Here is a 265,988-nt window from a genome sequence, read left to right as displayed (position 1 = left end):
ATTTTTGATTATCTCTTCCTGCCTCTTGACAGTCTATCCTCAACCTGACCCCAGTTCCTTCATAATATAAATTCTTGGGGAATTGAATGAAGATTGAGCTTGGCTAAAATTCTTCCCACACTGGCTACATTCACAGAGCTTTTCTCCAGTCCTCCTCCTGAGTTAGCTGGAGAAGAACAGTTCCTAAAGGCCTTTTTACATCACATTCACAGGGTTTCTTTCTGGTTGGAGAAATGCAGGCCTTCAGCTAAATTCCTCTCCACGTCGACTCCACTTAAAGAGTCCAGTATGGGTCCAGCGGTGACGAATACGTTACTGACTTGGTTAAATAGCTTTTCACATCTATTGCATTCACATGGCTTCTCTCTGGTCTGAATTCTCTGATGCTGAGCAAGATTTGAACATGTGCCAAGGCTTTCCACAGTGCCTCCACTTTGACCATTACAGTGGTAATGACTTCGAGGACTGGCAAAGGCTTAACTTACTAATGTGCGTGCTCTTAGCATTCTTAATGATTCATCTCAGATCAGTGCTAAGTTCAATCAGGAGACAAACCAGATCATTTGAACAGAAGTTAGAGTTATTAAACTATGATACTATATAAATGCTAAAGGAGGGACTTCCCTGGTAGTCCAGTGGCTAAGACTGAGCGTCTAACACAAGGGGCCCCGGTTTGATCCCTGGTAGGGGAATTAGATTCCATGTGCTACAACTAAGAATTTGCATGCCCCAACTAAAAGATAGCACACGTGGTAACAAAGATCCTGAGTATGGCAACTATTAATAAGAGCCAGCGCAGCCAAATATTTAAGGGTACCTAGGGCTGAGAAAGCACCCAAAGAAGGACAAGCTCAGAAAGAAACCCCTCTCTCCCCAAGGCTCAGGTTCAGACACACTGGACAGCAGAGGGGTTGATGGGCTGCCCGGGCCAGAGCTGGCCCACGTGCCCACCCAGCAGCAGAAAGTAAGTCCCTAGGGTGCAGGCACTCCGAGGCTGCTGAGCGAAAGCTCATGGGGAATCAGGACCCTGAGTGCTGTCAGAGCGGTGTGTGGCCTGGTGTGTGTCCTGGCCAGCAACGGCCATGTTGTAAAGGGGAGAGTCCAGTAAGACAGGCTGGGACCCGGGCCCTGTGCTGCATTGCTTGCACCTGGACAAATGTTTCCATCAGCAGAATACAAAGGAACTGTAAGGGACTCAAAATGACTGTGTGCAAGCACATTTGGGGGCTTCCCAGGTGGCATTAGTGGTAAAGAACCCGTCTGCCAATGCAGGAGACTAAGAGATGCGGGTTCGATCCCTGGGTTGGGAAGACCCCCTGGAGGAGGGCATGGCAACCCCCTCCAGTATTCCTGCCTGGAGAATCCCATGGACAGAGGAGCTCAGGGGGCCTACAGGCCATAGGGTCGCACAGAGTCAGACATGACCGAAGTGACAGCACAACCTCCCTTTACGCTTCTGGCAATGTAGGAAGTGGTTCACGCCTCAGAGTTTTAATACTGTTGACTCAGTGCATTCTTTCTGACATTTATTCAGGATTTTCAGAATGTATGGGAAGGAAAGCAAAGAGCTGGACATGACTGAAGCAACTTGGCACGCATGCACAGCTGGGACAAATTATGGACAAGATACAAAAAGACCAAAAAAACCCAACTGCCACTTCTGAGAGCTGAGAGCAAAAACTGGGTATCAGGAGAAAAAGCAGGGCACTGCACAGGTCCCCTAAGCACAGCGCCACCAGAGGGGCAGGCAAACCACCTAACACACCCTTCCAGCCTGACCCGGGCCCCGCCCCTGCCCTCACCCCGTGAGGGGAACAAGCTCGCCGCCCACCTCAGGGAGCGTGCAAGGGTCCCTGTTGGGAACAATGGGGAACCACCCCCCAGGGCACCCACAAACCAAGGCTGGAGACCAGGCCCTAAGGGCAGGCCAGGGTGCTGCTTCTGGCACAGGAACGGAACATGCCAAGGGAGACTGCAGCAAAGCAGTCATCAGGCTGGGCTGTGGGCTCCGGGCACACGGCTGGACAGGGCACCCTGGGTGTCCCCACACACTCCAGCCTCCGAGGGACCACAGAGCAGTAAACCAGAATAAAGAAAATCACCTCTTGGGCTTGAAGGAGAAGCCCCACTCCTTCTGCAGTGGCCTCTAGCGCCCTCCACTGGCAGCCGACCACCGTGCACACTGGGGAGACGTGCATAAAGGGTCCCACCCATGGTTGCAGGGAGGGCCCTGAAGAGCGCATTTGGAGCTCACAGACCTTGAATGGATCGCGGGCACTCTCATGCAATCGAAAGTATCTCTTACAGTTTACCTGGTTGCTTGACAGAGTAATGGCTTCAGTGCTGGCCTCCTTAACCACTCGGAGATGCCAGAATTTCCCTCGCGTGATGTAGATGAAGCTATAGAAAGGCATCAACAAAGGAACAGATGCAGCACATACGAACTTCACTCTCTTCCCAGCTTCATGCTCAGCCCTAAAGACACTCCCTTCTTAAGACACTGAGTGAAGGGAGTACCTGAAAAGTTGGAAACCTCTGTGACAAGAGGTGCCTGTTGGACTTTCCTAGTGGTCCTGTGGTTAAGAATCTACCTGCCAATGCAAGGAACACAGGCTTGATCCCTGGTCCAGGAAGGTCCCACACACCTCAGGGCAACTCAGCCCCATACCACAACTACTGAAGCCACCACAATAAGAAGCCAGAACCCATGGCAACGAAGAGTAGCCCCCACTAGCTGCAACTAGAAAACGCCCATGCACAGCAACGAAGACCCAGCGAGCCAAAAATAATATTAATTTTCTTAAAAAGATGCCTATTGATATGCTTCCTAATTTCAGTGGGGATGATGGGATGGATTCATGAAGCAGAGGCCAAGTGATAGTGGCTTAACTGCCAAGTGCTAGTCGCTCAGTTGCGTCTAACTCTCTGGGACCCCATGGAGGAGGGGTCCCACCAGGCTCCTCTGTCCCTAGAGTTCTCCAGGCCAGAATACTGGAGTGGGTAGCCATTCCCTTTTCCAGGGCATCCTCCCAACCCAGGGATCAAACCCAGGTCTCCCACACTGCAGACAGATTCTTTGCTGTCTGAGCCACCAAGATCACCATTTACAGCTGCAGGCAGCAGAGAAGTATTAAGAGATTCTTAGCTATCAAAGATTATGTTTTCCCCAAGAATGAAACAGATAAGCAGCCTATTAAACATTGCTTGATATATCTAACAGGAAATCTTAACATCTGGTGGCCCAAAACCAGATCTGACTCATTGTTACTGAACCAAAATCGGGTCCACCACTCGCCTGCATGCAGTCAATCTATCCACACTGGGACAGTACAGTGTTTATTGCAAGGCACCAGGCAAGGAGTCTAGGCAGCTAATGTTCTAAAGGCCTGAGCTCCCCCAGTAGCTTTCAGGGAATGGTTTTTAAAGACAGGGTGAGGGAGAGGGTTGTGGGATATATGATCAGCTTACCCCACAACCCTCTTATCAATCAGGACATTATTCTGATTGGTTGGTGGTGAGGTAATCAGGAGTAACATCAACCTTCTAGTTCCAACTTGTCTGGGGTTTACGTGCTTGTGGGCAGCATACAGTTAACTCTTCTACTTGCTGGGGCTTTCAGTATCTGCTAAACAGCTCAAAAACTTTGACTCATTGTTATCTATGGCCTCTGATGGGGAGCTAAAGGTCGTACATTTGATAATGGATCCATGATTTGTCTTGCTTGACCGTTTTCCTTTAATTCTGCGTTTTCTCCAATTAAATGTACTCTTTGGAACTGGGGGAGGTCTAGGAAGCTAAAGTTTTTCTACAAATAAGAAGAAAGCAGAGAAAATGATTCTTTCAAAATGACAAAAAAAAAAAAAGGCAGCAAGCAGAGGACATGGAAAGGTCTATCCCAGGAAGGCCCCATGGAGTCTTGCTATTACATCACCACAATGGAGAGCCTTGCCTGTCGCCCATTTTCCAAACCTGAACTCATTGCTGGACTTCCCCAGTGGTTCAGATGATAAAGAATGTGCCTGCAATGCAGGTTCTATACCTGGGTTGGGAAGATCCCCTGGAGAAGGGAATGGTAACCCACTGCAGTATTCTTGCCTATCAATTCTTATCCATTGACAGAGGAGCCTGGTGGACTACACAGTCCACAGGATCGCACAAAGTCAGATATGACTGAATGACTAATACACACAGATTCATCACTAGATGCAAAGTCTCTTGTTTTTCTGTTTTTTAAAGTGAAGTATAGTTGATTTACAGAATCATGTTAGTTTCGAGCATACTGTAGCTTCAAGTGTAGGGAATCCTCTCTATAAAGAAGGATCGTGATCTTTCCAACTAAACAAATCTGACAAACGCAGCTGGTGAGTCATCTGTATTTGGCTCCCTATATGAGATACCGGCAATGGAAATTGCCCTGCCCAGGGAACGGCTCTTGGCCTAAATTGGATGCCCTGCTGGGTCTTAGATGATGACATCAGACCAAGTTCCTGCCCCAGACACTAACATAGGCTTTTCTAATTGATCCCTGGAAGGGGAAGTCCTGAGCCCCAGAGCCCTAGAGTCAGGAATTGAGTCTGGACAGGCACGGAAGGTGATGGAAGGGTTAGATTGCTGTTGTTTAGTCATTAAATCATATCTGACTCTTTGTGATCCCAGGGACTGTAGCCCACCAGGCTCCTCTGTCCATGGATTTTCCAGGCAAGAATACTAGAGTGGGTTGTCATTTCCTTCTCCAGGGTTTCTTCCTGACTCAGGGACCGAACCCGTGGCTCCTGCATTGGCAGGTGGGTTCTTTACCGCTGAGCCACCAGAAGGGGTAGATATATTGGCATAATGGCCAGAGTGGCTGGGACAGCTAGCTCACCTGGAGGAGTTAAAGTCTGAAGCAACGTATCCTCACTCTCTTTTTCATTCCCTTCCTTTATCTTACTTCCCCTGATGTAATAGCACAAATGCTTGCACATAAAAGATTTCATCATTCTTCCCTGCTTCTTCACAAAATAGCTATAGAGTCCTTCAAAAGCCACCACAGAACCATAAATAGCAATTGCTCACCTAAGGGATGCCGTTTTGTTTTGGCATCAACCAAATTAAAATGCAATTGAAAAGAAACATGGTTACTGCTGTGATATACTGTGCAAGATAATTACTAAAATTATGCCTGATATAATTTACTAGTATACACCAGAACTATAGGAGTTCCATATAATTTCTAAGATGTGTATATTATTAAATAATAATTGTTTACCTGTACAGTACAAAGTAAGTTTTACCACCACTTATCTGACAATGCTTCCCATGTGATTTAACACACCAAATAAGCCTACTTAGTTTAATATTCCTCTCTATGAGATGGAGAGACACATAATTTTAGGAGTTCCAGGGATCCTTCGGAAAACCTCAAAGTCAGATAGTGGCTAAACCAACTTCATTTAGAATTTGATCTTTTTTGGAAAGTCTGTCCAAATACCAAAAGCATTCCATGCTCCCAAAGCATGGGGCCTGGGTTCAATCCCTGGTCAGGGAACTAGATCCCGCTTGTTGCAACTAAGAGTTTGAATGCTACAACTAAGGATCCCACATGCTGCAAGAGTAAAGATCCTGAGTGAAGCAACCTGGCCCAGCCAAACAAAAACATTAAAGAATCCAAGACAGGTACTTCCCCTGGTGATCCACTAGCTAAGACTCTGAGCTCCCAATGCAGGGGCCTGGGGTTCGATCCCTGGTCAGCACTACAGATCCCGAGTGCCCCAACTAAGACTCCTGCTCAGCAAAATTAAATTAAAAAAAAAAATCAAAGACAAGCAAAACACAAACTGCATACATAAAGGCTAGCATCCAAAGAAACAAATAAACTGGTTCACAAATTAGGCAGAAGTCCAACTCTTTTCTCTCTCCAACAGGGTATCCCACTCAAAGACAAAACAAATTGGTTTATTCCAGAGAAAAAGCCCCAAAAGAAGAAATAAAGTTCCCAACTGTACACACCCTCAGAGAGACTTACGGCTACTGTTTGGAGCCTGTCTGCACCCAAATATTGATTCCTTGCTCCAACTGCCCAGGGCTGGAACAACCAGTGCGGCTTCGGGGAGTTTTGAAGGAAGAGCCTCAGGACAAATGGTCTTGCCAGCTGCTAGGGCCTTACCCCCAAATTCCCCAACTGTCAGCTCGCCATGAATGGCAAGGCAAGCCAGGCCAATAAATGGAGAGAGGAGTTGCTAGGACTAGGAACAGCGACTTTATTCAGAAAGCCACCAAGCCAAGAAGACGGTGGACTCCAAAGATCCATCTTACCTGAGCTAGAATTCAGACTTCTTTTATACTAAAAGGGGAGGGCGTGTAGCCAAACATTTCCGGTTCCGGTTAGCCTTCAGAAGGGGCTGTGAAGCCCCTTCTTCTGCCTACACTCCTGCACTGCTGGGCCTGGTCAGGAGACTTCTTGGGAGCTAACCAAAGGTATTTCAGCTTAATGCTCATTACCTGGGAGGCAGGGTTCCCAGAGATGGGCCATGGTATATAAATTAAGCTTATAGGCAACATCCTTGAGGTGATTAACTTGCAATAGGGTACATAGGTTCTGCCCTATTACATCAGATCTTAATTTAATTTGCTATTTGACCTGTTCAGAATGACTGAATTATCAGAAACTTCATGGATGAACATTAGGACGTAGCAGCTGTTGGAAAGGCAGCGTCAGCACAGTCCCTGTCAGGTTATGCCCTGCTGCCTGAACAACCTCCCTAACACCGCGCTCCCCCAGACCCCATCACAGCCGGCCACTTCCCAGCTCTGCAGCCCGACCTGCTCACATGGTGCTCAGCGCCCGTGTGCGGTCTGGCATCTCAACACAGTGCCACCCACTTCCCCACAGTCTCCTAGACCCACCCTTCCTCGCGGCCAAGTGTCAATAACCAGGACCCTCGCCGGGAAACCCTGGGTTCCAGCTACTCCCCCAGAGCACCCCAGGGCTCCCTCACCCTGGGCTGTACACATCCCCGCCACCAACAGGGCTCAAAGCCAGGGCAGGATCCCTGGTGCAGGGCGGGTGGCGGGGTGAGTGCACCTCCTGGGTACCCGGACTCGTAGCGCTAGAGGTGAGAGTGGTTATCTTCTCGAGGGGCTCATCCGGTACCCAGCCCATGGCGTGCTAGTCTGCCTCACGTGGATACCCGCCCCCCAACCGTTTATCTTCATGCCCTGGCCTCCCTTTCAGTCCTCCACCCGGGCCCAGTACGCTGGAGCCCGCAGGGCAGCACTCGGTACTTCGGGGAGGCTAGGCCAGCACGCCGGTGGCACGGACGTCCGGGGCTTGCGGGTCTACTCAAGCAAGACCCATCTTTCTAGCAGGAGTGAAAAAAACCGGAGCGAGCAAAAGTATTGTGCCCCGTGTGAGGATCGAACTCACGACCTTCAGATTATGAGACTGACGCGCTACCTACTGCGCTAACGAGGCACCTACGAACAACTTCCGGGAGTAGGATAATGAGGCTATTGCGGTGGCCCAGTGCGCATGCTCAGAAAATCAGCGCTTCATTTTTCTCCGCAGGGTTTCTGACCCAGGACACCGAAGTTCCTGCCCGGGAGTCTGCCTTACTTGAACCACCCACGCCTCTCTGGTCTACTTCCACTGAGGGTCTGGTTATCAATCAACAAACACTGCGGCTTATTGGACCTCCGGCGCTGAGTAGGGGAGACCCTGGGCCGCGAGATTCTTCCTACTCTTGTAAACTCTTCTTTTTGTTGCGTGCTTACAAAGCGTTTGCACAGTCGTGATCTCGTGAAACACTTCTTGGTGTTCCTGGCCCGGTGCTGCGTGCTGTGATCACAGAGATATCCCCAGCCTCAATCAGTTGGAGTGGGGGCCCACAAGCATAATGATTTGAAAACACAACACACGTACACTATTCCGGCCTCACCACAAACCCCCGATCTAGCCTGGTGCCCAGTCCCTTTTGACGCCCCAAGTTTCCACCGCTGCTCGGAGCTCGGCGGCTGAAACCACCCTTCTTAGAAGCGCCCACAGCACTGGAAACGACACCTCGAGCCGCAGCCTCGGCATCTTGGAAGCCCTCTCCTCTCCTTTACCCCAAGCCCTTTATGTTAATTATCAGCTTATTTAAATACATTCATTGTTAAAGGCCGCTTTCTGTCACTGTTATAAATGGAAAACGGGGGCTTATTTTTCTCCTAATACACAATAAAATAAATATTAAAATAAAAAACTCTTCCATGTACTGTCCAAAACCATCTAGAGGGAAGCACACTTCAGATCTATTTCCCTGTGTGTAAATTTTACCTTTAAAAATGTATTCTAAGACTGAACTGCAGCCAACGACAGGCTAACAGAAGGGCTTTGCAGGAGTGATTACTTAAGATTCCAAGTTTGAAGTGTTTCAAAAGATAAGACCATTTGATGGACCGACGAGCCTAAGGACAGAGGTGGAGAAAGCGAAAGGCCGCAAGAGTCGTAAGCTGTTAACGTAGATCTGGGTGATGGGTATATGAATATTCACTGGATAATTCTTTCCATGTTTCTGTTTATCTGAAAATTTTTCATTATGAAGTGTTGGAGAAGAAGTTTTAAATCCCCCAGAACTGGGGAATGTTAAGGGGAAAACTGGTAATATGAGTGTAAGGAGGTGGCAAAAAATAATATTAAGAGTAGGCATCCGAATTCCCGGAAGCTGGGGAAGAGAACACTGGGGGCGGAGGGCTGCGGCGGGGGGAGGAGGGTGCGGCGGGGGATGGATCTCGCTACATTTGAAGAAGCGACCCCTGGGAGTATGGTCAGCGCCACGAAGGGTGGGCTTCTTAGAGCCTTATCTTGTCTCCACAGGGGGAGCTGCGCATGGAGTAGGTTGTCTGGATCCCAGACCTCGTGGGCTGGATGTACCTTGGATAACTTGTAACTTGGATACCCAGTCCTGGCGATGCTTTCCCCACATCACGGTCCCCGTTGGGAAACTCACAATCTCCCAATCCTGGGGGAGGCTCTTCCCCCCCGCCCCCCGCGAGAACCCGACAGAGCGGAGGGTGCTCGCCCTGGGTTTGGAGAACAGAGAATCAGGCAGAAGGCCAAACAAGAGACCCCGCCCCCAACACACACACACACACACACACACACACACACACACACTTGCCTAGTGACCCTGGGGGAGGATGGGGGGGTGGGGTGAGAAAGAGGGGAGGCATGAACCCGGGGGTGGGGTCCGGGGCTCTCGGAGCGAGCCCTTCCCACCTCGAAGCCTTTACTAGGACTGCTCCCTCCGCCTGACACGGCTTTCCCCTCACCAGGCCCTTTTTCTGTGCGGACATCTCCCCTCCCTTCTTCAGCCAGGTGAATAGTCACCTACTGTGAGCAACCTGATCCCCATTTTCCTCCCAGGATCGCTTCTTTTTCCCCTACCTCCCCCCACTAAACTCGGCGGAGTCGAGGTTCCCTCCTCTCTGCTAGAAGCTTTGCCGGGGGCGGCTCTTTAACTCTGGGAACAACCTGGAGGGGTCAGTATCGTTATTGCCCTACGCGTACTGATGCGCAAACTCACAAACAGGTCAACTCGGACCTGCCGCTTGTAGCTAAGGGAGGCAGAATTTCATCTCACAGCTCTCACCAGCGCTTCCCCCGCCCATAGCAGCAGTTTTCAGAAGTGTTTCCTCGCGTGCACCTTCTAAAATAATCTTGAAAAGCATCTACATACTTCTTCTATTAATGCTAAATTGATATCTAAACGTTGTTGTAAATTCAGTTTCAAAGGATGTAACTTCCACTAAATGGTATATGCCGATTTTCTAAAAATGTAACTGCGTGTCAGATTTTTTGTTTTTAAACAGGCGTCCAATGAAATTGAAATACCTTAGGGATCCCATACAAACCATAATCTATTTTAAATACACGTGAATAAGCTCTTCTTTAATATTTGTTGTTTACATTTATTCCAGTAGTCAAAACTGTGGTTTTTCCAGTAGTCTTTTATGGATGTGAGAGTTGGACTATAAAGAAAGCTGAGCACCAAAGAATTGATGCTTTTGAACTGTGGTGTTGGAGAAGGTTCTTAAGAGTCCCTTGGACTTCAAGATCAAACCAGTCAATCCTAAAGGAAATAATCCTGAATATTCATTGGAAGGACTGATGCTGAAGCTAAAGCTCCGATACTTTGGCCACCTATGCAAAGAACTGATTCACTGGAAAAGCCCCTGATGCTGGGAAAGATTGAAGGCAGGAGAGCAGGATGACACAGGATGAGACGGTTGAATGGCATCTCCAACCTGATGGACATGAGTTTGAGCAAGCTCTGGGAGTTGGTGACAGACAGGGAAGCCTGGCATGCTGCAGTCCATGGGGTCGCAAAGAGTCAGACAGGACTGAACTGAACTTACATTTATTTTCACACCAGAACTCATATTTCCATTCTACTCCTACCCCTAAAATGGTATTTTCATATAATACATAGTTCATGTTAGAATGTCTGTTATTGAGAACACTAGCATGCCTCTTAACAACAAAAATAGGTACATACATTGAAAATTTTGTTTCCTTTGTGGCTCTAAGTCTCTGTGTCATATTTTTTCTTAATTGGCATCATTAATATTACTACACAATCAAAAATCATAAATATTTATGGATTTGAAAAATAAGTATTAAATGGAAAATCTGAAACAAATATCCATGAGATGGATGCAGCTTTTTAATCTCATTCGATTCATGTCTGTGTGGATGGCCGTTTCCTTTTTCTAGAATGAGAAAATGAGCATTAATTCTTTTCCTATTTTTTATATTTACAGGTATAAATGTTGAGACACTGTTAACATGAAGACATGAAAAACGATGGGAAGACTTTTGTGTTGACACTAAAATTCAATTCCTTAAACAGCTTCAAGTTATATTCTGAACAATCACCTCTCCTGAATCTATCGTCTTGGTTATGAATGTCCTCTCAAGTTTTGATGTAGAAGCTGAAGTGGTCAGTCATTAGAGTCCACGTATTCCACTTCTAAACCTATGTTTTGAATTGAACATTCCTTTTATTTGCAGCCCTGGAGTTTTCTCACCTCCAATAAAATCCTGAAGGTGGAGGAAGACCAGATGTGGAGGAGAGACAGGAGGAAGCCTTAGCCTGACCACTGACAGCAGCTCTTTACCCAGCTGATCAGTTTTTGAACATCATCACATCGTACTCCTGAGGTACTCGTCCAGGCATTTGATGAGGCTTAGATTTGATCTGACAGGCAGCAGAGGCTGTTTAAACCTATTTTACAGGTATGTGTGTGTGTGTCGGCTGAGAGGCAAGCTCAGGGCTGGCTAAGCAGAATAACTGACTGGAAACATGTTACAAATTATTCTTTCCCTATGACCTGGATAGATCCGGGCAGGGCAACCACCTGGAAAGCCAGGAGACAATCCAGGCCTGGGGAAATAGAAACACATCCAGGGAACGGCTGCAGAGACCTCAGGGAGGGAGCCGAGTGGAGAAACAGCCCGCAGGATCTTCCAGGACTTGTTTCTGGTTTACTGCCAGGAATAGAGAAGCTAAATGTCACTCCAGATTCAGAGAAGCCATGCCCAGAAATATCCTGGTGCCACCACTGGGCAGGAAAACAGGAAAGATGGGCCTGTTTGTGGGGAACCAAATAAATTCTGATTTTGCATAATTTTCATTACATAAATACCCCTTGCTCATTATAAATCACACTCACACATAGTGTATCAGTCAGCTATTGCTGCGCTAGTGCTGCTTAACAAACTATCCAAAACTTAATGACTTAAACGATGTGGTTTTCTTTTTAAATAGCTTTAATGAAATATAATTCATCTACCATACAATTTGGGACTTCCCACATGGAGCTAGTTGTAAAGAACCCCCCTGCCAGTGTGGGAGGGGGGATAAGAGACGTGGGATTGATCCCTAGGTCAGGAAAATCCCCTGGAGGAGGAAAAGGCAGCCCACTCCAGTATTGCCTGGAGAATTACATGGACAGAGGAGCCTGGTGGGTTACAGTCCAAAGGGTGGCAAAGAGTCAGACTCGACCGAATGACTGCACGACAAGAGGCTGGGTGAGGAGAAGGATTACTGGGGAAGGAAGGAGGCCGGAGAGAAGGGGCCGGTTTGAGGTGGAGGTTCTCTGGGAGGAGGCAGAGGTTTCCCAGGCCTGGCCCCTTCCCAGCCAGGGCTCCATGACGCGGCAGGACTTGGCTGCGGGCCCGCAGGTCTCATCTGGTTATTCCGGCTCTGATAAGCCAGAAGCCAGGGTGCAGCTAGCTGGGCAAGGGCAGGGAGGCTGAGAGAGGCTGAGTGCAGGGCGGGAGGAGGAAGTTTTCCTCAGACACACCCTGCAGGGCGCAGCCAGCTCGTCTCTGTTGTCTGGTCCGGGCAGCACAGGGCCATGGCCCTTCCAGCTCCAGCTTTGACTGGACTCGTGGACAGCGCTGTGTGAGTCAGCCTGTTGCTGGAAGCATCTGAGAGTCGTTGCTCTGAGCCACGCTGACACAGCAGCCAGGAGGAGGAAGGCCTCGCCCCTGACAGCTGGGTGTTCCCCGAGGGGCCTCTGTTCTTTCCACACTGAGGCCAGTGGCCGCAGTTTTCTCTGTGTCCTGCTTAACAGCTTCTATGGATCCCACTGTCCAAGGGATAAAGGAGGAGGTCCTCTTGTCCCTTCCCCCATCCCTTCTTCCCCACCCCTCGCAGGTCTGACCTCTGGAGCTCAAGTCTTACCCACCCCCTGCCCCCCCACCACCCCGCCTCCCTCAACCCCCAGCACACACTCAGTGTCTGTACCCCCAGGGCACCCATTCCCTCCCACCTCCCCCAGCTAATTCCACCAACCTGTGGTGACCTCAGAAAGGCTTCCTGACCCCAGGCTAGGTCAGCCTCCCTGCTCTGTATTCGCTACTCCCGTGACCTTAACATTCATCCCAATTCAATGTCCTGACTCTCCTTTGCTGTCCTTCCCTCTGGACTGTAGGCAAGGCCATAGCAGAGGTCATGCTCTAAGCTGTGCTGAGCCCAGAATGGGCCCCTGAGCATTTGATGACGACATAAAAGGCTTCTCACATTCTACTGTACTGGCTTCTCTCTCCTTGAGGGCAGACGCCTCCGTGGATTCGTTTCTAGATCTCCAAATTTTAGTCCGATCAAAGACCTAGTTCCTAGTTCCAAAGATGTGCAGGTTCTGATTTCAGTAACTGAGCAAGCCTTTCCATGACCTGGCTAGAAACACATTCAGAGCCATCTCCCAAGCCGCATATCCAGGGTGGGGAGGACAGCAAGGTCCCCTAACCAGAGGACAAGAGAGGGTTACAGCATTCACCTCTCAGGGCCCTCCACTCCGCATTCTGACAGGTGAGGTGTGGTGCTAGGTGTGGTCCCAGCAGCCCTGGGGCCACAAGGAGCTAAGCCTACCGCTTCCAGGTTCAGCCCTGGAACAGGGCAGTGGTTTTGCCCACAGTTCCAACAGGTGTAATGGCAATGGCAGAGGTCATGGTGTGTGTCTTGGCACCCCCAGTTATGTCAGGGTGCAGAGCCATGGGGCCACCTTCATCACACTGCTAATGGGTGTCATGAGTCTGACCCGAAGTAGTCAGGCATCCAGGGCCTAGGCTTCTTACACTTTAATCCTTTCAAATCATATCTCTAACATTTCTTCCTGCACCTGTATTTCAAACATAGTATTTGTGCCTGAAATTGCACAACCACATTGTGGCAAAATTACGGTATTTGGCTCATAATTTAAAGCTTAGAGACTTCGACTAATTTAGGTGACAATCTGATGGCCAAAGGGTGAAAGTCTGATTACAAGGGGGCATTTTCTGAGAGTGCAGCTTTTATTGCAGGGCCCCAAGCAAGGAGCCCAGATAGCTAGTGGTTGTAAGACCCAAACTCCGCAGTGACTTTCAGGAAAAGGTTTTAAAAAACAGAATGGGGAGAAGGGTTGTGGGGTGTGTGATCAGCTTGCAGAGATTTTTCTGATTGGTTGGTGGTGAGGTAATCTGGAGTCAACATCATCAACTTTCTGTTTCCAGCTGGTCTGGGGTCTACGTGCATGTGGGCATCATACAGTTAACTCTTCTACCTGATGGGGCTTTCAGTATCTGCTAAAGGGCTCCAAGGACATGGCGCATAATATTATCTATAGCCCTTGAGGAGGCGTTAGATGTCCTTGACTTTGTTCAATGGCTAAACTGTGATTTTGTCTTGCTTCACTGTTTTCCTTTGCTTTGCCTTTTATCACTTTCCAGGTTAAATTTATTCTTTGGAACTTGAGGAAGGCCTAGGAAGCTACAGATTTTCCGTAAACAAGAGGCAGGTGGAGGACATGGGGAGGTCTGTCTCAGGAAGGCCACACAGGGTCCTGCTTGGCTACAGTTGTACAACTATATGTTGTTGTTTAGTTGCCAAGTTGTGTCTCATTCCTCTGCAACTCCAAGGACTGTGGTCCACCAGGCTTCTCTGTCCATGAGATTCTCTCAGCAAGAATACTGGAGAAGGTTGCCATTTTCTTCTCCAGGGGATTTTCTCGACCATTTCCTTTGACCAGGGATCGAACCCAGGTCTCCTGCATTGGCAGGCAGATTCTTTACCACTGAGCCACCAGGGAAGTCCAAAACACTGGACACATTCCTCAAAACTCATAAAGCTGTGTAGTAACAAGGGTATATTTTATTGCATCTAAGGTATACCTTAATTTTTTAAAAAGCTTCTGCAAATGTATTAGCCAAAAAACAATGGGCGCTCTCGTGGTTCTTATGCGTGTCTGAATTCTTGGGCAAGGGGTCAGGAACTCAAAAGTAGGAGATGTGAGGGAACGAAGGGCTTCGCTGCCGTGTCGCTGCTGTTCAGTCTGTAACTCCTGTCCAACTCTTTGTGACCCCATGAACTGTGGGCCCCTGGGAATTAAGTTGTGGCTTTGCTGGGCACCGAGGATGGGAGACTCACGGGAGGCTGTTGGGAGGCTGATCCCGTGAAAGGCAGTGGTGGAAGGACCTGGAGAGGGGTGGGGTTTACGGGAACTGTCTGGACACCCTAGGCCCTGGCCTGCCACAGAAGCAGCAGCTGCTCGAGCTCCTTGCCTGCCTGGGCTGAGCTGATGATATGCAGCATGGACTGATTGGTGTTGACAGGGAGCTATTTACCCGTCTAATTAATTATGCCAACTAATTTTCAACTTAATTGCACTTCTTGGGTCACTGGGTAATGAGACTGTACAAATTTCATGCTGATGCAGGCCTTGATGGGGAGGTGGCAGGGGGAGGGTGGTGGCTGCCCCTCGAGTCAAACAGACACCCTGTCCCTCCAGGTTCCTGGGCCCAGAGCCCAGGCCCTCAGCCCCTGAGCCACCCCACAGAAAGCTCTGGATTCCTGCTTGAGTAGCTTCGGCCTGTGTAAGCTGGCCTCTGCCCTGGGAGCCCTGAGCCATTTATTCACCCAACAAGCATTGATTAAATGCCTACTCCGTGCCAGCCCCAAAGTGGGAGAGGTGCTGGGGTGCCAGGAAGCTAAGTCATGTCTTGCTGGTCCCCCATCCCCCTCCTCAAATTGCTCACAGTAGGAAGGAGGAGATTTTCATTTACACCCACAGTTACCAGAATTTGGGTGCTGATAAAAGAAAGGTCTTTGGAGACAAACCCAATCCAGGCTTTGCCGCTGGGCCCTTGAGGAATTTCCTTAACCTTCCTAAGAGGAAACAGCAACCCACTCCGATATCCTTGCCTGGAGAATCCCATGGACAGAGGAACCTGGCGGGCTACTGTCCACGGGGTTGCGAAGAGTTGGACACTACTGAATGACTAACAACCACCCAATGCCTCAGTTTTACAGACACATTGCAGGGCTGCGGCAGGATGCAGTATGTTATACAATATCAACCATATCCTAGAGAATAGACTGGCGCTATCTTAGGCTGAAGAATGGAGCAGAAACCGGGCAAGGCTGGACCACTCATATCACACGTGTCTTCTCTCTTAGATCTCACACCTTCTGAGGTTCATCCCTTGAAAAAGGCAGAGGGTGCTGTGGTTGCCACGGGGACCAGGCCGCCCACCTGTGGCTCCTGGCACTGCCGCCTTCCAGTCAGATGACCTTGTTAGGTAACTTCTGTGCTTCAGTTTCCTTCATCCATGAAACAGAAATGGTCACAGCACCTACTCACAGGGCTGCTGTGACGACCGAATGAGTTAACACACGCAAAGCACGTAGAATAGCACCTAGTACTTAGGACATGTTCCCTGAGTGTTCTGTGATTACATGGACAGAAAAGTCAAGTCCAGGGGGCCCTCTAAGTTACCTCCCCAGGGTCACATATGGTCACAGGCATAGTCTGAACCCAGCTGGGCCTGATTCCAAAGGCATGGAAGCTTTTTGCCTTTGCACCACTCAAGGAATTAAGCGTCATGGGAAGATGAAGCAGTGTACCTATCATTAGTACAAGAGGCAAGTTCTGGAAGCACCCTGCTGGCTCAGAGGAGAAGCAGTTAAGAACTGTCAGCAAAGGCTCCCTCCCATGGATGGGACTTAGGAAGACCTTGAACGCTGAGAAGGATTTGAATCAACCATGATGGTGGAAGCAAGGACTTCCCGCTGAGGGAGTGGGCTGAGCAAAGTGGCAGGGGATGGATCTCCCACATGGGTGAGGGCTCTAGACCAGGGTTCCTCAGCCTTAGCAGTATTTTTTTTTTTTTAAGACTTCTTTCAGGTGGATCATTTTTAAAGTCTTTATTGAATTTGTCACAATATTGCTTTTATGTTTTGTTTTATTGGCCATGCTTTGGTTTTATGTTTTGTTTTTTTGGCCATGAGGCAGGTGGGATCTTAGTGCCCAGACCAGGGATTGAACCCACGGCCCCTGCATTGGAAGGCGAAGTCTTAATCACTGGACTGGCAGGGAAGTCCCTGGCCTTCTCCCTTATACACTTTCTGGAACTGAAAAGAAGATTTGGATTGTTCTGAGTGGAAAAGGGCAGGGGAAGGGGAAGGAGGGTGAAGCTTGGCAGAAAGCACACGGACTTTGGAGGGACCGTGCCAGGGACTCACTAGCTGGGGAAGTGACTCCGCTTCTCTGAACCTTGCCTTTCACGTCTGTGAAGTGAGGCCTGATCCTCTGAGTGTCCCTTAGCACCGACAGCCAGTGGGCAGGGAGGACTCGACGACAGCCAAGTGAAGGATGTCCACACCCATCACAGACATGCAGGGTCTCCAACACCAGGCTCAGGACTCAGTACTTGGTGCTCGGTAATTGAGAGCTTCTGAGCCTCGCAGTGAATCAGCTCAAATCCCGTGGATTATCATCCCCTCACCGGACTGGGGACTGGACTCAGTGACACAGACTGGAGAACAGGCTGAGGACCCAGAGGAGATGGGGAGGAGGGGAGGTTTGAGGAGAACATGAGCAAGAGGTGAAGTCCACTTGCACAAGCAGGATCTGGAAGAAGGGCGAGAGTGTGGAGTCCAGGTGTTCCCACGTGTGTGCTAAATCAATTCAGTCGTGTCCGACTCTTTGTGACCCCATGGACTGTAGCCCTCCAGGCTCCTTTGTCCATGAGGATTCTCCAGGCAAGAATACTGCAGCGCGTTTCCATGCCCTCCTCCAGGGGATCTCCCCAACCTGGGGATCAAACCATGTCTCCCACGATCCTAGCACTGACAGGTGGGTTCTTTGTCACTAGCGCCACCTGGGAAGCCCAGTTGTTCCCACAGATGTTCATAAACCCCAGATGGCCATGAAGGTGACCTGCTCCTTAACACACCTGCAGCAGCTCCCCTCCCCTTGCTGTCTCACTCCTCTGCCCCCCATCAGTGCCTCTTGGGATCACTTGTACTGGAATCCTAGCCTCAGAGCCTGTTTCTGAAAGAACCCATTCGAAGACAGTCATGTAAACAGCTTTTGGCAGGAAAGAGCTCTCTGCAGGAGGTGCCCCTTTGTCTTGCCACTAATCTTAAAGAGGCACCTCCGTGCTCTATTCATCTCCTGGCCCTAGCGCACCTTTCAGACCTTTTGATCACAGAATACCTTGCCTAATCTGTTGGTTCTTTCCATAGATCAAAGAACTAGAAATTAAATAAGAATAAGTAATTAACAGATAATCAGATTTCTTCCCCAACTTCCCCTTCAGTCATCTCATGAACAAGCTGTGTGAATAAGATTGTATCTTAAGAAAGATCACAAGAGGTCAACAAGCCTGCATGCAGTGGGGGACAGTGATGACCCTGAGTCCTTACCTCAAAGAGTAACTAAGGCTACTTCCCTTTTTCTCTTTAAAAATCTCATGGCTGAGCAGAATCTCAAGAGGTGGTTTTAGGGGGATACTGCATCCACCATCTCCCCAAATTGCCAGAATTCTGATTAAAGGCAAATTTTCCTTTTTACCAACATTTGTCTCTATCTGGAGTACTGATTTTTGAGGGTCGATCAGCGAGACCTGATTTGGTAACACCAGGACTCTAGGTTTTGCAGTCCATTGACATGGAATTGATGATGCCCTCATCTGGAAAGAAAATGTGGCTTCCCCCTTTAAAGTAGTGGTTCATCTGCTTTAAACATACCTGTGGCCACCTACCCCTCCAGCACTGAGAATGACCAATCCCATCGGTCCATGGGTCTGACATGACTGAAGATTCTCAAGACGGTATTCCAAGCAGACACTTCCAACAGCCCAGTGCTGGCCCCAGGACTGGTACCTCTCTGGCGGTTCTGCTCAAGCACCACTATGGCAAACACAAGAAGGGAACAGCGATGGGAGAGAAGGCTTTTCCTGGGGATGGGGAGGTCGGGGACCTTGAGGAGTCACTGAGAGAAAAGAGGAGCACCAGGTAGACAGTTCTGCCTGGCAGGCACCCAGTTCCCTCCTCACACGGGGACTGGATGGACACAGGATCTCAGGGACTTGGCAGGAAAACTGTTGTCTTTGAACCAATCATCATCTGCACTGAAGAGCTCAGGAGGGGGACCCAAGGCACCAGGTGACGCCGGAGCTGGGAGAGCCTGCTGGCTTCCTAAGTGGGGCCTGGGGAGCTCAGGGAGAATTGCACAACAAGCTGGAAAGCTGGCTCAGCGCGGCTGCTGGGAGGAGAGGAAGTCTCCCAGGGCTGAGTGTGCCCAGGCATGAAGGAGCCGGCCCTCCTGGCCGGCGGGCAGGGCGGGCGTTGCTCAGAGATAAGCCAACCCCTGGCAGTGGGTGATGAGCCCTGTGAAGGTTGCTCCGGACAGCAGTAAACCACCTCCTCGGAGCAGCTACTCCTGGCTGCGGGCCTCACAGCAGTGCCAGGAACGGGTGCTTCCCAGAGGTGCCAGGAGCCCCGCTCCTCCTGGGTGGCGTGGCCCTGGCATCAGGAAGGGCTCGGGTGCCAGCCGCTCCCCGCCCTCCCCTCCCCCGCACGACTCAGGATCAGGGCAGCATGAGCCGGGCCAGACACTTGGGCAAGCTCCAGAAACGCCTAGAAGATGTCAAGAGCCAGTGGGTCCGGCCAGCCAGGGTGGACTTCAGCGACAATGAGAGTGCCCGGCTGGCCACAGACGCCCTCTTGGATGGGGGTCCCGAGGCCTACTGGCAGGCGCTCAGCCAGGAAGGCGAGGTGGACTTCCTGTCCTCAGTGGAGGCCCAATACATCCAGGCCCAGGCGAAGGAGCCCCCCTGTGCCCTGGAGCCCCCAGGGGCGGCTGAGGCAGGCTCCAAGGGGCTCGACTCCTGCTCCCTGCAATCAGGTACCTACTTCCCCGTGGCCTCAGAGGGCAGTGAGCCGGCTCTGCTGCACACCTGGGCCTCCGCTGAGAAGCCCTACCTGAAGGAGAAGTCCAGCGCCACCGTATACTTCCAGACAGACAAGCACAGCAACATCAGGGACCTCATCCGCCGCTGTATCACCCGGACCAGCCAGGTAGCGATGGCCGAGCCCGTGCCTCCTTGGCCACAGGGGTGGGGGGCATGCAGTCCAGATGACTGGAGCGTAGGGTGGGACCAGGGATGTTTCTCTCTGCCTGGCCCTGGATCACTGACTTCCAGATTCCCCCTTGCCACCATCTGGCTTTCCTGGCCACCCATCGCTGGAACTCCTACTATAGCTTCTCTTCTGACCCTCCTCTCCCATCTTGACCCCGACCACCTAGTCTCCGAGCTGCTGTAAACACTTTTTATGTTTCGGCCATGCCACACGGCCTGTGGGATCCTAGTTCTCCGACCAGGGCTTGAAGCCAAGCTGCCTGTGGCGGAAGCGCAGTCTTAACCATCGGACAGCCAGGGAGGTCCCTGTAGACGATTTTTCTATACTTGAAATTGAACTTGTCCCCTTTACTGCTTAGAGTCTTCAGTGGCTCCCACCTGCCCCCACTGGGAAGAGCTGACTCCGCAGCGCAGCTCACAACCCCTCCAGTTCCTCTCTCCTGTTTCGCCACTCAATCCCGAGTGACCTGGAGATTTTCAAACCCACCAGGCTCTGTCTTGAGGCCTCTGCACATGCCGTTCCTTCTGCCAGGAGCCCCCTCACCTTCCTGGCATCTCCTCTAACACCTACTCCTTCTCAAGACCAAAGGAGACCGAAGTCCCCTTCTCAGGCAGGCTTTCCTGAGTCCCCCAGGCTAGGCGAGGCGCCTCGCATCTGTGCTTCTGAATGAAGGGGCTGCTCCACTGGGACGCAGACCTGTCCCATTTCCTCTCAGACTCGTCTGGCCCTGTCTGCCCACAAGTCCAGCACAGCGCTTGAATCCAGCCGGTGGTCGGCAGAGGACAGAGGAAGCAGCAGAAAAGATTTCTCCCTCCCCAGAGTGTTTACCTATTAATAGGTGACTATAGAGGAAGAAAAATCCTTCAAGACCAGAGCTTAGCTGGCAGAATTTAAGGCACTGAGACTGGCACTTGGTCAGGAGTTCCCCTGCTGCTCCTAGACTGTGGATCCACAGGGGCTGCACACTGTCTGCCCGGGAGAGGGGATCATCCTCCCCACATGCACAAAATGACTCCTTAGCATAGGGGTATGGGTGGCCCCTCTCCTCCCAAAACTGCAGGGAGCCAGAGGTGAGAATGGCCTCCCAGGAGAAGACTTTGTTATCTGTAAAGGGTCTCCCTGTCTCATCACTCAAATTATTTATTTTACATTTATGTGTGTGCGTGTTAGTCGCTCAGTCATGTCCAATTCTTTGTGACCCCATGGACTGTAACCCGCCAGGCTCCTTTGTCCATGGGGATTCTCCAGGCAAGAATACTGGAGTGGGTAGACATTTCCTTTTCCAGGGAATCTTCCCAACCAGGGTCTCCTGCCTTGCAGGCGGATTTTTTACCATCTGAGCCACCAAAGCATTAATTCTGTTACATCTAAAAGAACTTGAAAAAGAACAAATGGATATTTAAGCTCCTTTTCTGCTGAGATCCCACTCTCATGATGGACTCCCCTCCCAAGTTCAATACTGTGTGAAATCCCCTTTTTTTATTTTTTTAATATTTATGTGTTTGGCTGTGCCAGGTCTTAGTTGTACCACATGGGGTCTTTGATCTTAGTTGCAGCATGTGGGATCTAGTTCCCAAGCCAGGGATTGAAACTGAGGCCCCTGCACTGGGCGTGCAGAGTCTTAGCCACTGGACCAAAATCCCTGTGTGAAATCTCCTGGCTCCAGAAGAAGCCACCAGCAGTGGGGAAGCTGTGCTTAAAAGAAGAGAGGGAGCAGAGTTCTGAAGAACAAAATAGAAGATAACAGGGGGTAGAGCATCGACTTTCACGTTGCTAGGCTACTTCAGAGCAATAATTCACATTTTGCTGACGTTTTGCTGATGGGCTCAGGCGGGCAGTCAGGAGTGCCCACACTGCCTGGGGTGGGCTGCACGACCCAGGGCAAGTCCCTGGGCCTCCCCAGGCCCCAGATTCCACACTGGACTAAGGTCCTTTCCAGGTCCCGGGGCCTGTTCCTAAGCGTGCTACCTCTGGCCTCTCTGTGCTGAAGTTCAGTGCTCTCCTGAGGGGTGGGGACCAATGGTGGTAGCGAAATTCTCAACCTCAGCTGCAGCTTGAAGGGGGAGGGAGGCTCCTGGAAAGCAGCCAGGTGAGGGCTTGTGAAACATCGTCCCCCTGCCAAATCCTTCTCCTGCCCTGACCCCACCCAGGGAGGCATCTCTCTACCTCTGTGAACTCGAGGCCTGCTGCTGACCTTTGCTCTATCCACACAGCATGTTACAAACTTAGGACAACACTTAAAAATCAGAAGATTCCACTCAACAGTAAGAATTTCCAGCTCCCCTTAGCAAGTCGGAAGAGTGGCTCTGTGGGTGCTGAGTCGAGGCCACCCCTTTAGGTAGGTCGCCTTCACTGCTCTCTACGTCAGTCCCGCTCGTCCCAGGCCCTGATGTTGTGGTTGTTGTTTAGTCGCTCAGTCATGTCTGACTCTTTGTGACCCCATGGACTGCAGCACGCCAGGCTCCTCTGTCCTCCACTATCTTCCAGACTTTGCTCAAAATCATGTCCCATGGGCAGAGAAGCCTGGCAGGCTATACAGTCCATGGGGTCGCAAAAAAGTCAGGCACAACTTAGCAACCAAACTACAACAAAGTCAAGGAAGGCCCTGATGACCTTCATTTTGTTAGCTGTCAGGCTCCTGCAGGCAGTTTGTGATATCACTCCCATACACAGCACACGCACGCCTCAGGAGTGACCACAGAGATGCCAGGGAGGCTGGATCCCCAGTCACGGGTGGTCCTTGGGAAGTAGCGTCCACACAGAGGGGGAGGGCGGGAGCAGGTTTGTGCTCTCCCTCTCCTATGGCTTCAGCCCCCGCAGAAGAGAACAGAGAGGAATGAACAGAGCCAGCGGTTTATGTTCACTATGGAGCAGGAGTTCGCCCTGTTTCCCGTTATGCTATCATCCCTTTATTCCACAAGGCCTGCACTGGCCAGGCCCTGCACCCAGGATGGCAGAGCAGAACAAGAGGCATCCCTCCTCCCAGCCACCTGCCCTTAGGGGAATCGAGGGGACACTGGGCTTGAACAACCCGCTGTGCCTGGGAGCAGAGGGGAGCACGACTAAGGCAGGCTTCACAGAAAAGGTGACCTGTGAGTTGAGCCTCAGAGGCTGAGTAAGAGTTTGCTGAGCACAGAAGGGAGGGAAAGGAACTCCAGGCCTAGGGCGGGTCAAGAGCAGAGGTCAGGAGGAGGGAGAGGGCTGGATGCCCTGGAGGCAGGGAGACCGGGAAAGGACTATCAGGAAGGAACTTGCAGTTCCCTACAGTACGCTTTGGCACTTTAAGGATACAAGAAAACAGATAATAGCCATGGTCCCTTACAGATTTATATATAGGATAGATCAGGAAATGGCACCCCACTCCAGTACTCTTGGAAAGTCCCATGGATGGAGGAGCCTGGTGGGCTGCAGTCCATGGGAGTCAGTCACTGGGAGTACGACACGACTGAGCGACTTCACTTTCACTTTTCACTTTCATGCATTGGAGAGGGAAATGGCAACCCACTCCAGTGTTCTTGCCTAGAGAATCCCAGGGACGGGGAGCCTGGTGGGCTGCCGTCTATGGGGTCGCACAGAGTCAGACATGACTGAAGCGACTTAGCAGCAGCAGCAGCAGATCAGGAAATAAGTGCCAGAACCTATTTCAGCAGTAGAACATGTTCATATAGATGAGTCTTTATTCATGATAGTACCTAAGTGCTAGTGATCTCAAAGCAGCTTAGAGTGGCTTTTCTCCTTCTCTCCTTGTTTTAAATTTTGTCTTTTAATTTAAAATGTCCAAAGAGGAGCTGGTTGGACCCTTGGACCAAGTCAACTCTGATCTCTGCAAACCTTTATGGCTGGTCTAAAGATAGCTGCCTTTTGGGTCAAGTACCAAGTTCTTCCCTGGTGGCTCAGACGGTAAAGTGTCTGCCTGCAATTCGGGAGACCTGGGTTCAATCCCTGAGTCAGGAAAATCCCCTGGAGAAGGAAATGGCAACCCACTCTAGTACTCTTGCCTGGCAAATCCCACGGACGGAGGAGCCTGGCAGTCTACAGTCCATGGGGTCGCAAAGAGTCGGATACGACAGAGCAACTTCACTTTCACCAAGAAGCAGGAGGCACCGCACACCACGCAGGGCCACGTGGGGAGCACCAGGGTCCATCGCGGGCTGAGGGGGTGGGAGGAGCCAGGGAATGCATGGGCATAAGTCTTTATTGTGATTTTGCAGGAAAGGCAAGGCAGGGCGAGGTAAACTGTTGAGAATTAGTTCGTTTGAATAATTCCAAAGGCTCAGAGCCACAGGTGGTCCCCGGTTGTCCTGTTCTTGGCACTGGGGTGATTTAGGGTGGGAAAAGAAATATTGTCAGGATGCTGGAGAGTTAGATAACGGAGGCTTGGGACATGGGTCTGTATTGTTTGGTTAGCATCTCAGAGGCTGCTCCTAGGCAAGGTGTTTGACACCTCTAATAACAACCTGGGATGTCAAAGCATCACAAATTACAGAAAACAAAAAACATGAATAACCCATCCTCCAAGTGTGGTCCAGGATCCCCGAAGGTTCCCAGACCCCTCCAGTGAGTCTGTGAGGTACTGCCCTTTCTAACCACTCATTTGTGTGAGATTGGACTATCTTTATATGCTTCCCTGTAAACAACACATCACAGCAGATTGCTACAGGAGCCATATGAGAACCAGCTGTCTCCTGTTAAGCCAGACACCACAGAGATCTGCAAAACTGAAAAATAATGCCATTCTGTTCACTCCATTGTTGCTTTGGAAAGTATAGTTATTTTTGCCTTAAAATTGTTATTCATGTTAGCATGTGATGAGTTTAATCTTGCTTCAAGTAACAAATATTAGTTGTTTTAAAATAATGTTTAAGAAACATTAAACATTTTCTCAATTTGTTTTTAATATGATAAATATCAATAGTTATAATCCACATAAACAAAGCTCTTTGGTAGCCTCAGTAATTTTTAAGAGTGTAAAGGGGTCCTGAGGCCAAAATGTTGGAGACCCTGAGCAGACAAGCCCCCCAGCCCTGCTGGATTCCTCTTCCTCTCCCTTTAAGTGCAGAAAGAACTCTACCCAGCTCCCTGGGGAGGTGGGGGTGGGGGAGTGGGGCAATGCAAAGGAGCAAAGGGGCAGCTGTAAGCCGGTTCCCAAGAAGCTCCATGCCCCCACCCCTAGATGTCAAGGACCACCTTCTCAGGCCGAGCCCCTGCCCTGGGAGCAGCTGAGTGGAGAACAAGGCTCAGGGATGGGACCCAGCAGGAAGCCTGCCCCCACTGCGCCATGTGCTGAGGAAGCTGATGAGCGTGCCCCCAGCCCCGCACCTGGTAGCTGGGACTCCAGGGCCTTGAGTACCACCAGGGGCCCCATGGCGAGCTCTCTGGCTGTTCCTCTGACATGGGCTGCCGAGGGAGGGCAGACCGGGGAGAGAGGGGTCCAGCGCCCCCACCCCCCCACCATCCTCCTGGGATCTGTGATTGGCCGGTCTCCCGTCCCACGGGGGGTTCCCCAGAGTAAGCCCCTCTTCCCCTCTGAGTGCTGGAGCTCCGTGCTGGTGTATTGTCAGTGCTCCAGGTGGGCATTGAGGGCAAGAAGCACCTGGCACAGACAGGGGTGATGCTAAAGGGGGGGCATATGATTGGAGGGGATGGGCCTCTCACAGCTGCCTTTCTAAGGGGTCTTGGCCCCCTCACCCTGTGGTCAGCAGATAGGTGATGGTGGAGGGTCCACCTGGGCCCTTTGTGCCCATGTTCTCTTTGAGCTCTGCTCTCTGGGGTCCCCCAGCCCTCCCAGGCTTGGCTCTCCTTCCCTACCCATCCCTAACCCACAAGCAGAGAAGAGACAGACTACATCTGATGTAAACAGAGATGAGTCCTTCTCTTAGCCCACGGCAGACTGGTTGGGAGTGTGGCTCTGGGTTGGGATGAAGGGCATCTCCAGCCTTCCAGCCCTGCGGCTTTTGGCAAGTTACTTAACATCTCTACACCCCTGTTCTTCACCAGGGAAGTCAGGGTCATGGTGTTGTGAAGGTCACAGGAAACAAATGTGCGGCTGAGAGTAGGTGCTCAGGAAATCAGGTGCTCAGGTACTGTGGTTATTACGCATCAACCAAACTCAAAAAGGGAGCATCAGGGACTCCAGGACTCCACGCTTCCACAGCGGGGCTGCGAGTTCAAGCCCTGGTCAGGGAACTAAGATCCTGCATGCTGTGAGGCATAAATAAATAAAGAGTGAAAATTATGTGTTGTTTTTTTTTTTTAAGGGAGCATCAGCACATATGAGAGAAAGGGAAGAGTAGCAATCAAAGGACAAAGTGGGGCGTGGGGTGCTAAGTGCCTCCAACAACTGGCCCCTGCATGGTTGGTGGCCCCACCAGGACCCAAATCGCCTCTCCCCTCCCGCCTCCTGCCTTCCCCAAAGCAGCAGGATTTCCAGCCCGTGAGAAACTCACGTCTGCCTGGCTGGTAGTGGAGGGTTCTCAGCCACGATTCAAGGTCTCCACAGGATGAATGTTGCTTTTGGGCACTGCCCCAGCAGACCTGCAGACCCCTGACCGGGTCCCTCCATCTCTCTGAGGCTCCAGATTCCCAGAGCTGCCCTGCCAGGCTATGCTCCCAGGCCGACTTCCTTCCTTAGCACAGGAAGTACCTCCCTCTCCTTCTCAGCCAACCCCATGCCTCCATGCTGCTGCTGCTAAGTCGCTTCAGTCGTGTCCAACTCTGTGCGACCCCATAGACGGCAGCCCACCAGGCTCCCCCGTCCCTGGGATTCTTTAGGCAAGAACACTGGAGTGGGTTGCCATTTCCTTCTCCAATGCATGAAAGTGAAAAGTGAAAGTGAAGTCCCTCAGTCGTGTCTGACCCTCAGCGACCCCATGGACTGCAACCTACCAGGCTCCTTAGTCCATGGGACTTTCCAGGCAGGAGTACTGGAGTGGGGTGCCATCGCCTTCTCCAGTGCCTCCATGCTAATCCGTCTGATTGACCCTAAGAAGATTCCCAGATGGTACAGTGGTGAAGAACCCACCTGCCAATGCAGAAGACGTAAGAGATGTGGGTTCTATCTCTGGGTCAGCAAGATCCCTGGAGAAGGAAATGGTAACCATTCCAATATTCTTGCCCAGAGAATCCCATGGATAGAAGAGCCTAGTGGGCCACAGGCCATAGGGTCTCAAGGAGTCAGACATGACTGAAGCAGCTTAGCACATGTGCACAAAACGTCCAGGATGATCTCAGCTTGACAGTCTTAATTGCATCTGCAAAGACTCTTTTTTTCCCAAATGAGGTCACAGCCACAGTTCTGGCGGTTGAAAGGTAGGCGTATCTTTTGGGATTTCATCATTCAGCTCGCTAGGCCCTGTGAGGTGGGACTCCCACACAGGGGATGGAAGAAGTTGTATACGTGCGTGCTCAGTCACTAAAGTTGCATCCTACTCTTTGCCCCCCCATGGCCTGTAGCCCGTCAGGCTCCTCTGTCCCTGAGGATTCTCCAGGCAAGAACACTGGAGCAGACTGCCATGCCCCTCCAGAGCATCTTCCTGAACCAGAGGCTGAGGCCACGTCTCTTGTGTCTCCCACACTGGCAGGTTCTTCACCACTAGTGTCACCTGGCGAGCCCCGGGAAGAAGTTACTGACCTTGAACTGATCCAGCTGGGAGACAGTGCCAACAGGAGGCAAACAAGATGAACCTGGATGCCATGAGCCTGTCTTTCCAGGCATCCCTTACATTAGGGTGCCGGGCTTTTTGTAAACCCAGCCAAAACATTCTGTCCATTAGTCACCCGCTTACCCGCCCTGGCTCTGGGAAACAGAGACTCACTGGGACACAACTGGGAGGATTTACTGACTTCCTAAGGGGAGAGAACTGTCTCTTTCGCCAATACCTTGGAGGAGGAGGCATTTATCTTTCAGGAGAGAGGTCCTCAGAGTTATTGGCACCATAAGCTTTAATGTGTACAAGTACTTAACCGTGGGCTTCCCTGGCGGCTCAGATGGTAGAGACTGCCTGCAATGCAGGGACACCCAGGTTCGATCCCTGGCTTGGGAAGATCCCCTGGAGGAGGGCATGGCAACCCATGCCAGTATTCTTGCCTGGAGAATCCCATGGACAGAGGAGCCTGGTGGGCTACCATCCAAGGGGTCACAAAGAGTCGGACATGATTGAGCTACTAACACACACACATGTACTTAACTGTGTGTTAACAGAGCCACGGTTCTAAACATCTCTAGTGACCTATAGCCCAGAGTGAGCAATTTCTCAGTGGTCCCCTCCACTGTCCAGACACCCAGAGCAACTGAGCAGCAAGTCAGCTCCATGTAGGTGCCAGTCAACTCTTTCACCTCTCTCTTTGACCCTCTTCTTGTTCTCGCTACTTCCAGATGTTTATGGTCCAAAATAATGTATTGTAACTATTAGAAAAGTGGCAGAACATTACTATTACAGGTGACACTGAAGAAAAAATCACCACAGTCTCCCAGCCAAATACGACTGCCAATTTTGGCTTTGCACTTGTCTACCTATATACCGCCTTCCCTCACTGGCAATTGTAGTAGACATGCTGTCATTTTGTCCTTTGTTTTCTTTTTTCACTTGGTTAATTGTTAATACACATTTGGTGAGCATTATACTAAACAGCAAGATTTGCTTAAACATTTCACTGTTCCTTATAGCTTCTATGTAACCATTATAATGATCATTTTAATGGCTGCTGAATAATCTACCTGTCAATGCCTGGTTGGGGAACTAAAATCTCATAAGCCACGCGGTATGGTCAAAAATAAGATAAATTGGGGTGCTGTTAGCACAAGAAGGATGAATAGGTGCCTGGCAGGAACACATATTTCTCTCCCTGTGACTGGATATCTAGACCCCCTCACTCCCCGAGTTTCTGCTCTGCCGGACAACGCAATACCTGCTGGTTGAGTAGGACTCCCTTCTCCACCGACTGGGGCAGCTCAGTATCTAGTCTAGTTTATACTTTCTGGGGTCTCCACAAGGGTCTGGTTTGAGACTTAAAAACATTTGAAAGCCAGTGGCCATAGAGTGCCTTCGAGCTCCAAACAGCTGCTGCTGCTGCTGCTAAGTCTCGTCAGTCGTGTCTGACTCTGTGCGACCCCATAGACGGCAGCCCACCAGGCTCCGCCGTCCATGGGATTTTCCAGGCAAGAGTACTGGAGTGGGGTGCCATTGCCTCCTCTGTCCAAATAGCTAAGAACCCATAACTGTAAATCTGTCCCTCTCCTGTGATTCTACCCAACCACCTCCCCTGGCCTCATCTCCGCCTCTCTGTCTCCTCTTTTTTTGCTTTTCTCTCCTTTCTCCTCTGCACTTTCCACTCCAACAGTGGGAGGAGAGGCCAGAGGATATGAGGAGGGGCTGGAGACGGGTAGGGCCTGGCTGCCGCCCTATGTGCTTCCACAGTCCTGCCCTGTCAACCCCCACCACCCCCGGTGCAGCACTCACGGGACCAGCTCTCCCAGGCCCACTGGGACTGAGGAGTTAGGCCAAAACCAACTAGCACCTGGCCCTGACCTTCTGGTGTCCGACCCCTCTGCCCTGGCCCAGGTCCTGGCCATCCTGATGGACGTGTTCACGGACGTGGAGATCTTCTGTGACATCCTAGAGGCGGCCAACAAGCGCGGGGTGTTCGTCTGTGTGCTCCTGGACCAGGGAGGCGTGAAGCTCTTCCAGGAGATGTGTGACAAAGCCCAGATCTCTGACACTCACCTCAAGGTAGGGCCCCGTGATGGTGCAAAAAGCACTTTGTGTGAGGATAGGATAGGCTACGCTGTGGCGACACATGCCCACATCTCACTATAATAAACATTCACTTCCTGCTCAAAGTCCAGGTCAGATGGCCCTTCCTCACGGTGTGAAAGTGAGGCCCAGTCATGTCTGACTCTTTGTAACCCCTTGGGCTATACAGTCCATGGAATTCTCTAGGCCAGGATACTGGAGTGGGTAGCCTGTCCCTTCTCCAAGGGATCTTCCCAACCCAGGAATTAAACTGGAGCCTCCTGCTTTGCAGGCAGATTCTTTACCAACTGAGCTATCAGGGGAGCCCTAGACACTAATGAAGGGTACCGTAAACCCGTGATGTGAGTGCTTTCCCCATCAGAAGCAGCTGAGCTCACACCCCTGGACTTGGATTCAGAGGACCTCAACCCCATCCTGCCCGAAAGCTGTGTAGCTGTGCCATAAGGAACACACGGCCCCAAGAAACAGGGACGGGGGAGAGAGGGCAGGAGGATTCTGAGGGATGTGCTTAGGGCCTGAAATGGAAGAGCATCCTATCACTCCTGTTTTCTGCTTTGTTTGAATTCTACCATCTCCCCTTTCTTTTCTTCTTCATTACTCAAATAATGTCAGGATATGGAAGAAAATTTAGAAGATTCAGCCAAGGAGAGCTTAAAAATGGCCCATAATCCCACCAACTAGTGATAACCCTTTTGCTCTTGCTGAGCATCCTTCCAGACATTTCTAGACAGGTGTGTGACCGTAAATATATAGTGAGGACACCTTGACTTCCCTTCCAACAGAACATCTCCATCCGGAGCGTGGAAGGAGAGGTGTACTGTGCCAAGTCAGGCAGGAAGTTCTCCGGCCAAATCTGGGAGAAGTTCATCATCTCGGATTGGAGATACGTCCTGTGTGGATCGTACAGGTGAGTGCTGGGTTCCACCTTCTGTTGGGGCTTCGAGGAGGCCAAGGCTGAGCTCGGTGCAGACCAGCCCCAACCGCTCAAGCCCACACAGCCACCAGCAGCTCCTGGGGGAACTGGGGACTCATCACCTACACGAGGCTGGAGACAGAACCTGCCTGGGAGAAAGGGGGAAATCTGGGTCCTTCCTGGGAGGAATCTCTGGTAGGGAGACACTTCCAAGTGCCTTGGTTTCCCTTTGCGTTGCAATAGGACGTTTCCTCTCTTCCTTTCTCAGAGCTTTCAGGTGTGATTCTAAAGCCATGCAATTTACTTTGTTGTCTTTGGGGGCCCTATTTTACTTCCAAAATGTTTCATTATTTTAATATAGACAGTGTACAGAGACATTAGCATATGCCAGATAATGCATCCATTTAAAGTGTGACCAGCTTCAGGGACAAGGGGGAGGTCAGAAAGTTCTTCCTGCACCTGCTTCTCAAATTCTTTTGGCCTAAAGCACGTCCATCTTCTGTCACAGCAGCATCCATAGGTGTGGCGAGGGCATGTCCGCGGCCCTTCCCTTTGGATGCACACAAAGGGCTAACCAGAGAGCTCTCTCTCTCTCTAGCTGAGCCTTGAGGGTAGGGCTGGGAAGGGTCTGCGTCCCAACAGCTAAGCTCTTGTTGAGGGTCTCACTCAGCCCAGGTGATGTACCACGTGCTAGGAAGGCCTCCCTCTCATCAAGAAACATAGATAAATGGCCAGAGTGTAGTGTGGTATGTGCTCTAAGGTCAGTATGTGCTAAGAAATGACCCCTCCTGGGGTCTTGGCTGGCAGGTCCTGGAGGTTGGATTGACACTTGGGGGATGAAAAAGGTTGGAACAGAGGGACGGGGTGCAAGAGCAAGGAGCTGAGACAGCTCGAGGAACAACATGATAAGGGCATGGCCTTCTAGCCGGCCCGATTCCCGCTCTTGCCCTGACCCTTTACCTCGGTGTGCTCTGATTATTTTCATTCCATCTTAAGTCATTTTTGAAAAATTCTGGGCTGCTGCTGCTGCTGCTAAGTCACTTCAGTCGTGTCTGACTCTGTGTGACCCCATAGATGGCAACCCACTAGGCTCCTCTGTTCCTGGGATTCTCCAGGCAAGAATACTGGAGTGGGTTGCCATTTCCTTCTCCAATGCATGAAAGTGAAAAGTGAAAGTAAAGTCACTCAGTCATGCCCGACTCTTAGCGACCCCATGGACTGCAGCCTACCAGGCTCCTCCATCCATGGAATTTTCCAGGCAAGAGTACTGGAGTGGGTTGCCATTGCCTTCTCTGAAATTCTGGGCATCATCCTCTAAATCAGTTTCATAGATGGTGATGCACCAGGTTGAAAAATTGTGCTCCTTTAGCCGCACTGGGGACTTCCCTGGTAGCTCAGCTGGTAAAGAATCTGCCTGCAATGGGGGAGACCTGGGTTTGATCCCTGGGTTGGGAAGATCCCTGGAGGAGGGCAGGGCAACCTTAACCTGACCCTTACGGCCACCCCTGGGCTTTCTCTACCAGGAACAGAAAGATTCTTAAATGCTAACCAGATCAAATCACTTCCATCCTTAAAATCTTTCAATGCATGTCACTGTCCTAGGGGGAAAGAAATCCACCTTCTTACATGGCCTCTGTCTCAGCAGGACTCTTCTTCCCGTCCACCCTGCTACAGCCACACTGGCCTCCTCCCAGGCCCTTCACGCCTCTGAGTCTTTGTACTTGCTGTGTATTCCCTTTGCTGGAGAGCTCATTCTTGCTGTCTTTATCCTGCTAACTCATCTTGCTGGTGGCAGCTTCCACATGATTCCCCAGAGAGCTTATCTATGAACTCGGTTAGCCAAGATCGTAAAAAACATGGTGTCAGGACCTAGACTGGGTCTGTTTTCTTTTCTATTGCTTCCTGGAAGGAAGTACAGATAAGACAGTGCCTGTATGTTTATCTATGACCATAAATATCTGAGGAATGAATGAATGTTCATGTTAGGTCCTGGCCATCCAACGTGGCTACGTACACGTGTGCTAAGTTGCTTCAGTTGTATCTGACTTTTTGTGACCCCATGGACTGTAGCCCACCAGGCTCCTCTGTCCATGGGATTCTCCAGGCAAGAATACTGGAGTGGGTTTCCATGGCCTCCTCCAGGGGATCTTCCCAGCCCAGGTCTCCACATTGCAGGCAGATTCTTTACCAGCTGAACTACCAGGGAAGCCCCCAGTGTGGCTAAAGGAACACTATTTTTCAACCTGGTACATCACCATCTATGAAACTGACTTAGTGGATGATGCCCAGAATTCTTAAAAAATGAAATAACATGGAATAAAAATAATCAGAGCACACTGAGGTAAAGGATGTTCAGGAAATTGTTGTGGGGTTATGCATGTATTTTCGTATGGAAACAGTTCAGGATGTAAAATGTGTTTCTCTAAGAACAGCCGAGACAAGTCTGAAGAAGAACAGGTGGGGAGGACTTGCCTGTCCAGAGATCAGGACTAGCCGTGGAGCTGTGGGCAATGTGGCCCTGTGGGAGAGACAGACAGAGTGACAGAGGGACAGAACAGAAAGCCTAGACCCAGACCTGAACCTCACAGGGCATGTCAGAGGAGCGGGGAAAGGTGAGACCGGGAGAAAAATTCTCCACATGAAAAACTGGATTCTACTTCACACATACACACATACGCACGCACACACACACAATCACCTCCCAATAGATTAAAAGAAATTAAATGTCAAAACAACTTTAATACTTTTAGTAAAATATAGAGATGGATGTCTTTTAGACCTTAGGATAAGGATTAGGTGTCTTAACACGGACACTCCTCTGTGTTAACACAAAAAAGCACTGACCGAAAAGATTGCTAAATCTGACTACACTACAGTTAAGAACTTTGGTTCACTGAGAGACAGCTCAAAGTAAGTGAAATGTCAGATTACACACTGGGAACAGGTTTTCATGATGCCCTGACAAGATCAGCATTGAGAATCACAGTGAACTCCCACAAACCACACACGAAAAACAGCACAATGGAAGTGTGGGTGAGAGGCGAGAGCAGGCGTTTCATGCAGGAGGAAACACCCGAAAAGATGTTCAGCATCATCAGTGATCAGGAAAATGCAAATCAAGGCTAGAATGAGTTACCATTTTATACCTATTCAACAACAACAAAAAAGACTGACAATACAAAAGTGGACTTACGAATTTCTACATCGCTGGTGGGTTTTCAAATCAGCACAGTGACTTTGCAAAGAGTTAGGCATTTCCTCTAAAGCTGAATATTCACCTGGTTTTACCCAGCAATTCCACTCCTAGATAGAAAAACTGGTCCGTGAGACATTAGGAGACAAGTATAAGTACTGGTGCAAGAGGGTGCTCCTCCCTCAGTCAACAGGAAAATCATCGAAGCAACTCAAATGCCTATCAGTGAGAGGATGGATGATAGAGTCTCCAGTGGAATATCATACAACAAGGACAAGTGAAATACAGCAATAAAAAATAACATGGATAACCAGCAATATTTAAGAGAAAAAAAATCCCCGAAGATGACATGTATGTTAAAAACAAATAAAATAAAGATATTTACCATTGTTCCTCATCATCTGCAGAGGACTGGTTCTAGCATCCTCACAGATACCGAAATTCAAGGATACCCAAGTGCCTCATATCGAGTGGTGTACAATTTGCATATAACTTACACACATCTTCCTGCATACTTCGAGTCTTGATTACTTAAAATACTGAATACAGTGTAAACTGTATGTAAATGGTTGCCAACTGGCAAATTCTAGTCTTGGTTTCTGAAACTTTCTGGAAGACCTTTTTTTCCTGAATATTTTTCATCCTTGAGTATATGGAAGGCGGACAGTACTTTTGAGAAGACATAAAACTTTTTCTTATTATAGAAAAAGGGAAGTATAGGAACTATGACACAGGATTCTGGGTGATGATTTCTTCTATTTTGGGGAAACTGGAAAAATGTGTTCCGGAACCATGTGGTTAAATGCAGGTCATTGTCAAGATGCTAGCCTTTTATTTTGGGTGGTAGGTTCATAGATGCTGTTGTGTGTTATTCAGTTGCTAAGTTGTGACCCCGTGGACTGCAGCATGGCAGGCTTCCCTGTTCATAGGCTTCCATGTCCCCCTGTTTATAGGTGCTTAGGTTATTTAAAATTACCAAATAAAGCTATGCAAGTGTAAATGGGCCATTAATAGATGTTTGGCATGGGTCTTGAGCCAAAGATTATGATCAAATCAATTCTATGCACTTGTGAAAGTGAAAGTCGCTCAGTTGTGATCGACTCTTTGCTAGTCCATGGACTATACAGTCCACGGAAGTCTCCAGGCCAGAATACTGAAGTGGGTAGCTGTTCCCTCCTCCAGGGTATCTTCCCAACCAAGGGATCAAACCCAGGTATCCCGAATTGCAGGTGGATTCTTTACCAACTGAGCCACCAGGGAAGCCCAAGACTACCAGAGTGGCAAGCCTATCTCTTCTCCAGGAGATCTTCCCAACCCAGGAACTGAACCAAGGTCTCCTGCATTGCAGGCAGATTCTTTACCAATTGAGCTATCAGGAAAGCGCCTATGTACTTAAGGGTCAGAAAAGAAAAACCCAATAAAAATAAAATTCTTACCGTGGATGGTGATAAAAGAAAGTGTAAAAGCTAGAGTACAGGATGAATGGACTTTCGGGGTGTAAGGGAGGAGCACCCTCACACAGTGAGTGTGGCGAGGAGGCAGCACTCAGGTGCTGTAGGGACACGGGGGTGCTGGTGGGCACAGAGCACACAGTGTGTGGGGCCTGAAAAGTTGCCTGGGCACCTTTGGACCTTCTTGGTTGAGAAAGCACGCAGTTGCTTGGTCTAATCTAGCCTGATTCCAAACAACACAGGGGGATTTCTTCTTCTTTTTTTTTTTTTGGCCGCTCTGTGCAGCTTGCAGGATCCTAATTCCCAGGCCAGGGATTGAACCCCGCAGTAGAAGCGCAGTCTTAACCACTGGACCGCCAGGGAAGTTCCACAATTGACTTCCTAGTGTAGCCAACAGTGCTGCTGTCCCAGGGCTTGCTGCCTCCCTGTCAGCTGGCTGCCCACAGTCAGCATTAGCTGCCCACCTCTCTGGGTTGTGTGGGTGGCTCCTGGGCGGCAGGTGAGGTTTGGACAAAGCCTCATTGTTCTTCCCGATTTCCCCAGCTTTGCATGGGCCCTGCCCTGCCTCACAGAGTAGGGGACTCCAGAAGCTGGACCTGCCTTTTGGCGGAAAGACAAGTTGGGGCCTGGAGGCTGAGACCCTTGGTGAGGCTGTTTCCATCCCACACAGAGACCCTGTCTCCCTCTGACCATTCTGTATCCACTGCTCCAGGCCTGGGCCCACATGATTGATTCTCTTGATAGTTAGACTGCCAAGACTAACCTGATAGTCTTCTGTGCTATCACCTGGCTCTTTAGGGGTGACTGGAGTGATGAGAGTTTTCAATCAGAGATAGAAAGGAATCTGTTTAAATTAGGGAATCATAAAAGTAAGACGTAAATGCCTTAAGCATTTTGTTTTCAATAAAATGTGCAAATGAGGGGGAGGGTCAGGGCCTCTGCTTGAGGGTGTCCTTCCGCAGTGTCCAGGCAGACCCTCCATGCAGCATCTCTCCTGTCCTGTCCCCACCCCCACCCCCACAGTATTCTCCTTCCCATCCCTCGCAAAGCATAGGACTCTCCCTCCCCTTCCCACCTCTGAAAGCCTGGCCACACCCTTTAGAGTTTCATGAGCCCACAGCCCTGCCGTCCAAGGAGCAGCCCAGACCCTCATTTGTTTGGAAGAGGCAGATGTCACGCATGTCACAGGTGGGGCTGCTGCGGCCCCAGCGGCTGGTGACCCCCAGCAGCACAGTGGGGGACACTGGCGCTCGGCCAGCACGTGGCCCCTCTGTTCCTCCATGGGGACTTCTGAGGGGCTCTCATCTGAGCACCAGTGGGGAGCCCTGACCCGAGGCTAGGATTTCCTCTGCATCTTAATTACTTCTGTGCAAACATTCGCTGGGGCTTCCCAGGTGGTGCTAGTGGTAAAGAATCCGCCTGCCACTGCAGGGGACGCAGGTTTGATCGCTGGGTTGGGAAGCTCCCCTGGAGGAGGGCATGGGAACCCACTCCAGTGTTTTTGCCTGGAGAATTCCATGGACAGAGGAACCTGGCAGGCTACAGTCCATAGGGTTGCAAAGACCTATGACACGACTGAAGTGACTTCACACACACACACACACACACACACACACACACACACACACACTTGCTGTCTCTGGGCTTCAGCTTGGTTACCCATGGGAGGGGTGACTGCGGGTTCAATCAGGGTGGAAGGAGCCGGCGTGGAGGCTCACCTACCGTCCTCCTGGTCCTCCTCCAGAGCAGGGTGCCGGCGGCCTCCCCATCCCCAGCCCTCACTCTCTCTCCTCTCCCTCCAGCTTCACCTGGCTCTGTGGGCACGTGCACCGGAACATCCTCTCCAAGTTCACGGGCCAGCCAGTGGAGCTGTTCGATGAGGAGTTCCGCCACCTCTACGCCTCCTCCAAGCCCGTCATGGGCCTCAAGTCGCCCAGGCTGGCCACACCCCTGCAGCCCGGATCAGCCCCCGGGCCCCCGCCTGGCAGCCTCAGTGACAGCAGCGGCTCCGCCAGTGACCGCACATCCTCCAACCCCTTCAACAGCCCATCGACAGGCAGCAACCCCCAGACCCAGAGTCTGTCCACGTCCTCGGGGCCCGGCAGCCCCCTGGCCCCAAACCCACTGCTTGCCTCCAGGTTCCAGCCCCACCACAGCCCTTGGGGGAACCTGACCCCACAGAGCCACTTCTCCTCGAGGCCCTGTGATGGCCCGCCGGCCCTCTACAGCAACCTCAATGCCTACAGGCCCACTCGGCTACAGCTCGAGCACCTGGGCCTGGTGCCCAGGGTGGCCCACACCTGGAGGCCCTTTCTACAGGCCTCCCCACATTTCTGAAGAGTGCCTTCTGCCAGCTGACCTCCCTGGGGACGAGGCTGGGCATTCTCGGATTTTTCTGGCTCAAGGACCCCACTTCAACACTGAGTGGCTTGAACCTGCTTCCCTTTGAACTAAAGGCGCTTGGACGAAACCACTGCCCATATTTGAATGTTCCCAGGCCTGAGATGATTTGCTTCCTGACCCCCTGGTATGGCCCAGGCAGCACATTCCAGAAGGTTCCAGGGAGGTGGTGGGCAGGGAACTAGAGGACAAAATCATGAAAATAGAGCATCTTTCTTCCAAAGAGCCACCAGGCCTTTAATATCAACATTTCCCAAGCCTGCAATGCGACAAGGGGCTGATGCAACCCAGGTTTTACATATGGGTAAACTGAGGCACTGAGGCAGAGGGTAGGTGTGACCAAGGTCCTCGTCTGTCCCAGTGCCCAGGAATGGCCCACTCCCCAGAGATGCAGGAGGGAGAGGTGCAGGAGGGAGAGGTGCAGGAGGGAGAGGTGCAGGAGGGAGAGGTGCAGGAGATAGTCTGGGGACATACTGGATGTTTCTGGGAGGGGATGGAAATGCCTCCTCCCTGGAAGAGCCTAATACTAGAGAGTCCCTGAGGCAGTGAGTTAGGGATGGGGCCCAGAGCCTACCACTGGAAATTATGTGAGGTGGTTCAAAGTGTGGCCACCTGGGGTGGGGCAAACCAAGGCATCTAGGGGATGGAGCTGGACAAGGCCCTGTGGCAGCTCAGCTCTTTGCTTTGAAGAGCCTTGGGCTGACCTGGAGGTTCCTGGAGTCTGGGCTGAATCCTGGGGGGCTTGAGTTGTCAGATCTGAGGATGGCCCTGCAGTTGCGGTTTAGGCAGCCTTGAGCAAGAGAGAGGACCCCACATTGACCTTGCAGCCACCAGGTGCATCAGCTACCTCCAGTTCCATCCCCTCCACCTGGCTTGCTGACATCCTGAAGCAGGAATGCCGCGCCCTCACCAGCCCCATCGCTCTTCCATTCTGGGAGTCATGGCACATCCGGTTTGTTCCTGGGGTGGCAACAGATCCTGAGTGTAATAGACCTCCTAACCTTAGGTCTGCTTGGGTAGAAACAAGAACACAGGATGTTTAGGGAGCACAGAGGAGGGTCAGCCAGCCCAGTCTGGGGGCGAGGGGGTTGGGGACACTTCCCAGAGACAGGACAGTTAACCTGAGACCTAAGGAACAAGGCTGTTACGGCGGAGGGGAGGGGTGTGATGAGCTGTTTCGGTCCAGGAGGAGCAGGTGTAGAAGCCCTGCAGGCATCCTCTGGTTTCCATGCCCCGCCCCCCACCAGCTCATCTGAGGCTCTGCCTTTGCTGCAGAGGCCGGGGTGGGGGGTGGGGGGGGTGGCATTGGGGGGGTGGCACAGTCCTTCCTCCTGGTGGCCTCTGGATCCTCATGCACCTGGCCTCCTGAGTTGCACTCTGCAGGGGGCATCTCCCTGCATCCTAGCCCTGTTTATATTTGTCCAAAGACACTCCTGACGGGCTTCCCTGGTGGCTCAGATGGTAAAGAACCTGCCTGCTTATGAAGGAGACGTAAGTTCAATTCATGGTTTGGGAAGCATCCCCGGAGGAGGCCATGGAAACCCACTCCAGTATTCTTGCCTGGGAAATCCCATGGACAGAGAAGCCAGGCGGGCTACAGTCCACGGGGTTGCAAGAGTCAGACACCACCAAGCGACTAAACAACAAAAGCAGCACAGCGCTCCTGACAGAGGCAGAGGTGTCTGCTTCGTCTTAAAAGTGTTTCTGTCCTCACCTCACCTTTTCCTCCCTAGTTCCTGAAAACTCAACAACAACAAAGCCCTTTGGTTCCTGAAGGTTCTTTAAGCCCCGGTCCTGATGCTCTTTTTCCTGCTGACTGCCGTGATGAGGTTAGAATGACCAGGGCTGTGGAGAGTCCTAAGCTGAATTTGACAGCCTGATGAGAAAGCTTCAGGAAGGGAAAGCTTGCCAGGGTGCCAAGAGGTCCAGAGGTGGGCTCTGTCCCTGCATCTGGCTCGGTCTGGGTGGAGAGGGGGCCTGCAGCTGGAACAAGCCCTCCTCCTCCCAATTCCTTTCCACCAGCCAGTTTCCCTTGTGGTTATCTTAGGGGTTCTTGAGTATTGTTTTCCTCCCTCTGGGTACCTTGTCATTTCACCATGATACCTGCCCGCTGAGAAATCAGGTGTGGTTTCCTTTGGCCATTGGGATGTGAGTGGAAGTGTTGAGGATCACTTCCAGGTTTCTAAGCTCCTAGGTGCAGATTTTCTTACCTCAGGATGGAGCCCCCTTCAAGCAGCCCAGGTTCCTAAGTGTCTACAAAGAGCAAGATATGCTTTCCCCACTGACCTGCAATGGATAAGTAGTTATGAACAAGAAATAAACCTTTGCTATTTAAGCCTCTGAGACTTGGGGCAGTTTCTTTCTGCACCATGATCCAGCCTAGCCTGACTGATACAATCTCGGGACATGCTGATGTGAGGCTGGGCCATCCCTTTTTGTGGGACTGGACCCTCCAGGACCTCCAGCCTTGGATTCTTATTCCAAGATGCCATTTCCACTAGGGGACTAGGTGGGCTTTACACACCTGGCAAGGGAATGGCTGAAAGCCAAAGCAAGTCCTTATCTAAGTTTCCAACCCTCCTAAACTCAGGCTTGCCCCAGCTTTAATTCTGCTCCAGGCAGGACTCACACCTACACCTGCCTTGGCAGGCCGTCTTGCTGGGGGCCATCCTGAGACGTGCGGAGTCTCTCCTACGGTGTGGAATTCAGCGACAGCAGTGGCACACCCACCGTGTGTCAGACACCTTACAGCAACAGGCATAGAGTCCCAGACTCACACTGGTCCTGGAGAGCTCCAGAGTCAGCTGAGAGCAGCACGGGCGTGAACCACCATGGTGAAGAGCCTGAGAGCATGGGAATTCCCTGGTGGTCCAGTGGTTAGGACTCTACGTTCTCACTGCCAAGGGCCCGGGGGTGATCTCTGGTTGAGGAACTAAAATCCCACAAGTTGTATGACACAACCAGAAAAATAAACCAATAAAAATAAAATAAAAAGAACATGCAGCCTTCCTTGGTGGTCCAGGGGTTAAGCAGCTGCCTGCCAATGCAATGCACGGGACACAGGTTTGATCCCTGGTCCAGGAAGATTCCATATGCTGCAAGGCAGCAACTACTGAGCCTGTATGCCCCAGAGCCGGGCTCCACAACAAGAGAAACCACCGCAATGAGAAAGCTGTGCACAGCGACAAAGACCAACTGCAGCCAAAAATAAATTTAGGAAAAACACGAGGGAGTGAAATTGTATGATGTTCATGCTCATGTTGGGGGACAGAGTGAAAATGCGGTCCCCAAACCAGGGATCATATTACCCACCTGTAGGGTTATCAGCCAGGACTGACTGGGGTGTTGACTGGAATGATCACCCTGCCCCCACAGCCTCCTCCTTCTGGAAATGATCTGTGGTGTTCATTTGGTCCTCACTATATATTGATCTTTTACCTCCCTATTTGTCCTGTTAGAGGTCAGGGTATCTTTACAAGCCTCCCTGGGATGGTGCCAGATGCAATGGATGGTGACTGGTCAAGGAAATTCGGCGGTCCCGAGAGGGCTGAACATTCAGACACCCTAGGACAGCTGTCACTACCCCTCACTTTGACCCCGGCTCCCTGTGTCCACTCTGCTGGCCCTGCTGGCCCGGCCCAGAAATGCCAGAGTCACATCTTCCCGTGCTATATTTTCTGGACTAAGTCCAAGAAGCTGTTGGACACGGACAGACTATCACTCACTTTCTCAGCTTCCTCCTGAAGAGCGTATGTGTGTCAGAAAAACTGTTATCAGAGAATGTAAATATTGCAGGCATGTGCACTGGCATAAATGGCCTCCTTTTCCTGGTTGTTCACTGTCTTCCCACTGAGACACACAAGCTGCCTCCCCAGGCACAATTAGATCACACCCAGACGTACCATCCTTCACGCCTCTGCAGGGTGCGGTGAGCTAGGGTGTCCTCACAAGAGCGCCCCAAGCTGAGTGCACAGAGAAGCCTCAGAGGGGGCGGCTGCAGTGCGAGGCTTCAGTGTATGCACAAGGCCAAGGGCGAGCGCAGCCTGGAATCCAGGGCTCTCAGCGTGTTTGCCAAGCCCGCCTTCTTCCACGGCCCGCTCCCCGTGCCAGGCAAATTCACACAGACACTTTCTAGGCTGGTGGGCTGGTGCGAGCATTTGGCTTTTTCTACATGTAATGGGAGGCCTCTCAGGGTAACCAACTCTGCAACAGTGTGGATTCCCCAGGGCGCTGGGACATCTCAGTGTCTTGAGCCCACTTCCACCCTCGATGTCCGTGCTTGTATCTCCTAGACCCAGAAAACACATACTGCGCGAATCACAGATTGTTTGACATGCGGAAAGTGAGGCCAGATCTGTCCGCCTAAAGCACAACCCTGAACCAGCCATTCTCCTGCTCAGAGATCTTCCATAGCGCAGTGATCCCCACAAGTCAAGCTCCCATCAGGACCTTACGATTATCCATAATCAGACGCCGATTAACCCGCCCAGCCTCGTCTCTCCCACATTCCAACGGACCCACTAACCTGGACGACCAGGCTTCACGTTCTCTCACCCCTCGACTGAGAAACCATGCAGGCCTGGTACAAGCCACCCCCTCACCAGGCCCAACTCAGATATGACCTCCTTCATGAAACCTGATACCCTGCCCTCTGCACCGTCCACTGCTCCTTCCAGACCCTTATTTGTAACTTATGTGGATGTCCTATTATGTCTACTGGAAATGGAAGCTCTTCGAAAGAGATGGAATCATCTTGTCTTTGGTATCTTTTACAATGATGCTCTCTCAAGGTTTCATAAAGGAGTGTCACTTAGAAATAGCATTCTGAGATACGACGTCTTTTTCTAAGACCAAGATTGAAAGGACCCAAGTGGTGCACACCAGGATTTGTTGGTTGGCTGCGTGCTCAGTTGCGTCAGACTCTCAGTGACCTCCATGGACTTGGGCCCGCCAGGCTCCTCTATCTACGGGATTCTCCAGGCAAGAAAACTGGAGTGGGTGGCCATTTCCTTCTCCAGGGGATCTTCCCAACCCAGGGATCAAACTCAAGTCTCATCAAAGCTTTCAGTGACCAAGTCACCCTGTGCCAAGGAGAGAGAAAGGACAAAAAGGACAGTGAACCCCAAGCAGATAAAGGCCTTTCCTGCTTGTCTGACCTTGTTAGCAATGTCACCTGGTAGACACACTTTGATTGGGCCAAGTCTGGAGCAGCCCCAGGCTGTCCCTCTTCAGAATCCTTATTTCTGGAGCTTTGGATTCCTTCGTATAATCCTCTCTGGTTTTTGTTTGCTTGTTTTTATATGAAGACCTTGGAAAGTAGTGTATAAACTACTTTTATAGACTACATTTCAAAAGCACTAAAGAGCTGCTATTTAAAATGACTGCTTTTGTAAATAGCGGCCTTGGATTTGTTCCATAGATTTCTACCCCAGGTCTTCCTAAAATGAAGGACGTCTTTGTGGGAATGTGGTACCCCACAGGTAGGCGGGGCATCTGCAGTGGAGCTCTGGGGGAATGGGCTGTTGGCTCCCCAGGCTTCAGGCTATCTCTGCCAGGACCTAGGGTGCAGGAAGGCAGCACTGGGTAGAAAGTCAAGGCGTGTCCGGGAAGCTGAGCTCCACCATGAAGCGGCAAACCAGAGACAGTCCCGGAGCCTATGCTTTGCAAGGAGGATTCACACAATGACTATTCAATGTCAGTTCCATTAGATGGTTACATAGCATTACCAACTCAATGGACAGGAACTTGAGCAAACTCTGGAAGATAGTGAAGGACAGGGAAGCCTGGTGTGCTGTCGTCCATGGGATCGCAGAGTTGGACATGACTTAGTGACTGAACAAGCACTTTCGGGAAATTAAAAAAAGCGGTCGCTCTGACATTTAAAGGGGGAAACTGAGGAAGTCTGGACTCAGAACCATCTTGTCTGAGAGTGACCTTTGAGCTGGGATCTGTAGGAAAGGCAAGTGTATGGCAGGGTTGGAGGGTTGCAGATGGAGTGTTCCGACTAGAGGGAACTGGATGGGCATAGGGCTTGGGTGGGAGGCCACTTGCGGATTTCATAGGCACGAGAACAAATCAGAGTGAGCTGGGGTGATATGGGCCGGGGCCAGACCACACAGGGCCTCCTGGGCCTCAGGATTTGGGAAACGACTGAAGGATTCAGAGAGGAGTATTTTTACTAGATCCCTTTGGCTACAGTATAAGGTTACAAGGGTGTAGGAGTATAAAAGACAAAGGACTCTCACCAGCTCAAGTTTGGGGCATGTGCCCCCCCATCCACCTTGGGAGAAAACACTGAAGACAGGCCTTTGGAGAGTCACGAGAGGAAGAACTGCCCTGGGTCCCAGCCCAGCCGAGGATGCAGACAGACGCCTCAGTGCTTCGCGTCTGCTCACCTTCTGAGTGACTCACTCATTAACAAGAGGGTGGGGGTAGCACGCAGGCCTGAGATTTTTCTCTAGCATAATCATTGCTCAATTAATTACCTTCACCGTCTGTGCTGGAAATAATCAAGATGACTTGTATGTGATGACACCCAGTCTTCCTGGTTGCCCTTTCCTGCCCTGTGTTACAGCTGGGGCATCAGGGTACAGGAGACTGGATTCTCACGTGTATGGACACGCTGCTGCCAGGGAAGGGAGGTGGGGCAGGAGTGAGGGTGTGGGCAGACCACTCAGCTGTCCGGGACTGCGTCAACAGTGGGCCTGGGAGGACAGCCAGAGGGCTGCAAGCTAACAGTCTGGGCAAAGTCAGAAGGGGACCAGGATGAGACAGGAAGCCCAGAGAAGCGAGGGGAGAAATGGGGATTTCCAGGAGGCCCCATATGAGCAGGAGGAAGGAGTTTTGGCTACAGACAGAAATGGACTGCGTTTCCAAGCAGATTGCCGGAACACTGTCAGACCTTTGGGGTATTAACCTTTTGTGCAAACAAAGCAAGATGCTGGCCAATTAATTCAGTGATTCTCTTCCACAAACATTTGGCGAGAGGCCAGGTGTTCTGCCCTGGGGATACAAATATGAACAAGACAGTCTGAGCCCACAATTTTACAAAGCTTAAGTGTCTCACGGAAAACAGGCGATGACAAGGTAGCATCGTGAGGGCCAAAATAGGGGCGAAAGAGCAGGGAAGGAGCGCAGTGTGAAACGGACCACCTGGGAATCAAGACTTCTGGAAGCTGAAACCAGGTGGAGACCTGTGAGCCCAACGCAAACTAGCCACACGAAGGGGTGGGTGTTCCGGGCTGAGTTGCCAGCTTGCGAGACTTAACAAACTGGGCACATTTGAAGTTGGACAGTGGGGACACACGAGAAGCCCCTGGGAGCCCAAGGCTGTGTCATGAAGGGCTTGGCAACTATTTTCCCTTTGGGTTCTATCCTGCAGGCCACCCACAACTAGGCTGTAAACTCCACAGTAACCAGTGTCTCCACGCAACTACCTAGTGCCTGTCCTATACAGGACCTCAGTAAGCGGTTGCTGATGACTCAAGGGAGGGGTAGAGGGGCAATGGGGAGGATTTTGCTGGGGGGTGGTTCATTCTTTTTAATACTTTCTAAAAATTGAAATGTCCGTTAATTAAACAGTCTTTTGTTTCACATTAGAGATAAATGACTAAACCGGCAATCGCTAGTCATGTTCTCAGTCACTCATAGTAAGAGTTTCAAACTATAAACAAAACCAGGCCTTTGTCTGTTTTGGGAAGGGGCCTGGGAAAGGGAGAAATGAACAGTGAAGTACATGGGAGATACTGATGACTTCACCATTTTGCCCAGGGCTGGAATTCTCTTCCTTCTGCTGAGAAAAATAAAATCAAAAGCTGTGAGGGGGCAATATCTGATGAAGTTTTGGTCTATTATTAAAATTTATCTCTCATAAGGGAGCACTTCCATTCCAGATAATTCAAGCAAGCCTTTTCTATTTGAAGATGATGTTATGGACCAAGTATAATTTGTGTGGCTGAACAGAGAGGATAATCACCTGGGACAGAGCTCCACGGGTCTCATGTTTCAATACAGCTTGTGAACAAGGCACTTCATTCCAGACTATCTTCTCAGAGATGCATGTAAAGCAAACCACCTTTAAAAGGACTTGTCCTACCTTGGAGCACAGGGAAGGCCTGCTTACTGCTCGTTATAAAGGAGCTGATTCTCCTAAGCTCAGGGTTCCACTAATACACCTCACTGCTCATGCACTCATTCGTCTGGGCCCCGTATCTGTCACCTGCCTTGAGACCTGGAGGCAAAGGAATGGACACAAATAGGCTGAAGCTTATCCTGAGTCCCTCCAACTGCAAGGAAATCAATCCTGAATACTCATTGGAAGGACTGATGCAGAAGCTCCAATACTTTGGCCACCTGATGCAAAGAACCGACTCAATGCAAAGACCCTGATGCTGGGAAAGAATGAAGGCAGGAGGAGAAGGGGCCAACAGAGGATGAGATGGTTGGATGATATCATCGACTCAATGGACACGAGTTTGAGCAAACTCTGGGACATGGTGATGGACTGGGAAGCATGGCAGGCTGCAATCCATGGAGTCGCAGAGTCGGACCCAACTGAGCAATGGAACAATAAATCCTGTTCCCTGGGCCACGAGTAATCAAGTCTTCTGCAGTCTCCATGACACTGGCAGGTTAATGTGCAGGTTTAGAGGTGTGGTAAATCTCAGCCTTCAACATACCCTTTCTAGAAATGGTTTCCTATCACATTTCAGCATTCTTGGTCCCTCATGATGAATTTACCAAAACATGGATACTTACACTGCTAATACAGTAACTGTTTTTAAAAGATTATAAAATTTAAAAGTCTGTTTTATTTAAAAAAATTCATTTAAATTGAAGCATAGCTGATTTATAACGTTGTATTTATTTTTAATTTTGGCCACACCTATGACATGTGGGACCCTAGCTGCACCATCAGGGACTGAACCTGCACCGCCTGCATTGGAAGGCAGAGTCTTAACCACCAGACTGCCAGGCAAGGTCCTAAAAGTCCCTTTAAACACTTTTCCAACAGATATCTTCTAAAGGAGCAGTAGGCCTCACACAAGTGAATGACAGAAATCTAAAAAGAAAACAAAAAATCAAGAAACTGAATACAGTAGAAATTATCTGGGAGAGAAGCCATTTTTATAAAACACAGATGATTATTTTTAATTCAGTATATTCCATGATTAGCAGAGGATTCTGTCTGAAGTAAACCAGAACACTTAATACAGTACAAGATGTTTTTTGTTTTGTTTTTATAGGGACCACTAAAGCAAGATCTGTATCTCTGTGTGGAACTGATTTTCAAAGGGACAGAAGTGGTCTTTGATCTTTCTGAACCACTTGTCTTCAAACTCTTTCGAAGACCCGATCACCAAGGTAGTCAGGGCCGCGGGGCCAACACACTTGACCTCTGTGTGAACCTCGTCTCTGATTTTTTCTGGGACAATATCTTCGCCCATAACCTGCAATAGGAGGGGGGAAGAAAAATAAAACTCTTTCCCAATAACAGGTGCATCAGACACCGAATGGAAGACCATGCTAGTCATCAAGCGCAAAGGATTTCACACAAAAGCAGAACTTCTTCAGCAGCCAGGGGACAACTCTGACAATTCAACATATTGAAAAGATGTTTATGAAGTAGTGATCCAAGACCACCTGCGTAAATACCCTATTGCTACTCTCATGCTTCCCGGAGTCAGCACATCAGGGAGGCACAACCGTGGCAGGGGTACCACTCAGGCCACAGGGAGTGCTGAGTCGACCTTCATAGATCACAGAGCATCTTCAGAGGGCAAGAACGCAACCGTGAGGGGTTCTTCTTCTCATAAACGACAGAAGAGCAGGCTTGGGAGGAACATAACTGCTACTTTGCAGAGAGCACAGACCCCTTCTTATGAAGTTCTCCAGAGACGTCAAAGGCAGCAAACAGCTGAGCAGCAAGTAGCTGAGTCTGCCCTTTCCTGACCCAGAGACTCCAACCCTCCAGGATGGTCACCACAGCAACCCCAGAGACCTGCAAGCATGCCAGCTCTCTGAAGGCGCAACACTGCCCTCTACTGGTGAGAACCAGGTCCAGATTCTGTGTGAGATTCTCTTTGACAAGACACCCACAAAACCACGTTTGCAGGAAGTGATTGGACCACTTTTGGTAAGGACAGTGAACATTTCCCACCCCAAACATTTCCCACCAATTATCATGAAAAGTCAGGGAGCCACTTGGCAGGGATATGGTAGAGGGAACTGGTCACTTGGATTTGGACTAGATGATCTCTAGGTTTCCTACAAACCCTGAGGTCCTCTGTTTGTAAATACTCAAATCATAATGGATTAGAAACCCACTCAAAGAACAGGTTCCACTGGCTTTAAATCTTCAAAGACTACTTAGTGTTTGAGGCAAAGGCTGACAGGATGAGTAGAAACTGTCAGGATTTATTAAAGCATGGTAATTTTTATCAATTGGAAGACAATTTCTGTTTTTCTATCTTGACATTTCTAAAACCCAAGTTGTATCTTATAACCACTGCTGTGTCACAGTATAAAAAGCATCTTACTTTTCTTTTAGTGGCACTTCAACTAATGATGTGTCTTAACAACCGATGACTGCTTGGACTCAATGAAATGTAGTATTTTAAAATCTGAGATATAACACCAAAAGTGCATTTTTTTAATTAAAAAAAAAATAGAATGGAATGATAGCAATATTCAAACAATGCAATATTTCAAAAAGAGGGCTCAGCAGATGCATAATTCACAGACAGAGAACTATTATCTGTCACACATGGTGAAGAATATGAAGATGTTTAAGACATCTCCTAAAGGATGTCTTACAGGGCTTCCTGGGTGGCTCGGTGGTAAAGAATCTGCCTGCCAAACAGGAGACTTGGGTTTGATTCCTGGGTTGGGAAGATCCCCTGGAGAAGGAAATAGCAACCCACTCCAGTATTCCTGCCTGGGAAATCCCATAGACCAAAGAGCCTGGCGGGCTACAGTCCATGGGATTGCAAGAGGTTAACAACAACAAAGAATGTCTTACAAGGAACTTAAAATCTAGCTGAAAAGATAAGACATTCTTATATTTTCAGGGGCCCAAAGAGCTACCTATTTCAGCAATCACTCTATCGAGCTCAGAGGGAGAAATTGCCACAGACCAGGATGTTCAGGAAAAGGTTCCTGGAGGATGTGCGACCCAGGCTGGGTCTCAAGGTGAGAATAGTAAGTAGATGGAGATAGGAAAACCCATGACAGGTGTGCTAGATGTGGGAGATTAGTCCAGTGGAAGCAAAAGGTTTGTGGAAGGAATGACCAGGCCCTAAGTCTGAGATTACTCTCGGGAAGGCCTCAGACATCCTATCAAGGCACCAGAATTAGACCCAACCTCTAAGGTAATGGTGACACGTTGAATTTTAGTCTTTAAAGCAAGCAGGTAACATGGTCAAAGCCATGTTTTAAGATGAGCCCAGCAGCACAGGTGAACACAGATCTGCAGGGAAAGAGTGAGGAGCCAAGGCAGGAGGTCACTATGAGAGTCAGATGTGAGGCAACGGGACTAGGGTGTTGGCCGTGGGCCCTGCAGGAGGTGAGACTTGAGAGGAGAGCCCCACAGTGAGGGATGGTCAGTCTGGGTGAAAGGAGAAAGATAGGTAGGATCGATGAAAGAAACTAAGTCTAGAACAAAGACAGCGCTCTCTAGCTCCCCTCTGCCTCCTCTCAGCAGGTACTTACTGATGGCCAGTCCACGCTGGGCGCTGACCAGAGGCTGACTGAAGGTGGTTTTGCCAAGTAGCCTCGTTTTACATTTGTACTTGAAACGACAGCAGATCAACAATCACCTTGGATTAATGACTCCATAAGTCACTGATCTGAGATGGGAGACAAGTGTTCCAAGATGGGACACAGACTAGAGGGTCCATGAACCCAGAGGTGACAACGGGAACTACAGCATGGTTACGGTTTGTGTGGGAGAAAGAGACAGGACAGAGAGCCTGAGCGAAAGCTCAGGGAATGTCACTACTTAGGGCACAGGGGCAACTAGCAGAGTCCCAAACAGCAGAGAAATTTTAAGAAATAAAGGAGAAAAAGAGATGAGTATTTTTAGCAGTTCAGCTGCTCAGAAGCAAGGAAGAGGGAACTAAACGTGAGTGGCCAATGGCGCTGAATGCTAAGAAAGACAGGAAGCAAAGAGGAAGGAAAAGCAGCCGTAAACTCAGGAGAGATGGTCTATCTGTATGTGTCTGAGGGTCCAAGGGAATGAGCCCATGGAAGGGGAAGGCAGAAAAAAGGCTCAAAGAGAACAGATGGGAGTGAAGACCCCAGAAGAGGGAAAAAGGGTCCAGCTGAGAGCTTAGCCTGGGGGAGGAAGACAGGATAGACAGACCATCAGTTCTTGAAAGAACCACGTTAGGAGGTATATGGATAAAGAGCTATTCTCCTGGGAAAAGTGCTTGAGCCGTCAAGTTTCAATTACATATTAAAAGGAATTAGCATGAATAACATACACTTATAGATAATCTCCAAACACCATGTTAAGCAATTTCAAGAGCATTTTTTCTTTTTACATTTTTGACCAAGCAAGACACACAGCCTCTCAGTTTCCCCAGCAGGGATCAAATCCGGGTCCCTTGCAGTGTGGAAGCTTGTAGTCTTAACCACTGGACCACCAGAGAAAGCCTTATCAATTAGCATATTTTTTAAAAAGCTAATACCAGTTAAACAAAATTGACATTTAAGTTTCTAAGCAACTGTCAAAATAATAACAAGGTGGAGCAGAAAGAAAATGGACTTGAAGCTGGAGGGGTTCTCATTTACTTCTGCCACTTAAAATCTGACCTTAGGCAAGTCACAGCCTCTGTGAGCCTCACCCCAGCTCTGTCCCTCCCACAGGCTGTTATGAGGACAAATGGGGGGAAAGACAGACAAAAGAGCTGCCCAGATGTCAACATTCATTCATTCAGCACTCACGAAACAATTATGGGGCATTTCTGATGTTCAAGTAGACAGGTGCTAACAAGCACCGACAAGCAGATGAACTTGCTGCGGGACAGAGAGGAGGAAGAGGCCACTTGCGGCAGTTAAGTGATCAAAAGGCACGCGAAGAAGGGAGATAGAAGTCCTCTAGAAGATGCAATTTAGCCCTGTGTCTTTTTGGTTTTTTCTTTAAATGGTCTCGGAGCCAGGAAAAATATCTGTGATGCTTCATTTCACATAAACCCTGGGGGACACACTCACCTCTGCTATCAACAGCAAAGTGTCTTCTTTGAAGCTGAACCTTTTCATTTTATCTTCAATTTCCTGCTGAGTCCTTAAGTTCCTCTCCAAAGCAAATGATGTTTGCTGAGATTGGGCAAGCTGAAGCAAAAGCCTGAAAAACAGCAGGTCCCAGTCTGGAGGCACCCGAGAAGGACAAAGACACGTTCACACACAGCACTGGCACTGGGCTGGAAGCGAGTCCTCTAGGCTAAGGAGAAGGTCCTCACCTTCATCTGAATCCCTAAAGCTCTTTACTCGCAACAAATTGCACAACATTACACTGGAGAACCATCTTTTCTAAAATTCATAGACCAAGCTTCCAAAGGAACCTTCAGAGAGCAAGACCTCGAAAGGGCTTCCTGTCGAAGTCGGGCGACTGAAAGCACAAACGATTTCGAGTGAAGAGAACAAGGCTCCCCATCAGAGGCTCCTCCCCAGAGGTGCCAGGAGGAGTCCCTTTGAAGCTGGTGCTCTGTGACCCTTCGGTCTCCCTGAAGCCACAGCAACCCGATCTCAAGGACTAAGGAGTTTCTCCAGCATGCTTCAATTACTTGAAGCAGGGCCAAACCTTCAGTGACCCTCTGATATCCACTTTACAATCAGTTCACCCCGACCTCCCCATCATGGCTGTGCCCTGGTCCCCTCTCTTCTCCTTCCTCCTGCTCTCCTCCCACAGCTCTTTCCTGTCACTGTTTTCTAAAACACTGAGTGTGCAGATTGTTCCAATTTCCCTCCGGCCTCGCTGCTACACCCAGAAGCAGAGCTCTCCGGTTCACTCATTTCCTGCCTCCAGAAATGCACATACTACTCCAGGCCCTGAGGGATACCGGTGAGCAAAACAGACAGGTTTCTGCCTCAAGTTGCGGAAGGAGAATGATCATAGGTAAATAAGCTAGTCTCAGGCAGTGATGAAGGCCATGAAACACTCCAGACAGGATGGACGTCGCGTCTACCTCAGACAGGGCCGTGACGGAAGGATTTTCTGAGCCACCATTCACGCTAAGGTTCAGATGGTGAGGAAGCAGCCACAGGAACATCTGGGAGAAGGGGCTTAGCCAGGGGAAGGGGGCTCGGCCACGAGAACTAGCTTCAAGTGTTAGAAAATCAGGAGGATCTCTGTGACCAAAATACAGCCAGGAAGAAAACAAACTAGAGTGAAAGAGATGGGCAGGGGCAACTCATGTTAAGTCCTCGTGGACCATGGAAAGAAGCATGGAATTTATGTCAGTGCAATGGGAAGCTGCTGGAGTTTTACAAAATAACACACGACCTGACTGGCCTTCACTCTGACTGTTCCCATCATCTACTGGCCTCTGGAGACATTCACACACATGACCCCCCTTTAGGTCCCTGCTTTCTCTCTTGTGCTCTTGAGATTACTGGACAATACCGCTTACCCTTGGTCTTGAGATTACTGGACGATACCGCTTACCCTTGGCTCCCTCCATTTCATGTCCATTTACCCCTCCATCCTCTGCCATCTGCCTGTCCCCACCGCGACTGAAACTGCTTTCTCAGAGGCCACACATGAGCTCTTGCCTTCAAAGCCTTTTCTCACTGCGTCTGATCGCTGATCCTTTCTGGAGCTCCTCTAGCTCCACCTCCCACTTCCTCACGGAAGGCTCCAGCTGGACTCCCACCCTCCACTGGTTCTGCTGTCCTGTCTCAGGGAAGGCACCACCATCCACCCTCACCCACAAGGCAGATTCTTCAGGTTTGTCTGATTTTCTTCTTTGGTAGCTTTCCGTGGAACTTGAGTGAAAAATCCCTTGTTTAAAATATTGTTTCCTCCTTCGTCAATGTTTTATATATTTAACTCCCCCTACCCCCTAATTTTAACATCTGCCAACCTTAATATCTTGAGTGATGATATGAGCTATATTCCTGAGCAAGCACAGTTGTTTTTAAATCTTACATACTGAAAGGGCACATTCAAAAGATCCCGTCAAGACCATAGGAAGAATCTCAAAAACATATATCAGGTGTCTAGCCTAGAATTTTTAGAAGCTTAAAATCAGAAGAAATAGAACCTTTATTTCACCCTTAGCACCCTGTGTGTTTCATCCACTCTGAGCTTACCTGGTTCGTATAAAAGAGGCACAGGCTTTCATCTCAGTTTCTAGCAACACTGCTGCTCTCTCTTCTGTCACACGGTTTTGAATATTTTTAAGAGCTTTCTCACTCTTTTGTTTGTTACCACTGCTTATTTCCACAGAGCTCTCAGGCAAAGTTTCAGGGAAACACAAAAGACAGTCTTTTCCTGAGTGGGGAAAGGAGGATTTGATAGCTGTGTCACTTGAGGTGAAACTGTTCTCTTTCTGAGATGACGCAAGCGATGCTGACAGCGCTGGCCCCAGGTTCAGGTAAGCCTCTCCCAATTTGCCCCAGTTCCAAGGATTAAAGGGATGCAAAGAAATCAGTTTCTGTAGGCAGAAAATGGTTTTCTCCAAGTTCTGCAAACTGGAACAAATAGTAAACTGGAGGTACAGTACAGTGGTTAAATGGTCTGTGTTAGTTGCTTTATTTTCCTGAAGAGAAAAAACAAAGGTTAAAATGTTTAAACTACAGGATGTTTCCCATATAAAAATGAAGATGCCTAAAAATCTAAGTTGTGCATGTCCTAAATCACAAGTATCTTTCATTAGCCACATAAGTAGAGCAAACTAAATGTTTCTCAATAGATCTCATTTTGAAACCATAAACCAAGAGAAATATATGTGTATGTTCAGTCGCCTCCGACTCTCTGTGACCCCCTGATCGCTTCAGGCTCCTCACTATACACTACCCAACAAAATATTACCAGTCATTCCCAAACACCCTAATGTCACAGCAGTAACATAATCCAGGTGATAGTGGCTTGGCAAAGCTCAGTACCAAAAACCTCTGTGTCCGTTTATTTTCAATTGTGCATTATAATCTTAATTGTCTTCAGCCAGACATCTGAAAGGACCAAGCCAACTTTTTTATACTCTGGGCTAATGGTTCCATTTTAATATTCCAGGCTTTCTAAAAATCCAAATGGCAATTTCCTTGAGGATTCAAATGGACTCTATTTCCAAATTCTACTTGGCTTAGACATCTTAAACAGGATGGCCCTGAAGCTCTCAGTGTTTCATGATGCATTATAATTGAATCCAAATGCCTTCTCTGGTAACCATTACCAAGACCAGTTATTCTTGGCCAGAGGGGGTTGCTTGGTTTCCTTCTGATCAGAAAATCCTTTTCAAGTCTACTTAACCAGAGGCACCACCTCTTGCCTAACTTGCCATATGGCAAAAGCCCTGTGGGTGAGGGTTTCTTTTTCTAAGTCAAAGTCTGCAGAGATTCAGTTGATTTTAAGTCTAAGGAAAATCTCGCCTACTAGTATCTGGATCAAGCTCCTGCACAGAACCGAGCGAGAAAAAAGAGTAAAACTACCCAGCATGCAGCTGGAAGAAACTGGCACGTCAGTGAGTGAAACCTTGGGGAGGACTCTAAATATCCATACGCTGAGTGAAAAGAAAAGAAATCAAGCCCCATGTAACCTACTAGGTCATACTGTACCTTCCCAAGACAGAACTGATCTGGTTCTACTATTACTATCATTCAGTATTCTTTCTTTCCCCACAGACTACTAAGTTCCAAAAGAGTTTTTGTTCAATGCTGAATTCCCAGTACAGAGCACAGCATCTCAGACATAGCAGATGTCTAATAACTGTTGAGAAATACATCTTCATGTTTCTTATTTATAGTAAGAAAAGCAACATGTACAGACTGTCTACAGGAAATGCAACCTTTCCTCTACAACCAGTCCATAGTGCTCTATACTGTTTAAAGACATTTCCAGGGACTTCTCCGATGCTCTAGGGGATAAGACTTCACCTTCCAATGCAGGAGGCAGAGGTTCAATCCCTGGTCAGGGAACCAAGATCCTCCATCCCTTGTGGCCAAAAAAACCAAAACAGAAAACAGAAGTAATACTGTAATAAATTCAATAAAGACTTTAAAATAAATAAATACGAATAAAAACATGTTCACACTGAGAAAGCAAGTGTGTGTTGGGGTCTGTAGCATACAAACCATGATTCTGATGCACCAATTCTGGGTGGCCTAACCAGTGAAGAGAAGGAAATGGCAACCCACTCCAGTCTTTTTGCCTGGAAAATCCCATGAACAGAGGAGCCTGGCAGGCTACAATCCACAGGGTCACAAAGAGTAGGCATGACTGAGCACAACTAATAAGGAAGTCTCTGGAAATTAAATTCCATTTAAATGAGTTTGTGTGCTTTTTCCCAGAATATTGCAAGTCCTGTAATGCAATGATGGTGATGATTGCTAACATTTACAGAATGCTCACCATATGCCAAACACTACTCTTCCTGCTTCACTCATGTGATCCCCATGACAATCCTTTAAAATAGACTGTCGCTATTCCCATTTTAGAGATGAGGCAACCGAGTCACAACAGAGAAGTCAGGCAGGCTGCCTGCCGTCACACAGCTAGTAAGCAGCAGAGCTACAGCAGATCCTGCTAGAAGCCACAGAATAAAGGAACTTCAGAAGAGCTGACGCGTGTTAGTGGGCTTAGGAGCCTCCCGTTAGTTACTAGGTGAGTGATGTAAACGCAGGGTATGGACAGGGCTCTCTCTCCTTGGCATCGAACCCAGAACTGGGCACATGGTAGGACTGAAATGTTTGTGAAGTGACAAATGGGGGAAAAAAGTCATTAACTGTCAAAAAGCAGTTTCCCTACCACAGTTTATCACATGAGCCTACCAGCGACTATAAGATATTTAAATTAAGAAATAAGTTTTGTTACCAATTTTATTAAAAAATCATTAAGAAGAGAGACGAATAAACTTCAGTAGAAGTTGTGAGCATAAAATGTTTATGTCATGCTGGGCGCTCTAGGACTTGCTGTCTGTTTTGTTCAATGCTGACCTATTCCCTACAGAGTATGAGGTGACAGTAACCGCTGGAACAAAACCCAGAAACGAGACAGAGCAAATTTAAAAAAAGAGGGTCTATAAGAAGGGAGAAACTTTTAAAATGAAAACAAAACACAGGGTATCAGGAAATGAGAAAGCCATGCAAATAGGCAGGGTTCACTGAGATCATGTGAAGAGATCTCACCCTTCAAAGCAAGGGGTGAGACCCACTAGCCTCTGGTGCCATTTCCTCCCTAATATTCCTGCCTGTCAGGGTGCCCAGGAGCCCAAGCAGCAGTCCTCCAAGGCCTGACAGAGCAGCTGAAGGGCTTCTGAGTGGTCCCTCCTCCTGCCTGGATCTCGCGCTCCGGATGGCATCTGCTGATTGGCAACACATTTTTCTCTGAGCCACAGAACAGACTCACTAAGCTAGAAGGAACCAGAGACAGTCCAGCCTTGACATTACTCTAGCTCCCTTCAGGGGTACTCAGGGGAAGACAAAGCACAACAGTGACATCAGGAGATGCGAGGGAGAGGTAGGTAATGGTAGAGCCGAGCCGTAATGAAGGACGGGTGACGGATATCTAGAAAAATCAACCGAAAGAACCCAGGTTGCTGCTAATTTGCAGAACAGGGAGGCTGAACACTGTTAAAACCCACCAAGTTCACTGTGTTCATGCCATGTGCTTCCTTAACAGAGTAATCTTCCGGTTTTAAGAATTAACCCATAATTAGTAGAAAAGGAAAAGAACAAAACACAGTTGTTTTCCATGTTCTGAAGAACATTACCACCAAGGTTTCCTCTCATGGCAAGAGGCTGAGGTCCTATGCAATAAAGCCCACGCAAGTAAATTTAAGGATTTCTCTTAGTTAATGAGATAGAGGAGGACAATCCAATTGCATGCATACTTTAGGCTGACCTCTGGCCAACAAGATTTGAAGGATTCAAGATCAGTGCCTTGGTGCTTCATTATGTCCCTCTAAGGAAGAAAACTGGTCATCTATAAACTAGGATTGGTGGACTCAAACTCACTCCCATATAAAATTTACACAAAAAACCTACAGGGGCTTTAATCTGAAAACAAAAATAAGCAGAATCCAGCAGTGCTCTTTTTTATTGCTTAAAAAAAATTCTGCAGACTCCATCAAGAATAAAAAGGATTAAGCCTGGCTTAGTATGATATTTATTTAATTTTTGGCAGCATTTTTTTTCCTGTTTATAAAAGTAATATATATTCATTGTAGAAACTTCGGAAAATAAAAATCTAAACAACAACGAAACACCTAAGAAGAAAAAAGATCACTAGTAATTTACTGAGTATTTATTTAGTCTTAACAAGAGTAAAACCTTTGCAAGTGAGGTTTTCAGGCAATGAAGAATTTTGAGCATAAAACAGGAAAAAATATTACAAGGAAATGATTATGTCTGGAGCTCCAAACTGTTCATCATAATAAAGTTCTTCCACCACTGACAATTTCCTTCTGCTTATCCAAACCCACAGATTTTGCTGCCAGCAAGAGGTTGTTTTTTGTTTTGTCTTTTTTTTTTTTAGAAAATAAACTATTCAGTCATCCTAGGAAAGCAAATGGAAACAGGCACAGAAACCACTCACCAAGTTTGTGGCAATCTCCAGGGCTTCCTTGTGCCTTCCCAGGTGAACAAGGCATCGAGCCTGGCCTTCCTGGACATCCCTTTTCATGGCAAAATTTGTAGATGGCAGTTTTTCTGAGATATTGGAATACTCCTGCAGTGCTTTCTGGCAAATAATTGTTAAATGAAGGCAAATGAAGGGAAGGGATGAAGAGAAAGGCAGAAAACACAATATGAAAAAGAATTCAGTCATGGGGGTGATGTGTTTCCTAGGCAGTAGGTAATGTTATAACTGACCCTGCAATGAACTAAAGGAAGACTTGAGCATTTCAATCAGTACTAGTTTTCTAAGAGGCAGAGAAGAAATGGCTGGAAAATATAACTAAAGCATTCTGGAGCCCAAAAGACCAGGATTTGACTCCCGGTTTTGCCACTAAACTTGCTGTAGAACCTTTTCACATGAGCAAAACAACAACAGGATCCTCGTGAAGATGACATGAAGTCAATATAAAAAGCAAGCTGATAGCTAGTTGTTAGTTCTTTCCCCCACTTCTTTTTTAAAACACATTTTGGGGTGCCTTGTTCCTGTGGCCCCATGAGGTATCCAAGCTAGAGGCTTCTGTATACTGAGGAGATAAGGAATCTACAAGGATCCAAACAAGCTCTCTATACTGGAGTGACAGGAAACAAAACAAAGCATACAGAGCCGTGTGGAGAAGGCCAGAAGCTTGGGATTCTAAGAGTACAAACACATCTCACGAAAGATTAAAATCATCTTCAAAAGCAACACACTCATAACTTATTACAGTACATTGTTATGTATTTAAATATGCTGCAGTGGACAGAACAAGAGAACATTTCAAGCGGCACAATCTTCTGTATGTTAAATTCTACCTGATACTCTTGCCGTCTGTAGGCCAGGTCCCCTTTGAATTTCTGGACAGTCAGAGCTTCAACATCATCGCTGCTCCCTGTTTCTTCATAAAACCACTAGAAATTGTGAAAACAGCATATTATAGAGAAGGAGGTTATGCTTTTCCATCCCATGTGCAGGAGTGCTAAGTCACTTTACTCGTGTCCACCTTTGTGCAACCCCAAAGGGGTTGGAAAACTACAGTCCTCCAGGCTCCTCTGTCCATGGGATTCTCCGGGCAAGAATATGGGAGTGGGTTGTCACGCCCTCCTCCAGGGGATTGTCCCGACCCAAGGATTGAACCCACATCTCTCATGTCTCCTGTATTGGGAGTTGGGTTCTTTACCACTAATGCCACCTGGGAAGTCCTTTCCACCCCAGACTCAGGGGCAATTTCCCATATATAACTGATTAAACCTCAGAAAAGACATACTTCTCCAGGATAAGACTCAGGAAAACGTCTGACAAAGAATGACAAGTTGTTTTTGTTTTTTTGCTGTGCTGGGTCTTCATTGCAGCATGTGGGCTCAGCAGTTGCAGCCAGCAGGCTTGGTTGCCCTGCAGCATGTGGGATCTTAGTTTCCAGACCAGGGCTCAAACTCACATCCTTTGCATTGCAAGGCAGATTCTTAACCACTGGGCCACCAGGGAAGTCCCAAGAATGACAATATTAATGGTGACTCAGTTTTTAATGAAAATTATCATCATTAATAAATATACCAATAATATGATACCTCAACTAAAGAAGCGTGAAAATATTTAGTTTCCATAGCATTTCCAATTTGGGGTTTAGGGCCTGGGAACCTACATTTAACTAGCACAGTTTACAGTGGTTCTTTAGACTGAGATATGTTTTCCTGCAGAGAAATTCTTAGGGTGGATGGAACTGGGATTGACAACTCTTTACAGAGATAACATAGGAAAGAACTACTATTATAGTGCTATTATGAAAGTGTAAAAGACAAAAGTAGAATCCAAGCAAAGACAGGAGGCTGACAGGAGGCTTCCATGCAATCAAATGCCAACGTACTGTAGGAGAAAAGTTTCAGGAAAAGTCCATCTGGAATATTTTATTCACTTTTCTACTGCTTTACACCCTATGGATAGAAAGAAAAGTGAAACAGATTTTTTTTATTATTGCATTAAGAACGTTAAGATGAGAAAACAGGGATGATGAAAAGCACACCGTGTGCCAGTTTTCCAGCTCCCAAGAAGTATCTCGTCCTCTCTTTTACTCACAGTAAAACACACTGAAGTCAAATGAACTCTGTCCCCAGTTAAATGTTATTATTAACTCAAAAGTAACTGCATTTGTGATGGTTCCACCATGGTGTCAAACCTTCTCGGTTCCATTTCTAAGAGAGATGCCCGGGTATCATACCCACCCTGTTATCTCAGTTATATAGTTCCCTCCTTAGCCTGATCCCCTACAGTGGAGAAAGCTAGCAACCACTGCTTTTCTGTTCTCCCTGAAGCAGTGTGTAACCTAATAACAGTCTATATCCTGAACTCATAATTTTCTTTTGCACTTTACTACTCCCCAGTTCCCAACTTCTTGAACAACAGCTCCATTACTGCAAACCTCCACCCAACAGTCACAATTCTACTGGGAAATGATCAGGCGAAATTGGCTTTCAAATGCAAGAACTCAGACAAGAAAGCCTTCAAATACTCCATTCTGGTAAGAAAAGGAGGGAAAAGCTGTGAACAAGGGTGAAAACTAAGACGTGAAGTGCTGGTAAGACAAACACCTGGTTCCAAACCGAGCAGTAAGGGAAAACAAATCTAACTCAAACTCCTAGTTTTATACTTGGGAGAATCAACAGGACTTGAATGAAGCCTGAATTCATTTCTTGAATGAGGCCTGAATAGTAACTCTCTGAATTTATGAGAGTCACCATTTGCCAAATAAATAAATCCTAAAGACAAGTGATTTGGGGGATTTTACTTTATAAGTAAACACATCACATTATCTCATTCCACTCTCACAATAATCCTGTGAGCCAACAAACATTATTTTTTTCTCAAATGACGAATAAGGAACTGACACTCTGAAAGTCAACTTACTGACTCTTAAAGTCAATGCTGGAATCCAGGTGTCCTATCTCACAACTGTGGCTTTTTAATGTGGTACCACAGGACTTCAAAAGTCCATTTCCCAGTTTTAGTCTACAGGATCAAGTAGGCCACTCTGAAAGACTGCACGTGGCCAGGAGAAAATGTAAATTAAATAAAACAAAAATCCAACCCAATCCAGTTATTTCAGAGTGCCTGACATCTGTAGGTACAGGGATTTTAAGGAAAAATGAGACAATATATGGCCAGTGCCTGGAATACTATTTGATAAAAAGGAACTATTATTGGTAGGATGACATTTACAGACTAGAAAAAATCCAAGGTAATACTCTACTTACGCAAAGTATTCAGAGTTCCTACTATGAACAAAAACTGGTAGGCAGTGTGGAGGACATAAGGTGAAGCACGCACCGTCCTGTGATCATTCAGCATTCTGGGTCTAAGAGCTTTAGAGACACTGACAACTGCGTTAATATGTAAAAGACGGGAAAGGAGTCAAAGACAAAGATAATGTGGCTGGAAGGGGGAGTTAGAAAAGACTTTCTGGAGGAGGCGGCATTTAAGGTGCACCTTGAGAAATGGATATAATTGAACGATTTTGACCACCTGAGCGGGGTTAACGTGGGCAAGGGGAACTCAGTGAACAAGGACAGGCCCGGTTCGGAGAGCAGACAACACTGAAGTCTGAAAAGTGGGCGGTGGCTGAATTTTTGCGGGCCCTGACTGTACGGCTGCAGAAGCAGCGAAAGTCCATGGTAGCTAATACAGACTACAGAGTAGGCCCGTGAGACCAGCGAGGCGCGGTGAGACCGGCGGAACGCCAGGTGTGACCTGATGGCCGGCTGCGCGGGGATTCCCTCGGGGGCAGAGGATGTCGGACTCAGCCGGTGCGGCTCGTAGGTGGAGGGATGGCAGGGAGGCCCAGGTGAGCGTAGGGCGGCCAGAGGGTCTGGGTTCGGCGGACAGGCTACGCGGGCGTAGGACTTCTGAAGCGCTGTCGGGCCGAGACCACCAGGCCCGGAGGCTGCGGCGAGGCCGACAGGCCCCGCTCTCTCACCTGCGGCTCGCAGCGTTTGGCGCGGTACGACTCGGGTGGTCCAGGCCGCCTCTCCCGCCTCTCCTCGAACACCGAGTCCTCGAATTCGCCGCCGAGCAGCCAGCATCCCGTTTCCATTGCGCGCCCCACACCGGCGCATCGAGAGGAGGCGGTACCTAGAGCGGAAGAGGCCGGCAAGATCCGGCGCGCGGCATGCTGGGACTTGTAGTCTTAGGGCAGAGGCCAGACCGGGACTTGCCCCATGGTAAGTTTCAAGTTGTTGAGCTGAGATTTTTATCTAATTCACAAGGCGAGGACAGAACCTGACTTCTCCGTTTCTGGAGATGGGCAGAACGATACTTACATGCACTCATCAAAAAGCACTGGCCTCAGGGTAGCTGTTTAAAACCAGTTTTTCATTGTTGACAGTATTCTTGGCACTGCGCTAAGCCTTTTTTTTTTTTTTTCCCATTTTACTGTAACTTTTCTAACAACTTTTGAAAGAGACAGTGATTCTCATTTTTCAAATGAAAAATTGTGGCCTTAGAAAGGTTAAGTAATTTTCTCAGGATAAACTATTATGCTGCTGCTGCTGCTAAGTCGCTTCAGTCGTGTCCAACTCTGTGCGACCCCATAGACGGCAGCCCACCAGGCTCCCCCGTCCCTGGGATTCTCCAGGCAAGAACACTGGAGTGGGTTGCCGTTTCCTTCTCCAGTGCATGAAAGTGAAAGTGAAGTCGCTCAGTCGTGTCTGACTCTTAGCGACCCCATGGACTGCAGCCTACCCGGCTCCTCCGTCCATGGGATTTTCCAGGCAAGAGTGCTGGAGTGGGGTGCCATTGCCTTCTCCAATTATGTGGCTAAGAGTTGGGAAATAAAGAATTGAGTCAATAATCTCTGTGTGTCTTCATGAAGAGCCACACCAATTATAAAGATTGGGGTATCGTAATTCAGAAAAGCTATGACAAACCTAGAGAGTGTATTAAAAAGCAGAGACATTACTTTGCCAAGAAAGGTCTGTATAGTTAAAGCTATGATGTTTCCAGTAGTCATGTATGAATGTGAGAGTTGGACCATAAAAAGGCTGAGCGTCAAAGAACTGATGCTTTTGAATTGTGGTGTTGGAGAAGACTCTTGAGAAGCCCTTGGACTGCAAGGAGATCAAACCAGTCAATCCTAAAAATCAGTCCTAAATATTCACTGGAAGGACTGATGCTGAAGCTGAAACTCCAATACTTTGGTCACCTGATGTAAAGAGCTGACTCATTAGAAAAGACCCTGATGCTGGGTAAAATTGAATGCAGGAGGAGAAGGGGATGACAGAGGATGAGATGGTTAGATGGCATCATCTACTCAAATGGACATGAGTTTGAGCAAGCTTCGGGAGATGGTGATGGACAGAGACGCCTGGGTGTTGCAGTCCATGGGGGTGGCAAAGAGTCAGACATGACTGAGCAACTGAACAGTAACACAGTGAAGGCCTTGTAAAACAGGGGACATGGAGATTTATTCTGGGGACTCAATCAGGGAGCATTAATTCTGCCCAGAAAAATACTAGATCCCAGAACTCTAAACACAATATTTACTAGAATTCTTACTCTTTCAAGATGTTCATTGAGACAAAAAAGTAAAAATTGTTGACAAAATATGGGGCCAGTATTTCACAGCATAGTATTATGGCACCATATTACATAGCAGGTCATAGACATGGAGGTTTTCTCTTCAAGGGTTCTTTTCTCTTCAAGGGTTCTTTTCTCAACCCAAATTTCTACTCCATACATTAACTCTAGGAGAACCGAATCTACTCCCCAGTTTTTCAAAATCCATCTCTCTGTTGATGATTCCCCAAATCTAGAACCAGCTCCTGTATCCTTGGTGGAAATCTCCACCAGAACAGCCTACAGATATTAACCACTGATGAGTTCATTCATCTAAGGACCCTTAGGGAAAAGTCCTAGTTAGGAAAAATTTAGAAATTATAGAAAAGTGAAGGAAAAAAGGTATCCATAATATTATCACCCCGAAGCAATGGAGTCTAAAGAAGGAAGAGCTAGTTGCCCTAATTCTAAAATGCTCTGTCTTAACAAAGACAGTACAACATATTGTCAAAGGGCCTCAAGCACCAGATTTGTCTGGATTCACAATCCTGGTTCAGTTATTCACTGGCTGTGTAACCTGATCTCTGAAGTAGGCATTGATTAAAATAGTGCATGTAAGGTGCCTGTTGGATAGCAACTGAATAATGCATGTTTATTCAAAATTCCTGTCCCAGGTGCAAAGAGCGAAGTAGGCAGGGAGGTGTTTTGTTTTTTGTTTTTTTTTTTTTTCTCCAGCTTTCCCTTTTTTAGGGCTGCTTGGTTTTTGGAACTTCTACTCTCCCCTGTTCTGAGATGCCTCCAGTCTAGTCTCTTCCTGGCCCTACAACTAACTGAGGTAGATATTTTGCTGAAATGATTAGGAAGTCATGGAAGGGGAGTTTACGGGTAAAAGAGAGTTCTTTGCCTTTTGAACTCAGGATCCCTGAGCTAAGGGGTTTCCAGCCTTTTTAGCACTAAGAATCCTCTTAGTTATTTTCCTCCAAAGTAGTGGAGGATTTACATATGCAGTAAAACTGCATATGCTAACTAATGATTGCTTCATTTTTCTTTTGAATCCAAGTCCTCTGTAACAGCCAATTCGAGCTCTGCCCAGCCTGAGACTACTAGCATTGTCTCACTGTGTGTTAGGATTCTATGAAAGCAAAGAAGTAACTGCCAAGGACCCTGGGAAGCTTGAGGAAAGACTAAACGTGATTGATGTTAGGTCATTGACAATATTGAAAACAGCTCAAAGATTGCTATCGATTGAGGACCCAGGGTCTGTACCCCAAGCTGTAAACCACCACCTCAAATGATAGACCCTGGAATAATATTTTAAAAGAGGAGAGTAAGGCTCTCCTGGTGGTCGAGTGGTTAAGAACCTGCCTGCCAACACAGGGGACACAGGTTCGATCCCTGGTCTCGGAAGATCCCACATGCCAAAGAGCAACTAAGCCTGTGCGTCACAACTACGGAAGCCCATTCGCTAGAGCCTGTGCTCCACAAGAAGAGAAGCCACTGCAATGAGAAGCCCATGCACTGCCACAAAGAATAGCCTCTGCTCACAACTAGAGAAAGGCCCAGTGCAGCAGCGAAGACCCAGTGCAGTCAAAAATAAATTTAAAATAAATCTTTTTTAAAAAGAGAGAGGAGAGCAAACCAGTAAAAGAGTGCTCTGTAACTTAAACACACCTCATACACCTAGGAAGTATCAGATGTTAGGGAGTGCCTATGACAGACACTCTGATGGCAGGAGAGGGGACAACGTGGCTTTGTTTGCACTTATCTAGCACCCAGGAAATAACATTCGTACCAGCCTTTGCCAAAGTTAGTCTTCTTTTTTCTTTCATTGGCCATGCCAAGTGGCATGCAGGATCTTAGTTCCCCAACCAGGGATAGAACCCATGCCCCCTGCAGTGGAAGCACAGAGTCTTACCCACTGGACAGTCAGGAAAGTCTCTGTAAATTTTTATAGGAGGTACAGTCACTGATTCAACTAAAATTTATTGAGTACCTACTATAAGCAAGAGGAGATACCCCTCATCCAAGGTAAGGAGCAGCGGCTGTACTTTGCTGGAGCAGCCGTGAAGAGATACCCCACGTCCAAGGTAAGAGAAACCCAAGTAAGATGGTAGGTGTTGCAAGAGGGCATCAGAGGGCAAACACACTGAAACCATACTCACAGAAAACTAGCCAATCTAATCACACTAGGACCACAGCCTTGTCTAACTCAATGAAACTAAGCCATGCCCATGGGGCAACCCAAGACGGGCAGGTCATGGTGGAGAGGTCTGACAGAATGTGGTCCACTGGAGAAGGGAATGGCAAACCACTTCAGTATTCTTGCCTTGAGAACCCCATGAACAGTATGAAAAAGCAAAATGATAGGATACGGAAAGAGGAACTCCCCAGGTCAGTAGGTGCCCAATATGCTACTGGAGATCAGTGGAGAAATAACTCCAGAAAGAATGAAGGGATGGAGCCAAAGCAAAAACAATACCCAGTTGTGGATGTGACTGGTGATAGAAGCAAGATCCGATGCTGTAAAGAGCAATATTGCATAGGAACCTGGAATGTCAGGTCCATGAATCAAGGCAAATTGGAAGTAGTCAAACAAGAGATGGCAAGAGGGACGTCGACATTCTAGGAGTCAGCGAACTAAAATGGACTGGAATGGGTGAATTTAACTCAGATGACCGTTATATCTACTACTGCAGGCAGGAATCCCTCAGAAGAAATGGAGTAGCCATCATGGTCAACAAAAGAGTCCGAAATGCAGTACTTGGATGCAATCTCAAAAATGACAGAATGATCTCTGTTCGTTTCCAAGGGAAACCATTCAGTATCACAGTAACCCAAGTCTATGCCCCAACCAGTAACGCTGAAGAAGCTGAAGTTGAACGGTTCTATGAAGACCTACAAGACCTTTCAGAACTAACACCCCAAAAATATGTCCTTTTCATTATAGGGGACTGGAATGCAACAGTAGGAAGTCAAGAAACACCTAGAGTAACAGGCAAATTTGGCCTTGGAATGCGGAATGAAGCAGGGCAAAGACTAATAGAGTTTTGCCAAGAAAATGCACTGGTCATAGCAAACACCTTCTTCCAACAACACAAGGGAAGACTCTACACATGGACATCACCAGATGGTTGACACTGAAATCAGACTGATTATATTCTTTGCAGCCAAAGGTGGAGAAGCTCTATACAGTCAACACAAACAAGACCAGGAGCTGACTGTGGCTCAGATCATGAACTCCTTATTGCCAAATTCAGTCTTAAATTCAAGAAAGAAGGGAAAACCGCTAGACCATTCAGGTATGACCTAAATCAGATTCCTTATGATTATACAGTGGAAGTGAGAAATAGATTTAAGGGCCTAGATCTGATAGAGTGCCTGATGAACTATGGACAGAGGTTCATGACATTGTACAGGAGACAGGGATCAAGACCATCCCCATGGAAAAGAAATGCAAAAAAAGCAAAATGGCTGTCTGGGGAGGCCTTACAAATAGCTGTGAAAAGAAGAGAAGTGAAAAGCAAAGGAGAAAATGAAAGATATAACCATCTGAATGCAGGGTTCCAAAGAATAGCAAGAAGAGATAAGAAAGCCTTCTTCAGCGATCAATGCAAAGAAATAGAGGAAAACAACAGAATGGGAAAGACCAGAGATCTCTTCAAGAAAATTAGAGATACCAAGGGAACATTTCACACAAAGATGGGCTCAATAAAGGACAAAAATGGTATGGACCTAACAGAAGCAGAAGATATTAAGAAGAGGTGGCAAGAATACACAGAAGAACTGTAAAAAAAGATCTTCAAGACCCAGATAATCACGATGGTGTGATCACTCATCTAGAGCCAGACATCCTGGAATGTGAAGTCAAGTGGGCCTTAGAAAGCATCACTATGAAAAAATAAAAAGCATCACTATGAACAAAGCTAGTGGAGGTGATGGCATTCCAGTTGAGCTATTTCAAATCCTGAAAAATGATGCTGTGAAAGTGCTGCACTCAATATGCCAGCAAATTTGGAAAACTCAGCAGTGGCCACAAGCCTGGAAAAGGTCAGTTTTCATTCCAATCCTAAAGAAAGGCAATGCAAAAGAATGCTCAAACTACCACACAGTTGCACTCATCTCACATGCTAGTAAAGTAATGCTCAAAATTCTCCAAGCCAGGAGAATACGTGAACCGTGAACTTGCTGATGTTCAAGCTGGTTTTAGAAAAGGCAGAGGAACCAGAGATCAAATTGCCAACATCTGCTGGACCATGGAAAAAAGCAAGAGTTCCCGAAAAACATCTATTTCTGCTTTATTGACTATTCCAAAGCCTTTGACTGTGTGGATCACAATAAACTGTGGAAAATTCTTCAAGAGATGGGAATACCAGACCACCTGACCTGCCTCTTGAGAACCCTATATGCAGGTCAGGAAGCAACAGTTAGAACTGGACATGGAACAAGACTGGTTCCAAATAGGAAAAGGAGTACGTCAAGGCTGTATATTGTCATCATGGTTATTTAACTTAAATGCAGAGTACATCATGAGAAACGCTGGGCTGGAAGAAGCATAAGCTGGAATCAAGATTGCTGGGAGAAATATCAATAACCTCAAATATGCAGATGACACTACCCTTATGGCAGAAAGTGAAGAGAAACTCAAAAGCCTCTTGATGAAAGTGAAAGAGGAGAGTGAAAAAGCTGGCCTAAAGCTCAACATTCAGAAAATGAAGATCATGGCATCTGGTCCCATCACTTTATGGGAAATAGATGGGGAAACAGTGGAAACAGTGTCAGACTTTATTTTTGGGGGCTCCAAAATCATTGCATATGGTGAAAGTTATGCCCAACCTAGATAGCATGTTGAAAAGCAGAGACATTACTTTTCCAACAAATGTCCGTCTAATCAAGGCTATGGTGTTTCCAGTGGTCATGTATGGATGTGAGAGTTGGACTGTGAAGAAAGCTGAGCGCTGAAGAATTGATGCTTTTGAACTGTGATGTTGGAGAAGACTTCTTGAGAGTCCCTTGGGCTGCAAGGAGATCCAACCAGTCCATTCTGAAGGAGATCAACCCTGGGATTTCTTTGGAGGGAATGATGCTAAAGCTGAAACTCCAGTACTCTGGCCACCTTATGCGAAGACCTGACTCATTGGAAAAGACTCTGATGCTGGGAGGGATTGGGGGCAGGAGGAAAAGGGGACGACAGAGGATGAGATGGCTGGATGGCATCCCTGACTCGATGGATGTGAGTCTGAGTGAACTCTGGGAGTTGGTGATGGACAGGGAGGCCTGGCGTGCTGCGATTTATGGGGTCACAAAGAGTCGGACATGACTGAGCGACTGAACTGAACTGAACTATAAGCAAGGACTGTTTTGAGTGTAGGATAGCAATAAATAAGACAGGTGAAATTCTTGCTGTCATGGAACTTCAGTTCTAGTGAGTAGATAGATAATGAACAAGTAAGTAAATGAAAGAGGTAGCTTAGACCATGGTAAGTACTACAAAGAAAATTTGGGGGATGATATATAAGGGACTCCTTCAGGTAACCGGGTTGTCAGAAAAGGTGCCTCTGAAGAGCTGAGCCAGGAATGAAGAGAAGGAGCTGGCCAAGAGGACATCTGGAGCAAAAGCATCTGAAAAACTGCAAGGAAAGAATGAGGAGCGGAAAGTGAGCCACAGTCCTGAGGTCAAGTGAGCTCACAAGAGAGCTTGGTGTGTGGCCTGAGACAGGAGAGTGAAGCAGGTAGCAAATCGGGTGCTCCTTACACATTTACTGAACGAACAAATGATCTAACGACCCCAGATTTCAAGTGCTGTATCTTACTAGCTTCTTGTATTTCTTGTGTTTGCTGTGTCTGGTGGCCCATGATGTCACATTATTTTCCCATCACCCCCATGGCTGTCATATGATCTGACTCTTTAGCTGAATTTTGGCCTCTTTTCTCTTTTCCTCTACAAAACTCAATTTCATGCCCTTTTATTCAGGTCAGCAACTCTTGAGCCAAATGAAATTTTCTCAGGGCTTGTGGAGTGTACCGTCTCTTGCTGAGATCATTTCATTCCAGTGTCACAGGCTGTTGTCCCAAAGACAAACACTGCCTGCCAACACTAGCTATGTGCACAGCTAGCCGGCATTGCTTTTTTCTCTCCTGGCTCCCAGACTCGCAGTCTTCAGTTCAATTTGATGAACATTCACTGAACAACAATTTTGTGCAGACACTGGTTAGGTCCTAGAGGCAGTGGTTAAGGGTGAGAGCTCTGGAGACGGTTTGGCATCTCTAACACTTACTAGGTGTGTAAATTTGAAACTGTCTGAGGCTCATGTTCCTTATCTGTACTGTGGGGGTAATAATAGTGTTGACTTCATGCATCAGAATATGAGAAGGTGGGATGGCATCACCGACTCGATGGACATGAGTTTGAGCAAACTGCAGGAGATAGTAAACGACAGAGAAGGCTGGTGTGCTGCAGTCTATGGGGTCACAAAGAGTCAGACACGACTTAGCTGCTGAACAACTTCATGCATCATCCATGGGGATTCAGATAGATCATGTAACTCTCTCACTCTAGTGCTTGACATATTGTTCAGCACATGTTAGCTTTAAAAAAATTTTTTTTAATGTTTTCTGCCTTCAAAGTGCTGTAAGCTAATGAAATAGATGTACATACAGAGTCAACCAAGACCTGTTGGGTGGACATAGGGGAAGCAGTTAGTACTGACTGGAGCAGGAAAGGAACGAGGGAGGCCTTTGAGGGGAGGCAACAACTGTGGTAGTGACATCAGAAGGAGAAATCAGAGAGAAGGAATAACATTCATATAAGCCTGCCAATGCAGGAGATACAAGTTCAATCCCTGGGTCAGGAAGATACCCTGGAGAGGGAAATGGCAATCCACTCCAGTACTCTTGCCTGGGAAATCCCATGGACAGAAGAGCCTGGTGGGCTACAGTCCATGGGGTCGCAAAGCGTTGTACATGACTTAGTGACTAAATAACATTATTTCAGTCAAAGCAGCTGTGCACCTACTGTGTAAAAAAATGCAATTAATGAACAAAAGACTGAAATAAGATTGAAAGTAATGAACCCCTTATGAGAAATATAAAGTGCAAAGGAAGTCTGAAAGAAAGTGAGCTTAATTCCATTAAGGTACTTTGTATTTAAAGATCATCTTTTCATAGTGCTGGATTAACTGGACAGCCACATGTTAAAAAAAAAAAGAATCTAGACACAGACTTTACGCCCTTCACAAAAAGTAACTCAAAGTGGACCATAAATGCAAAATGTAAAATGCATTTTATAAAACTCCTAGAAAATAACCTCGGGAAAACTGAGATGATCTTCAGTATGACAATGACTTTTTAGATAAAACACCAAAGGCACTATCTATGAAAGAAATAATTGGTAAACTAGATTTCATTAAATTTAAAAACTTCTGCTCTGCAAAAGAGTTTCAAAAGGATGAGAAGAGAAGCCAAGCCATGGCTCAGCTGAAAATATTTACAAAAGGCAAATCTGATAAAGGACTGTTATCTAACATATAGAAAGAACTCTTAAAACTCAGTAAGAAAACAACCAACCTGATTTTAAAAATAGGTCAAAGACCCTTGGTAACAACCTAGAGAGGTGGAATGGGGAGGGAGGTGGGTGGGATGTTCAAGTGGGAGGGGACATGGGTAAATCTATGGCTGATTCAACTTGATATTTGGTAGAAACCAATGCAATACTGTAAAGCAATTAACCTCCAATTAAAAACAAATACATTTAAAAAATAGGTCAAAGACCTTAACAGAAACTTCACCAGAAAAGATATACAGATGGCAAAAAAGCATATGAAAAGATGTTCAACACTAGTATGTAGTCAAGGAAATGTAAATTAAAACAACAGTGAGATCCCACTACACACCCATTAGAATGGCCCAAATCTAGAATACTGACAATAGCAAATGCTTGTAAGAATATGGAGCAACTGGAAATCTCATTCACTGCTGGTAGGAATGTAAAATGGTGTAACCACTTTGGAGGATAGTTTGGCAGTATCTTCCAAAACTAAACATACTTTTATCATATGACATAAAGAAATCACAAGAAGAGATACATCAAGACCAATATCTTTTATGAATATAAATGTAAAAACCCTCAACAAAATACTAGCAAATGGGAGACAACAGGATATTAAAAGTATAGCACACCATAACCAAGTGGGATTTATCCTAGAAATGTAAGAGAGGCTCAACAAAAGAAAATTAAACAATGTAATACATCATGTTAATGGAATGGAGGGTAAAAATAAGATCATTTCAGCTGATGGAGAGAAGGCATTTGGCAAAAGCCAAAACTATTTCATGATAAAACCACTTAGAAAACTTGGAATAGAACTTCCTTAACATGATAAAGGGCATTTAGTAAAAGCCCACAGAAACATCATATTTGATGTGAGACTGAAAGCTTTCTCTTATGATCAAGAACAAGACGAGCCTCTGTCACCACTGCTATTCAACCCAGTACTAGAAGTTCTAACCAGAACCATTAGACAAGAAAAAGAGTAATAGGCATTCAAATTGGAAAGGAGTAGAACTAACATGATGCTACATATAGAAAATTCTAAAGAATTCACGTGAAAGTTACCAGGGCTAGGAAACAAATTCAGCAAAGTTGCAAGTTAAAAGATCAACAAACAAAAATTTTGCGTGCTTCTATACAGCAGCAATGAACAATCTAAAAAAGAAATTAAGAAAGCAATTCCAGTAACAGCTTGAAAGAATAAAATACCTATAAATAAAAGCAACCAAGGAGGTGAAAGTAAGACTTGGTTGCATTTATTTATAGGCATTTTACTCTTTTATAAAATAAAAACTCCAAAACATTGCTTAGAATGAGCAAAAAAAAAAAAAAAAAAGAGAGAAAAGTAAACTAGACTTCACCAAAATTAAAATTGTGTGTGCATCTTTTTTGTGTGCATCATAAATAAAGTGAAAAGACAACACACAGAAGGGAATACAGTCAATTCTCATTACTCACAGTTGTTGTGTTTTATAAAGTCACCAGAGATACTGGACAAACACTTCTAGGGTTAAGATCCTGGGATCTTCTGGTCATAAGTTTCATCAGTTAATCAATACCTATACCTTGTCTTATGTGCTTTTGCTTGCGTGTATGTGTGCGCGCTCAGTTGTGTCATCTCTCTGTAGGCCCCATGGACTGCAGGTCACCAGGCTCCTCTGCCCCGGGATTTTCCAGGCAAGAATACTGGAGTAGGCTGCCATTTCCTACTCTAGGGGATCTTCCCAACCCAGGGATTGAACTCACTCCTCTTCTGTCTCTTGCATTGGCAAGCAGATCCTTTACCACTGGTGCCACCTGAGAAACCTGTTTTTGCTTAAAGAACCTTATTTAATATATATTGATATATATTGGTTATTCATTAATGTGAAAGACACCTTATTTAATATATATCCTTATTTAATATATATTCATATATATTGGTTATTCATTGTGAAAGACACCTTATTTAATATATATTGATATATATATATATTGGTTATTAATTAAAGTTCAACAGCATATTCCTTGTGTCTGGATGAGGCTTGTCTAACACACATTTTTCTCCACAATGCATGTCACAACTTTTCTTGCATTCGGTGATGCTGGAAAACACTTTGGCAATACACTTGGGGGTCATTTTAAACAGTGAAATTACCAACAAAGAAACACGAAATATCTTAAAAGTGGCACTAAACAGATTACAAAAAGGATGGTTCTTTACAGTCTGAGAGCTAAAATAAGAGGCAAAGCATTCCCTTTTTTGACCTCAGCTGGGAACATACACAGGGGACAACTCAAATTCTTTGCTACTGTGGACAAGCACATGAATGGGCACAAACCTGCCATGAATAGATTCAGGGGTCACAATTACATTTTAATGAGTAGTCAAACTTGCACATACAGAATCTGTGAGTGAGGACTGGCTGTATTCACGAATCGTGTATCTGATAAGAGTGTGACATCGAGAATATATGAAAAACTTCTAAAACTCAACAACAAAAAGGTAGCCCAATTAAAAACTTAGCCAAGGACTCAAATAGACATTTTTCCAAAGAAGATATACAAATGATCAATGACCACATAAAAGGGGCTCAGTATCATTAGTCATTAGAGAGATGCAGATCAAAACCACAGTGAGGTATCACTTCATACCTACTAAGATGGTGCTAACGATAATGTTAAACACTGAAAATAAAAGGTGTTGGTGAGGATACTGAGAAATCAGAACCCTGCACACTGCTGGTGGGATGTAAAATGGCTACAAACAACTGTACAAAATACTTTGATGGCTTCTCAAAAAGTTAAACGTGAATTACTATATGATTCAGCAATTCTACTCCTAGATATGTCCCCAAAAGAACTAAAAAGAGGGACTTGTCTTCTGAGTTGTATGCTGATGTTCACTGCAGCAATTTTCTAGCTAAAAATGGAAACAACCCAAGCTGAATACACACACACACACACTTGCGGGCATATTCAGCCATTAAAAAGGAACGAAATTCCGATATATGCTACAATACAAATGAACTTAGAAAACACTATGCTAAATGAAATAATTCAGACACAAAAGGACAAGGATTGTATGACTTCACTTATTTGAAATATCAAGAATAGGCAAATTCATAGATAATCTAGAAAGTAGATTAAAGGTTACCGGGGGTTATGGGGAGGGGGGCAATGGAAAGTTATTGCTTAACAGTTACAGAGTTCTGTTTGGGATGATGAAAAGTTCTGGAAATAGTAGCAATGGTTGCCCAACACTATGTAGATAATTGATGCCACTGAACTGTACACTTAAAAATGGATACAATGGCAAATTTTACTATATTTTACCATGTTAAAAAATTCAGTTAATAAAATGAAAAAAATCACTGAAAACTACTAATCACTGCTAATTTTTTATTTTGTATTCAAGGACACAGTCAACCAGGAGAGAAAAGTTCTTTGCTCTGTCAAATAAATATATTTAAAAGCTAGCAAACATCAGAGCAAAGTGCCAAGTCTATAAAAGAGACGGGGAAAATTACTAATAGCTATTTACAGCTATAAAAATTAACATATTGCAAGGGAAACATAATATAAATATATTCAAAGGTTTCATTTCCAATACTTGACATTTCAAATTTTGAAAACATTAAAATTATTGTCAAACAAAACTCAGACCACATTGGCAATGGTTTAAAAAAGGGAGCAATTTAATCTTTATAATACAGAGTGCTTTAAGAAGTTTTTAAACATGTAAAAGAAAGAACAGTTTAGTGCATTAAATTGTTACAGTCTTTACATTGCTTCTCTTTAAAAAGTTAACAGTAGTATGAAAAAGCCACCCACAAAGCCAGCTGTCTGAGTGAAGAAATCAGCTAAATTGCAGCATTTTGGAATTACTAATAAAGCTATAGTTAAAAATGAAAAGTTTATAAAAATGAAAGCAGCATGCATAGTCAAGGCTTTTTCATAACATTTTCATTAGCTGACAAAACATTAAGGTAAAAACAAGAGCTTAATATTTATTATTCATTAAATTAGATAAAATAAACTGGCCAAGCCCACTACATCTGGTCATTCAGAAAAACATCTTAAAATCCAAAGCTAATGAAACTGAACATTTCTTCTATGAAGAAAGCACATTTTGAAAAATGGTCCTATAGTCACAAAGAAAAGGATCCTTCTCAACACGAATGAACAGCACCGGTCTTTACAAAGTTTATGAGTTAGGAGGAAATTTCAGTCTCCTGAAATGGCAAGAGTTAACAGTTAACACTCCCATAACTCTTAAGTGAAGAGCTAAGTTTTAACTCATTCTGATCAGTTCAGAATTTTTTTTCTTTATTCACTGAAACTGTTACACAAAGTAGAATTTCACCGAAAGATAATTTTTGAAAGCTCTGATCTGACACCTGTACAAACATTTCTGATTTCTCTATGATTGTAAGAAAAGAGTAAGTTAATATTTACTACATGATTCCTTTTCACATTTTTGGTACAATGTTTATTTCAGAGTTTCACCCTCTTGAAATTCCTATGCCAGTTTCTTTCCCTTCTTCAGTACTGATTATGTTCGGTTTTAAAAAAAGCTAATTCAGTTTCTAATGAAAAACAGTAATGGAGTATTACAAATAGTAATAGTGGAACCCATGAATGTATTCAATGAAAGGTGAAATCATTAAGCGCCAATGATACCACAAAACCTCTTTGTTATTGAACATGTGTCAATAGTTTTTTACTTACATTGAAATTATATAAACCCATGCACAACTCTTAATCTTAGTGCAGGGCCGGATAAATGAGACATAGAAATAAATCAGATTTTTCTTTTTCCTGCTTCTAACAATTTCTACTCTGTAAAATGTTTGGTCACTGAAAGCTATAGGCTTAATCACATATCAAAGAATACAGGCAATAAGGCCCATCTTATGAGACATACAGTATTAAGCTGAAAAAAATATGAGGACAAGCTCTAGTGGTCATTAAACTCCCTCAGAAAGTCTAAGAATCAGAATGTCTCCATCATATCAGAATAAAAATGTACTGTATTAAAATCTGAATTTGTACAGGTTGTTTTTTTAATTAGTGTTCTATGTACATTGCAGGACTTCTGCCATTTGCAGTAGTTTAACTTTGGCACAACACTGAATTCCATTTCTTTTGGGTATTGGATCCTAGTTTTTGAGACTGTATATGCCCCCAAACGTTTTCAATGTCATCAAAGATTGGGCCATTCACAGTAAATCAGACATCTGGAGTTGAAGAATTGATTCTCCTCCAACGTTTTAGGCAGCTATAAAAGAAAAACATAATAAAAAACTAAACTTTTTAAGATAACCATATTTTAACATTTTCTACTTTTAGGAACAAAAATGACATAAATTAGCCATTAAAATGCATCCTCTGTATTCGCTTATCGATCCTGAGATCACTTGCCACATGTATTATTCACATATAATGCAGTAGATTTTCTGTGCAACTCCAGTGTATATGTTTTGCATATACCCGATTTGCTTATAGACATTTTTCACCTATATGTAATAATTTATTTAAAAAAATTCATAGGATTATAATATATGTGATATAATATATAGTAAATCCTATTTACTATAGGGTTAGTAAAATAAGTACTATATTTATAATAAACAGACTATGAAATCTAAAGACTCTTACATTCTTCTCTATTTATATACAGGGCTAGCTTGTGCAAAAGAGATATATTTTTACCACTTTTTCCTGTAACTATTTTGGAAAGGTTTTGGTTACCTTTATTTGTAAATAAACCATACTTAAATGAAGAAGTATTTAAATGAAATTTATGGTGTATCATTTCATAAGATGAAAAATTATTTAGTTAAGCCAATGATAACTTGCTGATTAATGGGTTTTATAGTTTTAGACTTCTGCATATTTTAAAAGCAGGGCATGCCAATGTATGTACCACAAAAGTCAGGCAAATGTACATTATACAACTTTTTTGAAAACCATGGCTTTGTGTGAATCTTCTGATCATAGTGTTCATTAGCATATTCATATATAATTTAAGAACCATCCACAAACTTAAAAGTAAGGTCAAACTACGCTGTAGAAAAAAGTTCACATTATTTTTAGAATAAGATTCTAACTCCCTCCAAAATCACCGCAGAGGTTACTACAACACAACAACAACAATTCACTGCAGCAACAAATCTGTTGATATAATCTTGGCTGAGTGTACATTCTTATGTTTAGCAATAAAAAAAAGCCTGTTAAAAATATTTTCTGCATCTACGTTAGAAGCAAGCCTGTCCTGAAGGTTTCTGACGTAAGGAAATGGAGGTCGGTGTATCAGGATATAGCCATACAAGACTGCTTAACTTCTTGTGACTCATAAGGATACATTTATGCTCTAAAACTTGGAATGAGATTCATTCTAAAATATATGCATTTTTCTGTCTGAAAAAAAAACTATTAATGAAAGAAAATACGGAAAAAGACTGCTAAGCAATAAGAATAGTGCCTGGTACTTATTAAGCTCTCTATAAATAACTGTTAAAATAAATAAAACCATGAAGGAAGGTGTGGGGAAATTAAGGAAATTCTGTGCAGAACAGAGCATAAAAGTAGAGGATGGGGTAGAGATGCAAAAGGCTATGGAAATAAGTAAATATGTTCATATGAGGAGGGTCTTTTTTCCCTCCCCTGCTATTTGAAAATACTGCAATGATTTCTGTCAACAAGATGCTTTTGGACTACTGATGGACAGATCAAAACACTTCATGACAACTACACTATTTTTTAAGAAGTATAGACTTATCCTAGAACACGTCAAACCAGAAAGCAGAAAAGAAACAAACTATGCTACTGAATTCTGAAAGTATTCAGAATTGACATTCTAATTCCAAATCAGGTATCTCATTTGCAGCTACAGTGAAATTTTAATTAATCCAATCTATAATAGAATTAAAATTCAAGGAAATTTAAATTTAAAGCACATTTTCTTGCACTTTGATGCCTACAGAGAGATATTTTTCACTTATTGATGTGCTTTTGCTGGTGGCAGGTTTGTTTTACATTAAGTAATGAAAAGACATTTTAGGCAACTGAGTTAGTATCAAATCTGTTATTTACCACTGATCTCTAAAACAATTTATATCACGGTTTTCAAAGACAGATGCCACCTAAGTGAACATGAAATTATATATTGCTTAAAACAGATCTTTGGCTTTTAATAGAAAAATATTGAGTAATTTTAACACATAAAGCATTTTAAACTCTAGTTAAAAATCTGATAGTTTGGGGGCAATAAAACATTAAAAAAGATACTCATTTTCACCTAGTTCCCTAAAACTGAGCAATTCTCACCCCTGTGATGTCTTTCCTTCAGTATACTTCCCCCCTCTTTTTAGTTTTCATTTTTTAATTCTTTCCTTAAATAAGCAAAAAGTGAAGCTTTAGTGAAGGAGGCTTGCAAGAAATATATACATTTTAGTTATCTTTAGTATGTGCTAATCTCCAACCCGCCACCAATCTTCCTTCTTGGAGAATGGATAACTTTCCCTTAGAACAAAGCAAAAAAATATTTCACATAAAAAAAAATAATTCAGGCAACATTAAACTCTATATAATAAACATAATCAACATAAAATCAGGCTACACATGATAATCATGTATCCCTTGGGCTACACTCATGGCACCTAGCCCTCTTATTGGGCATCAGAGAAACTATTTTAGAAAAACACTGTCAAAGGGGAAGATGACAGATATAAGGTGGCTGTTCTAAATGTATGTGGTCGGTGAATATACACTCAGATTAAAAACTTACATTTCAGTCATCTGATTTAGAAAGCTTCCGCTTCACATGTCGTGGGGGTTCCCAGGTGTCACTGTCATCTGTTTCTTCTTCCTCCTCTTCCTGATCATCAATAACTTCATCTTCCTCCTCGTTTTCCTCAAATAATTCTATACCTAACTCCGATCTTCTCTGTCTTTCGGCAAACCATTCTCTGACCTGCTCGTAACCCATATGTGATCTGTTAACAAGTTCATCGAGGTCTTGCTCATTAAGAAATTTGTGCTTCAGGTAATAATCCTTAAGTATTGCAGTTCCAGTTTTAAATTTGATGAGGGACGGCCCCCGGTCCCAGTTGTTCATTCTCTTGCCTCCTCTGGGCCGCCCACGAGGTCTTCCTCTCCCCCTGCCTTTTGGTCTCCCTCTCCCCCTTTTCCTAAGAGAAGACAGACCATTCATGCTACTTGAATTGGCGCTTTGATAGTAGTAGTACCATTTTAAGTTTCCATTTTTCCAAGCATAACGGGTGTCCCCAAACCAACTAACTATGTCTGTTCTAGCAAGTCCGCTTTCTTCAGCCAGCTTGTCATACTCTTCTGGAGACGGCCACTGTGTTCGGACAAACGCACTCTTAAGCATGTGCAGCTGCTCGGGTGTTTTCTTACATATCTTGCCAGCACTCCCTGACTTAGGTGCACTAGATTCATCTCCGGGAGAAGTTTCTCCAGCTTCTTCTTTGGAACTACCTGCATTGCTTTCCTCTGCTTCCACTTTCTCTTCCTTTAAAGCTTTTGACTTCTTCTTCTCTGTAAACCAAGCATCAATTTCCCTTCTGGTGAGTTTGGTTTGCGCTCTTAACCTATTTAGTTCTTCTTCTGTAAGTACGGAGCTGTTGAGAAAACTTGCCTGCAGGGCACGAAGCTGCTCTGCTGTCTTCTCTTTAAACTTCTGGGGAGTAAAGTCGGGAAAAGGATTCCAGGACTGTTTCTGCTGTGAAGTCACAACAGCTGGGGATTCTGTGGTTTCATCGCTAGAGTCTATGATGATAGTGGCAGAGGAGTCATTGTTGAGATGTAAGCACTGATTACTCTTTGAATTTCTCTGGTTGTACCTTGTGTCACTAAACCATTTTTTAATCTCTCCTTTGGTCAGTCCTGTGATTTTCATCAGTCTGATAATTTCAGCATCATGGGGAAACTGATTCTTCAGGTAGCTGACTTTTAATTCTGCCAGCTGCTCTTTAGTCTTTTTAGCCCGAATGCCAAATGAATCAGGGTTTGCCAACGTGGCTTCGTGTTTGACCAGCTGAGAGGATGGGACTGCTGCTGTTGCTGGCTTGGTTTCTGCAGTTGGCTGAGTAGCGGGGACCTGACTTTTCTGTACATTCGTTTGATTTGGAACCCCTGCCACTGTCAAGGCTATAGGTGCTGTTACTGGCAAGGTGTTCGTGCCACCTACTTGTGTGAGGACCAGACCTGGCTGGCCAACTATTTGGCATGTCTGTAAGATGGATGGTAAACCATTACTCCCCGCAGAGATGTGGGTAGGAATGACAGTTATGGTCTGAGGTACAGTGTGTACTGTTCCGTTGAATTGTTTCCTTCTTGCCTCCTCTACTTCCTCGGGAGTCCAGCTAACACCGTGTTTTAGACGTTGGGCTGAAAACCATATCTTGATCTGTTCCTCTGTATATTTTGCTTGAGCAGAAAGAACAGTTATCTCTGACATTGTTGGATAAGGGAATTTGTTGTAGGTGTTAAGCAAAAGGGGGTTGTTATCCAATGCAGCATTGTAGGTAGGAATGCTATTAACAGGGATTAGGACTTTGGGAATCAAACTGGAATTCTGCTGAGCTGATACTGCCGTGATCACCTGTGCTAACCCAGGAAGAACTGCTGCCGGGGCCACAACCGTGCTGGCTGCATGTGGGTGGATTCTGTTTACAACAGAAGTACTTGCATTTGATTCAGAAGCTGAAGAGCTTGGATTTTCCACAGTTTCTTCACGGTCTGGTTTGATTTCATTCTCTTTCTCTTCCGGAACATCCTCAGTTGAATTACGATGAACTGTAATCCGTTTGTTCTCCACTTTATTTTTCATCATTTTCATGATAGGAGTTTTACTGATAGATATTCCTGAAGAAGAAACTTCTGTAGACTCAGCTTGCTCTGAATTCTCCTCCTTAACAAAACTACCATCAAAAGTCAGATCATTTATTGTTTGTTCAAAGATTGTCTGGTTATTTCGTTTTACCATAGTCAACTTAAAATTCTCTTCTCCTGGGTGATATTTCAGATTATGCTCAGAAAGTGCATCATACCTTTTGGTAAGAAAATTGCATTCAACACAAACATAGGATGAATTTAGCACTACATTGGGATGTTCTGAATCCACATGAAAAGTAAACATATTTAGATCTGGAGTTTGGAAAGTACAGTATTTACATTCATAGCCACCTTCAACTTTTTTATTTTGCTGATTGTCAGAATCCACGGACTCATGAACTTCTTCATCACTTGAGACACTCTCTGTTCTGGTGTTTTCTATAGGTGTAAGTACGGGCGGACCTTCGTCCAAATCTGATACCAACTCGAGGTCTGGATCCTGTTCACTGGCAAGGACCATGCAGGGTGTTGTAGATTTTCGCCTGCTTGCCATTCTGATGTTATGGGGGGAAAATCTCAGTGGTGATTAAAAAGCATTGGGGTTTAAAACTGTTCAGTATCCTTCATTTGAAAACAATGGCTTTTGGTTCTTCAAGTCTGTCTTTGCGCTCAACGAGTCTCATTAGCAGCTTTTTCATGGTGCAATCAAGTAAAGAGCTTATGGTTGGCAAATAAAATACTGCAGAACTGCTGAAATTTTTGAAGCACAACTCCAATCACCTATATTAAGATAAATTAAAAAATGTTTTAAAATGAGTGGTTATGATCTTTTCAACAAATTATAGCTCTATTTCACTTACATGAAGTTGTTGGAGAGCTCAGCTGTAAAGATGTAGAATAAAACTAGAACCAGAAAAAAATTTCTCAGAGGATCAAAACAGATGTCTCCAAGCCAGCTCACTGATGGTCATATACTGTACCTGATGGGTCAACACGCAGGCTTGTGTGTATTTGGATTTTTCAGCCAGCCGGCTATATATCGGAAGGGAAGGGGAAGAAAGTGTCTCCTTTGGCAGGCACCCTCAATGTGAAATGATAATCTGTTAACAGGGGAGGAACTTTAAAACTATAAGAAGCAGCCACAGATACTCAAAACTATGACCACTAAGTGTATAAGGAGTTCAGTCCATCAGTTATGCCCTGTTCTTCGTCCTGGTCTGTCTTACCATTCCAAAAGCATGCCCAAGTATGGCAAAAGCAGCAAAGGTAGAATATTAATGATCAAGGTTTCAGAAATATTATCTTCATCATTCTCCACAATGCTATCAGAATTTGTAAAACATGTCTAATCATATCAGCTTCCTGACTCAAAGCTTCTAATGGGTCCCTAATGCTGAAAGAATGAAGTTCAGACTTCTAAGGCCCCATGTAGCTCCCTCCATGCTTGGCTGCAACCTCAATTTTCTACCATCTCTCTCCTGACTCCTATTTCCTTATGTCTTAGGCACAGAGCAGAAATGATTGCTGTTCCAGGGACTCCATGCAGGCCATTCCTTGTGTATGGACACTTGTTTGTGCACACACTGGGTATGACGACCTCTCAGATCTGTCCTATAGATCAGCCTTAGCTTGGGCCAACCTCCTTCCCGGTTTATTTTCTAGGCTATCACTTACTGTATTGTACCAGAGGAATGTTACATTTCTGTCGTGAAACCTCCAGTCTCTTTATTTTTTTCTTTTTTAAAGGAATAGCTTTACTGAGACATAACAAAGCTCTTGAAACTCTGGATGGAGCCAGTTTCCTTTATACCTTCAATCTAGCTCTCTCAGCTGAGTTGTCTTGACTGACTTCTCATTCATTTCTGTATCTTTGGTATACAGAAGCCTGGAAGGGGGTTTCCCTCGTGGTTTAGTGGTAAAGAACCTGCCTACCAATGCAGGGGACACAGGTTCAATCTCTGGTCCTGGAAGATCCCACATACCACAGGACAACTAAGCCTGAGAACCACAACTACTGAGCCTGTGCTCTAGAGCCCAGGACCCACAGCTACTGAAGCCCTTGCGCCTAGAGCCTATGCTCCACACCAGGAGAAGCTACTGCAATGAAAAGCCCATACACTGCAACTGGAGAAAGCCTGCATGCAGCAACAAAGACCCAGTGCAGCCATAGACAAACAATAAATCTTTGATTAAAATAAAAGAAAAAAGAAGCCTGGCAGTAAGGACTCACTAAAAGCTTATTAACCTGAAACAGGGTTCCCTAGTGGTCTAGTGGTTAGGATTCAGTGCTTTCACTGTCATGGCTTAGGTTCAACCCCTGGTTGGGGAACTAAGATCCTGCAAGCCGAGTGGCATGCCCCCCCCCCCGCCCCCAAAATGCTACCTCCAACCTGAACTAGAATGAACAGAAAAAGAGTCCTATAAAACTCAAAATGCCCTAAAGGCATCGCTATAGGGAACAAAGCTAAAATTCACAAGAAAAATGTTGAATCATCAAGAAAAAGAGAAATTTTTTCATACAAATACATTTTAATACTTTTGCACCCAAAATAGTTAAAATTTTGATGCTAAATCGGTTAAAGTTGGTGTGCTTCTAAAGTTTAAAACAAATGAAAATGAATACAATAAACAGTATCACTTATTTTCTACCACAAAGGAACTATTTTCATTTACTAACATAGTCCTTGTCCTAGCTGAACTGAGGAGAAAAAGTTTATGTCAATGATTATAAAGCAAAACTAGGTCTCCATGACTCAGTAAAAGGAGAAACATTTTTAGGAAACAGAGCTGTCCAAAGAGAGAATATCCTGCACCTTTGAAGGTGCTAAGGTCCTTTTTACTAGGATTATTCAAATCATACTACATTTCCATTTGACACATCCAAGCAACAGACAGAAAGTTGGACTAATTGTCTCTTGTTCTCTGATTTCCTGTATTACAAAATAAACAGCATCAGTTTAGTAATAATAGTAATATCAACAGTCCAAAACCCACTCTCAAAACTGTCATTGTTGGCAGGGGTAGGATGGATTGGGAAATTGGGCTTGACAAATATACACTATTGATATTATGTATAAAATATATAGCTAATGAGAGCATACTATACAGCACAGAGAACTCCACTCAGTACTCTGTGGTGACCTAGATGGGAAAGAAATCCAAAAAAGAGGGATATATGTATATGTATGGCTGATACACTTTGCTGTACCACAGAAACTAACACAACATTGTGAAGAAACTATTGTTTAGTTGCTAAGTGGTATCCGACTCTCCTACAACCCTATGGACTGTAGCCTGCCAGGCTCCTCTGTCCATGGGATTTCCCAGGCAAGAATATTGGAGTGGATTGCCATATCCTCCTCCAGGGGATCTTTCCAACCCAGGGACTGAACCCCTGTCTCCTGCACTGCAGGTGGATTCTTCACCACTGAGACACCAGAGAAGCTTTATACTCCAAAATAAAATTAATTTTTTAAAGTGTTGTTGTTTTTTCTATACAAAAATCTTTGATTTCTAAGGGAACATAAATATATCACTGAGATTTAAATGATTTCTTGACTAACTGCTATAAACTAAGATAATTCCATCTTTCCTATTCAATTTAATAGGGAACACTACTATTTTTGATCATTTTTTTTCTCATTAGAAACATGGATTTCTTCAAATAGCTTTAAGTAAGTGGAAGAGTAACAAATGAGCATCACCCACATTTCTGACAGTTAAGGAGAACTACTGAAAGGCAGGGGAGTAAGCTGTTTTCTGACTTATTCTCCCAGAACCTTAGATGATATTTAGATGGGGCATATTAAGAGCTAAAAGTCTTAATGCAGGAGTTTTTCTCGAAACTGTATTTCTTGAAGTGGTGGTTTTGAAACTTTTTGTTATAAGCAAGAAAGCCCTTTCTTCAAACAAAATTCTATGAGGAGCCCAAGTATAAAACTGATCAAAGAATATAGCTATCTGATTGGAGAAGTAGAGGAGCTAAACTAACTCCTGACCCCATCCCATGGACCCCACAGTCCCTGCTTTCACCTCTGATGGGTTCTGAGATGTGTTTGAAACCTTTGCTTTAAAAACATAAATAGTTTCATCATAAACCCTCAGCTTGCCAGTGCTAAGCCATGAAATGTGATACCTAAAGTGAATTTAATGCATCCTTTTAGGCTGTTTCACTGTAAAAGACAGGCTTGGAGCACCCTGGGATAGAATAGAGTAGCCCCTACTAATAAGAGATACAGAAGAGAAACTTGAGGAGCTAAGATACTTTTATTATTCTGGTTTTGTAGTTCTTGGGTTAAACTTACTTTTCATCCTATCTAGTATAAATATAGGAATATGCTACCAGGTTGTTACTTTTATTTCTTTTCCTTATAGCTCACTAGCTCAGAAAGGTCAGTTTGTAAGAACTGAAACAGATATACAATTTTCAGAGTATTTTTTCTAAAGTCATGAAAATAATAAAATATGCATATATTATAACCTAATGATATACACATACAGCTGTGCTTTTTCCCTTTGAAAGCATTGGTTTTTGAGGAATTTGAAAATTTTAAATTACAAATTAAATTTACTTTAAAATTTTACATTAAATGTATAATTTTAAAACTATAAATAAGTTACTTAAAAGAAAGGCTTTAAAAAAATCCTCAGTAATGTAAAAGACTAAAAATCTGATTATCTTGGGTGTCCTAAGTTGTCTCAACCTGGGTTACTTCTATACGCAACTACATAGACGTGGGAAATACTCTTTCCTCCTAAACTGCCCATCTTTTGCTAACAAAACCATAATCAATACATTATTTAACATATTTCTAAAGGGAGACTGAGAATTTCCAAAAGTGCCTCAAGATTTGGCCCCATGGCTCAATTCTATTATTATGTATACAACCTAAAAATAAATCAAAGCACAAATAAAGGCAGCCTCATGGTCCTTATTTTATAGTCATAATTTGAGGGGAAGCAGGGACCTCAGTACAATCTTCCCATTCTTCATGGAAGAAGAAACCCACCCAAGGGAATAAATTCACAGAGGCTTTGTGGTAAAGGCTAGAACCACAGGTTTTAGAGTCTCCTCTGTACTCAGTAGTTAGGTGACTGGAAAAGCTGCCCAATATCAACCTCAGCTTTCTCATCTATAAAACCAAGATTCTTCAGTTCAACAAATCCACTGAGCAACTACTTGTTGAAGGTCAACCATGTGCCAGGTGCTGTGTTGGGCACTAGGTTACAGCAGCCACCAGGACAGATAGTCTCTGGTCTGCCAGGTTCTAGCTGTTAACAAGGAAAACAGGCTGAAGCAATTACTTAGAATGACTATGATCAATGCAATGAGAAGAGGGACTGGGAACTATATAAGCACATTACAGGAGGCTTCTAGAAACGAAGCAGAGAAGGCTGCCCTGGAGAAAATAAACAGAGGTATCCCACCTCAGATACTGATCAAATAAAAACACTTCACACACACTAGTATACAGTAGGTGCCTAATTAACGCTATGTTCCAGTCCCTGAAAAATTATCTGGGGAATGAATAAATACCATTTATATACTATTATTCTCTTTCTTTCTATCTCTCACGCAGCTTAATCAGATGACAAAGCACACAAATTGAATGTAAAGGCAAAAGGGGTAAAAATGCAGAGTAAGAACTGCCATGATGCGGTTTCAATACATCTCATTACGGTGTAATGGGGCTGGGACAGGAAAACTGCCATATAGAAATCACTATTAGCTGATAGGCATCCTCTCTTTGAAGGTCAACTCAAAACTGCTTAAAATCAATTTGGGAAACCTTGCACTATTTACCTGTAAAAGAGGGTTAGAGTCCAGTTGCACAACTGAGGACCTAGGTGGCTCTGCAGCTAAAACATAATTAAAGTGAAATCTGCCCATAAAAGAAAAAAATTATGCACTATATGCATATAGCACTGTAAATATAATTATGTTTGAACACCATTTTCAGTTAACCTTTCAGGAGAGAAAGATGTTAAAAAACAATCAAATTAATTATACTGCCATTAAAAATGATATTCAAAAAAGTAAAGAATACAGCAAAGTATCCATTTACTATTAAATTTTTAATAATCAGAACAAAATCTGCATACTGACTATAAAATAACTATGGGAGAATATATATGCATGGTGGACAAAGACTAGATGAAAACATTAAAAAATGAAAATTTCACATGAGATTATGGGTGAAATTTTTATGGTGTGTGTGGTATTTACGTTTTCTTTAATAGTGTTATGACATTGCTTGATTAGAAAATACAACAAACAGGGACTTCCTTGGTGGTCCAGTGGCTAAGACTCCATGTTCCCAACACAGGGGGCCCAGGTTTGATCCCTAGTCAGGGAAATAGATCCCACATGCCACAATTAAAGATCCTGCAAGACTGGGAGCAGCCAAATAAATGAGTAAATATTCTAAAAACAAAACAATAGCTTCAAGGCCTTAAAATTGCAAATAGGCTAAACTATTTTTGTGGTCATTTGTCTCAAGCTGGAAACAAAATTTACTTTCTGTTTTTAAAGCAAAAACACGTGCTACCTAAATGTTTTTTCAGAGGGAGGAGGAATCTCTGAGTATGTATAGCATGCAGGTGTATTCTAGACATTGTGGAGGGCTGCTGTCCCATGGTAGAGAAATCAGACTCGTTCTAAGAGTCCGCAAGAGCACCCCTAGTCTCCAGAGAATAGATTTAGGCCAAGCCAATTTCCATGGTTCTGTATACTGGCTCTTCTCCTGAAGGTCAGATGCCCCTTAATCAATTCATGATTCTTAATTCATGAATTACATCAAATTTTCCCTGCAGAAAAGCATTTAATGGAAACAAAATTTATTTCATCACAGTATAAAACTTTGGGGCAGTGCTAAAAGTAGTTCTTCTTACAGGATCGGTAAGAATGTCTGTTTAGCTCTTCACTATACCCCCAGGGCCAAACACAGTGCCTATTAATATTTGTTGGGGGAAAAAAGCTTTAAAATATATCTATATTTTGTATTATAGCACACAATTTTCCTTCATTAAGCATTTACTGAGGAGCTACACAAAACAACTGAGCTCGTTTTCACTGGTAAAATCCTTACTAACAAAATTACTTTAGTCATTAAAATATTAAAACATGCTCAAAAACATTCTTATATAATACACTCTGTTTATTAAAATATAGCAATGGATGTTCAATGAATATTTACCAATTTATCTGTAATTCTATTGTAACAAATCAGTTTTATGTATGAATAGTATACATCTAAATTTGTAGACTATATAGAAACAAAACAAGGGTGATAGATTCATTCCAAAGAATTAGTTCTGTGGTGGAATTCAGGAGAAAATGGCATACTTCTTATAAAGATAGACAAGTGCAAATCTGAACTTAGAACCATTATTTCTCTATAAGAGAAAACTATATTTTAATGATGTTCTATATTTTAAAAGAGACTTAAAAACAGGTTCTCAATGTAATACACTCTAAAAAGTTAATGGATTGTTTTGAACTGTATGCTTAGCACAAAAAAAAGTCATTAAAAATTTTATAATTATACAGGGCCATAGCTACACTGAATTTCTAGGCCTCTATATTTTGGCTGTCTTGTACTTTAAATTAAATGATTAACAGTTTATTGGCCTAGTTAGCCACAAAAGCATGTTATTTTGGTAAGATTTTATGTTTAGAAAAACAGACTTTGTTTTTTATGCCAATTCTGGGTCAAATAAGAACATTTGGAAGATTTTAGAAGATAACTATAATTTTTAAGTATCATGTTAGTTTTGACCTACTACCAACTAAATAAACCGTTTTTAAGGCCGCTAAAATACACAAACTGAGAATCCTTTGAAATCTGTATTCGTACATACACTGAGAACTCTTAGGACTCTGTATTCAATTTAGTTTCACTTCTCCCTCTGTGAGTCAGAGTTCTGTTTAGCCAGCTGAAAATACTTACTTCTACGTGTTTGTATTCAAACTAAAAGTTACAAATCTACCAAAATCACAGAATGCCTGAAATAATGGTAGGAACAAAGAATAATGACTCCAAATGAAAACAAGGATATCTACCACTTTTTTTTAAAGAGGTATCCAAGAGGATACTTTTCTTAATTACAATTTTTTTTGGTCTTTACATAGTAGAGGTATTTTTCAAAGCGTTAATGTTAAAATATTTAGAAATAACAGTCAAGTTCTTAGAAAAAATTAAGTGAGAAATCTGACAACCCAAATTTGTACCCACAACAAGAGTTTGTAAATTACTGTAAGCTGGAATCATTACCTGAGAGACAAGTTTCAATAAAATTGCCAAAAATGGTCTCAAGATAATACAAATTCAAGTACTGAGGTGAATACAGACAGGAGTGAATGTGATCCAAGTAACAACATCTAAGAAACTGTGGCCAAAGATAATCTAATTTCAGAAGATCCCTTTGCTAATACTAATTGAAGCTTAGAGGCTTAGAAACTCTATCCTCTCTACCTGTTTTTTCTACCTGAGAAAGCTGACTTTAATGCCGCTAAAGATTAAAAGCCTTTAAGTTGGACAGACTTCTCCAGGCAAGCTCTGACCCCAGATTTGAGGAGTGAAATGCTTTTTTGAAAGATCTTTAGGCCACTAACATCCTGGTGGTGTGCCTTCTGCGGGCATGTAGGTTAAGCATGTAACATAATTCGATGGTGAAACACAAACTAGTCATATAATGAAATATCTTATCTTTATTACTAAAGTTTGCGGATATGATCCAAAAGTTATTTTAGGCTGAAAGTAATTTCCCCCTACTTTTCTCAAGGTAGTGTATTAAATCCTTCACAGAAGTCTAACACAGGAATGCTATTCTTGATTCCAAGTGACATTATCACTGAAAGGCTGAAAAGTCATTCATCTGTCCATTATCTTTCCCATTTGCAAAATAAAGTAACTGCTACCTATTTCACTCCGGATACAATAATTCAATCTGAAGGATAATAGTAATTCGTACTGGTAATATCAACTTATAAAAAAACACAAAAATGAAAGTGAACCACCGCATTAATAGTTATGGAATCTTTCCTAGTACTTTCTGGAATCATCTGCAATAACTGGACTAAAGTATAAGTATTTCAATAGCATAGTATGAAATCTAATTCTTCTCAAAAAGCCAATTTATATCGAGTAAGTAAAATATAAAAGTAATTATGTACAAATATATTTAAATAGTGGTATGCTTAACCTAAATCAAAGTATTTAATTATTAATATCTTAAATTTTATCATTGTAATTAACTATTATTAGAGATCTGTATACTGCAAATGTGTTTTCAGGAACTGTTCTTGAAGTCTTGAAGCATTTTTCTGGATATAGAAAAAGAACAGTAAAATTTCTAGATAAATCTCCCCACACAAAAGGTCTCTACCCTCCTGACCTTCATTTGTCTGGTTTACCACTGTGATTACCACAGGTCCAGTGCCTGGTACACAATGGATTTCAGCAAATGTTAATTGAAAAATCACTTCTAAATATACCACAAAGATTTATTAAGAAGTGTGATGCTGTTTCCTTTCAAATTAAACCAGCCAATACTCCTCCTACATTTTTAAAGTTTGAAAGTACATTTCTTAAAAAAGAGTTAAGAATGTATCTGCTGCTTTTTAAAGGAAATCTTTTAAGACTTTAGCCAAATATAGTATCACTATATTAGCTGAGCACATTCTGTCTCCAAGTTTTACCACAACAGAAGGATGGAACACATACCTGCCACAGTCTCCTCCCCATTCTGTTCTTTGACACGGAAGGGTGTCCCTTCAAATTAGGAGGTGTTTAGCTCAGGCCATCATTACCAACAGGTCCAAAGTACCTATCTGCCATCACCTACAAAAAAAGTAATATCACTTTACTATTCTAGATATGATTCAGTCTTATTAGGAAACTTTAATCCTATGCCTTGGTTTTTAAAAAGTAAATATAACTTTAAAAAATTCATTTCCTCATAGAAATTTTAAAAGAATCATCAAAATGCCAAACTCAGTAAGATATGTGAAACTGAAAACTTAAAAATATCTTTCAGTTCAGTTGCTCAGTTGTGTTCAACTCTGTGACCCCATGAATTGCAGCACGCCAGGCCTCCCTGTCCATCACCAACTCCCAGAGTTCACTCAAACTCACGTCCATCGAGTCGGTGATGCCATCCAGCCATCTCATCCTCTGTCGTCCCCTTCTCCTCCTGCCCCCAATCCCTCCCAGCATCAGAGTCTTTCCCAATGAGTCAACTCTTCGCATGAGGTGGCCAAAGTACTGGAGTTTCAGCTTTAGCATCATTCCTTCCAAAGAACACCCAGGACTAATCTCCTTTAGAATGGACTAGTTTATAAAACAACCAAGTCACAATTTCAATATAGATTTTCAAAATGTGAAAAAAAAACATTCAAAATGTGACTATATGCAGGGTATAATATGAAAGCTGAGATGAAGAAATTGAGAATTGTAAAAAATTAACCACACAAGTTATGAAAGACAACTTAGTTAAACTAAGAGGTAGGAGAAGTTGTGTGTTTATATGTTTATGTATAAGCCTCACTAGGCTTATATTTGTATCCTAATTTACTATGTAATAAGTGGAATGGATCATTAATGCTGGGAACAAGCCAATACTACTTAAATAAACTAGTGGTACCCCACTCCTAAACATATGGTATATCTGATACAATGACTGGTGTTTGTTTTTGCAAGAAAGTTACTGCTAAATGGTTTTTCAATCAGCGCATTATGAAACGTTAGATGGTACAAACTGAAAATCATTCTCTGAAAACTCAGATTTGTGTCTAAAAATGCTGTGGTAATACTCAGAGTAGGTAAACCAATCAGGAGAATTAAATAAAAACTATCATTGTTTGTCATATTAAATAACAGTAAATCATGCTTTTGAAGAGTTGAAGGATTTTTGTTATTGTTCTTTAAGCCCTGAAGTTCTGTAAACCACAGTGGATGAATATTAGGTAGGGTGATTTCCCTCAGCACTTTTTCTTTTTGATTCCTGCTATTATGACACACAACTTTATGAAGAGCCCTTTTAAGATAAGAAATTATGTAAACACACCAGTCCTTTAGTAAAATACTCGTAGGGTAAGTTAAAGCTTAGGCTGAACAGTTACACTGTTTTCAATGAAAAGCAAAAGAGCATTTTCTTGGTGGGCCCAGTGGAGCAATCCTGTGCTGTTGGTAGCCTAGGATCTACAATGTCATTTCCTGGTGTCTCCTTGTTCAGACACTCCTTAGCCAGCCATCTACAGGATGTGGACTAGAAGAAAGGGTAGGAAACAGCTGCCAAAAGGAGGGAGGTTACTGTCCAAAATGAATTATTAATCATATTATAGGAAATTGATAACCTATTTGAACCCGTTCTTAAATCACACAGTAATGGCAAGATGTTTTACCGAACGAGAGTCTACTGAGAAGAGCTGCCAAGACATGCACACTGCAAGCAGAGAATCAACAAACGAGTTCCTCAGTATTTCTGGATGAAAAGCATACTTACCTGATGTTTTTTCAGTTTCTGATACTGGGATTACTTTAGGACACCTCTCTAATTCAAAGTATCTTTTTAAAATTTGGGATTAAACTTCAAAAATTAAAGAAGTCATCTTGACCATATACATTATATAATAAAACAGATTGGTTATTTCGGCAGGAGAGGATGGACAGGAAATAAATGTGAAGGATTTGGGCTTTGGAATCAGAGTGCATGGATTCAAATCCCAGTTCTGTCACTTAACAGCTGTGTGATCTTAGATAAGCCACTTAGCCCCTCTGTGGCATAGCCCCCTTATCTGTAAAATGGGAGTAATGATATTATCTACTTAATAGGGGTGCTGTAGGCATTGAAAGGAATAATACATGTAAAGTGCCTGGAATATTTGCTGGCACATGGTATACATACAAATTAGACTTTTTATGACTCTTATTTAGGGTAATAACTTTTGAGTTATATAACAAAGAAAGTCTTTGTTTCAATTTTGCTAAATTTGGAGATTGGCACAGTGTTCTGGGTCAGTTATACTTCAAAAAACAAACAAACCCATAGAAAAAAAGATCAGATTTGTGGTTGTTGAGTCAGGGTAGGGAACTCAGGGAGGGGAATTGGATGAAGGTGGTCAAAATCTACAATCTTGCAGTTTTAAAATGTGCCATGTACTCAGTGGCGTCTTACTCTTTTCGATTCCATGGACTGTGGCCTGTCAGGCTCTTCTGTCCATGGAATTCTCCAGCAAAGAGTACTGGAGTGGGTTGCCATTTCCTTCTCCAGGGGATCTTCCTGACTCAGGGACCGAACCCCCGTCTTCTGTGCTCCTGCATTACGGGTGTATTCTCTACCTGCTGAGCCATTAAGTAAGTACTAAGGATATACTGTATAACATGATAGATATAATTAACACTGTTGTATGTATATGAAAGTTGTCAAAAGACTGAATCCTAAGAGTTCTTATCACACATACACACAATTTCCTAAATGCTGAAACAAAGTCCACAAAACAATTTTATTTTCCATTTCATAGCTTTGGGCATATTAAGCAGTGTTAGAATAAGCTGGCTTTAACAGGTAGACATTGATCAAGCATAATTTATGCCTTCAACCCCAACATACACATATTTTCTCTAAGCCTCAAGATGAATCATTAATATATGACTCATTTAAGGGGTGTTTCATAGAACGAACAAGCTTTTGATATAAATAATCTTAACATAGTAAAAAGAGAAATTGTTCTTTTTTCACCACCCCCCCAAGTATAGTACAAGTCCAGCCAAGTTTTAACAAACTTTTTTTTTTACAATATTCAAAGGTAAAGGGAATAAACTTAATAAAGAAGAAAAACATAATTATTAGTGAAGTGCTTAGAAATATCAGAATACTCCTATGTCCTTGCATTCTTCACAACAACAAAAAAAGAAAGACCTTTAGGAAGGGGAAAAAGGAAGCCAGAAATACTAAGAGAAATATTAAATCATTAAAATTTAATGACAAAGTTATTTTATTTTAAATGATAAATATGTATATGATATATCTACTTTAATGTTTTAATTTTTTAGATAAGGTTTGATAATATGATTTTAAAATCTAAATTTCAAAGCTGAAAACAAAAATCCTGCATAAAAAATGATTTATTCAATTTTGACTCCCTTGAATAAATGTCATTCTTAATTTGCTCACACATACTTCTTTTTCCAAAGTATATCACTTATTTGTTTAGACCAAAGGTACATAAGACCATGTTTATAACTTTTAAATACATTACAGGATACTGATTATATAAACTGCAAAGATCAAGTACCCTTTAAGACCAAAACCTGGCACCCTACATAAAAACTTACCTAACTATTTGCTTTAAAAATAAATTAACTGTATAAAATACAAAACTCCAAAATATAAATGCAAATGTGTATATCCTGATTGGTAATCTAAATCAGCAGCTTCCGTCATACAAATCTTGTTACTTATCACTATGACTATATTTGAGCAATAGGACACAATAATATTAAGGATTAAAGGCTAGTACCATAGTTTTCTCCCTTCAAATAAATGTAATTCAAGTTACTTTTGAAATTACACAGAATGATTTAAAAGGATTTTAAGTCAGAAAAAATTTAAACATACAAATTAATGTGCCATACTGACTATTACTACAAACAGTGCAATAGATATTTCTGGACATCTCCCTGAATTGATTGAATATGATTAGATTAAAAACTAGCTTAGGCACTGAAATTTCTACACTGTTAATATTCAAATAAGAAGTCTTTTGAGTCCAAATCCATAATGCTGTAATGTACATAAAAAGGTTATTTCCTAAGCTACACTTGAAATCATTTTAGTAATTTTAGGAGTACTTCTATTTAAGTATAAAGCAATAACTGAAAGCAAACTAGGTCCCAAATATCACATTTTTTTTGCCAATTTAATATTACAAGAAAGAAAATGTATAGTATGTCACAATATCTCCTTTCAGTCTCAATGTAAAATATAATAGGGAAAAAAGCTCCAAAGTGAGCCACCTCACCTACTAACAAAAGAACTGTAAACCCCCCCAAAAACAATAACAACAAAACAACATAAGGAACTGCAAAACTGAATTCAAATTTATTGAAAAAAAGAACTTAGAAGTATCATTAAAGGTGAAATAGTTGGACATCATTCATGAACTGTCCTCCAGTCCAGTGAGATAATCAACTCACTTGATTGGAGTGACGTCGACTAAGGAGAGCTCACCAGCACAGGAACATTTATGTTTTCAGCCTTACCATATTTTGAAACCATCTGGCAGCAATGCCTTTCTGGTTCACCCAGCCTAATCTGTTCAGAACTGAATATAAAACTAGACCTACATGCACCTTGGGGAAACCAAAGAACAGCACACATGAATAATAATGTTCCAAATGAGCAGCTCTAAACTAGTTTATACTTGAAAGGTGTTTTTAAAAACATTTCTATTGAAGATGTTAAAGCTCTTTTAAAAATACTAGAATGGTTCAAGAAATCTTAAAATTCTTTTTTCTGATTTTAATCCTATCACTAAAGAAACCATCTGAAGAGATTCCTCTACAAAGAGAGTTACTGATAAATGAAACACTATCAATTCTATAATGAAAGGACCCAAGGTTTTTTACAACTTACTTTGCACAAAATTAGTCTGCTTAGCCCTAAAATGCTTAGAGGAAGGGGGGGAAAACTGAGAGAAAAAAATACTCATGAAAGCCCTTTTTTCTTTTACATCCTGTTACGACAGCACTACATTACTGTTTCTGGCAGCACTTACATTTCTTTTGCTTAAAATCAAGAGTCAGAACTGCTACTCAAGACATTTTTTTTTTTTTTAATCTAAGAATGTGCTAGGGTCAATATCCCTGTTAAAACCAAATTCCGTCACCCTCACCAACTAGCATAAAAACAAACGACTTTTTCAGGATAATTTTTCAGAAGCAAGGCACAGAAGCAAGGCACAGCTTTTTCGCACAGCACCATATAAGTTAAAGCTTTCAGACAAAGACTGAGAAACAATGATCAATACCAGCGAATCTTAAGGTGCGTGCCTGCAGGTTAGGCACACACAAACACTCCAACCCAACAAAACAGTCACTGTTCCTGGGATGAAGCTGCTTCTCCCTCCCTCACTGGGAACCACTCTGTTTCTCAATCCTGGTTTTCCCTTTTCAGATAAACACTCATTCTCCAGAAGAACTGCCTCTTCCTTTCACGTTACATGGAATCCCAACTTAAACATGTTACATACAAATTCTCTATCAGTAGTGTTCCAGACATGTTTTCTCCCAGCAAAGATGAGCCCCTTCTCATGTTTTTCTTTACAGCTGGAGTGAGATGACAGAAAAGCGCTGTGGCATTCCCGCTCTGCCCAATCTCTTCCCCACATCCCTCCTCTATCCATCCCCTTTCCCGCTTCTTAATCCTCCTATCCCGAATCTCTCACTGAAGCCCTGCCAGAGAGTTTGATCCTTCCCTAACCTAAACTAAGGATATGCAATGGAACCTTTTTCTTCTCGGGGTTCTGCTTTTCCCTGTTACCCACAGAGAGATGGGGAGAGATGTATTGGAACAAAGAATTTTAAGTCCCTTTCTCTAGAACTTTGGTGTAAATACACAGGGAAAGGGCATCCACCAGGGCTCTTCTTTCCTGCCATTTGACCCCCTTCCTCTCGGAGCTCTTTCCTAGCCTCTCATTCCCCGCAAAGGTCAGGAGCTTGTTCCCTTCAGGCCCTAAGGCTCGCAGCAGTCCCTGGTCAGCTTCCCAGTCTCCCTCCTGAAAGGGACGGATAACATTTCCATTCTCTTTCATCAACTTCTCCTTAAGTCCCAGGGCTTCTTCAAAACATAATATAGCTAAGGACTCAACTCTGAGTCTTGCCCTGAAATGGATGCCCAGCCTTCCCTGAAGTGGGGTACAGTCTCTCCCCGAAGGGTTTTTTTTTGCTCCAACCCCAGTGCCAGTGCGCCCAGCTCCAGCAAGAGAATCTCTTCTCTCAGGGAGAATGAGTCCCTACGAGGCCACATGCCCCAGCAGGTCAGGACTCCCGATCTCCCTCCCCTAGGATCCTCAACACTGCTGGCGTGGTCCATTCCTGCGGCGCCTGCCCCTCTTCTAAGGAGACCCCGTTCTCACTCAATCCCAAGTTGCTCAGTCCTCTCGTAGGCAGGCGGGCTGAGATTTTTCCTTACAGAGCCCACCCCCAGCTCCTTCCACGGCCGCAAAGACCCCGAGAACGCAAAGGAAGCTCGGGGTCTGTCCCCCGACAGCGATCCCGGCCCAGGCAGGCCCGGTCCTTGCCCGTCGGACGCCCCGCGCTGGTCCGTCCTGCCATCCGCCGCGCAGAGCGCGCTCAGCCCCCCGGGGGCTCTGCCCCGGGGCCGCCCTCCTCCGTCCTGCCCGCGTGCCGCTCGCCTTCCCGGCCCGCCTCGCCGGCCGCGAGCTCTGCGCTGCTGGTTCCCACCCGTAGCCCCGGACTCCCTGGGCCGCTCGTCGCGGAGCCCGCTCGGGCCGCTACCTGCAGGAGCCGCCGCGCCTCTCAGAGCCCCGCCGCCGCCATCTTGCATTTCAAACCGGCTGCACTTTTCAGGGAGTCAACTCTGACCTGTGAACCCTATACCCGGAACCGCTCGGTGGGCCGGCTCACGGCTTCGGCAGCGCGGCGGACCCGGCGGAGCGCAGAGAGTCGGGGGTGGGGGTGCGAGGCGAGGCGCGCGCCCCAGCAGCCGACCGGGGGCGGGAGGGGGAGGGGAAGAGCCGGCCGAGGCGGGGCCCTCCCGCGCGCGCACCCTCCGCGCGCCCCCACCCCGCTCCGCGCCTGGGTCCCTACCCTGGGACCCTGCTGCTCCCCTGGGGTTCGACCCGGGTCTCTGCCCCCAGGATTGGCGCACGGCTGGAGGTAGGGAGCCGCCCCGCCCCTCTGTCAACAGAAGCCCCGCCCCCGTCTACGGAAGCTCCACCCTCTGTCAACAGAAGCCCCGCCTTCCCCAGGTCTTGAAGCGGCCCCGCCCCCTTGCCGGTGATAGCTCCGCCTGCTATTGGCAGAAGCCTGGTCTTCATTCAGGTCAATCCAGAAGGCACCTCGCCTTCTGCCAGTTGTGGCCCCGCCCCCTGGGCGCTCCGCCTTCCTAGTGTCACCGCTGGATCGCGAGAAACGCCCCTTGTCATCAAGAGCTCCATTTGGTGGCAATATTACCCAAGCCCCGCCCCATTCAGCGGGAGCCCCACCCACTGTCAATAGAAGCCCCGCCTTCCTGAGACTTTTCTTGGTTCTAGCCCGAAGCCCCACCTCCTGTCAATTGCCGCCCCGCCTCCACTTGCCTCCTATTCGGCCAAAAGCCGCCCCTCCACCGTCGGACACCGAAAGTTCGGTTCAACCTCACTTGGAACTGCCGTTCAAGACCAAGCCACCCTCTGCTCTCGAAAGCCCTCCTTTGCCTTCTCACGAGTCACTCTTCTGAAGGGCTTTCTTTTCAAGCTGTTGTCAAATCCCGACAGCTTCAATGGGAACCAGCCCCGCAGCGAGGGACCCAGGCTTTGGGGAAAATGGCCCCTCCCCACCTCCTTCCTTCCCTCCGCCCCCCACATCGTTTTTAAAATGGAGAAAAGTACAGACCAAAGCAAAGAGAAACGGCTCACCCTCAAGCTAGTCGGCTCAGATTCACGGACCAGGACGTGTGAGAATTCTCTGGTAGCTTAGTGTTCATTCCCCGCCGCCACCCAAATCCTGGACCCTCTGTGCTTTGACAGCAGCGCTCCGCTGAGCCACATTAATCCCAAAACATGCAGTTGCTTAAAGCGAAAGCTTGATGGTTGAAATCAATGTACACCAGCTTCTTTTTACTTATACGGTTCGTCTTAGAACCCCAGAACTTGTGGAAGCAGAAGCAAGCAAAGATTAATCTTGTAAAAGTAGGCATTCAATTCTGCCATAGGCCACACCATGCATGCAACAAAACAAAAATTTAACATTACTCTCCTGGAATTCAATTTATTGACATGTATACTACGTACAAGAAACCACTGTAATTTTCTAATAATATAAAGGTGAAATAAGCAAAAGTAATGTATTTTTAAATGTTATACTAGTTTCAATAAAAATCAGAAAATATTTTTCACTGTGGGAAAACCTGGCACCAGTATGAGAACTGCAATACAAAACATGCCCCCACAAAATTTCAATATGCCCCCTAGGGGGCAGTACTGTGCCCCCGAGACCTGCTTAGGATTTATCTGAGGAAATGAAATGCTTCAGATAGGGAAATTCATCTTTTGTTGAGCATTTAACAACTAGGTTTTTGAGTACCAGTGTATGCCAGGCACTGTGGAAGCTGAAAAGCTGAATCAGGCAACGTTTCTGTCTTCAAGGAGATTACAGTTTAGTAACCAAGCAAAAAACGTTGAGCATAAAAACATCAAGCCAGGTGAGCAGTCAGAAAGATCAAGGAGAAATACATCAAGAGACCCCCTTTAAGGGTATGAATTAATGAATATAAATCTTACCTTTCTCTCTCTCTTCCCCTCTCTCTCTCTCCCTCCCTTTTCCCCCCTTCTCTCTTTTCTCCCACTCCTCCTCCCCCTCCCCCTCTTCTTTAGTATCAATTTATAGTCACCTTCTCTCTATAAGCTGTCTGCCTGGTTCACTGCCTAGTGCCAGCAGCCCAGAGTTCTCCCAGTTTAGGACCATGCCCAGAGGGCAGTTCTGTCCAGGGAAACAATTTCAATAGCTCAGTGCTGAGAACAGTGTCCTTAGCTGAATTGCTGCCAATTATTTGGTATCCTTGTACAAAGCAAGACTGTTATCATCACTCAAAAAAGAAAAAACTGGTTGCAGACCTAAGCAATATGAATATATGTTTAGCATAGCAGATTGTGCCAACCCACATAAATCTGTTTAGAGATCATGTTCACAGAGTACCTTGTTTTTATTAAAATAAACTCATTTGTAAAAATTGTAAATATGACTGATTTCAACAGCTGTGTGGCTCCAGAAGTAAGCTTTTTACCCATGGATTGGCACAATTAGAAGAGTCTAGACTTCTTTATGCATATGTTTTGTGATTTGTTATACACAGTCTGTTATGACAAAACTTCAGTACTCTTAGAGATGAGAAGTTATCCGGCAGGTTTTTAAAAAGCACAGAATTTTTGCCATTCAGAGCTTCTTCTACCTTTGGAACAGTGGAAAAAAAGTATTTGTAGGAAATGAAGAGCTTTGAGTCAAAAGTTCTAAGCACTGGTGTCATCTGAAGAGGAATAGACTTCCAACACTACTTTTTGAAGTAGTTTCCTTCTGTTATTATTTTCCTTTTTCTACTTTTGGTGAGAAAGTCTTCTAAAAAAACATGATACCATGAAACAGATCGGCCAAAAAGACATCAAACCAAGACACTTCAAACTTTTAACTAGAGCTAGGTGAACCTGAGAATTTAGTTTAGCCCTAGTAAAATACTCCCACTATTCTCTCTAAGGGCTACTTCAGAAGGTGAACAAAAACATTTCTACTTGAAGGTAGTTCAGACTGAACAAACTTTCAAAGTCCATTTAGGGTCAAGTCATCTCCTATTCCTATTAGAGAATGCTTTGTGAAAATAATAATGTTATTGATAACAACAGTAAAAACAAGTTAGTATATTTGTAAATGCCCTCTCCACTATTCTGCTCCCCTATTTCTGTATCTGGTGTAAGTCCATATATAAAATTATAAATGCAAAGCAAAAAAAAAAAAAAACAAAATGAAAAACAGAAAAAACTGATTTCCCAGTATTTTTTCAAAGAGTGAAATGTTGATACACTTAGAAAAAGCATGGTGTCATCTGGGTTGGTTCATTTATTGGTGTGTACTCTATTTCCACCACAAAGTTAGTGCTCATGTCAACACTACTTCTGAAAAATGTGCTAGTGTGTCTTTTTTGACCTAAAATCTTAGGACACAAATGACCCCAGGGGAACACCCAGAAACCAATACTACAGTGAGAAAATGCAATGCATCCTGTTTTTAAAGTCATAGCAGAGGAAATTTAATATGCATTGAAATTATTGGGGAATTTGATTAAAATGTAGATTCTAGACCCTGCTCCCAGTAATGTCTCATTCTGTAGGTCTGGAATGAGGCCATGAATCTTCACTTGACAGGCAGCTGGTGACTCTTATATAAATGACCTATAGACTTTACTTTGAGAAATATTGATCTAGAAAAAAGCTTAAATTGGGAAAAAAACGTTCTGCATTCTTGTAGAACTAAGAGTTACAAGTATATAAAAAGTCAGTATCTCTAAGAAGAGATAACCATTCCTAAAAATGTCAGTTGGTTGAATATCAGCACTGAAAAGTAAAACTCTATTTGTTATCAAGAAATTTTGGACCCATTGTAAACTTCCATCTTCCAGGAAACTTTAGGGCCTGCTAAACTCTAGACACTGTTTTATTTTTCCTCTTTTCTTTTTCTATTTATGTATTTAATTTTGGTTGCACCAGGTCTTCATTGCTATCCATAGGTGTTCTCTAGTTGTAGCAAGTGGGGGCTACTCTGTAGTTGGGATGCAAGGGCTTCTTATTGTGGTGGCTTCTCTTGTTGTGGAGCTTGGGCTCTAGGCTCATGGGCTTCAGTAGTTGCAGCACGTGGGCTCAGTAACTGTGGCTCGAGGGCTCTAGACTCAGGCTCAGCAGTTGTGGCACATAGGCTTAACTGCCCTGTGGCATGCAGAATCTCACCGACCAGGGATTGAATCCGTGTGCCCTGTACTGCCAGGCAGATTCTCAACCACTGGACCACCAGGGAAGTCCAACTGTGGACGCTTTAGATGTACTATTTCATTTTACCTTCCTGGTGTCTCTGTGAGGCAGTTGGTATTGTTTGCAGTTACCAAAATGCCCAGTAACCTGCAAAGGAAAGTGGGTTTTGAACCCAGACCAATCCCACAATCTAATGAAGATGCTACATATGGGGCTTTTCAGCAGGAAGGTATTGCATTGGCCAGGCTACAGTATACTCAGGATATGAGAGAATTCACTGGGGTGGAAGTCAGATGCTCTTCTGTTCAGATCCCAGACCCTCTGCACCAGTGGAGGGTTGTTGCTGCATAACAAATCCACTGAAACATAGAGGCTTAAAAGCCTAAGTAATTGTTTAGTTCATAACTCTGTGGGTTGGCTGGATGGTTTGGCTGATCTTGGCTGGACTCACTCATGCATCTGTAGTCAGCAGGTAGGTTGACTGGGTGCTGCCTAGTCCAGGATGGACTCATTCATACACCTGGCAGTTGGCTGAGTGTCAGAGCAACATCTAGGATGGCCTCAGTCACACCACAGTGTTTGGCTGTTGATCACAGTCGTTACTGGACCACATATGTCTCAGCTTCCATTACAGTAGCCTGGACTCCTTTACATGCTCAGAGTTCTAAAAAAATCAAGAAGCACCACTGAAGACCTCTAAAGCCTAGCCTCAGAACTGACAATGTCATTTATGCCACATTAATGCCAAAACAAGTTGCAGGGCCAGCTCAGATTCCACCTCTTGTTGGGAGCAGCTATAAAGTCACAATGCAAAGAAGGAGGATACAAGAAGGGCAAATAATTTACCACAATAACTATATGACTAAGGCAGGTTTCTTAACCTCCATTTTCACTCATCTGTTGTTGTGCCTTATCTCAAAACCTTGACAGTTCATGCAAAGGGCCTGGCTTATCTTTTCTCTTTTAAAAAACATTTATTTTTACTTACTTGGTTACACTAGGTCTTATTTGCAGCACATGGGATCTTTAGTTGCTGAGTGTGGGATACAGTCCCCTGCATTGGGAGTGTAGAGTCTTAGCCACTGGACCACCAGCAAAGTCCCCTGGCTTAATTTCTTAGAAAATATTAGCCATGCTGCTGCTGAGGCTGTCCTCTAGGGTTTTCCAGCCTAGAAGTCTTCTGGGTCTTCATGGAAGAGAGGTTAGACTGATTTTTTGGTGGCCCCTCAGGGCAGAACTTTGGCCTCAAGGTCCTCACTTTTTATTTCATGATGTTCCAGTTTATACCCTTCGGGTTGTGATACAGAAACCCACTCAAGCTGGCTCCAGTGAAGAAGTCAAACCTACTGTTAGTCCTTGAGGGTCTACTTTTCCCTCTCATCCCTCGACTCACTTTTTAAAGACTCCTCTAGATCATGGTCCAGCCAAGTAGCCAGAGCCAAGGAGTCCAATGTGACTGTTCAGCTCTGTTCATTAGAGCTAAATGGTCTGGTTCTCAGTGTCCCAATTCCAAAATCTCAAGAGAGAATCTGACTGGCCCAGCACATCTTTGCTTGAACGTCTGCTTAGCCCAATCTGCCATGGCAGAAGGGGTGGGCAGTCTAGGGGGAGAAAAGGCAACTGTCTGTGGGCAAGAGTGGCCCCCTCAGAAGGCAGCTGTGAGCCGGAAGACACAGTGATCTGCACTTCCTGGACACAGACAGCCTGCTCTATTATTTTACATTACCCAGCTTCCCTGGTGGCTCAACTAAGCAAAGAATCCACCTGCAAAGCAGGAGACACAGGAGACAGGGGTTTGATCCCTGGGTCGGGAAGATCCCCTGGAGGAGGAAATGGCAACCCACTCGTTTTCTTGCCTGGAGGATTCCATGGACAGAGGAGCCTGACAAGCTACAGTCCATGGGGTCTCAAAGACTCAGACATGACTGAGCGTGACTAACATAAATATAACATCAAATAGTCAAAGTACTCAAGTTCAAGGGCTTACAAAAACCCATCTTCTCTCTGAACATCTCTTATTAAAACAGAGGCAGTGCGGCTATTTCTCCCACCCACTCACCAAAAACCTACCACACACTTTAACTGTAACACAGGTACATTTGTTTGGTAGGGCTGCTGTAATAAAGTAGGACAGACTGGGTGGCTTAAACAACAGAGATTTCTTTTTCTCACAGTTCCAGAGGCTGTAAGTTCAAGATCAAGATCACAGGTGCCTTGTCCCAGTGAATTCATGTTATCTTCCATCTGTACAAATCTGTGTTCAGATCCCTCTTACAGGACTTCCCTGGCACTGGTTAAGACTCTGTGCTTCCAGTGAGCACGGCACAGATTCGATCCCTGGTTGGGGAGCTAAGACCTGGAATGCCGTGCCATGTAGCCAAAGTAAAACAAAACAAAACAAAACAAAAAAATCCCCAAAAAACCGCACCATCTCTAATATGGATATCAATCATATAGGATTAGGGCCCACTCTAAAAACTTCATTTTAATTCTCTCTTCAAAGACTCTATCTCCAGATACAAATTCAGAGGTACTGGGGTTAGGACCTCAACATATGAATTCAGAGAGACACACAGTTCAGCCGTAACAACAGAAAAAGTCATCACTATAACAGAAATGGTATCTGAGCCCATTCTTTCCATTGCAACATCACTGGGCTTATCAGAATGCCCTCAGACCCTGAGAGCATCTAGCAACGACTTACTGACTCTTTGTGTCTGTCATTTATAAATAAGCCTTTTTTAAAGCTCCAAGTCTGTGAAGAAGTAGTCATTCTGGTATTGTTTGAAGGTTTTTGTTGTTGTTTTTTAATTATTAAGGCTTTATTTTAAATTATGTGTAACCAAATAGTTTGTTTACACATTGCCTAAGGCAATCATTCTCAACTCTGGCTCAACAACACAATCACCTGGTGTTTCTTTTTTAAATATTTATTTGGCTGCACTGGGTCTTAGTTGTGGCATGCAGGATCTTTAGTTTCGGCATGTGAGATCTAGTTCCCTGACCAGGGACTGAACTCAGGCCTCCTGCCTTGGGACTGTTGTCTTTGCCACTGGACCACCAGGGAAATCCCTCACCTGGTGCTTTCTAAAAATGTCTATGTCCCAGCCTCACCTCTACAGATTCTGATTATTTGGTTTAGGGTGGGATACAAGTTGGTTTTTTTTCTTAAAGCTTCCCAAATGATTTTAAAATTCAGTCAGTGTGGAGAGGTACTGGCCTCAGATAAAGCACAGGGGAGGGAAATAACTCTTGTGAAGCACCTCTACCTGCCAGGCCCTGAGCTAAGTGCTTTGCAATACAATTTACTTTCAGAAAAATCTTATGAGTACAGTATGATATGACCCATTTTATAGACAAGGAGACTGAGGCTCAAGATTATTTTGATCAAGTCCTACAAGTTGCAGAGACAAAAGTTTATTCTGGCTTAAATATTGGGTAAGACTTATCTGATATTCCAGTGGTTAGGAATCTGCCTGCCAATGCAGGGGACACAGGTTTGATCCCTGATCCAGGAAGATTCCACTTGCCACAACAGAGCCTGCCAGCGGCAGCTAGTAAAGCCCGTGCTCCAGAACCTGAGCTCTGAAACATGAAAATCCACTGCAATGAGAAGCCTGTGCACTGCAACAAACAGCAGCCTCTTGCTGTAACTAGAGAAACCCCACGTGCAGTAATGAAGACCCAGCACAGCCAAAAATAAATAAATAAATACTGGGTAACAGGGACTGGCTAGGCTAGGTCTAGAGGTTGGTCAGGTCTTTCCCACTGTTTGTGAAGTGAAAGACTTCAGAAAGACACATCCATTTTGGCTTTCTTTTGGCCATGCCATGAGGTATGCAGGATCCTAGTTCCCTGACCAGGAATCAAACCTGTGCTCCTCAAATTGGAAGTGAGGAGCACTAGGTGGCCACTAGATGGCCAGGGAAGTCCCAATTTTGGGCTACTTTTAAAAAGTGTATCTCATAGTCTTGCCTTCAAACTGATTCTTCCATCATGGGCTTAAGAACCCATCAACTGAATCTTTTACCTCTATTTGTCAGAACAGACTAGGTTTTGCTGCTGTTAAATACCTCTGTTTAACATATAATGACTGGGACATCTCTGGTGGTCCAGTGGCTAAGATGCTGAGCTCCCAATGCTCAGAGTTTAAGGATCGGGACCAAGAGTTCAAGCAGGGGGCTAGGGTTCAATCCCTGGTTGGGGAACTAGATCCCACATGCCACAACTAAAGATTCTGCATGCCATATCCAAGACCCGGCACAGCCAAACGACTAAATAAACATAAATACTTCAAAAATATATATAATGACATTGATCATTCTTCAAGGTTTCTTGTAGTTTTTAGTGACTCTCTGGGGCAACTCCCACCAAATGGTGACTCAGGGATCCACGCTGCTTCCTCTCTTTGGCTCATGTATCATTTGGAATATACATCTTCTAAGGTGCTGAGGCAGAGGGAAGAGAGATACCCACCAGTTATTAAAAGCTTTGGTTTAGAAGCGACACATGGCCCTTCTGCTTATGGTTCTTTGATCAGCCCTAGCACATGAAATGTGGGGGAGCACAAGGACACTTTGGTGAGCAGCAAACTCCCTGCCATGTCACTTGAACATGTTCAAGAGGACTGAAGCTCATGTTTGACTCCACAGGCTCTGCTTCTCCACTGCACAGTGAAGTCTGTAGACTGTCTTTCTATACCATGAATGATAAAGGCAAACTCATATTCTTTACTGAGGCATAAGGCAACTGAGGTGAGTTAACATGTAACTTTACCACTTTGCCCATTCTTTAGGGAGCAGGACATATCTCATTCTTGTTTGTTTTTAATCTATCCTAGTGCCTTTATAGGTTTTAGGACACATAAATATATAAATTCAACAAATATTAACTGGACAAGACATATGGTCCCTGCCCTCATGACTACAATTAAAATATCCTAATAAGGACTTCCCTGGTGGTCAAGCGATTAAGAATCCGCCTGCCAATGCAGGGAGCATGGGTTCAATTCCTGATCCTGGAAGATCCCACATGCCACAGAGCAACTAAGCCCTTGCACCACAACCACTGAGCCCACGTGCCGCAACTAGTGAAGCCCTCGCACCACAACCACTGAGCCCACGTGCCGCAACTACTGAAGCCCTCATGTCCTGGAGTCTGTGCCCTGCAAGTAGAGAAGCCACCGCAATGAGAAGCCTGTCTACCGCAACTAGAGTAGCCTCCGCTCGCTGCACTAGAGCAAGCCCACACCCAGCAACAAAGACCCAGTGCGGCCAAAAATAACTACAATGTTAAAAATCTTAATAATAACATCTTCAAGTTGTGTCTGGTCATTTGTAATGTAGTTTAACTATCACTATCTCATCTCAAGGATGAATGATATAAATTGAAAATGTGATCAATTAGCTTGAACTTTACGTTGTCAATTTTTCAGTTATTTTGTAGCTAGCTCAGATATTTTGCAACTTACTTCCTGCTTACATATTTCTTTTGCCTCCTGTTTCATAACTGGATGAGGTATACAGTTTACAGCCAGCAAAGTGATAAACTGCTAGGCTTATATAATGCATGTACCCAAAGGTTAAATAGATTAAGTACTTTCTTTCTGATTGCACAGATGGAATTTGCAGACTTTTAACAACTTTTTTGAGAAATATTTGCCCAAAGACAGTAGTGGGACAATATAACAATATATAAAATATGTGATTTTTCAGTTTAAGATACACAGGTTTTATTTTCTCATCTTGTTTTGCCTTTCATTAGATATTAACTTTCACAACTAGAATAAGAATTATAGCTTAAAAGCAACTTTTACATTTTTATAAATATTTTTGCTGCCAAAGAAATAGAATCATTTTACAGAAACTTTGAAAAAAAATAGAGGTAAGAATTCATTCATGTTTCTGCCTTCCTAACCACTATTAGCATCTGGTGTAATTCCAGATGAACTATTTTCAGATGGAAAAAAAAATGTGTTTAATTATGTTTATTCTCCTGCAAAATTATTTGTTATAAGAATATTAGAAAACTGCCATTTTAGATAGACATTTTTATTTAACTAATACTCTAGTGACTGTATTTCATGCAACAGCTGTGAGGTGAAGGTTCAGAAGAAACTAGGGAATTCATCTGAGTGATGGTGGTAATTTACATTTTCTCCTTGGTGGGGTGGGCAAGGACTCTTAAGAAAAATTTAAGGAAGAAACAGAAAAGAGACATATGCTGTGGTCCTAAATACAATATGTAAACTGAATGTAAGAAATAATTATAGTATATAAGATTGGGGTAACTTTTCTTCCTAAATAATTAAAGCACGAGCTAGAGTCTTTTTTTGAGACCTTGATTTTCCTAAATATTCGCCACAGTAAATAGCTATAATTAGGATTCATCACACGTAATCAGTTTCCAAATTATTTCATGAATACATTATCTATTGCAATGAGCACACCCCCTCCCCTTCTCCTCAAGTCTATCTTTAAGCCAGCTGAAGTTTCACAATAGGCCTTTAAACCAATGCTTGTAGCTCACAATGTCTGCATGTCCAGGGTACCCATGTTTGGCACTCTTTGATCCATTAAATGTTTTAGTCCCGTATTTTTTGGATGTTTAAATCATTTTGATTTGGCGTGTGCTCTGAAGGTAGTAGTATTCCAAGAGCCCTCTCACTGCATGTTAAGTGCTATTCTCTGACTCCCAGCCAGAGCTCAGATGTTGGCAGGGCTGACTGCTCAAATATAGTGATTTCAATTCCAACCTTTGCATACTAAAATTACATAGCCTAAACACGAAGCTTCCAGATTTTCTCTCTTAAAAACAGAGTAAAAACATAATTTAACATTGCTATAAGATAATTAAGACAATCTTTAAAATGGGAAAGAAACTGAAAAGGAAATGGTTAGGCTTTCACAAAAATATTGAGGAAATTAATGTTGGCTTGTGAGTTTGATAATTGTTGGGAAAACTAAAAAAATTTATAGCTATTGTTTGGGCATTTCGCATTTTTCTACTTTTATTTTGTAAAGGGAGCAAGTGTCTTAGGTTGTGTTCTTCCCAAAGCAGAGGTGGAATAAAGGTGAGGAAGTGATCATTTGGGAGGTAATGCCAAAAAGTACAGGCAGGGGAGCAAAGCGAAACAGAGAAAGAAAGGGAGTTCATAGTCAGTTTCAAGCACGTTACTGCACTGAGACCTAGGGCTCAACCCTCATGGAGAACCAAAAGGGTAAAACACACCTGAGTTATGAGGGTGCTGGGGTATTATTCACTGACTCCTGCCTACCTTTGTCTGAAAATGTTAGTTGCTCAGTCCACTCTTTGTGACCGCATGGACTGTAGCCTGTCAGGCTCCTCTGTCCACGGAATTCTTCAGGCAAGAATACTGGAGTGGGGTTGCAGTTTCCTTGTCCAGGGGATCTTCCAGACCCAGGGATTAAACCCAGGTCTCCTGCATTGCCGGCAGACTCTTTACCATCTGAACCACCAGGGAAGCCCCTGCCTTTGTCTGGTTGGCAACTATTCCCAGGGATGTTAATATCCTATTGTTTTCAGTCCACATCCAGCATGGATCATGAGAACATCCTCAGGTGGGGCTACAGGTATTTGCAGACTGCCAACAATGGCACAAACCAGAATGCTGAATGCCAAGAGCCTACAAGTAGGGCACCTACAGTGTGTGTTCAGGGGAGGTGATTAAGAACACGGATTTCAATCACACAGACCTAGTGGAGTCCTGCTTCTGCCACTTATCTGTGAAGCTGAGTAAATTAGCTAATCGGAGCCTCAATTTCTTTTTCTGACTGTGCAAAGCTAAGACTGTACAATCATTAACTGGATGGGTTTCAGTCTCATGAGGATGCCCAATATGTGGACAACTATTAGCAAACTGCAGTGAAAAACTATTCTTTTTATAACCTTGAAATGGGATAAATCTAATAGAAGCAGCTTCTAAAATTATGACTTTGTATTAAAAAAAAAAAATTAGATGCTATTAGCTAGATTCCACTCTGCTTTTCTGAAGTACAGGTTTTCACTCACAATAACCCCCCGAGGTCTCTACTTCTAGTAACTTAATATCTTCCTGTCCTGCTCCTTACTGTCCTCTGCTCTCTTCAACCACGATGTAATCATTAAGTCAAGTGATATTTATTTAGTGTCAACTATGAACCTATTATGTAAGTGTTAGATCTATAATCATGAAAATGAAACAAACTTAGCTCCTAACTTTAAAAAGCCTATGATCTTGTGGTGAGGTAAATATTAAATAAACATTAGAGAATACATAGTAAAAAATTATGAATAGTGTCATGTAAAGACTATTAGGGATTAAATGAGATGAATATAAGTAACTGGATTTAGATTGGGAGGGGGTAACTTCTCTTAATTGGTTACTTTTATGCTGAAAATAAAGGATAGGAGTAGGAGTTCGATATGCACTGGGGAGAGGAAGGGCATTCTAGACAAGGAAAAAAAACATGAAAAAGCCCAGAGGTAGAAAAAAAGAACTGGAAAAAGTCTAAGTGTGGCTAGAGTGTCATGAACCAGAAGAGTGGGGAGAGAAAGCTGAGATGCAGGAGCCATAACAAAGGTCTGTAATGCGAAACAGTGAGTATGAGAAAACGATGCTATCAGACCTGAGTTCCTTCAAAGAATATTTTGGCTACTGAGTGGAGAATGGATGGCAGAGGGCAAAGAGTAGAAAACGAACCAGTCAGGAGCTCTTGCTGCACTCCTCCTCCAGAGGATCTCCCCAACCTAGGGACTGAAGCCACATCTCTTCATGTCTCCTGCACTGGCTGGCAGGTTCTTTACCACTAGCGCCACCGGGGAAGCCACAGTGGAATTCTCTTACTTAATATGCACTGTGTTACTAAGCAAGGTCTTACCAAGTCTTCACAAAAATGCCTCATAGGCCTTTCTTTTGACTCCTCTGTCTCTAGCCAGTCATTTCTCTAGACCATCTAAGAGAAGCTTTTAAGTCCATTTGGCCATGCCACCTGTGTGTTCAAGGACTCAGTGGTTCCTTACTTTTTCAGCTTTTACTTCCTATAAGCAACAAGTCCTAAAGAAGACCCTAAGCATTTAAAACATTATTGTCCCTGAATCTTCCCATCATTAAGGTCACCTCACAGCCCCAAGACAGTTTATGGAATTCCAGCTATTTCCTCTCTCTTTCTCTATTTCATTGCAACAAAATGTGGCCATGTGACTTAAGTTCTAGCCAATGAGATAAAAAAAAAGGAAGCGTGAACAATATCTGGGAAAGGTCTTTGGAAGGGAAGGGCTGAGAGCACTTCTGCCCCTCTCTGCTTATATATATATTTGATAAATATATTTTTTGGCTGCATCACGTGGCATGTGGGATCTTAGTTCCTCCACCAGGGACTGAACTCATGCCCTCTGCACTGGAAGTCTTAACCACTAGGAATCTTAACCACTGGACCACCACAGAAGTCCCTAGAAATATATGTTTAAAAAAATACAAATATATATTTTCCAGGCAGCAGATAAAAAGGAAAACACTGATGCACAGATACAGATATATATATAACTGAATCACTTTGCTGTATACATGAAACTAACACAACATTACAAATCAACTATAGGTCAATTAAAAATGGAGTTTTTTCCCCTCATATAATATCCATCAGTAAATAGTTACTGTATGCTCAAGTTCTAGTAAAGGCCCTTTCATTACAGAATCTTAGTAAGATTCTATAGATATTATAGAATTATGTAATCTCTCAATTGCATTATTTTGAGCAAAAATGTATTCGGTGTGTTACATGGCAGGGGGTTGGTACTGAAGAGAAGATAATGAGACAAATAATCTCAGTATGGAACATAACTTCTCATTCCTAAGACTGAGCTACACAGTGACCTTCCAGAGCATAGTACCCAAAGAGTAATTTCATAATGGAGAGAAACACTACTTCTGCCAAGTGGTCAAGGCCAATTAAGTCATAACTCACACTGAGAGTATGTAACCTTGGTATGATCACTTTAGCTCTGTGATCTTCCTCCTCCATAATCCCCACCTAATCATGAGAAAAACAGACTAATTCCCAAAGAGGGGGATCTTCCAAAATATCTGACCAGTAGTCCTCAAAACTGTTAAGTCATCATAAACAGCCATTACTGGATTGTCTTTTTCTTGTTGAGTTTTAAGATAGTATTATATTAAATTACATAATTATATAATAATTGTAACATAGATACTGTATGTAGAACCATGAACATTTTTAATTTTGATGAATTTGATTTTCCTTCAGCTGCTATTTTTTGAGCCACATTTAAGAAATCATCATCAAATTTGAGGTCTTGTTTTCATCTAAAGAATTTTATAGTTTTAGCTCTTAATTTAGGTCTTCTATCCATTTTGTGTTAAGTTTTATACATGGTGTAGGGTAGAAGTCCAACTTCATCCCTTGGCATGTGAATATTGCTTCCCCAGTACCATCTGCTGAAAACACTATTCTCTCCCCATTGAATGGTCTGGGGCACCATTGTTAGAATCAACTGACCCTGACAGATACAGACTTCTTTCTGAACTCTCAGCTCTATTCCATTGATCTGTATGTCCATCCTTTATGCCAATATCACACTGTCTTATTAATGTAACTTTGTGTAAGGTTTGGAATAAAGAAGTACGAGACTTCCAACTTCCTCTTCTTTTTTCAAGATCGTTTTGGCTATTCAGGGTCCCCTGCAGTTTCATTATGAATTTTGGATTGACTTTACCATTTCTGCAAAAAGGCCATTGGGATTTTGAAAGGTACTGCATGAAATCTGCACTGTTTTGGGAAATACCGTCATTTTAACATCAAGTCTTCTAATACAGGAGTACAGGATCTCTTTCCATTTACTTAGGCCTTATTTAATTTCTTTCAGCAACATTTTGTAGTTATCAGTGTACAAGTCTGAACCTCTTTAGTTAAATTTATTCCTAGGTGTCTTACTGACTTAGATGCTATTATAAATAGAATTTATTTCTTAGTTTCCTTTTTTGCATCATTTGTTGCTAGTACACAGAAATACAACAGATTTCTATATTGATCTTCTATCCTGCAACTTTGTCAAATTTATTACTTCTAACCAATATTTTGTGGATACTTTAGGCTTTTCCACATGTAAGATAACCTGTGAATATAGTTTTACTTCTTCCTTTTAAATTTGGATGCTTTCTATTTCTTTTCCTGTCTAAATTACTGATTATACTTTTATATATAAGTATATATATAATAGCCTGATTATATAAATATATAAAATAAAATTTATATTATAAAGTATAAACATATAAAATATATTATAAAATATAATGTATAAATATACTTATATAATATAAATTATAAAATATAATATATAATAAAACCATGCACAACTTATATACATTATAAAATATAATTATAATTTATAATATAAATATAGTGTATAAAATATATAATATATAGGTTATACACAAAATAAAGATTTCATATAACATATTATATATATTTAATATATATATAATAGCCTGATTATACTTTTAAGCAATAAAAAGAGAGAGAGAGAGAGAGAGAGACATTCTAGGTTTGCAATTTCAGCATGGCTTTGAAAGCCTACACAGCAATGTAGATACATTACTCTCCACGTGTAGACACAGTATGTCATGCAAAGGACAGGAGCAGATTAGTCTTTGTAACTAAAGAATATACACATTCCAGTGCCAATAGCATTTTAAATGATGCACAGTAATAAAACAGATTTTTGCACTTGTTTCACACTGAATTATTTTTAGGACATTATAAAATAATTAAGAAACATAATTGAGAAGCAATTTTTACCTTTACAATTTATTATAGAAGCTATACATACAAAATAAAATCCTAGTTACAAAAGCATGAATCTACTATAAGTTACAATAAATTTCACTAAAAATGAAGATGCATGTGTGTGTGTGTGTGAATCCAGGAATATACATACACTTAAATATTTTCAGTGACTAGCATTCCATTATGCATTACATAAGATAGTATCTACTAATTAGGGTATCAGAATTATTGAGTTTTAGAAGGCTTTAAATAAAATATCCAGATAAAACAACAAAAAGCACTTTAACTCAGAAACTGTATTGGAATCCAGAATCTCTCACAAGATCATTATCCCCTATTCCCCTCAAAAGAAGTTTTGCAAAGTAATATTAGAATGTCTCAAAGAAAAAGAAATAAAATGGGGGAGGGAGTAAATGCATGGTGGTGAATGCTTTTATTGCTTTAAGAAATGCATTTTTGGTATCATTAATACAAAATTCATAATATTTACATTTATATAATTGTATACAAAAGGTATCTATACAATACAACCTAAGAAGGATATAAATAGCTTTTATATATAAAAACTTTGCATTGTTAAAAAGATATTTAACAAAGTAGTTGTTAATACATTTGTTGTATGTATAATCATAAAAGTAAAACAAAAAATTTTAAATTTTTTATTAATCCAAATTAAATGATAAAAAATGTTTTATCTATAAAGCATTAATGTTGATATTCAAGTACAGAACTGTGGTTCACCTAGAAGTTGTTCAGGGGACCTCCTGTAAATCATGACTCAAGCATGAGCTTTTAAGTGAATTTGCAGAGGATGCTAAAGGCAGAAATGATGGCAAAGACACAATGGTTAAGTCGTTTCTAGTCTGACACAATAAACTATTTTTAGGAAGGATAAAATTGAAAGTGCTTAAAACAAAAACTATCAGTGTCACTAATTACTCCTAAGTGTCATAAACATTAATTATCAAAATAATCTTTATTAGGAGTTGGCCACACTTTACTGATAACAATAGCAATAGTATTACTACAATGACTTATTCAATCAAATATTTATCAGTTATCTCTGCAATTTATCTTATACATGTATATAAATACCAGAAGAGTTTAAATATTTTTAATTACTATTTTACTCTTTTCCTTAGAGATTCAGGATTTCATCTTGTATCAGTTACGTCAACACGACAAAGGTGAATTAAATAGGAACTGAATATGAAAGATACTTGGTACCATGACATCATGATCTGGAACAACTGAAGTTTTCTACTTCTTGTTCCATTTTCTAGATAAAGGATAGGAGGGAAAAACAGTAAGTTTCAATGCAGAAAACACTAAAGAACATTACTCCATTGCTGGTTTTCTTTTGCACCTAACAACCTTAAGGACACCATCACCCATGTATATAACTGAGAGAGAAACAAATTTTGTTCAGTATTTATGACTACCACATAGACTGTTAACACTGATGGGACTTCATTATTTAAATCTCTTTTGAATTAAAGTCTGAGATGCTTTCATCTTACATTAAATTCATATAGTTATTAACCAAGGCACTGGTGTACTTACAGATATTAACAGTTTATAGGTACTACTGTTACATATATTTATACTATATAGATACCACAGTATACTTTATTAGATATAAATACTGTATATATTACATACTGGTAGGTATATAGTAGGTAGCAAGTTATATGTGCGTGTGTGTGTGTGTATATATATATATGAAATACTATATAGGTATTAGTCAATATCTATTTTTAAACATTAGTACTCGAATAGGGCTTCCCTGGTAGCTCAGATGGTAAAGAATCCGCCTTGCAATGCGGGAGACCTGGGTTCAATCCCTGGGTTGGGAAGATGCCCTGGAGGAGGGCATGGCAACCCACTCCAGTACTCTTGCCTGGAGAATCTCATGGATGAGGAGCCTGGCAGGCTACAGTCCATGGGGTCACCAAGAGTTACAGTGACTAAGCACACACATCCACTATAAAGCAGATTAAATAAAGACAAATAGGCCTATCTTAAGTCTGTCTTAAAAATGAGCTATATATCTTCATTCATACACACACAAAAAAGATTTTTCATAGTTTATAGATACTTCAGTGTTCTACTGCTTATTAAAGAAACACAAGCTAATTTAGGTGCTAGATTTTAAACAGTACAAAACATGGTTATACCTAGAAATAATTCATAATCCCACACATTAAAAATGGTATTTAGAAATTTTTATCATCAGTTAACTTCTCATATAGATGAGTTTACCTGAACAAGTGCTGTTTTGTCATAGTCCCTGCGATGCTGATAAATACACTGGCTGATTACAGCATATAAATTTTCCAACTGAAAAATATTGTATTCTTGACTTTTTTTAACAACAATCTTCAAAAGATTCTAAAAGAAAACATAAGTGTTTACATATGTGAGAGAAATTCCCAGAGACATTTTAATTTTGAAGATTTGGGGACATTTTTAGCATATAAGCCAGAGAGAGGGCAGATCAAGTCATCGGTAAGACACTGCAGTCTCTAACAGTGGTTCTGACATTCAAGTGCAAGCTACCTTTATCAACGTTCTATGACTCTGGCCTCTCATCCTAAAAACTACAGCTGATGAGGTTGCCAATTTCAATTACAGCCATCAGTCTCTTCAGACAAGTTAAAAAATAATCTCAAACTAGACTAACAAGAAAAAAGGCATTTTTGTAGAATATTTTATGTCACTATGATTAATATGTGCTAGAATTAATTGTTACGTGAAACAAAAAGAAACAGGACATAAATGATGAAATACTGCACCACTTCAGGGTTCTTTTCTTCAAAAAAGGTTTTCCATCTGATCAGGGTTTTTTGTCATGACTGAAATGGACCTACTGAATTTCTGTGATTTCTCAAGTCTGGTCCTATCATGATATTCCATTGCCTTGTAGTCCAACAAAAACATGCAACCATGGTTAAGTAAAAACCAACTAAAATGGTCATAGGTATGGTCATACAAACAATGTATGGGATAAGTGATATAGACAAGTATTAATATGTCAAAAACAGTAATGTTAATACACTAGTCATCTTCAATCACTGCCTTAATGAAAGTTACTGAGTTTCACTGGTAACATCAAACTATACCAAGTTTATCCTTCTATAAAATATATTTATTGCAAGCCAAATTGAAATAATGTGCTATTACAATCCCGCTTTTGGCGAGTTATGTTTCTAATTCATACAATGAAAGCATTGTGATTTTAATTTACATACTTTCAGTCGCTCATGGTCCACAACAAGTGAGGGTGTGGGCTGAGAAAGGATTGCCAAAGCCTTTTCAACACTGATGAGCTGCTGTTGCTCTACTTGGGAACGTCTAGCTCGAGTCATTCGCAGAACACACATTTCTAGAATGAAAAAATAACTACTATTTGTCTGTTTCACAGACATTTTATAATGCCTAAAATAAACATTAGGCTGATTAAGCAGCAGGACATATTTACTTAAACACAAATCTCTGTTCTCATTTATTGACTCTAAGATTAAGATGCTACCATTTACACACTCAAAAATTAAGGACAGGGAATTGCCTGGCAGTCCAGTGGTTAGGTGGAGAAGGAAATTCAACTTACTCCAGTATTCTTGCTTGGAGAATCCCATGGACAGAGGAGCCTGGCAGGCTACAGTCCATAGGGTCACAAAGACTGAGTATGCATATATGCAAGCCAATGCTTAGGACTCTGAGCTTCCCTTGCAGGGGACACAGGTTCAATCCCTGGTCACTGCTGCTGCTGCTGCTAAGTCGCTTCAGTTGTGTCCAACTCTGTGCGACCCCATAGACAGCAGCCCACCAGGCTCCCCCGTCCCTGGGATTCTCCAGGCAAGAACACTGGAGTGGGTTGCAAGAACACTGGAGTGGGTTGCCATTTCCTTCTCCAATGCATGAAAGTGAAAAGTGAAAGTGACGTCGCTCAGTCGTGTTCAACTCTTTGCGACCCCATGGACTGCAGCCCACCAGGCTCCTCCGTCCATGGGATTTTCCAGGCAAGAGTACTGGAGTGGGGTGCCATTGCCTTCTCCGTCCCTGGTCACTGGGATTGAACTAAGATTCCCCCATGCTGTGCAGCACGTAAAAAAAAAAAAAAAAATTAATGATACTTAAGAGCTGGAAGGGGCTTCAGTACAGACTACTACACATAAGCTAAATCTGGTCTACTACCATAATTCAAGTTTTATTAGCACACAACCACACCCACTTTACATTAAGTGTGTCAATATGGCTTTTCCAGCAGGATTGAGTAGTTGTGACTATCTGGCCCTTTAGATAAAGTTTGCCTATCTCTGATTTATAACAATCTGCTTAACTAAGAGGCGAAAGAACAAGGCCAAAGAAAAGTGAAGAGGTTTTTCTAAGGTCAATATACCTAACCATTCTAAGGGCCAGGACAAGAACCCAAATCTCCTGACAAGTGTAAATAGGTGCCTGGTCTCACTAAATAGTGTTCTTTTAGAAAAGATAATGATAAAACAAAAATAAATGCTGAACTTAAATAGAACATACAAAATTTTACAGTCAGAGGATTAACATTTTAAGTATCCACATTCAAAAGGATATATCCTAAACCATTCTAAGATTACTCAAACACACTAGAATTCAAGGAAGTCCTCAAAAAATATTACCCCTACAAGCCACTGAAGGAAACCAGTCTCATTAACTTAGCCAATACTTGTTTTTGACCAAAACAAATTTTTGACCTCGTTACCCTTCTTTCTGCTTTGTAAGACTAAATGTTTGGCTTTTCCAAAAACCAAACAAATCTAATGCCAAAGGTTCAAGAAGATACAGACAGAAGACAATTCTAAATGAAAATCTTTGGGAGCAGGACCATTAGAATAAATACAGAATAAATGATCTGGGATTTCACCTACAATAGGGATAGAGGAATGATGCGGGTGAGTAACAGTTGTTTCATATCACTCAGCAAGAAATCACAGGAAACTGCTTATCCTGCTTAAAAATGAGAGGGTATCCTGCCAGGTTTTAAAAATTGTATAGCCAAGCACTTTGCTACATGCTTTAGATGGAGTACTTTATACAACCCTCAGAATATCTTACTTCCCAGCACTATCTACCCCCAATCTTGCAAATGAGAAAACTGAGGCTGATGGGGCAAGAATCTTAACCAAGGTCACAAGCTACTGAGCAGTGGACTAGCGGCTCAAAACCAGGTCTGCCTGATGCTACACTGTGCTTTTAAAAAAGTGTTTATTTATTTGGCTGCACCAGGTCTCAGTTGTGGCATGTGGGATCAATTTCCTGTCCTAAGATCAAACCGAGGTTGCCTGCATTGGGAACACAGTTTTAGCCACCGGACACCAGAAGTCCCACTACAGTTTGCTTTTAACCACAGTCATTTACTGTTATTTAATAAAATAATGATATCTTATTACTATTTAATACTAATAGTTTAATCTTGTTAAATAAAATAATGCCATCTTCCCTAATTAACTCTTGTACTCTGAAAAACAAGGAAAAAGAGTTAACTGAGATGCAATTAACTGTTAAAGAACCTTGAATGAAACGTCTTTAAAATCAGTAAGTTGCTTCACTGAGACTTACCTTTTGCTTCATTTTCATCAAAAATGTCTATTATTCGAGAGCTACAAGCATCTCCATTATAAGCAATCTTATCTTTCCTCAATTCTGTACATGCTGTAGTCTTTCCAGATTCTTCAGGTTCATTCTCAACACAAGTACTGGAACTGCTATTTTCTAATTCTCTTTTGCTTTCAGAGGCATTTTGCTGCTTCTCGTTCTCTTCCACGGAAGACTCCCCTGTGTTTCCGGTCTCGTTGTGGTCTACACTTGTGTCCTGATTTTCCTCTGTATCACTCTCAATTTTGTCACCTGTGACATTTTGGCTGTCATCTTTTGCCTGTGAGATCTTCCTTCGTTTTGTTATGGTGCCCAAGTACCACTTTGATTTTTTGCGGATTTTTCTCTTCAGCTGAGCTTCAAAGAATTTAAGAAAAAGAGTAAGAGAACATTCAACAACTTTTTAAAGTTTAAGTTAAGTGGAGGAAAAATACCTCCTGAGATATTAAGAGGAAAATCTGAGATATCACCACAGTATGTATGGTATGGCTGGAATAGATGAACCAAAGTAGTACTGTGAGAAGGCAGAAAGTGGGCAATGACCTGTTATTCCAAGGAATCTGGATTTCATCCTGAATAATTTTTTTAAAAGTTCAATAATTTTAAGGAGGGCAAAGACATAAATTTTTTTCTTTAATTTTTTAATTGAAGGATAATTGCTTTACAGAATTTTGTTGTTTTCTGTCAAACATGAAATCAGCTATAGGTATACATATATCCCCACCCTCTTGAACCTCCCTTCCATCTCAGGAAACTCCAACAATGGTATGAATTTTTTAATGCACATATTGCAAAGGTAATTTTGGCAGTAGTATGAGGAATGAACTGAAGAAAGGGCAAGACTAAAAACAGCCTACACTTATCGAGTGCTTACCATGAAGTAGGAACTCTTCTAAGGCCTTCGTATGTGCTGACTCATTGAAATTCCACTTTAACCCGATCAGGTGTGCTACCATTCCTCAACATCATTTTACAGATGAAGAAACTATGGTATACAGAGATTAAAACTTCTGCCTAGACACAGTATAACGACCGTGCAATCTCATATTTGGGAAAGTCATCCATAGTGTTGTATTTACGTGAAGTTTAATAATTCTCACTTCTGTATAATAATCCATATTTTTCCATTCTACTGTTGATCGGCATTAGTTGGGCTAGTATGAATAGTTTCTATGAACATTCCGTTTAGAAGCACTGAGGAATTATGGCACCCAAATCTTGGAAAATAGATGAATAGCTGAGAGGCTAAGAAGCTGAGGACAGTCTGATATTCATAGAGCTTTAAAAGCAAAAACTGGAATTAGGAGCCTGCCAAGGAAGAGGCTTTGGAAAATCCACAGAATTTGGGTGGGTACTCTGTGGAGTTATACCCTAAGAATAAAGAGGGAACAGGAAATAGATTAGGATTATAGGAAGCAAAAATCAGTTTCAAATCAAGTCAACCCACAATTAGATTGTAAACTGAAAGGTGAATTGGGATTGCAAATGGTACCTCACTGCAAGCATGGGTTTATTTAAAGAATGCAAAGTTGCCTTAACAGAAATGAAATCAATGTAACGAGTGGCATCAATATAGACAAAGGAAACTGAGGGAGAAAAGTACATAGCATCAGAAGAGAAATAAAGGCTAGCTGTCTCCTAAGTAAAAATCATCCAGGTGCACTTACCAGGAGTGCTGCAAGCCATAGGAGTACTGGGCCTGTTTGGCTTTTCGCTTTGCTCTGGATCTGATTTTTTATCACCAGCAGGAGTGGAATTTTGCTTTGGCATTACATGGTAGTAAGATGGGGCATATTTGGAAGAGCTACAACCTTATAAACAGACATGCGGAATATCAAATAAAATTTTCAGATATAAAAATTACATGGAGAATTATGAGTACTCAATACATTTAAAGCATCTCTTTCTGATGTCAAATCATTTTCCTACCTCTCTTCTTTCTAGATTCCTGAATTTCTTCACAAAGCTGCTCAAAGTCTTCATCAAGTTCTTCTTTAATTATTGCATAGGCAGTATCTCTTAAAGCACAGGCTCTATGCCTAATAAGACGATCTATGGAATAAAGAAAGAATTTTAAAACGGTTTCCTTTTAATAATTCAACAAAAGTTAATTTTACATGTTGGGCTAAGATTATAGCCATTACAATTTGTTTTTTACTTCCACCGTGAATAGTAAAAGTTACTGGAACTGTGTTATTTCTGGTTTTGATGCTCATCTAATGTTCTGGACATTTGATTCCACACAGCAGACTAAACCCAATTTCACTATCCTATCCTAGCTAAATCCCTTTGAAACACCAAGGAAAATGTAAGAATCAGCCAACAGCAAAACTAAACAACAATACAATGACACAAAAACAGCAAGGAAGGCTATCAGGGTCATGAGTGAACAGGGGATGTAAAACAATTTTGGAAGAGATATAGAGGATGTTACGACACTGACTGAGAAACTAAACAAAGACAATGAAACAGCAACACTACACAGGAAGTGCTGGGAAAAAATCCTAAACTGAGTCTAAGTGCCATGAACTGGAATATGTCTCAAGGTAAACAAAGGCAGATCGTGAGTGAGTGTGAATTTGCTTGAACAGCTGGGTCAGTCCCCCTCGCAGGGCAGGAGGGTGCTGCAGCAGTCACACAACATTCAGTTTACAGTAGACAGGAAGGGCTGTGACAGCAGAAGGGATGCTGCTGGGGGCTTCTAACATGACCTGAAGAAAGCCCGGGCCAACTTCATTCAGTACAGTAGCCTTGGCACCATGGGGGAATTTGTCAGGATGCACACTCTCCAGTCCTGAATCTAAAGAATCAAAACCTGTGGAGGTGGGGCCCGGCCAGCTGCACCTTAGCATGTCCTGAAGGAGGTGCTGGTGCTATCTCAAGTGTGAACACCACTGCCCTGAAGCAATTTTACATTTGTCAGAATGGTCAGAACGGGGAGCAGCAGCGGTATGACTGCAAGGAGACAGAAGCAGCCTACTTCCTCCAGGAGAAGCTTCCTTCTTTCCACAAGTAAGGGGTTCTCCCAACTTGGCAGCCTGTTGCCCACCGCTACCTCCAGAACTCTGAACTGTGGGACAGAGCCTAGGGAAGGTGGGATAGAAGACTGGTGAGGGAAGACTAGTGGGCTTTTAAATCGTTGGGTAAAGTCTCAGTGGTGGAAATCAATCTAATTTTTAAGCACGACAAATTTAAAAACAGAATGCCAATGCTAAAGAGAGTCAACACAGGAAATAGAACTATTAAAAAAAATTATCCAGCAACACAGTTAAGGATAGGGCACTCATACAGCAAGAAGCTAAGAAAAAGAACCTAAAAGAGTATTTTTTTGGAAATCAGTAAGTTTATAACAAATATATAGATACCTGAATATATCATTAGACATATAAACAAATCTATCACCTAAAAATCTCTTACTTTATACATTTTATTTAATAGCCTGTGTAGGTGAGGTAGACTGTGGATACATTCTATGCATAGAAAAGGTCTGGAAAGATAGCCCTAAATTTAACAGCATCCACCTTTGGAGATGGGGCTTTCCTTGTAGCTCAGTCAGTAAAGAATCTGCCTACAGTGTAGGAGACCCAGGTTCGATCTCTGGCAACCCACTCCAGTATCATTGCCTGGAACATCTCATGGACACAGGAGCCTAGTGGGCTGCAGTCCATGGGGTCGCAAAGAGTTGGGCATGACTGAGCAACTAACAAACACTTACTTACACTTACCTTTGGAGAAAGGAAATGGGGGACTTAAGTCTGTTAGCGAGTATTATATTACTTTGTTGTAATAAAAATTGTAATGGTCTTAACTAAAAAAATCCTTTCAAATTTATTAGAGTTTTTATTTTCCTACTTTGAGAAAGAACATTGACAAACAAAAACAAGCTAAACTGTTATGCAATTTTGTGTTTCATTAGGACTGAATGGCACTGTGACTGTAAAACGCTTCTAATACAGCACCAAGTATAAAATCACCCTTCACTAAGTGTTAGCAGCCCTCATTCCACTCCTTGAGGTTAAAAAGAACAAAACAAAATAAGAAAAAACCCACTAAATGCTCACCTCCAGGATCTCTATCTGGATTGTATTCTAAAGCATTACTACAGATCAGATCAATATCACTCAAATAGTCTTTCACAGTTAGATACTTGTGGAGATCAATTTTACTGATTACAGATGAAAGGTCCATTGGTTGCTTTATTACAGTGACATAATCAGGAACCTAAAATTCAAACAAATGACCAAATCACAAACTAACTCTGAACACTGAAAAATTTGAGTCAAGTTTTTCTGCCAGGCAAAACAGGAGAGAATATATACGTAAGAGATAATGAAAATATATTAATGTGAAACTCTGTATTTAAGGTGGCTTTTGTGTTCACTCTCATTCTTGGGCACCTATATCTCTCCAGTAACACCTTAAGCCTCTTTGTTCATCCAAAAGCCACCCACCTTTCAATGCCAACTTAGGACCGCATTCTTTACTGTGAACGTCATAGGAATGTCATGTAGCATTAAGACATTCTCAAGTTACTTCTAGAACATTTGAGTTGGGCAAAGTTAATTGTCTATGCTCTGCAGGAAAGGAAAACACCTTACATAACTCTTGAAGCCTCTATGTGCTGAGAATACTACTTGACGCTTCTAAATAAGAAAGCAAGTTCAGAGAGTACAGAGGGACACACATAAAGCTATTCAAATATTCTCTAAGTCTGAAACACTCTGATCCAAAGACTAAGTTAATACCTCATCAGGGTCAACAGGTTTAGTAAATATTCTGAATCGCTTGTCAATAGCAAGCCTATGTGTGACATTTCTTAAAAAAATCCTCAGTTCTCTAAATGTATCTTCCTCTTGTTCTTCTAGTCGCTTCAGTTCTTCTGCTGTCAGTGGTCTTGGCTCAGGTGGTGGTGCCACAGGGAGTACCTCCAGGGCCTGCAAAACTTTACGTGAATGGAAGTTAGTTACTGCTCTCCCACCAGATCAAGGGTGACACAATTCAGCAAACCAAGCAGACAAGCTTTCAGGAATTATCCTCCTTCTATCTGTCAGGAGCCAGGGGATTTAGAATACTAAAGTGCTACCGTAATCTTCACCCTCTCCATCTCTTCCAGCAGTAATTGGCAGTTTGTAACTGGGAATGTGAATTGCTGAGTCATTATCATTTAAAAATCATTTAGGAGGCTATTAAAATCTTGAAAATGCTTATTTTCAGGACAAGAATATCCTAACTACGAAAAATGTCATCCTCAAGAAGGCGGAGCCGAAGGATGTACACTCATCTCCTCCTGCAAGAGCACCAAGATCACAACTAGCTGTTGAACAACCACTGACAGGAGAATGCTGGAACCACCAGAAAAACATACCACACGTCCAAACACAAAGAAGTTGAAACAAGACGGCAGGAAGGGGCACAAACACGGTAAATTCAAATCCCGTACCTTCCAGGTGGGCACCCCACAATCTGGAGAACAATAATACCAAAGAAGTTCTCCTACTGTTGTGAAGGTTCTAAGCCTCACGGCAGGCCTCCCAACCTGAGGATCCAGCAAAAGAATGGGGGATCCCAAGGGAATCTGACTTTGAAGGCCAGTGGGATTTGATTACAGGACTTCCACAGGACTGGGGAAAACAGACTCCACTCTTGGAGGGCATGAACAAAATCTTGTGCACGCCACGATCCAGGAGAAAGGAGCAGTAACTTCACAGGAGATTGAACCAGACCTACTTGCTAGTGTTCAGAGTGTCTCCTGTGGTGGTATGGGTGGGCCATGGCTTGGGGTCCCTGGCAATGGCAGTCCCGGAAGGGGCCCCTTGGCCTAAGTCCTACTGGAGGTCACCATTAACCCTAACAGAGAGCCCATAGACCCCAGCGCTAGGTCACCTCAGGTCAAACAACTAACAAGGAGGGAGCACTCATCAGTGAATAATTGGATTAGTTTTACTGAGCCCGGCTCTGCCCACTAGAGCAAGACTCAGTTTTCCCCACCACCACTCCCTCCCATCAGGAATCTTATACAAGACTCAGCCTCCTCCGCCAGACGGCAGACAGAAGACAGAAGAAGCAAGAAGAACCACAATCCCACAGCGGCTGGAACCAAAACCACACTACAGAAAGTATACCAGGATGAAAAAGCAGAGAGTTTTGTCCCAGATGAAGGGATAAGATAAGACCTCAGAAAAACACCCAAATAAAGAGGAGATTGGCAACCTTCCAGAAAAAGAATTCAGAATAAATACAGTGATGATGATCCAAGATCTTGGAAAAAGAATGGAGGCAAAGATTGAGAAGATGCAACAAAGACCTAGAAGAACTAAAGAACAAACAGAAGAACAATTCCTGCTGCTACAGAAGGAATCAACAGCAGGATAACTGAGGCAAAAGAATGGTTAAGACCTGGAGGACAGATGATGGAAATCACTGTCACAGAACAGAATAGAAAAAAGAATGAAAAGAAATGAAGGCAGCCTTAGAGACCTCTGGGACAGCATTAAACACACCAACATTCACATTATACAGGTCCTAGGAAGAGAGAGAGAAAGGACCCAAGAAAATATCTGAAAAAATAACAGCTGAAAAATTCTCTAACATGGGAAAGGAAATAGTCAACTAAGTCCAGGAAGCACAGAGAGTCCCAGGCAGGATAAACCCAAGGAGGAACACACCAAGACACATAGTAATCAAAATGATGAAAATTAAAGATAAAGATAAAATATTAAAAGCAACAAAAGAAAAATGACAAATAACATATAAGGGAACTCCTATAGGCTATCAGCTGATTTCTCAACAGAAATTCTACGACCCAGAAGGGAATGGCACGATATATTTAAACTGATGAAAGGGAAGAACCTACAACCAAGGATACTCTACACAGCAACTCTCATTTCAGATTTGATGGAGAAATCAAATGCTTTCCAGACATGCAAAAGTTAAGAGAACTCAGCACCACTAAACCAGCTTTACAACAAATACTAAAGGAACTTTTCTAGGCAGGAAACACAAGAGAAGGAAAAGACCTACACAAAATAAACCCCAAACAATTAAGAAAATGGTAATACGATCACATGTTGATAATTACCTTAACTGTAAATGGATTAAATGCACCAACCAAAAGACACAGACTGGCTGGGCAGATCAGAACATGTGCATATATGCACTTCCACTTACCACATCACTCTACTTAATCCCTAAATTGTAGGCAACTATTTTATTTTATTTTTTTTATTTTTATTTTTTTTGTAGGCAACTATTTTAAAGTGTTAGGTTAATCATGTTTCCTTTATGGCTTGCAACTGTAACTGTCTTTTATTTTTTGTCTGGCTCCTGACTGTGAAAACTGATAAACATCTTTTACTGTTATCGTTACGTACTATTATTCCCTTAACACTATTGTATCATGATTGGTCAACAGAAAATAATAGAACTCTGTATCACTAAAATGACTACTTTAATAGAAAACCTTGTAACTATTTTTTAAAATCCAGATGCATAACAGAATTATCTTAGAATTTTTTAAAAATACAAATGCCCAGTTATTGCTATTCTTCTCTGAAGCTCTAGATGTGTTTCTAATGAGCAGCCGCGTTTAAAAACAACTGGACTATATGATGATGTTTTATTTTTACCTAGTTTCACTTCTTCTATCTCATATTCAGTGTTCCATTTCATTTAGTTATGTTCTCCAATTTCTCCATTTCTCTGTTGTTGTTATTCTTTCTCAAGCCTTCATCAAGTGTAGTAGAAAAGCTTTTGTGTACATATATATATATTATATAGTTTAGAGAATTTATGAATTTTTGCCTAGATAAAAGTTTATGACATTTTGATTCCACTTGTTTGACTTAGTATGAACAGAATGCCAGATTTCTAATTTATATTCACTCAAAACTTTGATACAGTTCCATGCAGTTTAGTATGTACTATTACTGCTAAAGAAAATTCATTATCTTAGTGATTAAAAAAAAAAAAATTGAATGAGGCTTGAAACTTCTAATCCAATTCTGAGAATATAAAGAAATGCTATGTTGTAAAAAAAACAAAAAACAGGAAATCAACACATGATACAGTATTACTAACAAAAGTACAGATTTTGTTCAAATTTCACAAAATTTCATGCTAGTGTTCATTATTTGTTTTCATATCTTAAGACTCCACATTGTATTTAACTGCGTTGAGCAGCTTCAGCTGCATGCAGCAAATTCTGCTAAATTCTCTTTTTGTCTTTATTCTATTACAAATATTTTGTAATTTTCCTTCTTAGTACACCCATCATTTAAAAGTAGACATTTAATTTCCAAATACATGTGATTTTGTTTAAAGTATCTTTAATACTAATTTCTCATTTAAATGCTTTCTTCTCTGCAATCATCCTCTGTGTTTTTTTCAGCCTAACTTTATTGAGGCTTTTAATGGCTAAGCTGAAGATCTCTCTTGGTACATGTCACATCACACTTAAAAGTATTTTCAAATATCTTTTGAAACTGATCTCTAACATAATTCCACAGCGATAAAAAAAACAGACTCTGTATGATTTCAATACCTTCAGACCATGAAATTTTTGCACTTTATGTACCTGCATATGTTCCAGTGTCTCACAGTTTACAGTCTGTGGGAACCTGAACAGAATTTGTATCTTATCATTGTGTGAAAACTGTGTAAGTCTTCATTATGCTGACAGTGCTTTTCAGGTCTACTATATCCTTCTACTTCTCTGTATATTCATTCTATTGGCTTTTGAGAGTTGATACTGAAATTCCAATTAAAAATCTTAATTTACCTACTCAAAAAAATAATTGTATATATAGTGGAACTCTATGTAACTATACATAACCTTGTTCTATATTTTCCAAGTTTCCTGTAAATGTGTTATACTTCCAAAACTTAAAAAAAAAAAAAATTTGAATTTCCATGTGTGCATGGGAGGAAGTCATCTCACCTAGTTAATTTTTCAGCTAATGAAAAACTGTGGTATGTTTCAAATATGACAATAGTTTGAGTTTGTTTAAACAGAATGGACTAATAATTACTCAGGATAAAAAAGGGAATTATGAGAGTGCTGCCCCCGTAAGAAGGCAATTTATTAAGGTAGTAAGAGATAATTATGACATCACCACAATGTCATATTAGTAGTATGAAAAAAGTACAGCACATCATAAAGGTAGTCAATTAATTCTATCTAGATGTTAAGAAGGAAAACATGAATTATACTAGAAGGAAAAACAATTCCATAGACAGAGACAAGGTTGAGGACAGATGCATTACTGATAGAGAACAAGCATGAATGAAATTGTGAAAAGACACAAATATGCTGTGTATGGTTTAAAGATAGAGTGCTTTGTAAGGAAAAGGAAGGAAGAGAGTAAAGTATCAAAGATGGGCTTGGAAAGACAGACTGGGGCTATACTCTGAATTCCAGGCCAAATTCCACAATGATTAGGGCTATACTATGAAAGGCCTTGTATGCCTTAAGAACTTTAGTATATTTTAATGGGAAATACAAAGAAATACAGGTAAGAGGTATCAACCTTAAAAGCTTCCCTGGTGGCTCAGGTGGTAAAAAATCTTCCTGCAAAGCAGAAGACCTGGGTTTGATTCCTGGGTCAGAAAGATCCCCTGCAGAAGAGAATGTCTACCCACTCCAGAATTCCATGTCTAAAGAATTCCATGGACAAATGAGCCTAGCAGGCTACAGTTCACGGGGTCGCAGAGTCAGACACAACTGAGAGACTATTAGAAGATGGCAATGCCATTAACTGATATTTCATTTCTACTTTCTCAAAATTATTATATATTAACTTTGATATAGAAACTAACCTGCTTTCTTTTTGGATATAGGAGGCTTAGCAGCTTGCTTCAGAATTAAATCTTCAAAAAACTGTGTCCGCTCTTCTTTACTAGGTAACTGGACATTAAAAATTTCTCCATAGTCACGGATAAATAATTCCTGTACCTTAAAAAAGAAAACAGAGGCATTATATGTAAATGTGTATATATATATATGTTTGTATACACATACATACTATGTATCAATCATTCAATGCAACAGTATATTACTGTAATGACAATCTAAGCTGTGTAATGAGTAATTTCTTAAATCTTTTACTTATACTTAACTTATGTATACATCACATATGCAGTGGATAAGGAACTAAAACCATGGAGTCTTCTTTAGAACTCAAGACTCCAAACTATAATTCATACAATAACTGATACGGTGATATTTTACTTAAAGGGTTTTATAGTCATGTATGGATGGGACAGTTGGACTATAAAGAAAGCTGAGTACTGAAGAATTAATGCTTTTGAACTGTGGTGTTGGAGAAGACATTTGAGAGTCTCTTGGACAGCAAGGAGATCAAACCAGTCCATCCTAAAGGAAATCAGTCCTGAGTATTCATTGGAAGGACTGATGCTGAAGCTGAAACTTCAATACTTTGGCCACCTGGTGCAAAGAACTGACTCAGAAAAGACCCTGAAGCTGGGAAAGGTTGAAGGTGGAAGGAGAAGGGGACGACAGAGGATGAGATGGCTGGATGGCATCACCGACTCAATGGACATGAGTTTGAGTGAACTCTGGGAGTTGGTGATGGACAAGGAGGCCTGGAGTGCTGCAGTCCATGGGGTCGCAAAGAGTTGGACGCAACTGAGTGACTGAACTGAGATCAATTAATTAACTTTCACAACCCAAAGTGAGATATGAGAATAAGTGGTTGTTCAGTAAGAATAAAGGCTGGAAAATAGTAAGTACTGGTAAAAATAGGGAGAAATTAGATCTCCTGAGCCAGTAGGAATTAGAAGGGTGCAGCCACTGTGGAAAACAGTATGCTGGTTCCTCAAAAAAGTTAAACACAGAATTACCATATAACCCAGTATACATATCCAAAAAAACTGGAAGAAAAAAAATAAACTTGCATAGCAATAAGCATAGCAGGATTATTCAGGAGTTAGACATGAGGTAAAGACAACTCAAACGCTCATCATCAGATGAGCAGATAAGCAAAACGTGATACAGACATACAACAGAATATTATTCAGCCTAAAAAGGAATGAAATTTGAACACAGGCTACAACACAGATGAACACTGCAAACACTATGCTAGGGGAAATAAGCCAGTCACAAAAGGACAGATATTTTATGTATTATTTCTATGCTGTATTTCTATTCTTTCACTGTTACAGTTTTAACAGACATATCCTTAAGCTTCTTTTTCTATCAAACTATAAAGTTAATCAACATCTACATATCAGATACAAATCTGAAGGTGCTTTTACTTCCTGTTTCTCCTTCACGATGTCCTTCCTGCCTGCCATTCTGAGTTCAGAACCAAGGTCAATGTAGTTTCACGTAACTTTAAAAAACTGTTACTTGTTGGCAACTTCCTTCCTTGGATATCTGAGTGACCTAAGATCTTAAAGGTAACTTAGATGTGTTTTTGTGTATTTAGTGTCTATCAGGTTTCCCTGGTGGCTCAGAGGTTAAAGCGTCTGCCTGCAATGCAAGAGACCTGGGTTCAATCCCTGGGTCGGGAAGATCCCCTGGAGAAGGAAATGGCAACCATTTTGGCATCCAGTATTCTTGCCTGGAGAATCCCATGGATGGAGGAGCCTGGTGGACTACAGTCCATGGGGTCGCAAAGAGTCAGACACGACTGAGCGACTTTACTTTCACTTTCAGTGTCTATCATATTGATTGCATCAGGCTTAAAAAGTATTCTGTTCAAAGAACCTGAGGCAATATTTTCCCTCTTCCTCAAAGGAAAAAAAAAAAAGTTAACAAACACAATTTTTTGACAAGTTTTACTGTTTTCTTCATGCACTACTTCTTATATGCCACTTCTGAAAAAAAAAAAAAAAAGAAATCCAAGAGGAGAAATTGTCTTTTAATAATTCTTTCAGTCAGAGGTTTGTGGGTAATAGTTTCTTAGGCACTGTATGGTCAAAAATATATTTTGCTCTTTCACTCAAATGCTAATTTGTTGGGAAGGAAATTACAGATTCAAAATTATTTTCCTTCTAACTTTGAAAATATTGCTCAGTTGCCTCCCTAGTAGCTGGTGTTACCAATGAAAATGTAGAAGCAAGTTGATTTTCAGTCCTTTCTAGTAATGTTTTATTCTCTGAGAAGATTTTTAGATTTTTCTCTGTATTTTTGATGTTCTAAAATTTTATCTAGACATGGTCTTTCTATATACATCAGTTAGAACAGGGGACCTTTTAAATCTGAAGATTATGGTATTCTCTAATTCTATGAAATGTTGTATTATTTGACTGTTTTTTTCTTCTACATTGCTTTTCTCTGCCCATAAATCCCATTAAATAGATGTTAGACTTGAATCTATCTCCTCTATTTCCTTTAATTTTTCCCTCACTTTTCAAATCTCTGTCCTATTGTATTATATAAGAATTCCTGCTCTCACTGATCCCTCATCTTGCTAATTCACTCTTCATCTGTGTCTTTTTAGCCCTGGAGGGTTTTATATTTGGGAGGAGCTACTTCATTTGTAATGTCTTCAAATGGTTCTTTTCCATAACAATCTGTTGCTGATGCTTGGATATAATTTTCTATGGCACTGTCCTTCCTTAAATGCTTATTTATAAACTTATCTTTGCCTTTCAAATATGACGGTTCATAGATGCTTTTTCTGTTTATTATAGTTTCTTTTTCAGTGATTATGAAAGAAGGTAGACTATATTAGAAACAGAATGTGCCTGTAATTTGTTTCCTGGGCACAGGGTCTTCCTACTCCTCCCATTCAGTACCTAAAGGTTGTTACTGCCCTGCCACACTAGTCCTTGGTCCACCTTCACTGATCTAGCTAATGACAAACTCTGCCAACTACTGTCTGGCATGGCCAGAAGTGAAGAAAGCCAAAAAACACAAAGTTGTTCAAGGACTCTTAATTTCCTCCTAGCACTGATCTAGAGCTAGAAATCACTCCCATTTTTCAAAGCAGCCCTTTGATGCACATACTCTGAAATGTGGTTACCCACATCCATCTAATCCTAACTGCTTGTGTTTTACGATTCACCCAAGTTTCTAATCTATTATTGACATTCTTTCTCATTTTTTCATGAGTTGTTAGGGTCTACTAGTGCTCATGCATACAGGTACTCTGACTGCAGTTTTGAGACGGACAAATTGTAATGTAATACATAGTACTTCTCATATATATCACAGTCCAATGTTACATACACAGTATCACTAGCTCACCAAGGACAACAGAGACTACATAAGGCTCAAAGGAGTCTTGCTTATTTGTATCCATATAGACAGTTCATTTTATAAAACCAGCAATTCCTGGTCCAGTGCCCATTCCACCCTCCCAGACAGGGTGATGCTGGGCTACTCGACCCAGTTTACAATGACATACTTAGGAAATAATATCATAAAACAGAAGTAGCTATAGCAAAAAAAAAAAAAAAAAAGGCCAAAACATTTTAAGTACAGAATTTCCACATTCTTGATAAAGTTATGCCAGAATAAACTGATTATGGCTTTTCAACTTCCCTGCTGCTGTTGCTAAGTCACTTCAGTCATGTCCAACTTTGTGTGACCCCATAGACGGAAACCCACCAAGCTCCTCTGTCCCCAGGATTCTCCAGGCAAGAACACTGGAGTGGGTTGCTATTTCCTTCTCCAATGCATGAAAGAAAAAAGTGAAAGGGAAGTCGCTTAGTCATGTCCGACTCTTAGCGACCCCAGGGACTGCGGCCCACCAGGCTCCTCTGTCCATGGCATTCTCCAGGCGAGAGTACTGGAGTGGGGTGCCATTGCCTTCTCCCTTCAACCTCCCTCCATCCATATAAAGTTCAGCTAGTCTCCCTTACTTATTACCAAGAGTATAAACTTATTTTTGTTTTAAACTTTGTAATAATGTTGTTTTAATTGACAGTGAGTACAATACATAAATGGTTAACGTGGTCACTAAATAGCAATTCTCCTTTACTCTGTTAATCAGAACACCGCTAGAGTACTTAATTCATTCTGGGTACAGCCTTTCAAAAGGAATATAAAGAGAAAGACATTCAGGTGAGTGACTAGAATTTTGAAGAAACTAAAAATATGTGTGATGTGCAGCAGGGCTTGCTATTGTCACAGTTCATGTTCTCTTTCTTTTGGGCCCAGTGCTATATCATACTTCCTAGTCTCCCTTGCAGTTAGGTATGGCTATGTGAGGTTCAGCCAACGGAACGTGAAAGGAAATGATGAGTATCACTTTCAGACCAGGCACAAGAAAGGGCCAGTCCTTTCAGCTGGGTGGAATGAAAACAATCTGGAGAGCCACATGATGAAAATGAGCATGCTCTCCCAGTCTGAGTGTCTGGAACGATTACATGGGGGAGGGTACACCCGTCACTCCAATAACTTACCTGATATTGTAAGTGAGCAAGAAATAAACTTCCATTGTATTTAAGAATCCTAAGAAGTATATCTTATCATAGAAGAACTGTTTAGTGTGAAGAAGCCTGGGTTAGAGTGAGGAAATAGAAATGAATGCTAAAGCATGTTCAAACATACAAAGCGCTTGCCATGATGAAGGCAGATTAGACAAGTTCTCTATTGTACCTGGGAAACAAATGGGGATTAAGAATGGAAGCCTCTCAAAATAAGCCGATTTTTTTAGGAGTCAGAACTAACCAAATGAATTGTGAAAGCGTTATTACACAAAAGAAAGAATTTAGAGTCCAGAACTAGGTGATTAAATTAGAAACTTTTAAGGACTCTTACCATCTTAAGAATCTAGACTTAACATACACTTAATATTCATTTCCCAGTTTATTCAGTTCTTAGTTGAATAACTCACAGCTACTAAAGCTCCCACCGGGAACGTAACCTGGCCCTTTGATAGCTCCCTGGCATCAATCCCTTCCCGGCCTTTCACTCCCTCTGCCCTAGTCACTCTAGACTTTCCGCGATTTTTCTAACAGATCAGACACACTTTTATACCTGCAAAGGCAAGAAACCTTTGTTCCTCTGCCAGGAACCTTTGTCCCTCAGATATCCAAATGGGCCACTACTTCACCTTTCCCAGGTATTTGCTCAAACGCCACCTTCTCAGGAGGCCAGCCCAGCAGGTTTAACACTGTGACTGTGCCACACTCCTTTGACACTGCTAGCTTCATTTTTCTCCATAGTCATAGGTTAGTATTGTGTTTTATTTTTGTTTGTCTTTCCCCCGGCTAAAATGTAAGCCCTAGGAGGATATAGATTTTTGTCTAAATTGTTCAGCGCTGTATTTCCAATGTCTATAACCATGTCTGTTATAGAATAAGTGCTCAAAAGTATTTTTAAGTTAAATATTTGAATTTATCTTTCTACTAGTGTTTTATAAACTGTACATCAATTCTGTTAAAGGTATGGAAAAACCATATACACACTCTCACACACAGAAGCCTACAATATGGTTATTATGTACTCTGGGGGTAGAGAAGTGGAAAAAAAGTCCCTGACTTCACATATTTAACATTCTGCTAGGAGAGACAGAGTCAAACAAATTAATACGTCAAGTAGTAGCGACAAAAACAAACCAGAGGGGTGGGATGAGGGTGGGAGGGAGGCTTAAAAGGGAAAGAATATACATATACATATAGCTGATTCATGTTTTTATACAGCAGAAACTAACACAACACTGAAAAGCAATTATACTCCAATTGAAAAATAAATAAACTAATTGAAAAAAAAGGCAGAGTAAGGGAAAAGACAGTGATAGGCAGAGGTGTTCCTGCAATAAGAGAACAGTATTATAAGCAGAAACACAACAAAGCTGGTCAATGGTAGTCGTCGAAATTGGCACAAATTAACAGTAATTTGGTACTGTTAAAAATGTCAAGTGTGCATACCCTTCAACTAAGCTAGTTATTCCACTTTTAGGAATGCATGTTAAAAAAATCCACATGGTAATGTTTCTATGATTTAAAACCCCCAAATGCTCACTGTAGCAGTTCAACAGAAAAAAATTAGAAAATAGCTGAAATCCTATCAATAAGGATTTGGATAAATAAAATTATGGTATACCAATACAACAGCAAAGGCTATGGTGCTCTTAAAATAAATAAGACTTACATATTAAAAAACACATAAAGTAGTTATGGAATAGTAATGTATCATATTCCATTTAGAGAAAAAAATTTATAAAGTGGTTTCACTATGTGTGCTAAGTCACTTCAGTCATGTCCTACTCTGTGCAACCCTATAGACTATAGCCCGCCAGGCTCCTGTGTCCATGGGATTCTCCAGGCAAAAACAGTGGAGTGGGTTGCCATGCTCTCCTCCAGGGGATCTTCCTGGCCCAGGAATCGAACCTACGTCTCTCTGTCTCCTGCACTGGCAGGAAGGTTCTTTACCACTAGCGCCACCTGGAAAGCTCTGGTCTCACTATACATATGTGCATACACACAACAAATGCTGACACATGTGCTGCCCAACAAACGTATGTATCAAAGAGCTAGCAATGGTATCTTTAATTAGGAGAACTTTTCCTTATAATTTTATTCACCTCTTTAGCACTTGAATTTTTTCCCCATAAATTCCTAATATTTTCTGAATATCTCTTTTTACATTATATTGATTATGAATATCCCATTCTAAAGCATAATGATTTCTCCCATAAATTACCTCTTCTGGTAGAGTGGAATGGGGTTTGTCAGAAGTGGCAAGTAGTAAAACTGGGGCAAAAGAAGGAATATTCTGTAATAATGTGGTAAACGTGGCTTTGAGTGTTGGTCCAACTATTTCCCACCACAAGTGAATGTGAGGAACAAACACTATACTTGGTGCTGTTCTCTTAGCTTCACGTATCACCTAGTAGAGAGAGAAAACAATTACATACACTTATAATCAGCACATTAGCAGTGTGCTTTTTAAATCTAGAACAATTTAACTTCCCAGAACTGTCATATAAAACCCTTAAGTTTAAAAAATGCTTCCCCCAATCCCACCATCTTGTTTTTAAATGTTTTATAAAAGTTTCATTTTCAGAAAAACATAATTGCTTCAAGCAATTAGAAAACAGCTCAATTAATCTAGAAGACTTTTCTGTTATGGCAACCAAGGTTAAATATAAAGTTACATAAAACACATTTATAAACTTGTAACTATAGCAAAAAAGAAGCAGCAGAAAATTTGCACAGCCATCACTGTTTTAAGTACTTCACTCATTTAATTCTCACAACAGTCATGTAAGTAAAGTATTGATTTTTCTATTTTGCCAAAGGGGAAAATGGGGCAGAGAGATTTAATAAACTTTCCTAAGTCACATAGCAATTAAGAGGTAGAAAAGGATTTAAAGTCATTCTTTTTAATAACTAAGCAGTTAGGCATGGTTCTATTTTGAAAACCTGAAGTCAGAAATCAAAAAGACCAAAAAACACAGTACAAAAAAGAATGAAGCAATTCTAGACTTTGTCTCTGGAAGACTACTTCACCTTACAGCTTATTTGTCTGGGCAACAATGAATTACCTGGGCACATGTTTCTTCAGGAGATGTAGCACTGACTCCAAAAAGAACAGGAATGTCTAAAGTGTACACTGCAAATTTTTCCAAAGCATGGATGACAGCTGGTGCTAAATGAGAACCTTGCCCAAATCCTGGTTCGCCCACTATCAGCATTCTTGGTCGAAAAGACATAGGTTGATAACAGGCATTTCTGAAAGAAATGAGTAATAACCTATGTTTTAGGAAAAAAAGCTTAAATTTCTCTCCCAATTATCAATTATGAACTTCTTTAAGCCAAAAGTTTTGACAATATGGCCAGTCAATCATAGCAGCATGATTCATGTGGCTTTTGGAAATAATCGAACTGTACAGATTTTTAGGAATACTTTATAGTTTCTAAGATCATGACAACTGTAACAAAATATTTTCTAATATTTTAATTAAAAAAAAAAGTAAATTAGCTGGCATCCTTTATCTTCTCAAGCATAATTTCATTTAGTTTTAGGGAATTCACACAAGAATGAATATATATATATATATATATAAATATAAATTTTCAAGGGAAATGTACCTATTCAAATGAAGAAAATTAAAATTTTCTTTTGCCTTATTAAAGGATTTTTGAGAAAGTCCATTTTCATATACTGATGGAGCATCATCATCACTGTATGCCAAGTCACTTTCTAAGAGAGGACAAGAAATATCTGTCAAGCAAGCAAAAAAAGTGTACATTAGTAGCTTTTCTCAATTACAAAGTGCATCTTCACATAATGCTTCAGTTAGCAACTCCATTGAGATTTTTTTCAAAAAAGTTTGTGGACATATAAATAACAAGTAAAATTTTAAAACGCACTTCAAACCTAAAATAAAGGAAGTCTAGGGCAATCTGTGAAGTAAACTTCCTTCATATATCTAGGAAAAGCATGACCAAATTCCTTTCAAGAGGCTCTTTCATAAAGAAACATTACTGAGATGTACAAAATATTTAGTTTTACTAACTATGAATACTTAACAGTCAATCAAGTTTCATACCAGAGTCTAATGCTTTGTTTGTTCCGGTTTCCGCATGTGGAAATACTCTCTGCAGGGCTTCTAGGATCTTGCGAACAGTGCTCTGCAGTAGTGGTTTCACAATGGTGGACAGTGCCTGGCCAGGTGACGTCACAGCTCTCTGGGAGGCTGGTATCATCTTTTGCATAGCTACCTCAAAGTCCTTAGCTGAGATATTAATTGAAGAGAGATCCAATTGCAGTTTCTCACTAGTGGTATAGATCTGTGGGTAGCGTCGACGCAGAGCACATAAAGCAGCTTCAGAGCATACTGACTTGATATCTGCACCACAGTATCCTATCCAAGGCAACCAAAAAAGAAAAAAAAATTAAAGTAAATCACCACTGTATTAAGCAAGACGATGGTTAAAAGAAAGTTAAAGATCAGCCTAGCAATATAGTAGCAAAATATTTAGGAGTAATAAGGCTAAAATGTCTTTCATCCCCTCAGTGAACTCACACGGTTGATAATAACCCCTAACAAATCAATCAACTTTTGAGAGTGAAATACGCAAGCACCAAAAGCAGAGTGCAGGGGTCAAGAGCATGAGTTTTGAAATCAGAAATCAGGATCAAATTCCAGTTTGTCATTTACTAGATGTGTGATCTTTATAGAGACTCATTTACGCTTTCTCAGCCATTTCTTTATCTGTAAAATAGGAATAAAGCTACCTACTTCACAGGATTGATCTAAGAGTTACCTGAAATAGTTTATGTAGAATACTTAACAGGATAATTAGAAAAATGTAAACAACAAAAGACCTAACTTCATTCTCAAATTCTTTGACAGTCAAGATGTTAAGTACCTCTATATGGTATCTAGGACTTTATAAGAAAACATGCCACAAATTATAAATAAAAAACAAATCTAACTTTGTATTTCTTTAAACAAGAAACAAGGTTTCTTTAACCTTGGCAAAACTACAACTTGTTCCATCTCTGAAATGCATGTAATATTTCTTTTAATACTTAAAGCAATGTTTACCAACACAGTTTTCTGCTAGTTCTTCCAGAAACATGTCCAGTGGTTTAGGATTCCAATCCCTTGTGTGAATTTTTAGAATTTCTTTTCGAGCCTACAAACAAAAACAATTTAATTTTTCTATAATAATACAGTGCTATTCAGATTAGGGTAACTTTAATTTAAGATAATTGGGTTATCTAAAAATGTAAAGCTGTCAATACCTAATATAAACAGAAATATGAAACAGTAAAAATGGAAAAAATGATATATTTGTATCAGCTTAAGAAATTTATATTAAATAAGATTGCATTTTTAGTGCTCAAGTTCTAGTCATCACAAATGTGAATGAGAAAAATTAACTAACTACTGGATTATTGTTTATTCTGGTACATATTAAAAACTGTCAAGTACTGACAGCTCTACCCATATTTTCATACTTGGTTCTCAAAATATTCAGCAGCTTTAAAGTAACTGGGTAGAATTACATGGTTGTATCCATGAAAAAGGCAAGTCAAATGAACTGGCTAAGGACTGACTGTGAGGCCATGTATTCTGAATCAAAATAAAGTTATATGTTTAACAAGCAAAGGCTGTGCTTGGGGTGTCGGGGAGGGTGCGGAGGTGCACGTCTAGGGATTCCCCCGTCCCCTGTTTGTTACTCAGCACGTTCACTGTCATGAGCCTGGGTTAAAATCCTGGTTGGAGAACTAAGATGCCACAAGGTATGCATTCCCCAAAATAATAAATAAATAAATAAATAAGATAAAAAGTTATCTGAGTTCTTTTCTTTAAATAATCCCTCTCTAAAAATACATACATACCTATTTGAATGTTAATCATACAACTTTGTTTCAGAACATACAAAACTCAGTCTTCAAATCTGCACTATACTAAGACTTGTTCAAGATAAGCACAATCAATTTTGTCAAAATTTCAGTGATGTTAAATTCTTACATCTTTATCAGGTAGGCTAAATAGGAATTCTCTGTCAAAACGACCAGGCCTTCGTAAAGCAGGATCAATAGAATCCAGTCTGTTGGTAGCACCAATGACCACAATTTCTCCTCTGCTGTCCAATCCATCCATAAGAGCTAGCAAGGTGGAAACAATTGAACTAAATTTAAAAATAAGAGAGAAAAGATTAACTATATAGAAGCCAAATAGATCATTTCTTTGTGAAGATTTAATACATTAAATGTATTAAATGTATTAAATACATTTAATACAATAAATTTTCTCTGCACATCCCACTATTTTCAATAGACTTTTAAAAGAGAAAATCTGTAAAATAACATACTACATGGCACACAGACATTTAAACTCAATGGAAAACACACTTCCTAGAATGCTACAAATGGCTCCTGGAAGCCATTTCATAAAGCACAATTTCATAGAGAGCTCTGGAGTTCTCAAACAAGGATACAATAAAAAAAAATACAAGTATTAGGCAGATAAACAGAAACTTAAAAAAAAAAAAGCTTCAAAAACTTAATTGTGTACACATTATCAAAGGATGCCAAAGTAAAACATAATATACTGGACTGTGATTGCTTCTAGGTCTTTTTAGTGCCCAGAGACAGGAATTATTTTTTCTTTAAAAATAAATTTCATCATGAGTTCATATTGATATTCCAATTCAAATAAAGATGCAAGGGTTTTAATTTATTTTATATTTGCATTCCCTTTCTCTTGGGCTAAAAATCTTATTTTCTAATGTATTCACATAATTACTTATTTATATTATCTTACAATATTATCAGAAACAATAAGATACAGAATATAGTTTAATCATGGTCAATGTGCTAACTTTTAAAAAAGCTTAATTTAGCAAAAAAGTTTTTCTCTAAATTTTTTTTTAAGTCTTTGGAAAAAAACCAAAAAACTTGTACGATAAAATTTCTCTTAAAAACACATATTTGAAACGGCAAGTGCTTGCTAAAATTATTCTGTATTTGTTGCTGAAATTTCTCCAATCCCTTTTAGAATTATTCCAAACTACCGTACTCAACTGCTTGACTGAAAAGTGATGGTGCTAGTGTTATTAACACAATGAATACAGTATAGCTGATACTGAAATGCTGCTGCTGCATCATATCAGTCGTGTCTGACTCTGTGCGACTCCAGAGATGGCAGCCCATCAGGCTCCCCTGTCCTGGGATTCTCTAGGCAAGAACACTGGAGTGGGTTGCCATTTCCTTCTCCAATGCATGAAAGTGAAAAGTGAAAGTGGAGTCGCTCAGTCGTGTCTGACTCTCAGCGACCCCATGGACTGCAGCCTACCAGGCTCTCCTCCATCCATGGGATTTTCCAGGCGAGAGTACTGGAGTGGGGTGCCATCGCCTTCTCCGGATACTGAAATGAGTCACATCTAAAAAGTGTGCATCATTATTGGTAGGTATGAGCACACACAACTATTTTTATCAAACAGGAGTAAACATTTTAATTTACTCAGAGCAACAAATAAAATTCTACAGCATCAAGTTGAAGAAGGGTATAATAATACAGTAAATGTTGTTAGGCATTAGAAAAGCCAAAACCTACATATCATTCATTTTTACATCTTGTTCCTCTTTTACAACACCTATGGTAAAAATAATACTAGCGTTATGAAGGCATGCAAACATGTGCTTTTGGGTATCCCAAATTAATTAAGTAGTTACATTTAAGAAGAAGGTCTGAAGAACTGAAGATGAACTAGGACTAAAGTAATTTAGATTCAAGTTGAGGCAGTGGCACTAATGAAAACTGCTCCCTCGGGAACACAGTTATCACAGGGGAGATGCAATTTTCTCATTCTGAAAATGAGGAAGTTGAGCTAGTATTAGAAACTTAAACTAGTGGTCATACACCAAGATATATTTTGCTTGGCTCAGGTAGTGCCTTTAAAGCATCCGAACTAGTTGGCAACATCTAAAAGATGGTTAACATACATAAAATTTAAGAAAGAGAAAACTTATTTTTCAAATCTGAGTCAGCTTTTGCACTTCAATAATAGGCTGGAGCTAAAAGCAACTGGCTATGCTCTGATGATTGGACATTCAGACACATTTCCTTGACCCACTCTTATCACTGGCCTGCCTCACTCATTTTATCTGCCTTTATTTACCTCACTGGGCCAGTGTGCATTTAAGTCTGTATCACAAGTTAAATCTATAACCAATATTGTTTGAGAACATCCTACCATTTAGAAAAGGTTCACTTTTCTTTTTTGTACTATACATTGGTTTCTACTACCAAACAACTGGTTTATAAAGTTTCTAACTGTTTAATATTCTATCCCTCTTTCAACATTAATACAGCTCAGAATATAGGGAGAAAGGCAGAAGTACCATCAAGCAAGTTTTACCTGTGAATTTGATCTTGCCGGCTTGATCGTACTGGGGCCAGACCATCGATTTCATCAAAGAAAATAATTGATGGGCGCATCTGATAGGCCTAGAAAGCAGTCCAGTGATTGCATGCTATCATGAAAGACTTCAAATATGTAGACTCAATATAAACCACTTTAAATTCATTCCTACTTGCGTTTAACAAGTTTTAAACAATATAACTGTAAATTCAAGAATTGTTTTAAGGATTCAGATTAAATTATTAACAGCATGTGATTTAAGTTTATTTGCATATTCAGCTGGAAATATTCAAAATACACACTCCACTGGTTATGTCCCTTGGATTTCATATAGCTATAATTATCGGGACACAAAAAACATCTATAGAAGACCAACTGTCAAAGCAAAACAAAGAACAGAAGACAGTGACACAGCCTTCCTCCATGTCAGGATGAGAAAACGTTTAACAAGATGCTATAGTTTAAAATCAATTTCAGTAAAATTAAAATTTAAAAAGCCTCAGTGAATTTTACAAAGAGATATAAAAGCATTTGCAGCACTATGCCTCAGTAGATCAGAATGTATTATCTCATAACTGTCAATACATCTGGGATATGAACCTGAAAGCCATTCAGGCAGAGCAAATCTTCAGCTTGCATAGTGAAACATAAACTCACTAGTGTTATCTCTTTATGAAAATATCACTTTCTCTAGATACAAGACCTAAGACTCCAAAGAATTTAGACCCGATTATTCTTTTCTCTCTAAAATTGTTCGTCATAAGTTGGTGTAATCAAGACATACAAAGGAAAATAATCTAGAAACATTATATATTTGACATAACTATTCTGAGTCTATTTCTATGAAAAGTGATTAAATGCAACCTTTATCCAATCCTTACATACTTAATCTACATTGATTACAGATCTATATAGGCAAATTTTAATATCATACCTGATCAAATAGCAATCGCAGCTGTCTCTCAGATTCTCCTACCCACTTACTCAGACAATCAGCACCTTTCCTCATGAAAAATGCTACTCTTTTATCCCCTTGACTGCACTCATTGGCAAGTGCTCTAGCAACCAGAGTTTTTCCAGTTCCAGGTGGACCATAAAACAAACAACCTCTGCAAAAGAATAAGTATTCTTTTAGCACTACATTAAAAAATAGGCTAAACAAAATTAGAGATCAATTTCATGAATATAATTAGAGAATAAGAAAGTAAACAAGACAAGTGAAACATTTCAATACACAAAGCACGAATTAAAACCTGGGATTAATATTCATACTACAAAATGAATATTGCAACTAAATAAATCCTTTATTTGAAACATTTTCTTTTATTCATTCAAATTTGTTCATATTACCTTATCTTGCAAAAAAGGTATGATTGACAGTTTACTTTTATAATGTATCAGTGGGGAGAATCAGTTCAGTTCAGTCGCTCAGTCGTGTCCGACTCTTTGCAACCCCATGAATTGCAGCACTCCAGGCCTCCCTGTCCTTCACCAACTCCCGGAGTTCACTCAGATTCACGTCCATCGAGCCAGTGATGCCATCCAGCCATCTCATCCTCTGCCGTCCCCTTCTCCTCCTGTCCCCAATCTCTCCCAGCACCAAAGTCTTTTCCAATGAGTCAACTCTTCACATGAAGTGGCCAAAGTACTGGAGTTTCAGCTTTAGCATCATTCCTTCCAAAGAATACCCAGGGCTGATCTCCTGCAGAATGGACTGGCTGGATCTCCTTGCAGTCCAAGGGACTCTCAAGAGTCTTTTCCAACACCACAGTTCAAAAGCATCAATTCTTTGGCACTCAGCCTTCTTCACAGTCCAACTCTCACATCCATACGTGACTACTGGAAAAACCATAGCCTTGACAAGATCGGCAAAGTAATGTCTCTGCTTTTGAATATGCTATCTAGGTTGGTCATAACTTTCCGTCCAAGGAGTAAACATCTTTTAATTTCATGGCTGCAGCCACCATCTGCAGTGATTTTGGAGCCCAGAAAAATAAAGTCTGACACTGTTTCTACTGTTTCCCCATCTATTTACCATGAAGTGATGGGACCAGATGCCATGATCTTCGTTTTCTGAATGTTGAGCTTTAAGCCAACTTTTTCACTCTCTTCTTTCATCAAGAGGCTTTTTAATTCCTCTTCACTTTCTGCCATAAAGGTGGTGTCATCTGCATATCTGAAGTTACTGATATTTCTCCCGGCAATCTTGATTCCAGCTTGTGTTTCTTCCAGTCCAGCGTTTCTCATGATGTACTCTGCATAGAAGTTAAATAAGCAGGGTGACAATATACAGCCTTGACGGACTCCTTTTCCTATTTGGAACCAGTCTGTTGTTCCATGTCCAGTTCTAACTGTTGCTTCCTGACCTGCATACAGATTTCTCAAGAGGCAGGTCAGGTGGTCTGGTATTCCCATCTCTTGAAGAATTTTCCAGTTTATTGTGATTCACACAGTCAAAGGCTTTGGCATAGTCAATAAAGCAGAAATAGATGTTTTTCTGGAACGCTTGCTTTTTCCATGATCCAGCGGATGTTGGCAATTTGATCTCTGGTTCCTCTGCCTTTTCTAAAACCAGCTTGAACATCAGCAAGTTCACGGCTCACATATTGCTGAAGCCTGGCTTGGAGAATTTTGAGCATTACTTTACTAGCATGTGAGATGAGTGCAATTGTGCGGTAGTTTGAGCATTCTTTGGCATTGCCTTTCTTTGGGATTGGAATGAAAACTGACCTTTTCCAGTCCTGTGGCCACTGCTGAGTTTTCCAAATTTGCTGGCATATTGAGTGCAGCACTTTCACAGCATCATCTTTCAGGATTTGAAATAGCTCAACTGGAAGTCCATCACTTCCACTAGCTTTGTTCGTAGTGATGCTCCTAAGGCCCACTTGACTTCGCATTCCAGGATATCTGGCTCTAGATGAGTGATCACACCATCGTGATTATCTGGGTCTTGAAGATCTTTTTTTACAGTTCTTCTGTGTATTCTTGCCACCTCTTAATATCTTCTGCTTCTGTTAGGTCCATACCATTTCTGTCCTTTATTGAGCCCATCTTTGCATGAAATGTTCCCGTGGTATCTCTAATTTTCTTGAAGAGATCTCTAGTCTTTCCCATTCTGTTCTTTTCCTCTATTTCTTTGCACTGATCGCTGAAGAAGGCTTTCTTATCTCTTCTTGCTATTCTTTGGAACTCTGCATTTAGATGCTTGTATCTTTCCTTTTCTCCTTTGCTTTTCGCCTCTCTTCTTTACACAGCTATTTGTAAGGCCTCCCCAGACACCCATTTTGCTTTTTTGCATTTCTTTTCCATGGGTATGGTCTTGATCCCTGTCTCCTGTACAATGTCACGAACCTCATTCCATAGTTCGTCAGGCACTCTATCTATCAGATCTAGGCCCTTAAATCTATTTCTCACTTCCACCGTATAATCATAAGGGATTTGATTTAGGTCATACCTGAATGGTCTAGCGGTTTTCCCTACTTTCTTCAATTTGAGTCTGAATTTGGCAATAAGGAGTTCATGATCTGAGCCATAGTCACAGATTTTAAGTATCATCCTTGGTCTCAGTGCCAGTAACACAACACCCAAAGTTTTGCAAGAAAACAGTGGGAATGACCATGAGATAAAGTAGGATAAAAGAGAGAAATTGAAGTAGTGGCTGGGTGATACGGACCAGGACAATGTAAACAATTGACAATAATTTTTGGTGATATCACTGCACTGTCATGGGGTAATGCAGTTTTTTCACCTATTCCCAAAGTTATTCACTGATCTCATGGCAGAATTCTGAGAAAATAGGTTATATTCATACTCTTCGTAGAAATGATCAAGTAACTGCTCCTTAACTATCTAATAGTTATTTAGTTGAAAAGTTAAAGATCTCAAAAAAAACCCAGAAATGACAGAATAAGAATGGCCAAACAAACAGAAAAGTGATGGATGAAATAAATCTATTAAAAGTCAAGCATAAAATATAGAAGAAAAATTAAGAGAATTCCCTGGAGGTCTAGTGGGTATGATTCAGCGCTTTCACTGCAAGAGTCTGGGTTCAATCCCTGGCTGAGGAACTAGGATCCTGCAAACTCTGCAGCACAGTCAAAACAAAAATAATAGGAAATGGACATAATCAAATGCAGATGGGGAAAAAAAATTGTTTAGAAGACAATCAGAATTTAAATGGAATAAATCAGTGATTTCAATGGACAAAAGCCAAGACAGAAACAGATTTTTAAAAATATATTTATTGGGCCAATAGTTTTTTTTGTGAGATTATCTTAAAGAAAAAAAGTAAGGATTCCCATAAAGAGGAAGCAAAGGAGATGTTCATGGTACTGATTATCTGTTAATAACAAAAACTTAGGAGAAAACAAAATAGTTGGCAATAGCAGAATCAATAAAATATGATACATCCACAAAATGGAGTATCATTCAGCCATTAAAATGGAAAGAGAACATACCATATAAAAACAGTTTAACACAATCATACGTTGATTTTTTATGAGCAGAAATGTAAGAAAGTGAAAATGAAGAGAAAAAATGGAAGGGACTGGTCTAATTTTTAAAATAGAAGTACAGCTGATAAACAGTATTAACTAAGTTAGAGGTGTAAAATACAGTGATTTACAATTTTTAAAGGTTATATTCCATTCAGCTTTTATAAAATATCTGCTCGATTTCTCATTTTGTATAGGATATCCTCGTAGATTCTTTCATACCTAACAGTTTATACCTCTTAATCCCCTACCCATACACTGCCCCTTCTCAGCTCCCTCTCCCCATTGGTAATCATCAGTTTGTTCTCTGTATCTGTGAATCTGTTTTTTCTCTCATATGCACTAGTTTGCTGTATTTTTAGAGTTCACATAAAAGCGATATATGTATTGGCCTTCCTCTGATATTTCACTCAGCAAAATGGCCTGCAATCCATCCGTGTCGCTGCGAATGGCAGTATTTCATTCTTTTTATGGCTTAGTAGTACTCCACTGTGTACACAGTAATATATGCCACGTTTCTTTATCCATTCATTTGCTGATGTGGACACTTAGGTTGCATCTGTATCTTGGCAGTTATCAATAATACTGCCATGAACACTAGGGTACATGTGTGTTTTCGGAATTAGTGCTTTTTTGGACATACGCCCAACAGTGGAATTACTGGTATATGATGGTAGCTCTATAATTTTTTGAGAAACCTTCATACTGTTTCTCACAGTGGCAGCACCAATTTACATTCCCACCAACAACATATAAGGGTTCCCTTTTCTCCACATCCTTGCCAACATTTATTATTTGTCCTTTTGATGATAGCCATCCTAACAGGTATGAGGTAATACCTCACTGTGGTTCTGATTTTCATTTCCCTGATGATTAGTGATGCTGAGTATCTTTTCCTGTGCCTGCAGGCCACGTGCATGTCCCCTTGGACAAACGTCTATTCAATTCTTCTGGCGATTTTTTAATCAGGTTGTTTCACTGATGTTGAGTTGTATGAACTTTATATATATGTTGGATATTTATCCCTTATCAGTTATATCATTTGCAAATATTTTCTTCTATACGTTGCCTTTCTGTTTTGTTAGTGGTTTCCTTTGCTGTGAAAAAGCGTAAAATATAATTAGGTCCCATTTATTTATTTTGGTTTCATTTTAGGAGATGAATCCAAAAAAATATTGCTATGATTTACATTAAAAATTCTACTTTTCCTATGTTTTCCACTAAGAGTTTTATGGTTTTTGGTCTTAAAGTTAGTCTATTTTGAGTTTATTTTTGTATACAATGTTAGAGAATGTTCTAATTTGTCACTGTTGCTTTAATTCACTAAACCACTTTTTTTTTTTTGCCACCACCCGTGGTTTGTGGGATCTTAGCTCTCTGACCAGGGATTGAACCCAGGCCCCTGGCAGTGAGAGCATGAAGTTCTAACCACTGGATTGCCAAGAATTCCCTAAAATTCACTAAATGACTTTAAGTAGGTACTTTCAACATGTCCTGTCATCATTAAATCATTATTTAATATTCTATATTTTTTATTAATTTTTTAAAAATTCACCAGTGTTTAATTGATTTATGCTTTAATTTAACTAAAATGATTTATGCTTTAAAAAGCCTACAAACTTTTAAAAGTTTACTTAAATCAATGTTTCCATAGAGGGTGATTCAGGGAGAAAAATTATAAAAGGAAAAAAAAATCAGGAACTAGGGTTTAAAAACTGGTTAAGTAAAGTATAAAAACTAGAAGAAAGAAGATAAAAAAAGGATGGTGATTAAAATTTTAAAAAGCATAGTGATACAAAAAACCCTTACCCTCCTGTCACCAAAACAGCAAATATTAAAGTTGGTGGGGAGAGGAGAGATATAAAAGAGAAAATACAATTATATTATATATGGTTTGACCGCAAATATATATATATATATAGGCATAAAGCAAACACTGAAAATTGATTCACTAAGTTTACATGTATACAAATAAACTACTGAAAGTATTAAGGAAGGGGAGTAAATATTTATGTATGGAGGGTAGGGAAAGTAAAGGAGCCAAATAGCCACTGCTATTGCCAAATAGCTTCATCCTTAGAAGCCTATAAATTGTGTCTAAAATAGAAAAATGAGGGACTTCCCTGGTGGTTCATAGTGTGGCCAAAAGACAGAAACAAATTTAAAAAACAGAAAAATTAAAATGAAGAAGGGTTGAAGAGGGCCTACCCTACTTTTGTAAATTTTTCTTTCTCAAACTTACTGTGCTATTTGACTTTTAAAGTTAAGTATATATATAAAATCAACTATGTGCACATGGGTGCTCAGTTGTGTCTGATTCTTTGCAACCCCACAGACTGTAGCCCTCCAGGATCCTCTGTCCATGGATATACTTCAGTACAAAATAAAAATACATATATTAAAAAATTATGTGCATGTATGCACTTCCACATACTACATCACTCTGCTTGACCTCCCAATTGTATGTAATTATTTTATGCCATTATAAAATAATAATTTATACTGTTAAGTTAATCATGTTCCCATTATAACTTGTAGTTACAATTATCTTTTATTTTTTATCTGGCTATTGATTGTGAAAACTGAAAAACATTTTTTACTACTGTGAAAAAAATTTTAAAAAGATATTAAAAAACTATGTACATATATTACTTTGATATAAATTTAAAACTAAATCACAAAGCTGAAAGGAAAAAAGAGTATGTAAGATAGGAATTTTACTAAGTGTATGAAAAGTCATGGGAAATGATTTTTTTTAATGGAGAATCAATTTTGAAACCATTTTTCATCTTAAACATCGAGAAAGTAAAAATACTCAAATCACCCAGGATCTTGTAAAGGCAAGTATAACAAATGACTCTAGACCTGGAAATTACCAAGAGAGAGGCGGTTTCTGGACATAGCACAGGAAAGATTTTAGCTAAAATAAAATGTATAATTAAATTACCTTGGAGGTTGAATTTTGAATTTTTCAAAGACTTCTGGATAAAGTAATGGAAATACTACCATTTCTTTTAGAGCTGCAATATGATTAGACAAGCCACCAACACTATCAAATCGTACCTGTTAATAGAAGGGAAACATTGACATTCTGAGATTTGGGAGTCAAAGCTAAAATCTTATTTCATTCTTAAATTATATCCAAGCCACATATATTGAGTAACAGTAACTTAACAGGAACAACTAGCAACAGTTGTGGCGTAAAGATTAAAAAAAAAGGTTCTACAAAGATAAAAATTTCTTATAAAACACTGCTTTTTAAATTTTAAACTAAAATAATACATCTCAGACTGTACTCACTGAAGAATCTAGTTGCATTGGATCAACATCTGCAAGGCTTGCTCCGATTTTCATTCGATCTTTATAAATTCCTTTTAATTCATCTTTTCGAAAATTTAGTGGGAGGCACCTAAGGTTACAAACCCCAAACATTCATCAAACACCACTTTCCTCTCCTAAATTCCATGTCAGAATACAGACATTTTTCTTAAGAATTAAAAAAATTCCAAATGGAGTAATCATGAGATTATGTGTTTTGAGTTCCTCCTTTTCTTTACTAGTTGAGAACTTCAGTGTTAGAAATATTTACATCTGAAGGCTTACACAATCTAATGAAAATATCACAAGATACTACAGCAACATAAAGTAATTCATGGTTGAGAATTCAGGAAGCATCAACATACATTATAATGATAGTGTCTGACCTACAGACACTTTACCATTTGCTGGACACGGTTTTAGTTTAGGTGCTAAACAAGTACAAGGTCATTAAATTCTCACAATACTCTTACAACATAGGTATTATTATTAATCCCATTTTAAAAGAAAGCCAAGGCACAGAAAGGTTAACTGTCTCGCCCAGGATCACACAGATAGTATAAGTGGCAGATCTAGGAATCAAGCCTGACTCCAGATCCGCCACCACCCTGCTATTATACCTCTCAGCAAAATATGCAGAACCCACCAGCACCTGGATACATGTCAACCTTTCCAAGCAAGAGTGAATCAATACTTTCCTAACTACTTTCAAAAACATTTACAGTAGGTTACAAAAAAATATACCTAGAAAAAGCTCTTGTTTTATAGATGGAAGAATGAAAACGCTCATGTTAAAAGTTAAGATACTTGTACAAGAACGCCTAAGCAAATAATCTCTGCCACTACTAAATACAAGTAAAAGCACACCATCTTCTCCCCAAGTGACAATTCTTGCTAGTTTCAAATTCCATGAGAAATTTATACTGCCAAGCCTAAGACGGAAAAGTTTTCAATTGTGGCTTTAAAAAAGATATTTCTTAAGTAATTCTTAATAGAACTGCATAATATAAAAGTCATAGGACTTAACGTACATTTCTATAAAATGAAGGCAAGTACATAACTTTTGAATGATCTAACTCACTGTCGTTCATTTCATAGAAATGAAATGCACACCAAAATGTATTAACCACACTAAAGAATATACTATTAATTTTAATAATGTATTTTATATGTCTCAGTTCAGTCCAGTCACTCAGTTGTGTCCAACTCTTTGCGACCCCATGGACTGCAGCACTCCAGGCCTCCCTGTCCATCACCAACTCCCGGAGTTTACTCAAACTCACATCCATTGAGTTGGTGATGCCACCCAGCCATCTCATCCTCTGCCGTCCCCTTCTCCTCCTGCCTTCAATCTTTCCCAGCATCAGGGTCGTTTCCAATGAGTTAGTTTTTCGTACCACGTGGCCAAAGTATTGGAGTTTCAGCTTCAGCATCAGTCCTTTTAATGAATATTCAGGACCAATTTCCTTTAGGATGGACTGGTTGGATCTCTCTGCAGTCCAAGGGACTCTCAAGAGTCTTCTCCAACACCACAGTTCAAAAGCATCAATTCTCTGACGCTCAGCTTTCTTTATAATCCAATTCTCACATCCATACATGACTACTGGAAAACCATAGCTTTCACTAGATGGACCTTTGTTGGCAAAGGAATGTCTCTGCTTTTCAATATGCTTTCTAGGTTGGTCATAGCTTTTCTTCCAAGGAGCAAGTGTCTTTTAATTTCATGGCTACAATCACCATCTGCAGTGATTTTGGAGCCCCCCAAAATAAAGTCTGTCACTGTTTCCACATCTATTTCCCATGAAGTGATGGGACTGGATGCCATGATCTTAGTTTTCTGAATGTTGAACTTTAAGCCAACTTTTTCACTCTCCTCTTTCACTTTCATCAAGAGGCTCTTTAGATCTTCTTCACTTTCTGCCATAAGGGTGGTATCATCTGCATATCTGAGGTTATTGATATTTCTCCCGGCAATCTTGATTCCAGCTTGTGCTTCTTCCAGCCCAGCGTTTCTCATGATGTACTCTGCATGTAAGTTAAATAAGCAGGGTGACAATATGCAGCCTTGATGTACTCCTTTCCCTATTTGGAACCAGTCTGTTGTTCCATGTTCAGTTCTAACTGTTGCTTCCTGACCTGCATACAGACTTCTCAAGAGGTAGGTCAGGTGGTCCTATAGTCCCATCTTTTTAAGAATTTTCCAGTTTGCTGTGGTCCACACAGTCAAAGGCTTTGACACAGTCAATAAAGCAGATGTTTTTCTCGAACTCTTGCTTTTTCAATGATCCAACAGATGCTGGCTATTTGATCTCTGGTTCTTCTGCCTTTTCTAAATCCAGCTTGAACATCTGAAAGTTCACAGTTCATGTACTGTTGAAGCCTGGCCTGGAGAATTTTGAGCATTAACTTTACTAGTGTGTGAGATGAGTGCAATTGTGCAGTAGTTTGAGCATTCTTTGGCATTGCCTTTCTTTGGGATTGGAATGAAAACTGACCTTTTCCAGTCCTGTGGCCACTGTTGAGTTTTCAAAGTTGCTGACATACTGAATGCAGCACTATCACAGCATCATCTTTCAGGATTTGAAATAGCTCAACTGGAATTCCATTACCTCCACTAGCTTTGTTCGTAGTGATGCTTCCTAAGGCCCACTTGACTTCGCATTCCAGGATGTCTGGCTTTAGGTGAGTAATCACACCATCGTGGTTATCTGGTTCATTGTGATCTTTTTTGTACAGTTCTTCTGTGTATTCTTGCCACCTCTTCTTAATATCTTCTGGTTCTGTTAGGTCCATACCATTTCTGTTCTTTATTGTGCCCATCTTTGCATGAAATGTTCCCTTGGTATCTCTAACTTTCTTGAAGAGATCTCTAGACTTTCCCATTCTATTGTTTCTTCTATTTCTTTGCACTGATCACTGAGGAAAGCGTTCTTATCTCTCCTTTGTATTCCTTGGAACTTTAAATTCAAATATCTTTCCTTTTCTCCTCTGCCTTTCGCTTTTCTTCTAGTCATAGCTATTTGTAAGGCCTCCTCAGACAAAAATGTCTCAATATATCCCAAATATTTCATCACACAAAATGAATATTTAAAAAATTGACATAATTTACATTCTCTTTTTTTGTACTCAGTCTTTGAAATGCAAGAGTGTATTTTTTACCAAAATGGATGGTAAATCTCAATTCAGATGAGCTATGGATACATTTTAAGTGTCATATGTGGCTGGCTAGTAGCCAGCATACTGAATGTTGTGTTAAGCTGCTTCAGTCATGTCTGACTCTTTGCGACCCTTTGGACTGTAGCCTACCAGGCTCCTTTTTCAAGGATTCTCCAGGCAAGAATACCAGAGAGGACTGCCATTTCCTCCTTCATGGGCACTTCCTGACCCAGGGATCAAACACACCGCTCCTACAACACAGGCAGATTCTTAACTGCTGAGCCACCAGGGGAAGCCCAGCATACTGAATAAAACAGAGCTAACATGATTTAAAAAACACAGAGAACTTAGGATATAAAAAATGATTGGTTTGCATGCCCCTTCAATATGTTCTAGTCGCTTTATCAAACATTGTTTCCTACCCTACAAATATTGCATTGTTAGAATCCAAGCACTGAATTATTCATTTACCCCCCCATATCCGTAAAATGGGAGTAATTTTTGCCCTGTTTCTATGATTATTGTGAAAAATCAAATGAGCTGATTTAGTATGTCTGAACTTATCCTACAAGCAGTTATGAAATAAGTTAACCTTTACATTTTCCTGAAGAGTTCTACAATACGAATTTTTTTATCATTATAAACAGAAAAAAAATTTTCAGTGAAAAAACAATTATTTCCTCAAGTCAGTGTTTACCAAGCAGCATTTTGGTTTTATAAGAAAACATATGCTCTGGACTTCCCTGGAGGTCCAATGGTTAGAAATTCGCCTGCCAATGCAGAGGACATGGGTTCAGTCCCTAGTCTGGGAAAATCTCACATGCCATGGGGCAGCTGGGCCTACCAAGCCCATGTGCTGTGACTACTGAAGCCTGTATGCCTAGAGCCCGTGCTCCACAAGAGAAGCCGCTGCAGTGAGAAGTACTGCAACAAAGAGAAAACCCTGCTCACCACAGCTAGACAAAGCCCACATACCGTGACAAAGATCCAGTGCAGTCAAAAATATATAAATTAAAAAAAATAGGTTCTAACCACAGTGAAGTTTCAACTGCAGATATTTCACACAAGAGTTATTACATATTAAGGCTTATATATTAAACTGGTATATAATTTTTAACTAATTTTTTAATATGTGCCAAGCTGTACATATTCCCAAATTATTCATTTTTCTTTCTACTTAAAAAAGCTGGCAATTTTAAAGGAATCAATAAGCACTTACCTGTTGATAGCTCTATTACGGCTCCTTTTTCTTCTCCTCTCAAACTGCTGTTCATCTTCTGAAGAGGATGATGAAGTAGAGTCACTACTGTGGATTGCATGCCTTCGCCTAAAGAGGTAAACTGAAATCATAATGGAAGAAGGCAGGAGAAACATACAATACAAATATCAGAAATACCTAAAAATACCTAGTGATCCAAAAATGTTTATCATAAAATTAATGTATTTGCTGAATCAATGAAGTGAGCTTTGTTGGTTCAATCTTTTGAAGTAAATAAAAGACTTGGATAACTGAGAATGGAAAAGATAGGAGGCTATAGGCATCATTAAGACAAAACATGGTCCAGGCAGAGTGACTTATTATCTTAATATAAGTCCGGTACACTCAAAGAGAAGGTACGATAAAGAGGGTTTTGCAATCTTTGGGAGAGTAATTTTAGAAAGTATTTTCAAGATTATACTATATATAACTTACATTTGGAAGGGAATCACCTATTTTGAAATGTCAAACAATATTCAAAGGAGAACAAGGTAATTTTTTTTTCTTTAGAATTTTTAATGTAAACCAAAGGGGATCAAGAGGGATCAAAAAAAGCTAAGAAACAGTGGGAAAACAGATGGTATTTTATCTATAGTGTATCTTCAACTCTAAATTCACAACTGCTGTTTAATGGTTGTGTAAACGTGGATTAGTTACTCAACCCATATAAGCCTTTTTTTTCCTACTTACAAAAAAAAAAAGATAAAAATAATCAAAATCTTAGCCTGCTTGGTAGTATCAGATGAAGCACCGAGTGTTACAAACTCAAAAAAGTTTTTAAATCACTTCTACCTTTGGACAGTTGCAAACGACTCACGGAATAAAAGCAAAGAAATCTGGCTGGGAAAACTTTTAATCATTCTGTTGGCTCAGGGTGGACAGCATTTCCTGAGTCAGAATACAATCATGGTTAAGTAGGTATGTCCAAAAATACAGAAGGTCACAATCTATTATCTGAAAATTGAAGTCCAGAATCTTGTACCTAGAAAAACCCTGAAAACAAGTTTTTCCATTATTCACTTAGCAGCAAAACATGACCTGAAATGTCACAAATGCAATTCACAGTCTCTATTTGTCCCACTTACTATAATTATTCATATGTTTTGCTATAAAATTAATACATTTGACTATACATGGGGGGCCCAGACACACAAATGTTAATGTTGCACATTATGACTGTTGTATATTATCTTTATAACTCTACCCCTGGCCACAAATCTGAATGCTGAAACATAAACAGCTCCAGGATTTTGATACTCCTCCACCATCTACCCACTCAAACACGCCCAAGACCTATTTTGTGATCTGCCTGAAACTAAAAATATCTAGTACAAGTCTACAATTTTATATGAAAAACTTATTTAATACTACCATTAATATTATTAAGAGACCCTCACAATTACATAGTACACATAACTGTTTGTGAATTCAGTAGGTATGCACATAATTAAGACTAACAATTAATGAAAAGGACTAGCATTTACTGTTTCTTGTACCCGGCAGTTGACATATCTCATTTAAACAATTACAACTCTGGACAAGTACATATTAGTAGGCTCATTGTATAATCAGGGCCAATATGGCTCACAGTTCAACTAATCTGCTTAAAATATCAGAATTAGTCAGTGACAGTGTCAGAATTCAAAACCTTCGTCTATTTTTAAAAAAATGGTTCACATACTGTACACTACCACACTGATGATCTCCAGTTGTTTATTTCATAAATCAAAAAAGTTATAAGCAAACCACAAATTCTTGTGTATTGACAGTTTCCAATGTCTGATTTGCAAAGTAGGGATTACCTTTAACCATTAAAGTGCAGTAACAAATGCATATAGTACTTAACATATGCCAGGCACTATTTTAAGTGATTTACATGTATTAACTCATCTAATCTGCAGTATTATGAAATAGGTGCTATTGTCTGCATTCTACAGATCACAAAGTTAAGCACGGATAGGTTAAGTAACTTGGAAGAGGTCACTAATAAGTGGTAGACGTGAATTCACAATCTAGGCAGTCCTAGCTCTTCAAAATTACACTACACTGCACAAAGTCTATTTCAGTTGAAAAAAATTCTAAACACATATAACCCACGTTCACTCTTTTTCTTTCTTCCCATTTTACTAAGAAGTTTTGAAAATCTGACACAGACAGCACTGGCCCTGCACTGTGAATCCAACTAGAACTTCTAGAGAGGTCAGTTCTAGTTCCTCGACAACCAGTAAGGTATACTTTGAAACACTAGTGAAGCAATTGTGCTGTTTATGTTACCTTCTTGTTTAAAGGTGGTAGGTTTGTTTCAGAAACTGCAAACTAAGGCTAGAGAATAAACCTTTGATGATGAGAGGTTAGCAATCACAAGCAAGAAAGAAAAATCCTAATTTAAGGCAGCATTTCTGAAGCTCTGCTGTACTGTAAGTATGCCAAGAGACCCTTGGAAGATCCTGCATGGTGGTTGCAAGTTTCACTAAGAGCAAAGTTCCAACGATTCTTCAGATTTGTGTATTGTTTCCGTGCCTAAGCAGGATAGGAACTATAAACAGAGGCTGATCTCTTCAAGAAAAAGTAAAAAAGCTAAGCAAAATGACTACCATTAAAGCTGTCAGAAGAAATGAGATGTTAACTCCACCCTGGCATAGAAAATTCAGAGAAAAAAAGGGTTTATAAAGGGCTACATTCAAAACATCTGGTAAAGGTGTAGAGAAACTGAAACTCTAGTACACTGTGGGAATGCGAAGTGCAGCAACCGTTTTGGAAACATCATCTGGCAGTTCCTCAAAACATTAAATATAGCTAGTATCTGATCCAGCAATTTCATTTCCAGGTATATATCCAGGAGAAACCAAAACATGTCCACACAGAGTTACACGTGAATGTTCCTAACAGAATTATTCATAATAGCCAAGAAAGTAGAAGCAACCCAAATGTACATCAACTAATAAAGGGATAAACAAAATATGGTACATTTATACAAAGGAATCTTTATTTGCCAATAAAAAGGGATGAAGTGGGACTTCTCTGGTGGTCCAATAGTTAAGAATTTGCTGGCCATTCTTGTTTCTCTTGAAAATGAATTTTGCCTTTGACCAAAGATTCACCTAGGTGGGGATAAGCATAAGTGTTGCTTCAATTTTCTGAGGTCTTGTGAGATAAACAAGATCAATTGAAAAAAAAATTCACCTGCCAATTTAGGGGACATGGGTTCGATCCCAGGTCTGGGAAGATTCCACATGCTGCAGAGCAACAAAGCCCATGCTCCACAACTGCTGAGCCCTTGTGCTACAACTACTGAAGCCCGTGAGCCTAGAGCCTGTGCTCCACAACAAGAGAAGCCACCACAATGAGAAGCCCATGCACCACAACTAGAGAAAGCCCATGGGCAGTAATGAAGACCCAGCAGAGCCAAAAATTGGGAAAAAAATTTTTTAATTAAAAAAATTTATTAAAAAAAAGAATGAAGTACTGATATATACTACAATGTAGATGAACCCTGAAACTGTTTTAATAAGCAAAAGAAGCCAGTCACAAAATATTCCACTCATATGAAATACCCAGAATCTATAGAGACAGACAGTAGACTAGTGGTAGCTTAGAGCTGGAGGTATTGGAGTGATAACTGAAGACTACAGGGTTATTCTTTAAGGCAAGAATTGTACACTTTAAACGGGTAAGCTATATGGTATGTGAATTATATCACAATAAAGTTGTTATCAAAATGAAAAAGTTGAAAGGGAGTTATCAAAACCAATACAAAGGTCACTAATGTAACTCATGGAACAGCTAAATCTCTTGCTTCATACTTCAAATGTGTCAGAATCCACCACTAGTCTGAGATCCAAGGGCAGGAATTCTGGCTGAGCCATTTTTATATCCATAGTATTTGGCACATAGTAGTACCCCAATATTTGTTACGTAATAGGAGGGGGGGGGGAAATCCTGTACCCGAGGAGTTACACAGTAACATAAGACACTCTGCATAGAGAAAGAGTATACCCTGCGAACTAAATAAGGGAACTCCAGCACCAAAGAAGCAATAAAAAGGAAAGACCCACCTGCTACCCACTGCAAGCTGGTGACTACAGAGCTCGTCAGTCAACAATCATGTTATTCCCAGAAATATAAACCCATTAAATATGGGAAAAGAAATTAAATTTCAAAGTAACTGCTACCCTCTCACTTCTGTTGGCTCAAACAGAGGCCTGTTCTGTGAGTCAGGCAGCCACCCTGGATACTATGCTAATGAGGACTCCAGTGCATACTATACTTTACTCTCCTCTTCTGAGGATCATTAAATTTCACTATCAAAATACTCGTCTTTAACAATATCCTACAGGGCCTATGAAAAGTACCAACAGTATGGGCACCTTTCAATTTATCTCTGGCAGCTCCGACAGGTTGTCTTTCTCATCCTCTATCCTTCTGGGCTGTGGTTGTATGAAAAGGGATGAAGAAACAAGAAATCCAGAATGTATACTTATGATTTTGAAACTCTAAAAATGAAATTAAGAAAAATATGAAATTCTACTTGTGTCCTGCCTTTTTAGGCTTCCCTTATAAGCTTCCTCATTCATGAACTACTATAATGCTAATATTACCCAGAAAATTCTATTGCATCAGAAAATCTTCTGTTACTCGGGAGAATGAAGAATTAATAAGAATTACCTCGTCAGACTTAAATATGACAGACAGACAAGCGATAGGACGCAGAAGGAAAAGAAACCCACAAATAATCTTAATAGTCAAAGAAAATTAATGTTTCCTACTATGTAAGAAAAACAAATTTGCCAAAAAAAGATGGACAGAGTCGTAAGAAGTCTAAAGGCTATGTAACTTAGAATTTGTCATGGTTAAGAAAATATGTCTGGGATAGTATGTAAAGACTATCACAAGACTAAACCTATACTCTAACTTAATGTGAAAATTAAATGAGACAGTCTATGTAAAATGCTTACATCAAGCCAGGAATGCAGTAAACACCGAAGTGAAAGTAGCTCTCTATTATTACTGTGGAACAGGTGAATAAACTACCTTACCATGGCAGTTATTAATAATTCCTATCAGCGAAAGCAAACTGAAAACCAGTCAGTAGTTGTGGAGCCTGAAGTGGTAAAGCCCTGAAGACACAGGGCTAACTCTCCAAAATACACAATTCTAGAATTCCATCCTGATACACCCAATCTTAAGGCTCCAGAATTCTACTCTAATACAGCCACAATCATATCATAAATCAATCACTATTTCAGAACCAAACCTGTTCATTCGTTTACAATAAGGACTTCTTGGTCCCGCAGAAGACAATCGATATCTTGGTCTCGCAGGAGAAGCTGGGCCAGTATAAAATATTTTGGGCTTTCTCTGATGACGAGGTTCTAAGGAAAAAATTATATGTACATGACACTTAAATATGTATAAATACAATTTTGCTCTTCATCTAAATACTTACAAAGGTGCTGTGCATGTGCACATGCTAAGTGGCTTCAGTTGTGTCCAACTCTTTGCAACCCCATGGACTGTAACCCACCAGGCTCCTCTGTCCATGGGATTCTCCAGGCAAGAGTACTGGAGTGGGTTGCCATGCCCTTCCTTTCATGAAAATACTATTAATAGCATGTATCTACTAGAGTATATTTTACTGTTCGTGGTTTAAATCATTTACGCCTGCAAGGCTGCTACTGAATGTATGTGTGCAGGACAGACAACAACCAACAAAAACACACACTGACCACAAACAACCATTATGATTATACTGATGCATAATGGCTGATTATCAGTCATATATATATACAGACACACATATATATGTACACACACACACACACGCACAGACATACATATATATACTTTAAAGCGTTGAGGTACAACTTTAACATAAGTCAAAAATGGTCCTATTTATACAAACTTATAAATTAAGTACAAAACTGTGAAAGCTAAAATAACTAAAGACAGACATGAAATTTCAAAGTCACCCAATTATTTGCTTTGGTCAAGGCTAACATTTAACTTTTAGAAGATGTAACATCTTAAGTCGGAAAGAGAAAAAGAAATATTGTATAAAATTGCTTATTGCTTATCAAGAAAAATGGTACAGATGAACTTATTTGCAAAGCAGAAACAGAGATACAGATGTAGAGAGCGAACTCATGGATACCAAGGGAGTAAGCAGGTGATGGTGGGATGAACTGGGAGACTGGGACTGACATACATACACTACTGTGCGTAAAATAGATGACTAATGAGAAACTGCGCATAGCACAGGGAACTCTATACCCAACGCTCTGTGGTGACCTAAATGGGAAGGAGATCTAAAAAAGAAGGGATATATGTACAACTGATTCACTCTGCTATACAGGAGAAACATAACATTGTAAAGTAACTATACTCCAATAAAATTAAAAAAAAAAAATATATATATATATATACACACACACACCAAGGAGGAAAAGAAAAAGAAATAACTTCCTGCACATTTTGGGTAAGTTACGAAAAACAACAGCCATGAGTATTCCGTAAAATGAAAACTTGAAAAATAAGAATGACAATGGAAAGGCAGTAAAGATAAAGGTAACCTAACTATATATTCTCCTGGAAAAAACATTAATAGACATGTCTTACTTTCCAATGGAGCCTGATAGTAAACAGTAGCCTTTCTTTGTCTAAGATAGTATCGCTTCTGATTATCTTCTTCAACGTCCTCTTCATCTTCATCTTCATCGTCATCATCATCTTCCTCTTCTTCATCATCTTCCTCTTCATCATCTTCATCTTCACCATCATCATCTTCATCTTCTTGGTCTTCACCCTCTTCAGATGACTCTACAAATTAAGAAACATTTACTTTCAGGCTTCTAAAGACCCTCCTTTTAAAACTCATTTACTTCTAGATTGTCCAAAGAATCTTTAATTCTGCAACATTAAAGACTAAAGATTTTGAAAAATGAAGTAAAAAACTGTAGAATTAAAAATAACTAGAGCAAAGAAAAAAGCAGTTTAAAGGCCACTGTCACTAAGTACCAAACTAAATGTTAAAGTATTACTGCTAATTCATTAATATAGTGAACTTCTGTCCCTGAGTTACATGACATGTAGTCTACTTAAAGATAATGTAAAATACCCTCAGCAAACATTTAAAACACATTTCAGAAAACGAATTTTCATTCAAGAAAATTTCTAAGAAATTGCAGCAATAAGTTCTAAAGAGAATAGTAAAACCTGGCATGAGGATATAGATCAGTAATAGAGCATTTAATGGCAGAATAGTAAAACTTAACTTTAATCAACTTTTAACTAAAACAGGTAGACATATGTTATCTGTAGATATATTACACAAGCAAACCAGTTTCATCTGTTTTAGAGTTGTTTATTTCAAATATATTCCCAGCAAAACACATTATCCTTATATCTCCCTTACTTTCACTTTTTTTCTGACACTATAACCAACTCCCTAATTTATCACAATTTACCATACATGTTATAGCTTCTGAATAAAGACTATATCCTACTAAATAAAAAGCATTGAAATTCAAACCCAGAAGACAGAACAAGAGGAAAAGACTAACCCACACTGCCTTCTTGATTGTCAGTTGTTTCTTCATCAGTTCTTTGAATATCTTTTTGTTTTCCTCTTGTGTACATGTTAAGATTCCCCTAAAAATGTTTAAATAAAATCCATTATTGTTTAGTATGTTTATTTAAAATAAATCCAGTAGGACCTTCCAACCTTACTTAAATAATGAAGATATTTCTAGTTATAAACTCTTACAACTCCAGTAATAACTCTGCTGCTAAGTCGCTTCAGTTGCATCCGACTCTGTGAGACCCCATAGATGGCAGCCCACCAGGCTCTGCCGTCCCTGGGATTCTCCAGGCAAGAACACTGGAGTGGGTTGCCATTGCCTTCTCCAATGCATGAAAGTGAAAAGTGAAAGTGAAGTTGCTCAGTCGTGTCTGACTCTTAGCGACCCCATGGACTGCAGCCTTCCAGGCTCCTCCATCCATGGGATTTTCCAGGCGAGAGTACTGGAGTGGGGTGCCATTGCCTTCTCCAAGTAATAACTCTAGTGGCTGATAAATGCTCAACAAAATGAATAATTTAACCAAAAGAAAGGATAGGGACCACAGAAAAAAGGTTAAACTGGAAATTATGAAATCATCCCCTTAATGGAAGAATATATTTACTTCTTCTGTTTCATTAAATACTTCCAAGTCTTCAAGTTTTCTCATTCGCCGTCTACGCTGCTTCTCCATATCATCCATTTTTTGAAGCACAGCTTCAGCAGTACTTAAAAAAAAATGATACAAACATAAGCTAAAATTGTGATAGAGTAGTATATATATATTTTAAAAAGTAGTATGTTTTTAAAAACTTAATTTTTCTTCCATTATATTCTTCAACTGCTGGAATTTTAAATATCTTTATAAGCAGCACTGATTTACTACTATAAAAATTTTAGCTATTCTTTATAAGAATTTCAATACAAATATAGTTAAATGCACATACAGAATTATTACGAAGTCCTTTAATGATCACTTTATACTTTACATAAACGGAATGCATTTAATATTCATGCTAGTCAAAATTTAGTCCCCAATGAAAAGTTTTTGTCGGCTAAATCATGTTCATCTAAATGAGTTTTACTTACTTTGTTATAAGTTTGTCAAACAGTACAGACTGGTTCACACTACCGTAGCGGCTTCTGATCCTACAACTCCGGCGAACTTCAACATCACCGTTCTCTTCATGCAAGTGTTCTGTTTTTTGAACTATGTTTCTAGTCCTCAATGACCGAGTAACTGCAATTGCTTTGTCTTCACAGATGTGTACATAAAAGTAAACAGAAAGATTTGAAATAACAGCATTTATAAAATAATTCTAAAGTGAACAACTGAAGAGCTATACTTTCATGTAACGAAGTTTTAGTTTCTTGAACTTACCCTTATCTTACGTAAAAATAAACAACACACACCTACCATAAGTCCAATCATACCACTCTCAAGAGAAAAACATACATATATAAATAATACAAAGACTTGTATATAGTGTTCGAAGCAGTTTTGTGACAGCCCCCCAAGTGGAAACAACCCAAAACAAATGTCCATCAAAAGACAGACAGACCAATTGCAAGAAACAACCTAAGTGTCCACCAAGAGGTGAATGGATAAAGAATATGTGGGACTGGGAACTTCCTGGTGGTCCAGTGGTTATCACTCCACACTTCTACTGTGAGGGTCTGGGTTCAATCCCCAAGCCCTGGTTGGGAAGCTAAGATTTCACAAGCTGTGTGGCATGCCACCACCCTCACAAAAACAAACCCAAAAAACAAACAAAAATCCCCCACAGAATATGTGGAATATGCACACAACAGAACAGTGTTCAGTCATAAGAAGCAGGACATCCTGCCATTGGCAGTAACACGGATGGACCTTGAAGGCATTATACTAAATGAAGTAAGTCAGAGAAAGACAAATACCAAATGACATCACTTACATGTATGATACCGGAACAGAAACTACAATAATGGTTACAAAGGACTGGGTGGGGAGTAAGAGAAAGGAGAAGATTGTTGGTCAAAGAATACAAATTTTCAGCCATAAAATGAGTAAGTTCTGGAGCTCTAATGTACAGCAGATTGATTATAGCTAATAATACTGTGAAGTGACGTCGCTCAGTCATGCCCGACTCTTTGCGACCCCATGGACTTTAGTTTACAAGGCTCCTCTGTCCATGGAATTTTCCAGGCAAGAGTACTGGAGTGGGTTGCCATTCTCTTCTCCAGGGGATCCTCCTGACCCAGGGATTGAACCCAGGTCTCCCGCATTGCGGGCAGCCGCTTTACCGTCTGAGCCACCAGGGAAGCCCTACTGGATACTTAATGTTGCTAAGAGAGTGCGGCTTGAATGTTCTCAGCAGTAAGAGAAATGGGAATTACATGATATGATGTAGGTGTTAGCTAAAACCATGATAATCGTCATTTTGTAATATATAAGGATCGAATCAACGTTCCTTGTACTCCTTAAATTAACACACTGTTACATATCAATTACATTAAAAGAAAGCTAAGGAAAGACTGTGGTATATCCATATAATGGAATACTACTGTTCAGCAACAGAAAACAACTCTATGGATGATTCTCAAAGAAAGTATGCTGACTAAAAGAAGCCAGACAAAAAGAACACATACTGTATAATTCCATTGATATAAAGCTGTAGAAAATACAAAACTACTCTACAGTGGCAGAAAGCAGATTGGTGGCCACTTAGGAACCCTGGGGCATGGAGGGCATGGAGAGGAGCTGGCGAAGCCAGCACTAATTATAAAGGGGCCTGAGGAAATTCTGGGAGGTGGTGATCTTTACTACTTTCTCATGGTGATGGTTTGACAGCACACACTTGCATCAAAACCAAACAGATTGTATACTTTAAATATGGACAGTTTATTGTATGTACCTCAGTATGCTTGTAAACAAAAATTGAACATTTAAGAAACTTTAAATGCCTTTAACATTACTTACCTTCTTTGCACTCTTCTTTTTTTTTATCAGCCTGCTGTCTGGCCAACTGCCTATATTAAAAAATATATTAAATAACTCAAGATAATTGAAATGATTTTAAATCCTGTATTTCATAATATTATAAACTAGGACAATGGAAAAATATGTTTATATAAGTTATGGCTAAATAAAGGCTAAGAACCCTGTTGTGAAATTCAATGATATACAGTTGTCCCTCAGTGTGAGGAAGGGATTGGTTCTAGGGTCCCCCGTGGATACCAAAATCCAAGGATGCTTAAGTCTCTTAGAATTTGCATATAACCCACGTCCATCCTCTTGTATACCTTGTCATCTCCAAATCACTTGTAATACCTAATACAATGTAAATGCTACATAAACAGTTGTTCAGTTCAGTCGCTCAGTTGTATCCAACTCTTTGCGACCCCATGGACTGCAGCATGCCAGGCTTCCCTGTCTATCACCAACTTCTGGAGCGTGCTCAAACTCATGTCCATTGAGTCGGCGATGCCATCCAACCATCTCATCCTCTGTCATCCCCTTCTCCTCCCGCATTCAATCTTTCCCAGCATCAGTGTCTTTTCCAAGGAGTCAGTTCTTCCCATTAGGCAGCCAAAGTATTGGAGCTTCAGCATCAGTCCTTCCAATGAATATTTAGGACTGATTTCCTTTAGGATTGACTGGTTTGATCTCCTTGCAGTCCAAGGGACTGGAGATATGAAGGGAACACTTCATGCAAAGATGGGCACAATAAAGGAAAGAAATGGCATGGACCTAACAGAAGCAGAAGATACTAAGAAGAGGTGGCAAGAATACAGAGGAACTATACAAAAAAGATTACAACGACCCAGATAACCATGATAGTGTGATCACTCTCCTAGAGCCAGACATCCTAGAATGCAAAGTCAAGTGGGCCTTAGAAAGCATCAAGACGAACAAAGCTAGTGGAGGTGATGGAATTCCAGTTGAGCTGTTTCAAATCCTAAAAGATGATGCTGTGAAAGTGCTGCACTCAATACGCCAACAAATTTGGAAAACTCGCAGTGGCCACAGGACTGGAAAAGGTCAGTTTTCATTCCAATCCCAAAGAAAGGCAGTGCCAAAGAATTCAAACTACCGCACAGCTGCAGTCATCTCACACACTAGCAAAGTAATGCTCAAAATTCTCCAAGCAAGGCTTCAACAGTTTGTGAACCAAGAACGTCCAGATGTTCCAGCCGGATTTAGAAACGGCAGAGGAATCAGAGATTAAATTGCCGACATCCATTGGCTCATAGAAAAAACAAGAGCTCCAGAAATACATCTACTTCTGCTTTATTGACCACACCAAAGCCTTTGACTGTGTGGATCACAACAAATTGTTGTTAGTGAGTGGTAAATTCAAGTTTTACTTTTTGGAACTTTCTGGAATTTTTGGTTGGAAAATATTTTTGACCCAGTTGATTGAAACTGAACACGCAGAATCAGTGGATACAGAGGGTCAACTGTATGCATTAAGTCTTAGCTAAACAAAATTAATCAAACCACGGTATCTTACTTAAAACATGAAATGAAATCCTTATCCTACATATTTAGGTATAACTGAACTGAGTAGTGGGCAAAGAGAAGACAAGGTGTTTTATACAACAAGAATATAGTGGTCCCACATCCTTGAGGACCTAAGAACACATCATAGAAATTAGTGACATGTTAATTTTCCTCTAAGAACATGTGCTGGCTACAATCTTCACATGACATGCATTATCATTCACAGGTAGAACAGTCACATTTGTGAATCAGATATCCCATCTACAAACTGACATACAGAATCGGCTGGATTGGAAAGAACATCTTCCAAAGGCTTTTAAAAGAAGTATCTTCCTCTCATTTTTCCCCAAACCCATTGAAGCAAACAAAGTATGTCTCATTCATTCATTATTTTTAGGGATTCAATTTTCCATACCTGGATAGGGTATATATTCCCTGATAGCTCAGTTGGTAAAGAATCCACCTGTAATACAGGAGACCCTGGTTCATTTCCCAGGTCAGGAAGAACCCCTGGAGAAGGGAAAGGCTACCCATTCCAGTATTCTTGGGCTTCCCTTGTGGCTCAGTTGATAAAGAATCTGCCTGCAATGCGGGAGACCTGGGTTTGATCACTGGGTTGGGAAGATCCCCTGGAGAAGGGAAAGGCTTCCCACTCTAGTATTCTGGCCTGGAGAATTCTATGGACTGTATAGTCCATGGGGTCTCAAAGAGTCGGACAGAACGGGACAGTGTGACTTTCACTTTCATTAATCAAGCTCTTTGCAAGTGGGCTGGTTATGCCCTTGGAATTTCAAATACGACACTTTAAAATGAAACCATCTTATTCTAAACCATCTATCCAGCTAACTCACGCATATCTTCATAACAATGTAAGTCATCATTACACTTCCTTAACTCTTTTGGAACATGCTTTAAGAATGAAGAACAAAAAGAAACACTCTTCAGCAATCCATCTACAGATCAAGGGCTAGTTTGTTGACAGGTTCATAGAGTCTCCTCATGGAAGAGCCCCTCTCTCCATACCATGTAGGTCTACACTTCTACAAACAAGGCCCCCCTAATAGATGCTAGGGATACAAAGACTAAAGCAGTGTCTTTTTTCTTTTTTTGTCTATAGAGGAAGGGAAGCAATTTCCTACTTGCAGGGGTTGCTATACCTTTTCTTAAACAGCTAGATAATTAATATTTTTGGCTTGTCAGCTGTACAGTTTCTGTCATAACTACTCACTGAAGTAGGAATGCAGCCCTAGACAGAATGAATGGGCATGGCTGTGTTCCAGTGGAAATATTTACAAGAACAGGTGTCTGGACTTTAGTCAACTCCTGAGAATATGATGAAAGCTATGGGTCTTTTCTCCCTAGAAAACTGCATATACACATGTAAGTTTAAAACATTTCAGAGTTTTCATATGCCACCTGAAAAAACACTATTAGTGGACCCTAGTTAAGAACTTTAGGACCAAACAAATATATAGTCTTCCCTCAAGTCATAGTTCCTCAAATCTTTCCGTATTATTCTAACAACCTTGGTTCCCTGGTCTTTGAGTCCAAATAGACTGAAAACAAAGGATTAGCGGGTAAAAACACACAGAAAGACATAAAAAAATTATTATAATCAGCAAACTGGAAATAGCAAACAGTCATCCTGGTAAGAAATAGGAGAACTAGATAAAGCAGAATTCAAAAATACTATAGGCCATGTTATGTAAGTCTTGTACAAACAGATCCTGATGTTATCTATCTAAATTACAGCCTTTCCAATAATGATCTGAATACAGGGAATTCTTTTAAAGATAGGAATTATCCTCCACAGGAAACATATAAAGAGCCAGCCAACAAGCACAAGAAAAATTATTCAACATTATTAACCATCAAAGGCAGGCAAGTCAGAACCACGAGATATTTCATACCCACTAAAATGGCTAAAATCAAAGAGACAAACTATGACAAGTGTTAGTGAGGATGTAGACAAAGTCAGATCCTCATACAGTGCTGGTGAGAATATAAAATGGTACAGCTGCTATGGACAACAGTTTGGCAGTTCAACATTAAAACAGTTACCATTCAACCCAATAATTCACTTCAAGGCATATACCCAAAAACCAAAACTCTATGTCTATATAAATATCTGTACACCAGTGTTCATATCATTCAAAATAATTCAAAAGGGTAAATAATTCAAATGTTCATCAACTAATGAGTGGATAAACGAAATATTCATATAATGAAATCTTATTTGAGAACAAAATGGAGTGCTAATAGACACTACAATATAGATAAACCTTCAAAACATTGTATCAAGTAAAGGAAGCCAGACACAAAAGGCCATTGTATGATTCTGCTTGTATAAAATGTCCAGAATAGGCAAATAGATAGAAAGTAGATTTAGAAATCTAAATAGAGATAGAAAGTAGATTTAGAAATCTAAATAGAGATAGAAAGTAGATTTAGAAATCTAAATAGAGATAGAAAGTAGATTTGCAGTTCCCAAAGGGCTGGGGAGGGAGGGATAATGGGCATTGGGTTTCTTTTTAGGGTGAAGAAAATGTCTTGAAATTAGATAGCAGCAACACTTGCACAGTACCACTAAATATTCTAAAACCAATGAATTACACTGAAAAATCATGAATTTTATGGTATGTAAATTATATTTCAATGGTTATTTTAAAATAATAAAAAGAAAGGAATTCAATATATTTTAGGAAGATTCTAATTTAAAACACCAAGTCACTCATCTTTAAATCAAGATTAAAACAGCATTTATTTTAATACATTCCTTTAACATCAAGCACAATGTTTCACAAACTTGAGTAACATACAAAGCCTTATAAAGATTTTGAGGATTTCCTATATTAAATTTTTTATGATTATGTACAACCCAAACTAGATATAAATTCATTTAAGTTTTATACAAATAAAACTATGAAAACAACCATCAACAAAAATATTAACAGAATACACTGGAGGTTTCCTGACACAAATTCTATTTGCTGCGTGAATGTAATTCAGATTGCTATGGGTTTCTCTTGAGTTTAGCATGTTACCTATCATGCTTGTTGTGTATCTGGATGACTCAATTCATCCTCTTCTCTTATCTAAAGGGCTCTAAACCTTCATCTGAATAGCATGTATGACATCACATCACATAGCTTTCTCTTAGAAGCAGATGCATCTTCATGTATCAAGATCAGACTGGGTTCTTATCTCATGACCTTGAGATAACTAAAGCAGTACTACTACTGCTGCTGCTGCTGCTAAGTCGCTTCAGTCGTGTCAGACTCTGTGCAGACGGCAGCCCACCGGGCTCCCCCATCCCCCATCCCCAATTTACTTGGTGCCAATTGTAAACATAAATGTAGAGCCTGAAATTGTATGGCTATTCTCTATAAGGCAGCAAGTTAGATGATTTAGAACATTTATTTTTTTCTTCAGATCATGAAAGAAATCTTTAAACTCTCATTGAGAATTTATGGACCCTCTCCTCCCAACTTTAAGAAGACAAATTTTAGAAATAGTGGGGTAACTTAAATTGTGTTTCAATGATTCTAAAAACTGTAACCCCCCCCATTTTAACATCCCCCAAATTGGGATGTATATTATAACTGATGGTATGTCATAGTTTTAATTTTCAGTGTTTTTTCCTTTCTTACTGTCTCATAAAATAATGTTGTATGTTTCAATTGTTGCTACCTTGGATTCCATGAAATACAGTAGTAGGTATTCCATGAATGTGCTCAGTCATGTCCAACTCTTTGTGACCCCATGGACTGTAGGCCACCAGGCACTTCTGTCCATGGAATTTTCCAGGCAAGAATACTGGAGTGGGTTATCATTTCCTTCTTCAATTCCATGAACAGTAGATGAAGTAAGATGCAGATTTAAATATATATAATAATAGACCAAGCAAATAATTGAAAAATAACAGTAACAAAGAAACAAACTGAAAAGGGCACAACCTCACTTATCTGGAGAATCTGTTACACAATAGAAGAATAAAAAAATTCTACTTGAGAGTAAATAGGCTTACATTTTTTATGAGAAGAATTAATGTAAAAATAATTATTTCATCAAAACAAATTTTATTCTAATTGGCACCTCCCCCCCATTTGTATTAAGCCCACCAAAATGGGGAGAAAAGTGAAGGTTCTGAGCTAATTAAAGTTAGATTTAAATTTTGCCTGGGCCAAGTAAACTCAAGCTCCATAAAGTATATACTTCCTAACTCACTGAAACTAATTCCTTGAGTATTAAAATGGCATTCATGCTATCTACCTCAGGGTTCCTGAGAAATATTTAAATATGTATAAAGCCACCTAGTCCCACTGACCAAATCAAAAACTAAAAATAAAGGAAAAACATGTTCTGTCTCCTTTGTGAAGAGTTTTAGAAGCATACCAACAGAGATATTCATAAATGACTTTGAAATGATGAAAAACTTGACAGCAAGCAATCAGAAATACAAATACTATCTCGAATAAAACCTTTTTACACATGCTTCCCAGGTAGTGCTAGCGGTAAAGAACTTGCCTGCCAATGCAGGAGTTGTGAGAGACCAGGTGTAACCCCTGGGTTGGGAAGATCCCTCGGATCTTGTCTGGAGAATTTTATGGACAGAAGAGCCTGGTGGGCTCCAAATGATCGTAAAGAGTCAGAGGTGACTGAAGCAACTTAGCATGCAAAGCACAGGCTCTGAATCAGAAGCATATATCATAAGCAAGTTACAGTCATAAAGTCTCTTTAGATTACTCTAATACCCAGAACTGATTCTGTATCAATCAACCTTGTCAGCTGCACTCACACACATAATAGATACTGCCTTTGAATAAGAAAGTAACAAACCTAGTACATATTAAATTTTTAACTCAATAATATTCATTTAGTACAATTTCATTTCAAATAAATTTCATTTTATAACTTGAACTCTTGATCAGTTAAGAACACACTTAAAAATTAAATGCAAATCCTAAATTAATACTTTAAAATTATTTTGAATTAACATTCAAGCATCTTGTATTACCTTGTAAAATGTCTGCCATTAGCATGTTTCTCTGTTATCACCGTATTCTTATCCAAACTAGAATCTGAAGAATTCTGTGCATTTTTCCTCAAGGACCTTAAAGTACGTGTCTGGTGGTAGGTTTCAACTTCCTTAACTGAAGACCCATCCTTCAAAAGAAAAAATGTAAAAAGCCATGTAAGTTTTCTCCTTCAATCAAATATTCCAGTTAAACTCCTAAGACTTCTCTCTGATTAAAAAGTTTGTAACAACTGCTTTTGGTACAGTATTATTTTTGCATCTCTACAAGAAACTAAAATAGTTAATATTTAGAATAATCATTTTATGATAAACAAGTATGAATAATGTCTATAAGGTGGCTAATTTCAGATTTATTAATGGTTTATAGTTCTATTTGATAACAAGTAGTCTAGAGTGAAATTTTCTGCCACTGATAAAAAGTTGTACTAGTTCAAAACATTAAGTACTCTTTTTTAAGACTACAGAAATTAGAAAGATACACATACAAACCATGGAACCACTGGTGGCAACTTTAAAATAACTAGACAATCAAAACTTTTGGCTTCAGAAGCAATTTTGGCTTCAATGACAAAAAGGAGTCATTACTATCTCACACAGTTTTAGTCAGATAACGTAAAAATGAATTTAAAGACTGTTTAAACATGTTAGTTGTTCAGTTATTAAGTCGTGTCTGACTCTTTATGACCCCCATGGACCGTCCAGGCTCCTCTGTCCATGAGGTTCTCCAGGCAAGAATACTGGAGTGGGCTGCCATTTCCTTCTCCATTAAATATATTAATTTCTTGTAAAAGCCATAGAGCGCCAGGTAACTTTGTTTTTGCTCAAGAGAGACTCTAAGTTAGTGGGTTGGCTTTTATAAGCTACAGAGGTTCTGTCATAAAGTGTTCAAGATTTCATACATGCCTCTTAGAAATCACATAAAGGATATTTTTACATTAGAAGAGAAGCAAATTTACCTAGCAACTCTATAATCCTAAATTTTACTACTCTAAAAATTTATAATTTTAGAAAAACAGGCATTTATTTTTTTAAACGAAACATCATTCCCCCTATGCGTCTTAGGCTGGCTTTATCTGGTCATTTCATTATGTTTTACTAGGATATTTTGTCATTTAATTTTGTTTCAGGAAGAACATTTGATTGGCTCACAAGTAAGAATATTTATATCATAAGGACCTGTGTAAGAAACTGACATGCTCTTAAAGGCATGAGAGGACAAGTTAAAAATTAAGTTCTTTATAAGATATTAAGTGATACGTCTGAGTTACACACTTTTATCAATGTGCCCGTATTTCAAGATGTCTGAAAAAAGAACACCTATGCATTTAGATAAGTGCATTATTTTTAAAATGAATACCTACATCTTATATGGATGTGGTGTAACATAAGACTCCAAAAAAATATTGTTTAAGGGTATCTATCTTCAGTCTCTCAACTTCCATATGTACTTTTCCTTAAAATGGATCTAAGAAGACACCCTAACACAAGGCATCCTCTAAAATTTACCTTTCTCCCGTTTCACAAAAGAAAGTCATCTCTCTCACTCATTCTGAATCTTACTACTATGGGCTGCTTCAAGGCATTAAAAATCTTCCAAGAGCCAAACACAGAAAAACACTAATGTAGGTGTTAAGAAAATGAATGACTATGCTAGGCAACAAATCCTTTCCTTTGTTAGATGGTTCCAAATCTTTGCTTTTAACAAAATTGAAAGGAGACCTAATCAAGCTAAGAGACCATTAAAAATGTTTGGCAAGTGATTTTCTGCACATAAGCCAGCAAAACTGAGTAGCACTGCAAACAAAACTCCTTTCATTACTATCTATTTATTTATATGAACAATGTTTCTCAGCACTTACCTTTACAAAAACAATGAAACAAGATGCCAAAACACTGTCCTCAACAATAAATAAGATCTATCCACAGATACATAAGCTAACTGGGTGGGTAGGGAGACTTCAACCACATGAAATCCTCATAAAATATTACTTCCTATGTTTAATCATTTTAATAAAAAATATTTTTGGTTGTTTTGATAACCTGAATACTAATAATTATGATAATTCAATGCACAAAAATTTTATTTCTTGGAGCTCTGTCACGGAAAAGTGGAAAAAATCCAAATTTTGTTTTACAAGTATGAAAGGATAATTAACAAATGACTTTCAAGCATGAAAATATATCAAGATAAAATGCTGTTAGTTAAGTGGAAGGGAAATAAAAATTAAAAGAGAAAAGAATCAAGGTAAAATTTCTGGCTGCCAGAAGAGCTTGTTCATGTGTTAACTTTTAATGTTTCAAGACAGGTACCAAATAACTACGATTTTTAGATTCCAGGGGTTACTTATAAAAGTGTGATACAATAGTTTTATTTTTTAATGTCAACTTTAAAAAAATGACAGAAATTATCTCCTTTGTAACTATTTAAACTGATGTAGTGGATGGGGAGGACCTTAGATGGCAGCTTAAAAATGTAAGAGATTATAAAGCTAAAAAAATTTAAAAACTCAGAAGAAAACATAGGGAAAACTTTCATGATATTGGATTTGACAACAATTTCTTAGGACATCAAAAGCACAGATATCAAAAGAAAAAGATAAGTTGGACTTCATCAAAATTAAAAAAACTTTTGTACAAAGGACATTATCAATGAAGTAAAATGGAAACCCCTGGAACTAGAGAATGTATCTGCAAATCATGTATTTGACAACGACAAAGGACTGATACCCACAATATATAAAGAAATTCTATACTGTCACAACAATAGAAAGTTAAAAACAGGCAAGGGACTTGGATGGACATTTCTTCAAAGAATATATACAAATAGCCCATATACACATGAAAAGATGCTGAATGTAACTTGTCATAAGGAAATGGAAATCAAACCCAATGGGGGATCACACCAATTAGGAAGGCTGCTGCTGCTGCTGCTAAGTAGGAAGGCTATTACCAGAAAAAAAAAAGAGACAGAGAGAGAAAGTAAGTGTTGGCAAGAAAGTGAAGAAACTGGAACCCCTGTGTATACTGTGGAAACTAATACGGCAATTCTTCAAAAAAAATTAAACACAGAATTACCACATCATCCAGCAATGCTGCTTTTGGGCATAATACTCAAAAAAAGTGAAAACAGGGGCCTGAAGAGATATCTGAACACTCCGGTCCATAGCAGCATATTCACAATAGCCAAAAGGTGAAAGCAGAGTTCATCAACAAATGAATGGATTAAAACAATATATAGTACACACAATGAAATGTTATATAGTCAAAAATAAAGGAAATTTTAACACAATGAAATAACATGAATGAATATACTATGCTAAGTGAAATAAGCCAGTCAAAAAAGAACAAATATTGTAGGTTTCCTCTTATGAGGCTCCTTGCCAGGGGCAAATGGAAAATGGAGAGTTAGAGTATGTGTGTGTGATCTTCTGGCCACTTGGGCAGGATCTCAGTTCTCTGAACCAGGAATTCAACCTGGGCCACTGCAGTGAAAGCGCTAAGTTCAAACCACTGGACCACCAGGGAATTCCAGAGAGGGTTAATATTTAATAAGTACAGAGTTTGTTTTGGAAGATGAAAAATTCTGGAGATTGAGAGTGGTGATGGGTTACTGAATAATGTTAATGTACGTAATGTAACAAAACTATATATTTAAAATGGCTAAAATGATAAATTTTGTTATTTATATTTTATTACAATAAAAAAAGGTAAATGTCACATTTCTGGGAATTAAAAAAAAAAAAGGTTTCTACAGAAAAAAAGGAGGGGAGTGCTCAATACTGGGAAAAAAGATTCCCTGAGAAACTCAGAAGACTTAACCTTTAAGCAGTCTAAGTAAATCTGTGATTTGCAGAGATTGGCTTAGTTCATTGTCCCTAAGTAAGTACTAAGCATCAAGAAAGGCTCTCAACAGCATGGAGAAAAAAACCAGTGTTTTGAGAATCACCTGTACCTGGGCATACACTAGGGAATTTAAACATATAACTTTCAAAACTGTTCTTTATAAAAGCAATATAAAAATAAAAGTAATGTGTGCCCATTACAAATGGAAAAATTAAGAAATGTACAACTATAAAACTATCACCCTCAATTTCAGTTATCCACAGATAGAAATGGGTTAACCTTTGGATACACAAACCATTCTTTTCTTATGCATACACATTCATACAATTTTAAAATTGAGCTAATATTATTTATGCTTTGTAACTTTTTTCTAGTGATACGATCATTTTCCTAAGTCATGAAGTATTATTCTAAAAATCTTTTTAGATGAATAAATAGTAATCCAGCCATTACATGAATCTATTTAACAAACTGTTTAACAGTTACTTTACAGGGGAAACCTGGCACTCAGCAAGTGCTATAAACCTAGCAGCTACCAATATTATAATCTTTTAACTGGTCTTCAGACTCCCAGATTTGTTGTCTATAATCCATCTTAAACACTATTTTATCAGATCCCTGATCTAAAAGTTGCAACTTCTAAGCCTAAAATCAAGAGCCAGCCCAAAACAAACTGATAAAAACGGGACTATCTATTATTGTCACAAAACAAGTAAACTCTCACAAATGCAGAACAGCCAACTCCAGGGAGTAATATTCACCACTATATGTCAAAATCTATCCATGCTTTGAGATACTTCACTGAGCTGTGCATTTCTCATTATGTTGTGATATGTTTCAAGTTTTAAAAAATCTCCCATGGGTTGTATGTATCAGTGTCAAGTCTGGGTTATCTTTCCAGACTTCTAAATAAACGTACAATGAAAAAAAAAAAAACCACCCAGTACCTTCTACATACTACAGTGTGTTTATTTTACCTAATAACATACAGAATAAAATGTACACAAACACAACCTAACCCTACTACCCATCCTTAAATGTCTCTTCAGCATGAAAAACAACCCTAACTTTAATGAATTGAAGAGACTCAGCTCTGTGAAAGCCCAGAAGGACAATGGCTAGCCTGACTCCAAAAGAAAGGGGCATCTAAACTTACAAAGTTTAAGAAAATAAAATCAAAGAAACAGATTTAAAACAACAACAAAATATTTTCTGGGAACCCACACAGGTCAGGGGGAAAAAAATCCTTAAGCCCAGTTGAGTGAGATCATATTTAAAACGTAAAAGCAAAATGTGGTTAACAGGTAACTTTATCTTTAGAAACTGGAGGTCAACCTCCAAGATCAGATGAAGAAAAATACAAGTTAACGAATATGAATAAATCCAACCATCTTCAAAAAGAAATCTACTCCAAGAAATGCTGTCAATAAAAGCATGAATGAGACTAAGAAATATTCAAGTACAATGAGTGGATCAAGGAAGTTTCTGAAATGCATGACTGATGTAAAAAGCAAGCTATAATCAAATCAACTCCACTGAATGTAAAGTCCTGTAATTAGAAAATATTCCAATCACAACGGTATGTTTCATTTTTTTGTTCTGGTAAACTTCCTCAGCATGAATATATTACCCTCAAGACCCAATCCCATGCTCACTAAATAACCCTCTAGTTACAATCTATCCTACGGAGGAATACTATGTCTCAAAACGGTGTAATAATCCCTACTGGAAATCCTAGCTGGGAAAAAAATATCTTTTCTACCCTTCGACAACCAGCCGAGTGCTAGCTGCTCGACCACCACATAACCACTGATACAGCAAGACAATCAACAAAATATTTACTGTGCAGCTAATATGTTCTAGGTGCTAGGAGTATATACTGCTGAACAAAAGTTCAAAATCCAAATCCCTATGGAGTTCCATTCTGATTTGGGGAGAGAGAAGAATATTTTAAAAGTAGGAAATTATACAATATTTAGAAGGTGGTAAATGCTAGAGAACATAAAACAGAGCAGAGCAGCCTGACAATGAGCAGTTTGCAATTTTCAGTAGGGTTGTTAGGACAAGGTAGTTAGCAAACACTTCAAACAAGCTACTTCATCCAGGTTCTCCTACACGGGACTTGCAGCGCTACTTCTTCATATAAAGGTGAACTGAGCAAGTTATTTAAAGTCTGTGCTGCAGTCCTCTTACCTGTTAAACAAGGATGCCTATCTTATAGTTATGAGGAGTGAGTTAATATTTGTAAGATTCTTGGTACACATTAAGTACTATGAGTTCTGAGTTGTTGTTGTTGCTTTTAATTTTAAAAAATGTAAAAGGTAAAGGAATATCTGATGTAGATATCCAGGGAAAGAGTATTCCCAACTGAAGGTAGAGCAAGTGCAAAGGCTCTGAGATTCAATGAGCAGCTGGGCCAAAGTGGCTGGAATAGACTGGGTTTTTCAAAAGGAAGAATGGAAGAGGATGTCATCATAAAGGGAAGGGAGCAAGGATGTATAGGGCTGTTTCTCAACTTTTACTTTATTTAGATAGGGATTTTTGAGCAGAGTGATCAACTGTTACAACTTTTAAAAAGATCCCTCTGTAAGCTATACTGAGAACTCAGACTTTCAAGGGAGGAGGGCATTATATGTAAGGGTGGCAAATAGGGAGGCTAGTCAAGAACCTATGTTAATAGCCCATGGGAATTCACTGGTGGTGCAGTGGTCAGGACTCCATGCCAAGGGCCTAGTTTCAATCCCTGGTTCTAAGACGCCACAAGCCAGCCAATGTACCAACAACAACAAAAAATCTATTTTAATAATCCAGGCAAGAGATAACAGCTTCAATCAGCAAGGCAACACTGGAGCAGCTGAGTAGTAGTCAGATTCTGAATATATTTTGAAAGTGAAGCCAACAGAATTTGCTAATAGGAACTGACAGAAGAGTAAAGGATGACTCTAAGGTTTTCAGCCTCAGAAACTTCAAGGAAAAAAAAAGTGCCCATTAAAGTTGACTGAGGTCTTAACAGTTGACAATAACTGAGTCCTATATACCAGCCAAGTGTCCACGTAATCGCCTTACGTGCATGATCACATTTAATTCTCATTATCCATGTGGTGGGTTTCACCCCCTTTCAAAAAGTACAGAAACCTGCTGATATTGGTAAGCTGATGTTCAGAACAGTTTTTTTTTTTAATTAATTTCTTAATTGCTTAAGTATAGTTGATTTACAGCACTGTGTTAATTACTGCTACAAAGCAAAGTGACTCAGTTACACATAAACATACACATCCTTTTTTATATTCTTTCCCATTATAGTTTATCACAGGAAGAACTAACAGTTGTTTTAAGTGCCAACATTACTTAACCACTACTCAATACATCATTCCGGTCACAGGAACTGGCACTGTCCTGAAGATAACACACACTCAGTATTTACTGAAATTAATTAGTTCTTCTGAACAAAGGTTAATAAGTCTTTGCAACCCCATGGACTGTAGTCTACCAGGCTCCTCTGTCCATGCGATTTTCCAGGCAATACTGGAGTGGGTCTCCATTTCCTCCTCCAGAGGATCTTCCTGACCCAGGGATCGAACCCAGGTCTTCCACGTTGTAGGCAGACGCTTTACCGTCTGAGCCACCAGGGGAAGTCTACTCAATACATCATTCCGGTCACAGGAACTGGCACTGTCCTGAAGATAACACACACTCAGTATTTACTGAAATTAATTAGTTCTTCTGAACAAAGGTTAATAAGTGACAGAGTTAATTGAAGAAGTGTCCAGCCTCCCTAGATCTCCAACAACTTCAGCCTGTGACTGGGAAACAGATCCTGAAAGTCAGGAAATTAATTGTTTTTTCAATTCAGAATCACAAGAGACTGAATGGGCTCTTTCATTCCCCTCGGTTAAGAAGTAATTCTGATGAGGCCTCGACAAGAGATTCTGACAATTTCATATCCCGATCTCTCCCTTACCTATGTTTTTCACTCTCTCCCACCATACACACCTCCCCTCAGCTTTAGTCTGACTTACCAGTTCTAACCCTATCTCCCGTCCAGTTTTTCCCACCCCCATGCCTACCCTTCGCTTCAACAGAACTAGACTACTTTCTGCTGCCTTAACTTTGCTATGTACTGTTGCTTCCTCAATTACTGTAACATTTTGTGAACGCGGTCTCCTCCATGTGTCTCTCTCAGCAGCTGGGGGTGGCGGAGGGAAGGTGGAGGGACTCTCTCCCTCCGACTTAATTAAACCTACCAATCAAACAGCCCATCTGTACATCAGACCTAGAAGAACTTCTTTCAAGACGACTATACCGCTCCACCTCCATGGAAACCTACAGACCTTGTTTATAGCTGTTAACATGAAAATAAGGGAAAGGGAACGGGTTGTGGAAGCGGAAGATCCAAGTTCCAACTTTCGATCTACCACTTCCCGAGTCCTTTTTTCTCATCGGTAAGATACGTAACTATCCATTCTCATGGTGCTGTTATGAGGCTTAAGTAAAGAAGACGTAAATGAAACGTCGCCCTCCATCCCTCCACGTTATGCAACCCGGTGTTATTCACGGCGTTAGGATTACCGAACTTCTCTGGATCGTAAACGCCAGGTCAGGGAACCTGAGTCACAATCTTTCTATCCACTCGCGGCTCCTAAGACACTCGTTATGCACACAAGTAAGCGCTCGGTAAACGCGCGTGGCTCGCGATCGCTGCGAACCTGGGGCGGCAGCCTGGGCCATCGGTTCCGGAGGTGTGCGAGGTGGGGGGCGGGGCAAGCCGCTAACCAAGGTGGGGCCCCGAACTGCACTTCGGCTGCGGAGACCTCCGGTTTCCTCTTGAGTCAAACCAGGTTAACACACCCTCTCAACAGTCAGCTCTTCTCTCCACCAGACTCACACCCCTCTTCGGGCTCCGATCCTGAGAAGCCTTCCATTTTACGCGTCCTCGACAAATACTTCTCCCAACCTACACCCCCTCTCCTCTGCCCCACCCCCAGCCAACTGTCACTCGGATCCCACCGTCCACCCCCATCTCGCAAGGCCCTGCCGGGCAGTGGGCAGCGGGCAGTCCCCCAAGCCCGGCCCCAGGGGCCCGCCCAGGCCGGTACTCACGCCCGCGGCGGCCGCCGTCACGGCGGACTGCTCAGTGGCGCCGGCCGAGCGGAGCCGCCTCCGGCCGATCTGCTCCAAACTCAGGAATTCGCTGGACAGGTCCAGAGAGTCCGTGGCCGAAGCGGCGGGGTGGCTCTGCAGCTCTAGGCTGCTGCGAAGGACCACCATCTTCTCTCCCTTCTCGCCCTGCCGTCCGCGGCGGGAGACGCAGCAGAGTTTGGGAAACAGCCGCTCAGGCGCTTCCGCGCTCCGAATTCTGGCGCCACTAGCGCCGCGCCGCCGGCCGCAGCGCGCGCGCCCGGAATCCCTCCGCCGCCAGTCCCTCCCACGCCGCCACCCTACCACGGCGGGCTCGAAACTTTCCTCTCCGTAGCGCGGAGGGCTTTGGGCCGAATTTGAGCAGAACCCACACCGACGGTATCAGGGACCCGAGGCGACAGTGACAGGAGACTGCTTACTCCTTTTTCTTAGCTAATTCCGGCTCGCTGAGCTCGGCGGAGGGACACTACGGGTAGCGGCGCGACGTCCTGTTTGGAATTTTGGCGCGTGGACGCCGGCGGGGGTGGGGGCGGGAAGGGAGGCTCCCGGCCTTTCTGATTGGCTGGCGGGGCCTGGTGGCCCCTCCCCGCCCCTCCCGACACCAGCCCTCAGCTTCCCGCCACGCGGGATTCAAATAGAAAATACGGAGTCCTTGACTGGGGCGGGAGAATGCACTTGACTTTTGACAGGTTTTGACTTTGCTTCTTAAGGACTCTTACTGATAACCCAAACGAGTTTAAGAGGGAGACAGTTAGAAGCGAGGGGGTAGAGTATTATAGTTAAAGGCATGTTCTATAACCCAGCGCCACCCTTTTCCGCGATCTTGAGCAAAAGATTCGCCCTGCCTGCTCTTAAATCTCCTAATCTGTAAATTAACTCTAATTTTTAACACCTAAGGTTCTAAGATTTTATTATGCCTTACATATAAATGTTTACTACTATTCCAGAAGAAAATAACTTCTCTGAAAATAAAGCAGTTACACGACTACTTTGATAACAGCAGCTTGCCGAATGATCAGAATGTGAGCGGAGTCCTAGCGAAACAGAAACAAAAGCTATTTATTGATTTGGATGTCTGCGTTTCCTTAACTCGACAGGTATTAAATATTAATTGAGCATCTATTACGTGCCAGGCAGTATTCTAAGCACTCGGAATGCAGCTGTGAACAAAAAGCAAAAATGCCCTCGTGGAACTTAAATTCTGATGAAAGAAGGAAGACTAAATACATGATATGTTTGTTACAACGTAGTAAGTGTTACAGAGAAATGTGAAGTAGGGAAGGTGAAGGGAAGCGTAAGATTTTAAATAACGACTAGAGAGGGCTTCCCTGGTGGCTCAGAGGTTAAAGCGTCTGCCTGCAATGCAGGAGACCTGGGTCCGATCCCCTGGAGAACGAAATGGCAACCCACTCCAGTATTCTTGCCTGGATTGCCTGGAGAATCCCGTGGACAGAGGAGCCTGGTGGGCTACAGTCCACGGGGTCGCAAAGAGTGGGACACGACTGAGTGACTTCACTTTCAGAGAGGGTTTCATGAAGTTTAAGCAGAGATCTAAAGGAAGTTATGTATATCTGGGAGGAGAGAGATGCAAGCAGAAGGGAGCGGGGGACAGCTGGCCAGTGAGATCAAAGAGGAAAATACTGCTAGAAGCAGATCCTGCAAGGCCTCAAAGGTTTTTTGCTTTTTATTACAAGTGAGATGAAAAGACATCACAGGGTTTGAACAGAGGAGTGACCTATTCGGACCTAGAATCCCTTTCGCTGCTGCCTTGAGAATACAATACTGGGGACAAACTTATGTTTAAAAGAATTGTTAATATGAAACTGAGTTTTAACTGGGTGTCCTGTTTTTGTTTTTTGCTAAATCTGGCAATTATAGTTAGGAGGGCACCAGGATTATCCAGGCAACAGATGAAGTGACACAGACCAGAATGAGAGCCTCGGAGGTAATGAGACATGGTCAAATACTAGGCATGTTTGGAAGAAAGAGCCAACTGAATTTGCTCATTAATTGGATTTAGGCATGAGGGAAAGAGAGGAGTAGAAGATTACCCTGTATTTGGTTGCTTGTTTGCTTGAACTAATGGCAAGATGAAGCTGTACTTAGAGAAAGCTATGGCTAAAGCAAGTTTGGAGGGAATATCTGAAATTTCTTTCCATTCACACCTAAGATACGGAAATTATTATTCAGCACTTAAAATATGACCTTTTAAGAGTTTTTAGAAATGTATGCACTGTGATATATACCACAGCATAATTTATAATGTCAAAAAGCAGTGAACAACTTGAATGTCCCTCAGAGGATCCTTAGGAAGACTGCTGTACAGTCAGTAAGAATTACAATGCAGGACTGCCCTGGTGGTCCAATGGCTGAGACTGTCCTTTGTTAGGGAACTAGATCCCACATGCCACAGCTAAAGATCCTGTATGCCATAACTAAGACTTGGTACAGCCAAATAAATAAACATTTGTTAAAATTATGATGCACCTGTGTTAATTACATGGAAAGTCGTGCATAATGCATTGTAACTTGTTAAGAAAGTACAAAGACTTACATATCATACAATTCCATCTTTGTTTTAAAAAATGGATATGTGTATATACATATATTTGCATTGGAAAAAAAAGAAACTACAACAAAATATTAATGGTTAGTTTCTGAATGGCAATATTATGGTGGTTGTGTAGTTTCTTTGTACTTTTATCAATTTTTCTGATTTTTTTTGCACTAAATATGTATTACTTTTACAACAGGAAAAAAAAAGCTTTCAGATGATTGTTTACCCAATATAAATGAAAGCAAAAAAGAACAATATTTAAATCAGCCTAGTCTGTTCCCTTTTCTTTATGCATTACTGTACCTTGATTGTTGTTAAGAGTTGCTAAGTCGCGTCTGACTCTTGCAACCCCATGGACTGTAGTCTGCCAGGCTCCTTAGTCCAAGGGATTTCCCAAGCAAGAATACTGGAGTAGGGTGCCATTTCCTTCTTTGGGGATCTTTCTGGACCAGGGATCTAACCTGTGTCTCCTGCATTGGCAGATAGGTTCTTTACCACTGAGTCACCAGGGAAGCCCTTATACCTCAATAAGCATTTATAAAAAGAACTTCCACCTCAAAAACATACACATTTATGATTTCGTCTGATACTCCCAAATTGACCTCCACAGAAGTTATAGTTGTCATTTTAGGTTTTAATTTTGTTTTAAATAAGCAATGAAATAAAAATTTTCAGAACACCAAGAGACAGAGGCAGCCAAATGGTTTACTCTGTTCAACATTAAGAAATATCACACTTGCTTCAGCCTTTAGTTGATGTAGTGGGTAATCTGTGTACCCCAACAAGATACATCCAAGTCCTAAACTCTGGGATCTGAAAACAAGACCTAATTTGAAATAAGGCTTTTGCAGATGTAATTAGGATCTTGAAATGAGATCATCCTGGATATATGGTGGACCCTAAATCCAAGTCTGGTGTCCTAATAGAAAGGAAAGGAAGGTTTGACACACAGACTCATAGAGAAGAAGGTGATGTGAAGATGGAGACAGAAATTGGAGTAATGCCTCTGTAAGCCAAGGAACACCAAGGACTGCCAGCAACCACCAGAAGCTCAGAGAGAAGTACGGAGCATTCTCTAAGAGCCTGAGGACAGAACGAGTGGTGCTGACACCTTGATTTCAGGCTTCTGGGCTCCTGAACTGTGAGAGAATAAATGTGTCCGTGTGTGTGTGTGTGTGTGTGTGTGTTTAAGCTGCGTGATTTGTGGTAATTTGTTACAGCAGCCTTGGGAAACAGAATTGGTCTGGAATTGGTTTTTGTTGTTGCTGAGTGGCTATCTAGTCCAGCTCTTGTGACCCCATAGACTGTAGCCTGCCAGACTCGTGTCCATGGAATTTTCCCAGGCAAGAACACTGGAGTGGGTTGCCACTTCCTACTCCAGGGGATCTTCCCCACCCAAGGATAGAACCGCATCTCTTGCGTTGCAGGTGGATTCCTTGGAACTGGTGTTTAGTAAATCATATTTCTTTCTTTTGCCTAAGTCTTAGCTATGATTGATAGGAATGTCTTTAGGGAAAGAGGGGAGCAGCAGAAACTCAGGTTCTTTCCTCTCCTCCCCTGCCCCGACTTCCTAAAGAGAGTCAGTGTTCTAAGCTCACATGAGCCAGAAAAGAGAGCTGAAGTCAGAGCTAATCATAATTCCATTATCTCATTTGAGATGAGGTCATAGGTGGGACCCTTTCTGTTCTTTAGTAACAGAAAGTAAACATCAGTTTGAAGAGGGATTTCTCTCAATGTTATAAATCTGACCTTACTTAAATTTGATAGCTAATTTCAGTGATTTCCCACAAAAGAGGAGAAAATCGTTAATCACGTGGAGGTGGGGGTGGGTCGCAGTTGACATTGTCCATTTTTCAGCTACTCCAAATTTAAACATTTCTCCTACATGAGAGATTTTCTCTTTGGGTGGGTTTGGGCAAGGCAGGGCCCACCACCTTCGATGGGGATCCCACAGGGATGGATACTTCATTTCCCTGTTGACTTGGCCTCCAGGGCTCAGGCATGTTACCTCATCTCCATTACTAAGCCGCTCCTACCTGAGACATTCATCACATCTTGAAGAAGTGACCCAAAGATGCAGGGACAGAGATTCTTCATCACCACCATTCTTGGATCCTTGGAGCATTTTATCAATTTGAACTGGCTGTGCTTCTCCAAGCCCACCCCACTTTCCTCCCCATTCTTCTAGTAAATTTGATTTCCTGTTTAAGTCAGCCAGAGATGGTTTCTGGGGACTTTCCTGGTAGTCCAGTGGTTAAGATCTTGTGCTTCCAATGCCAGGGGTACAGGTTCAATCCCTGGTCGGGGGACTAAAATCTCACATGCCTTGTGGCATGGCCAAAATTGTTTTTTAAAAAAGAACTCTCGTATAGAGGCTTCAGGTCAGAAAAGGGACTTTCACCAGTGGTTTCCTGTAAGGGGCACAGCATGAGACAGACACCCCTATCAGATGTGGAGGAGGGAGGGCCAGGAGAGAGGATGTGGAAGTGAGCCAGAAAGACACGTCATGATTCTAGGATGTGGTTTTCAGACATTCTGTCTTTATCAGCCTCCCCTGAACATACTTGTTTCTCAATTTGCCCATGAAAGGTGTGGTACACAGCCCTGAGGCATGAGCATGGGTCCTGGTACTATTGCCTCTTTCCCACCCCATTCTAAGTAAGATTGGTAATAATAATAGTATGGCATTCCAACCCAGCCCAGCTCCCCACCCTCAATGATGAGGTGCTACACCCCCACCCAGAGTTCACATAGCACATGGCTGCCTTAGCATTTATTGCTTTATGTTAAAATTATCCCACCTGGGAAAGTTGTAATCAGATAAATGCAAAATAAATGACAATAGGAATGCCATTTTTTGCCTATATTTTTATTTTTTTAATAAACATAAACATACTCAATGTGATATTGAGGTAGAGGCTTGTTTCTTTCTTTTTTTTTAGAGGCTTGTTTCTTAAAAGTAACATAGCCACGTATATTAAGGGACCTGGAAAATATTTAAAGCTGTTAGTCCAGGCATTCTACTTCTAGGACTCCTTCCAAACATAAATAATCAGAGGCGAGGACGAAGGTTTACGTGCAAAGATGTTGACTGCAGCTTTATTTGTAAGAGTAAGATCTGAAAAAAATAAATATACAACAGTAGGGGGAAAGTTGGGGCTGCACAGGTGGCTCAGTGATAAAGAATCTGCCTGCCGATGCAGAAATGCGGGTTCAGTTCCTGGGTCGGGAAGATCCCCTGAAGAAGGAAATGGCAACCCACTCCAGTATTCTTGCCCGGAGAATCCAACGGACAGAGGTGCCTGGTGGGTCACAGTCCATGGGGTCAGAGTCAGACATGACTGAGCGACTCAACAAGGGGAAGAGCTAAGTAAACAAGTCTGTCCATGTAGCTTTTTTTATTGATGTTGATAACTTTGATTTTTTAGAAAAGTATTAAAAAGTTTATTAGAAAGTATCCCATGTGAAAAATTCATGCGGTACAGAAATGTGAAAAATAAACATACAAGTCACTCTGTGTGATTGCCATAAGGAAAAAGAAGTTTTCTCTTTCTGCTAGGGTTGCCAAGCTTGGAAAATATGAATAGGGGGCTGATTGGAGAAGGAAATGGCAACCCACTCCAGTGTTCTTGCCTGGAGAATCGCAGGGACGCAGGTAGGAGGCCATCTGTGGGGTTGCACAGAGTCAGACACCACTGAAGCGACTTAGCAGCAGCAGAAGCAGCAGCAGTGGTCATCCTCCTATAGCAAGAAGTGAGGTCACCTCATGATGAAGCCAAGCACTGAGCAGAGATGGGGAGCAAGAAGGCCTGGGGGAAGTGAGTGCCACTTCTGGTCCCTTGACAGCCTGGTTTCTGCAGCTCATCTTTCAACTGTGAGAGCCACTTTGGTGTCCTTCCTGTTCAACAGACTAATAAACAGCCTCCCTGCCTTGACTTTTAACTGACTGAGTCATGACTAATACAATGAGGACAGCTGCTGTGCTGGAATCAAATTATATTCTGTTTGTGCTATAATACTCTTCTAATGATCAATTAATTCTTCCAACAACATGAAATGAGGTCCATTTGGCATGAAGTGGGTTTGGCAGATCAGTAGAGTCCTCTAAATAATAACCATTGTTTTTTTCATGGTCACAAATCATCCTGGGAATAGACATCAAGTTCATCAGGGTGTAGTGTCTGGAATACATATATATATTTTTTCCTTTTATGAAACTGAAGACAGCAACTATTCATATTTAGTCTTATGTCATCTTTTCCAACATACTTTCTCAAAGATCCATAAGAAAGGCTTTGGGGTCATAAACTAAAGCACATTAAGTATGCTGGAATGTAACTCATCTGAGTCTAAAGATTTTTTGACCCCTTTAAGGCAACTTGGTGATTTCTACCACTGCACCTATCTTAGCTTTATTATTTTTAATTTTTTTTCAGACTTTTTATTTTGTATTGTGGTAGAGCTGATTAACAGTTATCTTGGCTTTAATTTCCTCTTACAGCTATTTTCTTTATTCTTTACAGCTTGAGGATTCTTTTTTTTTTTTTTGATAGAGAAAATGCTAGCAAAATAGACACTGGGTATTTCTGTTTATTTTTCAGTTGTCTGATCACATCATATCATTTGGTCTCAAGCAATGAGATTCTCTTTCTTTTTCTTCTAGCTCTTAATACTGAGCATTAACATACCTCCTCCCCTAACAAAAAATAAAAGCCCCTTTTGTTCTTAAATCTGACTGCATTCCTGAATCTCCCCTTTCACGTCTGTGGCCCTCTTTTGTATTTTCCTTTTTTATGAGTTCCTCCTCCAAACCCCTGCCCTTTAACATCCTGATTTTATTGGGTATTGCCTTGTCTGAGTGCATCTTTCTTTTCTTCCACATCCACATCACTAGGGTTTGCAGGTCAGAATCTGGTCTATGTACTTCCTAACTCCTCTGAAACCATACTCTTTTTAATAGACTTTACCATGAAATTGTGTGTGTTTTAAAAACATGATCTATTTTTTTTTCCAATTTAAAGATTAATTCCTGTTTTTAAGAAAAGGTTTAGTAGCTTAAAGAAAGCACGTTATAGCAGAGACTTCTGACACTCTCAGTATCCATCCTTCCTTTTGCTTGAGATACTGTTATTACCTGTGCTGCCCAGAATCAACCCTACATTTCCTAATCTCCCTTGCATGTGTATGTGACCTTGTGATTATCTTTTAGACAGTGGAATGTGAGCAGAAGTGATATGTACCATTTTGTGGATTTTTGTTCTTAAACCTTCTGTTACTCCTTTTTCCTGATTTTGCTGGCCAGAATGCAATTGCAGCAGAGTTGGTGGTGAGCATTCTCCAACTAGGCTCAGCTGTAAAGAATCTGCCTGCAATGCAGGAGACAAAGGTGATGTGGGTTTGATCCTTGGGTTAGGAAGATCCCCTGGAGGCGGGCATGGCAACCCACTCCAGTATTCTTGCCTGGAGAACCCCCTGAACAGAGAACCCCCTACAATCTATAGGGTCGCTAAGAGTCAAGCACGACTGAAGCAATTTTTTTCAACTGTGTGCAAGCAGGGCAACATTCTAGATATGGCCTTCCATCCAGATCTCAGGCGCCTGGGTACAGACACTGTGGAGACAGTCTATCAGCTCTGGAATGTAAACATCCAGGGTGTAATATAAGAAATGCATTTGTATCTCCCCTAAACCACATTTTTGGGTTTGTGACAGTAACCTCACTTGTATCTTAGCAAAACAGCCGTTAATTCTATAGGGATTTATCCCATTCACAGTGCTTACACTTTGTTCACAAAGAAGTATAATAATGATAATCATAGTTGCAAAACCTGGTAGTTGTTTACTACATGGGGGACTTCTCTGTTGTGCCAGGCACTATGCTTTTTGCACAGATTAGTGTACTTAATGCTCATGACAGCTTTGTTAGGTAGACACCTACTTGTATTACTCTCATTTTACAAAAAAAATTGACACACAGGAAGACTGGTGAATTGTCCAAGGTCGTACAGGACAGTTAGCCGAGAAAGGATTTGAGTTGGTCTGTCTGACTCTGGAGCTATTATTTTGTAAGGTCTCAAGATAAGACCATGTCATGGTGCTGCTCATGGCAGAGGCTGAGACAGGTCAAGTTACTTCACATGATAATAGTATTAAAGACATATGACTAAAATGTGGCAAAACAGAAAAAAAAAAAAAAGCTGTGCAGAATTGGAAGGCAGCAATGAACTTTCTTTGGGAAAAGCTGAAAATAAGGAAAGTGAGAGAGCGCATGTTAGATAGGCTTCAGCAATACGGGAACCGTGAATTTCCAGATGTTCAAGCTGGTTTTAGAAAAGGCAGAGGAACCAGAGATCAAATTGCCAACATCTGCTGGATCATCAAAAAAGCAAGAGAGTTCCAGAAAAACGTCTACTTCTGCTTTATTGACTATGCCAAAGTCTTTGACTGTGTGGATCACAATAAACTGTGGAAAATTCTGAAAGAGATGGGAATACCAGACCACCTGACCTACCTCCTGAGAAACCTGTATGCAGGTCAGGAAGCAACAGTTAGAACTGGACATGGAACAACAGACTGGTTCCAAATAGGAAAAGGGGTACGTCAAGGCTGTATACTGTCACCCTGCTTATTTAACTTATATGCAGAGCACATCATGAGAAAAACTGGGCTGGAAGAAGCACAAGCTGGAATCAAGATTGCCGGGAGAAATATCAATAACTTCAGATATGCAGATGACACCACCCTTATGGCAGAAAGTGAAGAGGAACTAAAAAGCCTCTTGATGAAAGTGAAAGTGGAGAGTGAAAAAGTTGGCTTAAAGTTCAACATTCAGAAAATGAAGATCATGGCATATGGTCCCATCACTTCATGGGAAATAGATGGGGAAACAGTGGAAACAGTGTCAGACTTTATTTTTGGGGTGCTCCAAAATCACTGCAGATTGTGATTGCATCCATGAAATTAAAAGACACTTACTCCTTGGAAGGAAAGTTATGACCAACCTAGATAGCATATTCAAAAGCAGAGACATTACTTTGCCAACAAAGGTCTGTCTAGTCAAGGCTATGGTTTTTCCTGTGGTCACGTATGGATTTGAGATTTGGACTGTGAAGAAAATTGAGCGTCGAAGAATTGATGCTTTTGAACTGTGGTGTTGGCGAAGACTCTTGAGAGTCCCTTGGACTGCAAGGAGATCCAACCAGTCCATCCTGAAGGAGATCAGTCCTGGGTGTTCATTGGAAGGATTGATGCTAAAGCTGAAACTCCAATACTTTGGCCACCTGATGCGAAGGGTTGACTCATTGGAAAAGACCCTGATGCTGGGAAAGATTGAGGGCAGGAGAAGAAGGGGATGACAGAGGATGAGATGGTTGGATGGCATCACCGAGTCAGTGGACATGGGTTTGGGTAGACTCTAGGAGTTGGTGATGGACAAGGAGGCCTGGAGTGCTGCGGTTCATGGGTCACAAGGAGTTGGACACAGCTGAGCAACTGAACTGAACTGAACTGAACATGTATCTTCTGCAAAGGTTTATCTGAGTAATAAGACACTCAGTGATGGAAATTAGGATATACTGGAGATAATGGAGTGAAACTATACCACAAATGACTGCTACCATTTATCATTATGTGTTGGGCTTCCCTGGTGGCTCAGACGGTAAAGAATCAGCCTGCAACACGGGAGACCTGGGTTCGATCCCTGGGTTGGGAAGATCCCTGGAGGAGGGCATGGCAACCCACTCCAGTATTCTTGCCTGGAGAATCCCCATGGACGGGAAAAGCCTGGTGGGCTGCACTTCATGGGATTGCAAAAAGTGGGACACGACTGAGCGACTAAGCACATCATTATGTGTCAGTACATGTTCATTCTACTTTATATACATAAATTCAATCAATCCTCATAACAACCCTCTGAGGTAGGTGTTATTGTCATTAACTTCATTTTAGATGAAGACACTGAGCCACGGAGAGGTACAGTAACTTTGCCCAAGGTCATACAACTAGTAAGTAATGGAACCTACTAGTTTGGCTTCAGAATCCTGCAGCAGTCTAGGTCCAATCAGAAGAAACCACATGGTAGGTTAAAGAGGATTGTGACTGTCAAGAATTAACTAAGATAAAAGTGAAATGTGAGATAAAAGGAAAACTATGGTATCGGGCTGAGGGAGCATCCTCAAAGACAAATTTGAGAGGGGTCTGGATCACGTTGGAGAAAGGATGGTTGGCTACCAGATAGCAGAGACATTTGCTCATTTAGCAGGTTGGAAGCAGTCCAGGGTAGCTGGGCAAACAACAGAGAAGAGGATGGAGGAACATGATCACTAACCAGCCTTGAGGGGAGCCATGGGAATCTGGGAACCAGCAGGGACAGAAGACCTTTAAGACGCTGGGGGATTGGAGAGATGGAAGCAGAAGGACTGCTCAATGTGTCACCCTGCCCCCCTGAAAGGCTTGCTAGGTGGTTGCCTGCAGCCCTCGCAGGGCTCTAGTTTCTGTGTCAAGAGGGCTGCATAAAGGTTATTGCAAGGCTAGAGCTGTAAGGTCACAGAAGGACCAATTTTGGGGCTGTGGCTGTTGTAGACCCTATAGGATGTTTTTGAGACCACACTCCTGACCCTGGTTGGTTCCCAGAAACCACAGGAAGCTTCTTCTTTCAGTGCACTTAACAGAGAAGGTTTAACACCGCTCATTTTAAAGGATAAATGCTTTAAGGAATTCCATTATTTATTATAGAGTCTATGTTGAAGTATGTATTTGGACCTGAGAGGTAATACATCGATAACTGACACGACTGATATTAAAAGTCTTGAGGACTTTTGGGCTTTAGAACTCATGAGACTGGGAGAATCAGACTGTGTCTATATATATATATATGTATATGGTCTATAATCCAATCTAACAATTTCGGTTTTCAGAATGGAAAATACCCGATCAGCTACAGGATACAAACCTAAAGTGAAAGTCCTCCAGGCCATTCATTCACCAGTGATAAACACTTAACAATCTGGTGTCTTTCCTTCCAGACTGCTGGCAAATAAATACATGATTAATACTAAAAGGGCTTTCAAAACTGTTCTTACTTACTGTATGAAAGAATCAATATACCTTTTTCAGTCAGTATATTTGGAATGAACCTCCCTCCATCATTCCATCATCCTCTTCGCTCCCCGCGTCCCATCGCCCCTCTCAAAAATAAACCTTTTTCACACAAAAGATCCTCTTATTTCACTTGCACACGTGGAGTCTTCCCAATCTCATTGGCAGCAGCTGGCAAGGGGTTAGAAGGTGTCAGACTCCTCCGAGACTCACGAAGCACCGTTTACCAACTCCAAGCCCTCCCTTGACTTCCCTCTCAAGAGGCCAGCCGGTGACCTCTTTTTTTTCCCACGCTGATCGAAACCACGCTGTTCCCAAGCCTCCAGCACTCTTGGCACACTGCTGCTCTAGGACCACGTGCCTCGTGGCCCCGCCCCTGGCCCCCGACCCCACCCACCTGGAGGGGTTTCGCAAACAGGGAACCACAAGATCCTCCACGTCCCTGGCTCCGCCCACTATGGACTCACGCCGCTCACCCACCCAGGATCCGCCCCTGTCTCTGACTCCACCCTCAACGGCACTGCTACCGAGAGCCTCGAGCTCCGCCCACCTCTTTCCGCGCCGGGACTTTGCATCGCTCGCCCCGCCCACGCCCCGTCCACCAGAACCTGCCCAGCCAATCCAGGGCCGCCCGAGTCAAGCCACTGACAACTCTCTTCATTCCCAGCTCCACCCTCCAGGAACCTGCCACCGGCATCTCGAGCTTCTGCGCGGGATCTGCGCTTTCCGCCGGTCGGGCTCCGCCCACCCTGCCTCAAGCCCCATCACCCGGGGGCGCCACCCGCAGCCTCGGGCTCCTCCCTGTCCGCCCAGCGAACCAGCGCTGCGTGTGGTGCTCCGGCTCCTCCTCCGAAGCCCGCCGGTGGGGCCGGTCCTGACCGTACGCTTCTGGCCGGTACCCAGGCCAGCCATGGAAGGGGACGCCCCGGTCGCCGCAGCCGCCCACTACCAGCCGGCCAGCCCCCCGCGGGACGCCTGTGTCTACAACAGCTGCTACTGGTGAGGGGGCGCGGGGGTAGCCCCCGGCGTCTCCCCAGCCCACTCGGCGGTGGAGACGCAGCCGGGCTCCGCCTCTTCTCAGCCCCTCCCCGGGGGCGCTCTGGGCCTGGCTGGAGGGTTTTCCGGTTTGAGGGGCGAAGGGAGCCGGAATGGCAGCCCTAGAGTCTTGAGTGGAGTGTGGGCATTCGGAGGGTGTTGGGGGAGGGGGATAGTATCCGCCAGGAAGGGTCAGGTGGTTTACTTCTGCCTGGCCTTTTTCTCCTGGACCTTTCTCAGGGGATCTCAGTGCTTGGGGGCGCCTGAAAGGGGAGTTGGAGGCGGAGGGTGGAGGGTAGAGAGCCTTTGAAAATTATTGTACTAAATTAAAGCCCAAAGTGGTTTCGCACTGATGTGAAGGTCATTTTAATTTTGGAAGAGAATGAAAACACAGAGATTTTGCAAAAAACATTTCCAAGGTCACTCATTAAAGGCAGCCAAGATTCCAACTCAGGCTCCGTTGTACCAGGAACTAGGAGCTTAAAGACCACCACGTCTTTATTATAATAGTGATTACGTTTACACGTGGTACTCAGTATATGCCGAGCATTGTTCCCAGACGTTTCAGTAAACGAATTCATTTCTCCCCACATTTACATTAGGAGGAAGGTACTGTTAAAACTCCCGTTTTAAGGGTGAGCACGTCGAAGCACAGAAGGTTGCAAGAAATTTGCCTACGGCCGCATAACTTGTGAAGGACAGGGAGGCCTGGCTGTAGTCAGCGACTTAGTGAGTCAACAACAACATAGCTTGTGAGTGAAGGAATGCAGATTGGGAACACAGAGTCCGCACACTGCCCCTTTCCTAGGCCACTTCTGTGGTGGAATCACAACTCTTAATCTTCGGCCTTATCACTGCCACGCCTACCATTCCTTTGCTTGAATGGAGACTTCCAGTCCTGCACAAGAAACATCAGGGTCCTCTGAAACTGCCTTTCCTCCTTCAGCTGGTCACCAAATCAGTGCTAGGAAGAGCTAGAGTTTGTTCAGCTCTGACTGAATGTCAGGCTCAGTGCCAAGTACTTTCAGGCTTAGGAGATAGTTCTATTATTATCCTTTTTCTCATTTCCTTTATTAATGAAAATACTAAGCCACAGGGAGGCCTTTAGTTTGCCCAAGGTCACACATCTAGCAAGGGCTTTCCTTGTGGCTCAGGTGGCAAAGAATCCACCTGTAATGCAGGAGACCTGGGTTCGATCCCTGAGTTGGGAAGATCCCCTGGAGAAGAGAGAGGCTACCCACTCCAGTATTCTGGCCTGAAGAATCCCATGGACGGTAGGGTCGTAAAGAGTCGGACAGGACTGAGTGACTTTGACTTTATCTGGCAAGTGGTGGTGCTGAACTTGGAACCTCTGGGGTAGGTACTTCTACACTTCATTTCTGCCCCTCCTCTCACCTCAGTCCTCTTAGTTCTTGTCTCTGAGATCCATTCATTGTTTTATTCATTTATTCAGTAAATATTTATGGAGGATGTGAAGCAGAATCCTAGACACTAGGGATACTGCAGTGAACAACGTAGACATATTCCCTGATAAGATTTCATAGTTCTTACATTTTTGTTGGGGAAAAGCAGACAAAAGCAAGTTTAACCACACTTGGGTGTGTTAAGTTCTGTGAGAAAAATAGAACAAGATAAGAGATGGTGACTCACCATATTATTAGGATACTTAAAGATGTTGATAAAATGACATTTGAACAGAAAAAAATGACATTTGAACAGAGAGCTGAAGAAAGAGGGCAGGAGCTTTGTGGATGTTGGCAGGAGATCCCTCCAGGCAGGGGGACTGCAGGTACAGAACTCTTAGAAGGAAGCAGGCATGAATATTTGAGGAATGACAGAGAGGCCGACATAATAGGAGGGCAGTGATTCAGTGGAAGAATAATAGGAGATGAATATCTGTTCAGTTGATCATCTCCTCCTGGTCTCTTCAAACATAGGTCTGTCCCTCCTTGGGTCTGGCCGGTGGGGCCTGTTCTGGTCCTTCCTAACAGGCATCTCTGCCTAGCTTTCCCATAGCCCATTAAGCCTTTAATTTTCGGCTGGCTTCATACTGCTCAAAGCCAGTCTAAATTTGAATGTACCAGAGAACCACCTGGAGCTTATAGAATATGCAGATCTTAGAGTCCAACCCCAGAGAGCCTGGATGTGTGAGCTGCACAGTAGAGAAGTCTGAGTCTGGCCCATTGATCCAATTTCAGGAGCTCAGGCCTAGACAATAAAGTCTATCTCCTGTGTATAGCAAGCACTCTAAAGATCTGGTCACCATCTGTTCCTGCGACCTCTTCGTGAACCTGGCTTCTCTGCTCTGCCCAAGGGTTTCTCAGCCTTGCCTCTGTTGACATTTTGAGCATGGAGATTCTTTGTTTGGGCATCTGTTCTTTGTAGGGCAGGCTCTACCCTTTAGATGCCCATCCTCCCCCAATCTGTCAGAATCCCAAATGTCACCAGCTATTGCCAAATGTTCCTTAGGGGGCAAAATTACCTCTGATGGAGAACAAGTGCTCTATCCTGTCCGAACGCATCAGGCTGGTGCACCTTTCTATGTTTGCTCCTGCGGATTCTTCGAACTTGGAATAAATGCCTCCTCTTGACTTCTGTTAGCTTCTGTCAGATGTCACTTAGCTTTTAAGCTTAATGATAATAGTGGTAGCCAATATTTGTGTTTTGTGCAGTTTGCAAAGCATTTTTTAATTATTTATTTGGCTGCACCAGGTCTTGGTTGCAGCATGCGGGATCTTTAGTTGCGGCATGTGTGATTTAGTTCCCTGGCCAGGGCTGAAACCCAGGCCCCTTACTTTGGAAGCACAGAGTCTTAGCCATTGGACTACCAGGGAAGTCTCCTGCAAAGCGTTTTTGATTCTGTTGTAATCATTTCGGATTTTTCCAATAATTGTTAAGCGCTTGTGTCCCAGGGATCCTCCCCATCTGCATGCCTCTCTATCAGCTCATCACCAGTCACCCCTGCAGAATCCCAGTCCCAGTACTGCTTTGTTAGCATCTCTGCTACCCAGATACTCAGCTGACAGCCTGGGGCATTATTGTTATCACCGCCCCCCCCCCCATTTTTTTAAACCAATTAAATGAGTTGCAGGACTCACACCTAATCTGTGGCACTTTCTATTCCAGTGATGACTCCCAGCATTTCCAAGGATGAGGCCCTCTTTTTTTTTTAATTAGCATGAAAAATTTCATGAATCCTCCTTCATATTAGTTGTACTCTTGAAGACAAAATTGTTGATTAAAAGGGACTGCAAATTCAGTAACTCTTAGGTTTAATTTTTTTCTCTGTGTAATATTCACTCATATTTGAAAAGTAATAAGCGAAGTATGTCCAAGCTACATGGGTATTTAGCCAACCAGTAGTACTCATGGTACATATGGATTCGAGAACTTTTGGGGTTAACTCTCCATTCTTGAGAGGGGAAAGGGAAACACACAAGGAGAACCTGCTGACCTAGTTCCTCCATCATCCTGTATCCCTCAAAGTGAATGACTCCCTCCTCTGTACTTGCTCTATGCATCTTTTATGGTCTTCAGCAACAGCAGCAGCAGCGGTACTCAATTATTTATGGATGTGTATGGCTCCTCTCATCGTCTGCAACTCTGATTTATTGTTCTGAACTCCAAGCTCTTAGCACAGTGATTTGTATATCAAAGGCTGTTGTTGATAGTCAATGCTCCTGAATGTCTCTAGATTGGAAAGACAAATGTCTTCTCAAAACTCTCTGAGAACGTCCAGGTTAAAAAAATTTTAGCTACTGCATGTTATATGTCATATTGAAACAGTTCGCATATTATTACTCTGTGCTGCACATCCCATAGAATTATTAGCATTCTCCTGTTGGTATCTCTGCCACCATTTTTCCCCCCATAAGACTTCTTAGATATTCTAGGGGAAAACAAAATCATGGGAGAAAAATATAAACAGTTAACTTCGGTACTTTAAGTCTGGTTGCATGAAGTGTTGAGATAGGTGGACAAGGGCAAGGCTGAGTGAAGCGTGTGTCTCTCCACAGAATTGTGCCTGTCCTCAGTGCCGTTTCCAGGTTGCATGGTGTAGGTGGCTGGGATTCAGGTTTTGACAAATTTGAGTCACTTGTGTGAGCGGAATATTGGCGTAGCTCGTTTTGAGCAAAGGTGCTGTGTGCCCCATTAGAAGAAGACAGGAACCCAAAGCTTGGGCTGTGAATGCTGCCAGGAGTGCTGGGGCTTGCCCATGCTGGAGTGTGACTGCCAGTGTGGCTTGGTTTGAGGCACTGGGCGTTGCTTTACTTCGGTGGTTCTTACCATTGCTGCATCATAGCTGAAGGCCTCTCACATAAAAGAGAGATTCATCTAGGGCAGCAGTATAAGAAAGATGGATTTCAGTTTAGCATGAGGAAGAGCTTTCTAAAAGTCAGGACCTCCTTCATACTAGAGGGTCTTGGGGAATAGCATTCACCAGAGGCTCCCTCCAGAATAATTCCTGGACATATCCCATAACCGTCCTGATCTTTTCCAATCAGGAGCCCTCCTACACAATACCCATCCTGCCATTTCCAAAGGGGAGCAGCCAACCAATGTTAGGATTTATTGAGTATCGATGATATGATTATGCCCACTTTACAGAGGAGAAAAGCAGACACTCAAGAGAGGTCAGGTGTCCAAAACTTATTACCTTGTAAGTGGCTAAACTGGAATTCAAGTCCCTGGACTCAGAACTTTTAGAATATCGATGGAGCATTTGAGCAGTTAGAATGTCTCATGTTAACACTGCTGACAGAGGTAGTGAGCTTTGTGTCCGCAGAGGGGTCCGTGCACAGTTCAGGTTGGTAACAGCTGTTGCTGGGGATGTTTCAGAGGAGGTACAATTGTTAGCCAGTTTTTGGAGGAGGTGGTGTTTAAGGTCTCTACCAACTTTTTTTTTTTATGTAATAATTGGTCTTTTGTTCAAATTTGAGTGAACTGAGTGTTCACTCAAGAACTGAATGTTCTTGCTTAATTATATTGCTTAAACAATTATTTTATTCCAGTGAAGAAAATATTTGGAAGCTCTGCGAATACATCAAAAACCACGACCAGTATCCTTTAGAAGAGTGTTATGCTGTCTTCATATCTAATGAGAGGAAGATGGTAAGTTGGGGAGTGATGCAGAAAGAACACAAATTCAGGATGACATTCGAAGCTAAATAGAGGATGGGTTTAGCTTGTTCTAAAATGTGCTTTATAAAATACAGCAACAGTTCAAAGTTTGTTTTTGAATGAAATTTTTTCCCTATGAGGATGTAGTTAAGAGTTTAGTTCCTAACTTGCAGGTAGGGAAATAAATATGTGATGGTATGTTTATACTTTCTTTAGGTATGAAGTGAGAGATTTTTAAAATGCTTAGACTAGAAGCATATATGCTTAGGTTTGAAGGAAAAGTTTCATTCCTGTGTTTTATGGAACTACAGTAAACTTCTATAAAGTATTAAAAAAAAAAAGTAAGCTCTTCGTATTTTGTAAAGCACTTTTGTGAACATCATGTTGTTTGATCCCAATGGATACCTTGTGAAGTAATCAGGGTTCAGACAGCTGTTTCCATTTTGTAGATGAGGAAATAGAGACTTGGGAAGGCCGCATGAATAATTAAGTGGGAGAGCAAGAGGTGAACCTGCCAGGACTTCCGATCCCTAGTTTGGGTCTCTTTCTACTCTCCAGAGAACATCTTAACAATGAATTATTGCTCCTTCATTATTAAGGACCCTTGGAAAGATTTGAATTTCTTATCTGTTCATCTTCCACCTGACTTGTTTGTTGTTTTGAAATATTTTATTTTCCATGTGTGTATTGCCTGAAAGAATTGAGTGGTGTTTGCTCTGTAAAGTTTGACTCAGGAAGTGTATTGTATTTGTAGATACCTATCTGGAAGCAGCAGGCAAGACCCGGAGATGGACCTGTCATCTGGGTAAGATGGTCAGCACAGACAGGCTCTGATACAGCAGTACTTGTAATCCAGGAGCGGTCTTTGTGTTTTGGTAAAGCAGAAATGATGGGGCAGTAGAGAAAGACTATGATAGTTATTAATAATTTGACCTTTGGATGACAGATGTTATTTGGTCTAAGGCAGAAGCACTGACAGGCATGTTTTCTTTTAATTTTGAAATTATTATAGAAGTGATTTTAAATGGCTGATGTAGCAGATACAATTGTTGTCTAGACGCTTGTCTGTTTAGCACTGGAAGGAACTTCAGCAGCATCTGGTCCATCTGCACAGTAGAGTTATCCAGAGACTGTGTGAAAAATACAGGTTTGTGGGAATTCCAGTGTTTAGGACTCAGGGCTTTCACTGCCAAGAGCCTAGGTTCAATCCCTGGTTGAGGAATTAAGATCCTGCTTGTTGCCTGATGTGGCAAAAAAAAAAAAAGGTTTCTAATCTAGTTGATCTAAAGGTTCAGGAATTTGTGTTCTTAGCAAAATTCTTAGCATGACTGGCATTTCAAAAACACAGATCTATTCCAACCCCTTCATTTTTCAGGTGAAGAAACAAGCCCAGAAAGGCAAAGTGACTACCTCAGGGTTACCTGGCTGATAGGTGGCAGATGGGGGCCTTTCCAGCACACATCCATATGTCACCTTAACCTGCTGCCCCGAAGAATGGAATTGTTTGTGCTAAGAAACATGGAGATAAAAGAAAAACTCCATTCATGATAATGTAACAAACATCAAGTTTCCAATGCATATTTAGGATAAGACATCATTTGAATTGGCTTCATTCATTTATATAACATATATGTATTGAATGCCTGTTATATACGAGGCACAGAATAGACTAAAACGCTTGGCCTCATGGAGCTCACACTCTAGCTTCCTTCACCAGCGGGAGACTTGCTGCTCTGAAGCCCAAATCCAGCAGCGTTGGGTTGGGAGCGCAGGCTGAGTGAGGCACTTTGGGGTTAAGCCCAAGTCCCCCTTCTGCTGGGCTGTGTGAGCTGGACGGCTTAGTTACCGTCTTTCCTGGGTATCCTCCTCTGGTCACCGGGGGCCTCAGGGAGATGATGCATTTTTGAAGCATCACCCTTGTATCTGCACCAGTGCTCTAAAAGTGTTAGCGATTTTTGTTAACAGAGCGATAGAACCGCAGCTGTGGACTGTCCATCTGCCCTAGCATCATGCCCATTGCTGAAGTGCTCAGCTGCCGGTCTTCAGGGAAAGGATCTGTGGTTGTGCCCTCTTTACACAGCAGCTCATGGCAGCTCCCGGTGGAAAATCCTGTTTCAGGGAGTCTCCCCACAGACTTCCTGTGTGGAATACAGTTGATCTGTGCATCGTTGCTGTTCTGTTGTAGGCGGTGGGTGAGCCTCCCTCAGTCGGTGGAGACCAACCCCCGAGGAAGAGGTCACTTTCTAAGTGGGCGCTCCTGCCTCTAGCCTGCGGTGTCTTTCCCAGGCCTTTGGACAAGCTCTCTTCACCTGGCTCAGAGAGGGAAGCTACTTCTCGAGTCTATCTCCTTGGTCCCCATCTCTGCCTCTCCTCATGGAGGTGGCCTGCTTTCCCTTGAGTTCACTGGCCATTTGCTATGTAGGAACATAGACCTGAGCTAGCCAGAAGGATATTCCTTGTTTATGCCTTTTCTTTTGTTTTTTTTTTTTTTTTAAATTTTTTTGGCTGTGCCGTGCAACCTGCAGGATCTTAGTTCCCCAACCAGGGATCAAACCTGTGATCCCTGCAGTAGAAGAGCAGAGTCCTAAGGACTGGACTGCCCAGGAAGTCTCTGTTTATGCCATTCCACAAGCATTCCTCTTTCTGGAATGCTCTCCTCTTTAGGCAAGATGCAGCCTTTCCTCAGTGAAACTCCCCTTATTAGTTGGGTTGCCATCCCCCTTGTGGGGGCCCCCCTCGCCACTTTGGTTGGTTTTTAAGAAGGCTGAGTATTTACATAATAATCTCATTAATTCTCTCAGTAACAGTGTGAGTAATACTATGAGGTAAACTGCTACAGTTGGGCTTCCCTTGTGGCTCAGCTGGTAAAGAATCCACCTGCAATGCAGGAGACCCCAGTTTGATCCCTGGGTTGGAAAGATCCCCTGGAAAAGGGAATGGCTACCCACTCCAGTATTCTGGCCTGGAGAATCCCTATGGACAGAAGAGCCTGGCGGGCTACAGTCCATGGAGTCCCAAAGAGTTGGACACAACGACTGAACAACTTTCACTTTCAAACACTACAGTTATCCCCATTATACAGAAGAGGAAACAGAGGCCGGTGGTGGCGTGGCTGAAGTTGAACTGGGTGATCCCGCCTCATATGCCCTAACCCGCAGGCTCTCCCGCCTCCTGTCTTCCCTCATTCTCTCACTCTTCTGCCACCACTAACTTGGGTTTCCCACTCGCTTCTCCAGGAACTTCTTGAATATTTGGACCTATCTTTCTCATCTCTGTATCTGTATTTTAATAGCACAGTTTCCCACAAGTAATTGGGAGTATGTATTAAAAAAAACATAACATGAAGTAGATGTCAGGAGAGAACCCGATTTGGGATATGGCAGAGACTGCTGCTGGCAGGGATGGGAGAAGATCGAAGATGGACTCCTGGGTGGGGAAAGCATTTGAGCTGGAGCTGCAGTGATGAACTGGGGGAGAGCGGTGGAGACGCAGCACAGGTGGAGTGGAATAACGTGAAGAGGCCCAGGGGGCCAAAGTCTCGGACTGTTATAGGAGAGGGCTGGATGCATTAAGGGGAGGACAGGAGAGAAGCGTTCATTTCTGACGCTGATTCTGCTTTCCTAAGATAGAATTGGAGCCAAAGATAGCACTTTGGGCTCTGATGGCGCAGTGTCTCCAGTCTCAGTTAATTGTCTTCCCCTACCTCACAGGGTCAAATGAAACATCATTTGAGAAAGTGCTTTGTAAGCTCTGAAGTACTAGAAACGTATGGTATTCCTAACATTGTACTAATGTGATTGGACATTTTAATCTCACAATGCTGTTTTCTCTGTGAGCGTTTTTCTTCCGAGGCATTCTGAGCATCAGACTGCCCTCGTGTCCATTGATAAATTTTCCTGACATCCATTCTAGCTCTTAGCTGGCTTGAGCAGTACCCTGTGTCTGGGGGTGAGAGTGAGAATTCACATGCATGCTGGGACCCAGCTGTGCGGGAGAAGCTTTTGGTGTCCTTTTTCCTTAATGGCTACGGATAAGGGCATGGCTGATTGAAAATCAGTAGCAACAACATTAAAAAAATTTATTTCTTTAGCTGGGCTGGGTCTTAGTTGCAGCATGAGGGATCTTTCATCTTCATTGCAACATGAGAACTCTCAGTTGTGGTATGTGGGATCCAGTCCCTGACCAGGGATTGAACCCAGGCCCTCTGCATTGGAAGCTCAGAGTCTTAGTCACTGGGCCACCAGAGAAGTCCCAACAACATTTTAAAGTCCTTCTTTCCCTCTCCAGGCTGACCTCAGGCCGTTCTGCTTTGTTAATGGTTTGGAGGATATCCTTATAGACTTTTTCTCTGTACTCATATGCATGCATGTGTACTTCTGAACACAGACATCTGTCTTTATATACACATCAATTTAAAAAATAACGTATAATACATAATCTGCAATTTGCTTTTTCCATCCAACTGTGTAACACGGAGTTAATCCAATTTCCACAAAAGTTAACCTAAGTCTTTTTAGCAACTGCACAGTACCCCATCTTATGGCTGCCTTGTGGTTTGTTAGCCTTTCCCCTCTTGGTGGACTTCTGATTGTTTCTGAATCTTCACAGTTAAAAACAGCACTGCAGAGATTTTCTTGGAATATATACCTTTACCTGCATATGGCAGTGTTTCTCTAAGATGAATTCCTAATAGTAAAATTGCTGGGTTAAAGGTATACAGTTAATATACATGAACATTTCCACTGTTTATGTAATTGTTCCCTGTCACTGGACATCTGGTCTGTTTTCAGGGTTTTCTGTTTGCTTTGTTATTTTAAGGAGGGCTGTATTAGCCTTGTATGTTTTTGCTGGTAGATAGGCATTATAACTATAACCTTGGAATACTCCATCATAAGGTAACCTGGTTAACTTCAGCAACTTTTACGTCTAGGATTACCACGTTGTCTTGCTTCATGTTTCAAGCGGAGGACAGAGCTTCATTTATGACCTTGACACTGTCCTGCCGTTCCCCTGCCCCTTTGACACATACGTGGAAGATGCCTTTAAGTCTGATGAGGACATCCATCCACAGTTCAGAAGGTGAGGAAACTCAGGGTGGGTTTACCTACTCGTCTGAAGTTAGACTTTGATGATATACAGTTACTTTGTTTGCGTGCTTGTTTCTGTGTTGGTTTTACAAAGGTTGCTTGTCTTGGCTTTACCATTGAGTTGATATTTGAGAGTCATGTACTACACAGCAGATTCAAAATATTTTGCAGTTTTGAAGGTTGTCCATCGTATGAAAGGCTGGCAGTCTTTAAAACTTTGTGTGATGAGATCCAAAACATTTTCTTCAAGTCAGTTTTGGAATGTCTTTCATACTCTTATTTTTGGGTGTGTGGATGGTGGGGTGGGGTGGGGTGGGGGAGCTGGATGCCACATGACGCCAAAATTGAGAGGAGTATGATAGGCTTCCCTGGTACTTAGATGGTGAAGAATCTTCCCACAGTGCAGGAGACCCAGGTTCAACCCCCAGGTCAGGACGATCCCCTGGAGAAGGCAGTGGCGACCCACTCCAGTATTCTTATCTGGGGAATCCCATGGACAGAGGAGCCTGGCGGGCTACAGTCGATGGGGTCACAAAGTGTCCAGCACGACTGAGTGACTAACACTTTCATGATACCAACACCTGAAAATTATGCCCTTGGCCCTTGATATATTCATTGAGAAAGGAAAGGCAACTGGATAGATTTCCACGCCTTTGTAGTTTGGAATGTCAGCTGATCATTTCTCATGGTATCTTTAACAGGTGTTAAAGCCACATATCTGTTTGTGTATCACTAATAGTGTAGAAGGAAATGGCAACTGACTCCAGCATTCTTGCCTGGAGAATTCCATGGACAGAGGAACCTGCTGGGCTACAGCCCACGGGGTCGCAAGAGTCAGACACGACTTAGCGCCTAAACTATCTGCCTGTCACTAATAGTACAAAAATGTGTGCCTAGTTTTGTGCATGTCATAGAAAATGAGTCTCTGTAAGAATTGAGGTAGAGTGTCAACTGTTACATAAAGGAATGTTGGTTTACGTGCAGGAAATTTAGAGTGATCCGTGCAGACTCATATCTGAAGAACTTTGCTTCTGACCGATCTCACATGAAAGACTCCAGTGGGAACTGGAGAGAGCCTCCCCCGTCGTATCCCTGCATCGAGACTGGAGGTGAGCCAGGGACGCCCTCTCAGAGGGGTTTCCCATCAGTGTGCTGATGAGGGAGTTCCCTTAACCAAGGACAGGAAGTGCACTGTCGTTTGGGTAAGACTCCCAGAGTGGTTAGGAGGTGAGAGGGAGTGTAGTTGTGTGTATTTATCAGACTCAGAAATGGAGGCTCAGAGAGCAGGATTGGAAGGTTTCCTGGGAGAGGAAAGGCTTCAGGGAGCCAAACCACAAGCCGGTTGCCAGAATATCGGCTGTCCCTGTCTCTGGTCCACCAGACTTGGGGAGAACTGTGTGTTTGTGCCACTTTACCGTGGGACTTGTAGAGCCTCCCCGTGGTGGGGTTTTATGTTATGGTGAAGGGAATCCCCTGGTGCCTCTTTGAGACCTGTGAAATCTCTGTAATAAAATCTGCGTTAGAAAGGCAGTGAGAGCTAGCTAGTTTTATTGTCCCACTCATCTCATTTATGTGCTTTTAGGCATCAGTCCAGTTAATAATTTCTTGAGACTTAAGTAGATCAAGGGTTCTTCATCATATTACTGTTGTCTAGCATTCACCTGGGTGAATTTATGGTGGGAAGTAATTCACAAGGTTGCCATTAATTGGTAAAAACCATCCTCTGATGAGGATGATGCTGTCTGAGTCAAGATGCTCTGCAGGCTGTAAAGGAGGCCAGAAAAACAGAACATTAGAGTTCAGAGTTCAGCAGGGAAGAAAGTAAAAAAGTGTATTTGGTATATTTGAAGGAAGTGAACACTGAAGGAAGATTCCATCTCTGATTTTGCAGCTCTCTGTGGAAAGCTCTCATGATTTTTAAAGTTCATATTGGCATTGCTTCGGGTCCACCAACCTGGTTCCCAGGCTCAGCATCAGAACTGGGCTAGCTTAGGTCAAGAGAGGGCTTCGTGGGTCTTGTTTTCATCTCACACACCCTACTGGGTGTGGTCTGGACAGTGCCTCTGTGGCTCCCCGTGTCTCTTCCACATAGGAGCACTGCCACAGGAGCTGAGCCTTCAGTAAGCCTTCAGTAAACCGTGTCAGCCCCCGTCCTCTTTGACTTGTTCCTTTGGGTTTTGGTGACTGCTTCCCAGGAGGTGCTGTTTTGTGCCAGCCCCCTCCTATCTCACGTTCATCTCCTCTTCACTTGGCAGACATGAACACGAGTCCATGAAGGTCCAGCCCTCTGCCTGGCCCCCAGGCACAGCTGGTGGGTGGCAGGTCTGTTACCTCCCTGAGCTCAAGAGCAGGGGAGGGGATGTCTCTTTTTTGTCCCCGTGTAACTAGCTCACTGGGGGCCTCCTGAACTTGAGGTTAGAACTCAAAGGAATCTGCTCTGAAGTGTGGGGTAAACATACTGGTTTCTCATGTAGTAATTTAACCATGTGGCCATGTTCTCTTGTGTGGTCAGTCCATTAATTCAAGCCCTCTATTTATCAGTTGAACTGACCCAGGAATGGAACTGGGTTCTCCTACACTGCAGGTGGATTCTTTACCAGCTGAGCTACCAGGGAAGCCCCATTTATCAAAGGAATGTGTTTAAAGCTAGGATAAGGGGGAATTACTTTTAGCTCAGTCATGTCTGACTCTTTGCAACCCAATGGACTATACAGTCCGTGGAATTCTCCAGGCCAGAATATTGGATTGGGTAGCCGTTCCCTTCTCCAGGGGATCTTCCTGACCTAGGGATCGAACCCAGGTCTGCATGCAGGTGGATTCTTCACCAGCTGAGCCACCAGGGAAGCCCCATTTATCAAAGGAATGTGTTTGAAGTTAGGATAAGGGAGGATTACTTTTAGCTAATTAATATTGCTTTATTAAAAAAAAAAAGTTAAAAAAGAAGAAGAGGTTCAAGAAGACATCAAACTTGCAATTAAAGCCTGTTTTAGGTAACTTTCATAGCAGCCTTACTGCATTTGGTTATGGGATTGGCCCTTAGGGGCTTAAAATTTATCACATTTCATTCATTGCACATTATATTTTGGCCCCAACATTGAATAATTTTGGTGGCCATGAGTCTGCAGGCCCACTCTTTTAAATTCAGCGTTTAGTGTATTTTAAATGAAGGAAACTACCCTCTCCTTTTTTTTGCCCATCTCCGATAAGAAGGAAACCAAGATTCACAGTCTTGCAGCCTTGCCCTAAAGCTCAGTTTCAGCACTAGCCTTTAATGGCTCAGTTTTTAAGGACCTTTCCCAAGTCTTGGACTGAACTATAGGGTACGCCATGACTGTCCCTTTCTCTTTCTAAGCCCTTTGCTGCCTCTCTGTCCTTTCATTTTCCTGTTCTCATATGGTGTGTTATTGTGACACTGGCTAATCTGAACCTAGCTGGAGGACCAGTGTTATATGTAAATAGAAATGTTACAGTGCCTCTTAGGGAGATACCGGCAAATGCTGATTTGTTATATATTGATCTTTAAAAATTTTTTAATTTTATTTTTAAACGCTGGTAGGTGTTGAATGCCTGCAGATAATAATCATTTTTTATTTAATTGCATTAAAAAGTCCTAGAAAATGAATACCACTGTATTTCAGAACTTGAGGTTTCCTTTAGCCATTTGGTAAAGATTTTAGCTGACTTACATGGAGTAAGTCAAGTAAGTACATCTACCTCAGGTAAGCAAGAACTTTTACTCCTTCTTTCCTGGGAGGCGCCTGTCTTTCCTTTATTTTGGATTACTTGGTCATTATTCATCCCTGGCTGTCTGATCACATCAACAGAAGTCCTGGTTTTGGTGATGATCTAGCTTTTTTGTTGTAAGACTCTGTTTCTAGTGTTCTGTATCCCAAGTGTCTTCATTTTTGAAAAGATATATTTATTAGATAATATATGCTAGTTTTACATGTTTTTTCTTTCAGTTTTTTAAAGGTGTCTCTTGTTTTCTGCTTGCTTAGTTTCTGATCAAGGAAACTGTTCTTATATTTGTTTCTCAAAATGTAGTGTATCTTTCCCCCCTTTCCTGGCTCCTTTTTAAGATTTTTTTCTCTTTATTTCCCATTTTCAGCCATTTAATTATGATGGACTGTAGTTTTCTTTAGATTTAGTCCACATGAGGTTTGTTCAGATTCTTAGATTGGTAGATTTATAGTTTTCATCAAATTTGGAAACATTTGGCCATTATTTCTTCAAATGTTTCCTTTGACCACCACCTCTATCTCCCCCTTTAAAAAAAATTCTTGTCTTTCACCTACGCATATGTTAGATGCCTCGTTCTTATTCTCTGAAGTCAATGATCACTTTTTTTCAGACTTTTTCTATGTTTCATTTTGAATAATTATTTTGCCTATAAATTCATTTATCTTTTCTGCTGCATTAAGTTGCTGTTAATCCCATCCAGTGCATTTTTTTTTTCATTTTACATATTTTATTTTTTTATCTCTAAAAATTCCACTTGGGGCTGATTTAATATCTCCCATTTCTCTCTGTTGTGCCCACGTTCTCCTCTACCCTTTTGAATATACAGAGTGTGTTTATAATAGCTGATCCTTGTCTGCTGGTTGCGTTATCTTTGTCATTTCAGTCTGTTTTCGTTGATGGATTTTGTTCCTGATGTTGAGTCGCGTTTTCCTGTTTCTTTGTGTGATTCATGTTATTTGGTCGGGTGCTGGACTTTGTGACTTTTACATTGTTAGTTGCTAGATCTTGAGGTACTTTTAAAAACAATATTGGATTTGGTTCTAGCTTACAGTTAAGGCTTGCTCTTTCAGTATGGGCTTCCCAGGTGGGATTAGTAGTAAAGAACCCGCCTGCCAATGCAGGAGACATAAGAGGCGCGGGTTCCATCCCGGGGTCGAGAAGATCCCCTGGAGGAGGAAATGGCAACCCACTCCAGTATTCTTGACTGGAGAATCCTGTGGACAGAGGAGCCTGGTGGGCTCCAGTCCGTGGGGTCGCACAGAGTTGGACACGACTGAAGCAACTGAGCGTGCAGTGCAGATTCTCAGCAGCCTTTCACCCTGCCCTCATTTAGCCCCGCTACTCAGGTGTAACCCTTTTGAGGGTTCTGCTAAATGCCCATGTGTTATGGGTTCTCTCCCCCTTGGCTGGTGGGGACTATGGAAGTTCTGGGAGTTTTAAGACCAGCTGCTTTCTGGGCTTCTTTCCTGGCTTCATGAGTTCAGTCCTTAGGCAGACTTGGGGGTAGAGGCTGAGTCGCCTCTGCAGAAGTCCAGAGCACTGTCTGCGTAGTTGCGTCCTCTTCCACACTCTGTCCCCAGCACGTAGCCACTGTGCCCTGCTGGACTCAGGTCTCTCTTCCCACGGGCAGAACCCCCGAGCTGTTCGTGTTGCTCCTTCTGTGCTGTGGCCTGGAAATGCTCCCTGGGCAGTGAACTGGAGGGTCCTAGGGCTCCCTCCCTTGTTTCTGCTTTCTGAGCCGTCGGCCGTGTTGCCCATTGTCTGGCTTGTGGAAAGAGCTGCTGAATATACTTTGTCCGCTTTCCTGACGGTTTTTGATAGGAGTATAGTTCTATAACTATTCTTTAATGAGGACAAGAAGAAATGTGTACACACTTTTAAAAAATGTATGGTATGGAAAATTTAAATTGTAAACAAAACTAGACAGAAAATGAGACTTTCAACAGTTATCAGCTCATGGCTGATAGCCTATCCACTTTCCCCCTTCTTGTATTATGTTGAAGTGAATTCCAGATATTAGGTACTTTCAACTCTAAATATTTCAGTATGAATCTCTAAAATATAAGGATTAGTGTATTTAAAGTATGACCACAGTGTCATTATTACAGCTAAAAAATTTAACAGTTCTTTAAAATCAGCATTTCTCTCTCTAGTCAGTGTTTAGATTCACAGTTATCTCATAAAGTTGTAATCTTTTTCCTATGGTACATTTATTTGAATTATTATCCAGATAAAACCCCTACCTTGTGCTTGGTTGTTATGTCTCTGTGGAGTCTTTTTTTAATATGTAGAGATTCCTAGTCCAGCTCTTTTTTTCCTTGTAATTTATTTGTTGAAGCAATGAATCTGGGAGAAAAGGTCTGGTTTTGCAGATTGCATCTCTTCTATCTTCTGAATTTTTCTGTAAGTTGGCCGTTTTATCCAGTAGATCAGCAGTTTATCTGTGCATGTTTCATCTAACTTTTTATTTTGACATAACTTCAGATTGCTCGAGAGTTGGGTAAAAAAGCGCAGAAAGTTCCTTTGTACCTTTTACTCAAATTCCAGGGTATCTGAGAAAACCATGGCGTAATTATCTAAAGCAAGAAAATAATAAATCAGTGCAAAAATATTAGCACAGTACTGTTCACTTACAGACCTTATTTATAGCTTGTGACTTTTACCCCAATTTCTTTTCTCTGGTCCAGAATCTAACCCAGGATAGTACATGTAGTTGTCATGTCTCCTCACATTCCTTCATCTGTGACAATTTCTTTTTTCTTTTACTTTTATACTTTTGCCCTTTTGAAGGGGCTTCCCTGGTGGCTCAGCAATAAAGAATCTTTCTTCCAGTGCAGAAGATGTGGGTTTGATCTCTGGGTTGGAAAGATCCCCTCGTGATATGGCAACTTCCTACTCCAGTATTCCTGCCTGGGAAGTCTTATGTCCACAGGAGCCTGGTGGGCCAAAGTCCATGGGGTCACGAAAGAGTCAAACACAACTTAGCAACTAAACAACAACCCTTTCGAAGGATACTGATCAGTGACTGTGTATAGTGTCCCTCAGTTTGGGTTTGTGTGATGTTTTTCATGATTCAGTTGAGGTTATACATTTGAGATAAGAATACCACAGAATGATATTGATCCCTTATGAAACCTTTGAATAATTTTCCCTACTGTTGGTCTTTGGGGCTATTAAACCAGAATTGTGCCTGCAGTGGACATTTCTTTCATATATTTTGTAGATTCCAAGATGAACCTGAATGATTTTATCAGCATGGATCCTGAGGTCGGATGGGGAGCCGTCTACTCGCTGTCTGAGTTTGTACATCGGTTTAGCAGCCAGAACTACTGAACTTGATCTCTGGATGTGGTGCCGTAGAGAAACCCTAGAACCTGAACAATCTACCCCTTCATCTGAGACAGCAAACATTATGGTACATTTGGCTTGGAATTATGCTTTCCCCTTTTAATTCAGTTGAATTGAAAAGAATAAATAGAAACCATTTTTTTGATATGTCAGGTTGAAACTTGATGTAGTTGCTCAGATATACCTACTGTTCATTTGTTAAAACCTATGAAGACTTAGGCCAGTAATTGCTTTTTGTTATGATATTGATATGTGGACTTTGTGTCTCTTTTGGATGTATCATGTCTCTCCAGCTCCACTGTAAGCTCCCTGAGGGCAGGGCCGTGGCCCATTGCTTTGTGTATCTCTGATGCTCATAAAAGAGGCCCGTAAAATGTTTGCTAGTAACTGGGCTGCTGCTTGAAGAGGGCTGCCATTGTGAGCTGAATCAGCAATAAATGTTAGTCTTTTGGGACCATTATGTTCTTAGAAAAGTTTGCAGCCCTCTCAGGCTTAAGGGTTCTTTGGCCTATTTATATGTTTTTAAATAAAATTGACTTAAATTAATTTTGTTTGGAAGATTTTGTGTCCCTCTTGATAATCTGGGATACCCAAGACTGTCTCAGTTGTAGACAGGAACGTCCTTCAGAGTGCATTGATCAGTCTTCCTTCTTGAAGATGTGTCTGGAACTTTGGCTTTCATCATCTAATTCCAAATAAAAGATGTTTGGCATTAAAGCAGCATATAGCGATAGTTCTCATTCACATACTCCATGGTTCTGTTGTAAAAAGGAGCACATTTCTTATAATAGGGCTGTGCAAGCTTTCGCTCTTAGGTGTGTTTTCTGCTTACTAAGAAACTTCCATTCACATCCCCTGCCTTGTGCTTTGGAGGGACACTTGCAGTCATTTCCTCGAGAATCAGTCTCAGGAAATACCACGTATCCAGCTGGTTCAGCTGACCTGGAAGATGCTGAGAGAAAGTGAATCAGCTCTGGTAAGAGGCATACCAATACAGCCTAAATTATGTTTGTAATTTAGAGTTCAGTATAGACCCTATACTTGGATGACTTTGTTGCGTTTCAGATGGTCATTTAAAAAGTACGTGACTACAATAAAGGAGATAAGTTTTGGCAAATTGGACCCCAGAAATACTTGCCTTGAGCAGAAACATTCAGAGGGAACAAAGGATTGTGATCTGATTTATAAATTGCATCTCTGTAGATTTTTTTCCCCTTGCCAATTAGTGAGCAGGTTTCCAATATGGTATTCAAAATTATGTCTGGTGAAGACCAGTCAGACTATCTGTGTGTGTTAAGTTTGAACTTCCCAGCCACCTTGCCTTGAAATTGAAAACCCCCTACTTCTAACCAGTGTGGTGAGCAAGGTTTTGTCAACATATCCAGTGGCCATTGTCATGACTTGCTGGAGGAAGTAAGGACTCTTGTTTTTTTCTACCTACCACTCCTTCAGTACCTTTTGAGAAACTTCTTCGCATATTTCATAGAGTCCCCATGGCCATAGATAAAGGCATGTTGCCTAAGCTGGACCAGGCGTGGACCCCACCCCTGCACAAGTCTTGAGAGTGACCTGTCCCAGGGTTCTCTGGAACTGCTGTGCTGGCATTCAGAGAGAGAAGTTCTTGCTCCTTCAGGACTATTGGGCCAGGGCCCTGGGAGTTTGGGGCTGCTGGGAGCATTCTGACTGCAGTAGAAGAAGGACCTGCCTGCTCACTGCTGCCTTGCAGAGCAGGCGCCCCAGGGGCATTTCTCAGTGCCTGCATCTTCCTGTGCTTCAAGCCAGCCCCAGCCTTTGAACTTAACAGGTACACAGACCAGAAGGTTCCTTTTCCTCTTCAGCCTGTGTGAGTAGGAGTGCTGTCACTTCTAACTGATTGGTAGCTTCCCTCGCAAGATTTTTCTTCAGAACGGTTGATTTTATCAGAAAAGTGTTACCATTGTCTCTCTGTGCTTTTACTTTTCTCTGCGGTCAGATTCGCTTTTCTTTATCCTTAGCGTGTGTGAGAGAACTGAATAAATTACTGATAAATGCTGTGTGGGAAGAGGAGCTTTCAAGAAATGCAGGGGACTCAAGTAGAATTTGTAATTGACTCTGAAAATAAGAGAAATAAGGCATCTCTGAGAATCTTGACAGGGAAGCAATTACATGATATAAAATGGCTCCCAGGTCAGTAGAACTGACTATAGCTGATTGTGGGTATTACCATGGCTTTTGCAAATGATTGTGTCTGTCAGTAGAAGGGCTCATTAGCAGTGGAAGTAAAGACGAACTCTGGTTTTTCTCGGTTTCATTTTTAATTGTTGTTTAGTTGCTAAGTTGTATTTGACTTTTATGACCCCATGAACTGTAGCCTGCCAGGGTCTTCTGTCCATGGAATTCTCCAGACAAGAATACTAGAGTGGGTTGCTATTTCCTTCTCCAGGTTATCTTCCCGATGCAGGGATCGAACCAAAGTCTCCTGCATTGGCAGGCAGATTCTTTACCACTGAGCCACCCCGGAAGCCCCTCAGTAGCTTTTGTGAGATGGAATTCAAATAATACGCAATTCATGCTTTTCAAGTATACAGTCTGATGGCTTTTAATTTATTCAGCGTTGTCTGTCAATTTCAGAAAATTTTCCTTACTCCTGAAAGGATCCCTACACCCCGTAACTGTCACTCTCCATTTCCCCTCCCTCCATTAGTGGCAGCCACTAATCTACTATTTTTTTTGTCTTCGTGGATTTGCCTATTCTGAATATTTCACATACATGAAATAAGATACTGTGTGGCCTTTGGGGACTGGCTTCTTTCACTGAGCATCATGGTTTCAAGACTTGGTCATGTTGTAGGGTGTATCAGTGCTTCATTTCTTTTCACTGCCGAATAATTATTTTAAAATAGCTGGTACATGCACATTGTACAAATCCAAAAGAGAGGGAAAAGGTATATGATAGAAAGTACCCTTCCCTTCCATTCTCACCTTAAGTTTCCCTTCTAATTTCCCTACCCAGAAGTAACGTGTTTTCTGTTTCTTTTATATCCTTGCAGGAATTTTTTAGTGCCCATGTAAGCATATATGTTTAATGTATTAATTATTAAGTATTACTATTATTATGTATTAGTTCTGGTTTTTGTTTTCTTCCACAAATGGTAACATCCTAAAAGTACCCTTCTACATCTTACTTTTAAAAGTTAATATATTTGGATATTTTCCAGTCAGTACAAATTGAACTTCCTCATTCTTTTTAAAGGATATGTTGTAGTCTATGGTGTGCATGGTTCATAATTTAAGAGTCCTGAAGTTGTTTTAGTCTCTTGGTACAACCAAAGAAAAAAGTTCAAGGAGTATTTTTGGCCATGCATCTTTGTAGCAGTTTTTGACATAAATTTTGAAAGTGTAGCCCGCTAATTGTCCGACTGAATCCATTCTTTTTTTTTCTAGAAAAGGGGATGCAAATGTTTTCTATTAATATAAAGGGCCAAATCGTAACTGTTTTAGGTTTTGCAGGCTGTAAGGTCTCATCTATAACTAACTGCTCAGCTGAGGCTTGGCCTTCGTAGCAGGTAAGCAGCCAAGCAGCCGTAGACAGTGTGTAAATGAGTGGGTGTGGCTGTGCTCCATAAAACTGTAAAATCTGGGGGCTGGAGGATTTGACCATGAGGCTCTAGTTCGCTGTCCCCTGTTCTAGAGTCACGGAGTTGTAGCTGGCATTGTGGTGGTTCTGCCAGAGACTACATTTCCCAGTGTCCTTTGCGGCTAGGTGTTGCCATGTGACCAGGTTCTCACCGTTGGGATCTAAGGGGAGGGGGTGCATGCCACTTAGAGGGATAACTTGTGAAACATTGTCAGTCCCCTCCTTCACATCTCTCCCCCCTTGCCTACTGCACGATATTGAAAGGTTGTTGCTAAACCAGGAAAGAGGCCAAGATTCTTGGCCCCCAGAGGAGAATTCAGTCCAGGGCCAGTGAGACTTGATTGCTCAGCGCTTTTGTGTAATAAAGTTTTATTAAAGTATAAAAGAGATAGAGAAAACTTCTGACATAGACATCACAAGGGGGCAGAAAGAGTGCCCCTCTGTTAGCCTTTAGCCGGATGTTATATACCTACTAAGCAGTCTGCTAAGTAGAGAAAGGAAATGTCTCAAAACTCAGAGAATGGCACCAGGCCCCTCACCCACAACATGCACTGAGATAACATTAGCACCAGGTGAGTCATCCCAGGCCATAAAACGATTGACATGAATCTTGAAGAAGGGCAGATTTCCAAGCAATATGTATTTTCATTAACATAGATTAGGACCAATGTATGAGTAAAAAATACTGGCTTGTCAAGTCGATTCTGAGTCTTATTCAGAACTGACTTGAAGACACAGTCTAGGGTAAATACATAGTACATTAACATAGCTTAAGACAAACATTTCCATAGGAAAAGCGCATTGGTTAGCTCAAGGTTTGAGAAAAGTTAAATTCTGGTGGAGCCAGATAATCGTTATGGCAACACAGAATTTTAAGAGAAACCTCTTAAGTTTGTATAGCGAAAGGGAAAAAAATCTAACACTTGTTTGTTTCCTCCTGCCACTTAAGAGGCAGATAAAAAATGTCTAACACTTGCAGCCTGTTTCCTGTGTTTGGAGACCCCTGGCCTTCCTGCCTATTACCCTCTCCATATGATGGTGACTAGAATGACTTTGGAAGCCACCCACTGAAGATGGCAAAACCACCATCAGCCGGATTCCTGAATGACCCCATGGAGCTGAGCTGCAGGCCTGCCTGAAAAGTGTATTGTAGAGCGTTTCCTTAAGAGACACACTTACGTATTTTTTTAAGTCACAGAGTTACTGGTGCACCTTGATTCTGCAGTTTAGCCACCACCCCTGATAATTAATACAGAGCCCATTCAAGGCCTGTCAGGGTATTTCTACGGGGTTGGAAATAAGACTGATATTCCAGGTGGAGTTAGGTCCATGGTGTTCTCACACAAACTGCCCCTTCAGTGTCTTACAGTGTTTGTGGGATTATTGCCCTTCACAGAATGTTCAGGAACACTGCTGTCCATCCATGCCTTTTGTTTTGCATGAGGTTCGAGAGCCTTGTGGGAAGGAAGCCAAGTGAATCTTGTCTTTATTTACAGTTCGGGTATGTACAGGTTTGTCTGATGGACTAGGAGGCCTCTGAGCTGTCCTAGCTAGAGGAGAGGAAAACAGGTTCCTGAGAGAAGGTCACCTGGAGTGAGGAAGACAGCTGGCTGAGTGGACCGGACTGGGCAACGAGGCCTGGTGGCTAGAGGGACCACGGGTGGCACGGGCAGCACGGGTGTGCTCCCCTTCATGCAGCACGCCCTCAGCCCACTCCCACCCGCGTCAGAGCCCTGTCCTCTGGGAGTGAAGGGAATGAACTGTGTCACCAGGGGCCCAGTTCAGCCCTGGGGAACCTTGAAAGTGGCTGGTCTTGGGCTTCAAGGGAGAACAGTGGAGGGCCAATGGCCTGACAGGCTGGGATTTGAGCGGTTGACTCAGAGCAACAGAATAGAAGATGATAAAGCCTGAGGCTGTAGCTCTTATTTTCTGTGAAACTCCGTTTCATCAGGCCTTTTTGGGGAGTTGCTCTTCAGTTCAAATGGACATCTACTGAGCCCACATTAAAGGGGGCATAAGAGGCCCCTTTTCTGTCTGGGTACAATTCCTGCTTTTCTGTTTGTCCTCATACTGAATGTCTCGCTACTCGTTTTTGTGATTATTCAAGCTCCTGTTAAGGAGTGGTAGGCTTGTTCACAGGCTTCCCTGGTAGCTCAGCTGGTAAAGAACTCCCCTGCAATGCAGGAGACCCCAGTTCGATTCCTGGGCTGGGTAGTTCCTCCTGGAGAAAGGATAGGTTACCCACTCCAGGATTCTTGGGCTTCCCTAGTGGCTCAGATGGAAAAGGATCAGCCTGCAGTGTGGGAGACCTGGGTTCGATTCCTGGATTGGGAAGATCCCCTGGAGGAGGGCATGGCAACCCACTCCAATATTCTTATCTGGAGAATCCCCAAGGGACAGAGAAGCCTGGTGGGCTACAGTCCATGGGGTTGCAAAGAGTCGGACACGACTGAGTGACTAAGCACAGCACAGCAGGTTTGTTTAGAGGCTCAGAATCTCTGTAGAAAGTTGGGGTTAGCAGAGTGATGGTCACAGCTAATGGAGAATCTGCTTCATTTTCTGAAAAAAAAAAAAAAAAAAACCAAAACAAACACTGAGCTGGGCTTGTTTCTTCTCATGAAGATGTCGGGCTCCTCCTGGGATTCAGTCATGGGTTCTTTGGAAAAATCAGCAGTGACATCATAATCTACTTCATAGATATAATCTATGAAGATATAATCTATGACTATAATCTTCATAGTCATAATCTACTTCAGAGTTCTCTGTGTGAAGAGAATTGTCAGCGGTGGCCTCAGTGTCTCCTTCAGAACTCAGGGTGTTTAATTCCACCTCAGTAGACAGAGGGGAAAGTCTGTGTTCTCCATGTGTGAGTCAGTGGTTGTCTCTGCCTCGTCAGTGAAGCCTTGGTCAGTGGTTCAGGCTGGTCAGTCAACGGTTGACTCTAGGTCAGTGATGGATTTTGGGAGCCGTGTTAGGTGGGGCATAGCTGCAGTGAGCCAGGTGGAAGGGAGTGGGGTCAGTGGGTGCCGGTGGGGAGCGGGGGTCCTTGTGAGAGTGAGGCGGCCAAGGGTGTCTCCACCTCTTCAGGACTTGGAAGTAGAAAATGACCTTACATAGGATTGATGAGCTAGTGAGGGGCTTGCATACGTTCAGTTTATAATAGCAAGAACCCTTGACAATGCACAGAAATTCTGTGGAGAATGGTTATTAAAAAGCTGGACCTAGTGATGGTGGATATGTGCCTAAATCATCAAGATTTGGGATTACTAAAAAAGTGACAGGTTTGTAGTCACTGATGGTTAGAAGCCTGAGACATAATTAACCATTCAGGGAAGAGGAAGTCTCAGTCATTTGCCTTGAATACATTTTGGAGACAGAGTTAGAAGTTACGAGGTAGCAGGTTCCATCCCTCTTTCCCTTCTTCCATCCATCCATCCACCCACCCAGGGTGTATTACATGCCTACCATTTGCAAAGTTAGACCATGATGAGTAAGACAGAACTGCCCTATAAGAGAAGACATATGGAGAATGCTCAGGTTCAAGGGACAGAACCTCTGTCCTTTTTTAGTATGTTTCTTATTACCTCACTCGCATTCGCTTGTAAAGCAGAGGGCGAACCTTGGAGGAGCCTGTTGTATAGCAATCTTTTGGTAAAGACTTGGCACGTAGAGATTTCACTTCGAACAAACATTGTATGTAAGCCAAAATAAAGAACTTTTCTGTAGTTACTTAATAGGATCTTGAAGGAAGAAGTGATTATTCTAGTACAGATGTTACAGAACCAGAAAATTTGGAAACATGTGAGCATCCCTAGGGCCAGAAAAAAAAATCCAGGCTGGAGCAGAATCATTTACTTGGTTCCCCTGGTTGGGGGTTACTGTCAGCTCTTCAGTGGGCGAGGGCTGGAGACTCATGTTAGCACTGCTGCCTCTGCTCTGTGGGGCTCGGTTACAGGTATACAGTATTTGAAAGTGAATATTTGAAATTTGAAATTGCTCAGTTGTACCCAACTCTTTGCGACCCCATGGAGTATAGAGTCCTTGGAATTCTCCAGGCCAGAATATTGGAGTGGGTAGCCTTTCCCTTCTCTAGGGGATCTTCCCAACCCAGGGATCGAACCCAGGTCTCCCGCATTGCAGGTAGATTCTTTACCAACTGAGCTGATTCTGTACTACTCATTCTGGAGGCTGATGACAATTTCTCTAAGCAAGTCCTTTTGTCGCCTTCATAGGACACCGAGTGAAAGAAGCTGTCTAGTTATAACTGCAGTGTGGTGTTGAGGCTGTATTATAACTATTCCAGATCAGCCTCTGATACTCAGTGTGGACAGAAAGTGCTAAGTAGTCCCCCCATACTGTTTGTCTTTCAGCGTGTGGCACACAATAGATGCTCCATGAGCATTTGCTGCGTGAATGAATATACATTTATGAGGTTCTCTCAGTGTTTTTCCACTAGCGCTGCTTGTTATAAAATCAATGAAATGGTGTGTAATTGTCCACATAAAGCAGCCGCAGCTGGTCAATGAGGTTGAATTTGGTTGTGAGACAACTGTTGCTACTGTTTTTTTCTCTTGGCAGAGAAATGACGGGAATGCTCTGCGGGAGGGATTATCTCGGCCTATTCTTTTGCCTTTTGTCCCCCTGTTTTCCCTCCCGATCCTGTTTGGACGAGATTGTTTGTGCCATTTCTGAGAAGAGTGTTCAGAAATACCCCGACTAATGAGAATATTTCGTCAGAATATCTATCAATACTTCCCTGTGTGCCTTGACCAAACAGACGTAGAGAAGGAACAATATCCCTGTATTTCACCCTGGTGAACGGCATAGTAGCTTTAGCCTGTTGGAATTCAGCAAGGATGCTATGGCCTGAATATCTGTATCTCCTCCAACCCACTCCCTGAATTCATATGGTATAATCTTGACCCCCAGAGGGGATGGTATTAGGAGGTGGCATGTTGTCTGTGTGTGTGAGGGAGATTAGAGATTAGTAGGGGGTAGGGAGGACTTCCCTGGTGGTGCAGTGGCTAAGATTTTGTGCTCCCAAAGCAGGGAGCCTGGGTTCGCTCTCTCGTCGGGGAATTAGATCCCACATGCCGCAACGAAACATCCTGAGTGCCTCAAGTAAAAGATTCCACATGCTGCAAGTAAAGATTCCACATGCTGCAACCATAGATTCCATATGCTGTGGCGAAGATCAAAGGCTGTGTTGCAACTAAGACCCGGCACAGCCAAATAAATGTTTTTTTAAAAGATTAGGAATGTGGGGCCCTCATGAAGGGGATTAGTGGCCTTATCAAAGAAATCCCCTAAAGTGCCCTAGCCCCTTCTGCCATGTGAGGATACAATGAGAAGCCAACCATGCTGGACTTGCAGCCTCTAGAACCGTGAGCAGTAGATTACTGAGGCTTATTAACTACCTAGTCTGTGGCATTTTGTTACAGCAGCCTGAATGTACTAAGGCAAAGGGTCCCTAGCCTGGAGTCCTAACACACACTGAGTGTGTATATGAGTGTATTTTTCTGGAGAGAGAACTCCTAGCCTATATTATCTGTTTATTCATTTAAGAATCTCTAGGGACTTACTTGGTGGTCCAGTGGCTAAGACCCTGAGCTCCCAATGCAGGGGGCTTGGGTTCAATCCCTGGTCAGGGAACTAGGTCCCACATGCTGCAACTAAGAGTTCTCACACTGCAACTAAAGATCCTGCATCTTGCCACAAAGGGTGAAGATCCAGTGTGCTGCAGTTAAGACTCAGCACAGCCAAGTAAAGTAAATATTAAAAAAACACCAATATTATTGTTTTTACCTATTGAGGGCTTACTCTATAACCTCAGGCCCCAGGATAGATGCTGGTAACTGAAACCAGAGTAGCTTTTGCTCTCCTGTAGCTTATAGACTCATGATGGAGAGTAGCAGCAATCGAATGACTGAGCAATTGCAGCTGTGAATGCTGTCAAGAAGTAACAGTTCTGTGAGCGCACATGTGAGCGTGCGTGCGTGCGTGCGTGCGTGCTCAGTCGTGTCAGGCTCCTTGCGACCCCATTGACTGTAGCCCGCCAGATTCCTTTGTCATGGGATTACCCAGGCAAAAATACTAAGAGTGGGTTGCCATTTCCTCCTCCAGAGGATCTTCCCAAGGACTCAGGGATTGACCCTGCAACTCTTGCTTGGCAGGTGGGCTGTTTACCATCGAGCCACTTGGGAAGCCCCATGAGAACGTGTAATGGGGGAAATTATCTGGTTAAATGCCGGGGTCCAGCCCCGGTGGATCCAGGGAATTCGAAGGGTGGACGGCGTTGGCGTGGAAAGACTTGTTTATTGATTGATATAAGATTAGATTAAGAAACTATAGCGTAGTAGGAAGATTAAGTGGAGAAAGAGGGCTGAATAGCTTGGTTTACGCGGAAGACCAATAAAATTCCAGACAAGGAATTTGCACCATCTACGTTGGGCCACCGGCGCCCGCTTGAATATCTAAGGGTGCCTCGCCTTAAGCTCCCTTTCGTGCGGGTCTTAACAGCCGGGGCAAGTAAGTAGACCTGGCGAGCCTCCGCGCCCCAGGTGGAGATTCAGCCTGAAGTTAAAGTAAAGAGCAGAGAGAGGGAAAGGGAGAGAAGAAAAAAGAGAGAGAAAAAGACACGGGGGGAGCCAGAGTCCCAAGAAACCAGGCCGAGAGATTAGTTCCAGAAACTGGTCCAAGAAGCTGGTCCGAGAAACTGGTCCCATCCTTTATTGTTCAGAAGGCCTTTTATACTTTTGATAAAACACGGAGATCAATGGGTAACACAAAATTATGTAGCGTTCGCAGCTCAGACTCTTTCTATACATCATTTTGTATACAAAAGGTCTCAGGTGATTTACATTATCTTCTGGCCAAGAGGCTTGTTAACACTTTTTGGCTCTCTTCCTTAATGAATGTTAATTTTGTTTCCCCTGAAGTGTTTTTCTTTAATCTACATCTCCTTAAAGCATTAAAGTTACATCTCTATAGAACAAAGGTGCAGTGGGATATAACAAAGAAGGTACTTAAAGATCTAATGTTGCTAATACCAGGTCTACTACTTGCATTTCTATATACCAACTGTATCTAAAAATAAAGGATATGAAAATTTGGCAGCAAGCATTGACTCAACAAATGAAACTTTTAATCAGTCCTGTTCTAAAGATTTTGACTCCTCGGAAGCTCCTACATTCTTAGGATGTTTTAAGCTTCCTGTGCCTCCTGAGGTCAGGAGGCCTCAAACAATCACATGCGCAGCTGTAAGAGTCCTGCAGGCAGGCTAGAAAGCCATCAGAGGGTTTTTTGGATTGAAACACTCTTTCAAATAAAGAAGACTAAAGCCCTGAATTGACTTTTTCCAGAAAATGTCAGAAGAGTGGAAAAGCAGAGCACAAAAGCCGGCAGATTTTTGTTGGGGTACATGCTTAGGAATTTCCAAAGGGGTCCCTGAAGTCTGAGCACGCCTTGCTTATGTCAGCTTCCTTCCTCATGACCTTGTCACGGGCGGGATTCCTCACACTGGCTCCCGGCAGTTAAAGGGGACTGGGAGGCTTCCTTGAGGAAGTGTTTCATCCATTCAGCAAGTAGCTCTTACTATGTGCCGAGCAGCATTCCTGTCCTGGTGATTGAGCAGTGAAGAAAACAAGCTCCTGCACTCACAGAGCCCACATTCTGGTAGAGAAAACGGACAGTGGACACACACTGTGTGTGGAAGAATGGCTGCTATTTACCGAGTTGGGGAAGATGGTAGGTGGAGAAATCTTGGGGAGGAGGAGTGTTGAAGAGGATTAAGAGTTTTATTTTGGGCATCTTAAATTTGAGATGCTGGTTAGATGTCTAAGAAGAGATGTCAAATAGTTGGATAAAGGCATTCAGGGGAGAGGTTCAGACTGTGAATATAAATTGGGGAGACCTCAGTTAATAGTATTTAAAGGCACAGGACTCAATGAGATCATTGACTGAATGAGTGTAGACTGAAGACGTGGGGGCGCTAGCCCTGGGAGCTTTTACACTTAGAGGTCAGGAGATGAAGAGACTCCAGAAAGAGGATGGAAGGAGGGGCTGGTCGGGGTAGGGAGAGGGAGAAGATAGGAAAGCTCAGAGGAGAATAATTGAGTAATTAGATCAATTGAGTAAGCTGAGGACTGAGATGACCACTGGCCTTGGCAAATGTCTTCAGAGCAAGTTCAGAGGAGCAGTGGGGATGAAATCCTCCTTGAAACGGGCTTAGGAGAGAAAGGGAGGCAGGACGCAGAGTGGCCTGATGAAAGGAATAGAGAAGAGGGGCTGTCCTGAAGGAGGACGTGGGTCAAGGGGCATGTGGCCATCTGCCCTGATCATGGCCGTCATCCAAGTCTTCCTTCATGATGAACAAATTGACCACTTCTAGCCCTCCAGAGAGACCTCTAGGGACATCAGAGACCTGTCCTCCAGGCCCACCGGCCTCACTCAGGGCAAACACGTCTGTGTTCTTGACTAGATCCATCCATCAGTTCATACCGCCTTCCTCAGCATCGACTGGAGGAAAGAAAGCTGGATACCCCAGAGGGATAGTCATCCTTTGATACCCATGGGGGATTGGTTCCAGGACTCCCATGAATACCAAGCCCCACAGATATTCAAATTCCTTATATAAAATGGTGCAATACAGCCGGCCCTCGGTAACTCTGGGTTTCACATCAGTGGACTCAACCAACCACCGATGGAAAACGCAGATTGAAATCCATAGATGGGGAACCCAAGGGTAGAGTGCTGGCTGTTTTTCATCCAGGTCATAGAGAAGTCTAGCCACCACCCCTAATAGACTCCCTGCTTTTTCCCTTTGTCCCCTTCCCACCTTTCAGTGTTTTCTCCACAAAGCAGCCAGAGTGATCTTTTAAACATATAAACAGATGATCTCACTTCCTTGTTTCAAAACAGCTGCCACTACCAAAACTTCACACTAGATTCAACACTACTTAAGATAAAATCCAGGACTTCCCTGGTGGCTCAGTTAAGAATCCGCCTGCCAATGCAGGGGACACAGGCTTGATCCCTGGTCTTGGAAGATCCCACATGCCACGGAGCAGCTAAACCCGTTCGTCACAACTACTGAAGTCTTGCTCTCTAGAGCCTGTGCTCCACAACAAGAGAAGCCCCCACAATGAGAAGCCCCCACGCAGCAACTAGAGAGTAGCTTCCGCTGGTGCAACTAGAGAAAGCCTGTTCACAGCAATGAAGACCAGCAGAGCCAAGCAGAAATAAATAGGTGAGCATGCTTAAAAAAACAATCAGTGCTTACAAAAAGGGGAAAAGAGAAAATCCAGTGTTCTTACTCTGGCCCACAGTGCCCTGCAGGGTCTGGACATGGCTGCCTCTGTGATTCCAGCACCCGTGCTCCTGGCCGTTTCCTGTCGTGCCTCACTGGTGAGTTTCCTGTGCCTAAGAAGGAGGAACTCATTCCTTCCTTAGGGACCTCACATGCTGTTTGCTCCAATTTGACCCCTCTTCTGCCCCTTCATATTTTCCCTTGGCTGTCGGCTGCCTGACAGTTCAGCTAATCCTTTCCTGGTCACGTGTCAGAAGCTGCCTGCCCCAGTCAGTATCAGACTGCTTCGCCACTTCTCCCTTCTCAGCAGTTATCACTTAACTGAAGTGATTTGCTGTATTTATTTTGTGTAAAGTCTGTTTTTATCTCCCGTCACTAGACTGTGAGCTCTCTCTGCTTTGCCTAGCATGTTGTCTGCCACTGTGTAGGTACCCAACAAACATGCCTGGAACATTTAATGAAGGAGCAATCCCTGCTACCTCAGGGGTCTGGAAGGTCACGTTCCCCCTCCCCTCATCTCTGGGTAAGAGTAATGCCAGAAAATTGCTGCTAAATTCTTGCTCTTTGCATTCTTCCTTTTGACCAGGTTCTGTTCCATTTTCAGATTGTACTGTCCTTTTATAAACAGTACTGTACCGTTTAGGGAAGGTATATAATTCCTATTTAGATGGTATTATCCTTTTTTCTTTTTCAGTCTCTCAAGCCTCCACTCCACTACTCTTTCACTTTTCGGTCTAGAAAGGACATTACAGATGGCAGATAGCAAAGATTATTGTGAGTTGACTTAATCAGCGTCACTCTCACACCTTGGTGGGTTCTTCACTCTAGCCTCCTCTTGTAAACATATATTGAAAGCACCTCATCCTGTGTATCTGCTCGTGACAGTTGGGGAAGGCATTACTTTTTCCTTCTCTCCTCTACCCTTGACCACGTAGCCTAGCATCAGAGGGTTATTTCTTTTCACTCTGTCAGTCCAAAGATAATGTGGCTCTCGCCATGAGCTATAGCAGGCTTCCATTTGAGCCAGGCTTTTAATAGCATCCGTTTGTTATCAAGGGAGCAGTCATAGCAGCATCACACGTAGAGTCAATAGGCAGTCTTTCCAATGGTTTCCATGGGGACCTGGAGTTTTAGAGCAATTTCTGGGAAGAACGTTGGAAAGAAATTGATGGTAAAAATGTTAATAAAGTCACACTGTTCTGACAGACACCATTTCTAGAAACATGGGTGATATATGAGTCATTTCCACTCAAGGCCCATGGGGTACAGAGCTGCGTGTGACCTCCTTGGGGCCAGGTACAGAGGAGACCTAGATTCTGCCTGCACTCAGAATACAGGAAAAATCAGGTTTGAGTCTTTAGTCCCCATTATAATTGTGCTTTTGTTAGTCACTTGCTGTGTGACCTTGAGGAATTCACTTAACCTATCTGGGCTTTCATTGCTTCACTTAAGAAAGAGTTATTTTGTTCTTCCCTGGTGGTTCAGTGGTTAAATATCTGTCTGCCAATGCAAGGGACAACAGTTCGATCCTTAGTCTGGGAAGATCCCAAATGCACACACACACAAAAGGCTGATGTTCAGAGCCCTCTCTGAGAGGTGTTGATTCAGTAAGCATACCAGTCAGGCTTCAGTTGCAGATAACAGAAATCATACTTGCTGCTTGAAGCCAAAAAGGGTTTGATTCAAATCACAGAGAAGGGAGGCAAACATTTGGAGAGGGGATCATTGGGTGTAGCAACCAGGGTGATAACGTGCTTCACACGTATCCTTTGGTGCCTAGATCCGGGAATTCTGGCAGCACCGTCATGGCTTACGGCATTCTTTAGGACAGGAGGGCAGCATCACCAGGTGGTGTCTCTCAGCTGGTGCTGTGCCTGCCTTCAACAGGCCATTTATTCTACCTTCCAGAAGATCAGCTACTTCTGGGTTATGAGGAGCATGGTAAAACCAGAGAATCCTAGGGCGCCAACTCCTTTTGCTGTAGGTGGAGTCGTGATCAGAAGCAATGTTGGCTTTGGGACTTCCCTGGTGGTCCAGTGGTTAAGAATCCACTTTGCAATGCAAGGGATGTGGGTTTGATCCCTGGTTGGGGAACTAAGAGCCCATGTGACATGAGGCAACTAAGCCCACAAGCCACAGCTAGAGAGCACATGCCCTGCACGGGAAGACCCACCGCCGCAGTGAAGATCCTGTGCACTGCGACTAAACCCAAGGCGGCCAAATAGATAAATAAATAAATGCTGCTCTTGCTGTTCAGTTGCTCAGTCATGTCTGACTCTCTGCAGCCCCATGGACTGCAGCATGCCAGGCCCCTCTGTCCGTGGAATTCTCCAGGCAAGAATACTGAGTGGGTTGCCATTTCTTTCCCCAGAGGATCTTCCTGACCCAGGGGTCCTGCGTTTTCTACATTGGCAGGCAGATTCTTTACCACTGAGCCACCAGGGAAGCCCAAATAAGTCAATAAGTAAATAAATATATTTAAATATATATTTAAATATATATCTATATATATTACTTATATATTTAAATAAATATATTTAAATATATAAGTAATGTTGGCTTTAAGTAAGTCACTTCATTGTTTTTCTTAAATTTATTTTTAATTGGAGGATAATTGCTTTATAATCACTTTAACTCACTGTACTTATTTACAGGAATCTCCAGTGCCAAATTCTAGACACTGTGACATCCATTTCATAGTTCCCTATAATCTGACAGTGGTTATATTTCCAGATAAACAATTCAGTTAATAGTCAACCTGCTTATTCCTGATGCTATTAAATGTCAGGAGAACTTACATGTCATAAGGACTTTTATTTCAAAACCTGGAGCACAAGATGCACTTCTTAAATACCTAAAGCATTAGTCATTTTTAAGTAAACAGAATTACAAAGAAGTGTTGCTGAACTTGATTACATAATTACCTCATTACAGGAAATAATTATTTTGGTCAGTTCTGAATAACATCAACCCTTACAGGAATTATGCCAGAATAAAGTATGTACCTGGACCCTTTAGCAAGTATTGAAGGAAAAGCCGAGTTGCTTTACATGATTACCTCAGGGTGAAACAAAAAATGATATTTAGCTCATCCTTTAAAAATGTCACTTTAAAGTGATGATCCTTTCATTTTGCCAACCTCTTAGCTCTGTAACTTAAATGATGTTGCCAGCTATTAAACTTCTAGGCATCTTGGAAATTTTCAAAAATAAAAAAATCAATTTGTTTCACACTCTGTGGAAGGCAGTCCCAAATCGCTGCATATAGTGAGTGTAGCCATGAAATTAAAAGATACTTGTTCCTTGGAAGAAAAGCTATGACCAACCTAGACAGCATATTAAAAAGCAGAGACATCATTTTGCCAACAAAAGTCTGTATAGTCAAAGATTTTTCCATTAGTCATGTACAGATGTGAGAGTTGGACTGTAGAGAAAGCTGAGCAACAAAGCATTGATGCTTTTGAACTGTGGTGTTGGAGAAGACTCTTGAGAGTCCCTTGGACACTAAGGAGATCAAATCAGTCAGTCCCTGAATATTCATTGGAAGGACTGAAGCTGAAGCTCCAATACTTTGGTCACTTGATGTGAAGAGCTGATTCACTGGAAAAGACCCTGATGCTGGGAAAGATTGAGGGCAGGAAAAGAGGGTGACAGAGGATGAAATGGTTGGATGGCATCACTGACTCAATGGATTTTAGTTTGAACAAACTCCAGGAAATAGTGAAGGACAGGGAAGCCTGGCGTGCTGCTGTTCTTGGAGTCACAAAGAGTTGGACATGACTTAGTGACTGAACAACAACATGGAAGAAAACATCATGAAGCTATGAAAACAAATGAAGCTTATGTTTCTTAGGCTGACTGGTAGTGTTTTTACTCTTTATCTTAAGTTTATATTATATTCTTTCATATGTATTAAGTATTTAGTAAAATTAAAAAGTGAGTGAAAAAGTGTGTATTAAAAGCGAAAATAATGGGGACTTCTCTCTGGTGGTCTAGTTGCTAAGACTCTGTGCTCCCAGTGCAGGGGACTGAGTTTGATCCCTGGCTGGGGAACTAGATCCCACATGCAGCAACCAACAGTTTGCATGTTGCAACCAAAGAATTCTGTTTGCTGCAACGAAGATCCAGCACAGCCAAATCAATGAATAAATATTTAAAAATAGATAAAAGTCAATCCATCTTTACTTTGGAAGGACCCTAGAACATATATGTATCTGTCGCCTTTGTGTCTTGGTTAAAGAAAAAAAGAGAGAGAGAGAAAATAGGTATATATTTGCTTGTATTTGTGCAGAATATAAAGAATATCCAATATCGCAAAGAAACTAGTGATAGTAGTGGCCTCTGGAGAGGAGAACTGGGTGGCTGGCATTAGAGGAAGAAGGGAAACTCCATCATATGTCCTTTTGTGTTTTTAAGAGTCATGAGCCTCCTTTACCTGAAACTAATGCAACATTGTCAATCAACTTGTTACTGAAAAGTATGCATGGGGGTCTGGCTGCTCGCCGTGGCTGCTCACCGTAGCTGCTTGCCGCTCAAAAGCCAATCAGCAGGTTGGTGGAAAGGCAAGTTTACTTTATTTCAGATGCTGGCAGCTAGGAAAGGTTGGCAGACATCTGTCCAAAGGCCGACTTCCCCCCAGCCCCCACCACACCCCCCCAAACAAGCAGAGGGTGAGAGCTGTTATAGACAGAGTAGGGGAGTTTATATGCAGAAGCAGCACAGTCATCTCTAACAGTCATCTTCAAATTGATCATCACTGGTCTGACTAGCATCATCTTGGTTGTTTTAGGTACAGTTAATCTTCAGTTCCCGGGTGTACTTGTTCCCATTTCCTTGCAACCAAAGAATTCCACATGCTGCAACTAAGACCCAACACAGCCAAATAAATGAGGAAATACTTTAAAATACATTTCGGCAGCTCATATCCTGGGTATAGTCCGGTCATCACGTAGTTAACTTTTCTACCTGGTGTTCTAGTATCTATAGGACAGCTCACAGGATATAGATCAGAATATTCTCTATAGCCCTCGAGAAAGAACTAAAGATCCTTGATTGTGCTTAATGACATTACTATTATTTAGTTTCCTTTGACTGTTTTCCTTTGTTTCCACATTTCCACATTTCTCTGATTAAACTTATTCTTTGACTTAAGTTTTCCACAGGCAAAAGGCATGCAGAGGACATGTGGTGGTGGGGGCAAGAACCGTGTGGTCCTGCTCCATTTCAAACTGTACCCCTATCAAAAAAAGTTGTGAGCCCCATCAATAATCTTACTCATTAATAAATAAAATAAATAGTATTTTATTTAAAATATTGAAAATAAATAAAATTTAAAAATATATAAATCATACCTTCCCTCACTCACACATTTACCCACACCACCTTTTTTTTTTAAAAAAATAAGCAAAAGTAGAGCTTTTAACAGTTGCATCTTCAGGTGTTCTCTGGAGTGAAAGCGGGGTTGACCAGCAGCATGGGAAGCCAGTATGTGTGACACACACTTAGAGAGCTTGACAGCAACATCCATATGCTGAGACTGAGTAACGAGGAAACATTCCTCCATTTGTTTTTCTATTATACTCATCTTAGCCTTCTGTTCAGCAGTGCTAACCTTTGATTTGGCTGCTGGGAGTAAAGGTGAGACCTTTATAAAGAGCTTTTTGCGCTCTTGAGGAATGTGTTTTGGTGCCTTATATGGCTTTGAGCTGCAGCCTGGGGTCAGAAAGGCTCAGAAAGCATGAGCTCATGCAGAGAGAAAACCTTCTTAGCAGATACATCGCTCTTGAATTTCTTTTAAGAATCTTAAAAATAACCCCTTGTGGGAACTCGTCATGACAGCCAACGTTTATTGGGCTCTCAGTTTGTACGAGTGTGGGTCAGAGCTACTGCCTGTATGTGAACAGATTCACCCTCGCAACAACCATATGAAGTAGGAATTATTATTATCTATTTCTCAAATGAGGAAACAGGTGTGGGCAATGCTCCCCAAGGAGCACAGTCAACATGTAGCCACGCATTCTGGGAAACAAACTCAGTCGGAAGGACAATGAAGATAGCGGAGTGCAGTTTATTACACCGGCGGGCCCAAGGCAGAGTCTCCTCTTAGCCAAGGACCCCAACCAGCATTTGTGAAAATCTTTTATACCCCATGTGTACGTGTCTGAACCCACCACTCCAAATTCCTTGAGACTTACATAAACCAAGGAAAATACAATCCCAATAACCCCCTCATTCACGTGCTACGTGCTCATGTGCTCAAACAGTCAAACAATTAGCCAATAATCAATAAACCCAAGGCTACACTCCAATAGAAAAATTTATGGCCTGTCTGAAGGAAGGGGTGATAGTGTATGTTTTCTCTTAGGCGATGAGTAACCTAGATATGATCTTCAAGGTTCTCCTGTCTGGAGGGGGTCTTATCCTTCTGTTATTTTCATAGGCACTAAACACAGAGTTCAGAGTCCACTGGAAAGGTGGCCGAGCATGATCAGCATGAACAGGCCTAAGATGGAGTCCAGGCCCTATGAATTCCTTCTTCAAACACGCAGATGGATGTCATCTGAACCTGGGTCTGGCTCCAGGATTGCTACCCCCTGAGATGAAGATCCAGTCACACAGGAATAAATCCAAAGGCGAAATTAGAGTATTGCTTCTCCTGCTGGTCTCGGGACTGAGATGCTGAGTGGATTATAGAAGTGAGAGCCTGGGGCAGTAATGGGGCGGCCTGTCTTTGGAATGTGGTGTGTCTTTACAATGTGAGAGCCTTGAGAGCAAGATGAGATTTAGGGCTTCATCATCTTTTAAAACCCCACTCCAGTACTCTTGCCTGGAAAATCCCATAGACGGAGGAGCCTGGTTGGCTGCAGTCCATGGGGTCACTGAGAGTTGGACACGACTCAGTGACTTCACTTTCAGTTTTCACTTTCATGCATTGGAGAAGGAAGTGGCAACCCACTCCTGTGTTTTTGCCTGGAGAACCCCAGGGATGGGGGAGCCTGGTGGGCTGCCGTCTGTGGGGTCGCACAGAGTCAGACACAACTGAAGCAATGCAGCAGCAGCAGCATCTTTTAAAAAATTTATTTAGTTGCGCTGGGTCTTAGCTGTGGCACGCGGGACCTTCCGTTTTCGTTGTGGCAGGCAGGATCTTAAGATGAGGCATATGGGATCTAGTTCTCTGACCAGGGATTGAACCTGGGCTGCTTGCATTGGGAGCATAGAGTCTTAGCCACTGGACCACCAGGGGCATCCCATCAGGGCTTAATCTTATAATAAGAAAGGGAGGCCTCTGGGGGCAAGCTCTTCAACAGGGGAGGGATGTGGGGAAACTAGCATTGCGTAGGGTGTCCTTGGACTGTGATTGGCACGTGGGGGTTGGCAGAGGGGAGACCAAAGGAAAAAGGCCTCTGCATGCAGATAGAAGAGGGTCAGGACTAGGGAGGCCATCATGGAAATGGGAGGAAGGATGGATCTGGAAGATTTTGTCTTGAGAACTTGGTGGGGCTCATACCAATTGAAAGCTGAAGAGGAAGCAAGGAGATAAGAACATGCTTAAGATGCTCTGTCATCCAGGGGTCGGTGGAGGAGGTGCTTCATCCTGCTTTTACGTTCACGTGTATTTAATGCTTCTGTTCAAGGCTCCCCGAGTTTCTCATTTGTCTGCAAAACAGTTCTAGAAGCTGTAGCAGCTGCTGTCAGTCCCTCCCTCCCATCGAGTGCCCATCGCCTCTTACTCTTCCTCACCTGAGTGAAGCCCTGGTGCATCCAGGAAGGGCTTTCCTGGTCCTGGTACACTTGACCCTGGCTCAGGCAGGCTGGATACAGGAAGGAGTTAACGCACCCAGAGCAGCCTTCCGCCTCTGTTGATGTGCCAGAGCTGGTGGATAAAGGCTTCTGCTTTCTTTCTCCTCAAAGGGCACAGCTCCGAGTGGGGTGCTGCACCTTCTCCCAGGGGTACCCAGCAGTGTGAAGCCCCCACTTCCTGCTCATTGCCTTCACAGTAACATGCCCCCTTGCCTCTCCCACCTGACCTCTCCACTCCGAGCCGCTCCTTGCTAGGATCACCTCTCAGATAAACCACCTGTACCCCAGCCCTCAATCTCAGTTCCTGCTTTGGGGGAACCCAACCTAAGACAGTTGAGAGATGGTATGTCGAGGTCGCTCAGTCATGTCCAACTCTTTGTGACCCCATGGACTGTAGCCCTCCAGGTTCCTCTGTCCATGGGATTTTCTGGCAAAAATAGTATAGTAAGTTGCCATTTCCTTCTCCAGGGAATCTTCCCAACCAGGGATCGAACCCAGGTTTCCCTAATTGTAGGCAGATTCTTTACCATCTGAACCACCAGGGAAATCCAGAGAGGTTATTTCCCTTGTTCAAGCTCACAAATCCAGTCTGTGGGAAATCTAGGATTTTAATTCAGCTCTCCTAAATCCAGTGGGCTCCTGATGTTCTCTGATACTAACCAGTCTTTGTATTCACTGTAATGTCTCCCTGGATCTTTTTACACGTTTGGCTTTCCTACTAGAGTCTGGCCTATTAGACACCAGTATAAACTCATAAAAGGCAGGAAGTATGATGTGGATAATTTAGTACCCAAGAGCAACAAGACTTGTGTCTTTCAGAGACAGATGCTCAGTGAGGATTTGTTGAAAGGAAGAGACAGAGCAAAAGGAGGAGGAGGCATAGGCACTTGGGTACTCGACACAGGAGCATGAATGAGAGCCTCCAGGCATCTTGTCATGGGGCTCGAGAGTGGCCTGCCTTAAAGGAGACCATGGTTAGGCTGTCAGGCGGAAGATCCAGAGGAGGCACAATGGTGAGCAGAAAACTTGGTAGAGAACTCAAAAATCCATTTTCTTGGAAATCACTGATGAGGAAAGCTATCCCTAATGAAACAGACCTTTTCAGTGCAAGAATTTCTGAAAGAGTTTTGGTTTTTTCTTGTTTATTTTAAAGCACTTTATTTATTTAATTTTTGGCTGTATTTGGTCTCCGTTGCTTTTCTCTAATTGCAGCGATCAGGGGGCTACTCTTTAGTTGCAGTGTGTGGGCTTCTCGTTGTGGTAGCTTCTCTTGTTGTGTAGCGCAGGCTCTCAGTGCACGGGCTTCAGTAACTGTGGCAGGTGAGCTCAGTGGTTGTGGCTCCCTGGTTCTAGAGCACAGGCTCAGTGGTTGTGGCATGTTGCTCTGCAGCATGTGGGATCTTCCCCAATCAGGGATCGAACCTATGCCTCTTGCATTGGCAGGCTGATTCTTTACCACTACCTCCAGGGAGGCCCTATATTTTGTTTCTAATATAAGATGAGTAATGTTAGCTTTGTAGAAAAAACATAGGATGGATTCTACCCAAGAATAAATTCTACAAATCAGATACTTAGGACAGTATTTTTCAAATGATGCTCTACAAGGCAGTAGGACTTCTAAGGAACTCTCTTAGAAGCCTCCTCAAGAAGAGGTTAGATCATAATAATGATTAATACTTACTGAGCTTTAAATCTATTTTTTTTTTTTTTTTGCCATCCCACGTGGTTTGTGGGATCTTAACTCCTCAAGCAGGATTTGAACTCTGGTCCCTGGCAGTGAAAGTGCTGAGTCCTAACCACTGGTCTGCCAAGGAATTCCTAATACTTGCTAAATCATGGGCCAAGCCCTAGGCTGTGTTTTGGGCTGCATTATCGCAGTTAATTCTCCCAGTTACCCTTTGATAGGTACTACTGTCATCCCTGGCTCACAGATGACAAAGCTGACGCTGAAAGAGGTTACTCAGCTAAGTAAGACTGAGTGGGATTTGGCCCCAGGGCTATTTGACTCTGGAGCCCACGACCTTCACAGGCAAGGCTATAGGTACCCTCCTCTCCACCCCTTGGCCAACCACATGCCCCCTCCATCAGAACTGAAACTCAGACTTTGATCTTATGGGGCACAACCTGGGGAATGGGAACCACACCGTTGGTTGGGGGTTGGGAGAGAGTACATTAAAGTGTGCCATACTTTGACCACCTTCTCTACAATTATTGGAGCTTTGCATTCCTGTTGTGCTGGGGAGTTTTAAAATGCATTCTGATGAATGCGGTCTGCTCTTTTGGTACACAAGGGGGAGCGTTTAGCACAGGAATGGGAATAAGATCGCTGCAGGGAGTGAGTTCTTGTTCTTTGCAAGAAAGAGTTTCTCTTTCTCTTTCTCTCTTAATAGGATTGCCTAAGAATGAAGACTGTTTTCTACCTAATCCCAATATTGTTATTATGATGTCCAAGAAATCAATATTGATGAAACCACATAATCTATATGTAACATAATCTATATCCAGATTTTTCCAATATTGCCAAGATGCCTTTTGTAGCTTTTTCTTTTGTAAAACTTTTCTGTATTTTTTCTCCCCATAAAGTATGTTTATTTTTTGGCTGCACCAGGTCTTAGATGTAGCATGTGGGGTCTTCAATTTTCATTGCAGTATGTGGGGTCTTTAGTTGCAGCATGCGAACTCTCAGCTGCAGCATGTGGGGTCTAGTTCCCTGATCAGGGATTGAACCTGGGCCCCCTGCATTGGGAGTGCATGGAGCCTTAGGCACTGGACAACCAGGGAAGTCCCTCTTTTTCTATTTTTGATCCAGAATCAATTTTGTATTCTCTTAATCCTAGACCATCATCATTTTTCTGAAATATTTTGGTATAAAATGTTCATGATTTTTCCTATTTTCTATTCCATGAAGCTGATTTACTGTGAATTATTAATAAATTTCTCTTCAGTTACTCCTGTTAGAAGCATAACGTGGTGTCATGTGGGACTTTTCCTTTCTCAGTTTTGACTCAGGTACCAATTCAATAGGTATCAGATTGCAATTATATGAGACCGATAATCATATATGGAATTTGTCAAGTGTCACAGAGCAGGTTCCCTGATGGAGATTTTTGTACAGGAGGTTTACTGAGAGTGCTGGAGATCAACACCTATGGAGGAATAGAGGAAGTGGGACTGGGCCGAAGGGATAGTTGAACTTCAATGCAGTCACTACAAAGGCCTCAGCCGGCCTTCCACTGGCTCGAGCTGAGATCGTCTTGCAGAATTGTTCTGTCCTGGGGTGAGGAGATTGGGTCTTTTTACCTCTTCAGGGACCAGTCATCAGATACAGCTTCCCCCTGGGAAGTGGCCATGACCTTGGGTGAGCTAGTTAGCTTAGATCCATTTTCAAAGACTCAGGGTGAAAATGAGGGCCTCAGTCCTGTGGGCAGAGAACACAGCACCCACTACACCAGGGGAATTCTCATGAATCTGTCATGCAAGTCGTAGATCCCCGCAGCCAGGCTGAATACAGACTGCATACAGACTGAATGCAATGTGTGTGGAGGTGGGAGGAGGCTGGGACGAGGTGGGGAGAGCATTGCATGCTGGGACTCCTCCCTCCACCCCCAGAGGAAAGACCGTGGTTCTACCTCCTTTTCTGAAAGTATATGATGGGGCCTTCTTCAGGTCCACATATTGAACTTGAAGTACTTTTCTCTATAATTGGAGATAAAGAAAACCGGTGGCCTGTGGCCGCAGGACACAGAAGGTGGTGTTTGGTCCTGCCCTCCCAGGGTTTGTTGGAGCAAAGGATGAGAGAGGGTTTCCTAGGACTCAAGTGTGAGTCACTTGGGAGAGAACTAGGCTAGAGCTATTAAAAAGAAAAAAAAAATATATATATATATATTTAAAAAGCCTCTAAGACTTTCAAAAAGTTGTAAAAATAAAACAGAGAGTTCCCATGTGCCCTTCACCCAGTTTTCCCCAGTGATAGTTGTATTTTCAAAACTAGGAAATTGACATTGGTACAAGGTTATGAACTAAACAGACTTTTTTGGTTTTCATCCATTTTCACATGGACTTGTGTGTTTGTGTTACTATGCAATTAAAAAAAAATTTTTTTTTGATGTGGACCAGAGTCTTTTCGGAGAAGGCAATGGCACCCCACTCCAGTACCCTTGCCTGGAAAATCCCATGGATGGAGGAGCCGGGTGGGCTGCAGTCCATGGAGTCTCAAAGAGTCGGACACGACTGAGCGACTTCACTTTCACTTTTCACTTTCATGCATTGGAGAAGGAAATGGCAACCCACTCCAGTGTCCTTGCCTGGAGAATCCCAGGGACGGGGGAGCCTGGTGGGCTGCCGTCTGTGGGGTCGCACAGAGTTGGGCACGACTGAAGTGACTTAGCAGCAGCAGCAGCAGAGTCTTTTTACTGAATTTGTTATAATATTGCTTCTGCTTTATGTTTTGTTTTTTTGGCCACTGAAGTATGTGGGGTCTTAGCTTCCTGACCAAGGATTGAAACCACCCACCCCTGCTCTGGAAGGCAAAATCTTAACCATTAGACTGCCAAGGAGGTAGAAAATTTAATCACTAGTACAGATTTGTGATTTGTGTATCACCATCACAATCAGGATACTGATTTACTAGTAAGAAGCTCTCTCACCCTACATCTTTTTGGTCAGACGCTTCCACCAACCCTATTCCCTGGCAATCACTGATCTAGTCTCCATCACTATAACTTTATCATTTCAAGAGTGTTACATAGTAGGCTTATGCAGGATGTAACCTTTTGAGATTGGCTTTTCTCACTAGCAGAAATAACAGCCTTGAGTTCTAGCCATGTTGTTGCTTATATCAATAGTTCTTTATTTTTTATCTCTTAGTAATATTTAATCATATACCTATACATAGTTTAATACATTCCCAGCAGGAGTCACTGAAGTCCTGCCCATTGGACTTTCTCAGGGGGTGAGAGCAACTCAAATGATGAAGTTTGAACAGAAAGAATTGTCGGGGAACCAGGGGCTCAGTGGGTAGTGGCAGCTGGGATGGAATGCTTCATACTTCTCCGTTGTCTTGAGAATTAAAACTGGAGAGGTCCCTAGAGAGGGAGATCTCCAAAGATCCCATGAAACAGTGCACAAGCAAGAAGCAGTTTATAGCTTCAAAGTCCAGTGAACTTACGACAGTGCCAGTCACAAGCCAATTAAAGTATTTCCAGACAGAACCATTTACCTCTGTCACTTTAACATCCAAAACAGCAGCTAGTGAGAGGGGGAGGAAATGCGACCGAGTAGTGGAAGAGAGAGGAAACTGCAACTGCGTAGGAGACCCCCTCGTCCCCACCGCCTCTCACTGAACTGCTAGCGCTGGCTGGGATAGAAAGTTTTGGGATGAAACTGGATTGTTGATTAATATAATGACCTGACACATTGAATTACTCTATTAAGACCATGTTTGTGACTTGATGTGGCATCAAACTGTCATAACTTGGAAATGGCCAGAGCAGACAGGGTCCAGCAATAGTTGTCATCTCCTTTCTTCCTCCTACTGCCCCTCTCTTCAAATGAGTTCATTTTAGAGGGATGGTGGGAGAAAAACAAAATATATTTTGATTATAACTGCCAGCAGTTACATAAATAACTTGGAAATAAACATCTTTTATACATAAGCCATTTTTTTTCTTTTATAGTATAATTTCTTTCAAGTAAATTCCTGGAAATGGGGTTTGGATATTTTTATGGCATGGCATGGATATTTTTATGATTCTCAAAACATATTTCCAAATTGCCTTTCTAAAGTTTTGTACCAACTTACATTCCCACCAGATAATATGTGGAAGTTTAGTATCATTAGATTGTTAGCATAAAGATGTTTAAATGCTATTTCATGTTTGAAATGAAAAAAATGATATATTCTGGATATTAACTCCTTATCAGATACATGATTTGCAAACATTTTCTCTCATTCCATAGGCTGACTTCTCACTCTACTGATTCTGGCTTTTCACGCACATAACTTTAAAGTTTGATGTAGTCTCATTTGTCTGCTTTTGTTTTTCTCACCTGTGCTTTTGGTGTCACACTCAAGAAGTCACTGCCAAGTCCAGTGTCATAAAGCTTTGCCCCTGTGTTTTCTTCTAGGAGTTTTATAGTTTTCATTTTTTAGATCTTCAATCCATTTTGAGTTAATTTTTGTGTATGGTGTAAGATAAGGTTCTAACTTCACTCTTTTCCCTGTGGACATCTACTTTCCTCAACACCATTCATTGAAGAAACTCTTCTTTCCCCTTTCACAACAAACTGTGGAAAATTCTTGAAGAGATGAATACCAGACCACCTTACCTGCCTCCTGAGAAATCTGGATGCAGGTCAAGAAGGAACAGTTAGAAGCAACAATTTAGAACCAATGGACTGGTTCCAACTTGGGAAAGGAGTATGTCAAGGCTGTATACTGTCACCCTGCTTATTTAACTTCTATGCAGAGTACATCATGCAAAATGCCAGGCTGGATGAAGCACAAGCTGAAATCAAGATTGCAGGGAGAAATATCAATAATCTCAGATATGCAGATGACACCACCCTTATGGCAGAAAGCAAAGAGGAATTGAAGAGCCTCTTGATGAAAGTGGAAGAGGAGAATGAAAAAGCTGGCTTAAAACTCAACATTCAAAAAACTAAAATCATGGCATCTCATTCCATCACTTCATGGCAAATAGATGGGGAAACAATGGAAATCGTGACAAACTTTATTTTCTTGGGCTCCAAAATCACTGCAGATGGTGACTGCAGCCATGAAATTAAAAAACACTTGCTCCTTGGAAGAAAAGCTATCACCAACCTAGACAGCATATTAAAAAGCAGAGTCATTACTTCGTCGACAAAATTCTGTCTAGTCAAAGCTCTGGGTTTTCCAGTAGTCATGTATGGATGTGAGAGTTGGACCATAAAGAAGGCTGAGCACTGAAGAATTGATGCTTTTGAACTGTGGTGTTGGAGGAGACTCTTGAGAGTCATTTGGACTGCAAGGAGATCCAACCAGTCAATTGTAAAGGAAATCAGTCCTGAATATTCACTGGAAGGACTGATGCTGAAGCTGAAACTCCAATTCTTTGGGCACCTGATGCAAAGAACTGACTAATTGGAAAAGACCCTGATGCTGGGAAAGACTGAAGGCAGGAGGAGAAGGGGATGACAGGGAATGAGATGGTTGGATGGCATCACCAACTTGACAGACATGAGTTTGAGCAAGCTCCAGGAGTTGGTGATGGACAGGGAAGCCTGGTGTCCATGGGATTGCAAAGAGTTGGACACGACTGAGGGACTGAACTGAACTGATTAGCAACCTTGTGAAAAATCATCAATTGTTGTTATTTTTTAATGATGGAAACATATGAATAATAACCAGATCACAGAATTCTTTTGTAAAGTAGACTTGGGGACAAATAATGACTTTTTGAATGAGGTGGTGAGATCCAAATAAAAAACACAAAAATGTGAATAAAACTCGAGACCATGGGATGGAGACCTAGTAACACCTTTTCTTAAGTTGTCATTAGTGCCAAGGGGAAAGTTGATTGACAATCTAATTCACCAAATTAATGATTACTGAGTGCCTACCATATAGGCATTAACCAGGCCAAGGGAATACAGTTGTGCATGAGACCAGTCCTTGCTATGTGTGTTTCTGTGTAGAATCTCATTTTCCATTAGCAGCATCAAGAAAAATGTGTGTGCCTGCCCTCCCTCTGCTAGGAATTTGAAGAGGTAAAAGAGGCTGTGAGATGCTGTCCATGCTCTTAAGGGCCCATGTGAGCTTGTTCTTACCAAGGCCCCAGATCACCTTCATGCCTGCTGCTCTTTGCTAAGGGCTAATACCTAGTGAAACTGACGCATTTTGCTTGGAGAATGAAAGGGCTGAGGGCTTAAGGGTGGGACTTATGTCCAGATGTCTGAAGGAGTCCATGTTCCATCTGAAGCTGCTTTCCGTAGGGCTATTTCTTAGGGTCTCCTCAGACACATCCCACTCTAGTTGAAACCAAAATTTCAGTCATTTCAATAATCTAATGTTCCATTCAAGACACACAGGAAATAGGGTGAAAGAGATATTGCTTCTGCAAGCCACAGACCAGCAGATTGAGACATTCAATAGCACTCTCATTTGGGCTGAACAGTGGTGATTGTGTGTGAGTTAGCATAATGCTTTGTTTTGCAGTTATTTGGCAGCTGTTTTATTTCTTCCAAATGGGATAGGTGTGCATATATGAATTGAAATCTTTTTTGCATTGCTTGTTCTCCTAGTACAACTTCTCGCAGCTCTGTATGATGAAAGGTTTTCAGTATCTTTGGAGAGGAGTATCAAGTTTATATAAGAAACTCAGTTTGTAATCTTCACTATTGTAAACAAATTATTGATGCTTAAGTTTGCTGTCCCTCTGTGGTCATGTATGGATGTGAGAGTTGGACTGTGAAGAAGGCTGAGTGCCGAAGAATTGATGCTTTTGAACTGTGGTGTTGGAGAAGACTCTTGCGAGTCCCTTGGACTGCAAGGAGATCCAACAAGTCCATTCTGAAGGAGATCAGCCCTGGAATTTCTTTGGAAGGAATGATGCTGGTAAGTCACTTCAGTCGTGTCCGACTCTGTGCGACCCCATAGACGGCAGCCCACCAGGCTCCCCCGTCCCTGGGCTTCTCCAGGCAAGAACGCTGGAGTGGGTTGCCATTTCCTTCTCCAATGCATTAAAGTGAAAAGCGAAAGTAAAGTCGCTCAGTCATGCCTGACTCTTAGCGACCCCATGGACTGCAGCCTACCAGGCTCCTTCGTCCATGGGATTTTCCAGGCAAGAGTACTGGAGTGGGTTGCCATTGCCTTCTCCGGAATGATGCTAAAGCTGAAACTCCAGTACTTTGGCCACCTCATGTGAAGAGTTGACTCATTGGAAAAGACTCTGATGCTGGGAGGGATTGGGGGCAAGAAGAGAAGGGGTCGACAGAGGATGAGATGGCTGGATGGCATCACTGACTCGATGGACGTCAGTCTGAGTGAACTCCGGGAGTTGGTGATGGACAGGGGGGCCTGGCGTGCTATGATTCATGGGGTTGCAAAGAGTCACACGACTGAGCGACTGAACTGAACTGAACCTGCATTTAGTTTCCACTCGTAATGTAGGTCCAGTCACTTTTCTGTTTAAAATAAACTTTAATTTCGGAATATCTTGGATTTACAGAAGAGTTGCAATGTTCCCATATGTCCCTTACCCAGTTTCAGTTTCCCCTGATGTTAACATTTTGTATTATCATGCATGCTAAGTCACTTCAGTCGTATCTGACTCTTTGTGACCCTATGGACTATAGCTCGCCAGGCTCCTCTGTCCATGGGATTCTCCAGGCAAGAATACTGGCATGAGCTGCCATTTCCTCCTCCAGGGGATCTTTCCAACCCAGGGATTCTTTACTGCTGAGCCACTGGGGAAGCCCATTATTCGTGGTACCATTATCATGGTACTTTGATCAAAACCAAGAAACCAGCATTGGTACATTACCACTAACTAAACTTCGGGCTTTATTTGGATTTCACTACTTCCTCCATTCATGTCTTTTTCTCTTCTACAGTTCAATTCAGGATACCACCACGTTGCATTAGTTGTTGTGTCTCTTTAGTCTTCTCTGGTCTGTGGCAGTTTCTCAATTTTTCTTCGTTTTTTATGACTTTGACAGTTTTGAGGAGAATTAGGAATGTATTTGGTAGAGTTCTGGGTCAAATCACTTAAAAATTTATTTTATTGCTATGCACCCATACATTGATGTACAATAGTGTAATCACTTTTAGTGCATTATTTTCTGGTCTTTCTAGAGCCCAGTGTTAAAACACTTCTATTAATAAAGGTAATTTTCTAGATTGGATAGACCTGAATGGACCCTTGCAGCTGATACAATAATTTAAAAAAAAAATCCCAGCACCCAGAAGGGAAAACTGTAGGTATGTGTCACGGTGACACTATCCAGCATTGGCCAGGTTTATATCTGGTTTCATAACATGGCAATTCTGTTAGTCAAGGGTTTGGAAGGAAAATCTAAAGTGCATTCAGCCAGGATTTTAAAGAGGATTTAATGTTTACCCAGGTGAGTCAGTGTGCTAGCTGGAACTTCTATAAAAATGTCACAGGTCAGGTGACTTAAAAAGCAGATGTTTATTTCTCATAGCTCTGGAGGCTGGGAGATCCAAGACTAGAGCCTTGGTCAAGCTGTTTTTCTTGGCTTGAAGATGGCTGCCCTCTTTCTCCTCACATGGAGAGAGCGAGAGCTCCGGTCTCTTTTTCTCTCTAAAGGGCATTCATCCCACCATGAAGGCCCCACCCTCATGACCTCATCTACACCTGATTACCTCCCAGATGCCCCACCACCAGACACCATCACCTTACGGGTTAGAGCTTCAACATAGGAGTTAGGGGTAGGGCATAAACATGCAGTCTGTAATAGGCAGGGATAGAGGGAACTGATAGGGATGTTGAGGCTCTTCGGGACTGGAAGCAGAGGGAAACCCCAAGGGATGAAGGAGCAAGGGGAGGAAATTGTACTGTGGGTCTCAAAGCTGCAGATGGTGGTTGGGAGTTAGGCATGGTGCCTAGCAGGAACTGTAGTAGTAGAGAGAGGAAAACATAGCCAGAATGCAAGGCAGGGAGAGAGTGAGAAATATCCAAACTTCTCCTAGCCTCCAGTTCCCAGTTGTTGTCACCCACTGGTCAAACTCAACCAGAATTCAAGGGCAGGGGAGCCTGGACACTACAGTCTTTTGGGATCAGCGCTCCATGCTGCACAGAAGGGTGGGAAATGGAGGAGAGTATGTGTAAATAGTGAATAGCCAGCACCGATACTTAAAAGTATACCTATTTGACTCTATTTCATAACATAAATTTTCCTAAGGCAGGGACACCCTCTTTTTAAATTAACCTTGCTAAGGCAATTGTATACACTTCCTGGACTTCCCTGGCGGCTCAGTGGTAATGAATCCACTGGCCAATGCAAGAGACGTGGGTTTGATACCTGGTCCAGGAAGACCTCCTGGAGAAGGAAATGACAACCCGCTCCAGTGTTCTTGCCTGGGAAATCCCATGGAGAGGAGACTCGTAGGCTACAGTCCATGGGGTCAAAAAAGAGTTGGACATGCACTCAGCAAATGAACAACAGCATCCATTTCCTGGGACTGCTTGCATCACAAAGTACCACAAACTCAGTGGCTTAAAACAACAGATGTAAATGCTAGCAGTCCAGGAAGCTTGAAGCGGGAAATCAAGGTGTCGCCAGGGCCACATGCCCCTGACACTGGTGGGGAGACTCTTTTCTCGCCTCTTCTAGGTCCCCTGGCTTGTGAATTCACCACTCGGTGCCTGTCTCCCAAGTCAGACTGTTGTCATTTCCCTGTATGTTTCTACACCCTCTTCTTATATGGACGCCAGTCAACTGGGTTAAGAGCCCACCCTATTCCAGTGCGACCTCATCTTAAACAAACTATCTACGTCTTTAGTAACTCTATTTCCAAATAAGGTCACATTCTGAAGTTGTGAATGGGCATAAATTTAGGGGGACACCCCACTACACTTCAGTTCAGTTCAGTTCAGTCGCTCAGTCATGTCGGACTCTTTATGACCCCATGAATTGCAGCACTCCAGGCCTCCCTGTCCATCACCAACTCCCGGAGTCTACCCAAACTCATGTCCATTGAGTCGGTGATGACATCCAGCCATCTCATCCTCTGTCGTCCCCTTCTCCTCCTGCCCCTACTCCCTCCCATCATCAGAGTCTTTTCCAATGAGTCAACCCTTCACATGAGATAGCCAAAGTATTGGAGTTTCAGCTTCAGCATCATTCCTTCCAATGAACACCCAGGACTGATCTCCTTTAGGATGGACTAGTTGGATCTCCTTGCAGTCCAAGGGACTCTCAAGAGTCTTCTCCAACACCACAGTTCAAAAGCATCATTTCTTCAGCAGCTCAGCTTTCTTCACAGTCCAACTCTCACATCCATACATGACCACTGGAAAAACCATAGCCTTGACTAGACAGACCTTTGTTGGCAAAGTAATGTCTCTGCTTTTTAAAATGCTGTCTAGGTTGGTCATAACTTTCTGTCCAGGGAGTAAGCGTCTTTTAATTTCATGGCTGCAATCACCATCTACACTTACTACAATTCTTTTTTTTTTTCAGTTGAGGAGAAAGAGGCAGAAAGAATAACTTGTCCAGGTTACAGAAAGTGACTGAGCTGAGTTTAGAAGCACATTTAAAAACTATTAATTAGCCAAGATGTTGTCGTCCTTCCCACCAGCTTGCCCCTTCGCCAGCCACCACTCCTGGACTTTCATTACTTATTTCCTCATTCAATGACACCTTGGATGTTAGTTGGTCTTAATTTTGATGGACAGAAATGACCAGGGCTGTTGCCTGATGGGCGGAGGGATGGGATGATGTGTAGGGAATACAAAATCTCTGACTCTTAGAGATTTAGTTTTCTTTTTGTTTATAAAATCACAAAAATGACACATCTCATTTGGTGATTGTGAGTATTCAGTAAAACCAGTATGAGAAAGCTTGGCAAAAGCTTCCAAGGCATGCATGCAACTCTAAGGAATTTTTATAGACACATTTTCAGGGAGAAAAGGGGACATTACTCATGTAGGGTATTGATTAATTTATATTTTTGAATCTCTAAAATGTTGACATGCCTTTAAGTCTTAGATGAACAAGAAACAGAAATAGTGTAGTATAGATATTCAGCATTGCCTGTAATTTTGCTCAATTTAGCCTCTTCCAAATAGCAAGTAATTTACTTTCATTGTTTTTGCTAAGTTACAGCATAAGTTGGTGTCATAGCTCTTGCCACTGACCAGTAATATTACTTTGGTCATGTTGCTTAACTTCATCTTACATTGTGAAGGTTAAACGAAAATGCACACATACACATAGACACATACACATGAAAGAGCACATACAAGCTCCCACTGCAACTCCTGGTACACTGAAGATGGTCAGGAAGTGAAAACTTAAAAAAAAAGTTCACATTGCTATTATTATTGCTATTAACATTATTAATATCATTGGTTTTCACAAGCACTGAGTTATAAATACTTTGCTAATGAATCAATTTTTTTAACTTTTAAAAAATGTCAACTAATTTTAGACTTAAAGAAAAGTTAACAAAAATAGTACAGAGAATTCATGTATATGCTTCACTGCTGCTGCTGCTGCTAAGTCACTTCAGTCGTGTCCGACTCTGTGTGACCGCATAGACAGCAGCCCACCAGGCTCCCCTGTCCCTGAGATTCTCCAGGCTAGAACACTGGAGTGGGTTGCCATTTCCTTCTCCAATGCATGAAAGTGAAAAATGAAAGCGAAGTTGCTTAGTCATGTCCGACTCTTTATGACACCATGGACTGCAGCCTACCAGGCTCCTCCATCCATTGGATTTTCCAGGCAAGAGTACTGGAGTGGGTTGCCATTGCCTTCTCTATGTGCTTCACTAGCTTTCCCTAATTTTAACATCTTTAAAAAATTTCCCTTTATTTTTGGCTGTGCTGGGTCTTCATTGTGGTGAGAGCTTTTCTCTAGCTGTGGTGAGCGGGGGCTACTCTTTGTTGTGGAGTGCAGGCTTCTCATTGCTGTGGCTTCTCTTTGTTGCGGAGCATGGACTCTAGGATGTTGGGGCTTCTGTAGTTGCGGCACGTGGGCTCAGTAGTTATGGCTCCCAGCCTCTAGGGCACAGGCTCAATAGCTGTGGTGTAAGGGCTTAGCTGCTCTGTAACGTGTGGGATCTTTGAGTCAGGGATATCGAACCTGTGTGTCCTGCATTGGCAGGTGGATTCTTTACCACTCAGCCACCAGAGAAGGCCCTAATGTTAACATAATTAACCACAGTCAGATGATCAAAACCAAGAAATTAAGATCGATTCAATACTATGAACTACAGATCTCACTTGAAATTGCTTGTTTTCCTGTTTAAGTTTCCTATTGCAATGCAGGGACTTTATGAGAAGACTAGCTTAATCTTCTCTAACTTAGATTTTTTAAAAATTGTGTTTAATGATCTCAACACTTTTGAAGAGAACTCATCAGTTACTTTGTGGAATGTCCTTTAGTTTGGGCTTGTCTGTGTTTTCTTTGATTAAATTGAGGTAATGCAGTTTAGCAAGGATACCTCAGAAGTAAAGCCATATCTTTCTCCATGTACCATTTCAGGAGGTACACAATGCCAATGTATTTTATAACTGGTGTTGTTAACCTTGCCCTCTTGGTTAAAGTAGTATCTGTCAGGTTTCTTGAATTTAAGTTACTGTTTTTCCTCTTGCAGCTAACAAAAATCTTGGGGAGATACTTTGAGACCATGAATATATTCTTTTTGTCATACTTTTGCATACTAGTTTTAGCATCTATCTGGAGAAGGAAACGGCAATCCACTCCAATACTATTGCCTGGAAAATCCCATGGACAGAGGAGCCTGGTAGGCTACAGCCCATGGGGTCGCAAAGAGTCAGACATGACTGAGAGACTTCACGTTAGCATCTATGCAGGATTTTTGCCAGAAACAATTATTAATGTGGTGTTTGCTTATTGGAGATTTTCTATTTCCTTCATGCCTGTATTTGTTAATTGGAATTCCTCTGTAAGGAAAAGTTGTTCCTTTTCTTCCACTTATTTGTTTTAGAATGAGCTAATACATATTTATTTTATTCTATGGGTTATGATCCAATACTATCATTATTATGCTCACATTGTTCCAGCTTTCCCATGAGGAGCTTACTTAGGTTGGCTTCTGTATTCTTTCAACATGCTCCATCATTCATTATTATTGGCACTGCCTTCTTTTTCTAGGCTCGTCCTACAGTTCTTTGCCCCACCCCTCCTTTTATCTCCCCCAAAGCACTAGCTCCTTTTATTGGAGAATGGAAACTATGATCTTGGCGGTGGGTGTGCTCATTGCTGCTGGGTATCATTGTTTCTAGGTCCTCTCAGTGGATAGAGCTAGGAAATATGTTTACTAACACACACACATCAATTTTTATTTCAATGAATCTGTATAGATTTCTTTTGGGGTTGAGCTGCTTGGCTTGTGGTGTTTTAGTTCCCTGCATAGATGGAACCCATGCCCTCAGAAGTACGGAATTCTAAGCACTGGACCATAAGGGAATTCCCTATGTAAATATTAAAAGCCATAATGAATACATTCACTCTAAAGAAACTGCAGGAGTATCTACAGGCAGGCTTCTATTTGTCTGCCCCAAATAAGGAGAATATTACAATATTGCAGAGTCAATGGTACTTGTTTACTTTCAACTTTGTTATGATTCACATAGCTGAGGTTATTAGAAAAGGGACCTAACCTCATATAATTCTGAGTCCAGAAAAAAAAAATCATAGAGGTATCCAATTCATGTTTCCTAAACTGGTATTCCATGGAATACTGTTTTGGGAAGTATTAATAGGCTTATCATGATGAAAGGGCTCTGTGGTCCAATAAATTTGGGAAGCGTGTCATGGTAGATCCCCCACACTTATGCAACACTGCCCAGGGATTATTAAAGGAGTTTTTAAAAAATATGTTTTTCAGAAAAATTATATGATATAAACAAAATATTTGTCAGACCACTTAATGGAAGCAGAAGATATAAAAGAAGACGAAAACACATCAAATTTAATGTGATTTTTGTTGTATAAATTTATTTCGGACTAAATGTTAGTTTGCACAATAATATGAAATATTTAAAGTTGTGTGACCACATTCCTTGTGAAGAGAAGCTGCTATAAGGTATGTCTTCAAACAGCTTTTAAAATCTATGGGGAAAATTGCATTTGCTTTTCAAGGGGCAAATATATTCTTTAGAAAAAAAATATTCTCTATTTCTGCCATTGAAATACAGCTCAACAGAACTTATGGAAAAACTAACAGCAAAGATGAAACATCCCTTTTCAAAATAGTCATTTTGTGGATGAAGGTAGAAACCTACAATCTTTCCCCCACCACAGCATTTCATATTTAAACCTTCTATTTTTAACCTGATGGTGGGATTCATGGCTAATGCTTATGAGATCTGTGTCTAGACAGTTGAGAAAAACAGGAAATGAGTTACATTGTTGTAGCTTAAGAGAATTTAACCTTTTGTCTTCTAGCTCCAAGCTCTGCCTGCTTTAGAAAAACATTCCTTCTCTCTTGAGGATTTCAGGGCATTTAAGGAACTATAATAATCCAAGGCCTCTTCAGGGAGCAGAGATAGCTATTTTGGTGGAAAAGGAAATGAGAACATGGGTTTACTGGGTTTGGCCAGTAAATGAACACAGCCATTTGGAGGAACGTGTTTGCTCTCTTCTGAATTCTGTGTGCTCACAGCTGGCTCGGATGGTGTGCTTCTGAAGGGCAGGAACTCAGCCTGGCTAACTCCCTCTGAGATGGATGCATCCTGTGATGCTGTAGGACATACAGTGCCCCCACAGAAGGACAAGAAGCAGCAGCAGGTGGTATCTATCGAATGCTTTCTATGTGCCATGCACATCACATGCATGATCTCACTTAATCCTCTCAATGACCCTAATAAAATATGGTTACTACTATTACCCCCACATTACCTATGAAAAAATGGAAGCACAGAGAAGTTAAGCAACTTTGTAAGAGTAGCAGAGGCTTTCCTGGCGGCTCAGTGGTAAAGAGTTGGCCTGCAAACGCAGGAGACTCAGGTTTGATCCCTGGGTTGGGAGGATTCCAGGCAGAAGGAAACAGCAACCCACTCCAGTATTCTTGCCTGAGAAATCCCATGGACAGAGGAGCCTGGCGCATTACAGTCCATGGGGTCACAAAGAGTCAGACACGACTTGGAGACTAAACAACAAGAGAAGCAGGACTGGCATGTGAACCCAAATAAATATGATTCTAGAACCTATGTTCTTGGTATTCTACACTGTTTAGGGCTGTTTTGACAATTAAATGAGATGATGTACATAAATTTGTCATGGTTTCTGGCCCCTCCAGTTCAGTTCAGTTCAGTTGCTCAGTAGTGTCTGATTCTTTGCGACCCCATGAATCACAGCACACCAGGCCTCCCTGTCCATCACCAGCTCCTGGAATTTACCCAAACTCATGTCCACCGAGTTGGTGATGCCTTCCAACCATCTCATCCTCTGTTGTCCCTTCTCCTCCTGCCCCCACTCCCTCCCAGCATCAAAGTCTTTTCCAATGAGTCAACTCTTCGCATGAGGTGGCCAAAGTACTGGAGTTTCAGCTTCAGCATCAGTCCTTCCAATGAACACCCAGGACTGATCTCCTTTAGAATGGACTGGTTGGATCTCCTTGCAGTCCAAGGGACTCTCAAGAGTCTTCTCCAACACCACAGTTCAAAAGCAACAATTCTTTGGCACTCAGCTTTCTTCAGAGTCCAACTCTCACATCCGTACATGACTATTGGAAAAACCATAGCCTTGACTGGATGGACCTTTGTTGGCAAAGTAATGTCTCTGCTTTTGAATATGCTATCTAGGTTGGTCATAACTTTCCTTCCAAGGACTATGCGTCTTTCAATTTCATGGCTGCAGTCACCATCTGCAGTGATTTTGGAACCCAGAAAAATAAAGTCAGCCACTGTTTCCACTGTTCCCCCATCTATTTCCCATGAAGTGATGGGACCAGATGCCATGATCTTAGTTTTCTAAATGTTGAGCTTTAAGCCAAAGCATTACTATGAACAAAGCTAGTGGAGGTGATGGAATGCCAGTTGAGCTATTTCAAATCCTGAAAGATGATGCTGTGAAGGTGCTGCACTCAATATGCCAGCAAATTTGGAAAACTCAGCAGTGGCTGCAGGACTGGAAAAGGTCACTTTTCATTCCAATCCCTAAGAAAGGCAATGCCAAAGAATGCTCAAACTATCGCACAATTGCACTCATCTCACATGCTAGTAAAGTAATGCTCAAAATTCTCCAAGCCAGGCTTCAGCAATACGTGAACCGTGAACTTGCTGATGTTCAAGCTGGTTTTAGAAAAGGCAGAGGAACCAGAGATCAAATTGCCAACATCCGCTGGATCATGGAAAAAGCAAGAGAGTTCCAGAAAAACATCTATTTCTGCTTTATTGACTATGCCAAAGCCTTTGACTGTGTGGATCACAACAAACTGTGGGAAATTCTGAAAGAGATGGGAATACCAGACCACCTGACCTGCCATTTCAGAAATCTGTATGCAGGTCAGGAAGCACCAGTTAGAACAGGGCATGGAGCAACCGACTGGTTCCAAATAGGAAAAGGAGTCCATCAAGGCTGTATAGTGTCACCCTGCTTATTTAACTTCTATGCAGAGTACATCATGAGAAACGCTGGACTGGAAGAAACACAAGCTGGAATCAAGATTGCCGGGAGAAATATCAATAACCTCAGATATGCAGATGACACCACCCTTATGGCAGAAAGTGAAGAGGAATTAAAAAGCCTCTTGATGAAAGTGAAAGTGGAGAGTGAAAAAGTTGGCTTAAAGCTCAACATTCAGAAAGTGAAGATCATGGCATCCGGTCCCATCACTTCATGGGAAATAGATGGGGAAACAGTGGAAATAGTGTCAGACTTTATTTTTTTGGGCTCCAAAATCACTGCAGATAGTGATTGCAGCCATGAAATTAAAAGATGCTTATTCCTTGGAAGAAAAGTTATGACCAACCTAGACAGCATGTTCAAAAGCAGAGACATCACTTTGCCGACTAAGGTCCATCCAGTCAAGGTTTTTCCTGTGGTCATGTATGGATGTGAGAGTTGGACTGTGAAGAAGGCTGAGTGCTGAAGAATTGATGCTTTTGAACTGTGGTGTTGGAGAAGACTCTTGAGAGTCCCTTGGACTGCAAGGAGATCCAACCAGTCCATCCTAAAGGAGATCAGTCCTGGGTGTTCATTGGAAGGACTGATGCTGAAGCTGAAACTCCAGTACTTTGGCCACCTCATGCGAAGAGTTGACTCATTGGAAAAGACTTTGATGCTGGGAAGGATTGGGGGCAGGAGGAGAAGGGGACGACAGAGGATGAGATGGCTGGATGGCATCACTGACTCGATGGACGTGAGTCTGAGTGAACTCTGGGAGTTGGTGATGGACAGGGAGGCCTGGCGTGCTGCGATTCATGGGGTCGCAGAGAGTCGGACACAACTGAACGACTGAACTGAACGGAACTTCACTTTCATCAAGAGGCTTTTTAATTCCTCTTCACTTTCTGCCATAAGGGTGGTGTCATCTGCATATCTGAGGTTATTGATGTTTCTCCCAGCTATCTTGATTCCAGCTTGTGCTTCTTCCAGCCCGGCATTTCTCATGACGTACTCTGCATATAAGTTAAATAAGCAGGGAGACAATATGCAGCCTTGATGTAGTCCTTTCCCTGTCTGGAACCAGTCAGTTGCTCCATGCCCTGTTCTAACTGGTGCTTCCTGACCTGCATACAGATTTCTGAAGAGGCAGGTCAGGTGGTCTGGTATTCCCATCTCTTTCAGAATTTCCCACAGTTTATTGTGATCCACACAGTCAAAGGCTTTGGCATAGTCAATAAAGCAGAAATAGATGTTTTTCTGGAACTCTCTTGCTTTTTCCATGATCCAGTGGATGTTGGCAATTTGATCTCTGGTTCCTCTGCCTTTTCTAAAACCTGCTTGAACATCTGGAAGTTCATGGTTCACGTATTGCTGAAGCCTGGCTTGGAGAATTTTGAGCATTACTTTACTAGCATGTGAGATGAGTGCAATTGTGCGATAGTTTGAGCATTCTTTGGCATTGCCTTTCTTAGGGACTGGGAATGAAAACTGACCTTTTCCAGTCCTGTGGCCACTGCTGAGGTTTCCAAATTTGCTGGCATATTGAGTGCAGCACCTTCACAGCATCATCTTTCAGGATTTGAAATAGCTCAACTGGAATTTCATCACCTCCACTAGCTTTGTTCATAATGATGCTTCCTAAGGCCCACTTGACTTCACATTCCAGGATGTCTGGCTCTAGGTGAGTGATCGCACAGTTGTGATTATCTGGGTCATGAAGTTTTTTTTTTTTGTACAGTTCTTCTGTGTATTCTTGCCACCTGTTCTTAATATCTTCTGCTTCTGTTAGGTACATACCATTTCTGTCCTTTAATATGCATCAAAACTAGTTCTTACTATTATTTGTTTATTTAAGTAAAATAATGCTACTTTTCATTACAAGTGGATGATGACACCCCACACCTGCTCCTTGTAAGATACACAGTGTGTAGTGCTTGTAAGTAGCTGTTGAACTGAGTGTATTGAATAGTAATGGTAAGGATTTGTATTTAATGTATTACCTGCAACATTGTCGTAAAGCTGGAGATACAATTATGGCAACAGCTGCTCAGGTTTGAGCCTTTGAAAACAATAAAGGAAACTGGCTCACACAGCAATAAAGTCTACAATTTTGAATTTATTAGCTGTTGTTTATAAGAGTCTAAGAAATGGCCGCATACCACATACAACAAATGCGACATAGACTGAACAATTATCGCTTTCACTTTGTCACACTCAAAAGTGGTGGGGATACACTATTAGGTAAGACAGAATCCTTGTGCTCAAGGATTGACAACCTAGTAGAGAATACATTTGGAGAAGGCAATGGCACCCCACTCCAGTACTCTTGCCTGGAAAATGCCATGGACGGAGGAGCCTGGAAGGCTGCAGTCCACAGGGTCACTGAGGGTCGGACATGACCGAATGACTTCAGTTTCACACATTGGAGAAGGAAATGGCAACCCACTCCAGTGTTCTTGCCTGGAGAATGCCAGGGACGGGGGAGCCTGGTAGGCTGCTGTCTATGGGGTCTCACAGAGTCGGACACAACTGAAGCAACTTAGCAGCACCAGCAGCAGAGAATACATTAAAAAACAAGCAAGTGGAATCATTACAAATTGTAATAGGCACCAGCAAGGAAATAGTGGAAGGGTTGAAATATAGAATAATGGAGTTGGGATGGGGAAGGAAGCTCAGATCTTACTTTGCATGGGAAGGAAAGGAAGACTTCTTGACCAGGTGACATTTAAGCCCTGATGATAGGAAAGAACCTGGAAAGAAGAAATAATACAAAGGTTTTGGTGAGTGAGTGGGGGAAGAACTTGACAAGTTCAAGGGTTTGAAAGAGAGTGTGTGTGGCTGGAGCATAACAAGGAGAGAAGGGTGAGATGAGGCCAGAAGGATGGTCAGGACAGGCCATGGAGGGCCCTACCAGTCCTTGGTAAGAAATTTAGTTTTATTCTAAGTGTAATAGGAACCCACCAAAGGGTCCTAAATGGACAAGTGACATTATCCGATTTGCTGCTGTGTGGAGAATGAAGTAGACAGAATAGGAATGCTGTTGAGGGAACTTCCCTGGTAGTCTAGTGGCTAAGATTCAGCACTCCCAATCAGAGGGCCAAGGTTCGAACCCTGGTCAGGAAACTGAGAGGGTAACAGGTAGGAAGGCCAGGGGTCTCCAGACGGAGACAATAGACTGCAAGTGTCAGACATTTTCTCTCTCTGTTAAGCAGCAGGAGGAAACAAACTAGTGATTTTTTTTCCCCTTTTCTATACAAATTTACGAGGAGGTTTCTGAGCCATTAGGGGAACAAACCATTATGTTATACTCAGACATTGTTCCCCTAATCTATGCAAATGAAACTATTTTTATGGTAATCTGCCCTTCTACAAGATTCAAGTCAATCGTTTTATGGCTCAGGATGACTCATCTGGTGCCAAGATTATCCCAAAATACATCTTATAGATGAGGGGCCTGGTGCCATTCTGAGTTTTAAGACATTCCTTTCTTTCATTAACAGACTGCTAGTGACTATATAACATCCAGCTAAGAAACCAGCAGAGTGGTACTTTTTCTGCCCCTTTCTGATGCCCATGTCAGAAGCTTTCTCTATCTCCTTTATACTTTAATAAAATTTTATCACACAAAAGCTCTGAGCGATTAAGCCTCGTCTCTGGCCCCGGCTTGAATTCTTCTCCTCCAGAGGCTAAGAATCCCGGCATCTTTTCATGGCTCAGCAACAGCCTTTCAAAACTAGATCCCACAGGCCATAACTAGAAGGTTCCATGTGCCGCAACTAAGACCTGGCACAGCCAAATAAATAAATAAATAAAAATAAATATGAAGGAAAAAATGCTGTTGGGATTGTCTGTACAAAAGATAGTGGTGACTGGGACCAAGCATTCCTTAGGAGGGAGGGTGGATAGTCAGAGACAGAGAAAGAGATGTGATGGTGGAATCAGAGGTCAGAGTGACGTGGGGCCAACAGCCTAGGAAAGCAAGCAGCCTCTAGAAGCTGGGAAGGGCAAAGACATGGATTCTCCCTGAGAACCTTCAGGAGGAACCAGTGCTGCGAACCCATGCTAGACTTCTGACCTACAGTACTGCAAAATGAGAAATTTGTGTTGTTTTTCACCTCTAGGTTTGTGGTCCCTAATTACAGCAGGGAGGTGCTGGCAGGAATAAGTAATCTGCCTCCCACCCTGCCTCACCCTCCGGAGCTCTTTGTCTTCCTTTCACTGGCAGGATCTAACCAGAAGCCACAGATGCAGTTCACATGGGCCAGCCTTTTAGGTGACAAAGAGGATGGAGGGGAGAGGAGAGTGAGTCCGGAGCAGCAGAGAGAAAATGTCCAGCCCAGCACAGGCTGCCAAGCTGAGTGGTTTGCTCTTCATCTGGAGCCTATAATAAAGCAGGACGTTTGGCGTGCTGCCTCGGCTTATCTCGGCCTTTTCTTTAGTGAGTTCTCTCTAGCACAGGCTTCGAAAACATCTTTGGCTTTGCCTCACACCTTTATAGTGCAGAGAAAGGATGTCAATGCACCTGTTTCTAATATCCAATTCACCCGTCAGAGGGATGCAGCAAGTTTCCAAAGCAAATGATATGAATTAAAGTTAATCCACCATTTACTGTAAATATAAGAAGAAAAAGCTGCTTGACATCACAGTATTGTGAGTGAATTTACCTTAGCCGTTTTCCTGTTTTCCCCTAAAATGGAAGTCTCAAAGCACCTATGCTTGGACCAACTTCATCAGCATTCCCAGGGTGTTTTAAGCTTTTACAGACTTGGGGATTCTCATTTAGTTGGTCAGAGTGAGGACTGAAAATCTGTTTTCTTTTAAAAATAAGCTCCCAGAGGGAGAAGGGAGGCATGTATATGTATGGCTGAGTCCCTTTGCTGTCCACCCGAAACTATCACATCATTGTTAATTAGCTATGCTTCAATATAAAATAAAATGTTAAAAAAGTAAAAATATGTCCCAAGAGATTAGAAGGAACAACAACTGCCTTAGACAGAGTTGTTTTTTTTTTTTGACAAACTGACTATAGATTCACTAGCTACATATGAGGGGAAAGCAGACTTTTCTTTAGTCTTAGAACTACCTCCTCCAGAAGCTCACCCACTTCCACTTCAGGTCAGCTGGATTGTGACTGGAATTAAATTTACCAAACACAGTTGGGTATGAACAGAAAAATCTATTTTGTTAGTTAATTATACTGCATACATGTAATAAACTACTATGATTTGGCAGCCACTGAACTATGCATGGTGGATACAAAAATGAATGAATAATAATCCAGATTTTCAAAGATATAGCCTATTGGGAGTGACAGCTCTGCCAGCAAATAATTATAATATGGTGAGATCGGGGCTGTGATGGGACCATGGACATAGTGCCTTGGGAATTGGGAGGAGATGCTCAAGGAAGTCTTTATAGAAGAGGTCACATTGGAGCTGGGTCTTGTAGGGAGAGTTGGAGTTTACGGAACAGGAAAGGGCATTTCAGACAGTGGGAAGAATTCGCAACAGAGGCATGAAAGAGATGGCTAGTTTAGGGAGCTGCCTGTAATTTTGAGGACCTGGGGCAGAAGGTACATATGTCTCTGAATGTGGCTTTCGGGGATGCATGGACTGTATTTTCACCAGCCCTGCTGCCATGGCACTGAGCTTGGGGGTTAGATTAGTGTTAATGGGAAGCTTCAGAATAATGTGAAAAATTATTATAAAAATGACAAATGTAACTCTTGCCATACTTTGGAACAAGCAAGAATAATTTTACAGTTAAAGACAGAAAGTCCTCTTTCACTACTCTCTTCTGGGTCCATCCAAATCAGTCCCCCTCTCCCCCACCACCCATCCTGAGGTAGCCACTGTAATAGTTTGGGGCATCCAGAGTCGGACACAATTGAAGCGACTTAGCAGCAGCAGCAGCAGCATTGATGTATTATACATTTTATTATGTATGTTTTAAAATATACTCCTATGGACTAAATTGTGTTCCCTCCTAAAATTCACATGTTGAAGCTGTAACTCCCAAAGTGACTGTATTCGGAGATAGGGTCTTTAGAAGGAAATTAAGATTAAATGAGGTCAGCTGTCCATCATGTGAGGCCACAGCAAAAAAAATGGATGTTTGCAGGTCTAAGAGAGCTCTTATCAGAAACTGGACCCTGTTCGACCTTGATCTGGGACCCTCCAGCCTCTGGAACTGTGAAAAAATAAATTTTTGTTGTTAAAGGCCCCAGTCTGTTTTATTTTGTTGTGGCAGCCTGAGACTAAGACACCTTCCCAAAATTAGAAAAAACAGCAAAAAGAATCTTCATTGACCTGTTATCCAGATTCAATGATTATCTATTGAATGATCATAAACAGGGAAGTGGTGGGATTAGATAATGTGTTTTAGAAAGACCTCTCAGGCAGCAAAGTGGGTATGTTGGAGGGGTTCAGTCTGGAGATGGGGAGACAGGCTAAGCACCTCTTGTAAACTTCCAGGCAAGCGATGCTGAGGGCCCTAGTTGGGGGAAGGCAATAGAGGAAGAGAGGAGGGGCTGACCAGGGAGGAATTTAAAAGTAGAATTGACGGGCTACATGTGTTTCAATCATGTCTGTGTTTTATTATATCTAAGATGCCATGGATTGTTAAGATGCAGCCTGAATTCAAAGATATAAAAAATGGAAAGAATGTTAATTTTAGGATTGATGAAAGTCCCTAGAATTAAAAGCTGGGACTACCAACCCCCACCATGGGAACAGCAGACATGAGCTCATAATTTAGAGTGTAAAAGAGAAGCAAGATTTTGATATCTGGAATCCTGATGCATAGCATGGGTTAATGAATTTCTTTAAAAAAATTACTTCTTAAGTTGAACTCTTCTTTTTTACTGTTCTTGATTAAAGAACATGTTGGAGGAGTGGGTTTTGTGGCTGGGAACTTTATAGGAGCCTCTCCATTTTAACAAAATGCTATCCAGATGAGATGATGTCATTTACAACTTCACAGTCATGCTCAGTTTGGGGGCAGCCAAATTCCGTCTATTTAATAAAAAAAGGATGTTTTGAATGGGGGTGCTAGGGGGTTTGGCCTGTTGATTTCTTTTCATGGTGCTTTCTTGGGCTTTTAGACAAGTTTGGACTCCACAGGCAGATGGAGCTCTTATCCATGTTTTCTCTCCCCAGCGACAGGCCTGCAAGCCCGTCATTTCCCAGTACTGGCATCTCTCCTCTTGGAGCTGGGATGGTTACATAAACACTGAGAGCAACATAGCTCGTTCAGGCTACACTTCGAGGACCTGAATTCCCCTTTGGAGGGAATGGCACTCAAGTAGAAGCAGGCTGAGGGGCAGGACACCGCTTCCCCAAGCAGAGCCAGAGGTGGGATTGATGGCAGGGGCACCAGGAGGGACCCCGGCCACATCACTCAGTGAATTCATGTCTTCACATCCAGGACTCCACCATGATTTCTGCCTTTTCAAATTTAAAATTGGATTGAAAAATGTGTGTGAGTGTTTTCAAAAAGTCCAGAGCCAGACTTCTTTTTTTGTTGCAAGTTATTTTAGGACTTATATTTTATCGGTTGCTGTTTTGGAAAAAAGGGCTTTCGCTTCTGCGTTCCCGGAAGTGCCCAGCGAAGTGAGCGTGCGCTCTGGATTTAGACAGCCCAGGTCTGAATGCCAGTTTCAATGTGTGTCTCTGGCCAAGCTGCTCATCCTCCAGTACTTCAGTTCTGTCTATAAATGGGGGCTAATAAGTAGTGCCTATTCCATAGAATTGTTGAGATAATCAACCATTTCACATGCTTAGAACAGTGCCTTGCTAATTCAATATACAAGTAGCAAAAATAACCACAGCTAGAAATATTGAATACTAGGAAAAGTGTTCAGCTTACTCTGTGCCAGGTACTTTTCTACATAAAACAGCTCTCTTTATCCAACCAGCTGTCCTATAAGTAGATGCTGTTATTATTCCTGTTTTATAGATGAGGAAACTGAAACACAGAAAAGTCTATTTGGTATAAATATTCTTGTGTCTCTGCCGAACCTCATATAAACCTGGTTGTAGAGTATTAAAATTTTCGGTTTATATGCCTGGCTCTCCACCATAAATATGTAGGCTCCTCAAATATGATAACTCTAGCTGTCTTTATTTTTTCCCCCTGGGTGAGGTTCTCATTAGTTGTCCACTTAATATATAGTAAGTGTGTATATGTCAATCCCAATCTCCCAGTTTATCACAGATCTAGTACCAGACACACAGTAATAATGTTAAATAAGTTGGAAGGAGCTTAGTGGGAAGTGTCAGTTTAGGGCATCAGAATGAAAATACATATTGTTTCAGAATTGGCTCCCAACCATTGTTATATGGGTCTTTCCAAAGCTCCATGGGAACAGCTTCCTTGATGACCTTCAGGCCAAATTATCCAGTTTTTCATTTCCCGCTGGTTATTAGCAGTTTCACTCCAGAACTGGGCTTCAGCCTGGTTTATTCTATAACGTCTCTCTCCGATTCCCGCCGTAGCTCTCCTCCCCTCCCGGCCAGTGTACCTGTGACTGCAGTCTCTGCTGGTTTCCTTGTGGCTGTCTCTCCTCCCAGAGCTTAGGTGTGGGCGGTAGGAGGGTGACATCAGGGTGACATTTGCCTTACTTGGCAGTCCAGGGTGAGGTTTCCGTCCTCTCTACACAGGCTCTTACTATCTCTCCAGCTGCTTGGTAGTCGGTTCTCTCTCGGGGGGGCGGGTGCTCAAGGCTGGGTCTTCCATGGTGTGTGAGGGCTGGTCCTTTGCAGGCCCTTTGGGAATCTCTCCCTCCCCAACACACTCCCCAGCTCGGAGAGCTGCCTCCAGTTGCAACCTCTTTCCCTGACCCTACTTCAGTTCCTGCCTCTTCCATGGCTGCTGGGGTCACTGACCTGGGGGACACCCTTTTTAAAATGTGTGCTTTTTTTTTTTTATTGTGGTAGAAGTCGCATAATATAAAACATGCTATTTTGACCATGTTTAACTGTACAGTTCAGTGGCACTCAGGACATTCATACTGTGTGATTCTCACCATCATACATCTCTGGAGTTTTTCACCGTCCTAAACTGAAACTCTGTCCCCATTAAACTCTAAGTCCCCGTTCCTCCTTCTCACCCTCCACCCTTCAGCCCCTGGCATCTACCAATGTGTTTTCTGACTGTGAATCTTTTTTTTTTTTTTGGCGAAGAGGATGGGATCTGACTCTATGAATTTGACTATTCTTTGTCATTGTTGTTCCATTGCTAACATGTGTCCTACTCTTTGCGACCCCATGGACTGCAGAATGCCAGGCCTCCCCGTCCTTCATTATTCTAGGTACCTCCTGTAAATGGAATCAAACACTGTTTGTTTGTACCTACTATATACTGGAATGCATTTTTAAGGTTAACTTAATATATAGGGGGATTCTCTTTTAATGAGGTGCAGAGAAGATGGCTCAATCCCAGTTACCTTCTCAGTGTCCACTCCATCCTGGGGAAATGTGCACGCCCTTGTGTGCCTCTGGGCACGTTGCAGGGTGCCTCGCTACCCCTCCCTCTCCCAAGCCAGTGTCCTCTCCAAGTCTGTCTTCCCCCACCCCAGTTAACAGTTGCAAGTAGGGAATGAAATGCCGGTCTTCTAGATCATTGGAATTCCTGGACTTTATGAATGATTCTCCTGGAGTTCCAGTGGGGGAGTGGGGGAGGATATAGGCTCTTCCTATGAACACTGTTCTCCCCTCTCTTCCCTCTTCCTGTTACACTGACTCAGAGGGTGGAGGGGATTCAGTTGACTCTGACCTCTCCATAAGCCCTTCTGGGTGGTGGCTGGCTCCAGCTGTTGAATTTACAGGGTCAGAATACTCAGTGCCATTTGTCCTTTGCACTGGCTTTTAGCTCAAGTCCTGGGACTTCATTGCAGCTTCATTGTTCACAATAGCCAAGACAGGGAAGCAAACTAAGTGTCCATTGGCAGATGAATGGATAAAGAATATGTGATATATAAATATATGCATATATATGTTATATTATATATAATATATAAGCTGAAGCTCCAATACTTTGGCCACCTGATGCAAAGAGCTGACTCATTGGAAAATACCCTGATGGCAGGAAAGATTGAAGGCAAGAAGAGAAGGGGATGACAGAGGATGAGTTGGTTGGATGGCTTCATTGATTCAATGGACACAAGTTTGAGAAAGCTCCGGGAGATGGTGAAGGACAGGGAAGCCTGGTGTGTTGTAGTCCATGGGGTCACAAAGTTGGACACAACACAGTGACTGAAAAACAAAATAATATAGATAAATATATATATTATATAAAATATATTTTAATATCCCATATTAAAAATATGTAATAGAATATTATTCAGCCATGAAAAGAAACAGAAAATCTTGCCATTGGTGACAACACGGATGGACCTTGAGCACATTAACATTATGCTAAGTAAAATAAGTAGACAGAGAAAGACAAATGCTAGATAATCTCACTTATATGTGGAATCTAAAACAGCCAAACTCACAGAAACAGACAGGAGCTGGGAGCTGGAAGAAATGGAGAACTGTTGGGTAAATGATACAGACCCCCAGCTGTAAGATGAATAAGTTCTGGGGTGTAGCCTGAGTTAACAATGTATTAGATACTTGAAAATTGCTCAGAGAGTAAATCTTAACAGCTTTCACCACAGACATCTGAAGTGGTAATCACATCAGGTGATGAAGGTGTTCAGTTCGGCTCAGTCACTCAGTTATGTCCAACTCTTTGTGACCCCATGGACCAAAGCATGCCAGGCTTCCCTGTCCATCACCAGCTCCCGGAGCTTACTCAGACTCATGCCCATCGAGTGAGTGATGCCATCTAGCCATCTCATCCTCTGTCATCCCCTTCTCCTCCTGCCTTCAATCTTTCCCAGCTCCAGGGTCTTTGCTAATGAGTCAGTTCTTCACATCAGATGGCCAAAGTATTGGAGTTTCAGTTTCAGCATCAGTCCTTTCAATGAATATTCAGGACTGATTTCCTTTAGTACTGACTGGTTAGATCTCCCTGCAGTCTGAGGGACTCTCAAGAGTTTTCTCCAACGCCACAGTTCAAAAGCATCAATTCTTCAGCACTCAGCTTTCTTTATAATCCAACTCTCACATCCATATGTGACTACTGGAAAAACCATAGCTTTGACTAGACAGAACTTTGTTGACAAAGGAATGTCTCTGCCTTTTAATATGCTGTCTAGGTCATAGCTTTTCTTCCAAGAAGCAAGGATCTTTTAATTTCATGGCTGCAGTCACCATCTGCAGTGATTTTGAGCCCCCAAAATAAAGTCTGTCACTGTTTCCATTGTTTCCCCATCTATTTGCCATGAAGTGATGGGACCGGATGCCATGATCTTAGTTTTCTGAATGTTGAGATTTAAGCCAACTTTTTCATGATGATGTTTAAGCCAACTTTTTTTGATGAAGGTGTTAACTAACCTAATGGTGGTATCATGTAATAATATATTGGGTTGGCCAAAAAGTTTGTTAATATTTTTCCATAACGTGTTATAAAAAATCATAACATCCAATGTATCAAATCATTATATTGTATACTTTAACCTTATGTGACATTGTGTTGTTGTTTAGTTACTAAGTTGTGTCTGACTCTTTGTGACCACATGGATTGTAGCCTGTTAGCCTCCTTGGTCCATGGGATTTCCCAGGCAAGAATACTGGAGTTGGACACGACTAAACAACAACAAAAAACACAGAAAGCAATGAAATATTGCCATTTGCAGCGACATGAGTGGACCTAGAGATTATCATACTAAGTGATGTAAGTTAGAGAATGAGAAATATCACATGATATCACTTACTAACAATGCAACTGAATTTACTTACAAAACAGAATCACAGACATAGAAAATAAGCTTATGGTTATCAAAGGGGGAGCGAGGGGGAAGGATAAATTAGGAGCATGGGATTAACAGATACACATCCCTATATGTAAAACAGATAACAATAAAGATTTACTGTATAGCACAGGGAACTATATATTCAATACATTTTAATAATCTATAGTGGAAAAGAATCTGAAAAATAACACATATTTATATATAACTGAATCCCTTTGCTGTACACCAGAAACTAGCACAATATTATAAATTAATTATAGTTTAAAAATCACTTTCATGTCAAAGCACTTCAGAGCTGTGAAATGCCTGACTAGAAAGAGGGGCAGATGCTGACTGGGAGAGGGGTGGAGGGAGCTGTGTTCACACATAGGAGGGGAACGGACACAGGGCTGTACTCTGTGTATAATCTTTTCTCGTCTACTGGGGCAAGGCTGTGAGCACAAGCCAAGAAGTTTTTGAGTTACTTATTGGCAAGTCTCCCTCTAAAAGACCATTTGGATGTCAAGGCTAATGAAGGTTTAGCCTGGGGACCCTGGGCACCTGGTACAGGAAATATTTCACAAAGACTCTTCACATGGTACAGTGCTAGGCACTGTGTGGCAAAAGGAGCTTGCAGAGGCATAAAAGGACAGAGGTTTAGGGTCAGAGTTGAGCTTAGAACCTATCTCTGTGGTTTAGGAACTGTGTGACCAAAGTGTGTGATAGTAAATGTTTAAAAGAATCAGCTCTCCAAATAAGAAAAAAAAGCTCTGATTTGTAGTTCTTGCTGATTTCTGAGATGGACATATTCCGACTACGGTTGATTGTAAGTTACTAACATGCTACTGAAGGTGGAGTTGAAAAAACGTGAAAGCATTCAGCTCAGCTCTCATGAGCCATTTCCAGCCTACCAGACTGTGTGATTTTGGACACATCATCTAATTCTCTGAGCCTCCCCAGTTTCCATACTTGTGAAGTGAGGATAATATTCAATACTAGTATCTCCCTTACAGGGCTGCTATGACAGTTCAAAAGAATAATACTTTTGAAAGCATTTGGCCAAGAGTAGGATTCAGTTTATTATTGATGTTGTATCTGGGCTTTCTCATTTCTTATTACCTAGGAGTTTATAAAATTGAAAGGATTTTCATCCAAGAAAAATTCTAACTGGTGGAGGGTGTGTAAATGTCTGTTGTGGAAGTTGGAGAGGGGATGGAGGGACCACTGAAGAAGCAAGAAATAAAACAAAAAGACAAACTAGTTTAATCTGAACTAATAAATGATTTCCTAAAATCACAAAAGGTTATATAAAATAGAAGGGACCTAGAAATAGCTAAACTAACCCACCTTCCTTCCTATTACAGATGAGGAAACTGAGTCAGAGAGTGGAAGTGGCTTCTCTCAGGTTTAGCCCAGCTGTGACGAGCCCTGAGTAGAAGCCGGCTCTGCTGATTGGCTATTCAGGACTCATTTGTGAGTCCACCTCTTTTCAGCTTGTGCTTGTTGGCACGAGCAAAGAGTGATGGAAATCTCAGTCTTCCTTTCATACTATTCAGGAAAAGTGATTTGACTCAATTATCAGAACAGTTCTTTAAACCAGTGCTCTCCAAAGTGAGATGCTGGAAGAAAAAAAGCTAAAAACAACTATTGATTTTTCTATTAAAGAGTGAGACGTCAAGCAATTATCTTCTGCCAGGGAATAATCTTGTGTGGGCAGGATTAAGGGAACACAGAAGATGCTGAGGCCCCCAGAGATGAGCAAAAATGACAATTACTTCTCCCAGGTTTGGAGAGAAGCCTAGGGATGGCTGGAACTGTAAGGAGGAAGGATACAGTTTCTGCCAGGGAACAGGGACCAGGGAACAGGGACCAGGGACCAGCCAGGAGAGAGCAGGCCGGAAGGACACTGAACCCTTTTTCTGCTCTGGTCTCTGGCAGCACCTCCTATTGGACAAACCCAACCAGATGCCAACTGGCAAGAGAGTCTGGGGGATGTAGGGCCCTTTGCGATTAGCCTCCTAGGGCACTGAGCTGGGCAGAGAATCGGAGAATGTATCTTCAGGGTCAAGCAGAGAACAACTAGCACAAAAGCCTTAAAGATGTTTAATGTCTGGGTTGACAGTGGTCCTTTCCATCCGTCCATCAGACATCATTCAGTACCCAAGGCACTTTGGTCTCAATGGAGTGGAGGCCAGTGGAACCCAAAGTTGATCAGTGTACTGTGACAGATTGTAACTTCTGTATGCCCGACTAAATGGATTTGTGGATTACAGTATCTAGTTTGAAATAAGAAAAATCTCACAAAATGGACAAATGCTTTAAGAAGTTTCCTAGTTTCTTGCAAAGAAACAGCAGAGTGAAGATACTGTTGCAGATACCAAGGAACAAGAGAGTGTGAGCACTGACATTGCTCTTCACCGGCTACATTAGCTCAATGATAAGCTAATGAAATTGAATTGAAAATTGGCCCAAAAGTTCATAATGGTCACAGCTATTTGGAATATTGATTTATGTCCATTATTACTAGTAATGAATCTCCTCCTGTGGGTGCATTATGCTTTGAAATATTAATTAATGATAATAGTGCCTGCCAATACTTCATAAATAGATAAATACATGTATTTTGGTTTATGCTTAAAAAATATTTACTGATAAGATGGTTGGAGACCACTGGTTTTAAATAATAAACAAAGGCTAAAATTGCGGGGGTCATTGATTTAGTCATTGTGCTTCTCTTTAGAGACAGTGAAGGCTACGTGGTTTTTCTGCCTAGAAGACATAATACAAAAACAAATAAATAAATAAAATGGAGAGTGGGCTTGTGAATAATAATAACAAATGTTTATAAGTAAGCTTCTGTGTTAAGCACTGCTCTAACCACACAAAATCCATGTAAAATGCATCAACTCAATTACTCCTCACAGCAATTCCACGATGTAGGTACTGTCATCATTCCCATTTTACAGATAAGGGGACTGAGGCAGGTCAAGGTTTTAGTACAGTGTTTGGTACAGCCACGAAGAGGTAGGGTGAGGTTTGAACCCGGGAAGTTGACTTCAGATTCTTTGCTCTTGATCTCTAGGCCTTGCTGCCTCTTTGAAGGAAGTAGGGGCTCCATGGAGTAATTTTGAAATGAAGGAAAAAAATTGCAAAGCAAAATCAAAACAATTGAATACCAGTTTTAAAAGTACAGAGACAGGAGAGTCACTCAAATGCACTTTTGTGGCTTAAGAGTGACTATTTCCTTGTGCTCTTTGGCATCTGCCAAATATGATTTTCAGGATGTGGTGGCTGGCTACCTGCCTCTGGCAGCCACTACATTCCACTCTCCTCTGGGTTTTCCCTCTTGCCCTCTGAAGCTTTCCTCTAGACTTGCCTTGCCCTTGTTCTCTTTCTAGGAGCTCGTATTTTTTAGGGTTCTCCAGAGGAATAGATAAGAAAGCCTTCCTCAGCGATCAATGCAAAGAAATAGAGGAAAACAACAGAATGGGAAAGACTAGAGATCTCTTCAAGAAAATTAGAGATACCAAGGGAACATTTCAGGCAAGGATGGGCTCGATAAAGGACAGAAATGGTATGGACCTAACAGAAGCAGAAGATATTAAGAAGAGGTGGCAAGAATACACAGAAGAACTGTACAAAAAAGGTCTTCATGACCCAGATAATCACGATGGTGTCATCATTCACCTAGAGCCAGACATCCTGGAATGTGAAGTCAAGTGGGCCTTAGGAAGCATCACTACGAACAAAGCTAGTGGAGGTGATGGAATTCCAGTTGAGCTGTTTCAAATCCTGAAAGATGATGCTGTGAAAGTGCTGCACTCAATATGCCAACAAGTTTGGAAAACTCAGCAGTGGCCACAGGACTGGAAAAGGTCACTTTTCATTTCAATCCTAAAGAAAGGCAATGCCAAAGAATGCTCAAAATTCTCCAAGCCAGGCTTCAGCAATACGTGAACCGTGAACTTCCTGATGTTCAAGCTGGTTTTAGAAAAGGCAGAGGAACCAGAGATCAAATTGCCGACATCCGCTGGACCATGCAAAAAGCAAGAGAGTTCCAGAAAAACATCTATTTCTGCTTTATTGACTATGCCAAAGCCTTTGACTGTGTGGATCACAATAAACTGTGGAAAATTCTGAAAGAGATGGGAATACCAGACCACCTGACCTGCCTCTTGAGAAATCTGTATGTAGGTCAGATTAGAACTGGACATGGAACAACAGACTGGTTCCAAATAGGAAAAGGAGTCCGTCAGGGTTGTATATTGTCACCCTGCTTATTTAACTTCTCTGCAGAGTACATCATGGGAAATGCTGGGCTGGAAGAAACACAAGGTGGAATCAAGATTGCCAGGAGAAACATCAATAACCTCAGATATGCAGATGACACCACCCTTATGGCAGAAAGTGAAGAGGAACTAAAAAGCCTCTTGATGAAAGTGAGAGTAGAGTGAAAAAGTTGGCTTAAAGCTCAACATTCAGAAAACGAAGATCATGGCATCTGGTCCCATCACTTCATGGGAAATAGATGGGGAAACAGTGGAAATAGTGTCAGACTTTATTTTTCTGGGCTCCAAAATCACTGCAGGTGGTGATTGCAGCCATGAAATTAAAAGATGCTTATTCCTTGGAAGAAAAGTTATGACCAACCTAGATAGCATATTCAAAAGCAGAGACATTACTTTGCCAACAAAGGTCCATCTAGTCAAGGCTATGGTTTTTCCAGTGGTCATGTATGGATGTGAGAGGTGGACTGTGAAGAAGGCTGAGCACTGAAGAATTGATGGTTTTGAACTGTGGTGTTGGAGAAGACTCTTGAGAGTCCCTTGGACTGCAAGGAGATCCAACCAGTCCATTCTGAAGGAGATCAGCCCTGGGATTTCTTTGGAAGGAATGATGCTAAAGCTGAAACTCCAGTACTTTGGCCACCTCATGCGGAGAGTTGACTCATTGGAAAAGACTCTGATGCTGGGAGGGATTGGGGGCAGGAGGAGAAGGGGACGACAGAGGATGAGATGGCTGGATGGCATCACTACTCGATGGACGTGAAACTGAGTGAACTCTGGGAGTTGGTGATGGACAGGGAGGCCTGGCGTGCTGCGATTCATGCGGTCGCAGAGTCAGACACGACTGAGCGACTGAACTGACTGAACTGAACTGAGAGGAATAGGACCAATAGGAGGTATTGGTCTCTCTCTCTCCATCTCTCTCTAAAGATAGTAACCCCTTCCCCAGATATATTAATAGATATGTAAAATATTTTGTTCTTTAAAATCTATACAGATTTACTTTTTCATTTAAAACTTATGTGACCATTGTTTTTTGGTTTTCTTCAAATCAGTCAATCCTAAAGGAAATCAGTCCTGAATAATCATTCAGTTCAGTTCAGTTGCTCAGTTGTGTCTGACTCTTTGCAACCCCATGGACCGCAGCACGCCAGACCTCCCTGTCCATTGCCAACTCCTGGAGTTTACTCAAACTCATGTCCATTGAGTCAGTGATGCCA

General features: G+C 42.3%; 5 protein-coding genes, 3 long non-coding RNA genes and 1 other non-coding gene across 12 annotated transcripts; 3 read left to right on the top strand and 6 right to left on the bottom strand.

Moving 5' to 3' along the window:
• Positions 1-7,380: 7,380 nt before the first annotated feature.
• TRNAM-CAU (transfer RNA methionine (anticodon CAU)) lies at positions 7,381-7,453 on the bottom strand. Its single transcript has one exon. It is a non-coding gene; the product is annotated as a tRNA-Met (tRNA).
• A 9,238-nt stretch (positions 7,454-16,691) lies between these two features.
• LOC138445730 (uncharacterized) lies at positions 16,692-20,702 on the bottom strand. Its single transcript, XR_011258982.1, has 2 exons — positions 19,770-20,702; positions 16,692-18,695 (listed from the first exon to the last, which is right to left on the bottom strand). It is a non-coding gene; the product is annotated as an uncharacterized lncRNA (long non-coding RNA).
• Positions 18,949-39,972, top strand: FAM83A (family with sequence similarity 83 member A). Its single transcript, XM_069599946.1, has 4 exons — positions 18,949-19,865; positions 29,489-29,656; positions 30,463-30,587; positions 37,040-39,972. The coding sequence occupies exons 1-4, from the start codon at positions 19,386-19,388 to the stop codon at positions 37,572-37,574; spliced, it is 1,308 nt and encodes a 435-aa protein (XP_069456047.1). The 5' UTR covers positions 18,949-19,385; the 3' UTR covers positions 37,575-39,972.
• A 6,788-nt stretch (positions 39,973-46,760) lies between these two features.
• C9H8orf76 (chromosome 9 C8orf76 homolog) lies at positions 46,761-62,244 on the bottom strand. 3 transcript variants are annotated; one of them, XM_069599945.1, is made up of 8 exons: positions 61,415-61,554; positions 59,312-59,378; positions 58,263-58,358; positions 57,391-57,534; positions 54,732-54,789; positions 52,950-53,398; positions 50,850-50,982; positions 46,761-47,086 (listed from the first exon to the last, which is right to left on the bottom strand). In XM_069599945.1, exons 4-8 carry the CDS (start codon positions 57,465-57,467, stop codon positions 46,889-46,891), a joined length of 915 nt encoding a protein of 304 aa, XP_069456046.1. In that variant the 5' UTR covers positions 57,468-57,534; positions 58,263-58,358; positions 59,312-59,378; positions 61,415-61,554; the 3' UTR covers positions 46,761-46,888. The 3 variants fall into 3 exon arrangements, with proteins under 3 accessions (XP_069456046.1, XP_069456045.1, XP_069456044.1); XM_069599944.1 differs by lacking the exon at positions 59,312-59,378 and having other exon boundaries at positions 61,415-61,675; XM_069599943.1 differs by lacking the exons at positions 54,732-54,789; positions 59,312-59,378 and having other exon boundaries at positions 61,415-62,244.
• Positions 62,245-74,191: 11,947 nt separating this feature from the next.
• On the bottom strand, positions 74,192-97,347 carry ZHX1 (zinc fingers and homeoboxes 1). Its single transcript, XM_069599941.1, has 4 exons — positions 96,901-97,347; positions 90,106-90,222; positions 78,309-81,160; positions 74,192-75,797 (listed from the first exon to the last, which is right to left on the bottom strand). The coding sequence occupies exon 3, from the start codon at positions 80,931-80,933 to the stop codon at positions 78,312-78,314; it is 2,622 nt and encodes an 873-aa protein (XP_069456042.1). The 5' UTR covers positions 80,934-81,160; positions 90,106-90,222; positions 96,901-97,347; the 3' UTR covers positions 74,192-75,797; positions 78,309-78,311.
• A 15,579-nt stretch (positions 97,348-112,926) lies between these two features.
• Positions 112,927-180,158, bottom strand: ATAD2 (ATPase family AAA domain containing 2). Of its 2 annotated transcripts, none has more exons than XM_069599939.1 (28): positions 179,595-180,158; positions 170,631-170,779; positions 164,090-164,139; positions 162,220-162,385; positions 161,756-161,858; positions 161,137-161,224; positions 160,193-160,393; positions 158,832-158,949; positions 153,539-153,646; positions 149,146-149,254; positions 148,793-148,908; positions 142,287-142,461; positions 141,350-141,438; positions 138,958-139,117; positions 138,025-138,115; positions 137,023-137,337; positions 136,562-136,694; positions 136,015-136,201; positions 135,171-135,356; positions 128,369-128,504; positions 123,301-123,497; positions 122,617-122,776; positions 120,485-120,607; positions 120,223-120,366; positions 118,520-118,912; positions 116,173-116,306; positions 115,184-115,312; positions 112,927-114,200 (listed from the first exon to the last, which is right to left on the bottom strand). In XM_069599939.1, the coding sequence occupies exons 1-28, from the start codon at positions 179,760-179,762 to the stop codon at positions 114,156-114,158; spliced, it is 4,173 nt and encodes a 1,390-aa protein (XP_069456040.1). In that variant the 5' UTR covers positions 179,763-180,158; the 3' UTR covers positions 112,927-114,155. The 2 variants fall into 2 exon arrangements, with proteins under 2 accessions (XP_069456040.1, XP_069456041.1); XM_069599940.1 differs by having other exon boundaries at positions 136,562-136,673.
• An 11,671-nt stretch (positions 180,159-191,829) lies between these two features.
• NTAQ1 (N-terminal glutamine amidase 1) lies at positions 191,830-210,164 on the top strand. The gene is made up of 6 exons (XM_069599938.1): positions 191,830-192,285; positions 197,334-197,433; positions 198,197-198,247; positions 202,373-202,521; positions 203,514-203,638; positions 209,494-210,164. Exons 1-6 carry the CDS (start codon positions 192,197-192,199, stop codon positions 209,601-209,603), a joined length of 624 nt encoding a protein of 207 aa, XP_069456039.1. The 5' UTR covers positions 191,830-192,196; the 3' UTR covers positions 209,604-210,164.
• On the bottom strand, positions 206,975-222,656 carry LOC138445724 (uncharacterized). The gene is made up of 3 exons (XR_011258980.1): positions 222,549-222,656; positions 208,514-208,846; positions 206,975-208,112 (listed from the first exon to the last, which is right to left on the bottom strand). It is a non-coding gene; the product is annotated as an uncharacterized lncRNA (long non-coding RNA).
• Positions 222,142-237,990, top strand: LOC138445723 (uncharacterized). Its single transcript, XR_011258979.1, has 3 exons — positions 222,142-222,481; positions 222,561-222,639; positions 236,598-237,990. It is a non-coding gene; the product is annotated as an uncharacterized lncRNA (long non-coding RNA).
• The last annotated feature ends 27,998 nt before the right edge of the window (positions 237,991-265,988 follow it).

This window comes from Ovis canadensis, chromosome 9 (genome assembly GCF_042477335.2).
Source record: "Ovis canadensis isolate MfBH-ARS-UI-01 breed Bighorn chromosome 9, ARS-UI_OviCan_v2, whole genome shotgun sequence".
Lineage (NCBI taxonomy): Eukaryota > Metazoa > Chordata > Mammalia > Artiodactyla > Bovidae > Ovis > Ovis canadensis.
The sequence above is the reverse complement of the archived record's forward strand: the minus strand, read 5'-3'. Positions and strand labels throughout refer to the sequence as shown.

Excerpts from the sequence above, each read along its gene's own strand:
- C9H8orf76 (XM_069599943.1), bottom strand. The coding sequence starts at position 61,531 with ATGGAAACGGGATGCTGGCTGCTCGGCGGCGAATTCGAGGACTCGGTG. Across the intron at positions 57,535-58,262 it reads ACAGACGGCAAGAGTATCAG|AAAGCACTGCAGGAGTATTC; the intron begins GTAGAATTTAAC and ends ATTATTTGCCAG. Across the intron at positions 50,983-52,949 it reads GCCTCTTTTATACGAACCAG|GCTTTTGCTTCAGCTTGCCC; the intron begins GTAAGCTCAGAG and ends GCTGTTTTTCAG.
- ATAD2 (XM_069599939.1), bottom strand. The coding sequence starts at position 179,762 with ATGGTGGTCCTTCGCAGCAGCCTAGAGCTGCAGAGCCACCCCGCCGCT. Across the intron at positions 170,780-179,594 it reads TGACGGCGGCCGCCGCGGGC|GATGGGTCTTCAGTTAAGGA; the intron begins GTGAGTACCGGC and ends TTTCTTTTGAAG. Across the intron at positions 139,118-141,349 it reads CGGCAAGATCAAATTCACAG|TTCAATTGTTTCCACCTTGC; the intron begins GTAAAACTTGCT and ends TTTTAAATTTAG.
- ZHX1 (XM_069599941.1), bottom strand. The coding sequence starts at position 80,933 with ATGGCAAGCAGGCGAAAATCTACAACACCCTGCATGGTCCTTGCCAGT.
- FAM83A (XM_069599946.1), top strand. The coding sequence starts at position 19,386 with ATGAGCCGGGCCAGACACTTGGGCAAGCTCCAGAAACGCCTAGAAGAT. Across the intron at positions 29,657-30,462 it reads TCTCTGACACTCACCTCAAG|AACATCTCCATCCGGAGCGT; the intron begins GTAGGGCCCCGT and ends CCCTTCCAACAG. Across the intron at positions 30,588-37,039 it reads GTCCTGTGTGGATCGTACAG|CTTCACCTGGCTCTGTGGGC; the intron begins GTGAGTGCTGGG and ends CTCTCCCTCCAG.
- NTAQ1 (XM_069599938.1), top strand. The coding sequence starts at position 192,197 with ATGGAAGGGGACGCCCCGGTCGCCGCAGCCGCCCACTACCAGCCGGCC. Across the intron at positions 197,434-198,196 it reads TATCTAATGAGAGGAAGATG|ATACCTATCTGGAAGCAGCA; the intron begins GTAAGTTGGGGA and ends TTGTATTTGTAG. Across the intron at positions 203,639-209,493 it reads TCCCTGCATCGAGACTGGAG|ATTCCAAGATGAACCTGAAT; the intron begins GTGAGCCAGGGA and ends TATATTTTGTAG.